A 288,358-nucleotide genomic window follows, 5' to 3' on the forward strand; every position below is an offset into this window, starting at 1 on the left:
GGTAGGATCAAAATAAGTTAGCCAGGGATCTTTGGGTGAAAGAGCAACTTCTGTGACTTTCTGTGTGCCTACAGGTTTGCAGTGACATCAGAGTGCGATGCACATCTCTTGCAATCCATGCGAGCTCTCTTGTGAGGAGATGACCTCATAAATCTACCATTAACTAGGTTCTTTCAAGAGGCATTAAGACAGTAATGGTGACAAATGTCATACCTATGACTTGCAGAAAAAAAAATATATTAGAAAAATGTCTAGTACACATGGCACTAATCCTATCTAAGGTAGACAGCATGATTTTAGACCCACAAGGATCTGTTTCTCAAATCTGTTTGATTTCTTAGAAAAAGCAGCAAGCAGTACAAATAAGTACAAGAAAAGCCCACAATCTTTTCTTCCAGAATTGCTTTTACAGTATATGAAGAAACTTAAATATTTCAATTTAAACAAATATTTAAACATTTCTTAAAATTTAAAGCTGTGATAGTACCTGGATTATGTACTCTTTAATGTGAAAATAATTGCCTCTTGTTTCTGATTATATCGGTCCTTATAGTTTAAAAATCATCAGACCTCTGGACAAAACAACATAAAATATAGAGTCTCTGAAATGCCTTTAATGACATCAGTCTGCAATGATCTTTTCAAAGCTAATGTCTTTCAATGCTTGCATGATTATCTGGCCTGTTCTCAACAGAATAAGTAATAAGTAATAAATAACAATAATAATGTCATGTCACTATACAATGTCGCGTGAACATTGCAAGGCAGGGTACACCCTGGACGGGGGGGCTAGTCCATCGCAGGGCAAGTGCAAGCCAATCATACATGGGGACAATCTGGAGGCCATGGTAAAGGCTGAGGGAGGAAATGTGGCCCAGACACCTGGATGACTCCCTGCTCTTATTGAGAAATGCCAGGGGATCTTTAATGACCACTTAGAGTCGGGACCTCGGTTTAACGTCTCATTCGAAAGACGGATAATAATAATAATAATAATATTAATTTCTTGCATTTATATAGCGCTTTTCTGGACACTCCACTCAAAGCGCTTTACACCTGTATGGGGACTCCCCTCCACCACCGCCAATGTGCAGCATCCACCTGAATGATGCAACATCAGCCATAGTGCGCCAGACCGCTCACCACACATCAGCCATCAGTGGGGAGAAGAACACAGTAATGAAGGACATAAATGAGGATTATTAGGAGGCCGTGAATGGTACAGGCCAATGGGAAATCTAGCCAGGATGCCAGGGTAACACCCCTACTGTTTTTGAGAAATACCCTGGGATTTTTAATGGCCAAAGAGAGTCAGGACCTCGGTTTTACATCTCACCCAAAGGATGGTGCCCTTCTACCATATAGTGTCCCCATCACTATACCATAGCAATAGGAACCTAACAGACCACAGAGTGAGCACCCCATTCTGACCCCTCTAATACCTCTTCCAGCAGCAACCTTAGTTTTTCCCTGGAGGTTTTCCACCCAGGTTCTGCTGTAGTACAAATGCAACAGTACAAAACTTCAGTGGCAATGGTGCTAAAAGTACATGACTTGAAAGGACATTTTCCTGACAGGACAGATATTATGCAGGGATAACCTTTTCTGTTTTAAGCTTTACCAATTTGTATTAACTGCAAATAGAGCTGTAGTGTTTCTGTCATGTGTGTAAACAATTCTGAACCATTTCAGAGTTCATGCAGGAGATTCTTTGTGATATTTCAAAGATGACAAGCTTGCTTTATTCAATAAATAATGTCCCAGAGATACACCACAAATACAAACTAAAAAATGCCACAGGCTTAATACTAGTACACATTTTGAGCTTGACAATGCCATTATGGTGCTGCTTTTGCAGTAAACAGATAAATTCAGCCATTGGTCCTAATCCAGAGGGTCTGCAACAAATGTGTTCAGTAGTCTGAGTGAGATAGAGAGGGTTGGGGGAAAAGTTATTGTTATGTTAGCTGTGATATTAGCAGATATAGATGCACACAAGCTTGGGGGAGGCACTGAAATGCTACATTTATCATACAGTGTACAAGTCAATATCAATCAAAAAGAGATGAGTATTTCAGAAATGAACAGTGTGTACTGTATGTGCATTTCACAGGTGACTATCAACAGCAAAGATATCTGTTCTCACTCTTGGTAACCACAGATTGATTTTTTTGTTTCTTTTAAAGCACTACAATTTTGTCAGTTTAGAAAAAAAGAAGGCTAGAAATAGACTTGTGAATGTGATGAACAAAATAAATTTTAAAAAATACAGCTGAATGCCTAACAGCAGAGCATGATTCCAATCCTAATGCAGTCTTACATGAAGGTTTCATGCTATTTACATTATTTTAAGTACCTTCAATTCAATGGGAAAAAATGGTGTTTCCACATACAGTACAGTACACCTTCCTTTACTGTTACGACCCCAAGAGCCTAGGCGTAAAGGGGTGTAACATTTAGGATGGGTTTAGATGCAGGTGAGTTTCTGACGGATTTAAAAAGCATGACAACAAAAGTGTGGTGCAAAAGGGATTTATTTTTTAAAATGTTAATACTGTACGTGACGGGTACGTAACAAAACCAAACAGATCTAGGTAATACAGTGAGGACTAACCTAACCCAAACAAACAAAAATAAAAGGGTCTTCGGCGTCTTAACGCACCCTAACGTCCCTTGCACGACTAACCAGAACCAAAATACACGATTGACACACGCCCCTAACCTAACGTGTGTAGACAAAACAAACCTACGTGTGCACAATGTAACCCGACGACCTTACCTATGTTTTCCTCCGGTGTACAAGTTCACAGTTAACAATAAGACGACACAAGTGAACCAATTGCACGATTATGGGAAGACGGGTAATACCGAAAAAAATACCCGACCGACCGATGGTGTACCTGAATACAGGAAGTGGAAAAACAAAACATACGGACACACACGGGGACGTAACATTTATTCTTTACTGTTTTTAAAATGTGTAAAACTGGAGATAGAGTTAGACCAGTGTATGCATTCTTAATAATAATACATCAAGCTTTAATGACAGCAACACAACATCTACTTCACTGACTACTTTACGGAAGACCTGTTACGAAGTGCATATTATCAGAATTAAATACGTGTTCTGTCATTGTAATTCATCATTTTCTATACATGGAAACCAAATCGTACAGTGTACAGATCTGCTACATGTGTTTCACTCCTCCACTACTTGAAAGGTAACTCAAGTATAATTAAGCTGATAAACAGTGAAAATACAACAGCCTAGGTTTGACATCGGTAGCTAATTTCTAATGGTTTGTAACAGAATATAATGTCCATTGTAAATAACACAGAGGTTTACTTTAATTGTATTGATCATAATAAACAATAATAAAACACTGAATAGTTATATCATAGATTCATGTGATGTAATCAAAGTGCTAGTTGACCTGTTTGGTATTTGAGTAGAATCTGTTAATTAAGAATCTGTATGAATATGTGTTCATAGAGACGTCATTTAAACTTCCTGACAAGTGTTGTACTGACTTTATTCATGTTAGCCAGTAGAAATGTGATGGTGTGGAGAGGAATCATCTGTAGCACAAAAATTCTGTGCAAATCAAGGTCAATCTCATTTCTCAGTCATACATTGTTGAAGTCCTTAGCCAACTATTTACCTGTTCCTACAAGACATTTATAGAACAATGCAAAACAATATGGTGATTACAATAGTAAGGCTTCATGAAAACAAAAGGTCCAGATGTTGTCATTTCTACAGTAGCTCTGTTGCATCAACACAAGAAGAGTGGTGGCACATTTCACAACACATCTATTTAGAAGTTCTTTAACTGTGGCAATGCTGCTACTGTAGCATTATGTTAATACATAAGAAGGTTATATCTGATACAGGTATGTGCTTTGAACTGTTTTAAGTTTGACATTAGGTGCCATGTTGAAAACTTATCACAATGTCATTATCCGCCATTGTGTTTAATATCTATTTGAAATATATTTTAAATCCATTAGTCCTGAATGTTTTCTTGTGTGTCTGTACTGTATATTATACCTGATTGACTTTGCCGTATCTGATCAATTGCAATTGTTCTGTAGAATTGTACAGTACATATAATTAAATGGCTATTGTGGCTTTTCTAAGCTTCCATGCAATGATAAACTATCATACTGTACAGTATGTGTTGGTTTTGAAGAAAAAATGAAATGGTTCTAATAAAACTATGGGAGTTTTATTCAGGACATTTCTAAAAATGCTGCGATTCTGACTTTTTCAATTGCAGGCATTCACATTTGTCTCCCTGAATTTTTTTTTATTAGTGTATAAGCCCAACATAGTGAGTGATTTAGTCATGGGTATTCCCTTATCAAGATTAGTAGGGCTCCCAAATGACTGTAAGGGAAGAACCAGTTTATTTAATTATAAACAGGAAGAGTTAGTCGTCTCATATGGGACTAGGTGGGAGAGTATTATGAAAGATTATCATCAAAATAGGGCAGCATGGTGTTATTTGTATTTCATTCATACCATAATGTAAAAAAACATTGTCTGCTTATGCAGAAGATGTTTCGATACTTACAGTATACTGTAGGTCACTTCTTTAGGAGCAGCATGACAATGTCACTAACTACAGTATACTGCCAATCCAACCAAGAGGGGCAGATAGTCCAAACTTCACCCCATGTAGCATTTCCTTCCTGCCACCCATGTGGTTTTGTCTTCCAGTAGGTGTGGTCACCCAGTTGTTGATGAGAATGACAGTGATTTTATCCATGTGTCGTGGCTTTCCCAGTCACCAGATCTGGTGCCCAGTTATTTGTATTGTGACTTTACACTGGTGCTTCCATTCTTTGTCCAGTACCTGTGTGCCTAAAACAGCTTTTTGTCTTTTGACAGGAAGTGATAAGTAAGTGATTCTTCATTTTTACGAAAAGGACGAGGCCGTGGTCAAAATTCCAAGGTACTCCATACTGTTCGTAAAAATTCAGTAGAAAAAGCAGTTTGCCAAAGGAAAACTGCAAAATCTGTTAAGAACAGAGAAAAAGCAAAGTCTTTGAATCGTTTTTTTAAAAAATGAAACAAAACTGTTAGCAGCCCTCATCCGAGTCATGGCTGCCCTGTAGCCTGGATCTGTGTGGAGCATGAACTGGATCTGGAATCACTCTAAATTACATTTCAGTCTTCCCTGATTTTCTGTTTCATTCTCTCCCCCCCCCCCCTTTCCTTTTGAAAACCGTATAGGTTTCCCCTGTGCCAGAAGTATAGATGTGAGAATTACTTTAATTTTGAAGGATGTACAGCAAAAATGAAAGAAAAACACATGTTGAGATGAGAGATCTGTTGAGGGGGTGGTGCATGATATATTCACAGTTCTGATTTTCCCTTCTGCTCCTCTGGCATACCTGCACCAAAAGCACTATATCAAAGATTCCCAACAGCTTGATTCTGTACAGGGGTTTGTCACAATCAATTTCATTTTACTATAATCCACTATAGTTTATGAACTAATGCCCAAATATTACCGCTATGCACTGTTACCACTATGAGGGGCGGAGCAGTGGCTCTGTGGCTAAGGATCTGTGCCTGTGGCTGGAAGGTTGCCGGTTCAAATCCTGCAGCCGGCAGAGGAATCCTACTCCGCTGGGCCCCTAAGCAAGGCCCTTAACCCCAACTGCTCCAGGGGCGCTGTACAATGTCTGACACTGCGCTCTGACCCCAAGCTTCTCTCCCTGTCTGTGTGTCTCATGAAGAGCGAGCTGGGGTATGTGAAAAGACGAATTCCTAATGCAAGAAATTGTATATGGCTAACAAAGTGATGTTATATACAGTAGTAACAGTTTACAAATGTTGACATAGAACTAAGGTCCTGCTAGAAATACCTATGCAAGTTGGCTTATTTCAAGCACATTGTTGTATGTGGTGTGGTTTTAATCTCTATGACATACTCCTGAAGCTTTTTTATTAGCATTTCCTTTGAAAATAAACTTGGGTCTTGCAGGCAAGTTGAATAAAAAGCTTCATCTACTGTCAAAATACAGCTGGGGAAATATGACAATGAAGATTAAAGTTTTCCTATGTGATGTTACCAAATGCCTTCAAAGCAGAATCAATACCCCCTCAGCATTAACTCCATAAGGCATGCCATCATCTTCTACAGTGCTTTCTATACTTACTTCAACCTTGAAAATAATCATTTTATAATGTATTAATCCAATGTATCTGTTCTCTGTTATACTGTTACCAGTAGATTCATGTTATGTTATGACTGTGACCAGTTGTCCTTCTCCCTGTTGGGATGGAGGCTGCTGTCTTGAGCCCAGTGTAGTTCTTTCCTACCCTCGAACCAGTTTGCTTTCAGTCCTGCTTGGATTCACTCTCCTGGCACCCCCACTTAAGCAAAGTAGGTTTTTGCCTAAATACTCTTGAAATTACTTTCACTGCTGTTGCTCTTTCTATGTTCCCCATGCACTGCTATTGCTGAAGATCAGAAATGACTTTATCATTTCCAATCAGGAATCCATGTACAGATAACATAGACTGTACAATTAAATGTACTGTACAACACCAATTAGAAATAAATTGATCTCAATCCCTTAACAGCTATTTAAACAATTGCAAAATAACAATCGTCCATCTAGTAATCCATTTTCTAATCGTGTTATCCACGGATGAAAGGGAGTTGGAGACTATCCCAGCAAGTAACAAGCTCAAGCCAGGATACACCCTGGATAGAACACTACTCCATCGCAGGGCATACACAGACACAAACACACACACTTACACAAGGACCACTTCTCTCGGAGGCCAATTAACCTACCAGTATGCCTTTGGACTGTGAAGGAAGCCAGAGCACAGAGAGGAAGCCCACATGAACAAGGAGAGAATATACAAACTCTATTTACATACAGTGGCAGCCCAGGTTCGGAGTTGAGCTCAGGGTCCAAGCACTGTAAGGCGGCAACGCTAGCCACTGCACCACCCCCAAAGCTAACATACAAAAAGAAAACGTAACGATTTACTGCTCGCAGATAAAAAGAGCCCACTGTGGGTTCAGTTACCTGCTATTGCTCTGCCAGGCTTCTGCAAAATCAACATACTGTACTAAGGTATTAGCATTGGCAGCTTTCCTCAATAATAATCAGCTGCTGATAAACTTATGTTGCTTACAAGACCATATGGTTTGCAGGCTTTATGCAGCGTATTTAGGGACATTGACAGACAAGTGTAACGAACAGTTCTTTCCGGACCCTATGCGGACGACACAGTCCGACGAAGTGGGGGAACACTGGGGAAACGTCATGCAGGAATATGGGGCTGAAGACAGGGGGGCGTGTCCAAGGTGCGCTGGTGCACGGGGGAGGTGTGGCCGAGGCGAACAATCCGAGAGAGTAGTCCTTAGGGAAAATCCAAAACGCAAGGGTAAGTCCAAAACCAGGAGATCCATCAGAAGAAGGAATTAAAAACACGAAGGCCGGGTTGGAACCGGCGGAGAGGGAACGGGAACGGGAACGGGAACCGAGGTCAAAACCTTAACAGGACCAGGCGCTTCCAGGTCCCGGACTCGCACGATATGGAAATCAGATGCAGAGCCCGGATGAGCGTCAGCGCCTGGCTTTTAAGGTGGGCAGGGAATGGGAAACAGGTGCATAGAATAAAGTCTTAAGTGAAAGGGCTGGAGCACCCTTAAGGAGGAGGAACTAATATCGTGACACAAGTTCCCTACAATTACATTAATCTTATAAGGTAAGAGCATCAGCTATTCCATTAGCAGCACACTGGTCCAGTTCATACACCACTGTCAGTGGTATTCACTATCTACTGTGTTAAAGGATTTTTTCTTATTAAGTTTACGTCATATTAATTTACTTAGTATTTTGTATTTTTCTCATTTCCATAAGATCCATGGTGCAAGCTACGAATAACAGATACTGTATATTAAAAAAATGCCCGTCTGATTTTCAAGGCTTTCAGTTTTCATGTGAGGCAAACAGAGTAGACAGCAAATATCTTAAGAGTACCGAGAGGCTGAAAGAAACAATATAGATGGCTCAAGATGGCAGATTTAATATAAGCCCCACAGGAGTTGTCAAAATAAATGCTTTGCTCTTCAAAGTGACTCCAGAAGATAGCTTACCTTTGCATGGCATGTCAACTTCTAAGAAAAGCCAGGCTTGTACTTTGTGCTATTTTCCTTCATGTAAATGAAGAAGGTTCCACGTCATGCTAAACCCTCATCATGTAAGGTAAAACAGCCATGATCACGAGCAATGTTTTGTGTCATTTTGTGCAGTTCTTTGTGTGGGAGCCTTAGCCTCTCAGCAAAATGCACTTAATATAAAACTACACTTAGTTAAAAATGTTAGGAAACAGTTATGCTTGTAACTCTTTGTTTGTGAATCATGGACTACACTTCTGATTGATTTTTTTGGTTATTTTTGCTGTGCGAGCCATAAAAGTGATGGCGGTGAGCATTAGTTCAGTTTAGAGGTAAAATCTAATACTGTATGTTTTGAAATCCGAGTTTTTTCCATTATTCAGCACATAACCCAAATCCCCTTCTCTACCTACAGTATCTATCAGTATCACAACAAAAGAATTAAAAATCAATTGTGGTCTTATAACAATATTCCAAGCATTTACAGTATTTTATTTTTTTCCATGTCGATCTTAAAAAGCGTTGAATGAAGATATTTAAAATAATGCAATTTGTGTCAGTTGTGCACTAACATCAACTTTCTTTTTCTCAGCAAGATTTATCCTTAATTTTTCACACAAAAATATCTATCATTGGCAAATTAATAAACATAAATGCTTAATGATTTCCTTTTTAATTTGTTAAGGAAATGTAATTCTGATAGATTGTGAAGATTTTTACATTGCACACTGCTTTTTCACGAAAATATTCGTGATTCCAGTAAATGTCTACTAGTGACTAAAACTAAGGTTGCGTGTGTGTCAAATTCATTCTTAGTTAGGTAAAGCCTTGAAGACTTTATGTAATTCTGTTCCTAGCTAGAGGGTTGTATGGTCTTGCAGAGGCAAAAAAAAGTGTCCAGGAAACTTAAGCAAAAAAAGCACACCTGATTCAAACTTTATTTATATATGTACTGTACCAGACTACAGTATATCTGATTCCCTGTGGGGTGTTCTAAAACAAGACTACTGGTCCTTTATTTTCATGTGTATTTCAATTAAAATATAAATATGATGTTTGATTATATACTGTATAAAACTTTAATTGAGTATGAATGTACTTCCAGTGCAGATTCATGTTTAGGTATTCACAGAAAAATAAAATGTAAAATAAAAAATATCTGAAGCACAACAAATGTAAATGATAAACTTTTTTAGTACTATTGTAAGTGAGGAGTACTCTACTGTACATACAGTATTATGATTGTTGTATCTGCTTGGGAACATTTGCTTCAACCTTTTGGTTTAGTGTCCTCTCCTCAGCAAATCAGCAGCAGTTTCATGTTGACTGAGATCACTTTAGCTATCATGTATCTTACAGTCCTCAAAAAACCTTTAATTTTTACTTGCTTCAAAAGCTATTTTCAAAGTTTTACTGTAGCATCACCTGCATGTAGACAACTTAATCTGAGGAACCAGACATCAACCTTCAGTAGTTTCTTCCTTTACCTCTTCTACTGTCTCAAGAGTTCCCTTAGAGCTTTACATACTGTACAACAGTGGGTGACATGTAAAGTTAGGCTGTTATCCATTGATAGGATTATCCTTTATTTGCTTGTTACGTCCCAGTGTGTGTTCTGTGTGTGTTTTTTCTGTTATGCCCACACTGCTGACCCTTGATTGTTCTCCCTTCCCCATTGGCCCACCATTACACCACACTTTCAGTATGAGGTCATCATCAATTAGCTCTCAGCCAATCAGAACACATCTTATTCAGCATATATCATGGAGGTTTTCAGCAAGGAGAGGCCTTTTGTTTGACTTCGGTCCCGTTTGGTTTTGGTTATCGCTTTGCTTCACTTCGCTTCTGGTTATTGCTTCGGCTTCGTTCGTTTGTCGGTTTGTTTTGCTTTGTGTGTGTGTATTTTCGTATAGCTTCGGCTTTGTTGTTTTGTTGGTTTTTTGTTAGTTTCTTTGTACTTTCGTTTGTTTGTGTGTTCATCCTTGTTTTGCCATTACTTTGCCCCAGTGTTACATGTTCAACTTTTGTGTTCTTTTGTACCCTGCTCCTGTTGATTACTCGTTTTCCCCCTTGTAACATAGCTAAACATTTCTAATTTCTCATGTGACATTTCTTTCCCAGGAGTCATATTGTTTTCTTTACCTAATTAAAACTCCAAAATGGTATTACTGCCTATTTAATTTTTGTAAAACAAAAGTCTGCATTATCTCTGTTTTTCCTCAAATAATTATTTCCAGTACTGCAGATTTTCTCTTACATGGACATTGGTGTTTATACTGGCATTAAACTTTTCAGCCAATCAAGGTAATCAGGACAAAATTGTGTTACCTAGTCTATGAAACCACAGTTTTGAAACAAAGCTATTCATTGTTTTATTTCTGTAAACATATTCCAACTTTTAGTAAAATCAGAGCCTTTAAAATAGCATTTAAAATAAATGTTCAATCCTAGAATGTGAGAAACTCAAAACCCAAGACATTTGTTCTCATCTCATTTTGTTCTCATCATTTTTAGCCATTTGATGGCCAAGATCAAACCATTCTTAAACTCAGTTGTCTCAGTTAACTCATGAACAAACTGCCTTTTTGAATGTCACTGTAATATTGGAGGAGTTAAAGACAGCTGCTCAATCTACATTATGCAAAACAAGTGAACCTCCTACAATAGCTGACATGGCATTCTACCTGAGATGCTGCTACTACGGTGGGATCACGTTGACTCTTTTTTACTAAATAATACAATTTTTTCATGGCAAATTACTGTATCTCTTTTCTTAGAGATCTAAATCAGCTCTAATTGCACTCAAAAGATTCATTAGAATGCTAACCATAGACAACCAAACAGACAATTTGCCAAGCAGATGGAGACGTGTCACATAATACATTTGAACCAGACAGGCTTCCTGAAGTCCCGATTTGCTTCCAATAACATATGGCATCTCTTATATATTCCACATCAGGTCCCTCATTAAATAACCTCTTGTTATTGTAATCTTGTTCTTGTGGAAAGAATTGCAGTTAGGCTACAGTTTGCTAACTTATAGCATGATCAGATGTTTTTTCTAGTCCTTAGAATTTAAGAAGCTTCTTTCTCCGTTTTTTTGCTGGGGGTCTCCTTTTTTCTTTTTGTACAGTATGTTTGGGGGGAATTTCATTTTCCTTTGTGTGTTCATTTTTGTTTGTTTAAAAGAAAATGTCGATCACAAAAAAACTAAATGTTATCAAAAACCTGTTGAGGTGTCAGACCCATATAACTAATTTTCACTCAATAAAATCAATATTAATATTTAAAAATGTGTTCTATTGTTTAATATTTGGTATTTGCATTAAATATTCAATGCCTGTATATACACTAATGTTTGATATCAGACACATGCATAACTTAAGGTTGTATATATATATTTTTTTCTGCTTTCATCTCTCACCATAGGAGCAAACATGTTAATGTCTTTCCACATACAGTACAGTGATAATTTTTCTGGCTCTGTGGTACATCTACACAGTTATGAATGCAGATGTACTGTATTTTCTTGTACCTGTCAAGCACAGGGCACAACACACTATTAACTACATTGAATGCATTTTGGGCTTGAAAAGGTAACGTTGTGTGTTGTTACTACCCCAAGTGTCTAGGGGTAAAGGGGTGTAACATTTAGGATCATTTCTGGATGCAGGTGGGTTCTGGTGAGGGACTAGGAAGCGTGATAAGGTTGGTGCAAAAAGTGATAATTTTAAGGTGACTAAGTGACTGGTTCAAAATAGGACACAAGAACACACAGGGGTAAGGAACTAGAGTGGTGCCAAAGAAAAGAAAATAACAAACAAAATGGAGCTGGCTAGGAAAGTGAGGGAAAGCTAACCTGACTGCAAAAGAAAACAAGAAACACACGGTCTTCAGCGTTTTCAACACCCTAGCTAACCTCCACTGACTACCCAAAACCATACAAGACAAACGGCACTCACCCATACCAACTAGTGTGACTAATACAAAAATCAACTACGTGTGTGCAAAATGTACCCAACAACCTATACTAACTCTATACACAAAAGTTCACACAAATAAATAAATGAACTATGAATACAAACGAGAGTAGACAAGTAACAGGGTACAAAAGAACACAGAGGTTGACACAATAACAAGTTTGGGCAAGGTAATGGCGAAACGAGGATAAACACTAACAAACGAAAGTACAAAGAAACAAACAGAAACCAACAAAACAACAAAGCCAAAGCTATACGAAAACACACACAAACAGCAAAAACAACAAAACAACAAAGCCAAAGCTATACGAAAACACACACAAACAGCAAAAACAACAAACCAACAAAGCCGAAGCAAAACCAAGAGCGAAGCGAAGCGTCATAGTCATGCAAAAACCAATGATTCAGATTGTGCATAAAAATACTTCATTTTAAATGTAAAGTGATTTAGGCTGTCAAATTAAAAAAAAAGTCAGATCTTAACAGACAGTAATAAAAACAAACCTTGGCTAATGTCTGCTACAGTATCAAAGGAAATTAATGTGTTCTGTGACAGGAAATCTGAAAATGCTAGCATTCTCTTTCTTTATTGCCAAGATCCCTCAAGTGTAACATTATTAAATATATCACTAGATTTCATAGATTGAGAACACAAAATATTGGTGCTTTTTTAGATCAAAGCTCAAAAGTTCTTTTCTCTGTCAAAGTAACTGAATTATTTTTTATATATAAAATATGTATACTGTATGCTGATAAAACTGAAATGACTGGAAACCCCACATAAAAAAAGGCTTGTGGAGAAAACAATACTGTTAATGTATCTTCATTATAATTCCTACTCTACATCCCCACATTTTAAAGTACAATTAGTTGCACAGAGGTGCATATGTATTAGTAATGAAGGCATCAGTGGGGAAAAGAAACACCACCAGCACTATTTGGCTTCTCTATATACTGTATGTTGTATTCGAATCTTTCCAATAATTTGAAGAAGGAAGAAACTAATCAGAGCATAGAATATAATTTAAAAGCACATACTCAGGTATCAGACTGTCTGCCAACAGTGTAACCAGTGAAATAAGGTTTTGTTGATTTGCTGTACTTCACTATCATCAGTTGCTCCGAAATATAGAAATTGCCATGAAGAATGATAAACTCTCTGCTCCCTACCCCACCTCAACTGTGCATGATTTTAAGTTGCCCGATGCTGTTCACAAGGAATAATGGGATTACTATTTAATTATACATTATTTACATTTCACTATTATTATTTACATGCTTTAAAAATTTAATTTCTTAAGGGTTTCATTTGATTTAGACTGTCTTACTTCCTGTATGTCGTTGATAAGACTAATGACTTGTGTCTTGAGTTTTTTTTATCCAAGTAATTAACAGACATAAAACAACATAACTTTATTGTTAGCATTTTGTTAATTAATCATTCCATTACTACACAGAACATAATATAAAGCAAGACAGTGCTGCGGGCAGCTAATGACATTTATATCTATTATAATGCATTTTGTTTATAGGAAACATTTTTGTTACTAACTTATCTTTTATAGATCAAATTTAAGATTTTTTTTAAGTAATGGTTTAGATTATACAGTATTGATATTTAAATAACACTGCTGCCTCCTGGGCCTCGGGTTTGATTCTGGGTTTAGGCACCTTCTTTTTGTAGTTTACCCATTCTCCCTATGTTCTTGTGGGTTTTCCTCAAACGGTAAAAACAAACACCTGCTGGGCTTTTCTAAATTATCCCTTCCCCTAGGTTATACTATAGGGGGAAAGACACCATCAATGTCTCAAGTGATCTCTATCATGCCTTTTTCCCTGTGCTTCAGGGATAGCATGATTCTTATATGAGTTGCTGCAACCCTTACCAGAAAAATCTAATTTTATTCTGATGGTTGGAGGAATTAAAGCCAGATCTCTCTGAAGACAATTCAATTTGCTAATGGGAGGGAGTAGTATTGTTTTGTTTTAAAACAATAAGTATGTATTTATTCTGTTTATCAGTTTAATAGGCACATCTGGACAGCCATTCGGAACTACTATGTCAATCTACAGATTATTCATGTTTAAAATCCCTCCATCCGTTTACTAATCACTTTATCCAATACAGGGTTGGTGGAGAGCTGATAATCAACGTGCACAAGGTATGACAAACCCTGGACTGGGACACTAGTCCATATCGGGGCATACAAAGACAAACACACACAGGGTCAAATAATCCTTCAAATACACAGGACCCTACCAGTGACTAGGAGTTCTTGATAGCAACAGATCTTTCAGATGGAAAGTAAATGAAATAAAAAGAATTAGTTGTACCATTCTCTGGTTGACATAATATTCAATTGACTTTATTGGATTGCCCATAGAGCAGATCATACAAGGTACTGTGCTATGCTATAGTAGCTGAAGCTTGAAACCTGAAGTCGGGCTGTATGAGAAAAATGAAAAGTGGCATCTCAAATCATACCTTGATCAATTTTTCACTCACATTATGGATATTTCACTGTTTGTAACTGCAACTTGATGCCAGTGCTTATACAGTATATTTAAATACACCTGTACATGTTTTTTAGAAACAACAATAATTGATTTAGACCATTCAGAAAAGTCCATGAAGTTATCATGGTGAAATGGGCTGCTTTAGTTATAAAATAAGGCATTACAACCATACAATCAAAATCCACTCATACTGTAACTTTGTAACTGGTAAGACATGTCACTTTCCTTAATTTTTGGATCTATACTAGAATACAACTCTTCTGACTAATGCTTGCCCCTTCATTTTATACTAACAGAGACAGATCTTGCCGATATCATGAAGTCTCACAAGATCCCAGTCAGTGACAGGGCTCCTGCTGTGTGTCTTGCTGAGGAAGACCCTTTCTGGCCTACTTAGCCCAAATGGAAACTTTCAAGCACAGTCAGTGAGAAAGCCTGGACTCAAGCATTTGATTAATGAGCCATAGAGCACATTCACTACCTTTAGAGATCTCAACCACATACTGTACGTCCATTGGGAGGGCTTTACAAATAATATGACATTTATAAGTTTCAAGACTGTTCATGTTTTGCAGAATCTGCTTTATTTGTCACTAGAAAATACCAGTAATTTCCACATTTATTTTTTTTAATCTCACAAAACCAGCAAATATTCTCTTTTATTCTTATTTTGCAAAATGAGCACTTTTAAAGTTATAAGTTTTTCCATGTGTTATACAGCCTATAAAATGTACTTAGCTTTTTCTGAAATTCAGGGCGTGACGTACAATGGTTTGCAAATAGGTCAACTTTTCAGATGATGTATAGCCTGTATTTAATACGGTATGTGTTACTTGGCTTTTTAGTCTCTCATTTGTTCTGCATTTATACAACGCAGATTATGTACATTTTCTGTTTCAGAACCTTATATTAAACAGTCACACAAATAGCAAGTTAGGAAAAAAAGCTGCACTGAAGCTCTCCACATAAAGCACTTATAATTTCCATATTCCTACCAAGTTTAAATGAAGTGGAAATGCATACATCATCATAATTCGTATATAACATTTTTTTTTGTCCAAGTAAGTACTTAAAAAGTATCATTTAAGGCACACAAATCTTGCATTCCCTAATTAACTTTTTTTGCTGTATTTGATTAAGATTCCCCAACTAGTTTCTCCACTAACTACCTGTTTGTGTCTGGAATTGCAACTTTATGTAGCACCTGATGTTAGTTAATGCAGACAAAAGATGATACAAAATCTGTAAAGTCCCACTGATATCAGATTTATAGAAAGCATCTCTCTATATGGAATGCTACAGTATATCGATTCCTTCTGGAAAAACCTGGTCATATTTTTGTTAGTCAAGACATTCTATTCAAACATAGAAATGTATAATTAAACTGGGCAAAAGCTGCTGTAACACACAGAATAAAATATTTAGGCTTGTATTAGGTTCACATACTGTACATTAGCACCCACGATCAATGTGTTTTTCAGATACACTTACAACTATAGTGTAGATAGCATTCAAGAAAAAAATACCAAGTTAACAGGTACTAATCCCAGACAGTTGTAAAGTAATGACTTCATGGTGAACAGATGTTCTTGAAAAAAGTTGTTTAAAGGGGAAATTTAAATGTAAAGAAATTTGTCAATTAAGTCATTCATTCTCTCATGACATTCTCAAGCACAAAGCCATCTGATACTTAGCAGCCTCGTTACCTAGAACGGCAGATTCCTCTGCTTTTCATGCACTCCTAAAACATATTTTGAAATTACAGATTAGCCTTTGGAATCCCCAGTCATTTATATGCAATAAAAAAACGACCAGGAGGGGAGCTTTGTTTAATAAAATAATATATACCACTGCCTCTTGAGTTTCTGTATGGGAGCTGTGAATGTTTGGCATGTACAGTACTATGTTGCTTGAGAAGAAAACAGAGACCAAACATTTTGGGATATTGATATAATCTAGGACATGGAAAATGTAAAATACAGTGAATACTGCAAGCTTTTTGTATCGCACTTCACTGATAGTTACTTAACGTGATCAGTTCCCAGATAGAGTACTACTGTAAATTCTTCTTTAGACAGAATGGTTTTTATTGCCTAAAAAATTGTTTAACATACAAAATGCTTACAAGGATATTTGCAATGACACAGTACTTAACATGTAATAGAAGAATCCAAGAATAATTTTGGAGGAAAGCAATTATACAGAAATTCACACCCCACAGTCTAAGTGGTAATTTAAATGAATATGACAGCAAATAGCAGTTGGATATAATTTTAATAAAGTTTATTACCTCTCATGATTTTGTTTGGTTTACTGATTACTTCACCCCCTCCTCCCCCTTCTCTTCAGATTTATATATTTAATTCTGTCCATGTGCAATGAACAATATGTTCATTTACATGGTATCACCATGGACATTTTCTATTAAGGGTGAAAAGGGACAAGACAGATTTGGGAAAAAAGTACTGTACAATACGCACAAAAATCACAATATAGAGATCTGGGGAAATGTATTTTTGCAATATACATTTGACTTTTTACTGTTTTGTTATTTTCAATTTTCTTATAATCATTTAATAATAATACCATTTCTGGACTATCCACTCAAAGCTCCTTACAGGTAATGGAGATCCTGTCCACCACCACCACCACGTGCAGCATCCACCTGGATGATGTGACAGCCATAGTGCACCAGTATACTCACCACACATCATGTATCATCATCTTGTATCAGGCATGATGAGAACAGAGTAATGAAGCCAGTTCATAGATGGGGATTCATAGGAGGCCATGGTTGGTAAAGACCAATGGGAAATTTGGCCATTATGCAGAAGTAACACCCCTACTCTTTTCAAGAAATGTCCTGGGATTTATAATGATCACAGAGTGAGGACATCGGTTTTATGTCTCATCTGAAGGATGGTGTCTTTTTACAGTATAGTCACTATACTAGGGCATTAGGACCCACACAGACTGCAGGGTGAATGCCCCCTACTGACCCCACTACTGTAACTCTACTTCCTGCAGTAACCTCAGTTTTCTTCCCAGATGGTCTCCCATCCAGGTACTGACCAGGCTCACACCTGTTGAGCTTCAGTGGGTTGCCAGTTGTGAGTTGCAGGATGATATGGTGGCAAGAACATAAGAACCGATGCAAATAATGGGAGAGCATTCAGCACTCTGACTCATTTGGTCATCTAGTAGCTAAATCAGATAGTACATTTGTAGTTAAATAAAACTAAAAGATCTTTCAGGGAACTCTTAAAAAGCCTTGAGTCTGGAGCTCCACCACTTGACTGGGAGGCCTGTTCCAGACACCCAAATAGCATTTCTTCATCTCCTTCCCACATTAATTCCCTTCCTATTTCTTCTTATGACCCCCATGTCTTCATGTGACTACTGAGTGTAAAGCAATCTCACATGATTCTGTCTACACTATATCTCCATTTCATGTTTTTATTATATATCCATGCATTGTTTGCTTTTTTATTGCTTCTTCACATTATCTGGATTTAAACAGGAATGAACCTACATACAAAAACAGATTCCTTTCAAGTGCATCTTCCTGCAGCTCAGAATAACACTTGAAATACTATACAGTATGTCTAGTCTTTGTTACTCCTACCTGTGTGGATTGCTTTGTACTTACTAATGTTACATTTCTACAGTAAGTTTTTAATTTGTTATTCATTGTTTCTGTGTCTAGTTTATATCAGAATTAAGATTACTGATTGGTCAAGAAGAGCACCTGGTCTAAAATGGACCTTCGCAGCACAAAACTTTTTAAAATGAACATTTTTCATTCTTATTTCAATCCATACGCACGCATTACCTCAGTTCCTTATTACTTTCAATTTTAAATCCTTTTATGAGGAACCTTATCAATATAGTTCTGGAAATTAAGTACTATTGAGGGTGATGCATCAGAGTTCTACAGTAGCTGGGATTAGCTTGTTTGCAGTTCTTAGCTTGATCACCCTATTTTGAAAGTTTGAAAAAGTGAGTTTCGTATTCTTATCTTTGGGATATGAAACAAGTAAACAGAGCCTAAGGTGCAAATGATCAAAACATTGTAGATTTATATACTGTACCTGTATGAATTTGCTTGCAAAGCAAACTGGTGTCAGGAGCTTATTATTATATTTGTTATTTTATGCCTCCAAGTTCAAACAATATCAAATTTTTTTGTTTCTTATTCAAAGATATCTAGCAAGCAAATGAAACTAAACCTTCCCTTTCTAAATCCTCATTGTCTTCCATTTAAAATTAGGAATTTTCCTAAGAGTTTTTTCCTTGTTTTGTTTTGTCCCACTTTTTAAGTACTGGTGTTACAGTTATACAGAAATTCACACCCTCTTTGGGGCAATTCACCCACCTTTGGGTTACTGTACATGCTAAGTGAGAGATGAAATAGGTTAACTAGGGTTTTAGGAATAACAGCTCTCATTCAAGTGTGACAGAGAAAATACTATTGGACCATAGAAACCTACAGTATGTGTCAGTTATGAAACAATTATTCAGTACTGCTAGACTGGATTCTAGAGCATATGGCACGCTATTACCATCTGCTATTGCTATGCAATGTGTTGATCCGGTTGTATTTTGTGTGAGAAATGTTATCAATTTCATATAAGAATTCAATAGACCAGGGATCTTAAACTTAAACTTAAACCTGGAGGGCTGCAGTGCCTTCTGGCTTTATAGTCGAACTTCTTATTACATTAATCAAATTATTTCCCCATTTACAAAAGTACAGCTTTGTATTATTTCTCACTTGTACCTTGTACCTTGTTATGGATGGGGTTTTGCAGCGTAAAACATTAAGGTGTGGTTGCAGTGGCCTAAGGAACACAAACGCAAGATCCTGGAGGACTGGAAAAACATTGCCTTGTCTGCTGAATCCCATTGCTGTTTCATGCTGATGGGAGGACCAGGATATGGAAAAAACTGCACGATTCCATGGATCCATGCTGCCAAGTGTCAACAATGCAGGCTGGTGGTGGAGGTGTAAAGGTGTGGGATGTGTTTTCATGGCACACGTTGGGTCAAGCAATGCTTAAATGCCACATGACATCTGAACATCATTGCCGATCAGGTGCATCCCTTCATGGCAGCAGTGTACCCATCTGCGGATGGGTTTTTTCAGTGGGACAATGCTCCATGGCACAAGGCTAGGAAAGTCCTGGGATGCTTCCGGGAACTTGACAGTGAATTCAGCTTAATGCAGTGGCCTCCCCAGTCACCAGATCTCAATCCAATAAAGAATCTGTAGGATGAGATGGAATGAACTATTCGGAATAAAGATACATCACCAGCTAATTTGAACCAGCTCTAGGACACATTGGAGTCAACATGGGCCAGCATCCCTGTGCCACACTTCTGACACCTTGTGGAGTCCATGCCCTGATGAATCCAGGCTGTTCTGAAGGCAAATGACAATTAAGTAGATGTTCCTAATAAAGTGACAACTCAGTGTAGATGTTTATGTGGTCACACTTCATAAAATGTTATCTTGATCATTCATGCATGATTTTCAACATAGCATAAATCAATTCAGTTTATGGAACCTTTTTTGTTTTGTTTTGCTGTAAGCCTTCTGACAGTTTTACTTTACAAATTAGGATTAAAAATGGCTCTATTTATTAAAATGAATCTGTTTAGTTTATTCTGTTTCAAATGTAGAACTATAAATTGCTTTTTACTTTCAAACACCACTTCAAGATATCTGTGGGAAAGCAGTTCCTATTAGAATCTATGTCCTTAGCACCAAAAGTTCTGTATTTCTTTTTTCTGTAACCACAGCAACAAACTTCATTGATTCTTTCAGCTACTTTATCATGTGGTGCAAAATCTATATCTGTTGTTCTGTCTGCCTGGTTGGGATGAACATTGAGCAGAGCTTATTATTTTATCACTTTTTCACCTTGTAACTTTTTGAGTCCATATTGTTTTACTGTTCTCTTCTGTAATCTGAAGTTTGTGCTATGTTGCTCAATACAATAACCATAATAATGAACACTGTCTGGTAAAATAAGTACCATAAGTACTTGGCTTTGGAGGTATTGCTACCTCACAAATGATCAGCCCACAAATCAATAAAAAAAGAATGCTTTTTTACATCTAAACTATAACAGTGGTGACAAACAGTGTTCATATCACCACACACATTTGGAAAATTACACATACCTCCATGCAGTCTCAAAGCAGAGATTCAGACTTAATGAACCATGATTCCAATATTAATTCAATGCAAAAATGCTGTTAAGCCGTTTCAATTATCAATGACAATTATGTCTATGGTAAATAAATAAATCCAAATGTGCGAAGAGGCTCACAATTATTTAAAGTATCATGGCATCCCTTATTAAGCACAGTGAAAAACAATCATTCAATTATGTAACATTGGCAAGGTACATGTTTTATATGGGAGGATTCAAGCATTGGCAAAACATGGCAGCATTCAAGGTTTATAATTAATGTTAAAGACCACGTAGGATTTTTTTAATATTTTTGGAGATATATCCACCAGAATTTGAATCTTGCAGTACTCTAGTCACTAGCTAGTCAGATTAATTGATAGATCGATAGGACTTTACTGATTCCGAAGGGAAACTGGGGAAAGTCTATCCATAGATATATACTGTAGATAAAGACTTAAAGGAAAACTGAGGGGTTCTTTTAATCAGTGATAATTATTTTTCTTTATATTACTAGGAAAAAAAGCTAAAAGTTTTGGATGTACAGCTCTCTATCTTGATAATGTCATTTCTAAAATTGAATTTATTGCAATTAGTTTATATTCCCCATGGTGTGGTATGGATCTTGGCTACAGTGCCACTTTGTACTTCACAGAGCAGAGGATTACCTCTGCTGTCTTTGGGCTCATTCTATTGAGCTTGGCATTAAGACACCACCCGCAGATGCTCCTATTCCTTTGAAGATAAAAATGTTATGATTTACAGAGAAGGCCAAAAAACAAAGACGTATGACAATAGAGAAGATTGTGGAAGCCTGTGGGGATTATCAGAAGACAGAGCAAAAGGAAATCAATAAGCAATTCCAAAATTGTTAAACAGCTTTGGAGATGTTAGCTTGTAACTAAACATTTCAACCTTGTCATCCCACATTTTCCCCCTAAGAAAGAATGGATAATTTTGCAGGAGTCAGTGGTGAAACAAAGAGGTTTAAACTAAGTTATATTTTTTCATTATGCTTAACATACCAATTCATCTCAATTTACCAAGGAACCTAGCTTATAATTGAACCAAGAAAAAAAATGTCTTCCAATGCCCAAAGGAAAATCATAAAGATATGAGAATGTAAATACCATCCATTCTGTATGCAACAATTAAATCATATTCATCTGGTTCATTAGTAGCATGTGGCTAAAGGAAAATCTTCAAAGGCCACATCAATGTGTAGTGGAAATTCATTTGTATTTAGTTAATGAGGCATACCAAACACCACAGTCAGAAGAAAAAGAACCAACACCTACTGTACATCCTCCTAGTTACTAAAGGCTGTACAATACACACTTAAATGTTGCAGTAGGTTTCTAAATATCTGTTGTCTTACACTTACAGTTTTCTAACTTCCCTGATATACAGTATATTTTTACAGTATATACTGAAACTACTGAAACTTCCTTTTATCTGTAATATTACGTATTAAATATTTCCCTGAAGAAAAAGCATTATAATATTCTACTTTAAAAATTTATTTCAATTAAGCATTTTCTGTTTACCAGTCAGATGTCAGAATGTCTGGAACATACTGTAAATAAGAATATACTGTAGGAGGTTTCAACTGAGATGAGGCCCATCGAACCCTTTTGATAGTTACAGTAGCAGCTAATTGATCCAAGGATCTCATCCAGGATATTGAGTTAAACAATGTGGCTGGGTAGGTTGTTCAATACTCCTACAACCCATGGAGTCATAGTATTGACTGTGTCAAATAATACTTATATTTAGAACACGCACTAACTGATCATAACCAGAAATGTGTTCTTGTATAATGTAGACGGTGGATTTACTTTAGTTGCTGTACAAATAAAATATTGTATAGATGATGATCATGTGATGGTGTCTCTTTGATATTATAAATATGATTGAATAATGTACTTGCACGTAAGACTTATTTAATGGAGTACTGAAAGACCATGCTCAGTCCCATCAATATTTCATTGTACAAGAAAGCTGAAAGCACTACTTTTCTCCCATGGCTTTTAGATTAAATACTAGAACATCCTGCAGTGCCAACCTAAACATAGAAAAAAAACAGATTAATACAGACATTAAACAGCTAGAGATAAAACAGAACCCAAACAGAGATATACTGTGTAACTATTTCTAGCAAAGATGATTTTACCCTTGTACTGCAATCAGATCCATATGTTAATCCTTATGGATTTATGTTTTGATCCACCAAAAAATGTAGAACCATACATTTTACTATTGCTATAATAATATTGTTAGAAAATATGTACACATTTTATTAAAAACTATTGTTAATCCAATTTCTTACTAAATGAACGCATTATGACATTGTAGTTCAAGTAGATAGCTGCGTCAGCATGCATAGGCTGCAAAGGAACAAGTAAAGGTTTATTCCATGCTGAAAAGAGAAGAAAGGAAACCATGTTTCAGCTGTGGAGCCTTCTTCAGGTGTTAACTTCTTACCACTATAACAGTGACAAATTTATCGGTTTTTATTTTGGTTTTGAAAACCCTAAATACAATATGTGCATAAACAATATACATCTATTTAAAAGAATCAAGTTTTCTATATGCTATTGTAGTAAATAAACTATTGTATGGTTTATTGTATGCATATAGTACCTAGCAAAAGTATTCAGACCCAACCTATGGTTTCCCATTCTGTGAAATTACACTTAATTATATTAATGAAAACCTACAGTAAATACTCAAAAGACTTTTAAAGGTAATAAGTGACAGTAACTAAGTAAAAACAAAGAGAAAAAAGAAATATAAAATATGCTGATTGCATTCTGAAGTATACTGTAAATACCCAACATTTGGTGAACTTCCTTTGGCAGCAATTATAGCCACATGACATTTTAGGAACAGTACAGTAAGTCTCTAATAGTTTTGCACACTGGCTTTGTGAAATTGTTTCTTACTCATTTTGAAAAATGTGCTCAAGCTGTCTCAGGTTGTTTGGGCATTGCTCATGGACAGCAGTTTTTCAAGTCTTTCCACAGATTCTTAATAGCCATGACTTTGAGAGGACCACTTAAGGGGTTTAACTCCTTCTTATTGTAAAGCCACTCCAGTGTACTGTAGATACAGTATGGCTTTGTGTTTTGGATCATTGGTCTGCTGAAAGGTTATTTTTTGTCCCAGGTTTACTTCAAAGATTTGTCAGTACTTTGCTCCATGCATGTTTCCATCATTCCCGTTAAGCTTCCCAGTCAATGCTGAGGACAAGCAGAACAGCTGTATAAGATACAGTAATACTGCCACCACCTTGTTCCCTAGCGGGCCCCGAGATGTTTTTCTTTTGTGGAGTGTATGGGATGTTGTTGACACAGGCACATGAAGTTTCTTTTACAAAACGTCACCCCTAAGTTATTTTCAAAGGTCCCTTGGTCGCCGTAATTGAATCTTGGGTTGAAGATCTCTACCTGTCTGAGGGAGCATAGAGAGACAGGCATACAGCGCACAGTATTTATTCTAAATCACATACAGTAAGCCACTGCTGTGCACACACTCTACTGCGTGGCTCGTCAAAGTAATTTTTCACATCTAATTGAGTTTTGCCACAACAAAAGGATTTTATATTAATTATCCATTGACATTTTTTTGCTTTAAATATGTGGAGTAGGTAGTGTATATACAGCAACAAAAATTAATTGCTACTTCAAAATGTCATGACTGCAAGCTTGAATACAGCAAACTATGTAAGTGTCTGAATACTTTTTCAAGGCCCTGTACATCCATATACTGTATACATCAGGAGAAATTAATTGATCTACATATTGTGTTTTTTGCTCTACCATTTCCACTCATGAGTGGGTGGACCCCTAAAGGGATTATACTGCAGATGGGCTCCCACAAGCACAGGACTTACTTCTTTAAAGCTAGGATTTCCTCTGCTACACACCGTTGCCTAGGACACAGAATGACCCAGACATTTAAAAATAGCATTCTTCATGCAGGCACATTAAAGCTGTCTTTCAAACTTGGCTTTATTAATGAGGAGAATCCATTGTTTAGCAGGGTCAGAACATGTGCCTTAGTGACTCATTTATAAAAGAGCGGGTTAGATGACTCCCAGTGCTATGTGTAAAAATCATGGATGTGTGAGCTTCACATTTTTAAGGTTCAGAAACACATAGAGAGTTAAACAATAAAACAACATGCCTTTTATAATTGAAAAATCCAAGCAACAGCTGTTGTGGCCTAATGTCTATTGCTATTTTCACTTTTTTAAGGAGACATCCATCATTACAATTTTTTTGCACTAAATCATAAATATTGCATCTCATTTTTGGAATGACTATATGACTTACTGTAGGGGCAAAACCTGTCGTGCAATGTTCACATTTTCAAAAGAGATTAGAACGGACATTGTTGGTGTTTTTGTTTAAATTTGTAGTGTTTCTCAGACTTACAAAAAAAACCATTTGAAAACATTTTATTTTTAAATGGAACTGTTTTCTGCATTCCTGAAGAACATTTCTAGTGCTAACATGACAGGTACAGTGGATAATAAGTGGAAGTCCTCTATCAATTCACAATATTCCAATTTTCATTGTAGAGGTTGTACAGTAAATGTTAAAGTGAAACTGTTTTTCTTCTTCTCTTTTCTTGCCTTTTTACACCACCAAGCTTAATTAAAAAAGCATTATCTTGTGCAGACAATGGTGGCAGATACTGTTTAAGAACCAATTTAAACTATTTTCTTTGTGTCTGAGGACTTTCTGCTGATATTCTATATATCTAGCTGATAATTTCAAATACAATTCAGGTCTGAGATGCAAATTCTTACCTAATTTGTATTGAGTTCAATCTTTTATTTTTCCTACCAGGCAATGTTGCCTGTTGATTTCACTTTACAAAAATGAACAAAGAAAAGTCTTATAACTAACAGTTTAAAAAATGTGTGCAATAGTAACACCTGTTTTTTGGAGCCTTGTAAATTAAGAAAAGGGGAAGAAAATACAAATGAAAGCAAAAGCTACAATCCATTACACCTTCCACACGTAGAAGATTTACAAAGTTCTCAGAAATCAAGGAAAGCAATTTCTTACAAATTAAACTAAAATAGAGCTAAAAAAAGTTATTTCAGTCTTCACAGGGAAGTTTTAAGAAGAGGCTAAAAGGTTGTAATACATTTTAATCAAAATCTTACAATAGTGCTTTAAATTTGGTCAAGTTGCCTTGTCAGTTTGTCAAGAGGTCAGTTGTACAGTACGTTTTTCAAACAGGCGAGATTGAAAGATAGATTCATAATAGTCTAGATTAATTCGGTCATTTGTTCAAGTAACCATTAAAGAAGCTGAAAATTAGTTTCGGGGAAATAAATGTTATGCTGCATTGCAGTTTCTAGTACTGTAGAACAGCTTCATGGTTTTGTAAAAGTTTCTTTAATGCTCACTTGCCTCAGACATACGATGACAGTACACAGCTTGATATTTTTCCTGTTGTCTATTTACTACTTTGTAATAGAAAAAAATACAATTCCATGTGGAATTTTGATAAAATAAATAATGTATGAAGACATATGGCCTCTTCTATTTGCCCTCGGTTTAGTAGAACACAATCCTGCAACCAAATGCTTTTCCCAAAGCCTGTTGCGCTGCCATAAAATGTAGTCTTTCTCTTTACTGTGACAGCCATCTTCAGTGAGGCGATTACAGCTCTCCCTATAGGCAGAATTATTTTCTCTTCACAAACTCTAATGAGACATGTAACTCCAGACACGGTGAGAATCTGCAACACCAGCAGTGAATGTGTGCCGACAGTCAAGTCCATTCACATTTTTTCTCTTGTTGAGTTCTGATGCACGGGGATATACACATAACTATCTCTGCATTTGCTGAACTCAGGCTGATTCACACTTTCAGCATTTTGTGTTCTTCATTCTTAGAAACACTAAATCCATGTGTGTGCGCATGAGCCTAATTTATTTCCCTATTATTTAATGAAGTAGCCACCAACCAATGGGAAATAGCTGCCCACAAGGTGTGGGAGACCTGTGGAAAATCTCTGTCTCGTCTCCTGAGGGCATGTACAATAGATGTAGCATGACTCCTTCCCTTCCTCTTTCATTGCTTCACACAATGAGTGGTCCAGAAGGAAGCTGGCCTGACTCCAATCTCCAGATTGATCTACTGTACACACTCAACACAATCAATTGTGTTTCCTGAGATCAGACAAATGGCCAAACAGCTGTTTCTACCCCTTCTTCCCGTTCACACCCCCTCCCTAGAGCCCATCCAAGGATTTTTTAACCACCTAGACATTTCTGCTATCTACCAACCCCTCTCCCAGCATATCTTTCTTTTTGCTCTTGTGCGTAACTCTACTGTGGTAGCAGTAGTAGGAGCTGCCCATGTCACCAAGTAGGATAACAAGGCAGAGAGGTACAGGTGTGGTGGGTTCCTTGTATCCATTCATTTCCTCGATGCTCTTTGTACTCTGATCTGGTTAATATAGTAACAGAGACCTCTGTACCTTATTTATAGCTATAATCTTGCACTCTTCTTCCTTGACGTCCCACTACTGCCTAATATACTTCCTATTATTTTATTGTTACCTGTTGTAAAGGTAGACAGTTTTTTACCTCCATACTTGAAAGTCCACTGGTTGCTGTGTAATACATTCCAAATTGATTTTGTTATGGTATTGTAGGTACTCAAAAAGAGGTTAATAAATACATCCATTTAGGAAGATGGGAGAACATTACACACTCAAAGCTAAGGAGAAGCTGCTGGTCTGCCTAAGGCTTGCTAATAACCATGGGACTAGTGTTGAAGAAAAACACTGGCATCCCTTCAATTCTAATTCATTTGTCTCAAAGCCGCACCTACTGTACAGCTAACACAATTGCTGTTGCTTCTTGCAACTCCTAAATCACAGCACCCTTGTTTTTGTTCACACTCCCAGTCTTTCTCCCAATATGGTCATGTGCACAAAGTAGCAGGCGCTTACCTGATGCCTTGCTCACTATGACCAAGCTCACCGAGGTACCTGAAGGTCAGCAGCAGGATCTGCTGCTTTTTCACTGCAGGAACCAGGAGCAGACTCAAGCTTTCCCTGATATCCCTTTGGAGCTGGAGGCTAGAATTTCTCATCCCATTACAGCAGGACCTCAACAGCACAGTTGTGTGTTCCTAGGATGTTCATAGGAGGAGTTTAACAAGCATCTACCATTCAATGCCAATGGTTTTCTGTTCCACTGGCTGGTGATAACTCTTTAAAATGAAAGAGAATATTTGGCTACACCAATAATCCTGGTTTTCTGACAATGAAAAGTAGCATCCAAGCTCCTCAGGCTACATGACAACCCCTTTGAGGGGTTTGTCAATAAAACAGGAAGAGAAAGAGCTGTGTTAGTCCTATACCCCACCCCCTCCCCTAAAGAGGAGGCAGGATAGGTCAATATGCTCTCTACCAGCCAATTGGCAGCACTGGTGATATAAAGTTCAATTCTCCTCTGTCTTGCAGGTGGCAATATCCCATTTGCTATTGGATGCTCTTCACTTTCAGCAAACCAGGTTTATAAGATTAATCAAATAAGAGTAAGGATTTCTGTTATGTGTTCTGTTCATATTAAGAATAAAGCTTCTATCGTTCCCTCATAAAATAATGATGTGGCATTTGAATTGTTGCTGGAGTTCAGATTTCTAGCTTTGATATTGAATCTTGGGCATGACTAGTTCTTTACAATGTTTTACAAAATATGTATTATTTATGATATGTTTGCTTTTTCTCCAGAAAAATCACAATGACACAAATATATAAATTGTCTATATATTTATTGTGCAATACTGTATGTGCCTCTGAAACAGCTCATCAAATATAACATTTTAATTAAAGTAGTGGCATATACATATCCATAATCAGCGGTCAACTGGTTCAGGACATGGATTAATTGCTTTGGTGCATAACAGGTTTCAAGGGATGTCTATTCTCTTCACAATACAAAGTAAAAAATGCATAAAGAAAAGCTGTTAGCTGTTATATAACCATGTTAGTGGTATAGCACAAAAGTAAATAATAAAGACATTTCTGAACAGCACACAATAGAAACATTGTCAAGGCAGTGGGGGTTAAAAAAGGGAAGCTATCCTTATGAAAATCCAAAGTTGTTATCCAAATACTGCAAATTGTGCAACCGATCATTACATTGATCGCAGAGAGAATTGTAATACATTAAGATAGTACAATAGCTCACAGGAAGGTCTAAGAAAGGAGTGGGCATTTTTTACAATCATGTACTCTTTTTTCAGACTATCATGTTTGAGCAGTAGTTTTAACTAGAAATTATTTTAAGTAGCAAAATTTCTTTAGCTTTACAGAACTATGGTAACTGTGGACTATTTTCATTCTGTGTCTGAAAATCTACAATATAATAGTTTTTTTTTACAATACCTTCTTTACAAAAGGTTCTTAGAAAGTTGTCTGTACTAAAAATAAAGGATATGATAATTATATAAAAATATTGACATTAATTAGTTACGTTTTCACCTGTAAACTGTCTGGAACATTGAAACAAATTATAGTACTTTTCTACTGATCAATGTAATAATGCACTGATTTCATGTCACCTACTGAAATCTGGTTTTGTGTAATACTGTATAGTAAAGTATAGGAGTAATAGACTAGAATTACAAAAATATATTTAAAATAATAATGATTCAATATTTGAAATATTTGAATACTTCAAAGAAAGGCAAATAAAGCAACAAATCATTATACTGAGGAAAAACTCATACTGTTTGTTTTTCTTATTATAAAATCACATTTTTGGATTTTTTAGTGTTTTACTCATTCAAATTTTATTTTAATCTATGCAGAAAAAAAACAATCTACCCAAAATACACATGAACAAAAATGCACTTCTTTTAAAGCAATTTAAATGAATAATCACAAATCGAGAAGGGAAAATGATTTTTATCCTATTTTGAAAGCACATCTCCTCAGTACATTGTTTAAACTACAATTGAAAATTTTGACATTTTAAAAAAATTGTAAAATAATTACAGGTCAGCATCTTAATACACCCACATTCAGTCAGCCCTAATAATTTATCTTCATTTGTCACTGCAAGACATCATAAAGCAGCTTAATTATACAGCACATTAGAATTTCAGAATAAAAATAAACAAAACCAAGGCAATGACAAAGAACAAATCTGTGTCTTACAAAATTAATAAATTAGTACAGTATGTTGTAGTCTTGGTGGAAATAAAATGCTGTTGTTGGTATTTACAGTATGTAAAATTACTAATTATTTTACTCCTATTATTATTATTAGATACATTACATTGTAACAAAAGAAGACTTTGAATAGCTGAACATATGGAAATGGCTTTTTGATGATTTCTTTTATACCCTGACCTGTAAGCACAAGGATACAATAGATTACAGAGGCATTTTGTACATACAGTACTTCTGTCCCAGACCTTCCACCAGATCTAATATTGGAAAGAAATACCAACAGATTAGCTATCAGCCTTCACAAGAATATTCCTGAATTCAGAAACATACAGTAACTCTTTTTCACCTCTGAGCTTACCTACGGTACATGAGTCATATAATCAACTTCTCACTCAACCCACTGTCATAGACACACCGTATTAAAACTAATTATGTCTTAGCTCGGTTAATGGTTTACAAAGAGAGGCAATGCATAGCTGCTAATCTGAGATTTCTTCTGATGTATTGTGAAAGCAGATGTGCAGAGAGTAGCTACAGCTGTATCTTTTATTTGAAAAGAGTCAAAGATGGCTTATTCAGCATACTTAGGAAAGCATTTGAAATAAAAACAACAAGAGGAGTACTTACTGTAGCTATCAGAAAAGAACCCAATGTCCTATCTTACAAGGTGAAAAATAAATTAAACTTGCATCATGCAAGAGAACACATAGTCTTATCCCCTTCAATAGCAGTTCTTACAATGAAAAGGTGATTAAATATTTCTAAATAGAATCTATCAATTATTTTTCATATTAAGCCATTTAAACATTACAGTCATTCTTGGAAAAATCTGACGTCTCCAGTTATGTTTTAATTTATATTTGTATTTCTAAAAAATATGAGTTTGATCTATATAAAAAATCTAATAAATGAGCATCAAGAAATGACACAATTATCCTTAGCCAGAACAATAAAAATCCTTGTTTTGGGAAAAAGAGACCCAGACATCCATTACAATTCTTCAAAGCAATAAATTCTGTTCCCTGGAATATTAAATTTATGACATTCTCAAAGAAATGTCAGAAAATATGTATAAAATTGTTTTTCACAGATGCTAAGATTAAATAGAGGCTATATAGTACTTTTAGAAATCATTTAGAAATTCAAATAAAAAAAAATTCTCCTTCACCATCACTCAGATAAAGCTTTTTCAATGATAGTTTGCAAACTAATATAATACTGTATGAGTGCATAAAATGCAAATTGAAAAGAATGAAGAGACAAGATAAGTGTTTAAAGAGGCGTTGTAGGATGGATTTAAATTCTGAATGCAAAGAATTTTCAAGGCTGAAACAAAAGTTTTTTTTCTATTTTTACTATCTTAGATCTTAAATGCATTTGTTTGAAAGTAAACCATGTAATGTTTTTACTTAATAATCAAGTGTTTTGTTTTTTCATGGTACTGTAAGTTCTGCTAATCAAATCATATTTTAAATGTAATTATTTCTAGATTGTTTTATTTTACAGTTCAGTCATAATCATTCAAAAAAGATTTATTTGGAGAAAACTGACCATTCTCTGTATTTATAATATATATTGTATAATATAGAGGAAATTTAAACATTGTTTTGTTATCCATTCATAAAACTACCGTTAGCACAAATACATTGACAGACGCATTGTACTGAAACACTAAAAGTAACATTAAGCCAATAGTATGCAAATGATTACATTTTGGCTCACAGCAACAAATTCAATACCGCAGGGAGAGAATGAGGACACAGACAAACTCCTCCAACCTGTCCGAACATTAAGCCATTCATCTCATGACACACTGGAAGTTCCACAATTCCTAACAGGAGAGTTAGCACTGATTGGAGAGCGACACCACTGACTGACGACATTGCAAGCAGGAGTCATTTTCTTGCCAAAAGTCTAAACAGGCCTTGCAGACTAATCCCAACCCTATTCTAGGTAGCACTCTCTTAAATGTGTACCTCCATTTATTCCACGTTTGAGGAGAACATCATGCCCAGATTGCAGACATGGATCAGAATCCTTAAATGCACGGATCACATTAACCCAGGAGACTATTTAAAGATCAGCAACACTACAGTATCCTCAGCACACAATTAAAAATACATTTGGGATTATATGGGACAAAAAAAACAAGAGGCGTTTCTTTACACATCACACAGTATGAGCACACTGACAAAATTATACTGCCATGCTAGAGACATTTCTATGTAGGTAAAATTAATTTACTGATATTAGTCTTTTTAGTGATTACTTTCAGTCTGTGTAAATGAGAGCAAATGGTGTTTATATCAGAAATTCAGGACAGAAGTTAAATCCTAATCTTGCACACTTCTGTTCACCTACATACTGTACAGTACAGTATATAGGTCCGGCACTCAGGACTCTTGCAGTAAACTCACCCAATCAGTCCTCGCTAAAGTAGTGGGGGAGGTGGGTTTGGACAAACTGTAGGTTACCATTTCCACAGTTAGAAAGTCATGCCAAATACTTTATACATACAGCATTTGTCTCTCTATTAAATTCATTAGGATCTAACCAAACTACTGGAACCTTATTTATATGTCAGAATAAAGCACAAGACAATAGCTGACTTCATAATCAGAATTCTTTATAGGGACATGCTCAAATACCATAACATGCACAAGAGGTCATGACATATGTTTTAGCATTGCATTGTAACAAGTGCTAGAAATGATGCTAAAACATTTTTTTACATTATGTCATTTGAACATGTCCCTCTAATTAACTGTATGTGATTATTACATCTTCAGTAGCTGTTACGGAGGGATTATGAAGCAATTTATGCAGCAAGATTCAAAGAAGACAAATTTATGCTGGAATAACTGAACATGCAGTAGTTAAGTGATACTGTACGCTTTGCCTTCAGCCACTGGAAGTGGCACTATTCCAGCACAGACAATATGTTGGAATGTGATACTGTTCTTATAAAGAGGTTAATACTCTAGCCTTTTGTTTAAGTATTGAAACGCATAAGGCCATCAGGGTGTGTAAGAGCCAGCTTACCAGAGCGGTGACGTCGCCGCCCTTCCCTGTGATAGCAGGACTACAGCTACTGGGCTGTGGAGAGATCTCTCTTTGGCTCACCGGGCTGCGTCCCTGTTGAGTGATGTGGGAATCCCAGGTTCAAGCCCCTGACAGTGCAGGGCTGACCCAATGTGGCAAGGGTGCCCGCCTGAAACCCTGTAGTGTTACATTGATGTCAGAAGCGGGGTGGGATACCCCCTCGCCAGGGACGGCGAGTTAAGCTGGGGAGAGTGTAACGCTTACGGCAATCAGGGTGTGTAAGAGCCGGCTTACGAGAGCGGTGATGTCACTGCCCTTCCCTGTGATAGCAGGACTACAGCTACTGGGCTGTGGAGAGATCTCTCTTTAGCTCACCGGGCTGCGTCCCTGTTGAATGAAGCGGGAGTCCCGGGTTCGAGCCCCTGACGGTGGGGGGGCTGACCTAATGCGGCAAGGGCGCCCACCGGAACCCCCGTTGCGTTACAGTATGTTTTAAGAATATTTATATAAACATTTAAAAAATACAAGTTTAATATATCCAATGATCACAATGTCAAATCAAGAATTCAAGACATACAATAGTCTAAATAAAGTTTGTCACAAACCCTGAAATAATGACAAGGTTACTGTGCAATGCTATAATAAATCTACAAAATACATTTATTAGAACCCTCATTTGGCCATTCCCAAAGCAGATATCTGACTCAGTTTTATACTTATTTAATATAACGTGATTCCATATTGATCAGATTTTTGTTCGTATAATGAAAAACCTAAATTAGACTATTTTATCTGATCTGCAAACTTGCATAAAAACATTTCATCTCGGGCTTTAGAACCATACCGATGGAGTTCCTCTCTCATTTTGTAACTGCACAAAACCCCACAATGACATGTTCTCTTATAATGTCCTAGTGTCCACATCTATATCACATTAATGATTAAATGTCATCACTTACCATGTTTATGGAGGATACAGGCCCAATGCTGTTAACATATATGTCAACATCTATGACAGTTGGCTTTACTGTAAAACAAAGAATTAAGAAAATGCAAAGTTAGATGTTGTAGTTGATTGAGCTCTGCAGATTCATCTGTACACTTTAAATACAATACATTATCATATCCGAGCTCTTGAAACGTAGAAGAAAGGTGATTAAATGTAGAACAAATATTGTAGAAGAAATATTGTTAGTGATCTTTCCCATTGAACTACCAGTTCAGTTGATTACTTTGCAAGTCAAAAGCAAGAAAAAAACAATTCACTGCCAGAAGGCAGAGGCATTGAAAGCTTTAGTTTACCACTACCTTCATCCACCTCATGGTTGTCTAAAACCATAGAATCAAAGCTGTAGTCACTGTCACTGAGAATAACATTTTCTGCTCTCCTTTCGGCTTCAGTCTGACATGTGCCTCAAATTCCTACATATCTCAGCATGAAAAAGGCAAAACATTCCTCAAAGTTCTCAAAAATATTTTTCAACCTATTTTGTACTGTTTTTTTCATACTGCAAATAAAACAATAAAAGGTTAATTGTGATTGTTATAGTGAAAATGTAAAAAGAAGAATGGTATGTCTTGCTTTTAACATCTCTTTTCGTCTGCATCCTACAGTACATTTGTGGCAATTTACAAGCATCAGCCTCAGATTTAATGCGAGAAATCGTTTAAAATATTATACTGTATGGCATTATTTAGAACTTTTTGATGGACAAGTAAAACTAAATGGTTGTGTTGGTAATATACAAATATAAATACTAATTTTATCTCAGTTTCATTTTTCAATTTTCTTTTAAATTGAAATATGAATCTATTTCATATATATTTCATAAACTTTTTTGTGGTATTATGTTTACGCATAGCTCTTTTTTAAAGGGTTTTTAGAAATGTTGAATGCTGAACTATTAAGTACAGTACGCAACAATTTCTGAGTACACTCTTACAAAGTGCTGGGATAGTACATTCATGTTCTTTGCTTTGCCAACCACACTGAGGTTGTTCTCACTATGAAAAGGTAGTATATAACATTAATAATCATGTATCAAATCAAGTGAGTGCAATCAAAGCTGAACAACCAGTTACAGAACAGGATGTGTTCTGCATGTCTTAAATAGTCTGGGCTGTGTCACTCAAGCAGCATACTCTACATACTGTATCAGAAGGTAAACATTAGTGTGAAATGACTTTAAAAGCACAAATGACTACAAAAATATCTTTCCAATAAAAAATGAAATCATATTCTGGCTAACATTTGTTTTCAATACACTCTCAAAATTAATTATGCAAGAGCTATCTACATTTATAGACTCATTGTATGAATTGATAACAGGTCTAACACAATTTACGCCCATGGAATCAATCAATTACACAGCAAGAGCACTGTGTCTTATTCTATGCATTTGCTAAAAGGGGATGCTTGAAAGGAAAGACCCCAGAGAATTAATTTAATATTGATTGATGTTGTTATGGCCTGCTTTATAAAACATGTCTTTGAATTCCCGCTACGTATTTAGTGGTCTACTTTGCTCATTTAATTACTGCCTATTTTGGCAATTTTATGCATCACTTAAGTGATTATCCCCTTCATAGTCATGGATTAACTCTAAATTCCCTTATACATATAGATAGTATTGAATTGCCGTTTACCTTCATCAGTGGTGTGAATAGAGGAACAAGCAATTAAACGGATCTTTTTACAATTGTAATATTGAAAATAGGAATATTCTCAGTTTTCCACAAGAGAGTAGATCAAGTTAAAATTGTACCCATTACAGATCACAATAGAGCTGAATATTTATTGAGCTTTGGGAGCTGTGGATTCAGAACTTCCCAGGTAAATAGATTTTCTAAAACCTTTCTAGACATCTAAAGGGAACTAAAAGCAATTTATCAGGCGTCAGTATAGATCACACAATTCTTATCACTTTAAGAAAAGCTTATTAATGGGAAGACCTATGAAAGTCAACTCATTTCACAGTTTAGTTTAGCAACAGCTATTTTATAAGATAACTGTTTGATTGTTTATCTTCTTCTTTTGATATCTAACACTACAGCTAACAGCTTCAGTTTGATTCATTTCCTAGACCTTGACCAATCCTTGGACATGACATGTCAGTTCATTGTAAGTAAAATATTCAGCTGATGAGATAAAATCATAGTAAAAACTGCGTTGTCAAAAACTATTTTCCCAAGTGCATTTACCTTGTACCAAAGCCTAGTGTAACCAAAGAGCTTATAAAGGCTTCTTTTGTGAGACCGTAGCAAAATGAGAATTGAGGGTTATTAAGAAGAGCTAGGAAAGTAAAAAAGTCAGAGAAAACATTCTAGTAAAATTCTGTCATGTCGGTCTTGTCATTCTAAACACAAAACAGATAACAGTCTGATAATACAGTATGTGGGTTCTACCTCTTTCTGAACATACAGTACTTCAGCAACAAGAACAAAGTCCAGTACATATGTGTGTAAATAATTGGGCAATTTAAAAGAACATTCTTAATCTTTGTAGAAACACTATTAAAATCATTTAACTTAGAGATTCTCATCACTATATAAAGTCAATCAAGTTATATTATTTGTCTCCGTTTCAGCACTGTTGATATACAGTTGGAAGTTTAATGCATTCTTCACGTTCAGTTTGGACATTGCAAATTAGACAAGGTCATTCAGCCCATCTAGCCCATTTGGTAGAAAATGATCCAATCATGTTAAGATACCACTTATATACTGTAACTAATGTGGGTTTGCAATGGAAAAGAAAGATTCAGGACAGATATCTTGGAAAAAAATGATATGGGATTTAATATTTATTGGAAATTTCACTTTTGTTTAATCAAAATATTTAACTTTATTCAAAGTTTCTCTCTTGCTCTGGAAGCACTGGCCTCTGACAGAAGTGCCTTGACAAAACAGGGTTAGTTGCTTTGGGACAGAATACTTACAATGACACCTGTTACAGCTGTCAGAACTCATTCAAAATGAACCCAATAATATGGAAACAAAACACCATCTGGACACATTCATTATCATGTGTACAGGTAGGTGACTTTCCTAATGACAGGCAATGTCCTGATATGACTTGATTTAAAGGTGCACTGGTAAAGTAGTGATTTTTTAAATAAATACAGTAGCATTATAACTTTTATTCTCTTGTAATACCCTATATTGGAAATAAGAAAACTGAACATACTGTACTGACATACTGCTCTCTCAGGACTCTTAAAGTGCTGCTCTCTCAGGACTCTTAAAGTGCACAAAGTATATCAGGGTCAGATCAAGTTTTAATGTGCTTCCTTAGCTTTTTAAGTACAATACTTTTTTCCCCATTTTTATCATCCTATTTATAACAGTAAAAAAAAAAATCTCACTCTGCTTTACATAGCAGGTTCTAGTTTGCCATTATGGTCAGCCCTTTGGCCACTAAAGTCAGCCCTTTTTAACAGTTGTCAAAACGTCAAAGAAAACTCAACTCAACAATCTGTACTTCATAACTGGCTGACCTCAAATTATGCAACTTATGGCAATATTCCTTTAAAAATATTTTTTCACATAATCATATAGCACAATACAGGGACCATGGGGTTGATTTTAAATAGCACAACCTATATTTTCAAAACATTCAGAATGTATCATAATTACTGTAAGCTGGTATCCAGCTTTTAAGAAGTGTAAAAATTTAAATCGGGAAGAACCAGACTGAAGTGAAATTATGCAGGTTCTTTTTATGTAACTATTTTTGGTGACTGAATAATCAAATCTGCATCTGGGAATTTTACATAAATAGAATATTAAATGTGAATAAGAGCTACTAAACAGAACACAAAAGTACCACTCTTTGTAATGAGATTACCAGAGTCCATGAGTACAACAAAACTGTTGCGCATGTTTGCGCATTCCTCAAATGTTACTTCATTAGATGCTATTTGATAGACAGCCACATCACATATCATGACAGTTCAAACTGCTCGGCTTTTTGATTTGCTAAACATTAGGTGCCAACAACTAGGAGAGTTCCCTCATCAGATTACTTGACTCTGACAAATCTGGTTGAAACTCATTTGAATTACTCAATTATCTTTATCTCAGTATTAAAAATAAATGTATCCATAACATTCAATGTTAAATATCCTTGAAACAGTCTTATGTAATATTATAAACTGATGTAATGTGTGAACCCAATAAATCATGGAAATAACATACTGTAATTCAAGTCAGTGATTTTTAAAGAATCCTCATGTAAAATATTATTTTGCACTTTCTAAACAAGCATACTTGTTAGAGAGGGGAGGTTGGTTAGTATTTGAAAGATATCAATATTTATCTATCCGCTCGTTTGTATCCTTTCTCATGTTCTAAATGAGGAGAGCAGACTCATTTGATAACTTATCACAATTATTCCAGGGTATTTTACAATAGGTAATCAAAGACTCATCAATATTTCAGATGCATCTTTCAGGACTCAGTTGAAATAGCAAATTAAATGCCAAGATATGGATTTTAATTTTAATGAAAATATATACTAAATGGCACTTGTGTGTGTTTGAATACAACATATACAGTACATGCATGTTTGTCTTTAAACACACTACAGAGCAAACTTAATTGCAAAACACACTATAAGCAGAATTACAGTAAACAGGGCTCACTCTTTTATATCTTCTTATGTGCAAGTGATGAATTAGTATGACAGGTGTTGTACATAATTAGGTTAGGAGACTATGGGACACTAATTCATTGAAACCTTCCTTGAGTTCCTAAATTTCAAAGGCAATACCAAGTCTTGAGTATTTTTCATCTGATTCACAAACCATCCTTGCTTACAAAATATGCTCATGACAAGATTGATGGAGCATGCAGAAAGCCAAGGTACTCTTCAATAACGTGCTTTTTGTACCTCTAACACAAAGAAACAAAGAGGGTCTAATAGATTAGTATTACTTTTACTACTCAGTGAATATTATAGAATAAAAGGGATAGTACAATGTCTATCAAAGCCTTTGAATCAAATTGTAATTTTCACCAAGTTTTAAAGATCATTAAAATATTCATCACAATATTTACATAGCACCCAAGAGCTCTCACTCCTAGAAAATCGTGTTTTTTTTACCACATTAGAAAATGTTCTGGTTAGAGATTGTCTTTCCAAGTGAATATTAAACAGTAATTATCTCTTCACAATGATCTTGATACTCTGAGTCTTTCTAATCTAAGAAAACAATAAGACAGATGGTATAATCTCTCCTTCATTGCCAGAACTGATTTTTGCTGATGTCCTGCTTAGCTTCTTTTTAACAAATTAAAAACACGACCGTAAATTCACTGAACAATTATGTATAGTATCTTGGTAGTTTCACATAAAGAAACTACAATGCATACAGGTAATGTTTTTGTAACGGAATCGTTCTTTCAGGACCCTATGCAGATCTGTGGTAGAGTGAGGAAAACGCAGGGGAAAAGCATGCGGGAGTCGGGAATTAAAACAGGGGGTGTGGCCATGGTGAGCTGGTGTTCGGGGAAAGTGTGACCGAGGCAAAAAATCCAGAATTAAGTCCAAGGGGGAATCCAAAAGAAGGCGAAAATCCAATAAAAAATAAAAACGGGAACTGGCAGGAACAGGAATTTAAGAGCTTGACGGGACCAGGCGCTTCCAAGTCCCGAACTCGCCTGGTACGGAAACCAATGTAGAGCCCAGAACAGCCTACGCGCCTGGCTTTTTTAAGGGGAACTGAGGTGTGTAAAGAGATGAGTAAAGATGCGGGAGTTGAGTAAAGAACAAGGAAGGGCTGGAGCGTCCTTAAGAGGAGGGGTTTACGAACGTGACAGTTTTTTAAAAAAAGAATCTGGACAGTAATGCATAGTGGAAAGCATTTAAACTTTCTAATATTTCAGAGGAAAAAGTAATATTCAAAAAAAGTTAGATTTGAAATGGTTTGGAATGTTAATTCAAATAACAGTGGGGTTCATGCAGTAAATTCTATGCACGAACACATGACATATACTGTACAGTACCTGGTCAAAGGAAGCAGCTTTCCAAGGCTTCAATATACTTCATATATTTCTATAAATAAATGTTTGTGGGCACATATTATACAGTATGCACATACAGTATTGCTGCCCAAACAAAGTATTAGAATTCCCATCCATCTTCACCAGTAATTACAACCACAACACAGCATTAATTTCATAAACTGTTGACACAGATGTCTGTGGAGAAATGGAACCATTCAGCCAAACGAAGTTCACACAGCTCTGCACGAAAGGTGTGTAGCAGTTCAGCAGCTTCTTTCAACTTATAAATCCACTCCAAAAATGTACAGAGAAAAAACATTGCTTTTTTTCTTCATGTTAATTAGTAGATGATAATATCTATAAATCACTTTTTAAAACTACACTAAAGTCACTGTTTTGGAAGTTGTCAACTGTACTGTATATACGATTGCAGCCAAATATATGCCCTTCTTTCTTCTAGGAATGTGGTATTTTTGTTGCTTTGTTTCCAGATGAATCAACTTGAAGCATTTGTTCATTAAACATATTGCACATAGTTACTGCCTTTGTATTTTTATTGTGAATGTTAGGAAAATGCTTACAAGAATACTGGGATCAATATGAGTAATACTTTTTCACATATCATTACACATTATAATAATAATTCCTTACACTTATATTGCACTTTTTTGGAAACTCCACTCAAAGCATTCCCCTCCACCACCACCGGTGCATCAGTCTGCTGATCACACACCTGCTATCAGTGGGGAGGAGAACAGAGTGATGAAGCCAGTTCATAGATGCAGATTATTAGGAGGCCATGATTGGTAAAGGCCAATTGGAAATTTGGCAGTGGCACTGGGGCAACACCCCCACTCTTTTCAAGAAACATCCTGTGTTTTTTAATGATTACAGAGTCAGGACCTTGGTTTTATGTCTCATTCAAAGGATGGCGCTATTTTATAGTATAGTGTTGCTGTCACTATACTGGGGCATTATGTCCTACACAGACTGCAGTGTAAGCAGTCCCACTAACACCTCTTCCAGCAGCAACCTTAGCTTTCCCAGGAGGTCTCCTCTCCAGGTTCTAACCCGACTTGCTCCTGCTGAGCTTCAGCAGGTTGTCAGTTGTGAGTTGCAGGGTGATATAGCTGCTGGCATATAAAATTGATAGTAGCGAAACGTATTTGTTTTTTCATTAAGAAAGCTGTACAAGGGTATGTGTGTTGTCTGATTAGTAATATTATGATACTGTGCATGTCTGACCTATTCAAATTTTGAGGCAAATTCATGGTGAATTAAAGAAAACTACTGCATTCCTAGAAAAATACATATGTAATATGAGTGTCTTAAATTGGCATATAAGGCAACATACAGTACACTCTCCTGTTTTACAATCTCTCCACATGTATGAAGTGGATTAGTATATTGAAAAATATGAATCAAACCTGCTACAGGAAATTTATCAACCTTAAACAAAAAGGTAACATTTTAACAGAAGACTGCTAGAACTGTTTCTCTAGAAAAAAAAATAATAAGGAAAAAATTGAGTGTAGAAATTAGAAAGATACAAAATGTCTAAAACATTTGTACAACAGTGTGTACAAAAAAGTCTAATTTTAAATTGTGTTTTAGAAGATTTGTTAAGAGTAATTCTTCCAGCATTCCAGCATCCAATCTTTATTTTTTTAGAAAAACACATGCAATACAGTATGTCAAACGTGTTAGTATATAAATATTTCCTGTGACTACTGTCACAGACTAGTAAATAGACACATGGACTCAGGCAGCGCTGTTTGTTACACCCAGAAACAGACAAATTGTCACACAGGTGATGCCAACTGGTGTTCAAATGGCTGAGCAACCTGAAGATTCAAACTTAGATGGACAGATTTCACGCTGTAGAAATATAAGTCAGCAGCAGACATGGGACATGACTGCACAGCAGGTCCTCTGTTTAATGTGAGAAAAGACATTTTCTCAGCTGAGACCCTAGCAATATTTTATAAAATCCATCCATTTTATAAACTGCTTTATTTAGTTCAGGGTCACAGGGAGGACTGAAGCCTAACACAGCAACGGGCGCAAGGCAGGATACACCCTGGATACCGGTTCATTGCAGAGTCCACAGAGACAGAAACACGCACACTCTCACACAAGGGCCAACTTTCCCAGAAGCCAACTAACCTACCAGTATGTCTGTGACTGTGGGAGCAAACCAGAGCACAAGGTGAAAACCCATGTGGACAACAGGAGAACAGGGGAGTGTATAGATAGCACCCCAGGTCCAGAACTGAACCCCAGGCCCCAGCACTGCTGGGCAGCAATGTTAACCACTGCGCCATCACGACTTCAACTACTGTGACTTCATGCTTAGCCTTTAAAACGCATTGAAAGTCCAATTTACATTGTTGCAAAGACAACTGAACAAATTGACAAAAACAAATGAAGATTCTGGGGTGCACAAAAAGCTGGAAATAATGTCCTGTTTTTTTCAGTACCATTAGTATAGAAACTTTCCTCCCAAATGATGCTGTGACACTTTAAATATAAGACTATAACTGTAATATGGTTCCAGAAGCCCAACTACAAAGTACAGTATATTTGTACACCTCACCAGTTTAATTGAGAGGGAAATTGATGTAGCCAGGGTTGTGCAAGCCCAAAGTGGAATTTATTCAGGACACCAGGGTTGACACGTCTACTGTAAATGGTGAAATGAGATCTTTAATGACCAAGTAACTTGGACTTTGAATCATAACTACAAAATAAAACAAATGAGCTTACTGGTCTGACTGACCTCATCTTCTTTGTAAAGGTTCTTATACTGTACCTTCTATTTAACGTGTACTGTATGTCCTCTGTCTTCTTTTTGTTTTTAGAAATTCTGCTCCAGGTGATAGGGGTCCACCTAATGATCCATCATCACCTTTTCCAATAGAGATCATTATCTTACTGAGATCAAGTGACAAGATCAGGCTACAGGGTAGTAACTCCACTGTCTACAAATATTAGGAAACACTCCTAACGGTGGATCAATGCAGCTCGAGCAAGAAACCTCAACAATTCCAGTACATCAGAGATACCCAATGTCTGTTCTGGAGGACCAGTGTGCCTCACCAGGTTTCTTTCCCTTTTGGATCCTTATGACCAGCTTCTGCCAGCTCTTTAGAAGCTGATGCTTTAAAGAGACCTGGAAATCTTCCAGTGGATGTTCACATACCGTACAGTACATCCTATAGGACTGCTCAGCCAACAGAATTTCATGCAGCTCTACACGATAAGAGAACAGCATTTCAGAAGTGTCTTGCAGCATGTACTGTGATTCTTTCTGACTTTTCACCTGCCAAACATTAAATCAAGGAGAGCATCTGAACTGCCAGATTAGCTGCGGATATTGTTGTTGTCAACTATACACCAGAAGTACATGTACCAGTAGTTATGCCCCTTATGAGGCCATTTACATAATCTTTTTTTTCCTGCAGCATAACACATTTAGAAAAAGGCCTGGGTTGCTACTACATTTCTCAAAATTCATAACTAAGGAATACACATTCTCTGTTTTGGTAGGGCAATACTTGTACAGTATGTACTGTACATGCATATTACACATACAGTATAGTACACAAAAAGCATTATTTAGAAGAAAGGTATTCACCTATGTGAATGCTTATTACTGTAGGGAAGTGCTCAATTATTATTCCAGTCTGCCAGTCAACTGCATATACTGCATATTCTAGCTGCTGTCAGTCATGGCTAGCTCTTCCTATGAATGTATTAAAGCCTTGAAAAAAAATCCTCCAAAAGCTGTTCCAGAGTAAAGCAAAACTACTGGATTTTGATCATGAATGAGTTGCTTCAGGATATCAAGGACATTAAACACAGACTAGGAAAGACATAATCCTCATCCAAAATAACTAATAATAGTATTGACCAGACCCATCTCTGCTGAGCTTCTGAAATATTTCCTGACATTTCATAATTGTGAAAGGACAAGCAATGCAAATAATGAACATTTAGACAGGGTCATAAGTAAATGCATCCCACATATCGCATTTGTTATATTTGCATGTTGCATAGTTCCTATTTGCAGAGGTTCCTTATAGGCTTATTTTATTATTGGTAACATGTAGCTAAAGTCACCAAGAAGACAGATATAATTGAGTAAGTTCTTGTTTTAGAACATGAATAACTTAATTCACCCCATCCAGGGTTGATTTAACAGATCATATACAGTAGTACTGTTTGGAACAATCAAGTCTCCAGGTTGATTTAACCTGTGTCTTCTATGTCTTACTATTTTCCTTGTAATGTTAAAATTAACTGACAAATGCGTGGTGTAAGTGCACATATATTGCCTGCTAAAGTATTCACATCCTGTAAATTGTCCTTATATTTTTGTAATGCGAGGGGAGCCTGCAATCATGACACTTTCAAATGAGATTTTGTATTTCAAATCTACGCAATCTATTACAAGCTAAACCTGCTGATAGCATGTAAATATATTAATTTTTAAAAGAAAATCAGAAATTCCAGATTACAAGTATTCATCCCCATTGATGGAGTTACCCTAATTAAGTCCATGTGCAAAAGAATATTTGGGCAGGACACACTATCAGTGTAATGGTCTGTCTATATACTGTAATGTGCAATTAACGTGCTTTAACTTGTCTTCAGAGTAATCGCATGCCCTCAGATACAGCAGATATTAAATTTTGACATAAACCTCACAGTTCTACAACAAATGGACCAGAAAAAGGTTACTTATTCCCTTGAGTATAATGAAGTATGTTATTAAGAAGTGGAGAGTGCATCACACTACCCAAACACTACCTACTATGCCTATAGTACCTTTTCTAAAGTAAACCATTTTGTGGCCCAACTGTGATGCCCAGGCTGGGAATGACTCATGTCCTGCTGTTGCCAGAGGCGACCCAAACGTTCTCATTAGTTCTCAGCCTCCCTCCAGGCTTGTGTGCACAAGGTTGGGACGGCTCTCAGTTAGGCCAAATACCTTTCAATCAAGCAGTCAATCAAGGTCTCAATCTGCTCATTGTACAGGCTATTTAAGGAGGCTTTCTCTGCTGTGTCAGTGTTCCAACATTGATATAAGAGCCATCCGTGCAAGCAAATGCTTTCACAATCTTTCTTCCTCTATTGCATTAGGAGGGGAGTGTCGCTATCCCCCAGTATCAGCCAGCCCTTCACCGGCTCATCTTTCATTTCGGCTGCTGTCTTTCCCGAGGCTCCAGATCGCCAGCTTCTACCGTCCAATCTTGAACAATTTCTTCCACTGGGAACCCAGCCTCATCCCAACAGCTCTCTCCGGTTTTCCCTGCCCAGGCAATTTTACTCCTGCACTCCCTGCTGCACGTAATGGGCAGCCTTTCTCCTGCTGGAGCACCCTCTGCCTCACTTCATTCATCCGCCTGCCAGCTTCTTCACTCTTCAATCACACCATCACAGCCCTCCCTGGCCTCACCGGAAAAATCCGAAGAAGCACCCTGACAGGAGTTCTGTGCTCGGACAATCATCACACGGAAACTCCGTTCAATGGTGGCTGTAGTATCATGCCAACAGCTCGAAATCAAGACGCATTCAATCAGAATTAAATGGAACTTTACCTGTATATCAGACATTTAATTTACAAATATACAGTAGTATATATCATGCATTTATATTTTATTTCCAAAATGTGTTACATTTATTGACACATTGTAACACAGCTTTCAAGTGAAAAACAAATGCTCAAACATTCTGAAAGGTTACTTTGGAAAGTGCGTGTAGACCTTCTATAGCTGCTGCAGTTTTATGTCAGATTCTAATTCACAGCATTGTGTTTTATCATTACATTTCCAAAATAAGAAGTCAATTTGAAAATATACGCCTTACTTTTAATTAATGTAATTAATTAAAATGTAATATTATTGGTAGAGAGAATAATTTTGCAAGGCACTGTGTATACTAAACTTAAAAAGAAACTTGTTACTTAAAACTGCCACAGATTCAGGAACTGAAAAGGTACTATCAATACTCAGTTCTGGTGTTTGGGCCATCATTGACATAACTGTTAAATTCTCATGTTTCAAGAACACTATTGTTATAGTAGGACAGCAGGCAGAGCTGTGAGGGGGGTCTATTGGTCTATGATTCACATCAGGTAGTCTATCATTCTATATGTCTGTATTCATGGTGTGAAAACACAGTTCTGTTGGTAGATGGAGAGTATGGGTTCTCATTTGTGTTTTTCTTTCTTTATTTTCACCTGTGCCAAATCAACTCTCTCATTAATGAGGCTATTCGGTTGAAGCCAGTGGTAAATGACCAATTAATGAAAATGACACAAAAATATTATCAATATCCAAAATCAGTATCTCTAAGATTCCTAAAAATATATGTATACATGCATTTGAAATTTGTGAAACTTTGTTAGCTACTGTACTGTATATCTAAAATAACCTTTTTTGGATGTAAATCATATGAATTTAATAATACTTTTTTATTGTTTTTGATATTAGTTTTGTAACATTTTTCAAAATAATTAAAAGCAACGGAATTGTATATTTAATCATATACATAACTTTATATAATTATATAATAATTATACATAACTTAAGGTATACAGGAGGGGGAATACTTTTGGTTTTGATAAGACTGCAAGATTCAAGCGCATAAGTGATATAAATTCAATGCACGTTAAATTGTTTTAAACCTTGCTCAGCTTTTCAGCATTTCAAAGTTTAAGGTCTACATCAAAACATCAATCATTCTACACTAAATATTCTACCTTTATAAATATGTGTTGCGGGAACAGTGAGACTGAAGTCAAGAAGACTGATGAACCCAGTTGTTTCTTTAAAATAATAAAACAGTCACGATCTTCTACACAAAGAATATTAACTAACACAATTTTATAACGCATATACCATGAAAACCATGAAACCACTAGACAAATGTAATGAATTGGTAGTGATATAAATAATGGAGAATGATATTTATAAGGATATACAATATCCAAGACGTGTCCAGTAAAAATATGAGAGCTGAGGGTTGCACTGTTAGAAATAAATCTATTTTCTGTATATTATCATAAACACATTTCATCGAACTATAAAAGATATGGAAACCAATTTCCATTTTAACCCAAATACTGCACTTTAATGGATTCTGAGACTAGCTCTGTTATAGATTTTTATAATTGTTTACAGATGATATTTTTAGCCATACATGAAAAATACATATTTAATAAAAGATTTTGAAGGACATGAGTGCAACACAAGTACGACACATTTGTTCTCTTGCATATTAAGAGCACAAGAGCACAGGAAACACCCAAGAAAAAAAAAATATAATTAAGTATGTTTATTTTAATCCTGTATGCAGTATATAAACAAAAACCCTCACAGATCAACAGCTTGCAAAACATGCTAGAAAATAATTTCTACAGGATAGTCATACTGGTTTCAATGGGATTCAATGGGATAATTAGCTACTGATAAATTTTTGATACATTTTTAGTATCTTAGAGGAGGGTTCACATACAGGAACGTGTAAAAACCAAAACTGAATTAGACATGGGGTAATTGCAAAGCCCATTTATGACTTTGATCAAGTTTCTATGGTTTCCTTTGATCTGATATACAGTAGTAAGGCTTACAATCCTACCTGAATACTTGGTTGGTTGGCAATAATTTATAAGAGAACAAACACACCAAGCCACACCAACCTTTTTCAAACCTTACCTGAAGCAATCCCTCCAATCCCCAGCAGAAACACACGTGTCTAAAGTATACAATTGTGTATGAATGTGTAGCATTTCTCTGCCTGATGAAGAGACCCCAGTAAAAACAAGATTACATTACAGAGTTTTACCATAGTTCAGGGGTTTGCCACTCTAGGTCTAGGTCTAGACCTAGAGGGTCACAGACCTGCATGTTTTTCTAATTGAAAATTGAGATCTTAAAAGCATATTTCTCCTCTTAAGTAAACAGCTTTGCTGATCCAATTAAAATAAAATGAAAGACATGGCTTTCCAGGTCTAGAAATGCACACCCCTGCTAATAACAGTAGAAAAAGAAAAGTTAAACAAACCTGCACCTGAAGTTGAGCAGGGCAAAGTGCATGCTATAATCAAAAGCAGACACCAGCCATGGTGTACTATAGCCAAACCTCAAGAGCAATTATAAAGTTGAGGAGACTTTTGGGTTAAACAACTAGAGATGTAGGATAAGTGTAGGCTATTAATGCTGATGAAATGAACTTCAAGCTTCAAGTACTCTATCGTGAAGTGTCTCAGATTACCGAAATGAATTCAATCTTCTTAACAATTCAACAGCCTTACTCAGTAATTTTGTGGTTTGACTCAATGAGCTCCCTGTATTCTGTCTCATCACAGCAAAAATAAAACAGGCACATCTGAGAGGGTTCAGAGGCGCATGGCTGAGTTTAAATCAAACTTTAAAGATACAATTTTAGGAAAGTAATGTCAAAGAACAATTTAATAGACACTAGAAAAGGGTATTATGCAGATTTCTATAAAGTACAGAAAGATATTAAGGTTACATTTTAGGGAAGTATTATACTGTAGGTACTCCAGAAAAATGTCATTCATTATATTAATACATACTGTATCACATAATAGGTATTACATATTATCATGCATTTTACACAAGAGTAGGAAGTACTAGCCTGTTTATTTCAAAGGCCTAATCCCATCAATTGTGGTATTTCTTAATTTTCCCAAGGTCGGAAACTACTGTACGTTCCTTATTCCTTACCTCACTAGGCTTATAGAATAAACCTACTCTTGTTACTGTACAGACATTATGCTTGCCTGAATGTTGTGTGAAGCTAGTTAATGCTGATGTTTCAAAGTCATACTCCAGAATGGTCAGTAACAGTTTTAAAAGAAAACACCCTCTATAAAATATTCATTGATAGGTACTATACTGTATGATACTTATCAATGAATAACTTAAATTGAATATCAAGAATAACCTAGGGGGATGAAGACCTCTAACAAACAGCTTCACAGGCTGAGGCAATGTTATGTTTGGTTTTGCAACATTAAGATTTAAGTACAAAAAACTGATGCAGAAATTAAACTTAACCATTTATAACATAAAAGACCCAAAATTAATCCTAACACCTTTTAATTCAGTGTTTAAGCTTCTAAAAAATGTAACAGTTCTTCAGGGACCTACAAGCAATTTCTACCACATAATAAAGAGATTTTTCCACTATTTACACACCCTTTTCAAAAATACTCCATGTTCTGACTCTACATGGTGTAACTGTTGTAAAATTCAGGTCTAAAATTTCCAAACTAATCAACTTTAAATTGTACAGTGTTAAATTCAGAATTTCACTGTTAATGAAATATACTTTCAAACTGTTATCTTTAAACCAGTAGAACTTTCAAATTAAAAATAATTTGAAGCCCTTCACCATTCATCCTATGGTGGGACCTTCCCACAGGCATGATTGAGGCAACCACAAGTATCAAATCCCTTTGATACAAGAAAGAGTCCATTTACTTCTCCAAACTGAAAACAGCTAAAATGTAAAAACTATCACTTTATTTCAGGTATGGACAGAGGTATTTTACTTTTGCCTTTCTTTGTGATACGTATTTGAACTTATGCTTTTGCACAGTTCATTTAGCCTTTTTTTAGGTTACACACAAGATAGAAACAATATGTACAGTACATTAATGTTGTTTTCCTATTTGAATGCTCTCTATTTTAAGAGCAAGGACAGTGAAATGTATTTATATACACAGTTATACAGTATACCCAGTTAGTAAGCATGATGTGAAGGACACTGTTGTATCACATCCTCCTTCGGCATTTACGTTACACAGTATACTCTACTGTATGAATATAAGAAAGAGAGTCTGCAGCTTTATTCTGGGCTTTGTACTGAATTGTAAATTTCAACAGTTGTATATCCACTTGATATTAGATCATAGTCTTTCATACACAGTATCCCAGCTTAATGATTTGTCTTTAAGGTAACCCATGTTCTGTAAGATAATATCTTAATCCTAATGAGTGAAGTGCCCATTTGATTATGAAGCACCTGTTCACGATTGCTGAATACCTAGAGTACTCACTCTAGGAAACAGTTTCCTGCTGATATAGATAACAGGTCTCAAATCACTAGATTCCCTTTTAATAAGCAGGCTTCCCAGACCACCTTTAGATGTATCAGTCTCTTCATCAAACTCTTTACATACAGTTAAACTTCTTTTCAGTTGAATGAATGAATCCAAGGAACAAGGCCGTCCTCACCGTTTGAAACGGGCTTGTGCTATGCCTCAGCAGTAGCCTAATCGACACCAGTTATCAGAGAAAACACCGTAGCACCCTAGCCGCTACCGTCTTAGGTCGGCCCCCCCACCCCTGGGGACTCGAACCCGGGCCTCTGGCGTCACTCAACATGGCCACCATAGCGGGTTGTTCGAGCCAGCTTACCAGCGTGGTGACATCACCGCCCTTCCCTGTGAATAACAGGGACCGGAGCCGTCGGGCAGATGGGAGATTTCCCTTTAGCTCAACTGGCTGGGTCCCTGTTGTGTGATGCCGGAGGCCCGGGTTCGAGTCCTTGGTGGGGGGGGGCTGACCTGAGGCGGCAGAGGTGAGGGCGCATACCCATGTGAACCCAAGAGCGCTGCAATATAATACATAATGTTATATATTTACGACTCTTTTACAATTACAACCAGGGCCAGTGCAAACCATACTTGGGCCCGGGTGCAAGTACTGAAAGTAAAAAAGACCCCACCGGCTTCCTTCTCCTTTCGTCAGTGCACACAGAGCACAGAGCAAGAGAGCAGAATTAAAATGGGCTAACATATTGAACTTGATACTTAGTAACTAGTTATTCAAAAGTTTACAACTTAACTCGTCGCAGCAAACTTAGCGATGATACTGTATCACTAAAAACCACCTGCCTTGCTGTGCTGCTCTCTGTAGACAGCAAAGCCAGAGTTGAAAGTCTTTCCTGCGACATGGTGGACCTTAGATAAGTTTTGATCAATTTCAGTTTGCTAAACGAGCCTTCAGCACTGGCGACAGCAACTGGAATTGTTAAAAACACTTAACATGTTACAACTGTGTTTGGAAACGCAGATTTCATATCTTTGTTGACCAAATACTGCAGTTCCTCAGATGGAGTGTTGACTTCATTGGGGAGCAGATGAGACAAACTTTAATTCAGTTGCCAAAGCTCCGCCATGTCTGCTGAAAACAAGGCAAGTTCGTTGCAGGCTTCAGTTGAATTACCTCCAGTATGTTTTATGTCAAACAAAATGCCAAAAAGACAGCTGAATTCGATCAAGAAAGAAAAAGGTTCTTCTGTCTCACTGATGACAGTGTCCAGAAAGCAATTGATAAAGTTCACTTCAAACTTTTCCTCTCTAATTGTCTTTTCTGTTCTTTGCGTTTCTCGTTACCCTACTTAAATTTCTGGATCGCTTTCATGTTGCACACTAATGAACATACAGTAGCTCAGCTAAATGTAAGCTTGTCTGTTACTCAGTCTTGCAGGGGAACAGGTCGCGTTTTCCAATTCTACATATTTTGGAACCATTGCAAATAATCTGCACAGTCGTGTTTTCCAATAGATCATTGTGTTTTATTTTAAAATATGCCAGACTAATATTGCTATTGGATAATACATCGTCTTCCCCATCCCAGACATACTGTACAAACTCTCTTTATTTTAAGGATGGTCAATTCTAAAAAAAAAAGGCTGTAATTTTAATTATGTTAGCAATGGCCCCCCCTTAGATCTGAGTCCGGGTGCAATTGCACCTGTTGCATTCCTGTATCACCAGCCCTGATTACAACAACCATTAGATGGCCCCTCTGAAGTACCACCTCGGACCACGGCCCACAGGTTGAAAACCACTACCCTAGAGGTACCACTGTGTACTGGATATTTTCAAGAGGTTTACTGAATGCTGTAAGGCAAGCTGTTTTGACTTAAGTGTCAAAGGGACTTAACAGTACTCCAGAGTTTGAGACCTGTTGTAAAAGTTTAGATCTACATCTTTGTCTGTTATTATGTCTTATGGTATTCGTGTTCTTGAAAACAACTATACTGGACTTTTCATATTTGTCTTGCAGTTTCAATAGGCTAGCTTCCAGCTAAGAAGTTCCACATGGCAATAACATGACATACAGTATTATGTTCCAGTGGTCCAACCATATTCAAGGCAATTCTTTCAAAAGACAAATCAAAAACTGAGTGGTGAAAGAGCAGCTTTAGATGCTAGAGGAATACTCCTATAAGTAGTGCTTTCTGTTGAATAGCATTTCATACATCAGGTCCAGCATCAAATCATCTCTCAACAGCTGCAATTATTTTTTGGAACTTCTCAGACAGTCAATAGAATCATTTATTTTTTTTTTTAGCTATTCACTTTGTTTTGGTATCTCTGGGCTTTAAAACATCCCCCATGCTGTTTTGAGGTTCCAAATCACATTTCTCTATCTCAGCTTAAAAAAAAATAATTTCAGACAGACCCCCAGTATCAAATTACAGCCATGTTACAGGGTTATGATATTTCCAATACATCTCCTTAAATGGGCCCAGCTTGCACTTGTATTAACATATATTGGAAATTCTCAACAATACTCACTGTAAGTAAATATGTCTGATTTTGAATTGCAAGGTCTATTCAAACTGCTGGGTAACTTCTTATCTTCCTATGCACATATCTGATTTTAACCTTCCCTCGTTCTTAGGTGGGCACCTTGGTTTGGTTTGACCTGCCTGTCCACAGTTCTAACAAGTCATGAACCTCTCTGCTCGTGCTCCTCAGAAACTAGCCCAGAATAAGAATCTCTTAATATCCATACCTACTGTGGTAAACAGGTTTAATATATTTTTTTTCAGTATTTTCCAAAAGCACATAAAGTTCTTCTGGAGATTCTCTCTCCTTAACTTCTATCAACCAGAACTGCTGACAGGTTTCAGTACTAATCTCATTTTTTAAGAACATGAGCTTTCATTTCATCATAGTCCACAGCACCAGCTGAATCCATGGCAACAAAGGCACCTTGTGTCTGGCAAGTTAGAAGTGATATTAGACTTACAGCCTAATTGCTTTCTGCCACTTGAAAGCCCAAGCCACCCTCTCTAATGCTGTGAAGACATGTTCTGTGCCATTACCATCTTTAACCTTTTTGTATTATATAGTAAGCTCTGTCTAGCCCATAAACTGTCCTTATGCCAGCAGATTGAGTGGTTATCCAACCTGTTAATTTCCATTGGCATCATTGAGCCATGCACTTCATCATAGATTAATAATAATAATAATAATAATAATAATAATAATAATAATAATAATAATTGCTTAGACTTATATAGGGCTTTTCTGGACACTCCACTCAAAGTGCTTTACATGTAATGGGGACTCCCCTCCACCATCACCAATGTGCAGCCCCACCTGGATGATGCGACGGCAGCCACAGTGCACCAGTACCCTCACACAACATCAGCTCTCAGTGGGGAGGGGAACAGAGTACTGAAGCCAATTCATAGAGGGGGATTATTAGGAGGCCATGATTGGTAAGGGCCAAATGAGAGTCAGGACCCCGGTTTTAAGTCTCATCCGAAGGATGGCGCCTTTTTACAGTATAGTGTCCCTGTCACCATACTGAGGCATTAGGACCCACATAGACCGCAGGGTGAGCACCCCCTGCTGGCCCCACTAACACCTCTTCCAGCAGCAACCTTAGTTTTTCCCAGGAGGTCTCCAATCCAGGTACTGACCAGGCTCACACCTGATTAGCTTCAGTGGGTTGCCAGTTGTGAGTTGCAGGGTGATATGGCTGCTGACATAATCATAATTGCTGTTGTAATTGAACTAACTCATGTTGTATGGCTATACGACTGTTCTTGCTTTGCATTATTCTCCTCCATTTGATCACCTCTCACACTGAACTTATAAATAGGCATTGCAAATGCTAAAACACTTTTGAGTTCCTCATCCCTTTAACAATTGGTAGACATTCTGCCAACTTCAACTCCCTTATTCTCATATAACCAATACCTCTAAACAAAAACCGCCAGTCCCACTCAACCCATTCAAGGACTGTATGAACTATCTCCTGATTCTAAGTGTAATGGTTAATAAAACATATTCAGTGCTATTACAGGAAACTGCATTTCACCACTGAGTAAAAAATACAGCATATTTTCACAAAGCTCTCTTTAAGCAAAGTCACACCATTCAGCCTATGGTGGGACCTTCCCACAAGCATGATTCAGTCATCAAAGCCCTTTGAGACAAATTGGTATCCTATTCTAAATATTTCCTAGTCACCTAGAGAGCAGCAAGATATTGCTCCAGGCAGTAGAGACCTGAACTATAAATATAAGATGGGAAACACTGAGCTCGAACAAACTACCTGTGAAAAAGACTAGTGTTTATGTTGACAATCATTTGCATCTTCTAGACAATGAGGGAAGTAGTAAAAAAGCTGAACAGAATGTTAGGATGTATAGATAAAATAAATAAAAAAATCAAGGGGATACATATTAAAATTGTACACTAAATTAATAAGGTTTTGTACAATAAGGATCTCATAGAATTTTGTTTACAGTTTTTACCATGTTACAAGAAATATTTTTCTGATCTAAAAAGAGTGAAGAGTGACCAGCTACATTCCTGAGCTTACAAGAATCTTCTACTCTGCCAGACAGAAATAATTGAACCTTTTTTAGTCTCGAACTAATAAGATTATGAAAGGATGTCATTTGAGTATTCAAAATGGGAATTTTCTAGGCTGACACCCCATCATTTTTCAAGATGTTATAGTTCAATTTGTTACTAGCAACCAAACAAGCTAGATGGGCCCAATGACCTCTTCTCATTTGCAGCCATTTTTATATTCTAACTGCTTATCACCTGAGAAATGTGTTTGTTTCTGTTGTGATATTGTGCTTGAACTACTGTAAGTCCCTTAACAATACAATCCCCTTTTGTTTTAGTTGACAGGTTATACACAGGATAGAAAATCTATAACAGGAAATGTTACATTTCCTCCTGTCTTCTATGAATATATTCTGCTATATTTGTCTGACATTTTTATCCAAAGCAAATAACATGCGTACAAACATATATACTGTAACAAATGGGGGTTAACACAACTGGTGAAAATCAAGATTTGATCGAGTGGTTTAGTCAATAAATAAAATAATTATTCATAACCCCCAACTTGTAAGTCATTTCTTCAGAATATGCCTGAGCAGTTAGCATAATTAGAGGCACGTGAATTATTTGTTCTCTGGCACAGCTTGGGTGAGAGGAGTAATAATCCAGGCACACGAAATAATGATAATAATAATAATAATAATAATAATAATAATAATAATAATAATAATAATAAACTTTATTTTATACAGTGCCTTTAAAGGTAACTTCTCAAAGTGCTTTACAGAATGACAACAGCAACAACAACAATTAAAAATAAACAATAAAAAATACACAAGTTAAACCCGATGAGAATACACAGAGTAGACAGCCCTGTCACCCATAGAGTGTAGACGCGCTTGGGGGACACTTAGGAGACCAGAATTAGAGAACCGAAGGTTGCAAGATGGGGAGTAGGGCGATAATAGATCAGACAGGTTCTGAGGTGCCAAGCCATACAGAGCCTTAAAGGTGAGCATTTTGAAGTTGACACAAAACTTGACAGGAAGCCAGTGCAAGGATTCCAGGATAGGAGAAATTACATTACTTGCACTAGACCTGGTCAGGATGCTGGCTGCCGAATTTTGGACATACTGGAGTTTGTTCAATGTGGATTTAGATACCCATGTGAGTAGAGCATTACAAACGTGTTTATCAGTTTTTCAGCCACAGTTAGTGATAACATAGGATGTAGTCTAGCAATGTTTCTGAGGTGAAATAAAAAGATGTTTTAACAATATGCTGCACATGTGAGTCGAATGTTAAGCCTGAATCAAATATCACTGCAAGGTTTTTCAATTTAGAAATTTAGCTCAAGTACTGTACCATCCACAGACAGGGTTACAGGACTGGCTTTACAAAATGTATGGGTAGTGCTAGTAAGCATGAGTTCAGTCTTGACACAGTTAAGATGAAGGAAATTTTGTGACATCCAAGTTTTTTATGTCAGAGATGCAATTACAGTAGATAGATACTTTATTGAATTAGAGAGAATAGAGACAACCACATTGATGTCAGGTTTGGTATGGATGTATATTTGAGTATCATCAGCATAGAAATTGTAGTTGAGACCATGTGATCTTAAAAGCTGACCAAGTGGAAACATATACATGCTGAAAAGTAGGGGACCCAGTATCAGACCCTGAGGAACACCAAAATTAAGACCAATTTCAGACCTAAATCCGCCAAAAGAGACCATTTGACCATTTGAGAGCAGTGTCAGAAACTCCAAACACCAACTCCAAAAGTAAGATGTCATGGTTAACAGCATTAAAAGCAGCACTGAGCTCAAGAAGAATGAGAAAAGAGAGAGAACCAGAATCAGAAGCTATTAGAAGATCATTAGCAACTTTGACCAGGGCAGTTTCTGTGGTGTGAAGTTGACGGAAGCAAAATTGGAGGGGTTCGAAAAAGGTGATCTACAATGAGGTTGTTATGTAACTGAAGTGTGACAGCACGTTCTAGAATTTTTGCAAGAAAGGTAAGTTGGAGATGGGGGAAAAATTGTTTAGATTGTCCAGCGCCATGTTAGGCTTTTTTGGCACAGGAGTAATGGCAGCATTTTTGAGGACCATTGGGACAACACCAGTGCTCAAGGATTAATTTATAATATTGAGGACAATGGGACAGAGAGAAGTGAAATAGGACTGAAATAAGGTGGGAACAGGATCTTACATAGAGGTGGTAGATTTCATGTCTGAAACTTACTGAGGGAAGCTGAGTCAAGAAGAGAGTTTGGTTTATGCTCTTAGTTTTTGTTACTTAGTAGACTTCCTTGAAATGCTGAGAGACGAGAAGAGGTTACTTATGATGACCTGGAGGTCTATGTTGGCACAACACTTATATCTTCGGGAAAGCAACAAAAAGGCAACATTTTATATTATATAGTTACATGCAACAACTGTATAATATACAAGTTAGGTCTCATTTAGATTAATGTGTACATGTTTTGGCAACAAAAAAGATATTGCTGCCCTGGAATCAGTCCAGAAAAGAGCAACCAGATGCATTCCGAGACTTCAGGGAATGTCCTGCACTGATAGAATGAATGTTTTAAGTCTTGAACAAAGAAAGCTACAAGGGAGCCTGATCCAAGTACTCAAAATACCCAAAGGTATCGACAAAGTCAACTAAAGGACTTTTTCAAAACGAACAATGAAACGGGAAACAAAGGGCAGAAGTGGAGATTACCTGGAAGTGCATTTACAAGAGAGAACAGGAGGAACGTCTTTATCCAAAAGTTTTTGGGACTGCAGAACAAGCTACCCAGCTATGTTGTTGAAGCCAGGATCCTAGTTTCTTGCAAGAAATGGCTGGATGACATACTTGGATCAAGGGGGTTTTAACTAGCAATTGGGCGAGATGAGAAAAATGACCTCCTCTCCTTTGTAACCTTGCAGTGGGCGTGAATCCTGTGTGGGACACTGCTGTTGGTGCCTTGTCCCTCAAATTTCTTCAGTGTCCTACTGTATAAATAGGTACTCTCCAGTCTGATTGGTTAAATATAAATGTATTATTATATCTACTTCCATTATAGATTGTGATTTATTGTCATGATGCAAAGCAGTCCACATCTATACTATGATTAAATGTCTAAATTCCTCTAACAAATGAAGGACTTCCACAGCATTAAAGGTCGGGTCAATGAATGTACTGCTTCTTCGCAAAATAAATCAAACTTCCACAGAGGCTTTAATACAAGATTGCAGGAAAAGATGACAAAATTGTGATTCTGCACATTTATAGCATTAAGAGGTTCGAGTGGGGAGGTGTGTCAGTGTGCATTGGCTGCAAAGGATAATTCCTCACTGAAAAATAGAAAGATAGAAAAAAAAAACATTTTGGCAGTCAAGCCCTTTTCAGATCCAAACCTTATTGTTAACAGCTTTAACCCCAGCCAATCCCAACTGCAGCAGTTAATAAAAAATGACTTTGTGCATCAAAAACATTAGACAGCATATTTTTTCTTTACAGGTTATGTTTTTAATCTACTAGCATTTACTGTAATGTATGTTGTACTTGCCATCAGTGTTCAGAAAAAGATCACAGTCTACTCCTAAGAACAGCCTCTTTGATTGGCAAGCATGAAAAAATAGGGTGATTCATATAATCTACAATGTTGCAATGCTCTAATTGCACAAGCACAGCACTGTATATAAAGCTGCTTTAATAAATTATTTCATTTTTAGTCTAACCCCAAACAGTTAATTTAGTAAAGAGGTGGTTATTTGTTAAGATTATTGTAATACTTTAAAATGTGCTAAACATACAGTACTGTATATAAAAAATGATTACAGGACTGAGAGTAATGAACATATTATTACTCTAAATACTTAAACATTTTAATATCTATATAATAATAACAATAATTTCTTACACGTTTATAGTACCTTTCTGGACTCTTCACTCAAAACACTTTACGGGTACTGGGGACTCCCCTCCACCACCACCAATGTGTAGCCCCACCTGGATGATGCAATGGCAGCCGTATTGTACCAGAACACTCAACAGACATCAGCTATCAGTGAGAAGGAGAACAGAGTCATGAAGCCAGTTTGTAGATGGGGATTATAAGAAGGCAATGATTGGTAAAGGCCAATGGGAAATTTGGACTGGACACAGGTGCAAAACCCCTACTCTTTTCAAGAAAACACCTTGTGGTTTTTAATGACTATAGAGAGTTACGGCCTCATATTTACATTTACAACAGTACACTGCGGGATGAGTGCCCCCTGTTGGCCCCACTAACACCTTTTACAGCAGCAACCTTGGCTTTCTCAGGAAATCTCCCATCCAGGTACTGACCAGACTCACACCTGCTAAACTGCAGTGGGCTGCCAGTTGTGAGTTACTGGGTGATATACTGTAGCTGCTGGCTATATTATTTATAAAGATGTGTATTTCAGCCCTAAATATGTTGAAAATACATTGTTTTTTAATTAATCTTCTAATGTTCTTCTGTCATCTGATTGTTTTCATCACAGCAGAAAGATAACAGAAGCTTCTGTAAGCCTTCTTCATCATGACTGGATGGTGAAGAAGGCTGAACAGAAATGCAAAACACTTGGTACCACATCATTAAAAAGTGGAAAATCCAAAAATTGTGTGAAAAACTCAGTTAGAAGGTCATCAATCTAAACAATTCTGCTAGTGAATATAAAAAAAAAACATAAGACATCTTCATTTCAATTATGTTATCCATAATCTTAAAGCCTCAAAATACTCTAGCATAATCAGAGTACAATGTCTACAAATCTGTCATTCAGGTTTGATCTTATAACTCTGGTATCTACAGCTGCAGAGTTCTACAGCAGCATAAGAAAAAGTTGAATTTGCAAAAGCAACTTGTTTAACTCCCCGGTCAAATGGTATTGAATGATATGTTTGGAAAATTGCTGTAATGAATTAAGCTCTTGGATTGTGTCATTAACACTATTGATTAAAAATATTCAGTGCATACCTAGATTTTCATCATGTATCAGCTTTTAATTACATTTTATTAAGGTTACAAATAAACTGATATGGTATTAAATATGCATAATTAACAAAAAGCAAATAGCTTTGTTATCCTTGAAGTCTATAAATATGATATTTCTGTTTTTATCCTAAAAGAAAAAAATAATGTTTCACATAAAATAGGAGGCAAAATGCATATCTGGAACACTAGGGGTCTTGTGCATCTTGTACATTATGAATTGAGATGTGCATTTGCTGTTTTAAAGAAATATCTTTGCATATCAGATTTCAGTCAATTGCCAATCTAGAGCTTTGCAACATAAATAGAATAAAAGAGGATATGGCTTTTAATCATGACAGACATCTATGATAAACATGTCTTTTTCTCCAACCTCTGATATTACAAATCACCCTGTTTGGAGGAATGACAGAAATTCAATTTGTCCCTGCAGGGAAAAATGAACTTTAAATTAATGACCTGTCTGCCAAGACTTTTATATCATAATTATGTTTCCCATATGAATGAAAGAGTAAATATTTCTCAAGATTTCTAATTTATAAATGTTTGAATTTATAAATGTTATAATTTAGAAAGGTCTGTAGGGAACATAAGTAAAACCAATGTGTAATCAAACACTATTCTATCTTTCTAAGACAGTACTGTAAATTATGTGGCCAAAATAAAGTTTGTTTCAATGGTTGAATATCACTATACATTGTAATAAAATGCAGAGAAATAAGAACCAGTAGTGTTCTGGTTCAATTTTCAAGGCACTTGTAAATACTGTACATTAATAATTCTAAGCACCAACAAAGTATGTGACCGTGTTTAGGCAATTTAATGTTTTAAAATCACATCTGACCAAGTCACTTGTTTAAATGTTTATCACATTGCTTGAAATCTCAATTACAATCAGTACATGCAGAGATTTAGAACTAAGACTAGAATTTACATATTCAAAAAGACCTGAGATTTTCATCCTATGAAAGACAAAGGGAGCTGTGAATACCACACCCTTTTATGCATTGGGAATACTCAGGACATACTGTAACACCTGTGCCTAATGTCAGGCCTCCTTTCCAACCTTAACCTGTCACATATGGTATAAGCCAAAATAATACAACATGCTCCAAAGAGTTACACAATAAATGGTCTCAATATTGCAAGAAAACATGGGTCAATGTATTATAGAATACCTCTCAGTATATTTATTCATAATGACCATATTTGCCTTCAAATGTAATTTGTGAATGACTGTTAAAAATAAAGCTGAAGATAAAAGTCAAAAGGAGAAAATTTGATTTCCAGCTCCACATTGGAAATGATAATGAACTCAGCCCACAATGTTGTATTTTCATATTATTATACAGTACATTGTCTTGAAAAAGTATTCAGAAATATGCAGTTTTCATATTTGTTGTTTCAAAGTTTGTAATCATTACATTTTGAAGTAGTACTGTATATACAGTATTTGTTATATACACCACCTAATTAACATAATCAATTTTAAAAAATCATTTGTGCACAAAACCACCCAAAACAGCCACACAATTAGTTGAATGGCATCTGTCTGTGTGCAATAATAGTGGTGTACTGTATACAGTATGATCTCAGAATGAATATACCTATCATTCTAAGGTCTCTCAACTAAGCAGTGAATTTCAACCTTTCAAGTGATGATCAAAAAGCTTTTCAAACAACTCAAGGATAAAGTTGTATAAAAGGCACAGATCAGAAGAAGGGTATGAAAACATTTCACAGACCCTTAATATCTCATTCGTTAAAAAGTGGAAGACACATTGCCTACATCAGGATGACAATCTGAACTAGGCATGTTTAGAGTTGGTGCTCTGATGTCAATGGTGACTTTGAAATACATGTAGTTCAGTGGCTGAGGTAACCAACAATGTCCATTAGTCGACAATATCCCTATCATATTACAAAGGGCACATTGATGGAAATGAAGAAAACATCTCAAAACCCACATGGTTTTGTGGTCAAAACTGGAGCTACAGTATTTGGTCTAAATGAAGAGCTTTACATCTAATGCAAATCCAATATAGTGAATAAGTCAGTCAACACCATGCCCTGCTGTGGTGGCAGCATTATGTTACTGTATATAATATATCTGCATCTCATCAGCAGAGACTGGGAAGCTTGTTAAAACTGATAATAACATAGATGGAGCAAAGTACTGGCCAAACGTAGAGAAAAACTTGCTTCCTAATCTAATCTACAACTAGGGCAAAATCCATCTTTCAGCAATGACCCAAAGCACAAGGCCAAAGCTACACTTTAGGGGTTTAAGAATAAGAGAGGGAATCTTTCCAAAGCACTTAAAAAGTATGTGGTTTGCTGAAAAACAGTTAAAGGACAAAAGAAGAAACAAAAAGTAATATGAGCACTTAAATATTAGAAGCTGTTTTAATTTAGGTATTGTATTTTCCAACTAAGAACATAATCCTATCTGTTTTTTGGGGAAGTGAGGCAATAAGGTATAAGTTTGTCTCAGAAGGGTGTATTGTGGTAAAGAAAAGAGAAAAAAGTGATAATCTGACCCAAATGATTTGAGACATTCTGGAATTGCAGCAATCCTTTGATGAAAATACATATTTTTTTCTTTAGCCAGAACATTTTATATGGGAAAACAAAAACATATTAATATGTTAAAACTATTTATCTGTTAGTGAATTCAATTTAAAACTATAAACAGCAAAGACAGACACAATCCCCTACTGTGTGCATGTAGCCCAGTTTCTTTGAGCTTGTATCTGTGCTATACTTGAGGTAGCACATCCTGAGGGTAGGCTAAAGCTCTAAGAATGCCATCTGTCAGATTCTTTATGAGCCTGAGGAATTTTTTCAGCAGGCATAAAATACCCCATGATGTCCTTTTCTGGGAACTTCAGCATACACAGAATTTTTCGAGGAGGTTAGAAAAGTAGCACAACTCCTAGCTGCTACAGACCCTACCAAAGGGTTCCATCTCATGCTTTTAAAACTTAACTTATTTATTTAAATTATATACACCGGAGAAAAAAGCATCAGTTGCCCATGAAACACCTCCCTCCACCAATTTTTTTTAATTATATCTGAATGACATCCTCTGAACTGCATTACTAAAATGAGGTCTCATGCAATCAATTCTGTGAAGCAGATTCCTCTATTTTTTTGTAAGAGAAATCATCTGGGTCCACCCACACCTTTCCACCAAAATCTATAATAATTATAGATAATCCTCCAAAGACATACAGCAGATACGTCTTCCCTAATGCCCATTCCCACCTCCGCAAATTTTAATGTGCCGAGCTGCACACCTTGAATAGCAAATCATAGCAACAGATCTCTTACACACCTGCAGGATTATGGGATTTCCAAACAATATTGCTTGATAAATTTCAGCCTTGTCTAAGTAAATGCATTTTGCATGAAAATACAAAGGTAGATTTGAATGCAATTGGAAATTCTGACTCACTGTTATTGAAGCCCGATGGCAAATACCTTAAAAAAATTAAAGAGAGTGACAAAGTTCTTAATCTTAAATAGGTCATTACTTTGCCATAACATACAGAAATGATAAAGCCTCCAATGAAACAGCCCCGCATTGTAATATGACTCCTTACAAAAATGCTACAGACTTAATAACCATGAACAGAAGAAAGGAAGGAGGGCATCTTTGAGATAGACTTTCTTACTGATCCGTATACTTAATAAGACTAAAAAAATCAAATAGACATATGCTTTTTATTGCACTATTCTATCTACAGTGCATGCATATGAATATGTTTTTATGCGTATCCATGTACCATTTTAAATCCATGCATATTTAAAAGCATAAATAAAAATAAGACATGCTTATTGTAACTTGATTTCATACTCTAATGTGGATTATACAGTACTAACAACATTTGCTGTTATATCAGTCGGTCACATTGTTAGAGGTAGGGGTTTATATATTTTTTATTTCAGACATCCCTGACCACGTGTAATACATGTAATACAAATGGCATTAATAAATAAACACTTTAGATAAAAATCTATAATATTAATAGAGTGACAATGACGATAACCAGCCTTCACTGTAGATTGACTGGATGTTTTCCAAACCCGGATCCTAATCATATCCTGAATATCCCTAACCCTAGGAATGGGAGTGTATAATATTTTAAAGAAATGTTTATAACACTGTTAATAATACTGAATGTTAATATAAATCAATTAAGATTGTTAATAAATAGTTATTAATGGGAAAAAAAAAATTTAAACAGTTTTAGATAATCTCTAATATAGAGATATTATCTTACACATAAAGCCAAAATACACTGTTGAACACTTTAGGACATGCAAATCTAAAATGATTTCTGGAAAACATCAACAGATACTATAGAACTAGTACTAAAGATGCTATTTTCATCAAAAAGCTTTCATCTCTTTTAATGACACTCCATTGTCTATATTGTTTTTTCTAATTGTTGTTACAGTATATGAAGATTTGTGTAGTTTTTATGCATTATTTATTAAACTTTGTTAAGGTCTAATTCCAAGGATTACTAAAACATAACTTTAATGACCTCATACTGAAAATGCTAGTAATGCACTAATTATTTGGTGCCAGGGTACTCTCGGGATTACAGTATGTATCAATTATTGTGTAACTGAACTTCTTAATAAACATGAATAAACTAATGTCACACATTAGGCAGGTATAAATAAAGGGGAAATATCATTTTTAATTAACAGGCCTGATTTTTCCTGGAAACAAAATTCAGTTAAAATTGCCCAACTAATCAATTTACTGTGGAATATGCCCTTTGTACATAATTTTTCATAGAGGAATATCTAAGACAGTAAACATTAAATATGAATCTGGTTAGAATAATGTTGTATTGAATGATATAGTAAGTCAGAAGAAAAAAAACCTTTCTTTCTTCCCTTTTACTTTAATTCACATAGCATATTTCAATAATTCATCTACAGTATATCTTCATTATTTCAAAACTTCTCCATTTGCAACTTTAATTTCCCATCCCACAAAATGCAGAGCAAAAAAATCACTTTAACGTTGCTGTCTGAATGTGGTGCACTTGAGCACTTCTACATGATTCAGAACTCTTCAACCACTTCAGTCATTCACACAAATGCTGGGTGACGCTTAGATAATAAGCATGAGATGTTACTGATGCAGGGCTACTGTACATGGAGGCATCACAACTGAACTGGTATTCAATATGGTGATAGACACAAGTCTCCAAGCAGTCATAAGTGTGCTAACAATGAGAAGTCAAAAGAAAGCAGACATTAATTTCTGATCCGACATTTAAAACAGCTACACAACAATGATATTTCATTAATTCTGGAAGGAAAATTGAATAGCACCTTGAAGTCTTTGAAGCTGAAATGTCTGCTATATTATTGCATTTGACAGCTGCTATTTAGCCAAAGTAATGCCTAAATAGTTTCGTCCTTTTTTACATGTCCTGTGTAACACAAGGTTGATTTGAATTTCATAATCTCAAGCTTTTCAAACCATTCGTAACTATTCCATGTAGCGGAATGTACCATATGTAGTAGACTGACCCATTTTATAGGGTTCCCCACATCAACCAAAAAGAAACTGACATAATAAGGCCACTACAACAATGGTACAATGAAAAACAGACTAATAAAGGTGCACAACTAATACCTTTTTACTCTGCTTGCCCTCCTTACTTACATACTGTGCTGGCTCTTGCAGATGTAGAGAAGACAGATGTCTGAAGCAGACTGGTGCAATCCCAGCCTTAAAGTCTAAAAGCAGCCTTAAAGGGTAGACTTTCTCCCTTTCAAACATTTTCCTCTGTTAAGTGTTTTCTGGGACCCAGATGTTGAAGTGCACCTAGCAAGTTTTTTACTTATTTGCTTATTTTTTTATTATGGTATTTTTGGAATGACGGGTACAAAACAATATTTTTAAAAAAAATATCCTTGTTGTAGTTTCCTAGCTTTGAACACTCTTGCTAGAAAATGATAAATCTGATAAATGCTACAGTATATGAAAATAAAAATGTTAAATGTTAGAAAATGATCAAAACTTGGTTTTGAGCAGAAGAAGAAAAGTCAAAGCTTTTTTAAAATGAAATGTCAGCTTTTCAGTTATTATTTTTTTATTATTAGATGATGCACAATTTCTAGATAAATCTTTACTGGAGAATGATACATACCACCTGTGTAAAGAAAATGATAGTTCATAAAAAAAATAGAAAATTGTATTGTCCTGTTATTTTAGACACTTGTTCATTGCTATTCCTTCACATTACAGGAAACATCCATCATAACACGGTAGATAAGTAGATAACCAACAATCGACAAAAATACAGAAATGCAGAAAATGAGATGCGACATTACTTTGGTAATTAGTAACCTATTTGTCCAAGAATCTCATTCAGTTATTTCTTGAAGGAAACCAAAGTATCAGCTTCACCAACAGCTTCATATTGTACAGTACATGGCTTTATGAAGCTCAGTGTTTCAAGCTTATACTGTATCTGTCTTATATATTTGAATTATCTTTGCATCTCCAAAAATCAGCGTTAATCCTCCTACAGTAATTTGGGATCACCTGTAAACTTAACTAGTTTATAGTAATTATACCACAGTCTAGATCATTAATATAGATAAGGAAGATCTGTTGTCCTAATAAAGATACCTATGGTGCTCTTCTAATGATAATATATATTATCATTATCTAATGACCCTCTAATCACCCTCTTATACAGTACTCCTCTAATGACCCTACTGTATACAGTATATATACAATATAACCCACCAGCCTCAATGTCCAGCCCAGGCCTGAGCATACGACTGCTATAATACAATGATGTAGCACATATAACGAGAAACGTTTAAAAACTTGTACCTTAATATGCTCAGAGAAAGCCTTAAGTTGTAAATGTATGAGGCATCCCTCACCCAGTTCTAATACAGTTTTTCAGTTATTGAGAGTCTTCTGACTGCCTCTGTAAGCACAGTATTTGGTTCGGCAATGTGTCTGCCCACCCCGAAGGCAAATTTCAGTGTGTGGTTCACTCTGCAGAGAGGGTCATTGGCTGTCACCTTCAATCTATTGATAATTTGTACAATTTCTGAGCAAAGAAGTGGGCAGGAAAGATTGCTAATGACCCCTCCTACCCAGGTTACCACCTGTTTCCTTACATTCTGGAAGATGCAACTGGTCTATTAAAACCAGAACCACCTGGTATTTGAACAGCTTCTTTCCTAGAGCTGTCTTTTTTGCTTAATCAGAATTCTTAGTAATATTGTCTGTGCGCTGTCTTAAAGATGTTTATTGGTTTTGTTTGTCTATGAAATATAGTATGTAGAATGTTTTTGCAGAACCATGTACACCAGAGTAAATTCCTTGTACTGCACATGACATGTACTTGTTGAATAAAGGTGATTCTGATTCTGAAATGAGTACATAAATGTTGGTCAGGATGGGATGGTGACACACAAACACAAAAACTGTAGAAGAAGTGCACTGTACAGTATATATCTTTGGTCTGTTTTTGTTGCACTCACCGTACGTCAGCTTTAATTATTGCTCTGAAGCATTTCTCTATACAAGTGGTTTGTTTTACCAAAAGTAAATGTATTATTTACCTTAAAGAAAATTAACAACCAACACTAAGAGAATGTCAAATTTGACATTTTGCCAAATTGTCATAAGAACTTCCATATGAAGTTAAATCTGACTTCAAAACGTACATATATCACACAGCAATTACCACACAAACAAAAACTAAGAATGCAATGTGTCTTCCATATATCCATATATAACTTCCATATGCAAATAATCAAAATAAATAGGTATTGTTACGGCTGAGTGGGTCATAAAATTTAACAAGCATGAGTTCATTTGTATTTGTCGGTTGAAGCTTTGACTCTGAAATTATTACTCCATCACCAGAGAAGTACCAGAAAATGAGCTCACATGCATCAAAATTTAAAATAAGAATACCTGAGTGATAAATGTAATTATTTTATTTCCTACCCTCTATTTTCCACTCCTCTGTAGTTTGTAACAGTATTGTATTATAAAACAGCCTCAAAGTCTTTTTCCATCTAACACTTAAAATTCATTATTGTTTCTGTTCCTCTCACTTCATCTCACATTAGCCTACAGTATTATACAATTCTGCTCTAAATACAAGGGCCCTACCTGTAAAACCAACTAAATGGCAATTACAGCTCCCAGTGCTATAAAAATGTATCTTGTTTAGGGTTTTATGTGTTTTTTATCATGAAAATTGTTTGTTGCTTATCACAGCACACTGTAAAAACAAAATCAAAACATATCCAACCACAAAATAATAGTTCAATAAGACAGGTTTCCATTTCCTTATTCCATGACACAAAAGCATTTTAAACCTACATTAATCTTAAAATATTTTCCGCTTTTAGACAGATAGCACATAAAATTGACATTTATTGAAAATTATTCCCATTTTAATAGAAGCCAGATTTCCTTTGTTGTGATGCTTAATTTTAATGTTATACTATGCTATTTTAATAGTATTGCAAATGCATATGAATAAAATCAGGAAAGGTACTTAGTACAAACTAAAAGAACAATTTATTTCTCTCTCTTTTCAGAGGAGAAGGATCCTTTCAGTTGTGCATTGTTTTCAATACGCCATTTTTGGCTTGTCTCCCTAATGATCTGGCAAGTATAACAGGAAATAGAAAGCTTTCTAATCAGAATATTTATTTATTCTTTATTGTTGCATGCTATGTATTTTTTTCCTTTTGTTTGGAAGTGTTTGGTACTTTGCTTATAAAGTCTCTGAGAGAAACTAGTCATCGTTACTTCATTATTTCAATTACAAAATACATCAATCATTAGTATGAATGTGGTGCTTTTTTTAAATACATTACAGTGAATATTACTCAAAACGGTTTACTTTGGGAGCTTTGCATGTGGCTCAACCAGTAAATATACTCAGCTGACATTTCAGGATGAACCCTATGGTCCACTGATTGCAGGTCCACATCTGGGTAATGTAATCAGTCAACTTTTCTTGGGATTCCCAAGAGGTAGTAGCTTGGTGTTGCTAGATTTGGGTAGGCTACACTAAGCCAGCATGAACACCACTTGTTTTTATGCCGAACAGTGACTCCTAACATGTGACGGTTTCCCTACGCACTGCTAACTTCCTCCACTACGACACTGTAGAGCTCCCAGCTTGTCAAATGAGGAATGCCTGAGGCAAGTGAGAAAGTCAAAGGAAGTCAGAAGGCAGACCACCAGTTCTTCTATAGGCTCAGGCTTGTGCTCACCCTTGGGCGAGAACACAGGCAAACCCATAAAGTCTCACATGGCTTCGTTCCTCCCTTCATAACTCACTTCATACCACCTTACTACCATTCCCATACTGTATATCTACAGGCCAGACCAAAGGCTGGCCTCCTTTGCTGCTTCTTTTTTCCTTAAACCACCTAATAGCCTTGACTACCCAGGAAGTGATCGTAACTTCACTCACGGCAATAAAATCTCCTGCTAGAGGATAGTTCAGTCGGTGCAGTTCTTACCGTGAAGGGAACAGTAGTGCTGGACAGACCACAGTAACACATAAGCCCATCACGTCCTGTCAAAGATCCACAATTTCTGTCTCCTCTTGCTCCAGCCAATCAGATGGGGCCTACATCTTGCTGCCAGTGTGCTTGATTTTGAGAGTTGAATTTGCGCTCAACTCTTATTTTCTTGTGGAATCCAAGTATAAATCTATAGCTATATCAAGAGACAGTTGTAGGGCCAATCTCTCATACTTCCACCTGCTTACCCTAATAGTTATATTGCTTCACCACCATGAACCCAAATTCCCACACTCAACTAACGTGCTAATAAGTAAGGAACAAGAATATCATCAACAGGACAAGCAGAACGCATAACTCCCAGCCTGGGCTCCTATTATTCCTCTATAGTAATTAAGTCCACAGGTCCATAGGCTTCAGTCCTGTCTCCTACTGACAGGGCACCATTGTTGCTGCAATACATTGTCCTAATGCTTGACAGTGTAATTTTGCTTGTGTATTCTGGATTAACACAAAATACAGTAATGTGATATTGCAGCTGCTAGAAAAAAAAATCTTTGTCTTAAGGTTTTAATATGTACTTACATGTATAGTATCTGGCAAGGAATTAAATGTAGACTAAGATGTATAGAAATGTGTATTGTGAAATATTGTGGGATCCTCAACATCCTTTTGCTCTTTGGGTTTCTCCAGGGAAAAACACGTTTCTTACTCCACATGTATATTTAGCTTTATCTTTAGTTTCTGTTATAAGTTGTGTATTATTTGTCACGCCCTCTGCAGCCAGAGGGCGCTCCTTCTCTGTCCTGTCTCTCATTTCCGTTTCTTTGCTGTCCTTCTGGTGTTTCTCTCTCTCTCTGGGACTATATATTTCCGGGTCTTTCATTCTGCCGGGGCTCAGCATTGACATTCGAATGTCATGAAACTTGGCTAGCACCGGGTCGCCCCATGTCCACTACCTGAGGGCATAGGTTTCTATACGGCATTTCCTGAACAGCTGAGCCCGGGCTAACCCCCGTCTCGCCACTACACATAGCATTTTTTCGCTCTCCTGTCATTCCACGGTTCGTCCTTCCGACATCCGTGACATTATTATGAACACAAATGCATCATTTTGTCTCAGATTTTTAATTTCCAGTATTATATTAAACATCAACTAACATTTGTTGTGGGAGGTCCCCCATCCTACCATCAACCTTGATTGGCAAGGTCAGGTGACAAAATAGTAATGCTGTTTCAGATTTTATGTGATCCACGTCTTCATAAATCCCTTATACAGTAATTCCTGAAACTGATCCATCTTTAAACAAAAGGCCTGGGTTATAAATCAATAATTGTCTAGAACCAGGCAGGCTATATGAGAAAGGGGAAGGGGCTTGTCCAAATATGTTTTCCCATCTTGTCAAAAACATTATTTGCAACCACCTCTGTGGTGTGACACACAAGAAGGTGATGGTGTAAGTCTGTGTCAAGATCCAGCTCGAACTACAGAGAACCAGGGAGAGACACCCTTCACCTTGCAACAAGATGCAGACATGCATATCCCCCTTCTGAAAAGAGCTACATACTGTAGAAATTGTTGACTTCAATACAGACCATTCCAGTGGTTCCCTTCCTGGACCGAGGGTGACTCATTCCTAGAACCAATTTCCCTTGTTTATAACATGGATCTTGCATATGATTCCATTTGAACCAATTGGGGAAAAAACACTTGGTTCACAATAGTACAAACTGTACGTTAATTTCCAAACAATAAACAAACTTGTCAGGCAGCTTTTGAACTCAATACGAGAGGACTTCCACAAGCAATGTTCAACCAGCTTAATGACTTTCTCACTGCAAGCTATTCCCCCAAAGTGTATCTTAACCTTATCCTGGATAGCAGGCAGCAGGATGAGGAGATGTTTATCTGTCATGCCATTTTTCAGCAGGAAGTCAATATCCCCTTTCTGCACAAAAATAACCAAGGGAGCTACAGAATGTTTCAGCAAACATTAAAACTCAATTTCATGTGCAGAATAAGGTACAGTGACCCTTACGTCAATCATATCCATACAGGCTTTACAGGATCATTTCATCTAATGGAACCCAATTACTGCCACATAATCTTAAATCATTTGCTCCATATAATAAAAGCCAACAACCATAGAGAAGTAAAAGAGGAGACAAAATTACCCTCTGTTCAGTTGAGACTTTTTTCTGCTCAGGTTGCAAGGTAATTGTGGGGTCCCACATCTTATATTCAATGGAAAAATACACAAAAACAAAGTTCTTTTGTTTTTGTGGTGATTTGTTACTTCCACAAGTACGAGTACAGTAGACTGAAGTAGTTCAAGTAGGCAAGCTGTGTCAGCATGCGTAGGCTGAAAAGGAACAAGTAAAGATTTATTCCATGCTGAAAAGAGAAGAAACACAACATTTCGGCTGCAGAGTCTTCTTTGGGTGTGCAGATCTGCTTATTTTAAATTTGGGCTGGCTGACAGCGTCATGGATGACAGAACAGGGCGTGATGAAACCGAGATGAAGGATGTAAACTGCAACATCCAATTAGCAGAGCAACAGACTAGAATTGTGAGGCGAATCTAGCTAGTGAGTGAGCTGTGAGCCTCTCCCAGCCCCCTGCCCAAGGACCAACTACCCTTGTGAATGTGACCCGAATGAGTACTTTGATGGACACATCTTTTTTGCAGTAGAATAGGTAGAGCCAAAGTATAGAACAGTATTCGGTATCACTAGTGCTAAATCTCTTCAGTCTTTAAGAGGAAAGTGGAGATGACACACACCTGGCAGTGTGGTGGCTCTGTGGCAGAGGATCTGCGCCTGCAGCTGGAAGGTTGCCAGTTTGTATCCCGTGGCTGGCAGAGGAATGCTACTCCGTTGGGCCCCTGAGCAAGGCCCTTAACCCCCAACTACTCCAGAGGTGCTGTATAAATGGCTGACATGCTGCTCTGATCCCAAGCTTCTCTTCCTGTCTTTGTGTCTCATGGAGAGCAAGTTGGGGTATGTGAAAAGAAAAACAACAAATTGTATATGGCCAATAAAGTGATCTCATCTTACTGTATGTGAGTGGTATTTTCACACTTTTCTTCTGTAGGGGTCTAGGTGATAACTAGTCACCTACTGTAATCTACTGTACAGCAGATTTTCTTTTGGTGTTAATTTTTAATCATATTAAATATCCTTTAAATTTTTCCTTTAAAATTATCCATAAATTGATTCCCAGTCAAATATGCCAAAAAGAGCAGTTTTACCACATTGGTCCCTCCCAGCAGTTTTAGATATTATTGTTACTATTTTTCCAACTAGTTAAATGAGATGTCCAAAACAAACAAACATATATATATATATTATTTTCAACAGAATTAATATATATTTAGTGTATATAGTGTTTAAGGTCATTGCAGTCAATAATAAATCACACTTGGCAGGCAATGACGAGTTTTCACTAAAATGGGATATAGTGAAGTCTCCATCACTGCTAATGATCATTTAAAGGGATGAATACAGTAGCCCCTATCCATTTTTCAGAGAGGCTCAAGCCTGTTCCTTGAGAGTCACAATTTATCATGGTGCCTTTCAATCATTAACCCTTAAAAACCCCTGGGTAATGGTTTAAGCAATTCAATTAAGGCTAATTGGGACACTTTAATTATTCTGAGGAATCTCCGGATGGAGTGTGGAACTCATGAAAAAAACTTGATGATACATCATAACTTAAATGTAACCATGTCCGTCCCAAAAGGTAGACAAATATCAATGCAGAAAAACATTAAAATGTTAATATAATTAATAAAATAAGCACCCAGATATTCAAGTGAATAAAAAATATGAGCATACAACATTTTAAAGGTGTTTCTAAAGCATGGCACATTTACTTCTCCAGAAAACAATTTTATCATTGTCATACCAGTATCTCTCAAAAACACTAAAGAGATTCTTTCTTTAGGAAAAAAAACACATTCAAAGAAAGTAAGGGGAAAATGCATGTGAAAATGCTGTTTTTGATTAATAGATTTAGGTAGATTTTATTTGAAAATTCCTTTCGTCTTGACTCAATACAAACCTGCAATACCTTTGAAGCTCTTCAAACCAAACTAACAGCAGTTATCCAAAGGAGCCATTTTAAGATTATGGGCAGTATTTCATGAAAAGAAAATGAAGAAATGAGTAATCAATGTTATAATGAAAAAGTGTCAGATATACCCACTACTTCATAAGTAGTAGTGGGCTTGTTGACATTGGCAGTATGATGAATTGTTATGGAAAGATAATGGCAGACATCCTTTCTGTTGAAAACTTATCCTTCAGTCTCCATTTTATAAAAGTGCATACACTGATTGAAACCTTCCCTACAGGGATCTTTGAATTCTCAGAGGTGCCAAGAGTGTTGCTTATAACGCTTTCAAAAGAATGGATGATTTCATGGATGAAGTATATAAACACCTGTCCTTTTTCTCCCTCAGGGTACTTGTTACCCACTTCCCCCACACAAATCAGGACATACAGGACTATTGTTACAAGAAAATTATGGGAAATACTAAAAATAGGTCGCGACTATAGCATCATGTTATTACATCCCTTGTCAAGTTTGATAAAGCTACCTGATGTGCTCTGGCAATATGAAAAGCATTGCTTAGCTGGGCTTCTTTGCTATCCACAGACCATTTATTTTATCTACTACTGTGTGAGATAGGAAGAAAATGTTGGTGCAAAAAGTGCTGGGTAAAATGTTTTCAAATGTCCTGCACCTTCTATTTATGTTTGTTTAGATGTACTGCACAATATGTTCATACACATACAGTACAGTTCATTCACAGGGCCTAGGTTCATGCCAGTACCACAAAAACACAGCAGGACTAATCCTGCATAAATACTGCACCATCCTTCTGCAACATAATTTGCACACAAGACTGCCTGATACAAAATGGAGTACATACTTCTGTATTTGGAATTTGACTTAAAATTTAAGATACATGTCTGCTTTCTCCATCACATGCATGGTTCTGTCTCAGTGTATTGTATCTATGGTACGTCAAGCTCACTCATATCTGTACTGTATGCTTGAACTGTATTTCTGTTTCCTTGAAGTGTATTAACACGTGATCACAATATGATTTGGTTGGAACATCCTGCATGCATAAATGCCACTCAGCTCCAGTCAGTTATCAAGTATCATCCCCATCAGCAGTAACAATATTTTTCATTGCAAAGGTAAAAGAAGGCCACACCAATGACTCCTCCACTAGTCCCAATCAGTCACCTCTGAGCTGCACATGACGATATACAGTAGAACTGTAAAACTGTAGATTTATCATGCCAGACATATTTTTTTTTATTTCCTATTTATTGTTCATGAAAAAGAATGTAAAATTAGTGGAGTATTCATGCAAAGAGGTTTGGATTGCACCTTATACAGTAGTACAGCCAGTTGATGAAAACCGGAAAGCTAAACTCCCTAAATAGTTGTTCTACAGGGCTATGTTTTGATTATTGTATGTAGAACAGCAATGTAAATCTTTTGCACTGTTTTATACTGTGTCTTAGAATGAAAACAAATAGCTTCAAACGTTGATAGTGGTCTGTTAAATAAGAAAAATAATTGTGTGTTATCTATTGTTAGATTTCTGAATGACTTTGTTTTTCGTTTCAAACTAACCAGCTAGAGACCAGTTTATCTCTCCTTTAGGTAATCTGACTCCTTCGGATGGCACTCGCAATTCATATTTTCTGGTGAAAATAAATGCATTATACACATTCAATCTAAGAGAAATATATTATTACTGTAAAAGACACAACTGGGAAGCATAACTCATCATCTTTTTCAATTTCTCTACCACTAGCTTTAGTGTAGTCATAGAGACAAACATGAAAATGGGTTTACTCGGAATGCCATCTGACAAGTGCTTTCCTGTCAAAATGCTATAAATAGCACCGAAGAAAGAGTTACGGGGAGTCCCTTCCATTCATAATGCACAGCACCTGCACAGACATTGTGCACGGATCATTTTTCACCCATTCTTGCTCCTAAGTACCTCTACCTCACCTTTTATTGTCATGGTATTATAGTTGCTTCACGGTCATTATGACAAATTGCTTTCTCAGCTGTGCTGATTTATGTACCCAATGGAAAAGCAGCATCAGTTTTGATTTTAGCATTTTTTTGGATAAAGAAAAAGATCAACATTTTCAATACATTCATGGGTCATGGCAGTTATTTTTTGCAACTTGTCAGACCTACGTTCACTGTCAGCAATCCACCCACTAATAGGGAACGTGAGCTGGGAGTAGACCGTAGTGAGACAGGTTAGTTTTACCCTCCTGATGATGTGTTGTTGCAATTGGTTGTAGAAATTAATTTCTACATCAAAAACAAACTAAATAAAACCCAATACTTACTGTAAGGCATCATTATTTCTATTGTATAAATCACAGTTACCGTATTCGTTGTCTAAAATTGCCCAAATATACAAATAAATGTACTGTAGATACAAGACTGGTTTGTGTTATTATTTGCATTCCTTGCCCACTCACCCACACAACAAAGTACATGCAAGAACTCACTTCCAATATCTGGTCGAAGTTTCTTATCATATTCCTTTAATAAATTGTTCAATATTTGTGTGGCATCTGTCTCTTGGGTTTTCGGAGCCAGCATCTGGTTCACAGTTACATCCTCATATTCCTCCTCATATTCAATGGTCTGGGAACTACAATAGAATGAAGAAAAAATAGTGAAGCATTAGAAAAACTGTTTATGCTTCTGCGTGATGTGAGTGAAAAAGATGTGACATTTCTTTAATTAAAGAATGTTTTCTCTTTGTGTTATAACTTGAATGTATCTGAGTTACAGTATCATTTTAACAGGCCAAATAATTTAACTGTTGTCACATTGCAGGTTCAAATACATATACTTTATGGTACTGTATATGTACGCTTCAGCTTTTAGTCTGTTAAAACTTGTTGCACAGAATTTATGTAAAACAGAGAATATTTATTGAAAAGTATTTGAGAGGCTGATTTGTAGTCATTTCATTGGAATAGAAGGTCAATTAGAACTAAGGCTGCAAAACGGTTTCAAGGAAAGATGTACAAATGCAGTTATTAACAAGCATACATTTTGTGAACTACATTACTAAATGTAATTGCAATAGTCAAACTGTACTTGCTTTAGTTCTGTATTCTGTCCCAAGGCATTTGAACTATAACCTTTGCTTTTAGGTTTGTGCTGTATAAATGCACATACAAATCCATTCTCTAGCCAAAAAAAAAATGCCCTGGTAAAATAAACCAGCTTAAACCACAAGATCCCCCTTAAATTTGCATGTACAGTACATGCCAATGGACATATCAAGCAATTGATTTAAAACTTACAGTTGGCAATACCTGTGTGGTACAATTGGAAGCACAATTGCAATCACACAGCTGGTTACCAGGGCAACCTGCCCAACAGTTAAAAAAGCAGATGCTTTGCATAGTTTATAAGTCAGATTACTTAATGACCCCTTACAATTAAAAACTATTCCTGTATAGACCTTTTCAAATATTGTATAGCACGATTACCCATCAGTTTATACACCTGATTTTTTCACAGAGAGTAAAGAGAAAAAGTAAAAGGTCACAAACAACTTCTCCAATAACTCTTTAACATTTAGGTCTTTGGGGAGTCTAAAGAAAATTTCAGGGAACTGTAATAAGTGAAGCAAAATGATTTATGTGAAATTCTTAGTTGTAATTAATATAATCCAGTTAGGTTCTTCTTTTAGAAAATGTAAATTCAACATAAATGTTTGTGATAGAAAACCGAGGGGACCTCCAAATCATTAATTACTATTCAAATGTTAATTCTAACAACAACATTATCTTAAATTGCTAGATAAAAAAAAACAGATTTTTATGAATTCAGTCAAAAAACGACATGTAATATAATTTCCAGGACATTAACATATTCCTAAAATGTAAACGCATTTAATTATACATGTTTTCTGCGAGAGACTGCAAATTATATCTGCTGTAGTACAGTATCTCCCAAAAACAGTCATTAAGAAAATGCGCCCATCAAAGTGATTTAAGATGCGAACTATTAAAAGGTAAGGAATTTAAAAGCCACTTACCATGCATGGAAGACCGACAGAAGTAAGAAATAAACCAGTAGTTTGGGCATATTTATGAGAAGACGATTCCAAGAATTCGTTAGAGTAAATGCTGTGCTGTATCTAAAAAGAAGGGGGTAGAAGATACAGCTGTACATGTATTTTCTTCTCAGTTTTAACTACCAATGTTTGTCAGTTGAAAGGAAGTGAAAACTAAAAGATAGTTTATAATCCACAAATAAATTCACGTATCTTCGTCTAACAGGTATGAGAAATTTTGTGCAGCTCCGGTACTTTCACAGCGAGAATCAATTGTGGGAATTAATGGACCAGCCCCTCCTGCTCCTTAAAGTTGCATTAGCTGCCTTCGATTGCACCACCAGATACAGAGACATACTGACGCTCACAAAAGCAGGGCACCAACTCACGAACTGGGAAACCTACAAACCCCTTCATACATTCCCTAGAAGCCCCTTTTCGTTGTTACGTCATCGTTTACCGCGACGAAACTCAAATGATTACACAAACTTTAAATGTTCTTTTGTTGTTGTTTTTTTCTTCTCCATCTGTAGGAATAAAGTCTTGTGAGAATCCATATTCTGAGAATTAAATCTCCTGTATTGCTGTCATTTCATTAGCTCATGAAATTGCCATTCAACATCCCACGGTCTAGTCTGGAGTGATTCTCACAGTATCTGGAAAGCTGTTTATGGAGGCTGGGGTGTCAATAAAAACGTAGGTAGGGTAAGAATACACTGTACCTCGAGTTAATTAGCTGATTTCAGCATATTTGTTTACCTGAATGAGTGCCTTGCAAAAAAAAATCTTACTTCAGTATTCTTTCAAGGTTGTTTTGTTTTAGTTGGTTACTACTCCCAATTTTGTAATTAGGATTAGCAATTATTGCTAATTTATTTTAAAGAGATGCATTTAATAGATTCAACACTTAATTCAAATAATCACTATGCAAATAAATTCGTTTATAGGTTGCTGGAAAAGCAAACAGCTGCAGTTATGTTTATCTTTCAAATCTGGCAGGCTGAAAGAACACAAGACATTGTGTAGCCCTTTTTGTGCTGCTTTAGAAGTATCATTTATCCTAAAGCTTCTATTTAGATAGGGTACAGGTATGAATATCCTATAACCAGTTTTTCTATAAATAGAAGTACAGTATATACCAATGCTTTTAACTAGAGTAACATATTTGGAAACATACAGTAGCTGCATGCACAGTATAGAGCTACAAACAATAAATTTGTGAATGAGTTTACTGTTAAGTACTTTACCGTTGGTGCAGGGTTTCAGTCTTAGGATTTTATGTCTCCTTAAGATTAAGTGAATGGGATAGTTATTATGTTGCAAAACATTATTTCGAACAGGAATTTCCAAAACCTGAATATTTCTTGTTGTTGTTTTTTTTTTTGCTGTTGTTGTTGTTGGTACTTACATTTTTTTTTTGCTTTATGTAACCGTATCTTTATAGTAAGAGAAAAAGCATACATATTCCTCATGCTCCACGGATGAAACAGACAATGAAGTACTGTACAGTACATTTCGTTTGCACAGAGGAAAGGTGGTTTCATAGTCGTGATCAATACATTTAAATCGCCGCTGAAATGGAATAAATTGTTTTGCCAAAAAGCGCATGTTATAGAGTATCTTTCTGCTGGAATATTCTAGAACCAAATTACTGATTTCTGCATTTCGTTATCAGATCCGAAAGTGCAATATCTGAGTCTCTTGTTCTTCTCTACCAGGGATCATCATTATATAAATCACTTCAAGAATCTACCTCCTTTGCACTCCTTGAAATTGTGCTGCAATTAAAAAAACGCTCTTGCTTCAGCACCATGGATAGTACAGTACATTGCGTTTATTAAACACTTTCTCGGTGGAATCAGTGCTGTACTCTAGCGCGTACCTTGGGCGCCTTCCATTTTTACTAGGTCATAACTGTACTAGGAATATGACTGATATCTGCATATTACCCATTTCCACTACCTACCTTTGGGCTTTCAGCTATTAATAAAGGAAATCTATGGTAAAGAACTGCAAAAATGGCGAAGTTTAATGGGGTTTTTTTTAACGGAAGACTCTCTCCTGTTCTAAAACCATTTTCAGATACGTGGATTACGCCGTATTTGAGGTTATTTCTCCGTGGGAACAAGCAAATTATGTGGTGGGCGGTGAGGTTTGTTTGTAAAGCCGGATCATCTCTTGTGCTGGTGGTCTATCTATTAACAGAAAGCTGCTTAATCAGCCGCTTGAAATTGTGAGCTGCGAGGCAGGCTAACCTCTTGTGGCTGACTGGAGTAATGCCACTGCCTAATCTGCAAATGGAGGGTGTCTTTTATTTCACGGGGATCACCATCTTCAGGAGCGAGCTTCTCCGAAAGCGCGTCATTTCGTTTTCGGGTGATCTCATTAACGATTGCAGAGGAAAATAATTTGTATCGGATAATGCTTTCGAGATAATATACATAAACTGGACTTTCAGGCAACCTACTCCGGGATGTTTATTACTTTCTAGCCTTTATAGCAAATTATGTTTGATGAACGTGTACTCGTTTGGGTGTCAGCTTAGATACCTTGTTTCCTATCACGGTGTTTCGTTTAATTTGGCCGATTAATCAACTAGAATAGCATTTGTTACATTTTGCAAATGAAAGAAACGTCTGCGCCACCTACTGTACCACAAGATGTTTAACTCTAAAGTTGCAGAGGAGCAGGGTACAGAACACAATTCAGCTTAGTGACACCAGGTCCGGATAGTGTTGTATGTATAGTGTTTTAACCCGGTGAGAATAATGAAACAACAAAAAGGAACAATAAACAAAAAAAAACGACTGACAACATTTAAAATAATTTTGTGTCATCAATACATTTTTGATGAGGTACTGTACGTCCTTCGTGTACTGCTACAGAACTCAGAGTATTTGACAGCGTGCTGAATATCTTCTGATCTACGTCTAATCGTCATCAAGAATGTGCTTGATGAATGAGCTAGGTTTTGGAAAGGAGGTGCTGCAGTCACACTGTAAATACACTGCATGCATCATACACAAAAGCCTTTAAGTTGGTTTATTTCTTTGATAACCCATTTATCTCATTGGCAACCCAATCTCCTGGACTGTTATTTGTTCCAATATCAAGTGATCACCTTTTGGAGTAAACTTAATCATTATACAGTACGTGGCACCCATATAATTCTAAAATAAAGGATTAATTGTGTAATTATACTGTATACTAATCTGTATATACTGTTTGTGTGTATGCATGTGTTTGTAGTGACTCTTCCACTATGAAACAGTATCAGGCAGATCAAAACTCACACTGTATGGTATGCACTTGCTGAATGATTTTACTCTTTAAGTGGTTACCAAAAAGATACGTAAAAAAATCACTTCGTGAAAAACAGTTGTTCTTTATTAAAAATGATGCCTCACCACTTACTGTATATGATAATTGGCTGAAAAAAGGGAAACAAAACTAAACATAAACAAAATGTTACATTTGCAAAATAAGTGCTTAATATCTTGTGTTTGCAGGCCTTTGGTTTGTGAAAGGCAGAAAGATATAGATTTTGCAGATGGAACCATCTCATTCTGTGTGTGGGAATCTTGGCTATCTCATTGGGGTTCATACCAGGAAAGGAGCCAAAATAAGGCCAGGATTAAATGACCAACTACTTTAGTTTGTCATGGGGAAAAAGACCATTTAGAATAGCCAATTCTTGCCCGATGTCTTTAAACAGAAATAGGAGCATCTACTGAAAAAAACATAAAAGCAGTATTTAAATTACATACATTAAACTCCTAAGGTCTTACTACAGGGCTCCTTCCTGATATTCACTATAATTTGGAAATGTGTGAATATGAAAGTTTTTGGAGTCTACCATAATAACATAATGTCTTGAATGTTGGATGTGTAAGGTTCTACTATATGTACAGTACATATTAATATTATTCAACTAACAATGGGCTGCCATTGTGGAAAACGAAGTTTCAGAGCACAGAAAAATACCACAAACAGCATATGGAAACACATTGCTTCATGAACTATAAGATTCATTTTTAAAGGAAGATTTCACAAAAGAATGAAGATATGAGGCTCCGTGTATGTTCTACATGTAAAAATGACATAATTGGAAATGTAAATATTTGAGCAAAACACAGCAGAAGATTGTATCACAAAATAATTCACTCCCACTCTGTCCAGTAGACTAAAAACCTTTCAAGAAAACAGCAAAAAGGCAGGGATGCAGTAATTTAGTGCCATCACAAAGATCTTAGGTTGCAGTACACAGTAAGTGCTCACAGGATGATAAATAACAAGTTTGGCAGAAGTAGCTCCTTTAAAAACAGATAGGTCTAAGATGTTTCTTTCACACTGCAGGAAGTAAACAGTGTTGTATTCCTTCCATCTCATACTCATTCGGGTCGGGGTGTTTGTTTTTTATAATCCAAAGGGAAATCGATAAAGCATTCCATTTCTTCATGGCAACAAAAATAATGCACTTGTATTGAAAACGATCATAATGTTAGAATCATGATAAAGTACTTCTTAGTCCAAAAGTCCACTTGGAAAGTCTGTAGGTCCATTAAAAAAAAAAACAGAAACTGTAAAGTTGTTTTGCTTTTCTGTCCACAGGAACACAATGAAAAAGAAAAGTTTCCATTCAGCTCCAGCTTGTGTCAAACATCCTACTGTAGGTCCATTATGAATAACCGTACTGTGCTGTTAAGTTTCCAACATTATCCCTTAAAAGGACTAATGATGCTGGGGCGGTCATCCAAATATTTCCTTGGGTGAACAGACAGGGTTTAAGAAATCCTTGGCAGTTGTTTCTTGATTAATCTGACCTTATCTTTATTTGCACTGTGCACATATTTAACTGATAACTCTCCAGCTCAGTAACCTTCCCATTTTCTTCCTTTTGGGATAGTTTGCAGCACAAAGATTTCCTCATAATACATACTCACCTGCAAAGTGTTGAAAACATCCAGCAAAATAAAACATGGGATATGCTCAGGTTACATCATTTTAATTTTTGTGTTCTTATTTTGCTCACATGACATGTCCTGGGCTTGATACATAAAACATACATCAATAAAACGTTTTTTTGAAAAGGTAAATGGAAGCCTCAATTCTCAATCAATTCATTTTATCATTATGCCTCTGGAAGAAATGGCATACAAAGTAGTTAAGAACTCTAGCTCGTCTTGCACAACTCAAATGCTAAGGGGGAAACATTTTGTTTTAAAAAACTGAAGACCCTAGTTATGAAATATATCAAGCATTTTATTTATTGCTTTAGTAACAGTTAGAGAAAATGGACTGCACATCAGCTTACCGTAAATTAACAATGCAAAAACATTTTTGGTGAAGCAAGCTTCTAGATGCACTTTTCAACTTACACACTCTTAATTTAAAACTTTGAGAGCATCTTTAAGTTTTTTCTTCATGCTTTAGGCTTAGTTTTTTTCTGCTTCACTTTCATTGTATTTTAATTTTACTGTAGCTCTTTTGTACCTAACAAGAGCTACAGTATAGATTCTGAGCCATGTAGTGTATGCTTCAGATTTGCAATTTTGAGCTTGGCATCACACAGGATTTCATCAACAAGTAGTGCTTTACTGGTGTGAAATTAATTAACCCTGGGTAAATTGTCACCTGAAACCACTGAAAATACAAAACTAAGTGAAGCACTTCTTGTACTGTATGTCCAAATCATTGATACATACAGCCAGCAAAATGTCATTACAATAGTTCACCATGCATACTGGTTACTCTGATTTTCCAGGTAATTTTTCAAAGACAAACTTCTGGAAAATAAAATTAGATCCATATTCAACAGTAAAAGTCTTTCATATTCCTTTCTTTCGAAATTCACTATTTTGAACTCCCAATTTGGCACGGTTAATAGCTGCTGTTACACGCAAACATATCATAGACTACTATATCGAAGCTGATTGACATGAAGCTGAACCCTACTTGTTGAGATTAACAAAAAACAATTGACTATTATGTGTATATGTTGGTTCTTTCTCAATAACCATCTGGCTGGTGTAGTCAACATGACCTTTTCCCCTGATTTTTTCCTCATGTAAAATTTCATGAGTTTCAGAACACAGTTTTCAATGAAATAGAATACTTTTAGGTAAAACCAGCTTCAGTACCACAAAGATTACAGTACTTAGAGCAAAAAATAATAACTGCACAGAATTGAAAATCATTTAAACTTGCATCTACATTATATGGAAATAAGCAAAAATGTACAACAGTTAAAAAAACTGAGACTTAAATTCTAAACAATCCCATATTATTGATAGTGAAGAATTGATATAAAAAGCGATACGTTCAGGTTTAGCTGTCAAAATCTTAAATTTCATCTAGATATTGAATACATAATATAATGCAGTCCTTGCTCACGATACGCAGTAGCTTGCATTTTTGTTGCATAATCTGTACATTATCTCTCTTATAGGTTCTTCCTACTTTGTCCTGTAGCACTCTCGGGTTCACATGGGTCTGCGCCCTCGCCAGTGCCACCTCAGGTCAGCCCCCCATTGCTGCGGGCTTGAACCTGGGCCTCCGGCTGTGGTCCCTGCTATTCACAGGGAATGGCGGTGACGTCACCGCGCTGGTAAGCCAGCTCGCAACGCCTCTAATGTCGGCCGTATGAGTTACACTCTCCCCTGCTTAATTTGCCGTCCTTGGCGAAGGGCTATCCCATCCCACTGCTGAAACCAATGTAGCACTTTCGGGTTCACGTGGGCATGCGCCCTTGCCGCTACCGCCTCAGGTTGGCCCCCCACCGCTGGGGACTTGAACCTGGGCCTCCGGCATCACTCTACAGGGACCCAGCCAGCTGAGCTAAAGGGAAATCTCCCTGCAGCCCGACGGCTGTGGTCCCTGCTATTCACAGGGAAGGGCGGTGACGTCATCGGAGTGGTAAGACAGCTCGCAACACCTCTAATGTCGGCTGTATTAAGATTTGGAATTTAAGTACAAAACATTGTTCTGTGATATACTGTACACTCAATTAATCAGATATAAAATTATTTTTCTTTGTTCCGTTTATAACATTTCATTTTTCTTTACTTGATGGGAATTTATTTTCATACTTTTGCTAATTTAAAAAGCCAAATCTTAAAATTAGATATAACAAATCAAGAAATCGTTTGCTTTTGTTTTTTAATAAAATTGTAAAAATGTCAATGATAAACTTTTAGCTCCCTCTGTTTTTCAAATTTCTTGGATTGGATGCAATATGTGACAATCAAAGCTTGCAAGAATGGAAATCTGACAATATAGGCAAAACATTGTGTGGCCATTCTTCTTCTGTCGCTACTGTACTTCTTAAAAGTTTTTTTGTGTAATCTTAGTTCACATGACTTTCTAATCCACTCTTAAATGCCCTTTTTACAGTATATGTGAATATATAAACTCTGTGGTCATTAAAACCTTAATAAAACAAAACTATTCTGTATTGCAGTTGGATCTTTTTCATTTTTGTAACATAATGCATACCAACATTTTTAATGACTGTTACTGCAAAATGTTATTTGGGTGTGTTAAACAGGTGATTTAAAGAATATTTCCTACTTTGCAATGATAAAAATACTTGCTGCGTTGAATAAAATGCAACATTCTTTAAGAAAATCTAGTATATTAGTATAGAAATCGTCAAGGCAAACATGGCAATATTATTCCATATAGCTTTGATCATGCAACTTAAGAAAACAAGTAAGGTTCTCCAAACTTGATTAGAGTAAGTCTTCAGTGCTTGGCATCAATTTCTATGGCAATCCTGTTGTTGTACAATATGGCTGAAGTTCAGGAACTGTAAACAGAAGCACTTTATGTAGGGGTCTCGGCTCCTTTAATAACTGGTTCTCGGTTCAGGTACGTGGCCCAGTATACTAGGTTGAAAGTCCCAAACAACACTGGGAAAACTATCCTCGACATCTTGTCAATCTTGCTGACACTGTTGTATGTTTTTTTAGGGTCTGGTGCCTTTACTTCAGCAGGTTTCAACTGTACCGACGTGCTGTTTGAAATAGTGGAAAGAACAGCATCCTTTGTGATGTTTGGCGTGTAGCTAACTCCTCCAGTCGGACATGCATTGTTCGGTTTCTTTGAAAGTGCCAAGGGGTCCTTTTTCTGTATATGACAAAAAGAGTAACATAAAGTAAACAAACTACAGTTGAATTAATATGGTAATAGAAGTACTGGAGTAAACCTACTTTAAACAATTCTCACACTAAGCCGGGAAAACCGTTGTCTTAAAATACTGTACATGTGAATAATGTCAGCGAGTGACTTCCTTGTGGAGCATTCTGGAAGAACATTAGGATAATCAGAATGTGTGAATAATCAGAATTTAATATCTTTTCCATGCAATGAACATAACCACATAAGGGTTCATAATTACTGGAGTGTAGCAGCTGTGCTTCAGATGCAGTACCTGAAAACAAAGTACATATCTGACACAAATGTCATAAGTTATTTTGTTTTTAATTTCAGATACCAAACTACTGTAAGCTACTCAATATAATTATACATAAACAGAAACATACATTTTCTGTTTTCTAGTGTATGGAGAGAGAATTTAATACTAAACTATACCTTAGGTTGACTTGCTTCAAGGGCTTTTTTCCCATCCCATGCCCAACTTCGTTTGGTGAAGTAGTTGACAGTAGCAAACTCAATTAATGCAGAAAAGACAAAAGCATAGCACACTGCTATAAACCAGTCCATTGCAGTGGCATAAGCAACTTTAGGTAGTGAGTTGCGAGCACTAATACTGAGTGTGGTCATTGTAAGGACAGTGGTTACTCCTGAAAAAGAAATGTAATGTGTTTAATTAATACATAATGCCAGCAAAACTGACATGACATACTGTAAGCTGATCGAAAGATTACGAAGGAGAGTAGGCCATTCAGTCTCTAGCTACTGTTCAGGTATTTTGTATTTGTTTCCTGATCTAACAGGTTTGTAGCTAATTGATCCAAAGCCTTCATCCAACCATTTCTTAAAAGAATCCAGGATAGCTGCTTCAACAATATGATTGGGTACAGTGCAGTACATTTTGAAATAACTTTTAGAAATATAGGAAAACAGTGAGAATACAGTATTTGAGAATGCACCCTGTAATAACCTCAGCTGAAATCTGGAAATAGATTTGCCATTCTTTAAAAATGACTCATGACTGTTAACCCATTATTATGAATAATGCACAGACAGCATCATGTAGATTTATTAATTGAATCACTGCAACTGACTTATAGTACAACATAAACACTGAACATGATTTAGAAACTGGCTTAAGATACTGCTGCTTCTGCAGACATCATCTTTGTCTAGACACGACTAATGTTACTCTTACTAATTATAACTAGTCATAGTAAAAATAGCTACAGCAGTGTAGTATTACAGTAGATGTAACAGTACTAGTATGAACAGTAGTAATAGTAATACTTACCAAAGACAGTTCTGGCAGGGACAGATTCTCGGTTCAGCCAAAATGAAACCTGGGACAGAATGACTGTCATAATGCATGGCAGATATGTTTGGATGACAAAGTAACCGATTTTCCTCTTCAGATAGAAATGTGCCATCATAACAGTGTATTGACCTGAAAATAATGGAGCGAGGAAATTACTCGATAGTTGCAGCATGGAGAAAAGAACAGGTCCAATAGAGCATGAAAAATGATGAGAGAAAACAAATTCCCTTAGAAATCCGGGAGCTTATTAAAACATTTAGGTAGACAGTGCCAGCGAAATTAAATTCAATGGGGATTTCAAATTCTGTAAAGGATGCCCTTAGGAGGTAACAACTGGGGAATCAGAAATTGTTGGTGCTGAAAGAAAGCTGTGTTATAAAGTGCAGCCATATCATATATAAACTAACATTTAAACAAATATTTTTTTTACAATTTTCAGGTCATATAAGAATAATAATAATATTTAAAACAAAGGTTACCTAGTTGAACACATGTATTTCAAACTCAAGAGTGTGACAGTTAAAACATGAAAGAAACATTAGGGAGAGAGAGAGAAAATATTCTGTTAACCAACTGAAGATTGCATTTTGAGCTTTTAAAAAATCCTTTCTAGCCCTCCTCTGTAGAGTCTGATAAACTACAGAAAATCCACTGATGACTGCTGCTTTCTCCTAGCAAAATCGGATTTTTGTATCTCACTAATCCCTTGTCACAATCTGCATCCTGCAGTTTGAAATCCACGCTGCAGAGTACTGCTTCACTTCCTGACGAGATTCATTTAGGGACATACAATCTTGATGTTAAAAACTGGTAATTAATGGCTTAAAGCAAATAAAATACTTGGAAGGGGATTGAAAGGACCAGAACCAACTTTCTGATTTCTAAGCTGTAGTCCTAGAACCACAATGTCTTCCATGTGTGGGTTCCTCCCTACACGCACCAATGACTAATACTCACAAATCTTATTCAACGGTGGGATGCCCATTAGAGGAGTATAAATCTGGATTGTTTGGTTTTGATGCATGGAGCCTTATGGGATTTTAAAAGGAATGAAAATGTACATTTGCTGGATATTCCTGCTAAGGGTTTTCAGTGTTTATGGCGAACTTCCATTTATTGCCGAAAACAACGCAGCCATGTTGGTTAACTGGTGAGTACGTGTATCTTTTTCTTACCTTAAAAACCCTTTTGTCAGTGGGATTAAAGCATCAAATGTTAATGGATACACAGAGGAAAAAAAGATATGTTGCTGAGAGTCATGTTTTTCTACTTTACAGTAAATAACTACAATTTCAAAGAACGGAATTTATATACACCGGAATGGTCTTGTTTTTTTTAACTTGTATGCTTTGTCTTTTTATCTTACTATACGTATTGAATTTACAGTACTTGGTAGTCAAAATGTTCAATTATCTCACTTTCTGATCCTGAAGTTCTTTCTTATCCCTTCCTAGTTTAGTAAAGAGGGTTTATACCTCAGCTTAGGGCTGCTAAGTAAAACCCTGCAGGTTCTGAATCCTGTCAGAGGTTGGTGATAATGTACAAAAGGTCAGATAGACTTTCTTACCCATGCCATTTAAGTGCAGAATATTTGTACCGCCTTCTATACAAAATATTAAAATAATTCCTAGTACTTTCATATACCATTTAAGGTTTTGCATATTTTGCATAGCACAACCACAGAAAAGAAAGGAAAGAACTAGAACAGAATGTTACAAGACAATTACAATGAGAAATCATTATGTCTAAAGATGTTGGTAAAGTCCTAAGCAAAGAATTTATTAATAGAAAAAAAAAATCAACTTAGGTACATGTCTAATTGCATGCACTATAAAAGCACACACTGATATGAGAAACCTGTATCTTTAATAACCTTTCATCTCTGAGAAACAAAAGTGTATTACTGATTTATGTAACAGAATTAAGCAGATGTCTTTATATCCCACGTGTCCAGAACACGTTATCCAATCCCGATAAAGTGACATCATGTTCTAAATGCTCAAATACTATGACCGTGCATTTGGATTAACCCTAGATTTCCAACGGCTCAAAGTAGGGATAAGACATGTTTTTTTTTTCCCGAGTGGACAGCTGGCAAATTATGTTTGCTGTCATGCTGGCATGGACCCAGATTCTAAAGATAACCATATGTACAGTACTTGCATTCAATGTTAATTTTGTGTAGTTTCAAACTGTGTGTATAGACATCTTCAGTAGAGCATAACAAACCTCGACTTGTATAGGTGTCTTCAGTCCCTGCTGTTTGTCCGATTAGATGGTATTGGTTCAGTCTTGAACTATCTTCAGCCACAACCACCGATTGGGCAGCTCCATCTGTCCAGGTGTAAACAACTTCCGAAATCGGATAAGCATCTGTTAAATAAGAGAAGGAATGAACCATCATAAACAGATCAGTGAAGGTTAACATATTTTCTAAAGAATTTCCATTAGAAATGGGATGCCAGTCCATCGCAGGACACACACCTGAAGACCTGACACCTGTTGAAGGTTCCACAGCTGAAACGTTATGTCTCTTTTCTTCTAAGCATGGACTAAAACCTTTACCTGGCCCTTCACAGACAAACACACTCACAACAGAGCCAGTTTTACAGAAGCCAGTTAACCTACCAGCATGTCTAAGGACTGTGGGAGGAAACCAGAGCACCTGGAGAAAGCCCACATGAACATATGGAGAACATACAAAATCTATGCTCACACCACCCCAGGAACTGAACCTACTGTGGGTCCCCAGCCCTGTGAGCAGCCACTGTGCTGCCCTGGATTGGGGTCCCATATAGTTTAAATCTACAATTAACCACCAAAGCACAAGCACAGAAAAATAAAAAGGTGCCATAGTGAAATTTTAAAAGCAGTTTGATAGACCACTATTAAGATTTTTTCTAACATGATTGTTTTTTACTTTGAAGTATTTCTATTTTTAAGAAAACTAATCTCAGGTGAGTTAAAACATTCACCAGCAGTAAATCTTTCTTTCTTTAACCGTGCTGAATATCTCACTGTTTGAACAGCAGTGTCTCAGAAAGCATTCCTTGCTTCCCTTTCTCTAATGTCATTGAAATTCTACAACATGACTCTAAATGAATCACAAGAGCCTCACATTATACATGCAGAAATGAACAAGCAAACAAACAAAAACGCCTTTCACTCCATTTAACAATTAGCATTCCTATATTTGTCTCTAATCACTATCAAAACAGAATACTGTATGTCCATTTCCTTCTTCAAAGAATTTTATATATGTATTGTGCAGTTTTCCAGCCTCTTCAACATTATGGTCAGTTCTGACTGCTCAGAATATGGTGGAGAAGGGTAAATGGATAAAAGAGAGAGGGGGAAGAAGGGTAGTTCCCCACCCACTCTTTCCCAACAATCTACCCTTGGCTCCCCACCTTTGCTATGTTTGCGTTTTTTGTACAAGCACAGCTGTGAAGAGCAGCCTATGATCAGTGGGTAAATCCATAAAACACAGTTAAATAGAACAAAAAAAAAAAACAGTAGGAAATGAACAACAATGGAACATCAGTACAGAACTCCAGAGTCAAAACAGAAGGCATGCTGATAATCTCTAACGCACAGTATAGTGTAATATCTTTACAAGCCTAAGAGGAATCTTAAGTCAACCGGAAATTTCAAGGCAAGGTGCTACATACAACAGCAATACTCTTTGATATCTAACAGGACAATTGGAGGAAACTCCTGAACAATGTTCATTCTTGTTCTGCAAAACAAAAGTGCAATCTGTGTTAGCATCTATTCATATTGCAGTGCAAGTCCTCCTAAAATAATAGGAGGCTTTAACAAAACTGTGGAGGCTTAAAATGCACCAACGTGCTCGAACACGAATAATACATCAGTTTCCTAATGCAGCAAGATAAATGATAGGATTGACGTAGCTCACTACTTCTAATCCCACCACAGGGGCATCAGATTTGAGAAAAAACTATGGGAAACATTGAAAACCAAACAAGAAAAGGATGGAAACCTGTCAGATCTTAAAATAAGCAAATGCCAACTGCAGTAACAACTGAAAACACAGTTCAGGACTCCAAGGATAGCTTCAGAGAAAAGCCTGGAATTTATTGACAGTAGATTTGATTGAATAGTATTTGGTTTGTGTCAGTGCTGGAATATCAAAGGGACATGGGGATTTTAATTCAGGTGGCAGATGATCAGCCTTTAAACCAGAAATCACCTGGATGACTCCTTTTTTTATTGCCTCCAATGTTGACATAATTGAACTGTGATTTCTTGTAGAGACACACAAAGGGATATGAATTCTAAATGTTAATTTTATTATGCTTTTTGAAAATTCTATATAGCTGATGAACTCTTTAATGGTCTTTTTAGGTACTGTAAGTGCACTCTGGCTGGTCTATACTTTTCTCTGCAGCTGTATTTCAATGCCAGGCAGCAAAACCCACTGAATCTGGATAATTACAACCTTATGAACAGCTTTTAAAAACATGTGAAAAACATTTTTTCACATTTGTAAAGCATTTAAGGCAACCTTGGCTTGATGTTTTATAAAACTTGTATTGTAAACTGCAGGAAGTGAGGATCTAAAACATCTTACTGTAAATGATTTCAGTCTAATGCATATTTCTCTGTGGTACAATGTGAAAGGATTCAACTAACAGAACTAAATGGATTTGGGTTGCCATAGAAATAGTATTTCATACAGTCTTAAAAATATGCACATAACCCAACAGCAGTATTGTTTAGAAATGGATGGCTAGTTGATTCTAAGAATTCATTAACTCTGGGTTTCTCCTTGGTATCAACCATGTTTTAAATCCTCCTAAGGTCACTAGAAAAAAATATTTTAAGAGTTTTTAAATATAACTCTTATATATGACAAACAACCTTCCAAATACAGAAACTAACTATTTTGAGCCATCTTATCACAAGACTGATTCACTGAACATTTCTCAAATTCTAAATTCTTTGTCACAAATTATATGATTGTGATCACAGAATACTGATTTATTTAAAAATTGTATAATAGGTAATGTAGTTCAGTAAATATTTAATACATGATGTTCTAATCTATCTAACAGCACATAACAATCTAAAAGCAGTTTTCGGGCTTTGAAGTTGTAACAGCTAGGATAATTCTGGCCACCTTCTTTATATATAAAGGCTATGGTGACAAATGCTACTGTACACTACATACTGTATGAGACTCCCAAAAATAAGCTTTATGTCAATGTACTGGGAATTATAGCATTTATTAGTTTTGACCTGACAGTCCAGCAGAGTTTTCTGTTTTTTAGCCAGGTTGGTTATTACAACAATTAATATAAAACATAATTTTACATCAGAAAATAACACTACAGTAGAACTGTCCAGTACCTTGAATTTGAGCCAAGCTATACGATTTATAAGAAATACATCTAAAAAACCTTCAGTGATCATTAAATCTCTAAAGTACACAGTAAAAAACCAATACAGTTTTACTACATAGAGAATTTAAGCAGGATCCGTTAATTTTGCATTTAATTACTCTGTAAGTTTAATTTCCATTGCTTCCTGGATTCTTCACACTTCAAGAAAATGCTATAATCGCAGAGTGGTGCAGGGAGGTACATATTAAATACAATGGAAGCAAGATTAACACAACTGTAATCAAATGTAATTCTGTATATATTTTAAATAGTTGCAGTTTTTAATAAATTGTAGTTGTATAAACTTGATATATTTTCTATACTGGAATGAAGTGTGGTGGTGTCTTAGCCTTTTGTTATGAACAGAATCTCCATTTATTCAATTCTGTTGTTAGGGTAACTTTATTCAGTTCCAAGTCCTCATCTGTCATCAGTCTCTCAGCGCAAAGAAAAAAATTGTAATTGCTACCTATTTCTTCACTCTCCTCTTAAATCTTCAATTAGATCTTCATTAGCCTGTCATTATAATCTGTGTAACTTCAGTTTTTTTTTAACTTGTCCTTAAGGTTCATCCCTCTTAGCACAGGGATTAGTCTAGCTGCTCTTCTTTGAACTCTTCATTAAGCCATAGGTCTTTATGTACAGTACGTGTTAGTGTTTGTGTCAGTTTCAGATTATGGAAAGCTTAATTGTGAGGAGTATTCCATGTTGGGTTTAACATTGCAACAATCCATGTCTACAGTAAAACTACATTATAAAAAAACACATACAAAAAATTATTACATATTGATTATATATAAAATATATACAGTACAACATTTTGCATTGCCAAAGCAATGAAATGTCATAACATCGAAAACCTTTTCTACCAGTTGCCCTTCATGTGTTTATCTTTACTTTTGTAGGCCCCAAATTATTAACTGACATACAGTATATCTTCCCATTCTGCAGGGTATTCTTTCTGTACAAGTCCCTCTGCCTTTCTTTGAAAATCTTTGAACTTTTCCATTCTTATAATGTTTCTAATTATTTAAACATGTGGAAGGAGAAGGACTTACTATAAATGCACAAAAATGTACAGAAAATACATTTTGTTTGAATAATATATATGGTGGAAGGTTAAAACAAAATTTCAAGTTGTTTCATACATAGGGCTCTGCCTATAGAAGATGTTGGTCTAAAGGTTAGTCAAATGCAAGCTTTTCTAGTGAAAAGTTAAAATATACAGTACATCAGTTTATTGTACAGTATGTGCAAAATAAACACGCTCCAAGCAATTCAGTCCACTGATTTCACATTATACAATAGCCTTGTATGTACAGTAGCCTTTTGCCCTTTCCAGCTTCCAGTGGCTTAACTACTCTACAGTACTTTCCAAATGAAAAAGTCTCTTAAGTCAGAGACAATGTTTTTTGAAAGTATAATACAAAACAGACTCTGAAGCTCTAATAATTTTTTCATTGCTTTCACATTTCAGAATGTTACCATAACAGCATAAGGTTATAAAAAACAGGAGCCTGTTTGATAGGGATGAAAACAGTAGCTCAAACATGTATTTACAGACCTCTGCATTACACTCTGTTGCCATGCTACCTTGTAGTCATACTGTATGTAGAAATACAAGTGACAGGGACATTTTACAATATGCGTGATTAGAAACTGATGAGGTGTACAACATAAGACAGTGATAGAGATGTTGAGGTAATTGCAGATAGATTGCTATTAAGTTTAATATTTAACCACTTTTGGATGATCTTAGTCAGACTAGTATGAAGTAGAACCTTTTCTACTTTCAAGGAAAACAAAGAACCAAGAAGAGCCCGTTGATTACTGAAGGCAGTACTCCAGCCATTTAAAAACTACATAATTAAGCTAAAGAAAGCAAGCACATTTAAGGAGTGAGCTGGTATGACATTAACTTTACCTCATTCCTGATGAGGAATTCTTTACATTACCCTGTTTAGGTTGTAGACCTTGTCCAGTATATAATTATTAGGTGCCTCTGAAAAATTATTATTATTAGCCTCTAAAATGAAGCAAATGAAAGTTCACATTTAAGGTCTTGTCTACAATCAAGGTTGTAACAGAGTAAATGGACAAAAGGGAAAGGCGTGGGTCTGTAAAGGCTGGGATTTTGCATTGCAAGGATGGTACAGTTTATCCATGTTTAACAGTTTTACAGTGGAAATACTCACTTCTGATTGCTGATGTTAAACAAACATTGATTCATGTTTTATTGTATAATAATGCTTTTTATAGCATCATACCATTACATTTGAAAAGCAAAGGGAAGACAAATGAATCAAAATAGCCATACTGACATACATTGTAATACAGTGAGGAATGTACTACACTAAAGCACTGCAGTTAGAGGAATGTTAGAAGAATGAGCAACACCTATAGTTTGCACATTTTCATGCAGGCTCAATTAAGTGGTCTTGATAAACAGTCTGCTGTACCAGCATTGAAGTACTGTTAAACCAGGACTGTGCTGCACTGCAGGCTTTCTAGCATTTCCCATACAGTAAATAGCATAGTGTAAGCAAGCTTCTTTCTTACCACTGCAGTGCAAGTGATTTCAACAGAGCAAATTTTTGAAAGAATACTGTACATACTGTAGTCTTGCAAAGGGGCAATGCTTTACTGAAAGCCTGTAGAGTATTTTGTACTGATCAGCTTTTGTAGAAACTGGTTTGCTTTGAACAATTAGTTACCATGTTATAGAACAAGACAATCTGAACAAAACCAAAAATAAATTGTATGCAATAGTGTATAAACCAACAAATTAAAATATGCATGCTATGTAAATAAAATACTATTAGTTATATTCAAGTGCAGCAAACAGCAAATAAGTAAAAAATGTTGAAACATACTGTAAAAGGTTATGTTTAAGTCAGAAGAATAAGATTCTCTGTAGCAATACTAATCAACAAAGCTGTTACATTTTGTTACTATTCTGAGGATAATCCACTACTGCAGCATATGAAAATGGACCTTTAAAATTAAAACTAGTTTTCTTCATTTGATTTTAAAACTACCTTTACTTTAAAAATTGAAAGGATTAATTAAGGTTTAATTAAGGATCTTACTTAATTCTTAAAATGAATGGACATGAAGCTTTAACCCCATACTGTATATACTCTTACATAGTAGAAATAGGGCTGACTTCTACCATGCACAGCATTTAGCCAAAGTTTATTTGTGCAAGAAGAAGAAAATCCTCTTACATAGCCTTATATTACCCTTAAAGATCAGTACCCACAACACTTAATCTTGTTTACTCCTTAAATGCCAATTTAAAAAGGCTATTTGTTTAAGTAGAAAAGAAAATATTGAAGAAACGGTCATTTTTTAACTCCAAAATTGTACTTGTACTAGAATGCATTTATAAGGGTTTATAAATCAAGGTACAGTAGCATTATTCAAGTATTGTGTACGATTCTGCTGCTCCAGAATCACTCCTGAGAAGATCAACCAGATGCACTCCCTGATTTAGAAGAATGTCTGACACTAAGGCTAAAAGAACTGACCCATTTAAGAGCAGAGCAGATTACAAGGGCCCTCTCTTTCAAACTTTCAAAGAAATGACGATCCCTCCTCAGAAACAGGAACAAAACAAAAAGCAAAATAGAATATACTGTATGTAGAACTGCATTTCCAGTAAAACTGAGAAAGGGGGGGTATTTCTTTATGCAAAGGTTTGAAGGAGTTTGGAACAAGCCACCCACTTTGCTGAAGCTGATAGTCTAGCCTCTTTGATGAAACAGCTGGATGAATGCTATTGCTATGTTTTTAAAAGCTAGACTTTTTTACATAAAGGTATCTGAACAAATTTACTATTCTTAAAAGTACAGCAACTTAATCAAATTAAGTTGAACTTTTTTAAAATATTCTTTACTAAAATCAGGTTAGTAAGTGCCTCAATAACTGGTTTACAGTCAAATATCTATTGCCATATCCCAAGGGAAGTGGGTATATCTAGAATTTAGAATCTAGAATAGGCATATAACCCTGTTGCATTCTCCAGATAAGGTGCAATAGCCATGAGATGGGAGACTGAATCCATTTGTGGGTGAAGCAAAGAAGCAAACAGTGTTCAGACAGGCAAAACTGAAAGTAAACTCAGTCCAAGTGCCTCATAAGGCAGGTGATCAGGTACAGTAGGTCAGAACCAATTATTCATGGGTTTAAAGCACAGAACTTCACGAGGACAAGGATTGTGCCTGTGATGATCAGCAAATTTCTTTTATCACTGGGAGGCTTTCACAAAATTGCAATGTACTGTTTTACTGTACACATCTCCGATTTCAACTGGCCCTGTTGGTGGTGGATATGTTTGTGTATGCTTGCGGTCTCTGGATTGAAGGATAGCAATTGAGGCTGCTATCTGTAAATGCACTGGAATAGTGATATCTCAATGAAGTTAACGAGGACGTTACAAGAAAGTTAAACCCAGAGTAACAGCTGTACTCAGGACTCTTAGAAGTGAAAATGTGGCATCTCAGGTAGGTCTCTGGGTCCTGATTCATCTGTTCCATCTACCCATTTGTCTCTGGAGAGCATCCCATGGATAAGTTGATCTTGATCCCCAGACATCTACAGAAGGCACACCAAAACCTGCAGACGAACTGGAGGGCATGGTTGGAGGTGATGTAGAAGGGGAACCCACACAGGCGAAAAACCTCTTTCACAAAAATGTAAGCCATCTGAAGGGCAGACAGAGCTTGTGTAAAGGAACAAAATGGGAGTCTTTTGAAAATTGGTTGGCCATGCTTAAGTTGATGCAACAGCCCCAGGGACAAGGAACACCAGTTGATGAAAGCTGCCGAAATTAATTACCATGGATGCTGAGGAGACAGTAGAGGTTGCAAGTGGCTGGCACAAAATGATTTGAGATAGAACAAGCTGCAACAAATTTATCAACATCCCTACTCATATTAGGCCACCAAAAATACCCGCTGACGATTTGTATCCGGCAGTAGTAGGAATGAAGAGTTTATTGGATGGAACATTTGAAGGAGCAGGAACAGAAACCTTTGCTGACCTCACTGTCTCTTCAACCATTAGCACCAACATTCTGAAATGTGCTAAGGATCCACCATGGAGTTGTCCTTCAGAAAGCATCAGCCTTATCGTTCTTTAACCCGAGCTTCTACAACATGGTTTAACTGAATCATGAAGATAATAAATCCCATCTCACCTGCAAGGGCTTAGTGTTTTTGCCTTCTCCATACAGGCTAGATTTTTGTAGGTTGTGAAGTAACTTATTGCCCACATCATAGCTCTGCACAGGTACTAAGAGCCTCCTGGAAAAATAAGCTCAAGGGTGAAGAACCCTCGATGGACAGCCCTACTTCCACATCCAGTTCGAAATGCTGCAACAAGGAAGCCAATGTAAAGAAGGGCTCCATCTTGTCAAATGCTTGCAGGTCTTTGGGGGACCACCTGCCCTCATGAGGAAACTTCTTGGAAAAGAAAGTGATGGGAGCCGATACGACATCCTAGGGATGCAAAATGATAGAGAAATGTGGTACCCCAGAAATGTGACTTTGTGAACGTCAAACTTCTAATTTAGCGAAAAAATGTTGTTGGCATTGCTGATCAAAAAACACTGCCTAACATGTAGAATGTGAAGCTGAAGTCATCATTGTAGACTACTACTAGATTCATGATTGAGGAAATCCCAAAAGATGTTATTCACTAAGTTGAAACACTGCAGGATCATTACAGATTTCAAATGCCGTGACAAAACATTCCTTATTCCTGGAGCTCGTGTTGAATGCTGTCTTCCACTCTTCTCACTCCCAAATTTGCACCAGGATGTAGGGTCTTCCCAGGTCAATATTAGATCATTTTTTTCTGTTTTCTCGCAAGGAGAAGAAAATGGAAAGGAATATCTGTTTTGACAGTGATGTTGTACAGTCCACTGCAGTCTATACATGCATGAAGGGTTTCATCTTTCTTCTAGAGGAAAAAGAATCCAGCACTAACCAGAGATGAGGATGAACAGAAACCCTTCTGGAGATTCTCCTCGATGTGTCTCTGCATGGCCTGTGTTTTGACTGGAGAAAGTGAAAAAGGTGACCACTGGGAGAGGATGTCCCTGACAAAAGAATAATGAGGCAACCATAGGGCCGGTGAGGTGGCAAACCCAGTTGAATTGTGGTTTTGGTGCTCCAGCCATGGGAACCCAGAACCAGCAGACTGAGAGTAGAGGAAACACATAGCATTGAAGTTATTTTGGTGTACATGGTGCTGACTGTGAGGTGGAGAGGGCTGATCTGTTTTTTGACACCACAGATTTTCTGCCAGAGTGAGACTGGCCCTTCCTATTTGCATCAGTTCTTCCCCTGTGCATGGATTAGAAAACACAGAGGTCTGTCCTATCTCCTCTCGGGAAGGCGACTGTCCAAGAGGCAGTGCTGCAGCAGAGGGCAGAGCTGGAGCTACCTGACGGAGCGAGGGGAATGCCTGCTGCATGTTGTTCATATTAGTGCACAGGTTTTGTACTACATCCCTCAGCTCAGATACACTAGCCTCCTGAGAACTCCAAGCATAGCGTGACTGGCCAGCACTCAGTGGAAATCTTTAGAGCCCACTGGATTCATATATGTACTGTAGCTGTCATACTGTAATGCTGTTACACTCAATTGATCAAGTGCAATGGCCATGAGACAGGAGGCTGAATCCAGTTATGCCTAAAGCAATGAAGCAATCAGTGTTCAGGCTGACAAAACTGAAAGTAAACAGTCCAAGTACCCAGTCAGGCAGTCAAAGGTTGGAGCCAGTTAAGCACAGAAGAAGCCACAAGGGGAAATCCGAGAGATTGGTCAAAAAATGAACCAGGGTACTCAAAGCCAGGGAATAAGAAACACAGAAGGGAGGGGAAAATAAAGGCGAGGGGTGTAATTTTATGACAGAGCAGGGAATACTGTCATCACAGAGCTTAAATCAAAGAGCTTAAATATGGTGAACAAGGTGAGTAATTGTTTAATTGCACACTGGTACTATAATCCATTGACCTGGCCTCGTTACTATAGTAACCAATGAATTAACGAAGTGATGGTCCTGGAGACAGGGATGCTTGGGGTGAATACACCAGAATTCACCTGAGGATGAGAATAACAATGAAGTCATAGGTTAATAACCCTCTAGATGTCAAGTCCTGTCATTACTGGTGGCATACTGCTGGCTCAATAGAGGCGTCAGCCAGGATGATCTCAATAAACAAGAGTAAAGTTCACTTGGAACTCTTGGTACAGTATATTCCTCCATAAATCCTTTTCCAGCAGAATCGTCTTCAAGCAATAATAAAATACACATATGTCCAATATCAAAAACTCTGGTTTTTCAGAAATTCCACTAATCAAGGAAGACCTACTGTAAAACATGTTTTTTTCTTCCTCTATTCTACTGTCAAAACACGGAGCACTTGTATTGATGTACTGTACCATCCATCAACAGATAATATACTGTATCTGTTGATGTCCTACTGGCAACCTCCAGCATTAGAAAGGAAAGCTAAAAATATGAAGATGTAAGTGTTTAAGAACCACAGCAAATGCAATGTACAGTTTATTAAATATAAAACCTTACAAGCATGACATGAAAGCAGATAATCCAGTCTTTCATATTTTACCCTACAAATCCCTTACATTGTCATTAAATTAAAGGAAGCAAACAGGACTAGTACATCTCCTTTATTTCATTTTTTGGCCATTAAAGGTTAATTTTGAATAGATGACTGTATATAAAAGCTGTCATGCAATTTGATATTAAAAGCATTTGCTTATTTACAGATTATTCTGCTTTTATTTTGCTTATTCATCTGACTACCAATCTTTACTCAGAAAGGCAGTATATTTTGTGATTTTATGAAGGAGAGAAAATTATGTATACTGTAGTTGGTTGTTATTGATGTGCATTTGCATGGCTGACCAAGATGCATCTCTTCTTTCCACCCTCAGCTACTGTATTTGATGATGTCTGACTGCTGAAAATACTGTAAAATGGTATCTACAGTATTTTAGTGCAATAACCAGTGATACTTAGCCTATGTAGATTCAGCACTGGGTTTAAGAAAGACTTGCAGCAAAAACACCTGCAATAATTAGGGCAACAATGACAATAATAATAAATTACTGTTGCAACTGCTTTAGCAGCTAGTTGCTGTTTCTATGGCAGTACCCACAGCACTTGCATTCATAAGATCAACAAGAGCAACAATTAAGAGGACAAAGAGAAAAAGAAGCCAATTTTTAAACAGAAGTCTCTGCATTTATAAATGGGAGCCACCTCTCTACGTGAGAATGTGCATTCTGGTGGACATCTTCTTCAATTGCTTATGTGGGTAGTTACAACTCATCTTGATGGAATAGTAATCCATGCCGGAGCTGAGACCAGGAAATTAAGCAGTGATTTATCGATTAACCATTCTTTACAGTCAATTTGTGTCAGCTAAATTATATATCAGATGACCAACTCTTGTATTGATGAAAACACATTCTTTAAAGCCTTCAGTTCTTCAGTTCAGTCAAGAATAAAAAAATATTTAAACCGAGATTAGTTTTTTGTCTAATTCTAAATGCTGGTTAGTCATTACCTTTCATTAGTTTTCATAAACTAATGTAAAATAACCTTAAAATTCCTTAAGAGGTTTACATTGTGAACTCTTAATGGTGTGTAACAAATACTGAACTATTTCTTAGTTACTATTAACATTTGTTATTTTCTGTAGTTACTTACAACTCCCAAACTTCAGAGGGCAGGCATGTGCATCCATTGGGAAATCTTCCAGCTGCATAGGACACTCAGCTGATATTGTCAACCTATAATAATAATAATACATTAATTGACAAACATACATAATAGGTATCATTTCATGCATCCCTGAGACAGGACACAAAGACTAAGGAGGGGAAAACAGGAGTACTTGGAGAAAGCCCATGAGCACAAGGTTAAAACATGAAACATCCACAGAGGAGCTGGATTTAGGATTTTGTTGGTTTACATCATTACAGATAAATTGGTCTTTAAAAAGTGTTAAACTGTATAGAACAATGTAACTGAAATACATTAATAATTACATCCCTATCAAGGCTTTGAAACTACTGTAATACTTGAAAAAAGTCCAGACTCTGTATCAATGTGCTCATGTACAGTAGATTGTAGTTATTCTTGCTACATGAGCCTCCCCATGTGGTATGAAGTGGTAATACCTCATGAAAACCTTGAAAAACACCTTAGTCTTCCATTATACCTTAAAAAGCTGGTTAAAAATGGATACACCAAACTGATATAAAATATATGGTTATTCATTCATCAATCCATTGAGTTTTCCATGTTGTGTGATCTTTAAATCACATATGTTGAGCAACATTTAAAATGGATGTCTAAAAACAATTCATGCTTAACAGTAACAATAAGAAAAACAGCAAACTGTTTTAATAATATACTCAATCATTTATTTCAGCACACATACTATTCATAATGTAAAATTAAATTTCATAAGAACCCTCCTAAACCCATGCAGAACACATAGAAGAGATACATGTTGCAATGGTGCCATCTTGTGTAACTTGTGAATATGACACATTGATTTTTTTAAAGTGTTAATAGCAAATCATATCTCTAGCACAACGAAGTTCCAAAATTAAAAACAGTATTAGACATTAAAATAATTTATGTAACTATCTTTATTGTTATTATCTATATAGTCACACTCACATACACATATTCATCATTATAATATTAGAGCAGATATTGGAGATCCTGATTTCCTTTCTTTCACATTTGCTCAATTTGCTGAAATAAACTAATAACTTACAGTACAGGAAGGGCATAAATATGAACAGGTTTGAAGCAGATTGCATTTTAACAATACAAGGACATGCAAAGCCTGCAGAACTGTATCCCTCTGAAATAGTATATGTACTGTATATAAAAATAGTATATAAAATAGTAATAGTATATAAAAAGAATACTGTATTGTATTCTTATTGCAAGAGGCTTATATATTTAGAATTACTGTACATGTTTTAAATATTTTCAATAATCAAAAACAACTACCAACACACAGGAGGTGCAAAACAACTAGAGTATGATGTTGCAAATAACTTTAATTATTACTGCCACTACCCTGCTAAGCATTAGGCTAAATATTGTCATTATTGATGAGTTTAGCCCCTTCTACAACATTAAAATTTAGAAGAGCTAATAACAAGTAATTGTTAAAGAACCCATCTTAAAAACTGGTTTTAGTACAGTCAGCCATATATCAAGTTACCTATTTCCACTTCATGAACCTGAACAAAAACAAAAAAGGAACTCATGCTGTTATACTGCCATCTTGTTAAACGTATATGTATAACACATTGATTTTCTTGAATTTGACAATACTGTATGTCTCTTCCCTAACATAAAACGCCTACAGATTTTGCTAGAGAAATGTCTCAGCTCCCTATTGAAACCTATAGACTTCTTCAGAAATTCGGAATGTTGTTATAGAAGCTATCAGGTCTGGTTTTGAATGAGTTGTACAAAAATGTTCCAGACCCCCCCAAAAAAATCAACGTACAAGAATATTCAGTGTAAGATAAAATCTGATGCAACCAAAAATCTTTTTTTGTTTGTTTTGTATTTAGAGTATCGAAATCCTTCTCTCTAATCTTTCACATATTATTCCCTGTTATTTTGTATTGTCCATTTTGGAAGTCAGCGTCATAACTAATTCTGCTACTACTGTATTATTTCTGCCTAGTCTCATCCATTTATTCATTGGATATTTGTATTTGTCAAAAATAATACAAAATATATCCCTACATAATAAATCACAAGCCAGTACAATGCATCATAAATATTTCAAGCTTAAAGGGATGTTTAAGGTAACATAGCAATTTTACATGAATCACTCCTGTCGATGTTTTTCACTATTTGTGCCTGCCCATATTGATACCTTAATTTATCAATATGCATTTCAAACACTAAATAGAAGGATATTTTTCTGTTGTCAAAGGGATGTAGAAGCAGTGGCAATAGTGATATATTGGAATAGTACAAGTAAAATGTCTAAAAAATAATGTCACAAGTAATTACACTATGTCATATTCCTCTTTCCTGCTTTGTTCTCTGATATTAAGAGAGTAACTGGAATGATATACAGTAGTATATGGCATCTTATTGTATTTGTAAAACTGAGAATTCAGTGGTCAGGAATGAAATGTTATACTGTACCCTGATAAATGGCAAATTAATGGCAGTGTAGACAGTGCAGTAGAAATTGGATGCAGACAATTTTATTGAAAAAAAAAATGAATTAGCATTTTTTCAGTCAGGAAAAGCACCTCTCTAGGAAACGTTATGCTGTTTCCTATAAAGTGAAACTACAGTAGTAGGGCCAAATCAAACAATCTTCTCCTTCCCCATACAGGTCTGAGCGAACACCTTCAGGATAGTGTTTCAGCATCATCCCTATCATAAAAAGTTTATAATCTCAAATGAGAACCAGGCTTGGGGACTTACTGTTATAGTCACTTTTGATTTAAGAAAAGACAGATGGGCAGATATTGAACAGCAGTCTAAAAGTTCACCATTTTACCTCATTGTGTACAGAAGAGTCCCATCATCCCCGAGTCGGAGTAGCTTGTTGGGAGTTGTCATATTGTGAGCAATTGACTTCTTGCCATTAAGGAAGAAGGTGTCTGGAGTCCATATTTTGCTGGCTAGAAGGTTATTCAAAGGTAGGTTTTTCATAGGACCATTAAACATAAGGCGTTCGTCTTTCCAGCTTTGGCGGAAGAAAACATCAATTGTATATTCCTATATAAAACAGGGAGGCATCTTAATGTAAAGAAACTGCAATTAACTTTACACAAATTCAATAAATATCATAGGAGCAACATAACAGTTACTTATTTTAATGAAAGACTTACCATTTCAGTATCCGATACTGGGCCAAAGCTTGTAACATAGATATTTGTCTTTATCTCCGTTAACCTTTCTGCAAAATGTTATAAAAAACAACATCATTCTGAGAATACTTTACTGTATGTCCCATGCAAAATGTATGGCTTGGGAATTGTTCTGCACAGTTACACCAGGGCACCTCCATAAGAAGACATCCAAAAACTAAATAGCCTTAGCATTAGGCTTAGCATTGTTTTGGCATACCATAAAATGTCAATTTTGTTTTTTGTAATCACTGGGCATAATACATGGGGTAATGGATGCACATTTATATGGGGTAAATGAACAGACCAGGAGAAAAGCAAAACCGGATAGAACTGTTTGCTTTATTTTGTCACATGCTCTCTGCCAGATCAAAAGTTAAAATTAACTTTATACTGTAAATGACATTAACAGTTTAGAGACCATACATGTTTTGATCACATGTACCCTTTTTAGGAACTTCTTGTTAGTGAAACAAGGGAATTCAAATGGTGAACATGCATGAAAGTGTGACTTAATACACTACAGAATTACAGTAGGTGTAACGTGATCCTTAAAATATGGTCACATTTTCTTCTCTTATATCATTTAAAAGGAAGGTCATAAGAGAAATACCATGGGTTTCTCTGGTGACAGCTTTATTAAATATAATTTTCCCTATTATTTTTCCTTCTCAGACCAGAATGTACTTATAACTTTATCATGTCTTCTGTGCTGATCACACTGTTTTATAGGCATCATAGAAAAAAAAATAAAGTAGGGTGTCTCACTTTATATGGAGCCAACTGGATAATTTAGTTATATATACTACCTAAGACATTTTAAAAGTTCATAGTTTTTAATGCTTGAAGCCAAACATACTTTTGACTACGAATAGCAACATTAAGCATATTGAAAGGTTTATTGGGTGTTTTCATCAGAGTAATTTTAGCAAATCCTGCTTTGCTGATTCTCCTGGCCATAGGACAAAGAGACTAGTGACCACATGCAGAGTGAAGAGTGACCAAGGGCATCAGCAAGGTGGAGGTGAGGTGGAGAAGGAGGAATGTAAAAGACTTGTGCGAGGGAGAAAGGGGCACAATTACAGTGTTTATATTTTTTATCTGGGGAAATGATGTAAGGAATGATTACAGATTGCTGTTGACATCCCTCCCAAACTTGTGTTATAAACTCCATTTAAACAACTCATTATTTAAATTATAACAGTATTAAATATACAGTAAATACACAAATACTGTACATAAGAGCTGTATTTATTCATTTGAAAAGCATGCGTTAAGTACTGTATAAGTCATCAACACTTGTGTTCATTTATGTGGTTGACTTTGTATTATTTTGGGAACCGCAAGCAGTTGTTTTTGTTAACAAACATTTTTAAATAGTTTTAAAAAGCATATTTATTTTCCTGATTTCTATAACTTTTTATAGAAATGATTTCCTGCTTTGGTGCTTTAGATAAGATGTTGTTCCTTTGTATTTGTATTTAAATCTATGTAATCATAGATATTAATAAACATATTTTTAGAAATCTTGGAAGAGAAAGTGGAATCAAGCAAAGTAAAATGAAACTTTGCAGTTTAAACACTGAGTACAAATAAACAAAATATTGCAAACATTTTTATGCTTCGACCTTGCACATACTGTATATAAAATGAATTCAGTGTTTGTGTGTGCTAAAACTGGAAAAGGTAACAGCTGGAGACTGCAATATACTGTAGGAATCATATTTCACTGATGCAAGTACCAAAAAAAACTCCTCTCTCTTACAGAAATAAGTTTAACCATCTACAGTACAAGTCCACTACTGTACTACTGCGCGTGTAAGGTGTCATTGACACTGCTTAGATTTAAATTAAAAGGAAGAGCCTTTTCAACCCTGCAATTTCAAGCAAATTTTGGGTTTATATTATAAGATGAGGAAAACAAAGAAAATGTATCTGTTGTACAGATATACAGTATACAAATAAAATATATAATATAATTATATACATTAATGTAATATAATAACATCTTTAGCACGTAGTTCCTTGAAGACAGTGTTACAATATAAATATGAGTAGTCCTTGCACACAGTAGATTCTCTTTGATAAAGTTAATATTGATCAGAAAACAGCTTTCCTTTACAGAAACATGCAGGAAACATAGTTCACTTGGAAACGTTAAATCTCAAGATGTATTCATTTGTAATAGGACATATGTAATTGTCCCATATGGTTTTGTAATTTATGAAATGCTGACTACAATTATTTTTTAGTAAATGTTATGTTAAGTAAATGGCCATGTACCTTCTTATGAAATATAATAACCCCTCTATGAACACTAGGGTTGTTACTAATAACATTATCACTAAAAAAATGTTTGCACGGAATTCAGTGAACTGAAAATGTTACTGCTTGTATTTCTTTTATTTCATATTTGTAATACTGTATATTTATTGAAATACAGTACACCAGTATAAAAATACTTCCGTTACATTCAATGCATTGTTGAATTTAGAATCCGAATTAAAGCTGATTACAATATGCTGTATTGACAGAAATAACTGAGTGAATAAAGTGAAAATTGCTTGTCCATTCACATTATGCTCCTCAAACACCAATCTTTAAAGATTTTAAAGCTTGGACATACTGTACTAGATGAGATGTTTCATGCCAAATTCAGATTTGCAAGTTACTGTAAGTACCGATTAAAAGCATTTACAGCACAAAAAAATACTCATACAGCTCATTACCATGCAAAGAGTGAAACCGTTTTCCTGGAATTGTCTTAGATGTAGATGTACTGTAGGTGATATAATACATAGTGTAGGACTTGAAAAAGCTTATACATTATGGTGTTTTAAACCTCATGGGTCATTATTCTATTATTCATATACAGTACTGTATATACAGCACACCATACCTCCCAGTCCAGGACGGAGCCTGTTATCATATCCATCCAGCAGTCCATCTAAGATCCTGGTGAAGATGGTGATATTGTCATTTGTTTCTTCCGTAACAGTTCCTGCTGCCATCTGGGACAAACTAGAACAGGAACAATAGGACCTATATGAAATATCTAGATTTTTACATAGTCACTTGAACATGTACATGTAATTGAATCTGTAACTGAACAGTTTTGCATTGCTTCAATGGAACTACTGTAATACAAGTTTACTGTAAACAGGAACAATTTGGAATTCAAATGAAAACTCCTGCCAATGGTATTTACATAAATTATTATGTTGGGGGGGGTTCTGTATACATTTTTGAGGTTTGGACGGGTATACATACTGTATAGTATATGACATACAGTATGTAACTCATGTGATGACATGGTTTGTGATTTTATGAAGAGTCAGTTTCAAGGTGTGTGAGGGGACCAATAATGTAGGTTTTGGTGATGATGATCATGAAGCTGATAGATTCAGTGGGATAAAAGTTGATATCAATTTCAATGGAAGAATGCAATGTTAAATTAATATTATAAAGTTGTACCCTGCCTAGTGTTCCTGATGCCCTTGTCACATTCGTGATTGCAATAAAACAGAAAAAGAAGGGTAGAAGATAGCCATGCTTTACCCAAGACGGCAGATCACGCTGATGATCAAAAAGAAAACCAGTGGGGGTTTCATTGTAACAAAGCAGAGCATCCCATTGTCCATACCTGAAACAAAGGAAATTCAAAACCAGCAGGTTCTTCCATCGGAAACTGGTGAAAGCCATAAAACTGATAGAAATGTAAAGCAGCAGATTAAACAGTTAAATTAAATGTGAAGTTAAACATTACTTCACAGTTTTTTAATTAATAATTGATTAAATACTGTTAGCTAAGGGGAAAGTATCCTGCACTTCAGGATAAAGTGTGTTGAATATTCAAAGCTCCCCATAATCAGGGCATCTTCTTACGTACATACTGTACAGTATGAATTACTGTATATCTTTACATCACTCTTGTACAATGAAACATCGTTTAGAATTATAATAATTTCAAGGAAATTTTGCCTTTTTGTTGGTCTTTATGAACCAACATTTAAAAATGTTGTAATTCCATACCATGTTCATTAGAGGTCGTCTAAGAACATGAATAGTCTGAAATAACACGAATACCCTTATACAGCATTCTCTTGTATTAATAGAATGTGAAGTCTGTATTACTGTGCATATTAAAATTATTAAACTAATTATTATTATTTATTATACTCTGACAGAAAACCATTTTTCTGCCATTTTAATGTCGCGCTTTTTTATAAATCGCATCACTGGTCCGCAGTTCCGAATTTCAAAATCACCTTATACAGTACAGCGTGAGTACTTTATTAGAACTCATCAATCTCTTATCAAGCCCGATATTAAACCTTGCGGCAAATATAAATATGAAAAAAATAAAAGTGCCCCAATAAACCGCCTGGCTGGGCAACACAACACGTCACCAAGCGAAAAACAGCTTTCTTTAATATCCTTGTTAAGGTGCCGTGTTTAATTCGATTCGTGATTTTGCCTATTGTGTCAGGAAGCCTCAATAACGTTACCCAGCTGCAACTGTTTGCAGCATTACAGCTATAAAAAACATACCTTCACGATACTGTTAACACATTTTGTGTAATAACCCAAACGTCTTCGGGAACAAAACCATAACGAACACGACGTATGCTTTAAAAAGAGTGAAATACCTTAATTTTTAGCGGAGAACCTTAACGACCGGCGCTGAATTCCATTTGAACCGAAGTGCCAACACTGCAATGTTCAAAGTAGCCGTTTTGCTTCACTGATCTTCTGTTTGAATCACTTGAAAAGCTGTGCAAACCTTACATTATTCAATATTCCTTTATCATTACAGCACAGGATGAAATTCTTCTACTCATTTCCATTTATTGTCTTTCATTCATGTTACTCTCTCAATTCCTGGAGCGGAGCATCGAAGATTAACGGACTGTGGTGCTGCAATAATCCCCATATAGGTTGTGCTATTCCCCCACCCCCTTCCTCTCTCTACCTAGTCTTCCTATCTGGTTTTCCCACTGAGGGACAGCCCGTCTTTTCTCGCAGACTTTTGTTCAGTTTAGTCTTCACTGGCGCCGCTTCACTGCTTTATCAATACAAGCAATAGTGGATTTGTAAACGAGTACCCGCTTACCAGATCCTCTGAGGTTCCAATCTCCGTTTTAAGTTTCTTCTGGGATTCCCTCTTCCGAGCCGTCGCTGTGTTATTGCTATTGTTAATATCGGGAATCAAAGTGAAGGACGTCACCTCTCTTCGCACACCATAATTACCTCTCTGGGGAGAATAAAAACACAAGGGGAGGTAAATGAGACGCTCAGTCCTTTTCAGGAAAGAAAAATCTATCCCAGAGCCCCGATAACAACAGGGGAGCAGAGTGTGCAGTTTTTTTTCTCTCTCCTGTTCTCAGACCTTTCTGCTTACTTAGCGTTCCTTTCGCTTTGCCAATACATCAGTATTCCCCAAGAATTCAACAAATCTGCAGAACTTGTGATTCTTACAAAAGTATATAGTACACAAACGGACATTTGGTCCATTATCTGTCATTCTGTCAAAAAAGGCGCAAACGATTTCCCCACCCACTCCTACAAGGTCGTTAATACCTCTATTTGTGATGTAGCCCTTTGCCAAGGGCTGGATCTGGCTAAACAAGGACCGCCAATGAAACGAGACGATTTTCTCAACAAGTAAGGTGTCGTTGCAAATACTAATAACTTCTGAATGCCTTCAACGCAACTACGAATCCGGAATATTTTTAGGTATTGATTTAAGTAAAAAAACGAAATTGAAGTGCAAGTAGCCTAGTATCCGGAATACATTTTGAAGTATTAATAAATTAATAGAACAAAAGGCCACTAAACGATAATCTCCAGTACTCAGCGAAAATATGCTTTATAAAAATAAATGAAATTTCTTTCAGACTTATACTGTACTTGTACATTTACTGTATTTTCAGGGGTATGTACAGTATTTGATGGAAGGCTTTAGGTGCTTAGCAGATGTCCGTTTTGAACGTTAGATGGATAAAAACAAATTTAATAGAGGTAGTTTCCAAGACCGCCATCAGAGGGTAGCCTAATCCTGTATTTGTAAAGATTAAAAGTATCAATAGTAAAATAATAAAGTAATGTTATTTTGCATCTTACGGAATGCTTGCCCCTTAGATCCATACAGTACGTACAGTACAGTAAGTGATGTAGAAGTGAGTTGAAAACTGTACTCTGACATGGATTAGTGACATAATATTGTTTTCACAGGTGCACTAAGATCAGATGTGATACAGTAGTTTCACATTTACACTTACACACGCGTCCAATCGTTTCTTTGTGGGGACTTCACATTGACTCCCATTTTAATTTTGCTGTTCTAAACATTCCAATGAAGCTACAACAAGGATGAAAGAAGACATTAAAATATCATTTCTAGCACTTTGAGATTTAAATAAAACCCATTTGGTTTATGTTAAAAGCGAATTGTTTTGTAGGGACGCACGAGCATCGCCTGCTCGTCATTACTGAGACTTCTCTTAAAAGTCTTTTCTCCCCCAAATGTATACAAGCAGAAATAAATAAAAATCTACCTCGGCTGTGGACAGCTCTTACTCCAAGGAGAGATCACATGATGGTTTGGTCTTGGAATGAGGTGATAGTAACTTGTAAGCTCTTATAAATCTATAATATACTGTATTACTTATACAGTACACAGCAAGAAATCAAAACTTTTACGTTTTGATCTTTACATTCATTTGAACATTTAATTCACTTTTGTAGTTACAATAGATGTAAAATAAATTCTTAATTGCCACCCGACGCTGCTTTAGTCATTAGCACGTACTGCTGTTTACTGGAAGGTAATCTGATTGGGAGCCTCAATTTTTACGTAAGCATTATTTTTGAAACTGATTACTGTACATCAAAAGTTCAAAAAGCAATACTCCAGTGAGATCACTCTCCCTTAACACGAACGTTGAACCCTTTAAGAAAAAATGATAACTGCTTGTATGTAATACTTACTGTATATCGAGAGTAAAATACATGAATGGGTTTCTTTATAATTTTGAGACGATAAGGTTGATCTGAAACCAGAACAGAAAATAAATACAATAACTGCTAACATACAGTATATTAAGAATTTAAGAAGTATTATGAAATATATTAAGAATACATATGAAGAAATTCAAGGCAATGATCTATACAAGAAGTGTTAAAAGCAGATTGTCTTCGGAATAGTCAGAAAATAGTCTGAGTCAACCGAATAACCTAGTAATGCAGATACTGTATCAACTTCTTGCTACTGTAGAGCTACCAACCATGCAACGAAATATATAGAAATCATACTGTATGTAAAACACAAACAACATTTTACTATAGTTTTTCAAAGATAGGGGGTTTTCTACTTTGCTTTTTTTATTTCCACATTTGGGAAAATACACATACTGCCTGGTCGTTTTCACGGTTTTAATGATATCTGAGTAGATGTCAAAACCTACGATCAAACTACAGCACTGCAGTCCACTAACACCCGTCCCTGAAAGTGTGCAAAGATTGCGTGGGCGGCAGACAATTTCTGCCCCACTGTAAAATGCGCATCAGCCATTGTTTTCTGGAGGCACTTCAGCACCACAAATTGAGTGGACAGCTCCCGGTACTCTTACAAGCTGTTTAGACCGCGGCGAGTGTGAAGTTGAACTGACAGGATCCGTTGTTTGCCCTCTGCGCTAAGTTGCTCCGTAAGGCTGTTAAATAATGGGTGCAACATTCCAAAGCTCCTGATGCTATCTAATTAAGATTACAGAATCTAGTTATTACACTAGTAGCCCAGCCACAGAAGTCAATATGATTTCAAAAACGTTTCTAAAATAACTGGAGGCACATGATGCGATCTTGAGCATTTTAAAATAAGGAAAAAAAAACCACAACGCAACACATGAGAATTGAAAGCTATAGAATAATTCATTGCGTTTTAATGGACCTCATTACATACCGTATATAAAATGGTCTAACATTTGTTTAAATTTTATTTAAATGTTAGAAATATGAACATTATATTTTTGTAGTTTAAACTACACTCCGGGTTAGGTCCCGAAGAGAATAGCGTGCTAAAAATACAGAATGGTATGGTACTCCCAGCTCCCAGGGCACAGCTCTCAAGAGAGGTCTCAAGACCTTGATAGAAAAGGTGTGTAGAAAAGGTCGCACAATACTGTATGCTATTGGAAACATAAGTGTTGTATTGGTATACCTCTTAACTTTTGGTTTTAGTGGGTTAAATTAGAGAGCGAAAAAGTTTAAAAAAAAACTTTAACTGACCAAGTGGGCATTGCACAGTCATGCCCAGTACGCTTTTAGAAGAAATAGAACATATGCTCCAGTTGTAAAATCTCTTGCTTTCAAAAATAACAGTCCTTTCAAAGCAAAGGTGTCTTTAATAGAAGGGTCAGTATTTCAAGAAATGTACAGTAGTTATGCTTAAGGTCAGCTGGATAAACTATACAGGAAAGATCAAGGTTGCTTAAGTTGTCACGGGTAAGCCACCCGATCTGTTTAGGACCAGACCGCGTAATGGGGAAGGGTGGTACTGTGTGCACATGCAATGATAACGAATTAGCCGAGTGGTACCTGCTGGCTGTATAAGATAAGATAACATCACTTTATTAGCAATATACAATTTCTTGCATTGGGAATTCATCTTTTTCACATACCCCAGCTTGCTCTCCATCAGACACACAGACAGGGAGAGAAGCTTGGGGTCAGAGCACAGGGTCAGCCATTGTACAGCGCCCCTGGAACAGTTGGGGTTAAGGGCCTTGCTCAAGGGCCCAACAGAGTAGGATTTCTCTGCCAGCCATGGGATTTGAACCAGTAACCTTCCACCCATAGACACAGAGCCTTAACTACAGTGCCACCACTCCATTATCATTAGAGCCGGTCCTGACTCCCGTGAAATGCGTAGTAAAGACCCTATGCGGACAATATAATCCAGAAGTGACTGGAGAAGGACAAAAGGGAAGACACCCGATTACTTGTTCCTTTGCAAAAGGGAAGACATGGCGAGGATCAGGACGGGATGACAGACAGGGGGGGCGGTGACGACAGTAATCCGGTGCTAGGGGGATGTAGCAAACTAGTCCAGAAAGGGGAATCAGGGTGCAGTCCAAGGTCCAGGTGCCGGGACATCCATCCAGACGATCACTGGAATACAGTTCTGAAGCTTACAGTATGCCCTTAAGCTGCGGACGTGGGGCAACTTGGTGCTAGGCCTCCGGGCCTCCGGGCCTCCGTCTTCCAATCCTTAGCCCAGAAGAACGGAGATGCCAGACTTAAATAACAAAAACAGCAACAAGACACAGGTGTAGGAACTAAAACTAACGGGAATACAAAAGGGTAGGAGCACCCTCTAGAGAGGGGAAGATTGTTTGTTTGTACATTGTCTTGATGCACTGTTTGCACTTTTTTGTTTTTTACACTTGTTTTTTACACTTGTTTTTTACACTTGTTTTACAATTGAGAGACTTTCTGTGAGTAAGAATTCCATTGTACCAGTACCGGTTACATATGGCAATAAAGTTCAAGTTCAAGTTCAAGAAGATCGTGACAGGCTGGAGCCTCCTGACCGATTCTATCGCGTGGGTGGTGCAGAAGGAAGACGCGTTGGTGATAACGCAGCACTTAACGGATAGCGGCGGCTGTGTCCCAGTTCTTGCACTGTGCCTCAAGCCCTTCCCCCAGTTTCGCAGTTCTGTGACGTAGAGCAGGTGTGGTCTTCAAGTGCGCGAGTCTTCGAGGGTGCATAGTTATAAGATGAGTAATGGGACACCCTCCCTTGGGGTCACTCACTGCTTACACGGCTCAGGGTCAAAATGCTTCCTGTTGGTGCTTCTTTTCCAGTGGCTAAACGCATGTTGGAAAATATATATTTTTAATGATTAATTTTTCATTCTCCACTCGCAGTTTGATGAAATTGAATGTCCTCTCGTGTATCCCTGCGAGTAGTGACACGTCGTGTTGAGCAGATTTGACTAAATACGGGCGAAGTAAACTAAGGAAAACTTGACAATACCACTGTTTATTCAAAGCTTTGTATGCTAAATATATTTGATATTGTCTGCCCCAGTACAAAAATGACAGTTCGAGGAACGGTCATTCACGTTCATTCAAACTAAACTAAATAAGGTAAACTTGGCACTACTTCAAAGCTTTGTACTATTACATACTATTGTACTATTTAATATTCCGCGTACAAAATACTCTGCAGGTAAACAAATATTCATCAGTCGAAATGAAGAGTCGAAAATAAAAGTTTGATGTCAAAATGTCGTACCAAGATTACAGTATGAATCTAAAGTACCCCAATAAACGTTTATTTTTACATAAAATATCATGAGTTTTTAAACTGTAAATCTTGTGAATCACTAATTTAGAAATGGGACACCCTGAGCCCTTGCAGACTTAAGCTGGAACGCGTACAGTATATGAAGGACACAAGACCACAAGTGTTGGACACTTGTCAGAGTCAATCCCAACTCATCCTTGTGGCTATTATAGAGCTGTGGGCCTGATGTGTAGTGCTATGGAAATATTAAAGAGAACCTCTTAGGGCCCCAGCTGTTGCACCTGTGTCCTGATGTTTTTGAATATATCCCATTTCAGTTTTACTTGGTGATGTATAGTTCAAGAGTCTTACACAGTATGGACCGAAATCCTCTCGTGATGGACACATTTCATATTTCAGTCTCTTAAGAGATATACAGTATACTGTATATATATAAGGTATTTAAGGTATGTAATGATTCAGTTTTTAAGCTCACTGTTCTTGCAGTCCTCACTTAATAGAATGTAGAAAGAAAGCATTATTCCCACTAAAGACCTAGCTGTTGAAATTAATTTACTACTCCAGTAATAATTACATTGCAGTAATCATTTGTGGCATTTTATTTTTAGAAACAATTTAGTCTTAAAAACATATTATACCAAGAGAGACCTCATCCAATATTGATATACCGTATGTTAGGTGACTGAAGTCTTGTCTATGTAGTCATTAAAGATTCCAAGACACTGTTCTTAAGAGTAGGAAAACTACAGTATCTCCTAGACCTGGCAAGATCACATCTGAGTGTGCACAACTTAATATATCTAAAAGTCACTTCAAATAATTTGGGAAAATTATTTCTCACTTCTTCACTACAACCGCTTCACAGTGGGATGAAAACTTTAACATCTTAAGGGTAATGCATGTAGAGTTGATCCTCTTGTATAATAATAATAATAATAATAATGTTTCTTTATTAGCCCTATACAATTTCTTACATTAGGAATTCATCTTTTCACATACCCCAGCTTTTCTCCATGGAGATACAGACAGGGAGAAAAGCTGGGGGTCAGAGCACAGGGTCTGCCATTGAGTGGCACCCCTGGAGCAGTTAGGGCTAAGGGCCTTGCTCAGGGGCCCAACAGAGTAGGATTCCTCTGCCAGCCACAGGATTTGAACCAGCAACCTTCCAGTCGCAGGTACAGATCCTTAGCCACAGAGCCACTGCTCCACCCTGTCGTATAAAGCATTAGAGGTTTTTGGCATTAAAAGTGATCTAAATCTAGACAACAGTAGCACAACAACAACTACAGATAGTATATTGTACCTGTTCCTTTTCTTCTTCTGATTATAATTAAAAAGGTCTCTTATTTTGGAATTTCTTAACATATCTCTTTGTTGTTTTGATACTATTTATAGTGGTCAACTGTGCATTTACAAATATATTTTTGTCAAAAGAGTTTGAGCATTTTTATTTATTCAGATTAGGCAACTGGGGTTTATTGCAGTTTCTCTGAGATGCTGTGTTTAAGCTGTCTAAAACAAGAGAAATTCTCTGAAGAGATGCACAGTATCACAGTAAAGACAGATTGAAGACAGCAAATGGCTTGGGAGAGCAGAAAACACAAGAAAGCATTTGAAGAAAGATTTATATTGAAAAAAAATTTAAATGGTAATTTCAATGTAGTTTTATTTCTTAACTACACAATAAAGACCTATGAATATTTAGTATTAGTTTATGATTTGAGTGTTGTTTTTACTCAAAGGCCTTATCTTTGACCATAGCATACATTCACAAAACACAATTAGTGCTCTAGAAGAAATACACCTTTAACATTACGATAATGTTCCCGCAGTGAAAGATACCTAAAATATATTGTTCTGTAATAATACTCTTAAAGCTTTAAAGAGCCATTGAAGGACTTCATTGTTTACCTCATGGTAAAGAAGATGAAGTTTATAAAGTTGATTACTTACAGTACATGTACATTTGCTTACCATTTTTTCCCTCTTTTTTCCTTTCCTTCCTTCCTTTCCTGTCCTTCTACTCATTTTTAATTTTGACATACTTAGTGTTTGGCTGTTACAGAAATACATTGCTGTCATAAAAAAAAATCATGAGTTATCTCATTAGTATGAGAAATTATATCATTATTACAAGACAGCAAATTACCTCATAATTAGAAGATAGTACAGTACATTCTCACTTATGCGATCATCACTCACATAGCGCAATTGTTCTACAATACCTACAGTACTTTATCATTAGCTGACTTTCAGTTTTAAGCAGTGAAATTGATTGTGTGGTACACTTGTTCTTGTTTAAGGGTGAGTGTCCTCATGGTTACAATAGTGTTCACATTTGAGGTACAAATTGTAACATTTTATTATAAATAAACTAGAGTATAAAGTAACTCTGTGCACATTCTGCATTGTTGGACAAACACTAAACCACAGTTCCAGCTGAGCTATGGGTAGCTTCTACAGTATGTGCTGCCATTGTACAATGTATCAGGTGGTGTGACATTGCTATACTGTAATTAAGAGATAAATTGCTATGTTGTAAAGATGATTTGCTTTCTCGTAATAACAGGATAATTTGCTTGTAATCATGAGGTAACATGGGATTTTTTTTCCTTGATGGCAGCAATGTGCTTCCATAGGCTGCTGCATAGTTTTTTACAATGTTGAGACAATGTTACAATGTTACAATGTTTTACAACGATTTGCAATGAAAGTCAAGTGCAACGTGGAGCTCCAGTACGGTAGCACCTAAGAACATAATAAGAGTTGCAAATAAGAGGAGGTCTGGTTATATAGTACTGTATCTAACCAAGAGTCCCATCCAGTCATTTTTAATTTGAAAGAAGTAATCGTATTGGCTTTAACAATCTGGCTGGTTAGCATGTTTCAGACCCTCACTAGACTTTAAGAAGACAAAGTGCTTCAGTTTCCCGAAGAATGTTCTCAGCATGAGAAAAACTCCCACTTAGTTCCCAAGTGTGCCCTCTCATCATGTTTCACTGGTGATTCTGAAGAAGTCTATTGGGTTGCCCTTGCCAATGCCTTTGAGGATTTTAATGTGTGTCAGGGCCCCTCTCCACTCAAGTTCAAAACGGTTCAGTTGTTTTAGACTGGAAAGTACTGTAGGACATTCCTTTAAGCCCAGGAAAGTATTTCTTTCCCGGACTAACTCTAGTTAAAGGAAAACTTGTACAAAACATTTTAAATGAGATCGTAAAGCAATATCTTATTTTGTGACATGGTGACTAAAATTGGACACAGTATTTTAAATGAAATCTTACGAATGCGTTGCACTATTTAAACAAAACATCCTTTGACCTAAACTCTGAAATTTGAACTATGCATAATAACATTCTGTTTGCCTTTTTTATTCATGCTGTCAACATCATGTAAATGCTATATTAACATAAACCTAAGCCTAACTGTAAGCCTTTTTAATTGTTATTTCCTTAAATCTAAGTGGTTTCGACGCTACTTTTGTACAGCTTGTTTTTGGTCGATGTTTTTCCAACCCCGTGATTTAGCATGATACATGTACAGTATAGACTTTGAATGTGACAATCTGCCATGTGTGTGGGTTTGAATTTTGTCTTAATCTTTTTGAATTTATTTCCCACGCTTCCACACAGTTTTCTGTCCCTCCCATCTTGATATTATCTGCAAACATGTCTTGTTTACTAATAATTCCATACTGTAAATGTCTAAATTAGGAAGAAGTGGTCCCTATACAGATCCCTATGGTGCTAATTACTGTACATCAATCTGAACTGAAATTTCAATCTGAAATTTCATCAGTCTGAACATTTACTCCATATCTGTATGTTCTGTTTTCTAATTGTTAACCAATTCTTCATTTATGTACATGGATTTCATTGAATGTCTACTCGTATGCTGTCCTTCTACTCAATTTTATTTTTGTTTATATTTTTTACAGGAATGCAGTTGATGGAAACAAGAAATTATATGCAATATATGACACCAGGTAAGGAAAGCTTTTTGTATAGTACAGTATATTTAAGGACAATTGTGAAGCAATTTTTGACATTTTATCTATTTTCCCTATTAATTACAGCATTATAAATATTTTTTGTGACAATACCTTATCTTTAGTTATTATTATTTTAATTTGTGTTTAAAAGTATGTTCTTAATCTTATTAATTTAAACTAAGGTAAATAATGTTGTTACTGTAATAGTCAAGAAAAAACTAAGTGTTTCCCAACTTCTTATGTTTCAGCTTTTTCCCAACACTGTAATTTATTAATAGTCATGAACCAAATATGAACAAATGAAAAGTTAATTTTTAGTAACTATGTTGTCTGTCTACTTATACACCTTTTAATAGAAAAAATACTTTATCATGTTTGCATTTTCCTAAAGAGCAAAACCTACGAATGGATAGTCATCTATGATAATGTTACTTTATTTCTTTTGCCTTTTAATCAACACCAAAATCCAACTGAAAGTTTTCCAAAACTAAGAAAAATACCGCATTTATAAAAAATTATATACTTTAAGTAATGTACATTTTCCATCAAGATGAGAATATTATTTCTTCTTTATTGCTATTGCAGCAGTAAAAACATGAAATTCGAGGTGCAGTCTAGCAAGAAAGTTCAAAAGGAAGGGCTCCAGCTTTGCCCCAGTTGTGCTCATTCAAGCCACCATAGATTACAATAAAAATTAATAATCTCATGTTTATGTTTATTGTCATACTCATGCACAGGTACTGTATATGGTACAGTACTGTATAACAAAATACTATTTAGCTGGCTCTCAGATGGTAAGTAGTGCAAACATCAAGACAATTGCGCAAGAAAAGAAGACAAACAACAGGCAATGTGCAAAACAACAACAGCTGTGCAAAATCATTTGTCGACAGAATGAAATAAAGAATACAAAATTATGGAGAGTAAACGTCTTGACATGTGAGGTAGAGGTAGATTTCAATGTGCCTTTGAGTTTTGAGAAATAGAGAAGACACTGTAAGGGTTCAGATCGTAGGTGAGAGTGTTAAATATTTTGATAGTGCGGGGATAAAAACTGTCTCTACGTCTGGTAGTCTGAGCCCGGATGCTCCGGTACTGTTTTCCAGATGGTAGAGGGTCAAAGAGTCTGTAGATGGGGTGTGTGGGGTCTTTTATTATGCTCAGAGCTTTCCTCAAACACTGTCTGTCATAAATGTCCTGAATGGAGGGGAGGGCAACCCCAGTGATGGACTGGGCAGTTTTCACTACCCGCTGTAGGGCTTTGCGGTCAGCAATACTGCAATTGCCATACCACACTGTGATGCAACCTGTCGGTATGCTTTCTGTAGTGGATCTGTAAATGTTAGCGAGGATCTGGGGACATATCTTAGCCTTCTTTAACTGTCTTAGGAAGTACAGGCGCTGTTGCGCTTTCTTAATCGGACAAGTGACATTGAGAGACCATGTGAGGTCCTCAGTGATATGGAGGCCAAGGAATTTGAAGTTACTGACCCTTTCCACTTGATGTCCCATTGATGTGGATAGGGGCATGACTGTTTTGCAGTTTTCTGAAATCCACTATCAGCTCCTTGGTATTGCTGACATTGAGGGTGAGATTCTTGTCCTCACACCACATTGTAAGGAGACTGACCTCCTCCCTGTAGGCCCCCTCATCATTGTCTGTGATCAGACCTACAGCTGGTGTCATCGGCAAACTGGATGATGGAGTTGGTGTTATGTTTGGCCTTACAGTCGTGGGTGTAGAGGGAGTAGAGCATTGGGCTAAGTACACAACCCTGGAGGGACCCCAGTTTTCAGAGTTAGTGTGCCGGAGGTGTGGTTTCCAAGCCTGACAGCCAGGGGTCTGCCTGTCAGGAAGTCCAGAATCCAGTTGCAGAGGGTAATGTCAAGACCCAGTGCACTGAGTTTCTTGGCTAGTGTTAAAAGCTGAGCTGAAGTCGATGATATTGATGAAAAGTTGTCTAGTAATACTAGAAATACTAGTAAGAGTATTTCTACAGTACATGTGGTTATATTTTAAGTAGAGTCTAAGCAATACAAATACTTTGAAGAAACATTCATAGTGAGGTACAAGTATTCTTTGCAAGCCTAGTTTTAGTTACTGCTGGTAAACTGGACTGATGTATTTTGTGATTGTGACATTATATAGTGAGTCATTACTCATTACTCAAACATTTAGGTTGTACCAATCCTTGTCCATCGAAAAAGAATAAATAATCAAAATCATTGCTGTTTGTTAAAGAATAAGTGGCTGAAAAATGAAATACTGTACATATCATTTTAAGAAACTGCTATTCCTAGATCTTTAATTCTCATCATTCATCATTGTTACTGAATCTATAACATGGTGAGTCTCTCTGCCAGAGGAATGTGCAGTACAATGCTGAAACTCTAATCCTAACCCTCTGGTCAGCAGCATTATGTGAAAGTTGTGTTACTTTTATTTTTCTCACACAGAGTTCAGCCACTGACCTCATTATAGAGGAGAGTGGTGTTCCCTCTGTGCAATATCAAGATCCAGAAGACCTTCTCAAATCTCCAAGCTTGCTATGAATTAAAGTCTGGAAGTCTGTGCTGGGAATCAAACACATTACTCTCGAAAGCTGATTGTAAACACATTAGCACAGCAGCATCCTGCTACAGCTCTATCCTGGAAGCTAATGGAGTAGGAGAGATTTAAGCAAGCATTATTTTAAACAAAAGTCTGATCCTTTCTCCTAATTGTCCCATGCTGTGTAATGGAGTTATTGTTATTTTAGAAAAAAAAATGAGTAGAAATAAAAGTATGTAACATGCTGTGATTTTCTGTGCCACAACCAGAGCCAACCATTCTCTGTCCTTCCTCAGCTCCCTTCCAATACGTTTTGGTAAAATCTTGGTTCCATATATTCATCACTCTTTTATATTCTTAAACATTATGGAGTAGTTTAATTACTAATTATTTATTATCATTGACACTAAATATTGCAAATTAATTGAACTGATGTTTTTTCCATATCTGGTTAATTGTACAATACAGTAAATGCCCAGATTATAAAGTATGATCATAGCAATATTGCAAATGACATTAACAAATGCATGACCTATCTTGGAAAGGGATGTTACTGTATAAACAACAAAACCGTTGTACACACAAAGTAGGTCTAGCTAAAACAGACATACTAAGTAGCCATAAGGTAAAGATACTTGGCTTTTATCTACAGTGTAAGTATAAATACTCAAACACACACCCAAACAAATGTTTATGCTCCCCCTTGAGCCATTAACAAGACTTGTTCAGTCACTTACTATCTATAGCTGGGCAGTTAAGATGTTTACCATCTCCAAAACAATATCTCCATATTTGAAAATTTAGACACTCATAAAAGATCTCAGTCACTTGGCTTCCCCTCTCACTCCATTTGCATGACAGTGGATCTGTTCTCCTTCCCTAGAAAGTAGATAAAAGGCAAAACCCTGGAAGTCCCTGTTTATGTTTTTTATTAAAGAACCACCTGACCAGTCATTCTCACACAATGAGTCAGGTGACTGAAAGCAGCAGCTCATTCCTACAGCATTCTGGGGAATGTGGGTCTGACAAATATCTCTATCTAGTCTAAACCTGCTGCCCTCTTAAAATATGTAGTTTATATTAAAATTAAAGCATGGCGTTTGGTTGCCACTATCCTAAAAGACAGTAAAATCTTCTGCTCTGAAACACATTCAAGGAAGAGAAGTTTTCAAATTTACAAATACTTTAGTTTCTGTGATTGCCAGAAAAGTCTTTACGTTTTTGAGGTACAGTATGCATAAACTCCAGACAATAGTAAACAAAAACAAACAAAAAAACAAATTGCAAACATGCAGAATCCATGTGGTATTTGATTCATACTGTACTATCAGGAAAATGGCCTTTCTTTGCCAGATTGGGATTTGAATACACAGAGATTGTCTTGTTTCTAATGATTTATAGTGCTGTGCTTTGCTTTGGCTGCTGAAACCTGATGAAAGAGACTGGTATAGGGCTGTATATTTTCTTGCGGTATTGTGGTCAGTGCTTTCTCATAATATGTTAGTTTTTTAAATACTAGTTTCACTTCTGTAAAAACAAATGTGGCCACTGGAATTAGAGTATATGGGAGGTCACTTACACATGAAATACTTTTTTACCAATTCCAAAATACATATTTTATGCTGATGTAAAGGTTTAATTTACAGCCTTGTCCTGGTTGAGTCCTGGCAGTGTCCAATCCACTGTGGAATTACTGTAGAGGTTTTAAATTAATAATCTGGCTAATCTTCTTATTTGAAATTGTCAAATGTTATGTTACTGTGTAGTCAACTTCAACTTCAACTTCCAACTGCTTTATAGCTGAGAACAATTGCAAAAAAGGCCGATTAAGATCAGAGACTGATTAAAGGTTTCCTTACTTAAGCGTACAATTCAAACAAATCATTAGTAAACACTGTCCAAGATCCAGCCTGAGGGTCTCTGCTCTATTGGAATATCCAAGATACAAAGTGCCTTGCAAACGTATTCAGTCCCTTCTTATGGTGTCCATTTTGCTTCCTAAAGTGAAATTACAAAATGATGTACAGTATAGACATTTTAAACACTTTTGTTGTATGCAAACTAAAATGCTTAGATTGAAGACGTTCATGGGTAAGATGAGGTAGAGTAAATGTCACTTAAAAATAAACAATATAAATACAAATCTAATAGAAAAAAAACAAAAATGTGTTAATTACTTAAGTATTCAGAGCTGTGAGTTCAACGTGTTATGGAAACACCTTTGGCAGCAATTAAAGCCCCATGTTATTTTGGTTAAGTCTGTATTGACTTGGCCATGTAATTTGTGTTTATTCTACTAGTCAGAATTACTCAAGCTCTCTGAAGATGCTTTGATATTGGTTATGGACAAAAGTTTACAGGTCTCAATCTGAGGAGTCAAGTCAGGACATTGATGTAGCCACTAAAAGACATCTTACTTATTCATAAGCCCTTCCAATGTACCTTTAGCCTCCAATATGCATCATTGTCCTGCTTATTTGATCACATTATGTTTCACCACATTTTTGCAGGATCACTCAGGTGCTTTGTTGCAAATTTCATACAGGATATGAAATGTTTTTCCACTCTACCTTACAGACCAGTTTTGTGGAATAACCAGAATATTGGCTCATGATCATATTCTCCCTTCATAGCCATTGAACTCTCTAGCTCTTTCAAAGTTTCCATTTGCCTCATGATGGCATACCTAACCTGTTTCCCTCTTGTCTGACTGTTCAGTTTAGAGGGACAGCCTGATCTAGGCAGTGTCTGGATGGGATGATGCATCTTCTACTTTTTGAAAGTTGAGCAGACTGTTCAGAGACTTTCCAGAAAATGTCCTTACCTGTTTCCTGTGCTTTCAATGTCCTTATCTCTGACTTGCTATGAAAGCTCCTTAGTCTTTATGATTGAGTCTTTGCTTCCCAACTTCACTACCTGATCAAGGAACATCAAAGAGGCCATTGTTTTTATTCTGAATTCATAAGAGCCCCTCTAAATACACACAGGCAGGGGCCAATAAAACGGATTATGTGGCTCATTAAGGTAATTTTGAGCATCTAAATAAATTTAGGTTTGCTCCAGCAACAAGTTTAAATTTGTAAAGAATCAAACCTTTCCCTTTTGCTTTCACGTGTATTATGTGTTTACAATACATATTTATTTTGGCTTTATGCATCGGATATGTAGAGTACTGTAGGTTGTGTATTTAGCAAGTATTGATCAATAAGTGTCATGAGTGCTTTAAAATAATAACAGTGCAACCGTCTTAATAATCTTTCAATGCACCGTCTCTGTACTGTCGATTCTGATACTATCTGACAAGACATCTATCGATGATAATGGGGGTGAAGGACTTTTTTTCTCCTTTGATCTGTTAAAACTCAAATTCATAAAGGTAATTCTATTTTAGAAGCTGTGGACCTCACACCCTTTTCATAGTGTCAGAAGATGTATATATTATGGTGGATATATACAGTATATATATAGTACAACAAGAGAAGCGGTCTGACTGACTACCGTTCCTTTGTCCTGCTACTGCCTCTCCAAGAAGGATTTCCAGAAATAAACAAACTGACAGTTTTGCTGTATTAAACTAGAATGAGAAGTATAAGAGAAATTTCTATTGAAAAAATATGCCCTTACCACTGAAAAAAACTGAAAGGGGAATTCATTATGTTTTCATCCTTCACACTATTAAACCATTGGAAAATATAATGAAGAAATGGAGTATGTTACTGTACATACAGTAGTAATCACTATTACTCATTCTCAAAGAAGAGGTCCAATCAGTTCTGAGAGCACTGAATTGCCATAACACTGAGGTGATACTACAGCATTTCTTAAATGTAAGAGGTAATCAGATTGCAAAACTGGGTAACCTGAGCCTAGGATATACTGTAGTTAGTTAATCCCCATATAATAATCACTACTGTATATCTTTAGCAGTGGACAGCCTCCAGTGGAGTGGAGGAGACATGCTTGATATGAATGCGAAGGAATTCAATATGCATTACTGTATACTGTAGCTATTTTCATACTGATCACAGGTACAGCTGTGTGTGATTGACTTGTAGTTGTTATCCTTCCCAAACATCAGTTAATAACTTCCATTTATCTTATTGATTTCAAGCCAAACTATCGAAGTTCCTTCACTGTACTCTATGTTTTTTGCATCTCATAGTACAAACATAGCTTGTAGGTTTCGAGTATATTAACATTATAGCATAAAATATATCCTAAAATATCCTAATCCTAAAACACGTTAACATTATATACAGTTTTAATTACAGTATTTGTAAAACTGTTTATTAAATACTAAATTATAAACTGAAAATGTCTATGTTATTATAAAGTTATTAATGTAAGTTAATGAATATTATTAGTTCTTCTTCAGAACGCGTTAGGTTGGAATGTGGGAAGTATAGAAATGGGGTTGAGTGCATCTTTGTACACATGCTTGTCTTTGGGTTTGTATCACAATGTACAGCAATGCTGAATCGTTTCTCCTGCAATGAGAAGAAAACAAATCATTGAAGTATCTTGTTTTGTGAAAAAAAAAACTCTGGGGGTGCACTCCAAAATGCACAGTCTCTTAAGCGTACACCTTTGTCTCCAAGTTTTAAGCCTGTGCCATTCACGGAGTTTGCTGTGGCTCGCAGGAGGACTTCAACAAGAAAGAGACATATAGATTTCATCTCTCACAATCTTATCACATCTCTTAGAGGGACAATTTGCCACAACAGAGAAATTCCCAGTACACTTTCATCTCTTTAGAAGAAATGGCCTGTGGTGTTTTCACGTTGGAAATATTGGTTCTTTGCACCTCCCCAGAATTAGATGTGTGACCTACAGTATTCCCTAGGGTTTTATTTTTTCATTTTATTTACTGTCAGTTAATTTCTATGATGAATCCCTTAAAAAGATTGCTGGATCCTAAGATTGTGTTTTATTCAAAAGTCATTATAAACACTACAGTACAAATTATGTGGCCAATTTCAATTTACTGTCTTTAAACACTCAATGTTCTTTGTTTTTTTTCCCACCAAACATGACTTGCACACACAAATGTTAAGAAGTACAGTATAATAGCCTGACCATCATGTTGCTGCTTATGTGCTGCTGATATTCTGAATTCATACAATCATTTTGAAGGGTGGATATATACAGTACAACATATTTAATTTAACCCTTCAGCTAACTATATAAATCAATTGAAAGCAAATTTTAATTTCCGGCTGGAGAGTTGAGATCGACAAAGTAGAGTAATTTAATGAAGTTATTTGGGGAAGTGTCTTGCTCAAGATTACAGAAGCAACGTCTCATCGACAATTTTGAAGCCTGTGTGCTAGAGTTCACAGTTTTGTTGTTGATCAGTACCTTAAGTGCTTTTTTTTTGTCGAACTCTTTCAGTGAGAAACTTCGATACCTATCTGAGTGATTGTTAAATTGAATAAAAGCACATCTCGTAAAATCTCTGTTTACATGCAACCTGACGCTTCCCGGTCAGCAACAGTTTCACTTTGCCTTGTCTACATGCATCTGAAATGAGTAATTACAGCACGTCTCACAGACGCTGTGAATGCAGAGCTTTTCAAGGAGTTCCTGTAAATCACGAACCATTTTATGATGACTATCTTATAACCAGTCTTTTTACCGCAGACGCGAATTTATTCACAACTGACATATAATATAATTATCTTATAAAGCTCAATAACGTGTTTTACAGTATGTTGAAAAAGCACTGTCACATACTGTATTACTGTACATACCTGTATGCCCTCAGTTAAGAATAATTAAAACCGGCAACTGTCAACCTGTCAATCCGTAGTCTGTGTACAAAGCCCTTTCTTTAATCGTTTTTCACCCAGTAAGGCATGGGCTCACCTTAACAGAACTGTTGCTAGCCCTGTTGAGCCTTTATGAGGTCCTAGCTCTGCCAATGAGCACAACCTCACTTCGAGTAGCTTTCAGACTGGCGTATCACGTGGGCACTTTGCTTTATAGTGAATCATTTATGCTTGGCATGTCAATTTCCACAAACTCAAGGCAACGTGGTTAGAATCGCCCCGATTCAATGACTGTCCAGCGCAACAGTGAAAAAACCTACACCGCGAATGTCGACATAAATTCTGTAGCGGCATGGAATTGCACAAAATCGGAGGTGTTACAAGTAGATGATGTTTAGTGCGTTTGCATAATCTTGTTGGGACCGACGTATGTGGTTTTCTAAAAAGGATTTTTAAAAGGAGCGGGATTTATGCTGGGTAGCTGAGCAGCAGAAGACAAAACTCAAGGGGAGATGGAACCATGGTCTGGCTGAGACCGAACCACAAAAATATATTTCTGCCATTGCCGGCAATGTTTCAGGCAACATGCATCTGCCTTCCCGAGTGCTCTTTTTAATTACCGCTTTAGCATCCAAGAGGGAGTACGTGGAAAAACGGATTGTGACAGATATTTACTGACATAAGACATCGCATGGACCAGCAACGACTTCTTTATCAAACACCTGCTAAGGGAATACATTTATCTTTACTTATCCGGTCAGCCTCAACACTGTACTGACACCTAACGTTTTAACGTCTTGTTGATAAACTCCTTGACATAAACGATCCTGAGGAATGTGGGGATTACAGAAAAGGAGACTATTTGGTGTTCTTTCAGCACCCGTGATAGTAGCAGTTATGTGCTGTGCACAGAGGTAAGTATAGAGGGTACAATAAAGCGTGAAAACTGGACAGTCGTCTCGTTTGAAAAACTGGATTTTACCTTTTATTATTTCTTTCTAGCGCCAACGAGCCAGGGAACATGTCTTTCGTGAAAGAGACTGTGGACAAACTGTTAAAAGGATATGACATTCGCCTTCGACCAGACTTTGGAGGTGCGTCAGTTCTTCTTTGAAAAAGTGTATTAATTACGTTTTGAAAATGTCTTGTTCAGATATTTTCGTATTTTTATATATCCATACGCTTATTTTACGCACATATTTTTCTATTTGTTCAGGTCCCCCGGTTGCCGTGGGAATGAGCATAGACGTTGCGAGTATAGACATGGTGTCAGAAGTCAATATGGTAAGTTTCTACATTCTCTCTACATACGATATATATTATTCATTTTGTGTGTGTACATTTAAAAGCAAGGTCCAGTAAATTATTTTTGCGTTTTACTTAATTAGTACATTGAAGTGATTTGTGAGGAGAGATGGGTTCTAAATTAAGGGCACTAATCAGATATATTAGGATGTAAACTGTTTTAGTGACTTTGTCCTGGTGTTTTAGTAACATCTTCTACGAACTGTTTACTTCAGTAAATGCATAAGAGTAGAAATAAGACATTGCTAAACTTGGCATCATAAATTCAAGAAGTTTGAAAGAACATGTTTATTGTGGAACCACGTACTGTACTAAGTAAAGACAGCAATATAGTCTCACATTGTGTAAGCGACATTGGCGTTCTCAGTCTGTGGGATGGCTGCCCATTCCCGACACAAGAGCCTGCTTCAGGAAGTCTTATAATTGACTTTACAGGAATGCTTTAGTAGAGACCACTGGAGAACAGCTATTATGTTCTCAAATGAGTTTCTGGCCAATGACTGGGAAGGCCATTACCAATTTGTGGTGCCTTAATTCTTTCCATTTCTGCATTGCATTAACAATGCAGATAGTTGTACCACAGTATGTGAAAATATTGTTTGATTTTCAATGGCAAATGACAAAGGAAGGGGTCGTTGGTAGAGACATTGATGTTTGGCACACTAACAGTGTACAGTCATCCTGCTGTGACCTTCCATGTCCCGTATCTTTCCCCACATCTTAGCAAACAGCCCAGCCTTTTTCTGAACTAACTTGAACACTGATCAATGAATATTCATGTGTTTGAGAGTTGGTAAAATAGTGAAACCCTGGAATAATTAGAAAAAAATGGTTAGTTACAAAACTCAAGCTGTCTCTGCTGTAAAATATCATAAACAAAAGACTAGCTTTGTGTGATGTGGAGAAGGACTTTCTTTATCTGTAAGCCATAAGCCCAATATGGAAATAAGTTTTGCTGATTAGTGTTGACATTCACATAAGTTTTGGGACATTTCATCTGATTGTTGGTGTTATTAATTTTCTGAACTCATATCCCCAGTTTCTTTTTCTGGTTTTTGAATGTACAGAATGTCCAAGAACAGTTGCCTTGGCTTAACATGAATGGGGTAATCATCATGCTAGCACCCAAGGAGGGAAAATCCAGTAGTTCAAGAAGAGCCTCCTTATTTTTCCAGTACTCTATTGCCCAACTCTGAAGTCACGTGAACTCTGTGTCTGGGACATGACGTTCTGTGTTCAGAGACTTCCCATGTTCTGTACAAGCAATCATGCCTTATCATAGAAAGGCCCCCATGAACTTCAGGGAATGTCTAATTATTTATTCCATGTTTTTGTGTTTCTTAAATACAGGTTCTTGTGGTAACTCATATACATATTATGTTATTGATATGTGTGAATGCAAAATCAATATCATTGATGTGCTAAATATGGCATTGAATTATTTGCAAGAAAGATATTCAATGTTTATTACTATGAAACTGCTACTGAAACTAAGTAGATAAGTAACTAAGATTATTTTTATTGTTTGGGTGTTTTATTTAATTAAATGTGTTGGTTTTATTGGAATTTAGCCGGCTGCAAAGAAAAGATGACAACAATTGATGTTCCATCTGAGAAAATCAACTATATTAATGGAATTTATTATTGCTGCCAAATTGTATGTGCTCATACTGTATGTTGGTTTTTTTTTTTAATTTGGCCTTAATTGTATTGCAAAGTAAAGAATAAACAGGTATATTTCTTAGAAAATAAAGAGCTTCAATGTTAATAGCTTTCTTTTTTCAGGAAAGTATTAGAATGTTACATTATGTTCTGTATAATTATATGCAGTAATATTTATTTTAAAATGTTTATTTTATGTAAGCAAATGGGATCTCATTTTAGAAAATGTGGTAATTGCAGTACAATTTATCGAGGCTGTCCATGGTGCTGACAAGCAACAGTTGCGTATTCTGAGCTTTATACTGTATGTTGAAATTAAATACATGGCGCATTTTCTACAAAAGAAAGCAATTAAGCTCATATAAGTTTAGTTGAGATATTGTTAACAAATTAGTTTTATATTTCAGAGTCAATAAATAAAATAAAATGATTTAGCTACAGTAGCTTTTAATATGCTGTGTATACAATGCAATACACTGTAAAGCAGAAAACTTTGCTTATAAATTAGCTACAGTAAATATACAATAAGGCTAATAAATATTTGTATATTATTTGTATAACACATACATACAGTATATAGTATGTATTAAACCACAGTTTACAAATGTTAATTGCTAACATAATAAAATATAATTAATGTTATACTTTAAAATGTGATAAATAAAAATATCTAAGAACTTAGCAAAGAGCAATCCATAAACTAACAGGACATCACAGGTACAGTACATGTCCAATACAATTGTGATGCAATGAATCAACCAGGGTATTATTGTATGGATATGAAAAAATCACTTTTATCCTGGACCTCAAACCTCTAAATACCACAAAATTAATTTGAGTATGTTGTAATCAAAGAGTGCCTTTTTAACACAAAATTAGCCTATTTAAATTCACATTTATGCCTGATATAATAACAGGATCAGTGGAGCTAAAGGGCTTTGCTTTCATGCACGTGGCCTTCTGTAATTATCATATTAATTGTTGTTATTCCAGCCAGAAAGGGAGATGTTTTATTTTAATTTGAGGTGCACTACAGAGTGACTGTAAACCTTATTTATGCAATACTGAGGCATTTTCAGTGTCTAATTACCATATTAAAGAATATGATAAGGAGTTTCTAAATGACTTCAGAATTACAGATAGAGATAAAAGACACCAACATGGGGTGTGGGTAGGGTGGGGGTTAGCTGCAGGGAAGTATCAAATAAACAACAGGAAATCCCTTGGAATTCTGGCCAGAGAATTAAATTACATTCTGCACCCCATGGATAGAGTGTGGTGAAAAGTAAGTACACCCCCTTAGAATGTTATGATTTAACATATCTAGACATACTCCTCACCAAGTCTTAATAGCAGATAAAATAAGCCTGATTTGACATATAACACATAAATTATATTTTGTCAATGTTTTTTTTTTAAAAGGGCAGCCAGTATTTAATATCTTTGTGTTAAAAAGTAAGTGCACCTTGTGCTGTGAAACAATAACTTACATTAAACATTTCCTGTAAGAGTTGATCAGCCTCTCACATCTCCTGGGATTAATTCTGGGATTAATGAGGTATAATGGCCAACTCTTCCTTATAGAACTGCTTCAACTCTATGATTTATGAGGTTTTTCTTGTTTGCACAGCTCTTTTTAGGTCCCTCCACAGCATCTCTTTGGGGTTCGGTTTTGGACTTTGACTTGGCCATTCCAAAATCCTGAATTTCTTCTGTTTCAACCATTCTGTGGTAGATTTACTTATTTTTTGGATCATAACCATTTGGATAAACTTTTGGTTCATCTTTAGCTGTTAGCCAGATGGTGTCTCAATTTCCTTAGTATACCTTGGTAAAGTATAGTTTGGAATGCATGGTAAACTCGATGATACTGTAGCCAGGTCTCTGGGTCTTGAAACAGCATTGCAGCCCCAGACCATCAACTTCCATCACTGTGCTTGATGGTTGGTATGTGCTTCTTCTGGTCAAAAGCAGTGTTTGGCTGTCACAAAACATGACATATTCCATTATAGCTAAATACTTCACTTCTGATTCATCTGTCCAGAGCATATTCTTCCAGAAGTCTTGTTTTTAAATCAAGTGGTATTTTGCAAACTAAAGCCATGCAACAATGTTCTTCTTGGAGAGCAGGGGTTACCTCCTGGGTACCCATCCATTAAAGCCATTATTTTTCAGTCTTTTCCTGAAGGTGAACTAATGAACTCTGACATTTAACATAGAGAGAGAGGCCTGTACATCCCTGCATACCCTTGGGGGTCTCTGAGGCATCTAGAAGCATCATATGGTAAGCTCTTGGAGAGAATTTGGTAAGATGGCCACAACTGGGTAGATTGTAATATATTTTTCTTAGTGTGGAATGATGGACTTCATATTGTTCTGAAATGGCTTTGATTGATAAGCAGAAACAGTTCCTTCTCTAACACTGCCACAGAGTTCATTTGATCTGAGCATGATGTGTTACCACAAACCTACTGTAAGTGCTTAGTACCAAACTGACAAATATTCTGATCTTACGAACAGGTGGAAATCATTTTCTGATGATCAGCTAATCATTTACACATGTTTTGTTGCACATCCAAGGGTACACCTACTTCTTCCCAAAAATATATTGAATACTGGCTAATGTTTTTTTAATAATGACAAAGTACAATTTTTTTTTATCAAATCAGGTTAGTTTTATCTATGTATCTGGTTTTAACTACTATTATTGCGGTGAGGACTAGGTAAATGTCAAATACTGTATGTCTAAATACTTAAAATCTTAAGGGGGTGTAATACACACTATACTGTATATTAGATAGATAAAGAATAGTATGCTATGAAGTAGCATATGGTGAAGCTTGTTATGTTTATAATGAGATGAACAAATGCAGGATATGTTACATTATTTCAGTTGGTCATTATTTAAATAGCCTGTGTTTGTTTTCCTGGAAATTGCATAGCATCACCACAAACTTGAACAACTAACAAAATATTATTTAAAAAGATAAATATAAATTTAGTTTGTCCATGTTTTCTGATAAAATATAACAATTGACTCTGCATTTATGATATGGTACTGTATAGCCATTTGCTTGAAGGGTCTCTGTGTAGGAGCATGAATTAGGTGTCTGTTTGTTGTATCCAAGATGAATATACAGTAGATAAAAATTTGTTTTTGGTAGAAAGGTGAGGGATAGCAGTGAACAATTACATGATATAGTTCAAAGCTGAAGCCTCTGGTATTTTATTTTTCTCCTGGAATCCAATGTCAACAAAATCACATACCATACAGGTTCCTACAGTATATACTGTACATGATGAGAGAAGATTTAATGACCTTGGAGTTAGTATCAGATAACGTTACAGTATATTCTCAGCCTATCGTATGTTTTGTATTTCTGATAAATAATATAATTTGAGTAAAACAGTTGGAGTGTATAGCAATATTTGTTAGGCATGACTTTTTTGTTGGCTTTTGTTGTGATGTGATATAATATAATATCCTAAAATTTAGAAAAAATATTCCACTAGTTTACCATATACAGTATACTGTACAGTGGAATATTGTTGAGGTACAGGAATATTGTTGGTGTGTTGTGGAAATAATACTTTAATTTTGTTGGTGTATAATTTAATGACCTGATCTTGACAGGTGTTGCTCCTTAGTTACTGTATTATATAATTTTTATTTTACTATTGCAACTTTTCCATGCAATTTTTTTGGGGTTAGGAAGTATTAGATGTTGTACAACTACTAAAAATACAACTTCTGATAATAAAAACAAGAATCAATTTGATTTATGAGAGCTTTCAAATGTAGTTATATGTTTAAGTAAATACTTTTAGACAAATATCATAATTAAAAATAAACAATAAAGCTCTAATACGAAAAGTAAGGAAGTCTTTTACTCAACTTTCGAAGAGTAAAGGATTTCGTCATTATGTTCCACAGACATAGTGCTGTCTTTAGTGCCCTTTATCTGGAGCCTGGTGTTAGGTATAATAAAAATATATCTCATACAGTATAATACTGTAAGTGTTGTTCTGTACTCAGGCAGGTAGTCCTTAAGGTAATCTAGGGCTAGACCATTCAGTACCTTGTTCTTTATGTCATTTTAAAATACACTCTAAAATTCACAGGGATCCAGTGTAACCTACACTTGATGAGAATCATATACTGAGATAGAATAATTTTAGTTAATACATACTGTAAGCTGATCCGATAAAACAAGGCCTTGACCCTGGTGATACTATATAATGTAAATGAAATAAATGGAAAAAATATATCCTTGTGACATCTCTAACATGGGCTTTGAATGACAACAAAGGGTTAAAAATAAAACCAAGGTCTGTAACCTCAGTCAAGGTTTTCATTGGAACTGTCACAGTCAACAGTGTCAGTGTCACCACTGTCAACAACAACACTGAGCTCACCACTTTTACATGGCTGATATTGGGATCCAATAAGTATTAACTTGCAGTGGCATAGTGGTACTGTGGTTAGCATTGCTGTCTTGCAGTACTGGTGCCCTGGGTTAAATTCCTTGGTTGCTATCTATGTGGATTTCATGATATTCATAAAAACAGAGCTGTTAAATAATTTTAGCATTGTGTTTAACACAAAAATTGAATTTAATTTGTTCTGTGTGGTGTTGTAAAGTGTAGCTTTTGAGTGTAGAAAAAGTACATTTGAAATGACTGTAGTCTGAACTTACAAGCATTTTTATATTACCATTATAATTGTAAGCTCATGAGTATCAAGTCATTGCTTCCCAGTCCAATGCATTCTGCTGTCTTTTCAGAAATACGAAGTTCATTTTAAATTTATACAAATTCTATATTGTTAAATTATTCTATAAAAAATGATTCCCTCTGAAAGGTGTGTTTTTAGCTGTATGGAATTGTAATTATTTTCCTTACTGTACTTACTTCCTGACAAGCAATGTTTTTTTTGAAGCTGTATTTAAGATACAGTATGTCCAGTGTCAGAAGCATAGAATCCTTCACATTTTACAGGCATTTTCAAGCAGGAACTAATTAAGACCTAAAAACCAGGTGATTTAAAATATTTATCAAATAATTCTATTATGAAATATAGGTCAATTAAAATTCAGAAATCCACGCAGCCCCATGACCTAGAATTATCCATTCCAGATTTAGAGATAGTAGAGACAGTAGTTATTCTAAACAGAAACACAAACAATTGTTTCGAATGCCAAGCTCTGTAGTTCAGATGCTGTTGAATGGATTCTTGGCTCTGTAATTGGGATGCCATACAGTAAGTGTGCAATTAGCCTTTTGCCACAGGGGGCTGGTGGGATAAGGTTTCTTCGGCTTGCTGTCCCTGCAGTGAATCCTGTGGTTTGCGAGGCTTGCAGTATTATCACTGAGAATGCACTGGTGCTCCGTTCAGTGCTGGCTCAGCTGTAGGTAGTCTGGTGTACACACTGCAAAAAAAATGGTTAGCTTGATATACTGTAGTTTGTTCCAAGACAGAGCCTGCCGTGACTGTGTCTTTTTTCCTTTTGTTGTTTGTAAAACTGCCATAAAATGACTTCTTTCAATGTAATCGACAGTTTTTCTGTATCAAAAATCGGAACCTTCTTTAAGGGGAGGGCATAAAGATGGATTCCTGTCATTTTTCAGAATTGCTTTTATAGGTGACACAGGCTTTCAACATTCTTCAAAATCTCACAATTCTTTAAGCTTGCATATCTCTACTTGTTACATCTGTGGAATTAACGTTGTGTATAGTAAATCAAACCCCCTTTTTCCAATGTAACTACTGTCCGATTTGCTATAATAAATTATAATTTCGTCTTGTTCAAATAGCCCGCTGTCATGGTTACAGCCAGCACATTCAAAAGGCTTCAGGCAGAGAAACAAGCTTGTGGAATTTACAAGAAGATGGTAGCTCATTAGAAAGGAGCATTATGCCGGCAAGAAGCTTTTTATATAACAGAGAAAACAGCATTAAAATTAATTTAATCTGTTGCAGGGCTACAAATCTGTTTCCTTTTTTAGAAAATTTGTGACATCAGAACCAAATCTTGAACTACTGCATTATATTTTTAGAATTTTTTTTACATGCAAACACAGAATGTTTTTTAAATAGTGCAGAGAAAATTTGTCTTTTATTAAATACTCTCTACCACAGAAATAATATGTTTATGTTAATACACTGGTTTCATGTAAGAGTCCAGGTATGATTTGTTTGACCTGTTTGTTTGATACTGTATGTTTATAGTTTTAATTTAAGGCAGGGTTTATAGAAATATTCAACTAGGGATTTATTAACTGCTGTAGAATTTCTGCCTGTTTTTTGTACAAAACAGATTTTGTCTACTATGTGAAAAAATATTGTTGCACAGTTCTTAAAGTGGTCAAAAACAGTAAAATGTTGTGAGAGCTGTTTGGATGGTTCGGGTGTCTAGATAGGAATATACTGTATAGTGTTAATTAGAATTAACAATTTGAGAGGGATTATTAGAGAGATCGGGGCAAAGTGGTACACGTGGATTAAGTGTACACATTTGTACAAGCTACTTTCATAAGCACCACTGCCCTATTACAGCTGGTAAAACAGAAAATGTAGTAACTATAGATAGTGGATGTGTATGACTGCACTGTTTCTGACATACAGTATTTTAGAATCATGTGGACATACAGTAAAAATCTTGTATGGGTAACAGGGCTCAGTGACACTAAGCATGTTATGGAAGTGACATTACCCCCTTGAAACCTAGTCCACCAAGTCAAGCCCGGCATACTGTAGCTGAGTTTGTTACTTCATCACTGTCTGGTGGGTGTGCAACATGTAGCTCCAATAAGCAACTGCAATCAAATCCTGGCAGGGGCAGAGCAGAGCTGCACCTTTCACATCTGTACTGTATATTAACCACATGTACACTGCATACTATACAGATTGCATGACTACAAGTTTTCTGAGACGCTCAGCTAATTAGCAGTGGAATGTTTTCTTCTTTTAGTATGTTGTTGAGTGAATTCATATTCTGGATTTAGCCAGGTAGAGCCTTATGGCACATCATACCCTTAACATCCTTCAAAATACCCGCACGGGAAGCTGGAATAAGCTTGTTGACAGCTACAAATTCTTATGTGATTGTGCCATCTGGAAAAGAGAATTTGCAAATTCATACACAATAAACAGTCTGCAAGGAAGCCTTATTCCAACACAGTGCACTTAAACCTGTCAGGCGGTATAATTAAGTCTGGCTAACCCAGTCTCTTTTTAACAGTGCCTTTGGATCACAAACCTCTGAAGAGCTGCACAGCAAGTCCTTGCATATTATTCAGATCTCTTTCAAAATTAATTATCTCCATATTTGTGGGGACCTACTGTGTAACGGGCTTCTCATATTTCTTGCACCACGCATACAAGTTCTTGTTAGATTTCTTTGCTACAATATAAGAAAATAATTCCTAGGAATCCCTTTAGTTCTGAACTGCATCTGCTTTATGAGTGTCGTCCTGTTCTTTTTGGCAGTTTGCTACATTTGTTTTGCCTAAAGTAAATGCCACGTTATTTTTTTTATTTTAGTTTTAAAAAGGAAGAATAATTTTCCAACAATTGATATTTGTTCCTAAACTATTTTGAACCTATATCCACTAAGAACATCACCGATATAGACTAAGAGTACACTAGATTAAGAGCATTGTAAAGTGACCAGTGTAACTTTTGCACATCAGGAAGCATTCCACCTCACATTCCCGCACGGTTCCCAATTAGCCTTTTCCCCAGCCTATTCAATGCTGCCTCACACTCTCACCTGTGCTCAGTATTAGGTTTTCTTGGTTAGAGCGATCCTGTGATTAATTATGTCTCGGTTTTTGGCTTCCTGACCTTGGTTTGTTCTCCGACTACGTCTCCTGGTTTTGTTTTGGCACTTTGACTATTGTTCTGGCTTAGACTCTCGGCTTCGGCTTCGCTTCTGATTTTGTACTGGACCGGTTTGTATCCCTTCGGCTTTCGGACCTCGGACTGTTTAATCGACTACGCCTCTGAAGGTCGTCCTGATTATTCTGCATGGGGTCCTCATTTATATTCCGTAACAGTATTCTTTTCTTACTTATCTCATAATATGTTTAGGGCTCAGAAAGCATTGCTTTTGTTGCCTGAAAAATCCCCAGAACCCACAGAAACAAACTGATACTTCACAGTACAATAGGCACCCTTGTTTTCCACAATGGTGCTAACAATAATCATGCAGTGGAAGTACTTCCCAATGTTTGAATTTCTATATTGAGGTAAGAGGGTAATGACTAAGGGACACATTTGAAAATGAATATTTCAGGTAACAAATTGATTTTCTTTCAGTTTATGACTTTCAAGCCAGTTTTTTTTTAAATCTCCTAGCCAAATACCTCTTGGAAGCTGTTGGGTTTAATATAATTTTGGATGCAGGTATGATTATGGCTTTCATGAATCATATACTGGTACTTGACAGATTGAAGATGAAGGTGATGAAATGCCCAGTTTCTGGAATCCATAGCACTGAGAAAGTGTATATCTGGGTAATATTCCATACATATACACAGCATGTGTTTAACCCTTTAACCAGACAAAACCCATTATCCTGATTAACTAATTTGCCTCATGTTATTTATTTTTTTACAGTGCTACCATGTACCAAAACTACCCATGTCTTCTGTAGGACACAGTCATAGGGTTTTTTTAGAAATAATTCAGCTGCATTAAGTTCGTAACTGTATAAATCTTGTTTGGAAAAAAATGAAAACTAGAATCAACTCTGCTCAACAACTATACTCCCTTTTTCTAATTAAACTGCATCAGAAACTTCTAACAATAACAAAGGGTAAATCAGCTGGAACCGATGACATTCCTCCTGAATAGCTAACCATTTGACACTGGTTATATCCCCTTCTGCTTGAAATGATACATGCTACTGTACCACTGAAACATTCATTTCGAAGGATTTTTAATACTGCCATTACACTTTGTGCAAATTATTGTCTGATCTCTATAATTTGTTCCTACACAAAGCTACTGTACTGTACTGTATATGCAGAGGTTCTGTCCCAGTGACTGGAGGCCTACTGTATACAGTATGAACAAATTAGGTCTCTGCCATCAGATAGGATTTATTAGAGAGCATTTAGGATCTGCTAATTTTTGACACCTCCTCTAAATTAATTGTACAGCTACTGATATTGCTTACCTTCATGGCATTCCTGAATTGGGGGATGAGAAGGCTTTTGAACATCCTCAAAGTGAATGTCTATGGTATGGAAGATATGGGTTTGGGGTTAAGTTTCATTAATACCCTTAAAAGTTTATACTCAAATGATTTAACATTTGTGTTAACAGGCAGCAAACATTCTTTAAAGTGTGCTATGTTTAAGGGCACTCATCAGGGATGTGTGGTTTTCAATCTGTTTCTTCTCTCTATCCACCATTTTAAGCTGTCCTTCAGCCTATGCTGTCCACTTTAATTTCTGTTGACAATGCTTAACATCGCAACTTTCTATGCTGATGATATATTGTCGTAAGTATAAATGTCTTCAAACTCTCTCATCTGTTAACTGTTATTTTAGCATTTCAGTACTTGGTTTTGGACAAAAAAAGTTACTGTAAGTCTGCAGTACTGAAGGTAATTGTCTAATAGTAAAAAGGCTATTTTGCCAAATACCACAAATACAGTAGGCTGCTACTCAGAGTTATTTTTATTTATGCAATAATCAACTTTAATACAATTTTTAAACATGCACAGTGCCCTCCAAACCAGTGGCCATCGGAATGGCAAAGTCAAAACTGATGTTTATATTTTACAGTTGAGCAATTTGTGTTTGTGATAATGAGATTAATATGAATAATACAATACATTTACAGTTGATCACATTAGAACAGTTACTGTACAGTATGTGCTTTGTGTTCAACCCAATGATTTCAAGTGACCATAAGTAAGGGGCACATTCATCAAAGTAAATTCAGAGTGTAAAAGTCAGTATTTCGTTGTACAGTATATTCCTTGGAGGCAATAACCACATGAAGTCTATGACCCATTGAGCTCACCAAACGCCTTGTGTAATCATTTGAGATGTTTTTCTATATCTTTTACTGTTCATGAACTCCTTAGTTATATTGGCTACATACTGTATTTTGGTTCATTGTCATGCTACATGATGAAATACAGTCAAACAAGTATGAAAGCATTTTCTTCCACATACTGTAAGTAGACAAAATGTTCTTGCAAATATAAGAATGCATTATGCTGCTGCCTTTAATAGTTACATCATTAATAAGAGATGAGTGAGATGGTTCTAAAGACTAAAAAATGTGTTTCTTCTCTTTAATTTGTATACAGTAGCTCTATGATTTCTCTTTCACCCCTTTATGGTTTCTGTAGTGCAGCCAAAACCTAATACACAAAAGAGACAAAACTTATTGTAACTCTGAAACATATTAAAGTATATTAGGTGTAACCTGCCTGGCTGAAGGAACTATAGCCTGCCCATGAGAATGAGACTGATATGCTTGAGAGAGAAGAACTAAATCCTATATGATGTGACAAAGAGACTTAAACATGTGGAAAATGTTTACCATGTTATAAGCTTATTTGGTGAAACTCACCTGGCTGAGGGAACATTACCTTACCTGTGAGGACTAGGTTGACATGGCCCCCAAAATATATGAAAAGAAACCTATAATACGATACAGAATTCTTCAGTTGTTAAAGGTCAAGATAGCTTATGGATTAAGGCCCAAGTTGAAGATTGAATACAAATGGGTAAAGAAAGGTTTGAGGGAACTTCAGTAGCATTTCCAAATTCACTAAGTAGAAAAGTGGTTTAGGACACAAGGCTCTAGAGAATACTATTTGAATCAGGGCAAGGGGAAGTCCATAACACAGAAGCAGAAGAACCCTTAATTGTGGAACATGGTGAGCTTTCATAAAGTATATTAGGCTCTAATTTGATGCCAAATCCATATTTTGAGCAGACTAATGTTCAGTGATTAAATGTGGGTAATGGAATTCCTTGATGAGCAGTGAAGAACACCACACTAATTGAAGGATTAATCAGAATGTGTTTGAAGCTGAAGGAGATTTAGATAACATTTCAAGGAGTGATGTACAGTAGCAGGCAGTGATTTTCCAGAGAGTATTGGGTCAAGGTACTGTATGGCTATTGGTTGCCCAAAGATCACCCAAGAGTATTGGGTCAGAAGGTATAGCTCTCCAATATTAGTGTCATTTTAGTAGAAATAGGGTGGTTTAAAAGGAGTGTTTGTGGAGATGGACTTAAAATAAAGAGTAGACCGTTTGAGGTGCAATGCTCTCAATAATAATCTGAGAAGGTCGCACTGCATACCAAGGAAATCATACTGGACTATGGCTTCTAAGTCAGGCCTAGGAGAATTTCTGAAAGAAGAACCCTGCAAAAAGATTAAATAAAAGAGAATATGAGCGGTGCAGATTAAGGATTGGATATAGATAGAAACCTAGGTGAGATGTTGGGGAAGGTTCATGATACACATTGATTTAAAGCACCTTTATTTAATGTATATTATAGATACTGTATATGACTGAGAGGATCATGCCAGATGATCCAAGTGGTCACTACAAATGGAACCCAAAGAAAGATGCAACTCACGACTGGCAACCCACTGAAGCTAAGCAGGTGTGAGCCTGGTCAGTACCTGGATGTGAGACCTCCTGGGAAAAACTGAGGTTGCTGCTGGAAGAGGTGTTAGTGGGAACAGCAGGGGGCGCTCACCCTGCGGTCCACGTGGGTCCTAATGCCCCATTATAGTGACGGGGAAACTATACTGTAAACAGGCGCCGTCCTTCGGATGAGATGTAAAACTGAGGTCCTGACTCTCTGTGGTCAATAAAAATCCCAGGGCGTTTCTCGAAAAGAGTAGGGGTGTAACCCTGGCTTCCTGGCTGAATTTCCCTTTGGCCCTTACCAATCATGGCCTCCTTATAATCCCCCTCTATGAATTGGCTTCATTACTATGCTCTCCTACCCACCAATAGCTGATGTGTGGTGAGCGTTCTGGCGCACTATGGCTGCCGTCGCAACATCCAGGTGGATGCTGCACATTGGTGGTGGTGGAGGGGAGTCCCCATTACCTGTAAAGTGCTTTGAGTAGAGTGTCCACAAAAGCGCTATATAAGTGTAAGCAATTATTATTATTATTATTAAAGAATAATGGTGAAAATGTTAGGGTACGGTTGACAAAATACAACATATGATATGAAGGAAGCAAAGTCAAGAAGATGTACAGTAGAGTATGGTAGTCCCTTAGAGAAGATGTGCATAGGAAACATTAAATGAATGAGCAGGTTTAGGAGCTCGCATTAAAGAAGAGTTGGGGGAATTCGAGAGAACTGTCTTAAGCATGAAGCATGGAGGTGCAAAAGGTAAAATCAAGGATGAACCTTACAGACCCAAGAAGAGAAAATTATCTCCCCTTGTTGGAGTGAGCTCAGATGCTTGAAAACCCAATCAAGATTGAAAGAACTCTAGTGGGGGAAGTGTCAATGAGAAAGACATCCCAGAAGCAAGGAGGCAAACGTGTAAATAAGAGAAGATACAGCAGAGGGGTTTGAAAAGTTTTAGGCTGGTTCAGCAATCAGAAGTGAAATGGATTGTGAAATAGTATTTTTCTCATTGGTACATCCTGTGGTGTGCCAGAGGATTATGGAAAAAGGCACAAAGTTTAGCAAATTAGCAAATATTATACCCAAGGGTTACTGTATGTGTTTCATCCTACTGTTTTAAACAGGTGTGGCAAGATTGCACAGAGGAAAGGCAGAACTACACTATAGAGTAAACTTCTTAATGTCAGGAGAAAAGAAGTTATGATGGAAGTGAGAAACATTGGTGAAGAGGTGTGTCTAAACAGTATGCCCAAGAGTTGCTATATACTGTATAGAATGCTAAACCTGTAGGGAAAAATGAAAAAAAGGTGGTGAGAGCACGCATCAATGGCTAAGCGGGCATCTATGAATAGGAAGAAGTAGTGGCAGTGGTGAATTAATCAAGCAAGTTGTTTCTGAGATATGTGCTGTAAGTCAAACTAGTATAGTTGGCATGGGAAAAGATGTCTATTATTGAAAGCAGATTCAGCTGCTGGGAGAGTTGCAAACAAAGTGGTGTAGATGGAACACAGCTGATCATGTGGACACAGAGAAGAGGACCACTGGGGGCCAGGCCCAATGGTTATCCCTCTCCATTCAATGAGTTTGGAGTTCTAATATTATAGTAAGGCAAAGACAGTCTCAAATTTTCAAATCTGGCTGTAGTTCATAAGATCAGATGCCTGAGGCTACCTGTGAGAAAGGTTGGAGGCCCAACCAGAAACAAGGAAGAAAAGGTGAAGAGAAGGAGAGTGGAGATGGCCAAGAGGAAGTAAAATTAAAGGGCTAAAGAGAAGGGGAAGAAAGGGAAATAAATGGAGTGGTCACAACTTTTCTGGAATTTCAAGGATGTTGAAGAAATCAAATGAGTCTGAAGTGAAGAGCAGACATCATTGTCACTCCAGAGTGCCAATTGCTTTCTGTATCAAGTATCAAGAGGTAGAATCTGAATTCCACTTCAATCTCCTTCAGGGTCCCTTTGAGATAAGCCACCATCTATTCCCTTATATAAGACTTTTTTTAAAAGAAGCTATGAGATCTATATCGGGCAAGAGCAGCGCAAAATAGTATCATGAGAAAACGAATGACATTTTTCCTTTTTTTCTAATTCCTTTTTTTTTTCAGGTTGAGTAAAGACTCAGTCATACTGTAGGAACACTACGGTTTAGTTTTCTAAGCACACTTAAGTGTAGATGCCAAGCAGGAGCAATTGCATAATAGTGCATTTACAAAACTACTAAAAGTACTAAAATACTTTTTTGTATTGTTCTGTACTTTCATGTTTCCAGCAAGAGCAGAGGGAATAGTGAGGAAATAAATATGTGGAATATTATCAACATACAGGGAAGGGCAAAGGGCTGCCCAGGGAATGTTGATGTGTAGGAGCTAGTGTAGAAGTGTGTTGTCAGCAGGACAAGGAAGTTAGGACAGCATGGGGGCTTGTGCAAGCACTTGGGAGAAGATGCAGAACTGATTCATCTACTGGGTAAGCTGTAGGTAGAAACTGATATGGCAAACAGCTGCAGGAAATATGTTTTTCTTGCTTTTAATTTAGTTCTACTTTCAAATTCTTAGGGGTTCCATGGCTTGGCAGGAGGTCTGTGGATGACATAGTTTATAGAAAACTGGAGTTTGATTCTACTGAGCACATGGAAGCAAAAGAGCAGCCACAGAGAGTAATACAGTTACTATAGGTCTGTGTCTGCTAAGATCAAATGCTGAAAGCAAAAAATGAAGAGCGTAGAAGAAAGAAGTGCAATAAGGATTTTCAGTGGTTTATGTGTTGGAAAGCAGAAATAGACAATATTTGGAATTTTATATCCTCCCAAACAACTGTTGAAAACACCATATTGGAATGAAATGATACTTGAATCTCCCAGAAGAATCTCTTACAAGCAGCCACTTACTAAATTCTTTAATCTGCAGCATGAAAGTACTTCAGGGGTCTGATCAGCTTTACATGTTGATTCTACGGCTTTTTTAATCACTGTCTAGGCATCAATTTAAAGAATGCATAGCTCTCCATATAGACTTCACTAGAATTAATATATTCTAGGGATTCCTGTATGCACTGTAGGTTTAGTTTTTGTTTTTTGATAGAAACGTCCATGCCTGCCAGTAGCCATATCACTCTGCAGCTCTCAACTGGCTACCCACTAAAGCTAAACAAGGTTGAGCCTGGTCAGTACCTGGATGAGAGACCTCCTGGGAAGCTATGGTTACTGCTGGAAGTGGTGCTAGTGGGACCAGCAGGGGCTGCCTACCCTGTGATTTGTGTGGGTATGCATAGTGCTAGTGGAGAGGTGGTGAAGGCCTGGAAAGTATGCAAAGTAGAACAATAATACTTTTCAGAGAAGAACTTTTATATTTTGCATAATAAATAATAACACTAGAAATAATGGAAACTGAGAGTATTAAATAAAATGGAGGTATTTTCTTTAACTTGCCAAATAATACGTATAGTTATATAGATCAATAACAAAAAAATCACAGGAGAAGCCGCACTGTCTTTCAGTGATGATAGCACAATATCTAGTGATATCCAGGTTGTTGCTATGGAATGTACTGTAGCTACAGTATATGCATCACAAGCGTAGAGCAGAGGTGTAATACACAGTCTCCTAACAAAGTCTTTCCAATATCAATGCTTAAACATATCACAGTACGATCCACAGTGCTGCCTCAGGCACTCTATGTGATCTTTCTCATTACAATGAAGAAAAATTTAAAGGCAGCATTAACCACCCACATCGCTATGCTCTTAATCTTACTAAGCCTGTTGAAGTCAGTGAATGATGTCTGAGCATGCAGGGAAAGATAACACTATATAAAAATTCAAATAATAATGTCAAATATATATATATACATAATTCTACTTTTCTGCATTCAAATTAAAGCTAATTGATATTCATTACCATATATATATACAATTGTATACAGGATATCTCTTACAAAGAGCACCTTTCAGTATTATGATTTATTATGGTCTGTTTTAAGCATACTTATAGGAAGTAGCTCACCACTTCACAAATCTGAAAAACAGAAAGGTCTATACTGTATTTCATATGCTGTATATACTGTATATACAGTACTATACACACAGTCCTGTATGTTGTTTTTTAAAGTTTTATCTATTGAATTAATCCTCTGTTGGGAATCACATTTTTAAATGCTACTTGAATTTACAGTATTCAAGTATTTAAAATACATATGCATTACATGACTACCATAACAAATACAGTAAATACAGATAAAAGGCAAAGGAAGATGAGTTTTGTGAGAAGAGTGGTTTCATTTTCACCATCCGTCCTACTGTAAATCCATTCTCAGAAGGATGGAGTTGCAGTCTACAGTTTCCTTTGTAGGAGTAGATTCAGCGCAATGATAAAAATGAAGCTTATGAAAGTTCATGTGACAAAATACCCCCCATTGTGGTATTTCTAAGGTTCAAGTTATTGTCTGGACAAGGGTTTGGCAACTAACACCAAATAGCTTTACAGATAAGGTCAGTTATTACCACATTTATGCAGTTAATAATGTATACTTGTACTTTATAACATTTAAACACATAATTTAAAGTGCTAACAGCATGTTTTGCCTCCTACAAAAACAAAATGGATGATTGCTGATAGGACTGTATGTCACGACTGTATGTTATTGGAGGTTACTCACAAAAGTGTTATCTAATGGTGTAATCTGTGTCGAAAATCCCAGTTCCCTTGGAAACCCTAATGAGTCTTGAGTCACGATCTCAGTTTGTTTGTAATCCTTAACAAGAGATCAAAATTGTGAAGAGATTACTGAAGATGAAGATTTTGAAATTCAGGACCACTATTAGACTTAAAAGTAAATTGTATTATAAAATTATGAAACAGATTATTTCTTTTGTTATTTTTTGCAAGATCCTGTGTAGATGTTAGATACCTGGAATGTTTATTTGTGGTTTAAAAGCCCAGGTATAAAAAGTATGGGAGCCATCCTTAATTATGCAACAAAATAGATTCCAAACTACATTTGCTTGTCATACAGTATGTTCTAGCAAATATGTGATAGCATTGTGTGTTAAAGGACTGTTAAAAGGCTTTCAAGCATTCTTGTCTTAGCTTTATGAAGTTGATCAATTTTCTGAAATGTAACAGGACATGCCAGGCACAACAGATATAACTCAAGAGTTAATAAACTAAATAAAAATTAGGATCATAAGAGAATGTTTGCAGTTCCTAATCAAAGGTGTGACCTTTGCTTGTGACAAATAAAGCAGGAATTTTAAGGAAGCACGTAGCAAATGGAAGGTCAGTGATGCCACACAATCCTTTATGGAGTCACAAAGATCTGAACCTATGTGATAACTTTTTATGTAGCCAACATTTCTGAGAAAGAGACCTCTAGTGTGCTAAAATGAATAATAATAATAATAATAATAATAATAATAATAATAATAATAATAATAATAATAATAATAAACTTTATTTTATATAGTGCCTTTAAAGGTGGTTTCTCAAAGCGCTTTACAGGATGACAATAACAATAAATAAGAACATTTCACAAGATAAGACACAATTACAACAATACAACAATAACAATAGAGGAGACCGTGGAAGGTGGTATTAAGAAGAGCAGGGGGGTGAAGAATGGAACCAGTTCAGAAATGGCTTTTCTGAAGAAGAAGATTTTGAGTCTGGATTTGAAGGAGTTTAGAGAAGGTGACTCTCTAATATCCTTGGGCAAGAGTTCCAGAGCGTGGGGGCATAACAGGAGAAGGCCCTGTCGCCCATGCAATGTAGACGGGCTTGGGGGACAGTAAGGAGGGCAGAATTTGAAGAGCGGAGGTTGCGAGGTGGGGAGTAGGGCGATAAAAGTTCAGACAGGTATTGAGGTGCCAAGCCATGTAAAGCCTTATAGGTGAGCATGAGAATATTTTTTTGTATTATAAAACAATACCCATAGAAATCAGAAGAAACGTGAGAACATGTTTTATTTTTAAATGTGCTAGTGCTTATAATAAACTACTTGTAAAAATCAGTTCTCTTCATATTTTTGTCATTTTCAAGAAATAAATTTAAGTGGAATGAATACATAAATGCTATCTTCCAAAAGACAAACAATAGCAAACAATAAAGGCAGAATTACTAGAGCTGCGTTAAAATGGCAGGAGTCATATGAGGTATCAGATGAAACCTCACTACTGTGTGGGCGTGAGTAGAAAATGTGTAGTCAAGGAGATAAGGTTTATTTATTTATAATTTGATTGGATAGATTGCTTAACTGCAGCGTTCCAATACATGCTTATTTAATGCAGCTTTAGTTTAACTCTTTATAACCTACCATCAGATTATGATGGCACTAGTAATGGCAGTGATAAATATTTGAGAAGCAATGTACCATATCCCCTTATAAATATATACTGTATATGCTACTTTGTGTGCCATTAACATTCCAACACACAATTACTGCTTTGCAGAAGAGTTATTTAGAAATGCATTGTTCTTTTAGGAAATGCATTTAGTGTTATTCACACTTAGGAGTTTAATTACTTTCCATTAACCTATGCCTATTTGCATTATTAAATTTTCAAGCTGAAAAAAAAATCCGCTAATAAATGAGTAAATCACCTTTGTGTGGATCTTAAAAGCCACTAAATGCATCATGTTCTACTTTACCAAATCCAGTTGAAACCCAATATTGGAGTGTTGTACGGGTCTGATGAGAAGCTACTATATGGCTTTTATAACCTTGTAATGCCCTACAAGAATTAAAAGAATTCTTTTTCATTGAAGCATTCATCAATCAAGTGCATCCAATTAAACTGGGTAGAAGGGATCTTGCAGTGACCACAATGCACCCCTTCTGTATTTAGTCTAAATCTGTTGTAAGAACCTGCGTGTTATACTGTAGATAATGCACTTGTTTTCTTGGTTCTTTATTGTCTGGCCACAGAAATTCTCTGAAAAACAATTTCACTTATTTTTTTTCTGGGATAGAGTGGGGATTCAGCGGATCCTAGCTTTCCGCACCAAGGAGGAGGGTTTGATTTCATGCGTAAAACTGACAAGATGAGATCCTCCTTGTGCGTTATTCCTGTTTCAGACAATCAGTGACATCAGGAAATCCCCAGACTATCCCTGTAGCAAAGCCCTGTGCTATTTTTAATTTGTAGTTCCCGTCATCCTGAGAGTGGGGGTGGTGACTTGGAGAATTCCAGAGGGTTATGAAAAGGGCTGTAAAAGCCACTGAAATGCACTAAACCTACAGCTTCATTGGGTAGTTTTAAACGCCATTCCTCTTTTGTACAGACATTATTTTCTGTACAATGAACTATATACAATTTGTAAAAAAAATTGTCATTTATCTTAATCACAGTGCGTTCCTTGACAACCATGATGTTATTTAGCAGTGCTGAAGATAGGCGATTGATGATTGCAAAGGCGTAATGAAACTGGAATTGAATGTTGAAATCTGGGAGAACAAAAGACAAATTGATATTAAATTTAAAAGAATTATAATGATATAATTATAAAAGCCTTAGAATTATAATTCTAAAAAGCCATACAGTACCCTTCTTTTTGTGAGTTATAGGTTTGCATATTGTTTTTTTCCTATAACATGATTTATTCTTTCCATTTTGTGAAGTGTTATTTTTTTTAGATTTACAGGTATGTGACTAAGGCATTTAATCCTTGTAGTATTATTGTTTCCTTCAAATATTTACTGTAACAGAAATCTTCTTGCTATAATCATAAATAGATTATATTTATTTATCAATAAATAGAATTACTACATGTTCTTTCAGTGAGTCTCTTTCAGGTTTGGTCTTTCTCAATTCTCATTGTCTCAATTATGATATTAAAATGCTTCAATATGTTTAGTTGTCTGTTCTGAAAAAAAGACTTTTATTGTTGTTACATGGAAAATATTTATTTTCTGAAATATTTAAATAAGGCATTATATAATGTTATATAAGAAAAAGCATCTAGTATATCATTACTCGTAGAATAGACGGTGTGAATCATAAAATTGATGATCTATTACACTTTAGCTGGTCAGAAAAACACAGGCTCATTCACCAAGTGGACTGATGTACAGTAGATGTAGAAAAAATACATTTTTCTCTCATATTTTAGGTGATGTGTGATATATAGTCCATCATGTGTATCTGATATAGATATGAATTACCAAAGGAAGATGTGCAAATCTAAAACGTTATTTCACCCCTACTGTATGTGCAATTGTTTTGTGCATAATATATACTATGGAATTCAGTCAGGACCTAATGAAAGACGTTAAATTATATAGATACAGATTATCCAATGCATTAAGATAACTAATAGTTTTGTAATTATCAAATTTGGAAAGGTTATATAATTCCAGAACATATATACAGGTTAAGCTTGAAATGCGTAATTATGTTGTATATTGTTTTGAGATCTTTATTATTCAAACTCCATAATCTTAAAAGAGTTTGTTGCACTGTTCATCAAAGCTAGCTATATGATGCTGATAACCCCTAATAACGGTGACTAATAACAAGCCCTTAATCTACAGTATGTCTGCTAACTTTGCCAATATGAAACTGTGAGATCTAGTCAGTACTTCGATACTTCATACTGTATCTGTCTATGCACCCATCCACCTTTCTACACAGTTGTCTCCACATACCTTGAAGCATGGTTGTCAATGCAGTACTAATAGTACTACTATATTTTCTCTGCACTGTATAGTGCTTTTCATCCCAAACGATCCTAATGCATAGGAAGAAACAAAAGAGATAACCCACCTAATACACCACTGAAGTGCAGCACCCACATGGGGACAGTCATTATGCATAGTATCACCAGCCTCACTACAAAACAGTTCATGCAGAGAAACAGAAATGAGAAATTGCTTAATGGAATTAAGAGAGGATGTGGAGTAGGACAATTTGAGTTAACCCAGAGTAGAATGTAGCCAGGACATGGGGATTAATACATTACTTCTACTTCTTCAAAAAGTGCAGCGGAATCTTTAATGAATCTTTAATGATCTAGCTGTCAAGACCTTGGTTTTATGTTTGTTATGAATGATGGACCTCTCACACCACAGAGTCCCCGGTCACATATAGGCACGGGTTTTTAAATTTTGATTCAGACAGGACTTCCTTTAGCGAAAAGGTTTTCCCTGTATGACATACTGTATACAGCACTGCTAAAATATGGATAAAATCAGATAAGATCAAACAAACAGTTTTACCAGAATAGAAAAAATCGAAACAGATGGAGCTTTACTATTCCATAATACTATTCCATTACCCAAATCATTTTTATTTTAATTACATATTATTGCCATTTGAAATCCTGTTAGATCCTAAGATTCTCTTTTGTAATTGTGTCTGGACTGTACAACTTAATGAACTGCTGTACAATATTTCTTTCAATATATAATGCATAAATGTGTGTGTGGACACCTTGAAGTATCCATATGTACACAAAATAGTGCACAATGTACTCAAAAATAGTGCAAAATAACACATGCTAATGCAATATGTTAGCTAATGCATGTAGTTATAAATTTAAATGATTTAGCAAACATTGGCCAAAGCATACTTAATATGCATTAACATTTACCTCTAACACACAGTCATATTAAGCATTTATTGCTTATGAAACTCTTAAACCACATAACCTTAAATAATTGAAAGTCCTTTGAAACAAGAAGATAATGTCCCAGCAGATTTTGTGAATGAAGCAGAGTGTGACTGAAGTGATTCACTTGTGACTGAGCACATATAACATGCTTGTCAACTTCTAATGCGTGGAACTTCTTCTATGAAAATCCAATATGTGTCATGTTGGAGTGAATATGTTATGGTTGTTCTCTTTGTTTAGCAGGATGTACACTACAAGCAGAATATGATCTGTATTGTATTAGATGGACACATGCATGTCATTATTGTGTGATGTGTTAGTTTTAATTTCTCTTGGGACACAGCACTTTTACATTCCTGTTGTGATTATTATTTTGCATTTTGAGGACTTTTTATTGACAAGTGGTATTAAAACATGAATGATGTAATTCATTTTTTTTAATTGTTTTTTCCCAAGTACGACTATTGTGGCATTAAAACCTGGTTATGTGCTGTGAGTCTTTGTATGGGGTTAACTATAACTATAATAATATCTATTTTTTCTGAGTTTGTCTTCTTAGAAATAGTATTAATACTATTTTACTTTACTGCTGTTTCATATGAGAAAGGTCATTGAATATTATATTTGGTAAGGAAATGAGAGCACTCAAAGCTTTTGAGTATTCCAGATGCCATTAAAACTATTGTTACTCCAGCTCCACCTACTCCTTAATTATTTGGTTTGTCTGAAGGTTTTCGGTGAGATATTATTATTTTTGTGGAAGAAAACAAATATCAGAACAAACATTAGAGGTTCAAGACAAGGCCCCTGTTCTGTTTAAAAAAAATAATTCTGTTGCCTGGGTAACAGGTGAAATGCACATTTTTTTAGAATTCATAGGCTGTCAGAACCAGCTGCTTCAAACAGAAAGCAGCAAAATGTCAGATGACAAAGTGAAAATGTTTGCTGGTGCAATGATATGTCTTAGCTAAATATAGAGATGTAAGTGATAACTGAAGGTACTGTACTTGTCAAGTGACTATGCTAATTCCTCTTTGTCTGCCTCAGAAGGTAGAGTACATATGAAAATGACAGGGTGGATGTCAAGGATATCTCATCTTTGTTTTGCTCTCTACATTGTCCAGAAAGCATTGTATAAATTATAGCATTAATGTCGCTTATCCTCTAGTTATAACACTAAACATTCTACAGAGTCTACACCTGCATTTTTTTATAAACTTTTTATCTTAAAGGTTAAAATTCCTGTTTACATTAACATGCGCAAATTATCTCTGAGGAGAATAGCAGTGTCTATTGCCTTTTTTTTTCTTATTTCATATTACTGTTAGTATTGAAAAGCACACTGCCTATATACAGTATATTACTTGGCTATGCTTCTGACAGTTATACTGTATGTTGATGTGTTGTAGTCTCAGATTTGTTTTGTAACAGTGCAATATGATGGTCCAGGAAGAGAAACAAAGAGAACCCCCTGGAAGTTACGGAAGACTTACATATTTAAAATGTATGCCTTAGGTTAAAAGTCTAATTAGTCTTGAAATTACACCTAAAGTCAGACAGCCTTATTTACAAAACTCTAGTTTTCTTGCCTGAGAAAATAGTGTTTTTTTCTGCTATATATACTCTATATATTTGTGCAGAAAGATTGTTAATGCTGTCTGTGTATAGTACCTTATCTAAGCCTGTATTAAAAATTAGAGTTGGAGATCATGGGTATAAACATGAATATACTGTAAGTGACACATACAGTATAACAACATAACATTACTTGGATCCTTGACAGTAATGGCAAGTAGCGTAGTCACTTTATTTTCTCCCTCTCTCCTTCTCCTGAATACAAAAAGTCAGTTTATATAACTAGGTCAAACCTCATTTAACAAATAGAAAAGACATAACCTATTCTTATACTTATGTAGCATATGCATTTGGACAGCTAACAATACATTCATAAAAGTGTTGTCACACTGGTTTAGCTTGAATTTCTGTGAATTCAATTAAAAAGGTATCCAATCAATGGAAAGGTGAGTGACCTTTTCTCTCCCTGGGCTGTGCTACTGTCAGCCACTCTGTCTCCTCAGTAGAATAAAATCACTTCTGAAATCTTACATCTCCTGCTGAAGTGTTTCTTTGGCAGTATTTTAAACACTTTCACCAACTTGTGGTCAGTTAATAGTGTGAAGTAGTGAGAGAATGCTTTGTTTGAAAGCTACTATGTTGGTTCAAAATGCAGGACCTGTAGTGTGGCCTTGAGCCAAGATGGCCGCATTGGAAGAACCTGCAGAATGAAGCACAGCTGGTTGAAATGTAATTGGTGTTCAGAGGAAATGAAATTCTACTTGAGGGAAATAATTTGATGGGATAGTGTAGGCTCTGTATGGAATTTACTAATTTTCTGGACTAAATCTAAATCTAATTTCAAGTAGGCTCTCTCATGGCACTAGCTTTGGAGGAAGAGGAAGATTATGGATGATGATGATGACATCCCTTTCTCGCTTCATGTATTATCCTGCCTTCGTTCTCTCTTTATTTTTTGTCTAGATGTCTGTTTCTGTATTTATGCTATGGCCCATTCCTATAACTAACTAAATAACCTCACTGGGAATGGCCTAGTCATTTCTCAAAGTGTATTCTTTAATATGATGATCTTATTGATAAAATTCACGTTGATAAACTTGAATTAAATATTCGGGCTCATTTTGTCTATTTGTATCTTTCTCCTTGTTTACATGCCTCATAGTCCAAAGACAGCTATGTACAGTAAATATAATCAAACAATACCCATTGCATGAAGTGTCCTGCGTAAGGCAGCACATTTGAGAAGTGGAAATGTTGCTAGCCTTGCTGAAACGCAGCTGCCTCCCACAGTCACAACAATGCAACCACAAGAAGGCTTAATAGCCAAAATAGTTTTTCTTTTTCAAAGTGGGTTTACAGTACCTATTTCTTTACAAACAGTGCTGACACAGCACGCTAACGTTAGTTACTAATAATGTATTTTACAATTATCCTTGTGTTGTTAATCTTAAAATTCAGAAGTCAGGCACTCAGGAGCTATTATGGATCTTCTAACTTTAATGAACGATAAACAATAAGTGTTAAATATCAATTGTTTATTAGAGTCGATTTTAACAGAAGTATGAATGAAGATCAAGAAAAATGATACATGCCAACCATATTCTTATCTGGGTATACATCACATATTTTTAATCATTAAGAACATCTGTTTAAAGTTGATGAGAACAGATGTTAGAGGAAATTAAATTAGCTCAACGTCAGTCACGACCATGAAAGATGATGGGTATGAAAGAAGTAGTAAACACATAATGTTAAGCTGAAATGCATTGTGTAATTCTATCTCAGGCAAAGTACTGTATTCTATAATAATTGCTATTATAATATATACTGTACATTGAAATGTTTTGGGGCCAATTACAATGTACTTCTAAAATACATTGCAATTCAATGTACTTGTGGTAAGAAGTGATTCTGCAAATGAAATAAATGCAGTATATACTGTATGTACTGTACATGTGTATGCAACATATACTGTAACTGCACTAGAAAATTAAAAATAAATATGTGTAGCGGAGCTAGTTTCAGCAAGGTGAAGTCACCGCCCTCCCTGCGCATAGTAGGGACCTCAGCCGCCTGGGTTGGGGGAGGTGTCTTTTGGCTGACTCGGCTGGTTCCCTGTTGTGTTACGCCAGATACCCGGGTTCGCACACAGGTTTTGCAGGACAAACCAGCAGGGTGGAGCGGCGAGGGCCCGAGCGAACCGCAATTGTCACATATTTATATTTGAGGAGATACATGTATTAGTATAGCAAACAGCTGGTCAGGTCATTTCCTACACATCTGGTTATGAAGAACATCTAAAATGATGAATTAGTTGAGTTGCCATCCCTACAGTGAGAATAATGTCTTTATATTAGAGTAAAGTCAACCACAGCTGAGGGGGGGGGGGGGGTAAATATTTCTTGTCTAGCGAAAAGGGATTGCCTTTTAAGACTCATTTAAAATAACACAGATTTCACCCTGTGTGCACTTACTATGACATATATAATAAGTGCAAAACTCAGCATTTTTTATTCCATTATTGTACTGTACTTGTATTCTTTGTGGATAGCTTTTTCTCATATGAAGCAGCATTCATTAATCAATCTTTTAAACTTGTCAGTTCTACAAGCCCAAGCCTGCCGTACTGTATGTGTAATTTTATGTCCTTGCAAAGGTGCATGAATGTAATATATAAAGACAGCTTCCTAATAATGCGTTTTTGAGCAACTTAGGCTGAGTTTCTGCTTAAGAATGTACAGTATGTTTTTATTGTCTGCTGAATATACAGTATAGCAAAAAGGGTGGCACGGCTGGAATGTTGCTGGTTCGTATCCCACGGCCAGTAGAGGAATCCTACTCTGTTGGGCCCCTGAGCAAGGTCCTTAACCCCAGCTGCTCCAGTTGGTGTATAAATGGCTGACCCTGCGCTCTGACCCCAAGCTTCTCTCCCTCATGGAGAGCAAGTTGGGGTATGCGAAAAGACAAATTCTTACTACAAGAAATTGTACATGGCCAATTAAGTGATCTCTCTCTCTCTCTCAAAAAGGGTAGTTTTGTGGACATGGGACCTCAGTATAAATAATTTGATAAAAGTTAATTCATTTCATTTTCTTATTTCTATTTCTATTTATCTTCCTTGCACACACACAAAAAAATCATGTCAAATTAGTTCAGGCTGCACCATACAGTATGTTTTCACTTATTTGCTTGTTATATAAATTAATTTTCTGTTGAAACAATGGCTTGTGCAGTAAGTGCTTTATTTCCTGCAATTACCACATTTCAGCATGTTCATGGGGCAAAGAGTTATTAAGCCAGAAGTGGCTGGTGGGTGTTGACTTTTTGTTTTTAACACACAGTAAGTGACTTACTTTACTGGTGAGAGGGAGAATATACAGTATAGTAACAAAACCAAAGGCTTGGATTTATATTATTCTAGTTTTTCTGTTATTGATGCAGAGGAGGCAGTGTCTCATTATAGTCAGATTGCCCTTGATGATCATCATTTCTTATTCCTTTAACTTTTAGAATAACATTGTAAAGAAAAAGCAAATACTGTAACAATGTTCCCATAAAAGACACGTAAAATCTAAACCTAAAAAACACTTAAATCTAAATGAAAAGTAAATGCAAGCTAATCAAAGTAATTTATAAAGACACTACCACATAAAATGACCATATTAAAGATTACGAATAGCCAGCTATCTGCCTGCAGTGGCTTTTTCATCTGCAACACATCACATTATTGATTTCACTAGCTGTTCAGAGATGTCCGTGGAGACATGACCACAGCTTGGAGCAATTGAAATAAGTCTGTATAAGACGTGTTTTGTGTTTCAGTAGCTTCTTGACACATGAACTGTACATTCTGTGTGAGTCTACCAATCTCTGTGTGTAAAGTGCTTTTTTACTGGCAGTGTTTGAATTAACACATTAGTCGGGTCAGCTGTTGCCATTAGCAATGCTCTAGAGGCATATGAACATATTAAACACCCTGTGGGGTGATTTATATCATCCGTCTTTCTTATAGAGCAGCATGCTGGAAAAGCCTGATCTGAGACTACGTCACTGTCCTAAGGAATCATGGGATATAATGGCCATTCCAACTTTTCTGGAAAGATGCATTAATGCTGTAGAAGGTACTATTCTCAATATTTAGGTTCTGTAGAGCATTGTCCTAAAAAGGTAAACTCCAAATCAAAGGAATTTCATTCATAAGTTATATTCATTTTAAATAGAATTGTAAATGTACAGTGCTTCATATATAATGGCATATATAATTTAATTACGTTCACTGCAATTTCAACAGAAAACAAAAGCAAAAAAGAGGATCCACAACATACTGTAAATAGAAGTGCAAAAGGTACTTATACTGTATAACCTACTGTATAAATATTTTAATGAGAGATAAAATGTAACTTACTATGGTAACTGCATAATAAAAATATCCTGTAATGAATCTGTAGCACCTTAGAACTGAAAATCTTTTTGCCACTCTGATTTAGTCTAATTTTTTTACTTATATGAAAATATAATCTGAAAATAAGGAGAGTAGAAATAACACAAACAAAACAGAAGGGAGAACAGGACCTACTGTATATAGCAGTTAAAAATGTGTTGCATTGTGCAGTATTTGTTGCTTTGTTTATAAACATTTATGCTGATTTACCTAAATGAATTACATAATTTTGCTGAGTTTAGAAATTATATTTTATAAATTATATTTTTTAGAAATTATATTTTCTGTTTAGAGGCCACATGTAAGGCCTATCCTGTATAAAAGTCTCAAGTTGAATGGGGTCAGCTAGCAACTGTGTATAAAACACCAGTTGAAAACATGATATTCAAAATATTGTGCATAAGCATAGAAATTTACCATTAACACTAATTAGTGGACAGTCTGAGTGGCACTTGTTTCAATGAGTGGTTTGTTTTGAAGGCTTCTATCTGAATAAAGTTTAAAGTACTCCAATTATTCATGAAATATCATTCTCAACAGAGAGATTCATTTAAACATCCCAAATCAACTCCTACAGGCTTCTCTTCAGATTTGCTCTTTTGTTTGAAATACAATGCAGTTAAAGAAGTAGAGTCAATAAATATGTCAATGCAAACATTTTGTTTGTAGAGGTGACCCCAGTGCTTGTGTTAAATCATTACAAATCTTTCTTTAGAACTGAAGAACTGTGTAAGAACTCTGAAGAAGATCCGTCCATTCATTTTCTAACTGCTTGGCTAGCAATGGGCAAAGGGTGGGGCACACTCTGGACAGGACACCAGTCCATTGCAGGGCACACATAGACAGGCACGCGCACACTCACACCAGGTACAATCTTCCTAGAAGTCAGTTATAATACCAATAGATCTCCGGACTGTGGGAGGAAACCAGAGCACCCAGAAGAAACCCACAAGAACATGGGGAAAACATCCAAACTCCACCTTGATGTTTCTTATGGATTCATAAAAATTGTTTTCATGGATAGTTAAGGTTGCACATTCAATGCACAGGAGTTTATATGCTTTCATAGAAAATGTGTATGTGAGACTGATGTTTGGTTACGCTTGTGTTTTGTGGATGAAGACTCTTGAGTAATCACCACTCAGCCTTAAGTGGTGGGACAGATGAATTTAGCCTATGCTGCCAGTGTTTGTTTTTTTCAGTTTGAGATACTGTAGCATATATAAAACAAGTTAAGGAGAGATTAAGTGCAGTAGGTAAAAACATTTGCTGATCTTGGCTAAACAGAATTCCACCTGAATTATGACTGCAGTAGCTTTACGTGATGAGCAGCGCCCTCTGATCTTGGAATCAATTAAATATGGAGCAGTGGAGACTTGTTCATTTCATGGGGGCCAGAAAACAGCTTTAATTACTCTTTTGTTGAAAAAATATGAAGAGCCAGTCAAATGTTCAAAATACCGCCTGGCATCAGTCATTTGTATTGCCGTTAAGCTACAGTATATGAAAAGGATCTGGTGATGGCAATGATGACAATCTGACAAATTAATACATGAAACTGGCTTTGTGAGGGAGAGAACTGCTTCAAACAATAAACAGTACCCAGGTTGTTGCATATTATCACCACTGCTAATATTCTCCCAAATTATTGTGTTGTGTCCCTTGATGCAGAAAGTTTTTGACAGGGTGGAATAACCTTATTGATAGGAGATCAGTTTAGGTCTGGTCCAAATGTTATGTCCATGATAAAGACTTTGTATTGTTCCCCTTATTTATCTGCAATTGTCAATCATCTCCTCTTTAGCTGCACAGAGAAACAAGGCAAGGGTGTCCCATATCACCCCTGCTGTTTGATCTCTTTTTGAACACCTTGCATAAGTCATCTGAGAACATGAAAGCATGTCCCCTACCTACAGTATGGATGAGGACTGCAGTGCAGTGGAGATCTACAGTACAAATGTTTCCTTAGTGAAGCCACACTCATATCATCCTGAATTCACACTAAGCCTAGAAAAAGTTAGAAAATATCATGAATAGCCCTCCTAAATTTCATTGGCTATCTCCTATCTGGCATAATTTGTATTTACAGACAGAACTCAAGCCTTTCACATACATATCATAGAGCTCAAAGGGCATAAATAAGATAAAAGATGTTTATGGTGAGACAAGTTTATGTACTGTACATTTCAAGAAATCTAAAGCTCATGCAATCTCCCAGGCTTTCTTATTTTCTTTAAGATTTCAATGAGTAATACAGGCTTATGGTGTGCCATGGAACATGCCCCTACATCCAATCGAAAGATGGATTGATCCAGCTGACAGATAACAAAGATCAGTAACAATTACTCAAGGAGTGTATATGCAAGAAGTTGCCAATAAAAGCAATATGGGAGAGGGAGATGGAAAGGTAGGAATTGGTCCTGAACTGGGAACGGAATGGTCTAATCCGATTACAGCCTCAAAAACTCAGTCACCAGCTTGTTGACTAATTTATAAGATGTTCTTTATGTCACACCTTATAAAAGGTTCAGAGTGGGACAAATTACAAGCTTAGTGTGTACACTATGTCAGATTTTGTAGGAATTGGATTACAAATGTTTTAGAAAAATCCAGTTATCCACAACCTCTGGACTCATGTCTGTACTTCAGTGGTCAAACTAATTGTTACATAGAACAGTACATTTCAAACTAGATGCTTGCCCATGTTTGTTGAATGACGATTGTTATGTTACTTTTACTTTAATTCAGAAAAGACTGCTTTTTGCTAGCTTCACAGCTGAGCCCATACATTGAGTCAGATAAATACTGGATACTTACTTTTTGATAAATTGTAAACTTAAAATGTACAACCTCTGGAATAAATAAGGGAAACCTTAAAACAACTCAATCTTGAAAATTGATTTTCACAGCTGTTTCAAAGTATGCGTCTTTTCTTAAAAAAAGAAATGTCACAGAACCCATACATGGAGGCAGAGGCTTCTCAATAGTGAGCATGGGAAGGTGTGCGAAGGGGGGTTTCAATACTGAAAGGAAAGGGGTGTGATTGGATGATTGGTTAGGGAGTGAGAATTTGAGGAATCTGATGCATGTGAGAATGTGATGGGTTCAATCAGGGGTGAGATTGTGAAGCAGAGGTTCCGGGAATGTAACGTCGTTTGCGAGGGAGAGTGTGGAATGTGACAGGGACAGAACGGCGTTTCCGAGTAAGAGTGTGGGGCGTGACAAAATACACATATTGAATAGTGTATTCTATATTGATATGTATTAAATTAGTATTCCATGAGTATTTGGATAAAATTGTATGACTGTATTGTATTGATACTGTATTGTTGATGTTTGTTCTAATTTGTTTTTTATCAATCTATGTTTGAAAATTCATTAAAAATGTTGATCACAAAAAATACCTGCTCCTGAAAAGAATATATAAACTTAATCACAGGATGAACTTCTAATGCTAATTACATTTAAAAAAAACACAACAAAAAACATGATTTCAAGTGTATGGTTTGTCTTTCATACTGTATATACTGAAATATAAACCAGAAGTGTATCAAACCAAACAATGAATTCTGAATTATGTAACAGACAAAAATGCATAAATATTTGATAAGTTACAAGAAATAGGTTTATTCCATGCTGAAAAGAGAAGAGAGAAAACACAACGTTTCAGCTGTGAAGCCTTTCTTCAGGTGTGAGGTGTGAGGTGTGCCTTCTTCACACCTGAAGGTTTCACAGCCGAAACATTGTGTTGTCTCTCTTCTTTTCAGCATGGAATAAACCTATCACTTGTTCCTTTGCAGACTATGCATGCTGGTGCAGCTACCCACCTGAAATAATTGATATGTTCTGCATTAAGACTAAGAACTTTTAAGATTGAGAGTCACTATGCTGTTCTCTGTGTTTGTGAGTTTGTCAAACATGTTATATTTTGTAATTCACAGAAATACTAGCAGATTTCGTTTGCATTTGTTATTTTTGTAGTATCAATTGTCTCTTAACAACTGGCTAAGCCAGGATATCTCAAAGCAGTGAATATTGTAATATGTATGTAACATATTATGTATATGTATATAATATATAAAGTAAACAGTTCTGATTAAAATACCATGAATGTGTCAAAAGATTGAAACATGAAATAGAATAATTTAACAGGAAAGCAGGGACTCTAAAGCAGTTTCCAAATTGGTTTCTGATACACTTTACCAAATTTATGTAGTAACCATTATCAGTTATTTATATATTATTAGTCAGCATAATGGAAAGCATCATATCAAAGTTAATTTATTATTACCTCTGATGGATTTATTAATAGAACCAAGCTCCCAAAGGAACATTAGATGATTAAATTATAAACAACTTGTTCCAGCATACACTCTATGTACTTTGAGGTATGTATCTCTGAGACCTAAATCCTTGAAAAAATGCCTTCTTGATACAAACTGCTGAATATTCAAAATCTGTTAAATTAATTCACCACAGCTCCATGCTTTCATGACTGCATTTCCTTTTAAAGCAGGGTCATTTATAAATGGATTAGGAGAACAAAAAGGCAGTATAAAGTGGTATCACCTTCCCTAAATGGTTTAGCGGTTGTCTGATTGCTGAACTGAATGATAAATCAGTTTTTTTTCTTTTTCAGACAGTTTTGAAAGGTAGCAAAGCCAATTAAATATTTAAATTACATCAAAGGTGCAATCATAAATGGAATCAAGCAACTTCTTTTAAAAGCTAAATTATCAGTAAGGTTCAGTTAAAATCCAATATGGTATCTGTAAAAGTACACATGCCAAAAACACATGACCTGTTTTGCTCTTTGGTAGTCGAGTAGCTACCTGTAAGTGAAATAATAAGACAAGAAAGACTTTCAAACAGATGATGTTAAATGAGATTTAAATTGGCTCTCTTATGCTAACAGTTTACAATATCTTAAAGGACAGAGTGCTAGGTCTTAATTTCCCTCAGGATGTAAACCAAACTAAATTACAAAAAAAATCATTTAATATGCATCTTAATTGTTACAATCTTCAAAAATCATCCTAAAAGAAAAAAGTATTGTTTTCAAACATCTTATTATGATACATTTTTCTATTGGATTTCAGGAGCCAACTTACTGATTACATTATTTTTGCTGATGATGGTGACATTTTGTGGAGTGAGGCATACTGTAACTATCGCAAAATGTGTTTTATAAAGGAGTTTTATTAAATTGTGAATTATTGCTTAATTAACAGTTAAATTAAAGGAATGTTATTGATGAGGGATTGTTCTGTATGTACTGTACTGTCTTAAGAGTAAAACAAATTGATAAGTTTTATCCTTCATTGACACCTACTGTAGGCATCCAGGCTTTTGTAGCGAGCTGTGCACTGAACCTTAATGAAGATGCAATGTGTCTGTAGAATGTAGCCTGGATCCTAAAACACAGTCTTGCAAAGCATTATTTGGCAGTTCTATAAATAACACTTTGACAAACATAAAATCTATTTCAAGCTCTGGTCTGTGGGTTATAGCTTTCATTTCGATAAGGTTTAGTCTGGTCTTCTCTAGAGGAAGCCCCCTGAGTCAACAGCTCTTGACAGTGGTAAAGAAAGCCAATCCCCAAAATGTAACGTGTATTGCAATGAAAGCTTTGAACTGCATGCATTGTACGAGCTATGGATGATTTAATTGATTTATTTTGCTTCGGTAAAGAACAAAATTTATGGTAGAGCTCTAAATAGCAGTTCAAAGCCAAACATCTACAGTAGTTAGACTAAATGCAGGTGTGCTTTTTAATTGTGAAAGTTTTAGAGCTTTATCACTAGATAAAAAATGTAAATGTTTTTTTTTTCAGAATCAAAAAGTTTAAAATTTGTTTCCGCCATACTTTTTGGACTTTAAATCGGGATTAGTTTTAATTTTGTGAAGTGCTTTGAGATATACAGTACCATGGTACTGTAAGTTCCATTTCCAAAGGTTTTTCATGGAGGCATACTCTATAACAGTTGGTAGTGTATGTAAAGCATATAAATGAATCTTTTTCGCAAAAGAATGTACAATCAGTGAGTTTTAGAACCAAGAAGTGACACTCCCATCTTGATGCCTGAATTAAGATGACAAAAAAGATTTTTTTTTTCCTATCTGTGCATTTCAGTATATACAGTACCATGAAACACAACATTGTGTGTTATTCCTCCATTCTGTATTGCAAACACCACTAGCAACACAATTTGTTTTCAACAGAAGGATGACTGTCTTTTGGACTGAGCACTATTTTCCCTAATGGCCAAGGTCACATATGTTGTGTATTGTTTAGAGGATTACATAAAGTGAATGAATCCTGATTCAAGCAAATAGTGGCCAAATGCCAAAAATATATTACAATAAGGAATTAAAGGAATTAAAGCATAAGTGCAATATTGCTTTGTCAATGTCAGGTCTGCTGTCTGTTGGAAAAAGAAATACGACCACTATTTACTTAGATTAAAGATTTCTCTTAGTGACTAGCATCATAGCTAGTGTTTAGAATCTTGAAATCTGAGGAATATATAATAAAAATATATGATCAGGATTCAATCTGTGTTTAGTGCCTATTACAGGAATTCTGTGTAGGGTGTCCTAATTTGATTCCTCAGTTTTTAAAAGATCAAGAAAAGCTTGTTCTATAATTTGGACAGGGAAAAAAATTAATATAATTCTTTCTTCTCTTTTTTATTTTAGGATTACACATTGACTATGTACTTTCAACAGTACTGGAGAGACAAGAGGCTTGCATATTCAGGAATCCCATTAAACCTGACACTTGATAACCGGGTAGCGGATCAGCTGTGGGTGCCTGACACCTACTTTTTAAATGATAAGAAATCCTTTGTCCATGGCGTTACAGTGAAAAACCGGATGATTCGCCTACATCCAGATGGTACAGTGTTATATGGCCTGAGGTTGGTATTGTTAAACGGGAAGTGAAGATAAAAAATCATTCTCTGCAATTCATTAGTACTCTTGACATTTACATCTGAGGGGATTTTGTACGAGAGCTGTGGCTGAATATATTATATAACTCCAGACTTCAGCTGCAGGGAAAGCCTGCAGAGAACATGTGACAGGCTCAGTGTTTCTTAATCTCACAGGCAGTGTCAACAGTCAGGTTTTATCTATTTATACTATAGTTTGCTATATTGGGAATGCCCTGCAGTTACAGTAAAGACTAACAGAACCAATGAAAATTCATTGGTTAGACAAAGTGTTTAATTAGCACTGCAAAGAAGAATGCTGTGTCTTCCAACACTGAAAGGTCAATGCAAAATGTACTGTACATTTACTTTGTGTAACACTAACACCCATTTCACTTTAAATAAGTGACGCTTTGATCACCTGATCAAGCAGTAATCAGGCAATGTCAAAATACCACAACAAAGCAGTTGTAAAATATGTTTAAAGAAATAATTATTTTTAAACAGAACCCTAAATAATGTCTAAATGGCACACTTAAGTGGTCCTTTCATGTGATTTTCTTTGAAAAAGACTGATTTGTTCTTCATTTAGCTTTGAGTCTGCTAATAAAATGCTAATTGATCTATATTTTTTATTTAGAATACTTTGTATTCAGCATGGTTTTTTGTGGTAAATACTATATAAACCATGGCGTGAGTGATGTATCATAGGATTTCCATTTTTTTGCTGCTGTTCTAAAACAATACTTGTGCTACACAAAATAAAAATAGATAAAAGTTACAGTATATAAATTCATACAAAATCATACAAATGTATTAAACTGAGGCAATGTACAGTTACCACTTTAATAAGCGTATATCATCATAAAACATAACTTTATCAAAATATGGATTAATCTCAGACTTGTTTTCTGGACAACATAATTACTGTATATGTAATAAATACTAAATGTACAGTATACAAACAAGTTGACTCATCTTGGTGGGCCTTATAGGACTCTGAGAGTATCTATAGTAGGAACAGTTCAGTTTATGTCTGCTTCTCTTAAACATGAAAATACAGAAATCCTGAAAGGTTTGTAAACCATTGAAAAGGTGTTGAGAAAGGTGTTGTGCCACCATGATTTTTTCCCTCCATCACAAACTGTGTTGAGAAGTTCTTTTGTGACTGACATTATCCATGTCATTATATCTTCTGAATCTCTCTCCAGACTTTTCTGGACATAACAAAAGTTTCAGAGAAGTTAATCCAAGACAAAACTATTTAATTTTACTTTATCACAATGTGTATTCACTGTCTGATCTCATTAAAAAGTCTTAGAATCTTCTTGCATGCTCTTCCCTTACTAATACATTTATTTGCAAGATAATTTTTCTGTTTTAAAATGACTTAGGACCATTTTGACATTAAGACAGCTGTTTGTACTGTAAATGCAATGAGACTGTGTGTTTGTTTCCTAATACAGTATATACAGTAGTAGGCACTTCCACTATGCAAAAAAAATATTTTTAAAATATTTTTTTCTGCTTGAAGTGAAATTCAAATGATTGTATCTCAAATGGAATTAACCTCACCTATGACATGAAAACTATGTCAAAATTTCTGTTCATGGTTAGTAAGGAGACATATTGCAAAAATCACTTGACATGACCATATACTGTAAGCTCCCTGAATAAAGTCCAAGCCACTTTTTCAGACTGTGAATTGCAGTGATTTGAACTTCAGCACACAGTACATGAGCTACTCCTGGAAGGAGTAAGCAGGCCCACTTGGAAAGTTTGTATGTAAGTATTTAATAGGGTGCATTAATTGCACCATGTTTTTATTAACTGAGTATTGCATATTTTACAAGACAATGCTTGACACCAATAAGCAGGGATATTTGAAGACCGTGACTATGACAATAGAAGCGATTCCTAAGTAATGGTCTCATACGGATGGATCTGGAATGACTGGACAAAATTTGCATATACTGTAGATGTTGACAAATCGGAACACTTGCACTGTTAATATAATTTCTAAGGTCTGATGTTATGTTACCAGGACCTGAAATATTGATATTACATTATCTCTAAAACCCACAACACTAGTATAAAAATTCATATGCTTACAAAAAAATTCACAGCAACATACTGAAGGAAACGATTGCTGAAGGTTTCTTCTTTTCACAAATATCTAAAACAAAGTAATATCAGAGGTGGTTGGGATGCAAATTTGAATTCCTCAGTGTGCATTTGTGTGCAGTAACTCTGAGCACTGCACACTGCAAGGCAGGACATATCAATAAGGTAATTAAATCTGTGAAGGTGGCTAGTGCCTTGTTAAACAAAAACACATTCAATTCATGGATAACATATTTAATAACAGAGCTAAACAAAAGGCACAGAGCTTGTCCAGTGCACACATTGTCTTTTGTCTTGGTCACTTCCAAGTTAGACAGCTTGAAAATAAGCAAGAAAAGGTTAATTTTTTTTGGTTAGTTTTTAAAAGGTGTCTCCATAAATTTGATTTTGATTTAGGATCACAACAACAGCTGCCTGTATGATGGATCTGAGGAGGTACCCACTGGATGAACAGAACTGCACCTTGGAAATAGAAAGCTGTAAGATGTCCACAAAGACATGTGAATGCATACAGTAAATCAGGAAGCCATTGCATGTTTACATGCAATGTAAACATTACATTGTTTTTATTTTTAAAATGTAAAAATATTACAACCAATCTAATAATAATAATAATAATAATAATAATAATAATAATAATAATAATAATTGATGTTTGCTGTCCTTTTAAGTTGGTATTAATAATTTCTTTAATATTCACTTATTCCCTGTTTATTCAACAATATAGTGAAATCCAGACTGTATGACTCAGGCACTAAGATACATTTACTTTGTTATGCTCAACTGGGTCTATCACTAGATCCATACTGAAATGTGGAAAGAAGTGCATTGGAAATAAAACTAAATGTTGAGTGTTGGAGTGAGACCTATTATTTTATATAATACACAATTTGGGATTTTCCATCTAAACTAGTACTCCCACTTTAATTATGAAAAGCATTGTTTTTTTCTTGTTGAAACTAATGACTGACATTGTTTAATGCTCTTAAGCCCAACACATTAAGGTTTCCAAAAGTGCTCAATTATTTTTTATGTCAGAAATGCTATCAGAGATACTTGGAATATGTTGACCTATGTTAAAAACAAGGTATCATACTCCTTGTGCATGCAAATCACACAAATTGAAAGGGCTATTAAGTTGACTGGTGATCACTTCATACTGTATATCATTGTTTTGACTTTTCAAAACTGGAGTTGTTGAAGATTTATATATGATTAATGGAAGTATACAAACAGTGTAGTTCAAGCTGGCTCTTCATGAATCATGGATAGTAATCATCTACCTGTCATCACTGGTAATATCAGCTGACACAAAAGCAAATGGATGTTCTGTACAGTACATGTACAGTATATTACCTGGCATACATGTTTTCCTCAAACTATTGGTCAACATTGGTTAGCTCATGAAGAATTGGTGCTACATCCCCATATTATCATGTAAAATTATTATTATTTTCCTCTTAGGCATTTTAGGCACCAATTATACTATTTTCCTGCTAATTAGTCATAATCCAGTAATTGGATGTCAATGCAAATGTGCAAGAACTAGAGTGCTGACCTTTCTTGTTCGGGGACCTTACAGGATTTCTCTTTTTTCTGTGCTATCCAGATGGCTACACAACAGATGATATTGAATTCTACTGGAGAGGTGGGGACAGTGCAGTCACAGGTGTGTCCCGGATTGAGTTGCCTCAATTCTCCATTGTGGAACACCGACTGGTTTCGAAGAATGTTGTCTTTGCCACAGGTAAAAATCACAGTCTCTGCCATTAAGGTTTGTCAATAAATAACATAAATCTCAATAACATTTTAAATGGTTGACTATAAATGCACACTGCATGATGGTGCAGTGGTTAGCATTGCTGTGTTGCAGTACCATGGGTCCTAGGTTCAATTCCTGGGATACTAACTGCATGGACTTGATAGGTCAATTGGACTCAGGGAAAAATGGCCCAAATATGAGTGTCTGTGTTTGTGTTCCTGCAACAGACTGGTGCCCCGTCAGGATGTACCCTACCTTGCATCTATTGCTTCATTGCTTACCAATTAGAAAATGGAAAGATGCAGAAGGTTTAACTTGCCCATACAAAGACAGAAGAGCTTAAGGAGGAGGCATAATCAAATATTTAAAACTTGTTTCACTTTTCTGATCCTGTCTGACACAAAATATGGACAATATTTCTCCACAACAGACAAACAACCACTGACATCTTCCTTCTTCTTCAGGGTGATCTGGATAGAAACACTATTTACCTGTAGGACCAATGTTATCCAATGCAATAATATTTCATGCCACTGCCTGTGGCTTGTTCTGCAACCATAAGCCTGCTCACTGTATCGTGTACAGTGTAGTACCAGATGAAACTGCAGTTTAAAAAAATGGACAGAGGATTTTGTTCCGTACCTTGTTTCTTACAAGTTGCAAAAAAAGACAGAGTGGAGTTTCCTTGGATTTTACTGATTTTCTGCTGTGCTGGGAATCATAGATTGCAAATGTGAGCAAGTATACACAAAAATACGGAATAGACATCTGTACATACTGTAAAATGTAAAGGGGGGCTCCCCTGTAAATGTGTGTGTTGCTAACAACTGCGTCACAAACAGTGAAAAACTATTATTTATGACACAATCCTTATTCTTTTCAATTTGGAAAAGAAAACTGAAAAAATGAAAACTACAAAAGACCCCATTTCAGATGGGAAAAAATGCTCTTGTAGAGAATGCTAAACCCTTACTAGTTGTAATTTTATCACCCATTGTGCCTTGAGAGGCTGCACCTCTTTTTTCACTATTGATGTGTATTACATGCTGGTACCTAAATAGTTAATCACTTACTCATGCGAAGTTGCAGCCATTCTCTAATGTTCCCATTTTAGCAGTAGCAAGAGTGCACATACAGTACATACTCAAAATGTAATCAACTATACTCCTTCAAATATTTCAATATGTCATTGTTACTTAGATGTATTTGTTGGCCTTCATCACACTACATCTGCATTTATTTTATACAGTACCAGCAGCGAAGTTTCATTCTTTTACTTCGGTCATTTTTTTTTACCATTATACAACTGAATAGCATTTAATGGTTTTGGTCTTAAACATAGTACAAGGAAAATGAAAAGATTTTTCTTTCAAAGTAATAAAAGACATTATTCTTGGCCTCTGCCTAATCAAAAATGCATTAAGATGTAAGTCTACTGTATATCAATTAAGTGATAACAAGAAAAATGATGACCAGACAATACCTCTGTGTTAACATATCTTTTGGACAGATTCTCTGTTAAATATATTTAATTGTGCTTCTGCATTCACTCATTTGCTCATTTTCTCTTTAATATCTACTGTACAAACACAGTCCCATAAACGAAAAGAAGTTTGCTGTTTATCTCTCTGGAACTGTGAACTACTGGAAATGCGTGTAAAACTTTATTTTTACTTTTTAAAATATATTTTTTATATATGAGCATATATCTATATATACTGTAGTTCAAGTAGGCAGCTGTGTCAGCATGCGTAGGCTGCAAAGGAACAAGTAAAGGTTTATTCCATGCTGAAAAGAGACAAAAAACACATTTTGGCTGTGGAGCCTTCCACACCCGAAGAAGACTATACAGCCAAAATGTCGTGTTACTTTTCTTCTACTTTCAGCATGGAATAAACATTTACTTGTTCCCTATATCTTTTTTGTTTTCTTTTTGACCTTTTGTTTCTTTAACTCCACGTCTGTAAATCTAAAATATTTTATAACTAAAAAGCTATTTCTGCTATTTCTGCTTGAGGTGCATGGAAACGATTAGCTTTGTTAAAGTTTATCATAAAATCTAATCCAGTTTTTCATCCTATGATCCTCATGCTCTTCTTCAGTGATCCCAGGAGAACCTTTGTACCACTCATCGAAAACCTGTCTAATTAACAAGTTTGCTTCATACACTGGCTTTACCAGAAATTACACTAGAATGGTGAATGATAATGGAGTGGCAATTATCCTGCTGTTTCTTAAAGCCCTTTTTAAAAAATGCAGAGCTTCATACAGCACATCATATATTCATGAAGCCCAAGACGCACAGCATAAATTATTCTCTTATAAAGCTCCTAACACTCATGCAAGTGATACAGTAATGATTCATCCTCTGCATTTTAGTTCCTAAATTAATGAGATCCATAATGGATATTATTTTTTATGTATTTTGAGAGTGGATAACAATGCCTGTGCTGGCTTGTTGTTGGCTTTTGAACATAATGGGCAAGCTGACTAAGAAAGACTATTTGTTTTACTTCTCATTGTTTGCTGGATAATCCTTTCTGTTTAGTATAAATTAAGGGGTTTAGAGTACTAATCAAAACGTCGTGAACACACACAAAGAAACAAATGTGTTTAGCCAATTAGTAAACCATTGCACAAATGTGTACCACCATTCTATTGAAATAAAAAACAACACACTGTCAGTATAATGTTTGTCTGCTCCCAACACATTGATTCATATACTACAGTATCCAGTAAATGAATCAATGTGTTGAGAGCAGAAAAGAATGCTCCTTTAAACTAAGTTGTTAAAATCGTAAACTGAAATGCCGTTATGTACATGAATGTTCAGAAAGGGTAGTTTTGACTTTCCCTAAATGCAGTGTCTGTATCCCAGTTGTGCCTGAAGGTATTACACGTTACTGATTTGTCCTGACAATTTTGTCCTTATCGTCATGATGTTCTGCTTTCTAAAGGTGCAGATTTTAAACCAAACTGAAAAAGATATTTCCAGAGGCCATATCATTGAATACTATGTTATATAGCAGAAGTATGGCACTTTCATGTTGAATTACATTTCCCAAACAATTTCAATTGGAATTTTAGTACTTCACCAATGGAAGAGAGGATGAATCTCTGCTAATGATTTCATGACTGCACACTAGTCACAATAGTGCCTTTGAAGTAATGTACTGTAGCATAACCTCAGTCGTATCACCATTTACCTTGAAAAAGGTCTATGCATCCAATTCTTGATATTGGGCAGACATCTCTAAAGTACAGAAATTGCAGTAGTGCCCATCGTGGTCTTCAAATAAATCTGCTTAGCATAAAACTGAAGTCCATGGTGACAAATGACCTGGCATAGAGGAAACATGCAAATACTTAATAGTAAAAGTTCCAGTACTAAACCCTAATGAACAAACTTAAACCCTTAGAAAGTCATTAACTACTTTATAGAAGGTTGTTTCAATGTTGTCTCACTGTCCACATTCTGACTATAAAAGATTCAAAGATGTCATTAGATAAATGATGAGATTGCTAGTGTGATGCCAGAAATTCAGAGAGAAGATATACGGTACATTGGAAATGTAGCACTTGGTGCTCCTAGCTAGAACTTGGGGATCCAAGCTACTGTAGGCTTATTGTTACATGAGTAATGGGAACAAAGCAGACTTTAAGCATGTATTAATAATACTTTTTTGATAAACAGACATTTACTTTGTGCAAAACCCCAAGGTGTGTACACAATGGCAGGAGACCATCAGCAATCTTGATTAGCAGTAGTATGCAGGAATAGTATTGCAGTTTAGCTCCTTTCACAGAACTTGTTCAATTATATGTTTTTGTAGAGAGAGGTCAAAAACGGCATCCAGTGTGTGAACATTTGTCAGATTAAAGAGTTGCAGCTTCCTGACTTTCCTGCCCTCTTTGCAATATGTGTATGTAGTGAACTAGTACCCTAAATCACATACTGTAAGAATATTAACATTTTAGAACTGATGACCATTGACATAAACAGGCAAATAAGTTGGATTTCCTTTACAGCCCACCAGATGTGACCACCCAGAAGCATTTCCACATCAAAAATTCTCAGGACATTATAGCTTGATTTAGTCACTCAGTAGAAATACTGTTAACCCATGAGGAATATGCGGAGTACTGTATGTAGGTTTCATTCCATATTCAGATGACAGTGCTATACATGTACTGTATATGCTACGCTTAATGTATCGTGACTTTTCATCTCCAATAATATCATGCATTTTTTAATTAAATGCAATTATGCCCAATGTATATGTATTTATACATATATTCTCTGATGTTATGTGCTTTTTACTCAGAACTAAGTAATGAAAAATCATTGTGCAATTTGAAACAAGAATGCTGGTTTCCATAGTGATAGACCCAATGCATGCTGCCGTTGCCATAGAAACTGAAACAAAACATAATGTATGCCTGTGTGCTGTTTGAAGTAAATAGCCTTTTTTCTTCAATCTTTTCTTAGGTGCCTACCCACGATTGTCTCTGAGCTTTAAGTTAAAGAGAAATATTGGATACTTCATTCTTCAGACCTACATGCCCTCAATTCTGATTACCATCTTGTCTTGGGTGTCATTTTGGATCAATTATGATGCCTCTGCTGCAAGAGTTGCTTTGGGTATGTTTATTTTAAGAACTACAAATAGTGTATGTTTAAACACATTTTAACAAATCAATGCTGAAAGTTTTTTTTCCAGTCTTACATAACACCCACATATCCTATATTTCTAATCTTTATTTTTTCAAATGTTAATATTGTTTTACTGTATATTTACATAGTTTCTTTACATTGAATATAATAGCAAGATTTTACGGGTTGTGGCATTCCATGTACTGTCACTTGTTTTACCTTCATTTATTTTAAACACAGCCCCAGAAGGCTGTTAAATATTTTAAAAAGGAGACTCATGCATTTTAATGTAAATGACTAATTGAAGACGTATTCAAGTGCAAAATTTAAATATTATCACTGTCTGAAATGATGTTATGATACTTTCACATTAACTGAAAAAAATGTGATACAATCTTGAAGTACTGTTCAAGCTGAAGTAAAAACAAGTAACTGAAGGAACAATTTAAACTTTACATACAGCATTGGGAATTTTGTACTTTATTACTGACTTTCTATTATTAAGTAATTAAAAATATACTGTTCCCAGTTGCATGGATACCACTTTTAGACAATGCTGGTCAGGAGTTTAGTTGGATGATTAGTATTACGAGTAATGGCCATCAAAACAGTCTCATTGATTTGATTAGAGATCTAAAATGGTACTGGTCTATTTTCAATTTTAGATAGATAGATACTTTATTGATCCCGTGAGGGAAATTGCAGTGCAACAGCAGCTTAACACAGACAACACAGCCACAGTGTAACGAATGATACAATAATAATAGTACAATACATACAATACAATCAGTACAGTGAGAAGTGCACTAAGAAGAGTTACTCACAGTCCAGAACACTCAAAGAACAAACTAGAACAGAACAGTACACAGAAAAATCGTATCACACATATGAATATAAATATAGATATAGATGTAAATATAGATATAAATGTATTGCACAGGTCCCTGGCATATATTGCACGAAAAACGGTTGTAGACGGGAAAAGAAAAAGAAAGAGAACAGATGTAGCAGTAGATGTGTAGATGTATTAAGTCCAGAAACATGTGCTTTTGCAATTGTACTGGTCAAGACAAATTTTCCATCAGATTTACAGATTAAAGGAATAAGCACAGTCAATCCATTTTAGGCAGTAACATCAACTCAAAAGGATAAAAGATTCTGTTTTTTATCTTCTGTACATAATGCTAATGTACTATATATTTTTGGGTTGAAGGAGATACTTTTAATTTTGGTAAAATACATGTACTGTACCACATTCTGCATAAAATATTTCACTTTTCAAAACATGTTCTTTTCAGACTACTTGACTTAGATTACTAAGAACACTTTTAATATGTGTGAGTTATTAAAATGACATAGTTGCAGATGAACTAGTCTCTTTTACATGTGTTTGGTATAGCCTATTCTTTGGTGACTAATGCATTTAATAGTCTTCTGTGCATTACAGCCCTCACAAAGTGACCTTGTATAAATTTATATTGTTATAATTTGAATGTAATATTGCAATTTAAATTTCAAGTTTTCTTTTGTTGCTGTTGTTTTTATTATTTTTAATGTGGAATAATTTATTTTTAAAAATTATAACTGGAACTTTGCATATTACGTATGTTTTATTTTTCTGCTAAGGAATGCAATATAAATGGAAATAAAGTAAAGATGTAGTGAGTGAATCGCTTCTGATATCAGATAGTCTAAATAGTCTAAAGGTGAGAGAGAATATTGGGACCGATAAGTCATTTCCAGGTGTTATCAGATTTAATGAGGTTAAACTTATTTTGGGAGTTAATGTCATTGATAGTTGGTGGTAGTTACCGTGCAGTTCAGTACTATGGATACAAAAAAAACACCATATTATCTGGCTGGTCTTCAGAAATCCTTTGTTCCTTAGGTAACCCAAGGTGAATGGTAGAGATGTACTTGCTGATATAGAGGGGCTGCCTTTAATGCTGATACTTGGCTTTTTGTCTTTATAAATATAGAGGGCAATTCTTCCAAAGCAGAGACTTTTTTGAGCACAAAATCCAAAAAAGTCGCTTTGATATTCACTTGAGGTAAGGAGTCATATCATGCCCCACGGGCAGACTGGATCTCTATGGAAGCCTGGGGAAACTTAAGATCTTTTATTATGCAGCCACACAGAAAGTTACTCTAAACCATTAGCGTGAGCTTAGCTGGGTGGGACTGTACTTGTCATTAAAAATTGAATATGTTCCATTGTGCTGGTACAGTAGGTTCTGTTTGGTTACTGTATACACAGTATTATTCATGTTTATCATATACTGTACACCCACTGCACATTTCAACACATGTAATTAGGCTGTTACATGTAGTGTAACATTCCACTATGGTTTGGATATGTTGTGCTTGGAAAGATCATTCTGTACTGTAAGACTCCTCATAGGTAATATGTAGTTTTAATCTAAGGTTCATAATTTGGTCTTGAATTTCTTTTGTAAATGAACTTACAATTTGAAACCACAGAACAACAGCATTTTGAATATACTGTACATGATGATTGTAATTAGATTTTTTTTACTTTGGTGCAAAGGAAATTCCTCTGGACTTTGCCCTTTTCAAAGTGCCATGTCTTTTTGTTATTGTAAATTTATAACCTATAACCTGTTCTTCATTCTTGCAATTGTATTGCTGAAAAGTAGAACAATGCTCATGTAACAGATCTTATAAATCTCATTTGTGCAGTAATTGCTTTTATATACCCAATGCATGATGCAACTTATCTGCCCTTTCGACACACACTGAGAAAAAATAGTCACTGTACATTTTTTTTCTTATACTGTACTTATGAAAAAAGGCATTATGCCATTGTTTTACATATACCGAGACTTAAAACTTAAGAGAAGTCATACAATATATAATTTGTATGACTCTTAACCACTAATTTTAGTCTTGCTGGATGTCATATAGGTTCTGTACAGTACGTTTTTGGTGAAAGAGATTATATTAACTATAACATACAGTAGGTAACTATAAATATTAAAGTAATACTAAAAGACATATCAAAGTAAAAACAAACATTTAGGGAAATGCTTTGGTGTGTAGATAAAGCTTTTGGCTATTTCTTTCTAAAATGGTGACAAATTTGCAGAAAATTGCAAGACGACACAAATTTAGTGTGAGAACTGTCTGGTTAGAGAATACAGAACATCTTTAACACTATTATTATATTTTTGAGGTCAGACACTTTAAGTCTGTTATGGGTTTAGTATTCCATTACAGGTGTAGAACTGTGCTGCCAGTGGTTAATCAGAATTATTTGAATCATCTGACATCCATTTCTAAAAATCATAAAATTATTTGCACAGGTTAGACAGACATTTGTCTTTTGTTACAAAGACCTCCTGAGCTAATATATTTTTAGCTTGCTTTTTCATTTTCACATAAGCACATACTGTACAGTATTGCTGGAAGAATGTCCCACAACTGCTCCCTACAATATTTAAAATCTTCATTACCTGCTTTAGTCCAAAATTAAAACTATTTTTTATTTTAGATTTTTCAAGTCATCTTAAATTTTACTAACAGGAAAATACAACAGGAGCTGTCCATGGTACTGTTCCTCGCTGCACCCTCTGTCCCAATGGTTTTCACACATTTTCACTACTACTAATAATATCTTACCTGCTGTTGAGTAGGCCTGCATTTCAGAATTAAGGTTAGCAAAGTCAGGTTTAATAGAAGGCAGTTATACCCTTATATCGCTCTCAGCATCCTACCTTTAGCGATGCTTTGTCTTTACTGCTGTCAGTGCCGAAAACAAACGAGCCTCATAGCAGGTAAGACAAAGGTACATTGTGGCAAAGGGCATTAATACCCTCAAGGTTGACTTTGATAGATCCAGGTATTTGCCATTACTAGCGCCCACAAATGCACCAGTGGTTTCTGTAACTGTAACTGTAACTGCAGTCCCCTATCCGACATCAGCTCCATCAGTTTCTCTTGTTCATAAAGTGACAGCTTTGGAACCGGGGGTGTAAATTCAAACGGATTTTGCATCCAGCCCTCAGATGTGTCAGTTGTATTTTCACAGCTGCTGACTTTGGTGATCGAGATTGCTTATTTAAGAGCATTTTCTTTTTTGCAGTGAATCCTTTGAGCACTGGAAAGCACTGAAGGGAAACTTGTTGGACACAGCTAGCCCAGAATTTTAGTTTTTTTTTTTTAGATATTGCTTCGACCTATGACGGGGACACCCTGGAGACTTAAATACAGATTGTTAAAAACAGAATAAGTGTTTGCTGGATACGCTAGTTTCTGTAGCCAGTATTCTTCATGCAAGCAAGATGACAACTTGAAAAGCATGTCAAAACATTGCCGCATGATAACCAGTGCACTTTTGTGTGCACTAAGCGCATCTTATGTTTGCTACCGATTTCATTGCCCATTTCGTGTTGTGAAATTATCCGAATTCAGTGGGCAAGCTTTCATGAAGTTAAAGTCAATGATTTCACAGAATCATTCAGCACTGACAGAAGTTCTCCTAGCATATTTTTAGAGGCAAGACCCTCTTGTGTCAGAAAGAAAGATTATATCCAACTTTTTAGTGGCCTTTCCACCACTCATACAACTTACCATGTGTTGCATAGTTGGTAAACATGGATTTTCTGTGACTTTGTGCGGCATTCTTTGTTAAGTCACTCTTTAGCTCAAGAGGTAAGATGCATTCAATGCAGCCTTGCAAGAGCCAATGCCTGCATGGATTACTTACATTTGTTGTTTGTGTTTTTCCAAATTCTTCTAGTTTACGTTTGAAAAATGCAAAAGCGGTGGGTATTTTACATTAACTGTAAAGTTTTAGTTAAAAAATTAGGAACACAGTCCGGCGAGTTAAATACTCTGTTTCCATTTAGTGTCCTGCAAAATGAAGGTTACAGGACTGTTTCTTTACAACACAGGTACTCAGTGCCGGATATTCAGCGATATTACCAAAATCCAAGGAATCTAACAAAGGCTGTTGTTTTTTCCTTATCTATGTGGGCATCCATTGTGACAAAACAGGAGTAATTCAATAACAACCTACCTCTGTGTCATTGCTCCAGAAGCATGCTCTGATATTTTGTGTGGATAGTCAGTTTAAAGCAGTTTTTATATTTGATTGTTCAGCTATTATGGAGTTTTTTCACGCATCCCTAGAGCTCAGCTAGTGCACCCCTGAGGGTATGCACACCATAGGTTGAAAACTACCACTCTAGCCTCAAGCCATTTGCCTCAAGACAACCATTATTTTCTTACCCATCCATTAGCAGAAAGCTGCTGTACTAGTAAGGCTTGCTGCAAAGTGGAGCTTATTCTGAAATCACAGGGTGCAATTCCAAGATTGTGCCTTGACCCATGTATTTAAAATAGATAAAAAATTGTTTGGCCAGTTCACATCAGAATTTGTACATACAATACTAATAATATAAATGGGACATATAAATGTGAAAATGGGATTCCTTTATGAACGAACATGGCTACTTTACTTTTGTCTTTTTGTCATAATACTAATTCCTGCTATATGAAAATGATTTGGTTAATTGATGGCAAACATGGCAAGTGCATTATAGTAAGGATACCATTAATATTTAATGCACTGCCATTCATGCAATACCAAGATGGGCACATGACTACCATTTTTTTCACACAAATCGATCATACTGTATGTTGATTTTGTACAGTATGTTCCCCCTGTGTTCACATGGCTTTCCTCCAGGTACCTTGCTATAAAAGGGTCTCTGGCTCTCCCGTGACCCTGTATTGGATGAAACAATTAGAAAATGGATGGATCAAATATATGGCCATCCGATAGCTAATTTGTACACAAAGATTCCCATTGTCTTGGGAACCACTACACCAACTGACTTTAAATGTGGCAAACTGCATCACACTCAAACTTCAGATTTGTACCTTACAAGTTGCAACAATATGTTTATGCTTACTCTAGGTCTACACGTACTTAGTATAATCTACCTAGTAATGCTACTGTAACTACTCTTCTTCAAAACCATTTCTGCCAATATAATTAACTCCAAACTGTTTATGTATCATTCAAGGGAATAAGGTTCTTACAGTATATACACCAAGATTGGTTAATTTGTTAACTGACATTTTAATACCCATTTCATACCACAAATTGCTCCTGAGCAAAAAGTGTTTGGACAGCTAATTCCAGTGTTAGATCTTTTCCATCTCATTTTCAAAATATCAAAGGATATTTTCAGATTTGGATAATTACACTTAGGAAAGTGCTTACAGTTCAGTGCCACAATAAATTATGACTTGAAATCATACTGTATAAGATTAGATAACAGGCCTGTGTTCATGTTTTCTTTTTCGGGGAAAGATATTCTTTGCTTCTTGTTCTTTATCATCCTAAGGTGTCACTTGTTGTTTGGCAAGCAGTTATTTACTGAAGCAGCTTGTCTTCATTATTTTCAAGAAGAGAATCATCTAACAGCAACAAGGGAATATTTTCTTTCTACGAAAAGAGATGCCTGACAACTATAAAAGAAATAAAATGTTTTCATAGCTAGATAATCAGTATCTAGACATCATTCTGAGCTACAGTACGTGAACATAGGAAAGCTTTTTCTATACTCCCACTTGTTAGATAAAGACTTTGGTGGTTTAGTTACTTATGGTAGAGTCTGTCTTTTATTTATAAGTCAGGGTGAGATTTATGTACAGACTGTAACAGGTACAATCTAGACTAGAGCATTTAAAGTATTCATGGCCAGATTTTCTGATTAACAGTCTTCACCTTTTTATCCCTTTGTGGATAACAAACAATGGGGGTAACACAATATATTTCTTGATAAAAAGTAATTTTATCACAAAGCATTCAGTATAATATGGCTATTTAGACTTCACTGACATAATATCGTAAAATAGACAAGAGCAACTTACATTATCAGAAGCACATAAGGCTCTCAAAAAATGTTGTGGAGTCATGAGGCATCCAGTTGGTGGAAGCTTATGAAAGTTGTAAATATTTATTTTTCTGCTCACTTTTGGCATAACCAATGTTCAGAGATTGGGAAGCCTAGTAATGTCATACTAGGACAGTATACTGAGAAAGATTGGCCACTACATTTGTGATTGTAATGAGTGTACTAGTGTCCTAGTACACTAGTGTCCTTCAGATACCTACGATGGTGGTCTGTGGCACATACTCCAAATCTTCAGAAGCTTTGAAAATGCCACGTGTTCAAAAACGTTTTTTTCTTCTGAACACTTAACACCTATTCAACTTCAACCTAAAAGATAATCAGCATCAGTCAAAGCCATATAAAATGTGCACCTTAATAACGTTTCTGAAACCAGTTTTACACCTTCAAGGAGTCATAAATCAGTTTGAGAAGTACAGCACATCGTATAAACTGTTCCTGATCTGAAGCTGCTTGGTGAATTAACAGTAATCATAATGGGTAAAATTCTAGTACTAACAGTATGCATGAAACATGAAAATGTTGGTCCTGTACAAACCAAAAGACTGCCTGTCTGCTCTTTCAATTTTTTCATTGCTGGTATGCAGCTTGTAGTACTCCCACAAACAGTTACCATTGTCTCAGCAACTTTTCTCTCACAGATTCCATCAATGGCTGAAACTGAAATGGTAGACATGAGTGGCATCAGTTTTTTCAGAGCACCTCTTAAATTGTATGAGGTGGTGAAAAGGATCTATGTAAGCTACAAACTTCTGGTTGTAGGCATGCGTTGAAAACAGTGAGGTCTGAGGTTGCGACATATGTGAAGACAGCGAGCTCCAGGCAAGTTCGGTTGAAGAGAGATGTCTGGCAATCTATGAGTAATATGAGTTATAAAAGTAATGCTGGTAAAGGCATTTGTGGCTTGGCACGAAAGAGAGGTGCTACGTCACGCCCCCAGAAGAATCGGCATTCCACCTCACATTCCAAAACAATTCCCAATAAGCCCTTACCCAGCCTATTTAATGGTGCCTCATACTCTTCCCGGTGCTCAGTATTAGGGTTTTCCTGGCTAGAGCTACTCCCAGTCTCGTTGTTATTCACTACTTGGCTCCCTGAACTTGGTTTGTTCTCCGTCTACATCTCCTGGTTTCGGTTTTGGTACTTTTGCTCTCGTTTTGGTTCTGACTCTCATCTCCCTTACGGATTAGGGCTCCGCCTCTGGGTATTTGTACTTTAGCACCGGCTAGTTTACCTACAGCTTACTGACCTTGGTTTGTTCTTTCGACTACGCCTTTTGGAGTTTGCCCTGGTTTTCTGCAGAGGGTCCTCACTACTAATTGCTAACAAGAGGTGCACCCTCATCTACATATGCACAGCCTGGAGGTCGGATGCTTGTAGTACTCATAGCTGTGAGTGGTTGTGAGTTATGAGTCTGGGGTTCTAGGTTGAGGCACTGAAGACTCTCAGTGTGTTGAGTGGGTGAGGCCCAGCTGGATTGCGTAAGGTGAAAATATCAGCGGCTGGAGGCGGACTTGAAGTCCGAGGGCTGACTAGGGGAGAGTGGGAGAGCCAGTAGACATCATGAGTGAGTTACACCAGGGAACAGGAGAGGCAGTCATTTGAAATCAGAACTCATTAAAATTGTCTAATTGTCAATGAGCCGCAGTAGAGAATCTTGCTAGAGCAAAACATTCCTATACAAAATTGTTTCCAGCTTTCTTTTTGTGTAAAAGATCTTTTAGCAATGTAGGCTACATTTGATCTGTTATACAAAGAGATGGATATATATTTGTTTTCCTCATTTTTGTTGTTACCATAAAGTGCATCTGTAAAATAAATGACCCTCTAGTTCAGCTGCTCAAAATCATAAAAACGAACTCAGTATTTTGAGTCAATTGGCAAACTATCTTCAAAAAAGCAGAGCTGAAAACTCTTATAAAAGTGGTGACTTGTACTAGACTATTACATATAATTTTTTGGATTTTCACTGGTGAAATATCTTCAGTTCCCATTTGATTCTGACGTGAATATTGTGAAGCTTTGGGAAAAAAGAAATACTGAGTGTTTAAAGACTGAGTCTTCTGGTGAAAAAATAAGCTTTCAAAAAGAAGGGAAGGGAGGCACAGGGAAATCATGTTTGTGAAGCTTTCAAGGTGTGGAGTCCAGTGACAGGAAGAAATCGCTCAAGGGGTTTGTGAACAACTTATATACAGTATCTGCAGAGGAATTGAGTACTGTATTTCTGTACTTAATGCAAAATAGTGGTATCTAAAAGGAAAATTAAATTCCTGGAGCAACCCAATTTTAGACTCCATCTACAACTGCATAATGTAGATGCCTACAGTACACAGTTACCATAAATCAATTTAATGATGGACCCACATTTTTTTATCTTTTACATTTTATTATACCACTTTTCTGATTTATATTGGTTCATTTGTTCTCTGCAATATGCAGTTTTCATTTTTCACTGATAGCAAACCAGCAGTCATAGAGCTACAGTCAGAGGTTTTGTGTGCATGTTTGGTATATAGAAAAAATGTTGAGTGACCTTTACTTCTACTCTTAATTTATATGAGTGTTACCAGGGAAACTCTTGTAGGCACAACTAATAAAACGAGATAGTAATAGTAATAGTTCTTTTTTTCATTTCTTTCCTAAGCTGAATGAACAATAAAAAAATCTATATTAAGGTTGGAAGTATACTGTAGATGTCTATGTTGTGAATGTTTATTTTAGTGCTACAATATGAATGTATTTTTTCAGTCCTAATTGATATCTCTTGGATATAATATTGAGTATTTTATTACAATAGAACAAAATATTGTAATAAAGTATGGTGTAGAATCTCTATAATCCAAAGCAATATAAATATAAAGTAATATGTATGAGATGTAAGGATGAGACTAATGCCTTAATTACAACTCATTTAAAAGCTATGTAATTTGCATGTTTCTATAATATATAAATTCATATATGCTGCACCTCTTGTTCCATAGGTGTGAGAAGAATCTCAGTTGATTGAATGGCTTTGTTTTTACCCCCCAAAACAATCTTTGAAAAGTTTTTCTAAATCAATTCATTAACTTTGGGCTTATGGACTCTTGAATAGGTTTGTTTGCCTGTATTAATCCAAAGTCCAAGGGTTATGCATCGTATAAATACACAATTAATTTAGAAAGGCAAAGACAGTTATTGACATTCAAGTTTCATGAGTTCAAGACAGTGCATACAATGTCTTATACAAAGGCCTTTTTCTGGATATTCCTCTCCCCTTTAGCTACGTTTGTCCTTGATCAAATGCACACATTTTGCAATTAACTAAAAACATTTGCTGTCATTGTTCTAATGCTTAATAAAAATATTAAAAGTGAAATATGGACAAATATATCTACTGCTAATGTCAGTACTGGCTGCAAGGAAATCAAATAGTTTAATAAGATCTCTTTGGGCCATGATATCTTTAGGGTAGATGAATGGTTCTCCAATGAGCTTGAATTAAGTGGCTATTGCAGTGGTGTTAGTCAGATCCACAACCTCTCATTCAGCTGACAGCTATACTGAGTCTATGTGGTAGTTCATTTCAGGGGGAGAAAACTGGACAGGGACTCTTACTAGCAAATCCACCTAAGCTAGCTTAATTTAAATAAAATCATAAGTAGTGTGTCTACAGAAACCCAGAAAAAAAATGGAAAAGAATGCGTAAGTTATTCCTTAAGATAGTGCACCATGAATAACTATTGACATCTACCCTTGATGTTTATTCATCATTAAAGAGTGTTAATTAGAAAGTGATAACAAAATGGTTTTATCTTTGAGTCATTTTAATGTTGATCATCATATCACGTTCAATAGCTACTTATCCAATATAGGGTCGAGACTTGCCCAGGAAGCACTGGGCACTAAGCTGGTTACACCCTGGAAGGGATATAAGTCCATCACAGGCACACACAGACACCAACACGCACACACTCACACCATGGACAAGTTTACAGAAGCCAATTAACTGAACATTACTGTACTGTATGTCTTTGGACTGTGGGAACATACTGAAGTACCCAGAGGAAACTCAAATAAACACAGGGAGAACATACAAACTCCACACAGATAGTTCTGCAGGCCCAGAAGTGCCCCAGAGCAGATAGGCAGCAGTGCTAATGACTGCGCTAAAGTTTCACCTGTTTTAATAATAATATCCTAACATAAAACCATTTGAAGTCAAAGTGGTGTTCTACATGAAGAATTTGGTTCTTTCGTTTTATTAATTGTTTTCCCGTCCATTTATATTGTTCCTCCATAAAACAATAATAATTAAGAAGCTCTTTCTTGCCAGTATTGTTTATAGTTATTGTTACAAATATTGCAAGTGACTATTGAAGTGTCTTGATGAATCTACATCAAATGAGTAACATGTGACTGGTGTTAACATTTCCAGTTCTTGGAAGCTTCAAAGCAAGAATAAGTTTGCTGAGATGCAGGGGTAGGCAATTCAAGGATCAGAGCAATCCTACATTTTATCTAAGTTAACTAACTTCTGTGTAAATGAGCAGTCCATGAACAGAGCACAAAACAGGCAGACAGAAGGGACAAAAGAAGAAGGAAGAGACAGGAGGGACGACAAGGGGCAGAAAGTCGAGTGCTTCTTGTCCTGATCCATAAAGACCAGATTAGAGATAAGTATTTGAACCTTGTTAATAGCGCTTTCTATTCTATTCTTTCTCACAAGTACACATCTGGCTCACTGCCCACCCCTATGACTTGCAACTCGCTACGAGAAAATCAAACCAGTTTGATTTTATTGTAGCGAGTTGCAGAGAGTTGTAGGGGATATTAAGAGCACTATGACTGAGTCGATGGAGGTGTCACACTACACAACTAATGGTAACAGGCAGGCGCTGTGACTCTCTACAACTTTCTGTGATTTTCTTATGATTATGTATATAAAGGCTACGACTGAAAATCCTAGGAAAAGTCGTGTAGTGTGACGCTGGCATTAGTTACAGTACTTTGATTTTCTGTGTCTCTCAGGTTAAATACAGCCTCTCTTGGTTAGTGTGAAGATTTCAGAATAGGGAGATTCCCATTGATTTTGTAGCATACAGGTTTACAGGTATTTGCTGTAGCAGGCTTGACAGCAGTCTGGGGGTTTTCTGGGTGGTCAGGACATAGGCCTCTTGAACACCTTTTATGTAAAATTGTAACTTGTGTCCAAACATGTGTGTTGTACAGTATGTTGATGTTGTGTGTAGTTTTACTGTGCTGATAAATATTTGTTTAAAGGTGAACAGCTGTCCCACTTTTTTTCAGATCAGTTATGAAATCAGTTACAAAAGGAATTCATTGATGTTATAGAAAAAATCTACAAATTTCTAATTATGCACAATATCATGAATTTTGTGAAAGTACCATAAGTCGCCATGTTGTCGCAAACTCGCTTTTGAGTTCCCGCGAATTGCCCTTCCTGGTCACTAGTCTCTGTAATAATTAATGTCATGTATGAGCAAATAAATACAGGTTGTGCAGCAGACACATTACCGCAGAAATGTTCCAATTTAATCTGCATCCAGAGGTCACAAGTAAGTAGTATTTGTTGGCTGAATGTCTCCAAATCAAAAGCAATATTTCTATTGGACTAAAAGATATATAGTCACAAATCTGTTTGTTTACAATGTCAAAGGGGCTGCATATGTCACCAGAAGTTTTGTTGCCTCGTTCTGAATCACAGAATATGGCGCTGTGCATGCCTGGAAATCTCGTCTGTTTTATGATGTCAATTGGAAGTTTTACAAGATACTGTGTCCATTTTACTTTTATTGCTGTTTGAAATGCACTCATCAATGCTGTTTCTTGCTAACCCCAAAATATGAAAATAGCATTGCAGTTCCTCTTTAACAAGTGTGCCTGAATTGTTACTCTTTTCACTAAAGTTTTGCCAGAGCACAAAGAACTCAGGTGCCTCTAATTATAGCAACCCCTTGGGTATATTCTTGGGGAAATAATTTACAAGTTGGAGGTTATGATTATTTAATTTAAATACTGATTAATTCACTTGGCTTATTTCTGATAATTCACTTTTTTTCAGAACCCCCGTTTGTAGCATTATGAATCATACTTATCATATTCTTCTATAAGATCAATTATACCTAGAATTTAAAGGATGCAAAGGAGCATATCAAAGGTGTGAAAAAACATATCTTTAATTAAATTTTATTCTACACTCTATTTTGCAAAGTATCATTCAATAGGGAAATCAGAATCAGAAGCTCTTTTGAAAGAGGACATAAGTAATTTTTAAAACTATGCTAAGTTATTCCTTTTTAATAAGTTGCATAAATTATGTTTAGTAAAGATAAATAAAAGCACTGTAGCAAAAGTTGGCAAGTACAGATCAAGAGATTTCTGTTGGATGCCAATGCCCATAGTGGAGGTCTGAAATCCCAAAGCTTTGGGAAGATTCGAATTGAAAACTTGAAATGCTTTCATCACATCACAAAGTGAGGATTATTAAACAGCCTTTAGTGTGTTCTGTATTCAGGCTAAATTAAAGTGGTTTCACTCAGTCTGCTAGACCTCAAGGGTCCAGGTAATTAAATTTTTAAGAAGTAATTCAAAAATCCACAGTTAGTCAATAAAATAATGAGGCAGAAGATGCTGGGTGAATTCATCTGTATTTCCAGTGTCTTTGGTTGCATGTTTCTCTCTGAGACAAAAAATATGCTACATTAATGATGTCACAAGTGATACAAAAGCAGCATCTTATGAGTTATTTCTTCAGATAAAAAATGCAGCAATGAAAACATATCTTAACTTTAGGGACTGTACATACCTTGTTGTGTCATGTCCTGAAAAAAACATTAAATAGTAATGAACCCACAATGCTTTTTAACCTTTCTTAACAAGTGAGCATAAGTTAAACAGTACATAATCATACAGTATGTCCAAAGCTTTGTTTCAAATTATATTGTCATTCTGGTTTGTGCTGGTATGACGCATCACAAAGTGCGTGCCTGGTGATTTCATCGATCCTTGGTAGCTGTTAAAATATGTGAGTGTTTACAGTTGAAGAGCTGCAGTCATTTTATTCATACAACACAATGCTTGTTTTCCAGGAATTACAACGGTATTGACGATGACAACAATCAACACCCATCTTCGAGAGACGCTACCCAAGATTCCCTATGTCAAAGCTATAGACATGTACCTGATGGGCTGCTTTGTTTTTGTCTTCTTGGCCTTGCTTGAATATGCTTTTGTCAACTACATCTTTTTTGGAAGAGGCCCACAAATGCAGAAGAAGCTTGCAGACAAAGCAGAAAAGGCTAACAATGACAGGACCAAATATGAGGGCAACAGGGTAAGTCTCCTTTATGTCTGTTCATTTGCATTGATTAAGTTAACTCAGCCTATCACAATGAAGAAAACCACTGATATAAACTGTTTTAAAATATTGGAATAACTTTATGGTGTATGCCTTGAATGAATAAATAAGTATCAGGAACTTCTTTATAAATTCCAAATTAATAGAAGGCTCGCACAGCATGCTCAAATATTATATGGTTTTTAATCAGAATAATGTTCTGTGTAATACCAATTTAACAATCCAATAAAGTGAAATTCTCAAATGGATTTAATTCCATGTTCGTGTACAAATTAATATTATTACTAGGTTTTACATTTTAGTAAAAAGTGATGATTCTTAAACTTAAAATGATGCTTCTGGAATTCCACAACAGAAGAAATGAAAGAATAATATTATTTTTATGTTTTGTAAAGATATATCAAAGTATTAGCCTATTAACGCTGTACTCACAATGACTAGATTCCATAATCTAGATGATAGATTCCATAATCCTTATCTTTGTAAATTTAAAGAACTGGTGCCTCAAGTAACAGATATATTGTAATTAGTTGCTTAAACTTTCAAAACCAAGCATAAAGAAGTACCATACAAAAATTACCAAAACAGGACAAACTCCTTTAGCATCAACAGTCTTTACTGACCATTGTTTGTCCAAAATTCTAAAATATGTAAATGATATTAAATTAAATATATATTAAAATAAACTAAAACAAACTGGTAAAAGAATTTATTAAGTGCCAGAATGTTCTGTCTTCATTAATTATGAGTGGCTTGCCAGTAATGTAGAATTAAAACCTTTGGAAGTGAGAAATAAACAAGAACAACTGTGGATGTAAGAATGCAGAGTAGGAATTTAACTATAAGGACAGCAACTACTACCAAAATATGCCCCTTCAAAACATATACTGTAAACCCTTCAGGATGGTGAAAAGTATGTGGCCCAGTTTCTGAATCAAAAATATTTCTAAAGCTGCCATCAAACACTTGAATTAAATTAACTCAATGTACAGTATCTGCTGTTATCTGATGCTGCACAGTGAGATGTAGTCTAAAGTGATTCTAATGTAGCAACCTCCATTAAAACAAGTGGTTAGTCCCAGGAAGGAAGAGATTAGGTTGCACCACCATACAGTAAGTGCTACTCAGAATTAAAGGTCCATCATCTAAAAATGAGTCAGTAAAACAGAAAACTTAAATTTCTCTTTGCAAGTACAACCAATGTGGAGAAAGTGGCACTACCACCCTGATGCCTGATCTTGTCAGGTCACAATTTAAGAAAGTTGGACCTGGTGGTACTGTAGGTCTTCGGGTTGTAATCTAGGTTTAGCTGGAAGTGGTAGTGGTATACCAGTATACTCTTTCCTCTGGTCCAGATATTTATATATAAACCATTCATATAATTTAAAACAAAACTAACTTATAACAATTAAATATGAGAAACATAATACATTGGTCAAAAAAGACCATGCATAAGTATGGTGACAAAGAACACTGTGTTGTAGAAGGTTATGTCCTTTAGATAAAATGTCAAACCAAAGTCCAGACTTGGTCATTGAAGGCTCCAGGGCACTCATTAGATTAAGGGTGTTCACCTCAACATCCTGGCTAAATTCTACCATTAACTTGCACAACCTTGCCCCTCTAGACCTTCCTCTTCATCATTGGAAACATCATTTTTGATTTCTCCAGTGGTCTCTGTAGTGGGTTTCTGGAGCATAACGGCTTAGGTGGGCCCCATTCTACATATTGGAGTAATTTGGGATCATCTGAGATAAAAAACACTATACAGATTCAAGTAAATATTATCATAAAGTCTTATCATACATACAGTAAGAGTCAACATGCCCTGGAAAAGTAAGTAATACTTCATATAAACGAATCCATATTTATTTTGCAAATCTGAAGCAATTAGCTCTCTTCAGTTTAAGCCATAGATACAGCCTATTGAAAACACTGCTGTTGCCAATGTATCTTGATCAGGATGTTAACTTAATAGAAGATATATCACAGTTAACTAGGAATAACAGAATAATAAGACCAAGAATGAAGTGTATTTAAAGGATTATGCAGTTTTTTGTAAATATTTTGGCTAACCTCCTGGCCACAAAACAAGAAAGCAAAGGTGGAGATGAGGTGGAGGTGGGATGCACAAGACATACACGTGGAAGAGAAGGATCATATATAGTATTTATAGTACTATAAATAAGGAGTAATCCAGAGTAATTGCTAATTATTGACTGCTGTGTTTGAATGAACTTGATTGTTGTCATCCCTCCTAAATGTTCATTACAAACTTCATTATATCTTCTATTAATATATAGATTCTGGATAATTACTGCTGATAACAAAGCCAACTGAAAAGAAAGAGAATGAGACAATGTTTTATATTTGTCCCAGAAACCTAAATGACCTTAAGTACATTACTGCAAAGGCCAGTCTGCTAAAGTCAGAACATTTTTAAAGGTTTCACCTAATTTTAAAAAAGTATAAAAAATGGTGTGAATACGGAACTAGAGTACAAGGTAAAAGTGTTCATAGAGCATAGATTTATGTGTGGAAAGATGAGGGGTTAATAAACTACCTAGATTAATAATGAACAGACCCTTACCAAATTTCCACTTTAGTTTACATTTGATACGTTAGTGGCTTTCATTGTATGAAATTAAGATTTACATGTTAATATTACTGACTATTCCCCTAATTTTTTTGTATTGTTCTGATGAGGCTCTCACAAAGAAGATTTTTTTTTTTTTGCCGTAGTCTGTTCTGGAAGGAGGCAATTGCAAGCCAACGTCTGTTAAACAGTCCAATCAGGCGCAAGGGCATCGGCACTCACGAGCGGTGAGTGTGGATCTGTGGCTGTGTTTCCCGCTGAACATCCCTGAAACATTGCAGAAAAGCAAAGCTTTCTTTGGAAGACAACAACATTCAAACCGCCAAACCATTTGTTATGAGATCACTTTGTTGTGCAAATGGCCATTTGTTTTGCTGGTCACATGTGGTCCTCCTTCCCCTCCTTTTTTGTGCATGCTCAGCTTTGCAACCTTCTGTACATGCAGACAGCTTTAGCTTGTTTACTGATGGAGTAGTTGGGCTGATTTATTTAATTCCTATTCCTATTGACAAGGAATCATTCTGGAGATATTTTTTTAATGTCTGCCATTTTGGAGTAGCTCCAAACAGGTGCCGGAATCAGAAAGAGATGTGAAAATTTTTTAACAAGACATCAGATTCCTTTAGGTCATGTATGATACCATGAACAGCACTTTGATCCTTTACACCAATGAATATGACAACCATATTTAATTAAATAGCCATTTTAAATTCAGTACAAAAGGTCAAAGCAAGTGTATGAAGTCTATTTCTCATTTCATCCACAAGGTCTTTTTCTGCATCTCTTGTAAACATTTCAGAACTATTGGAAAAAGACATTGAAGAATTTGCCCCCAAACTGTCTGTTAATTTAAATCTATAAAATGGTCTGTGAACAGGTGTCAGGGAAAATTAAATTGATGTAAACTGCACTAAGCTTTTTATATCTCCAAAAATGATCAGAGGAATTTAAAGATAAAAAATGTTCAATGTCCTCAATCATTTTGTATCAACAGAACACTGCAACCGTAAGAGACTGAAGAGAATTTTGAAAAGCATAATGTAAAAATTATGAAGCTATGCAGGAAAGATGAGACTCTGCCATAATATAATCTCTCTCATAATCTCTTTCATTCACAATCATGGAATGGATGGATCACATTTCTTTTTTATGATTACAAATTACGTAGTTTAAAATATTGTCCAAACAACTGAAATTAAAAATATGAGAACAAAAAATAAAATAGTGAAACAAACAAGTATTTTTGGATTAAATGTAGCCATCACAGATTTCTGAAATATTGGAAACAATATCAATTCAAAACACCATATATTTGAATGCACAAACTAAAGATGAGTGTGTCTTAGCTCAAATTATTAGCACTTCTGAAAATTCTGTCTGGGGAAAATTAAGCAGACAAAAATGTAAAAATGGAGCATGCTTTAAAAAGGTCTTACTATAAATAAAATTCATATGAGGCATCTTTATAATATTATAGCCTGGGACTCATTTTTTGTCAATATCTTTGATATAGGACTGCTATTGAGATGGTTGCTAAGGACAAGGTGAATGTACAATTTTAGATTCCATCTTAGAATCCCTCATAAATCTTGTCCATTATGCATCACTTTATCTGCATTAAGCTCTAAAAATAAAGACACGAAACAATGCACATTGCTCCGGCTGTTCAATAATTGTACCCCTCAGGTTCGTTTTAATGAACAGCATTTTTCTTCCTTTCTTTTTCAAATACTTTTATTGTAGACGTTGGTATACCAAAAAGCTCCCCCTCTTTAGAGGAGGGAACAATCATTAAAAGTTAGTTTGAAGAGGAATAAGCTTTGAAAAATCACAAATAGGGACCTACTGTAATTGATAACTCTATATTATTAAACTGACTAATTTTTCCAGTAGCTTCTACAATAAACGCATGGCCTGTGCTATGTTTACAGGCTTAGTCCTTTTTACTTAATTTCTTGCAGAATAAGAGAGAAAACTACTGTTTTATTTTAAAAGTTCAAAATATTTTTCTGAAATATATCTTGCTGATTTTTATAGAGCATTTGCTAGAATTATATGCACCCCAAAGAATCTACTGCATATGCCTTCTTCTTAATCTTAATGCTGAAATCACTTGTATTTAATTCAGTAATGTCTACTAGACCCACCTTAATATACTGAGGAGTTTAAATCAATATCTGCAATTAAAAACATTCGTAAAGCCCTTTCATGTTCAAAGAAACAAAATATTAATTCTAACCTACATCAAATGTTTCTATGTAAATAACAAAAATATATTGTGTAAAGTATGCTGTTCTAAGAAAACAAGCAGCCTTCCTTTTGTACGATGTCTTCCCCTGGCTGGGGATTTAATGAATGATCTCCAGTACATGTATTATAAATCAAATCTTACCACAGTCTTGAAAACCAGCTGCATCAAAGATCTGCAGTCCATTGAACATTGACTGTAAACAAAAAAAAATCAGTCTTTAGGGATATCACTTCCCCTTCTGTAGATAGTATACATTTCCTTTACTTTTAAGTTAAAAATACATAACTCATACCTGCTGTAAAACTTTGCTATCTGTCATAGCCCTGTTTCACAAATAAAATATTTATTTTTGTTTTTTTATTTTAAAAAATGAAGAAAGTGCTAGATTTTCTCTCAAATACAATGTCTTAATACTTCTGCTTTTCTAAATAAATAAGCAATGCAATTAGCATTTCTGCTTTTTAAGCATCCAATAGGTATTCTGCAACTGTCTATTGTGAACTTGATTATTAATTGTTGCATTAGTGAGTGAGTTTAAATACAAATGTTGAACAGTGGAAAAAAGATGCTTTCATGAAAGACATACAGTATGGTATACATGTACCTTTAGCATCAGTTGATTACCCACTGCATATTTAAACAAATATAAACTTTTATATTTATAGCTTCAAACAATATTTAATATAGCTTTGGAATTTTAATAGAAAATAATCTTTTGGAATCTTTTGGAATGTATAGTACTGTTAAAAAGACAAATACTTCTCCTTTGATGAAAAGTGAAAGCCAAGGCATTATGTCAAATTCTACTGAGCAGAGAGCACGCTCCCATTTTCTATTATAGTGTGGTTTTGATTTGAGTCATGAACAAATGCTGAAAATTGTCTTAAAACAGTATTTAGGATTTATCATCTCATAACACAGCTCAATGGACCACCAGCAGGGCTAAATTTACTGCAGCTCATCAGTCGCACCTAACCCATCTATGTTGCAGATGATGTACAGTTGCATGAAAAAGTTTGTGAACCCTTTGGAATTACCTGGATTTCTGCACTAGTTACTCATAAAAATGTGGTCTGATCTTCAACTAAGTCACAATAATAAACAAACACAATCTGCTTAAACTAACACACAAACAATTGTACTTCTTCTTGTCAATATTGAACACATCATTTAAACATTCATAGTTCAGGCTGAAAAAAGTATGTGAACTCTTGTACTTAGTAACTGGTAGAACCTCCTTTAGCAGCAATAACCTCCACCTAACTTTCCTGTAGCTGCTGATGAGATTTGCACAATTGTTAGGAGGAATTCTAGACCATTCCTCCTTACAAAACTGTTTCAGTTCACTGATATTTCTGGGATTCTTTGCGTGAACAGCTCTCTTCAGGTCATGCCACAGCATCTCAATTGGGTTGAGGTCTGGACTCTGACTTGGCCATTCCAGAACATATATTTTCTTCTGTTTAAGCCATTCTGTTGTTGCTATACTCCTGTGTTTTGGGTCATTGTCTTGTTGCATCACCCAACTTCTATTAAGCTTCAGGTGACAGACTGCTACCCTGACATTCTCCTGTAAAATTTCTTGATACAATTTTGAAATCATTGTTCCCTCTTTGAAAGCAAGTGGTCCAGGCCCTGAGGCAGCAAAGCAGCCCCAACCCATGATGCTCCCTCCACCATGCTTCACGGGTGGGATGAGGTTTTGGTGTTGGTGTGCAGTGCTTCTTTTTTCGTCCTAACAGCTTTGCACATTTTTGCCAAAGAGTTTTTTTTTGTGTGTCATAGAACATTGTCTCAGAAGCGTTGTGGAACATCCAGGTGGTCCTTCCATTAACATCATTCTTGTTCAGTGTTTTTCTTATAGTGGACACATGAACAGAGACTTTGGCAAGTTCAAGAGATTTCTGCAGGTCCTTTGTTGTTACCCTAGGGTTCTTTTTCACCTCCTTCAGCGTTGCACACTGAGTAGCAACAGTACTGAATTTCCTTCATTCGAAGACAAGGCCTTTAGAAATGCTTTTGTAGTTCTTCTTCTAAGGTCCTCTGATATTTCTTTTGATAGGGGCATGGTTCACATAAACAGTTCTTTCTTGAGAATAATTTTGTATAGGGTAGGGCACCTCCAACACCTCCAATGTCATCTCATTGATTGGAACACCTGACACCAATTAGCTTTTGGAGAAGTCATTAGCCTAGAGGTTCACATACTTTTTCCAACCTAGACTGTAAATGTTTAAACGATGTGTTCAGTACGCATAAGAAGAAGTACAATTGTTTGTGTGTTATTAGTTTAAGATTGTGTTTGTCTATTATTGTGACTTAGTTGAAGATCAGACCACATTTTTATGAGTAAATAATGGAAAAAACAATGTAATTCCAAAGGGTTCACAAACTTTTTCTTGCAACTGTATATTAAAGAAAATAATAATCATTTTAGGAACAGTTTATCATGCTTCTTTACAGACTTTTTCATGCTAGAGCTTTGTTACTGTATTGTTCTACAGTATGTGCATCTTTTGCATGTGCAGTTTTATCTTATTCATGTGTATCGTGCATTGTCATGTGTACTGTATGTATAAGTGCATTATTTAAACCGATAGGACTAATGTACAAATGTGTATGTAACGTTTGTGTATTAGAGAAATTTAAAATGGCCGTTACTTTGCAAATAGAGTCACGGCTAAAAAAAAATATGCACTGTAACTTTGGAAGTGTTGCACAGAAAGTCCATTGGTATTTCAGTCAAACATCCAGTAAACAAATTTATTTTGGTCTGGAAATTCACACACAATCTGCAAAGATCCAAGTGTTCCTGATTTTTGAAAATCTGATAATTTACATTAATTATAACAGTGTCTGATTTGGCAGTCTGAACGTGGTAAACTTTCACCTTATTCTTTGATGACAAACATTTAGATGAAAACAATAGATGACTATGCAGAATACTCTTTTTAGATAAGATGGGTGTTGCTCAGCACCTTTGGTTATAGTGCTCTGTCCAGCAGTTACTCTATAAAGCCCTCATATGAAGCATATGATAGACTACATAAACTCTGTGAAGAAGGTTTCATGTAACCTGAATCAACATTGTATGGAAAATATTTCGCAAGAGGCAATTTCTCAAAAAATGAAATGATGGAAACTGAGGGGTTTTTTTTCTAAAAAATAATGCCCATAAAAGGTGTTCTAAAGCAAATGTATCACTATTTCAAATCTCACAGATTGAATTCAATTATCAAATAAATATGGTCCCCTTGATTTGTACTAAATGGCAGCCCTGTGTGTAAATCCTCTTTTAATGTTTTGATACATTTCACAACTGTCTAACCAGTACTCTCTACCTAGCGTATTTGTAAGATCATTGGTGAGCTACAAATGTATGTACTAAACTATTATCGAAGGTAATTAAAAGACGACTTTCAAAACTTTTTGCATTAGAGACAAATGCTTCCCTTTTTCATACTCCAATGAAATATGCTGTATATTCATTTCACATTAATGTTTCATACCAGTATTGTTTCTTACTTCTTTTTAAAAACGGGTGAAAACCTAGCTCTGAAGCAAAAGCTATGGAAATCTCCCAAGTAACTACTATCTGATAGAGCAATGTAAAATGTACAGTATATACTGTATTTACAATATTTTTTTATATTTTGAATCTAGGTGGATGCCCATGGAAATATTTTGTTAACGACATTGGAGATTCACAACGAAGTGGCAGGCAACGAGATCACAACCAGCGTCACGGAATCGAGGAATTCCTCCACAGCCTTCGACAACTCAGGAATCCAGTACAGGAAACAGAGCATGCCTCGGGAAGCCGTTGGACGTCACAACTTGGACCGCAGCGCCCAGCTAAAGAAGAGCCGCCTAAGGAGAAGGTCCTCCCAGCTCAAAATAAAAATTCCCGATCTGACTGATGTGAACGCTATTGACAGATGGTCGAGGATAGTGTTCCCCCTAGCATTTTCACTCTTCAACTTAATTTACTGGCTTTACTATGTGAACTAAATGTTGAGTTGGGAATCTTTGGTTCTTTCTTTTTGAAAAGACTGCTTCTATGTCAAGGGTAGAATTGTTTACCCCTTTTGTCAAAGTTTTTATACTTGCAATCTTACCTAAAGTAGGGTTTACAAATGAATTGCAAACGTTCACACACAATTTTATAAAGACCTATAAAAAATGGATACCCACCGAATATAAGCACTGAAGGAGCATGCATGATATAATCAAAAAAAGTGGGAAAAAAACTACTTGCCCATTTCACAGACTGGAAAGAAAGAGCTATTACCTGATAAATAAAAGCATATAGTAATGACTGCAGTATTTAATCTGAACCTTATAAAATGCAATATACAGAAATGTGGGTTTGATTAAACAATTAGGTTGTAGTACCATTAAAATTATACACTTTCCATGTTCTGATGATGCTCATATTTATGCACATGAAAGTAACGGGATGTACATAATCATGTTTTATGATGCTTATGGATTCAAATTTTTGTGATGATATCATATGCATATAAATATATTTGCCTTGATTAGGTATGTTTCTCATGGGGCACACTATGCCCTGTTTATCGTAAACTGCGCTATGTAATCTTGCTTTACAGTATGTATTTCTTACAGCACACTCTAGAAAACAATAGATCTTAAAGCATTTCAGGATACAGCTTTGTTTAAAACATCTCATTAACACAAGGGTTAATGTTTTTTCAACAGAAAGAAAAAAATGCTTGAGAACATAATTTGCTAGCAGCACTGAAAGTGTTGCATTTAATATTATTTTTGATGTTGGCTAATTAAGAATGAGTATCCTGTTAAAGGATCAGAATTTTTCTAATGTATTTTGTTCATTTTTTAGATTGTTATACAATTACTTGTCTCAGGATCCACATATAGACATATATACAGTACATAACATTCACTGACATCAACACTTTTATCTTTGAAGTCACATTGAAAGCACCATAAATGTTGTACTTAATTTTGTAAGATAACTATATATCCATATACAGTATAGGTGACTATTGCATAGTTTATTTTATCTTGTGCTTTATATTGTGACAGCATGATTTTATTTTTGTGTAGATTACATACGGATCACAGTTTGTTTTTCCAGCATTTTATATTTGGTTGCTGCTAACGGTCATTCTAATACTTTTTGCCGTGTTTTGTGAAACAGTGACTGTACATAGCTTGCTATGTTATTACATACAGTATACAGTAAAAGTGTACTTCAATAGGTCTATACAAACCACTTCCTCAAAATGACATATGGCCATTCAATAAATATCTAAATGCTGTTCACAACATTAATTTATTGGGTTAATGTTATATATAAAGTATATTTATTACACTAGTAGTTATTCATTATTTGTACATTATCAGTACAGTATATTACACACTATCTTACTGTGTTAACCTTTTTATTTTGAAACTGTAAACCCATATTCTGTTATTGCATATAACACAGTGATAATATGTTTTTTTATCTGTTTCTGAGGTATATGTGAGGAAAACATTATTATAAATAAATTATTATTATTATTATTATTATTATTATTATTATTATTATTATTATTATTATTATTATTATTATTATTATTATAAATTTGGAATTGCATCAGGAGATAACCTAGACTGAATAAAAACACATTAAATTAAAAATACCAAAACAGGTATAGAGGCAAACAAGAATTTATGGAGAAAGTTCATTAGAAACAGAACATAATGGGTGATGGAAGTTAGTATTCTTAAACAATGAACTCAAATTACATAATCTCTGTGTTAAAATATCTCAGACTGCAGGCCATCAAAGCACAGATAGTGATTCTTCTGCCCAGGGGGTGTATTTCAATCAGGAAATAACCACAATTCCAATATACACAAAACTGTATCAATAGTGAATGATTTGTTTCTAAACACTTACCCTTTTTTGTTATTTAGATTTTAGTGATAATAAAACATTTTGTAAGAAACAAATAAAACTTTCTATTGGAAATGTATATATTATTTTGTTGTTACTTAGTTTTTCCTTTTTTCTTCTTTTCCAGTTACAGAGTATTTGTAGATAAAACTGGCAATATGCACCCCACACTATTACAGTCTATCTTCAGTATAATGGGAACGTTTTAAATATTCAAAATTTTGTCAAAAGACTAGTTCAACACTAGTTTTAAAAGACAGGTTGTTTGTTTTGGAAGTTGAAAGTACATCTAAATTTACATGTTTTACATGCTATATAAACGGGTATTTTATTTAAAGCCATTTTCCCTTATAAACACAATGGTTTGACATCAGGCCACTATTTCGGCGTTTTGGATTCAGTCAGCAGGCTGGCTTAAAGACAAGTGGCACATTTCTCAAAGCTTTTAAAAGGTCAGGGAGGACAAGCAATTATGCTGCTTTGTGTCAGGTATCAGAGGTTTTCAGAAATCTGGAGAAGACTTAATACAATTCATCAGATATAAGTACTGTACATTCTTACGGTGTGTTACAAAACAGGGAAAGACATGTGACATTTGGAGAAGCTGTGATCTGGTATCACAGCAGAGTCCTTTCAGGTCAATATCATGAGATATGAATAGAGAAGATAAGAACTGCCCACACCCGTATAACCTGTAAGCCCTAGAAGTAATAAACTCGTTAGTTTCTGATAAACATGACTGGTAACTAGGATACTAAAGCCTGTGATAAACTACCAACTTCTCATTTGTTATTGCGGAATCAATCAATGTGCAGTAAGGGCCTAAGTGAACCTGATGATTGCAAAGAATTAAGCATTACATTTCAGCATCCAGGTGTTTTTTTCTTCAGGAGTCATTTCCCAGTGCCGATATAACTTTATTACTCTTTTATATTGACAACAAGCAGCTTCTTGCTAAAATTGGGATGTACAGTACAGTGAAAGCAACAAATTTATCTTTGATATATATATTTTTAATACCTAATGCTCTAAATGTGTGTGTTGGGAATCAGATTGGAAGATCACCATTATTTAAGTATGCTGAGGACAAACGTATGGTTTTACATGATAAACTTTATTATACATAGTATTAATTTCTCGTCTTATGTAAAGTGCATTCATCGTTACTGTTTCCATTGTTGTATTGCCTTTGCACACCGTACTAAAAAACAATCTATTTTTATTTTGTCGTTTACAGCTCTAGATATTTGTGATTATTTTAAATTTTGGTTATGTACTGTAAGCTGCATACAAAAAGCCATAATGCTAAGTTTAAGTATGGTATTGTATAAAATCATTATGTTGTTTTTAGATTAGTACAGTAGAATCACTTCATAGCTTCAATAAAGTGTAATTTGAGATTTGTCAAGATATTGTAAACCATTAAGACATAACTCTTCATAAATGGAAACCAAAATTGTATCCAAATTTATTTAGGTTTCATATTTAAGGTGTTTTTTGTTTTGAAACAAATGTAATTGTAGGTTTAATTTATTTAAAAATAGTCATTTTAAAATACATTAAGAAACTGAGACTAAACATTATTTTTGTCAGGGATATTAAGTTGAAATCATGAAAGAATGAATGTATTTGCTTCAAACACTCACTTTAAGTTATATCTATTACATAATTATGTCTGTTGTGTTTGTGTTTACAAATCCCTGTAAGCAAAGTATGGTTTTATAAATTAAGGGAAGACTTCACTTCAGATTAACTACAGATATTGAGATACACTGTAGGTAACGTGAATGTGAGTGAGATACTTTTTGCAGAAAAGCAATAAAAGATTGTTTAACAACATGTTTGCATATTGTGAAGTTTATGATTTGTATGCTCATGTAACACTGCTGCTTTTTTATTCTTATATTTAGGTATTCATAAAGTTTCTGCCAAAATAAGCAATTTTAAACTTTGGTGAATCCATGTTTCTTAGTTAACTGCTCCTTCTTCCCATAAATACATACTGTAGTGTTCTTTTAACATTTTTTCACTTTTATTGATTTCCTTCTGATAATGAAACTGATGCATAGTGCATTAAACCAAAACTTCCATACTGTACATAAACATCATTCAAGTCTGTTATTTTTTCATTTTGGGTATACTTGTTTTAATCATAACTTCTTATTACTTGATGTCATAGAAGCACATCAAATATTTTTTCACATAATTCATGATATACTGTACAGTACATGAAATTAAGAAATCCTACTGTATGTTGTAAAGTCAATGCAATGTAGACTGGCGTGACAGTGAAAGTGTCTTTTTTCAGTAGAATAACAAGCTCAAATACTGATGGTGCAATGTAAAATCCTACGTCCTTAATTAATTAAATACAGTACAGAAGATGCAGCATAACACATCTATGATTCCTCAGAAAATGATGTTTAAAGGGATCCACAGAGCCTTACATGACAGATACACTCCAGATGGGACACCAGTCCAGCACTGACCATACTCAGTCATCCATGCAAAAGACATGTCTTTGAACTGTGTTCCAATCCACAATCAACCCCAGGACCTAAGAGATGATTAAGCACCATCCCATACAATTTATTATTTTTACTAGAAAAGATTTTCCAGGGAATTTCTTATGTTATAATATTTGTACCACTCTTTTATTGGTTATAACCTTTTTAAGAATTGTATAACGTAGTAATATAGGATACAGTATTTGGTATATTTGGTATTCAACATTTTCTAAGGATTCACCATTAAGATAGTGATCTACTAATAATACCAGTAGAGCCTTTCCTGATATACCGTCTCACACTTTTCCCATCTCATGTCATACATCAGCAAAACAGAGAAACCAGAGGAAAGATTATCCATTAAGGCGGGCATTTATATAAAAAAAAACATACTGTTGGAAGCCTATATTACAGTACATAATCAAAATCTATTTTCTGCTGACTTTAAAAGCTCTGCAAGGCAAATGTAAAGGAGTACATCAGCAAAATTTGAAATGTAGCCACTAAATTACAAATAAAAATATTGTACCTTAAGTACCTTAAAAAAAACTATGCTTTAATGCTGCAGTAAAAAGCAGACAGAAGTAAAATTGTAGCAATTCAGTTGTGCAGCATTACATTTCATTACTCAGGAACAAGTAAAGGTTTATTTCACGCTGAAAAGAGAAGAAAGGCTCCACAGCCGAAACATTGTGTTTCCTTTTCAACATGGAATAAACCTTTACTTGTTCCTTGCAGCCTACGCATGCTGCTCCCATCTTGAACTATTTCATTACTCAGGTGTGGAACCTGAGTTCCGCAGTACCACGGCATTTCTTACACATTTTTACTTTTCAGTGTGGAAATAACCTCAACCTGTCCTTTTGCAGCTTGCATACTGACACAACTCAGCACTCATCTTTGTCCTTTAATACTGACCTCTTTTGCAACAATGAGCTTTGTGCCACATTCAATTTCAATTTCAAGTTACAATCAACAGAAAACGGTACGATATACCAAAACATAGTCTGCCTGTGAGAACATTGTATTACAAAAGCATAATTTCAATAAGATTCTTAAAATATAAACTAAAACTTGAAATCATTATTTATATGAATTAGATAAATTCTATCTACTGTACTGTTTCAGTGCAACTCTTCTGGCAGGTCCAGTGAACACAAAATGTTGGCTTTAGGTAACATTATGGACATGATGTGCTGAAATTTAAAGAAGAGTGACTGATCAGCAAAGCTTCCTATCAAAGGCTAATTTTTTCCTTAAAAGTGTCTTAAGAGTCTAGGACTCTGCTTTCTTCTTGTTGTTCATGAAATCCACATATACTGTATATGAAACTCTTACTCCCCTGACAAATGTTCTGCTGAGTCAGCACCTATGTTTAAACAATCTTTGAGCTGAGGGTCAGATTCTCTCTGTAGTAAAATACTGCAGTTACAGTATGTTGGAAGTATCTACAGTCAATTTTTACTTCTTTTAATAATAAGCAATAAGAAAATTAGGAGAGAATAGTAGAGTAACCTGGAGGATAAGAATGTGTGCTTATATACTGTATACAGTACTGTATAATTATAGTTTAGTGTAGGTTTTCTGATAGAAGGTCATGAAATGAAACGTTTGTGTTGTACTATTTCCTGAAAAAAGTAATATTAACCATCCAGCAACAGAGCAGAACTGCTCAGCTCTCTCCAGCTCTTTCCACACAGCCTGCTACAGTACGTCACCTATAAGTTAAAAATACCACTGGACTAGAGCTTTAAATTTCACTAACTGCCTGAATCAATCCTCACATACCCATCCACTCTTTCCAGCTTAAAGATAACTCCTCATCTTTTATTTCTAAAAAATGTGCATATTTTGATTAAAAACATTGCAATAAAACAGTAACTAAATATGCATTTTATCAATTTTGTTTCGATTTTCTTCAACCTTCCTCAATAGCCAGATTCATACTGTATATACAGTAAGTATTAATCCATTGGCTTTAAGGCCATGAAAATAACAATGATCAACAGAACAGACAACAGTAAGCACAACCTTATAGTAATCAGGTAAAATAAACACAAGAATCTCTTCTCTGCATCTTTCCATCTTGGTGATTAACACACTCCACTGTCATGAAAAGGGAAGTAAATCTGTCAGTAAGCCTGTAGAGTCATCTCTAGCCTGTCTTTGCGCACTCTGCCAACACAGAACCTGGAGCGTTTGTTACAATACAGGAATAAAACCATATTGAATTGCAGACAGGTAGTGAATACTTGGGCAGGGGGCAGGGAGAGGCTCATTCACTAATTCGATTTGTCTCACAATCCTAGTTTCTGGAGCTGTTAATCTGAAAATTGTTCTTAACATTCTTCGGCTCGGTTTCATCCCTTCTTCCATCCAAGACCCTTTCAGCCAGACCGAATTGCAAATAAGCAAATTTGCGAAGTTTAAATAAGTTGATGTCAGGACCTTACTGTACTGTAAAGAAATCTTATATGAGATGAGTCTTTCTCACTACTTTTGATGCAAGTGTACAGTATGTTTTCGTTTTTTTTTTTATTACAACAGAGCCCAGAGGCATCTTTCGTTGTTCATCTACTGTAGTTCTCTCCCAGCCAAACTACTAACAGCATTTTGGCAAGTGCAAAAAAAATATATCAATCATGCACTCCTCAAAAAATTGCAGTCCAAACATCATGTTACATTAACAGCATGTTCCCCAGAGGCTAGAGGCTTTAAACATTCTCCTTGTACTAGCCTTTCTTATCTTTCTGCTGGTGAGCTCAGGATTTTTCATTTAATTGAAACAGCTCAATGGTAGCTGTCTGTATTCTATGCATCAGCGGGATACAAGCACTTTTGAATGATGAATATTCTCTTTCAAGAACTCATGTTTATTGTTTATTTTAATTTGTATCTTACATAGTGCCAGCAGTCTCATTACACACCTGATCAGGTGGAGAAATGAGAAATTGCATCACCAATAGTTAGAAAAGAGTTTTAGGGAGATCACATTGTTCAAATACATAGTGGAATTTAGCCAGGACACTAGGATCAACACCTCTATTCTTACAAACTGTCATAGAATTAAAGACTAATTAGTAAGGACTTTATTTTAATATTGTGCACAAATTGGTTTTAAATTCTGATCCAGAGTGTCACCTACTGGTGCACCAACATCACCAACAACAACCTGCTTTCCTTAAAGATCTCCCATTTCAGTACTGATCAGATCCAGACTTGATCATAAATCATAAGGAATATAGGAATGATAAACATAGTATATTTTCTTTTTGGGTAATTACACGCATACATTTTATCATAGTAGAACAAAAACATACTTTGTGTTGATCCAAGTTAAGTGTCCATAAGAACTTTCACAAGTACAGTACATTTACAGTTGATATTTTGCAGCTTATCCTTCTGAAGCAATAATGAAATCAAAGACCCATTGAGTTCAAGTCTCTGTATATTCATTGGAGATATTATACTGTAGCCACTTTTGGGTTGTTGCCTATTTTTGGGGAGTCCTGACTTTTTTCAGCTTGTGATATGCATGCTCCATTGTATATACTGTACATCTACAGTGTGACTTGGCCACTCTAATATCTTGCCCCTTTTTTCCTCCTGATTACCTCTTTGGTTGCATTTTTCATTTGTTTTGGGTCATTGTCATGCTGAGTCCTAATGTAACGAACAGTTCTATCCAGGCCCTATGCGGACGACACGATCCAGGGAAAAGTGAAGAAAACACGGGGGAAAAAGTCATGCCTGATACAGGGATGAAAACAGGGGGCGTGTCCTTGGTGCTCTGGTGTTCGGGGGAGGTGTGGCCGAGGAAAACAATCCAGGAAGAAGTCCAAAGGAGAATCCAAAAGGAGGCAAAAGTCCAAAGCCGGGCGGTCCATCCTAGACGGATGATTAAAAATAGGAACCGGGTCAGAATTGGCAGGGGAAACGTGAACAGAAAATAAAACCTTAACGGGACCGGGCGCTTCCATGTCCCGAACTTGCCTGGTGCAGAAACCAGAGCAGAGCCATGAACTGAGTGGGCGTCTGGCTTTTAATGGGGGCTGGGAGGACGCTGGGAGAAGGGGCAGGTGCATTAAATCAGGTCCGAAGTGAAAGAGCCAGAGCGCCCTTTCGGGAGTACAATCGTGACACCTAAAGCATCACCCAATAAGGTGGGAAGCATTTTCTTCTACATTAAATGAGAAGATGCTTCTATATTTTTGTGTTGCTGCTGCAATCATTAGTTACAATAGTTGCAGCACATCATTAGTTACCTCATCAGTAAAGATGAGTCATTATGTTCAAGGGGTGCCTATGCCCCTATGCCTCACATTACCTCCACCATGCTTCATGGATAAGGTGGTATTCTTTGGAAGCTGTAGTTCCTTTTTCTCCACAGTTTAACCTTCTCTGAAGGTGAAGATTAATTTTGGTCTTGTCTATCCATTCAACATTGTTCCAAACTCTCTTGGCACAAGTTTGGACTTACTGTATGAAGCTTGGTGGAGATGAGGTAATGGTCTGGGCATGCACAGTTACCGTACTTCTAGAACTTGATAACTCGTCTTTATAGATTACGCAAGCATTTACATCATGCATTTATCTAATTCCACCAAATATTGTAATAATTGGAAAAAAATAAGCATCTAAATAAGAAAACCTCAGCAAATAAGACTCATATTTGCTCAACCAACACAACTCACCCTACATACTGTACAATGCATAGAAATGAGGAAGGAGAGTATAGTAAAATCTTAAAAGGCACACCTTTCCAGATGGGGGTGCATGTCAAAAGTAGGCATATGCAATGAATTACTGTATTGCCATGAATCGTAATTTACTCTTATCCAGTCAGAATACTACAGGATATTTTACAAAGTCTGATTATACTCCTCAAGGGACACTAAAAATCCCAAATTTAAAACGTCTAGTGTCACGGTCGAAATTCCCTCCTTCAGAAGGCCTCTCTAGATAATCCTTTTGCCGCCTCACATAGGGTCTTAAAATATTCTTTCCATGGAAGCCTCACCAGGCAACCGTTACAAATTCGTTGGGTGCTATCTATGTGGAGCATGTTTGTTCTTCTTATGTTTGCATGGGTTTCCTCCAGTTAATCTGGTTTCCTCCCACAGTCCAAATACATACTGGTAGGTTAATTGGGATATTTTTTCCTGAAGTGAATTTGTGTCCCATCTAGGGTGAATCCTATTTAGTGCCTGTTGCTTGCCAAGATAGGCTCCAGCTCCCCCTTTAAAGTGGCTAGAAAGTGGATCCAGGAGAGACCCGACAGCATACTGTAGGCTTCAGAATGGCGTCCTGTCCATCTGAGTCTGGGGCTCGAAGCACTGCATGTGTGTACCCTGCATTGCATATACAGTACCTGTACAGGGTAGAGTGTTTCCTGCCTTATGCCTATTATTTGCTGCTAATCATGACCCCATATTGAACTAAATGATTATTGCAAATGTGTGGATGTGTCAGATTAATCATATTAAACAAAAACGACAAAGGAAGATCATTTCAATGGTTTAATGAGCACTCAAAGATCTTTTGATACATTTCTGGTCAATATTTTACTATGTACATAACTATGTGTTCTGCTTCATCCCTCCTTATTGTTTAAAAAAACACATTGGAAAGAATTCTTATTGTCATGGTGAAATGGGGAGGACATGATAAAATAAATGTTCTATACTGTATCATTTGTTTCCTGACAATACAAATGAATCATTGTTTAATTAAATTCTTGGAACATTTTCAGAAATGATTCTGATGGACAAAGGAAGAAAATACCAACTGTACAGAAAAATACAATTCTATTGTAAGAAAACAAACAAGTATCTTGTATAATGAATTGATGCAACATTTTGGGGCAGTGAAAAAAGCATTTTTTTACCTCAAAGGCAGGATTAGCCTTAATGTAAAAGTCCTGTGATGGTGGTTTTTAAACCTTTATTGTCAGTCAAGCTGCTGTTTCTCTTAATGTGTACTTCACTTTGCTGAAACAATAATTTCAAAATACTTTCAACTGTAAGATTGTTGTAAAATCCATACTTGACATTCCACTTTTGAGGACTGGACAGCATTAAAATAATCCTGTGTTCTGGATTTACATATGTTATAATACATAATACATATGTTATAAAGTTCTTCTTAATGTTGTGCCATTTGGCCAGCCTTTTTTGGTGTCAAAAAAACTTTGAAGAACAAGCAAAGCACGTTTTTTGTTTTTGCCTCAGAGGTGATTAAAAATTAATATAAAGGTTGTGGAAATCCAGTTGTACGACAAACATTATTTATGAATAACACTCTGAAGGTCAGGAAAGTGAAGCTGATATCCCAGGGAAAAAAAGGTGTAAATTGATAAAATGTAATTGGCGTCAACCTCAAAACACTATTAAAATGAACAGTCAGCCATATCAGTGGATCTCTCTTCTCACTAGTCTTCACCTTGTTTGTTAAGGTGTTAAATTTGTTAAGGAAGGTTCCTGAAATATTTAAAGTTACAGTATGTTTCAATAGATACACAATGTTGTGCTTTTGATTAGTATTAATAATAATGAACATTAGCATACGTCTAACAGAATAATACTAAAATAATAATAATATTAAAACTGAATACATTTACAAAATAAACATTGCTAAAGGTAGAATATTTTCGCACATTCAACAATGGCAGCCAAAAGACCTCTTCAGCAATTTCATGCAGTATGTCAACAGTATGTTAAAATTGGTGAAAAAACAAAGGAACATCTTTGGGACTTGAAGTGCAGCCCTCACCTGGGTTATATGTGACACCAGCATCATCACTACAGATCAGGTAGAGAACAGAAGTTACTTTACCAACTGAACTAAATGGGAAGTTTCAGTTAACCTTATTGTGCAAATCCAAGTAGTATTTAACAGAAGTTACTTTACCAACTGAACTAAATGGGAAGTTTCAGTTAACCTTATTGTGCAAATCCAAGTAGTATTTATTCCAAACACTGGAGTTAACACCTGAATAGAACCTGAGTTAGCCTCCATGAATAGAGCTGTGGGACATCAATTGGAAAAGCAAAAGAACCACACCACCTACAGCACAGTCGCTGGTCACCATGATGGGCCTTTTGGGGAACGCTGTAAAAGGAGGTTGTGTGTCTTGAGTGCCACCTTCACGGCCACAGAAACACTTATAACAGCAGCCTGATTTTCCTCAGGCTACTCCCTGAGGTACTGACCAGGACCAGTTTGGTTAGCTTCTGAGATCTTACAAAATTAGGCTACAACGAGGTAATGCTTCTGTAAGATGCCAAGAATTCAGTGAGGTCGTTTTCTACAGTCACAGAACAAAAATTCTATAGATGCTATAGAAAAATTGATATGCTCTGGGGGCTTGTCAGAACAGCCAGCATTCACACCATTTTAATTTTTCTGCATTTTAGGTGTTTTTCCATCTTCCAGACACTCCCACAGGATCCAAGTTTACATGATGCTCCCTTCTCTGGAGAACTACACAATAGTATTTTTTTTTCTCAATACCTCTTCCCTCGGTTTACTCATAACACCACTCATTAATCACTAGGCAATAGAGTATTCAAAATTTTTTAGGCTCACTTCATGTCATTCAGTAGCAATTCATTACTTTCAACAAGCACTAGCTCTTCAAGAACAACCAATACATTTGCAACAGTATTCCAGCTGATGCTGCATCCCTGACACAACAGTAGCCAGTTGGCCTGCATCCCCCATTTCTCACACTTTGAGATCACCTGTGTGGTGACTCTAAAGCATAGGGAGTAACCCTGCATCATCTAGACTCCTCCTCTGAGCTGTGGGGAGAATACCTTGCCAAGTGAAGTTCCACTCCTCCAGGTACAATCACCTTCAGTCAGCATGCTTCCTCAGCAGCACAATTCAACCCCATTGAAGTTGGCAAACAGCCACACAGCCCACTTGTCCAGTGACACAACTCAGTACTGCCTGAGCTGTACTTTCTCAATCTACACTTACCCTACAAGCCTGTAAGCCTGCTCAGTCAGTACAGTAAACTCTCCTAGGCTGGAGTCTAGACACATATCGTAACCCCCTGCTCTTTTAAGCATTTAAGTTTTCCCAGAGGTGTGTCTAATTCCACACAGAGTCTATTCTGGCACCTTCTTTCCCTCATGTGGACGTTCACCCTCTGAGTGCTAATTATTCATTCAAACTAGCTGTGCCTCATTATATAGCTTTTTCTAATGAACATAGGAAAAACAGGTGGCTCTGTCTCCACGTCACCTATCACTGCCTCACAGTGCTGTGAGTCAATATGGTCAGGAAAAGAAAAGAATGGTCACGCAGATTCTTTTTGAGGCATTACTTAATATAAAGCATAAATCTGAGTGCTTCACCACAGACAGCACCACTGTTAAAATCTGATTAAATTAAACTTGTAAAGTTAATTTTGTCCAAAAACACTACCAATCTGCATGAATAGTGTTGATTCCCAGATGTTACATTTCAGATTTAAAAATAGAAAAAATGTAAAACTAACTGTGATACAAGTACATCCACTAATACATAATCTGCATATTGTATTATATAGAATGTATGTATTCGTAGATTTAAAATCTAGTAAGGTACTAATTGTCATCCATTTTCTTTCATTTGGATTGCATTAGATACAGTACATCAGCTAACTTTAAGTAAACACTGATGTATTTATTTAGCTTTGTATCACCATTTGCAATGCAACCATAAAGTAAAGTTAAAACAACAGCACTACTCTTTGAGAATTAATAGAGGCTAATTGAGAACTAATAGAGGCTAAATCCATACTGGAAACAATTCAATTTTGAGTCAACCTCTTCTATAGTAGAAGAAATGTATTCCAGCCTGGATGTACTGTATGCAGCTACAGCTCCTCACTCCAGCCTTACTATTTGCCTTTATACTGTATTGTTTTACAATTTTTATTAACATTTAAACATTTCTGCCTTCTATATTAACAGTGTATAGGTGACAGTGTAATGTATGCAACAACACTTTGACTAGCAAGTCTTAGTAGGTCTTAGACTACCATTCATTTTTGGTTGTAAAATTATATTACGATACATCTTGAGTTTCATAAAATGATTGCAAATGAGACTAGGACAGTCAGCCTATTACCAAACTAATCATTTGGTGGTTAGAAACTAATTAACACACGGATCTCATCCAGCCATTTCTTGAAAGAAGCCAATGTACCAGTTTCAATGATATGACTGGGTTGATTGTTCCACATTCCCACAATTCATTGGTAAAAGAAGTGCATTCTCTTTTCAGTTTTAAATACATAGTTTCCCCTGTGTTCTCGTTTGTGCTGCAGTGCTCATTCTGAAGAACACCTCTGGAATGACTATCAATGCCTTTCTGGTTTTGGTCCCAAAAAGACACTATGCACAGGCTGTTTTAAAGACTAGAGTTAGGAGGGTGCTACTTTGGAAGAGCTGTCTGAGGCCAATGCAAACTGTTCAGCAAAACAAGGTAAAAGCTCTTTGTCTTTCCTGTGTCGGTGCCCTGTCAGTACCAAGAAGCTGACACTGAAATCCAGCCAGGTTTTTATTTGTGCAAAGTTTAAACTCATCATGGATGTTTGGACAGTGGATTGTTGAGTATCACTTCATTAATCACATCATAATTCTCACAGAACCTATGAGTTCAATTGCAACATATTATAGTAATTAATTTTATTTTAAAGAAGCTTGTTATGCATGTTTTGGTTATATCAATAAATTGTATTTTGTATTTTTAGAATCCATGTGTGAGACTGTACATTATTATGTTTGATTGGTGTCTAATTTCATCAAGTACTCCTACACCATGATGCCAGATAGTGATTTTACACAAAACAGCTTTGTGAAGTCAGACTGACAGCCCTCTTAAGAACACACTTTTGTTTCAGTCTATGACTACAAACTGTTTTTCCATCCTGAAAATGAGCTTCAAGATTTCAGATTTAAATCTATTAAATTGTTAATCAAAATGGATAAGAAAACAAAGAAGATTTGTAGCACCTTCCTTAAACAGTTGTAGAAACATGTGGAGTGATGTGTTATTCAGACCACACTAAAACACCTCCCACTCCCTAAATTACCTCTTTTCTAATACAAGTACAGTACATACACTTACACACATACACCCATCTATTATCATTACTGAGATGAGTGGGAATAAAAGCACTGGTTGAATGCACTTGTAGAGTTATTTTGTTGTTGGTTTTTTCCTCAAAGGTTTTCAAAGCTTTTCTTCCTACAAATTGCTACTTCACTATTTTGGGAGTTCCACTCATAATGCTCACATTCTCTTTTCTCTTCTCTTTCTATCTTTTTATTTAGATATATTTTATCCATGTCTTTCTGTTACTTTCAGTTACACAATTTTCTCCATTTGGTTCTACATTTCAATAATTTAATATTTAATTATTCAGCTGCTTTGGGAATAATTTTCATATCATGACTACAAAAAATCACTTATTATCACTTAAACAATATTGTGGTGATTAAAAACAAAAGCATCTACCCTATGGTATAAATAGCCTAAAGTGAGGATTATGTAGTAATAGAGAAAGCTAAAAAGCAAAAACTACTGTATGAACTACAAAGGAACATACTGTATAAAACAAATACTCTTGAGAAACTGAAAGACAAACTGTCCAAAAAGTATGGATTTTGAACTAAAATAGTTAATAGTTTATGATTATTGGCTCCCTGTTAAATGTTTAAAATAATTTCAAAACATAATACTGTATTTACAAAATCAACTTCCACTGCCACATATTATTTTGTGAATGCTACCGTAGTAGCTATAACTTTTTATACAGTATCTTTGTCATTTGTGTTTACTTGTTAGAGAGAAAATGCTAGCATTTGTAATATAATAATTACTACTTCTACACTGCAGTTGGGGTGTTAAAAAAAAAGTTTTGGTCCTTACCACAACCATTGCTTGATAGTTGTCAATAACCATAAGAACAGTATTTGTCTATGACAGATCCATGATCCACAAGATTTTCCTGTTGATGCAAAGTACTGTAGAAGAGAAATTAAATCACTATGTGGCTCCTTTACAATCAAAATTAAAATATATTCTGTGTAATCAACATTATAAACATGCTAATTGTGATATTGTTGTAACTGACCTTTGGTGTTGCTTAAATAAGAAGCAAGACAAGTTTAATTTTCCCTTTTCTGAAATCTGGTTTATTTGATTGTTTGAAAAGAAGAGAAATACACATCTATAATCAATTAATATTTCATATTGGCATATAGCGTCGCCTTGCTTATTTTTGCACCACTACTTCCTCTAACATGTGTTGATAACCTAATCAGAATTTGTAGTTATTTAGACCACTGTCTGGAAGACAACCAGGGTGTACATTTTAGGCACATACAGTACTGTACTCTTCCAATACAAATGTTTTACCAAAAAAAGATAACATAAACCAGTGCTGTAACTAGTGGTATGATCTATAAGCTTATTTTGGTTATAACGATCAAGAGATGTTTAGTTAGAATATGTTTTCAGGACTTAAGACCTATCATTTGAAAAGGCAATGATGCAAAGCATGATTGTTTTTTTTTTCAAATGTTGGGTGTGGAATAAAAATATATTGTCCATTTCTTACTGTCAATATTGACTTGCAATAAGAGGTGAGAAAGCCGACCACCATTTTATTGACTGGTAGGATTAATTTTACAAAGGCATAAGGGTTCTTCAGGTAATAACCAGTAAATGAATAATTATGTGAAAAAGTGCTGCTGTAGGCAGAGGAATTCTCAGGTTTCTGAGCTCTAATGAAACCCTTGGGTAACTCCAGATAGATTTTTAATCTTTCTTGTTTGAACTTTCATAATAGAAATATAGATTCAGATCCCAAAGGTATATTACATATCATTATTTCATTTTTAGAATTATATAATTCAGCACTTTGAGCTTCCAGAAGCTGGGTAATTTGGATTTGCAAGTCTTATGTTAGTATTACATCAAATGTAGTAGCCTACCATCAAATTTGGTGATAGTCGAGGTGCTGTGTTTAAGTATTAAAGTATACTGCAAAAAGCAAAGCATTAGCAGTCAGAATTGAAAAAGTATGATTTCAAGCATATCGAGTTTCAGTGAATTTTACAGTATACAACCTTAAGAAACACCTTATAAAAGAGTTGCTTTTGACATTAAAAACTTGATTTGCCAGCAGCGAAGTAGAGTTATATGAGCTGGTAAAATTTGGTAAAATTGATCCAAGCTGGCTCTACACGTTGTAAATGGTAATGGTGCAAGTACCAATACAGTGGATAATAATAATAGAAATTAAATATTGGGCAACACCATACCCCCATCTGTTAAGGTCTTTGTAGAAAGGGAATTGCATACATGATGAGACTTGTTATTCCACAAGATGAGGTTATATGAGAATCAACAGCTGTAATAAAAACCTATACTTGTAGGTAGGAAGATGGAAATACACTGAAAAAGATCTAAAAATCTGGGAAGCATCATCATCTTGACTGCATTAATGTGACCAGCCATAGAAAGGGAAAGATTCAAATAGAGGGTCAGATCTTCTTCAACCTTCAAAAAAGATTCTTGTAGAATCCTGTAATATTTATAACCTAAGTAAGTAATCCGCCACTAACTCTTTAGTGGAAACACTGAGAGAAGTCATGAACAGAAATGGATGTCACAGGTATACAGCGAATAGATAGTGACTCTGAAATTTAAGAACTGTAGTTGGTGGCAGACTACACAATCTAGTAATTGTCAGGGTGCTAAGACACTTTTCCCCCACAACAGTGTCTTTGAATCTTGGTGAACCATCAGTTCACCCACAGACCATCAACAGCCAGTTGCCCTACACACGCATAGTCGATGCAACGTTCCATAAATGAACTTCCAAGTTGCAAGGTATCTACGTAGTTTTGAATATACATTTTTTAAATGATTAATTTAGCTTGAAAAATCTCTGGAAATTTCATGTTGGTGAATTAGTTAAATTTAGTCATATCTGTTATTAAAATGCTACATCTACAATAAAGCAAAATAACATTTTCAGAAAAATAGGACTCATAATTAAGGTCTTTAAAAGAGTGCAGCAGACGTCCAGTAGGTACACACAAACTTCACATTCTTGCCTTGCTGTCATTTGAAGAAAAAGTGTTCTTTCTAAGCAGACATAAAATAATAATGGATGTTGAAATCTATGGTATACCTCTTGTTTCGCTGCCTGATGCTGAGATTAAAACGTGCAGTACAAGAAATATGTTAGGGGCTGCAAAAAAAAACCAATACCCAAAATCTGCGGTTAAAGTGAAGCAAGTACATATTCTTACTTTTCATGTAAAATATGATGTGATTTGATAGCCATAGCAATGCATTATAATTTACATACAGTATACTGTCAAAGAAATCTGAACAGAAGTTTTAGAAGTTTAGGCTGTGAAATATTTCGTGTTTGAAGTTAAGCCTGAATCACTTTACAGATTTCTAAAACTATATTTCTGACAAAGACACAGAAATCTAAATTATGCAAATTGCTTCAGTTTTACTGCAGATTTTGCAGTTAGTGGATCCTAGCCTGCAATGCAAATAACTTCTTTTTCAATTACATGAATTGTTAGTTCTATTTTTATTAAAATAAAATATAATTTTTCTATAGCGAATATAACATAGTCAGTCTCCTTGAATCATCTTATGAATTTATATTACATACAAATAAAGTAGAGCTAGCTCTGTGTTGCAATTTCAATTCTCACACAACTGAATCAGAAGCTATTAATTTCTTCAACTGAACAAATACTGTTTTGTTATAATAAACGCCGGAAATGCCTGACAGACTTTATTGGTGGGTTGCTTTGGTTGAAAAAACATCATAATACCTACAGTATGAATTGTAGGGACTGCACAAACAAAAATCTAGTAGCATACAGGCACAAATGGCAAAGGTGTTGTTAAGAGGGTACACAACACTGCCCCGTTTTTCTAAGGGACAAAGTAAATTGCATCTTCCACTAAACTAAAGGGCTTGACATGCAGCATATTAAATGGAGTCAAATCATGTTTGAACTTTTTCCTTCCATTTCTCATTTGCCTGTTTAGTAAGTTGGAATAAAGCTGTGTGTCTCCATTTGTCTACTTGTGCATGTGCTATTATTTTAGAGTTTGTAGTAGGTACTGTATACAATGTGGCTTTCCACAATAACTAAAAAGAGGATGTACTGAAGGCACTCTGAATAAAACTAAAACTGGTATATTTCATGAAAGATCTGTACGTTTTTTGCCTGATTATAAATTGTATATGCTGCATATACTGTAGCAAATCTGTTGACATAGGATTAAGGTTTTTAATGCACCCAATTATAATTCATAATTATAATTATTTCAGCGTACCTTTTTATTTAATTGGAGGTTGTATCCTGCAGAAAAGTATATTATACTGTTGCATTCTGCGACCCCCCACCGGTGTTGAACTGTCTCATGACCTCTGCTTCTACTCTTTCTTCTTCCTCCCATATAAAAGCAGGGGAAAGTCTTCGCTCTGCCTCTTTCTCCTTGTGTGTGTCCAGTGAATGCCTGCAGGGTCCCCTGTAAACGAAAAGGACAATAAACCTATGTCTCTCCAATTCACCTGCTCCAGCCTGTCTTACTGTACCACACTGCCAGCACTAATAAACGCTGGAGGCCAAAATACAGTATATTACCATAAGTAAAAAGAGAATAAATATTTCTGAAGGCCTGGAAGTATGGAAATGCACCAACATATGCGATCATGTACAGTAGATCTGCAGAACAAGCCTGACAATGTTCAGTTATCCTCAGCAGGATCCCTGTTAGTTATTGTTTACCTTTAATGGACAATCTCCAAGCATGTGATGTGCAGCAGGTTAACAACTGTCACGATAACATATTTTTTCAAATAAATGCTTGAAGAGCATTGTAAGGATATAATAATTTAATAATAATTATTTCAAGTAGATAGCTTCGCCAGCATGCATAGGCTGCAGAGGAACAAGTAATAGGTTTATTCCATGCTGAAAAGAAAAGAAATGAAACACAACGTTTCAGCTGTGGAGCCTTCTTCAGGTGTGATCACACATGTTTCTAATAATAATTATTATTACATTGTGTTTCATCCATACACTCTCGTCATATTGAGCTCTGACTTGTTAAGAGCTCTTGCCTTTCATGAGAATGGAAAAGAATGGTCTTTTTGATAGAAGCCATCCAAGCAGGTTAGGGGGTTGGTTTCTATTAAAGACAGAGGTAATAAATCCTAGGGTTTGAGGGTTTTTCCTGGAGTGGAAGAGTAAGCACATTTCAGAGAATGAAAGGGAGAAGTATTCAGACAGAGTCTCCAGTAATATACTACAGGTGAGCATCAACCAGAATAAATTAATAAGAATAATACATTTCATTTCTAATAGTGTTGGGCTAAAGGAACTTGTTACGATGTTTAGTACTGGACCCTATGCAGGCGGTATGATCAGGAAGTGAGTGGAGTAGGACAACAGGGAGGAGATAACGAGGATCAGGGCAGGTTGACGAATGGGGGGGGGGCGTGACGACAGTGAACTGGTGCTCGGGGGGCGTGGCCATGACAAACAAGTCCAAGGGAGTCCAGGGGGAAATCCGGGGGGGAAGTCCAGGGTCCAAATACGGTAGATCCATCTATGACGCAAACAAGACATAGTTAAAAACCGGAACAGGATACAGTACAGGGACAGGGAATAAAAACAGGATCATGAGGCCAGGCGCTCTGAGCCCCAGACGTAGCAGGGTCAAGACACCGATAGGAGGCCTACGCCCTCAAGCCGTGGTGGTAGGCGGGCCTCCGGGAGACCGTCTTCCAATGCAGAGCCAGGAGTAGCGAGAGCGCCTGCCTTAAATAAGAACGTAATCTATCCAAACTAATTAGGGAAGAGCACAAATCTCCACTCATTTGTGAAGACATGCAGGGGAACTTTCAAACCAGTGGGTCCCATTGTAATTTTTTTCAATTTGTCTCCAGCTTGGTAGCTTCATATGTTTGTAAATACTTACAAAAACACAATCTGGAATAAAAAGCCTTGACAACCCCCCTGTCAGAGGTCAAAGGTAATCGTATTCAGGATTCCCTTTAACTTTCTCTTAAATCTCTTCAGTTTAAATAATTTTTTCCTCTTTAGTTATTATAAATCTTTAAAACATAACAGGAATTTCATTCACTTATTCATTATCTGAAAGTAGCCTTCTCCTGTAATCGGTTTAACAGAGCCCATTCCAGAATCGCAGGGTTCAAGACAGGACTGCACCCAGCACACAGACACATAAGAGCAATTTAAAGGCACCAATTACATGTCTTTGTAAGGTGAATGGAAACTGATGCTTTGTAGGTTTCACATTTGTAAATGACCTGATGGGACAAGTGACCCAATGGAGTAGGCATGGTAAAAGAGGAAGTTGTGAAAAAGGCTGTGGAGATGAACTGAAAAGTAAAAAGTCGTTCTTCCATGAAGTGATATACAGTAAGAGAGTTTAAGAAGGATGGGCTTGCTAATTGGATGTGTTATTACTTGTGACACCATATTTGGAAGATGTGTGGTTGGTCATATCAATAATTACACTCCAAGTAAGATACGGGTAATTTGAATTAAGAAACTGTCAACAATCTCATTTTTACAATAATTGGAAAAATATTTTTAAGCATGAAGCCTAGAACAGATCCAGCCATCTGTATGTTTTTTTGTGTGTTTTTATATGCAATATCATTGTTCTTTTATTTTTTTATAAGTGACATTATAAAACCAATACTATCATTTTAAAATTATAACAATCCTATGTCAGATTAAAATTAATAATATTAATGATGCACATTTATACAATGAATATACGGTACAGTTTAATTTTCAGATTCACTATCATTCAGATGCAGATTTTTGTGCTTTTTTCATTTTGAATTATTCTAGAATCTGCATTCTATAACAGTTATAAATGTCTCTGTTGAACAGGAAATCCATTTTACATATACAGTACATTAAAATACATGAGTTTACACTCTACTTTCAGAGACAAAATCTCTTGCTGAGAGAACACAAATCAATTTTCTTTGAGTATATTGGCTCCATGTTTTATTTAATTATATTTTTGTGTGATTTGCAATGTAGCAGAAATTAATATTTACTGTATTTCTATCCATATTATTTTCAAAGTGCACTTTTTTCCTCTGCTGTAACAGTAATTTGTTTTTTGAAAGCCTGTGGCTAAATCAGTGTAGGTGATTATACCTATGTAGCAAACTGTGTGGCGAGAAAACAATCGTTGTCTTTGTTTTCGTTTGAATTTTGTAAAGTCTAATATATTATAGTTACAACTGTTTTTCCTTATTCGGTATCCTTTTCTCACCAATGTTATGAATTATTGAAATATATAACTGTGGGAAAGATGAAAAATAGAAGCAAATAACTTACTCAAAGGATGTTTATCACAAACAAATTGACAAAAATTTAAGACCACAGCCATTATTATTCTTGATTGGCCTACCATCAGAGAAAAGATGACTATACAGTAAGTCCTTTTAAGATATAATTACTTTATAATTGATAGTTTCAGCCCAGGGGACAGAGAGGGCCAGTTTCATTTTATACTGTTGGAATGGTGGCTAGGGTTGTTGCGTCTTGAGTATAATTCTCTAAACATTACAGTATATATAAGTACAGTATTCTCTTCTGTGGTGCCCCTAGAGTCTGCGTAGTCCCTTTCTCTTTGATCATGTGATGGACAGGGCATCTTTGGGTATCATTAGATCATCTCCCTCAACAGGACAAGCAGCATTCTGATAATGTTTGTATCTGGTAGTTAATTTTAAAATTGGCCGTCATTTGTTTCTAAAAATACCTAAAACTTAATAAGTTTCCTATTCAACCATAAAACCTTATTAAATTGTTTAAATTTATTACTCCAATGCCTGAAAGTCATAACTTAATTTTTCTTTAGTGTTACATTCCCAGGTTTACTGTATATTGAAAAAAGTTCATCACTTTTTTTTTTTACATTTGTGGACTGAAAAAAGTCTATTTGCAGTGGGAATTTGGCTGCAGTGGGAATTTGGCTGAAAATTAATGAACGAGGATAATCCTCTTAATTTACAGTATTTCCCAAATGTACATTATACGGGCATGGGAGAATGAGACCTTACGTGTAGTCTGAAAAGTGAAGCATGCCTTAGTTTGAAATTAATAAAACATCCTGAAAAGATTATGTCTTGCATATGCAGAACATTGCCTACACTTACAATTTGCCATTACTTACATTTACAATGTTTTTTTTTAAGAAAATTTGATTTGGCTAAATAAAGTACAGAACTGTCAGATTGAGCAGTCGGCCAATTCAGGACTTGACAGCATTGGATCAGGATCATCAGTTCTCAAGGCAGATGTACTGTACTGTCTCTGCTTTCAAAAACCCCCATCAAGCCATGAGCCAAGTGCCCAACACATGTTCCTGACAGGCTGTTATGATAGTTTCAAAAAATATAATTTGAACTTCACCGTAATACTAACAATGCTCTTCAAGTGTTTATAAAAAATAAATAAATTGACAGTTCTAAATTAAAATCCCTTCAAATGGTAATAATTTTACTAAAGGTTTTGATTTTAGAGTTACACATTTTCTTGCCGATGACAAACATAAAAAAGTGTCAGTTAAGTCTCTTTCCTAATTTGATGTTACATATTGTGTTTCTTGTGCAGTGTTTCATATTTAAAAGATTTAATAAAAATGAATTAAGCAGATATGTCTGTCTCAATACATTCTAAACCTGCTGAGGTGAGCACAGATTGATTTAGCTTTTGTTAATTTCTTCCACCTTCACACTGCAATCAGAAAATGAAAGCTGTGCATGCTTGGAGGGTACAAGTGATGGGTGAAAATGAACTGATTTGTGCTTGGCTTTGTATGCATGCATGTGAGTGCACTATATACTGTACAATATTTATAAACGATCCAATACAGAAAGGTCCAGAAAGGTAAAACAATAGATAAATGAGTTGGTATATAAAAAAGGCATAAGATAAGATGCACGTTTGCATAAATTAATTAATAAAATCTACATTTTTGATGTCCTCAAGGCTATTGTACTGTATATACTGTAGGGACTGTATCCACCACTCCCGATGGACTACAAACAGTCACATACTGTATCACAGGATTCCTACTCATATGCAAATTTATTAGATTTTAAATAAAACATATTTTTTCTGGAAGCATGTGTGCTGACAAACTGACACCACTGTCAGCTCTTACTACACATCATACAGAAAGAAAGGAGTGGAAAGTCTAAATCCTCTTCTCTGAATTACAGCTTTTAACTCTGTTGGCAATAATATAATTTATTGTTTTTTTTTCTGCAAGTTTGGTCCTTTGGTGTCCCATCCAGGGTGTACCCTGCCTTGTGTCTGTTGCTTGCCAGCTCCAACTCCCATGGGACCTGAATAGGATAATGCTTTTAGAAAATGGATGGATAGATGAATGAGTGTCAGGGGTAAGACGCAAAATGTAAAAAGCAATTACTGTACATACACAGTAGTTCACGTTGTTGAAGTAGTTGAAGGAGTAACTATTATTATAGGAGTAAAATTGTTATTAATCATAATTATTGCTCCACTACCACCAACATGCAGCCCCACATGGATGATGCCATGGCAGCTACTGTATAGTGCACCAGTGTGTATTGTGCACCAGTGTGCTCACCACACATCAGCTATCAGTGGGGAGGAGAACAGAGTGATGAAGCCAATTTTATAGATGGGGATTAGTAGGAGGCTATGATCGGTAGAGGCCAGTCTTTAAAACATAACATCTGCCCAGGATGCCAGGATGCCAGGGTAACACCCCTACTCTTTTCAAAAAACACCTTCGGACATGGCTACTGGCTTTTATCTAGCTAATTATTAACCTTTTCTTTGCAAAAGTATAATAACAAAATCAATTATTAAACATTTATGTAAACAACTCAGGCCAAAGAGAATTTTTTTAAAAGAAAGCATTTTGAAAGCTTACAAAATTATATATTATTCTTTTTAAAAAACTGCTTTGAGAGTGAAGCTGTTTCTGCCAATAATCCTGGCATTAAGCAAGTGAGTGTTATATTATAAGTAAAAATACTTATATTGAAAATAATAACAAAACTTGCAGTGATATGCAATGTTTTATGTATAATTCATTTTATTCAGATCTTGATTCTGCCATTCCATCTTAGAAATTCAGATTTCTATTTTATGGTAATCTAGTGATCTTGTTGCATTAAAGTACCGATGTAATTTATCTTGTAATCTCATACCTTTCTGATGCAAAAAAGCAAAGTAAAACTGGTTTGAATTTTGTAAATAACGCTGGAGTATCCAGTTAATAAATATCAAAGTTTACCAGTTACCATCATGCAGATGAGAACTATCAGCCAACCTTACCCTGAAGCACAGACAGACCTTTCTTTTTTTGGGTACACTGCCTGCCAAATCTTTGGCATAGGAGCTGTGGGGTAACTTGGCTCATAAAGACCCTTAAGTATTCATAGTGTCATGCTGTTTTTTCCTACCAAATATAGCATGATAAAATGAGTACAAATTATTTTGTTACTCAGAAAGTGTCCTTCAGCTGTAGATCTTTATGCCTAGTAATTGTGGACCTGATTTTGAACAGCCTCAAATTGTGCCTGACACTGGTAATGTATTTTGTACTGTCCAATCTGACGTAAGAGATTTGGGATCAAACAAGTCCAAATAGGGGCAGCATTATTTGGAGCGCTCAATGTTTAGTACTGGGTCCCTGGGTTCAATTCCAGACCTGGTGACACAATCGTTATCCCTCCTCTAGAGGGCGTTCCGACCCTTTTGTATTTTAGTTTAATTATTACGTTCACCTGTCCCTTGTTCCCTGTTTATTATTTAAATCCCATGCCTCCAAAGTTCAGTGCTCTGCACTGAAAGATGGATGCCCGGAGGCCCGCCTAGCATCAAGTCACCCCATGTCCGTGGCTTGAGGGCATAGGCTTCAGAATGGCGTCCTGACCAGCTGAGTCCGGGGCTCGGAGTGCCTGGCTTCATTACCTTGTTTTTAACTTCCTTGTTCCTATTCCTGTCCTTGATCCTGTTCCTGGTTTTAAATGTTTGTCTTGGATGGATCTTCCGACTCCTGGACCCTGTTTTTTGTCCTAGTTTCCTGTTTGAACTTCCCTCATTTCGACTCGTTTGTCTGCATTCCCCCATGCACCTGGATCACTGTCGACACTGTCCCCTGTTCGTCATCCTGTACTTTCCTCACCATGTTTTCCTTATTGTCCTTCTCCAGTCTCTTCTGGGTTATACTAGGGTCCTAAACTACGCACTTCACGGGAGTCAGGACTGGCTCCCGTTACACCTAGGGTGTTATCTGCCTTAAGTTTATACAGTACAGCATGTTCTCCCTGTGTTCACCTGGGTTTCCTCTAGGTGCTGCATTTTCCTCCCACAGTTCAAAGACATGATAGTAGGTTAATTGGATTCTTTAAAAATTGGCTCTGGTGATAGTGTGTGTGTTTGTGTCAGTGTGTCCCATCCAGGGTGTACCCCACCCTGAGCCACTGTGACCCCGAATATGATATGTGGTTATTGAAAGTGATGGTGATGATGATGGATTCCAAATACTGTATTTTTCCTATAGTATAGGAGGGGATACACTTCAGCCAACCTTGAAATGCAACAGACCACTTTGGTGATGTGTTGGCAGCCATAAAGCACAGCATGGTCAATACTCAACATTATTGTTTTTGAAATTCAAGGATTATACAGTATACAGTATATGCAATCAATTATTATTATAATTCTTTATTAAATGACTCTTTACTATATGTGTTCCTTTTTGACTCTGGTTATAATTCTTCTTCATTACCTTGTTTTTTATGGTTGTTGTTTTTCAGCAATTATTTTTACATTGACCAAGATTGAGATGTACTGTATATAATTCGTGATTTAACGTTAATACATGTTATTGTGCACTGAACAGAACTGTAATTTATTACTGACTTGCTCAAATTAATATCTACAAAGTTGCAATTATTCATTCAGGATTTATGACTTATATTGACAGACATAAAAAACTAGAACAGCAGTTAAAATTCTTCCCCGTCTTTGTGTCTCAGCTACTGCTCTTCTTTTGTTCTAATATGCATGAGTGTCTATTTGCACCTATTAAACAGTTCATATTTCAGCTAAAGTCAAAACCCTTTATAACACCAATACTTTATTTAAATAAAATTGCAGTTTTTGTTTTACTTATTAGCCTATCATTTGTATGTAGGAAGGGCTGGAGCGTCCTTAAGAGGAGGGGTTTACGAACGTGACAGAAAATTGTAATCATCAATAAAAATAATACCATAAATCACGGGAGTCATTATCATCATAGATTAATATTCTAAGTGGCGTATTTTAAATTACTTTAAATTACAATTGCAAAAAGAAAGCAAAGGCTAAAAAAGCCTATAGTCTAAACACAAGCAACAAATGGAATTTGCAGAAGAAAGGAAAATCATTAGTAATCAGGTAAGAAAAACATTATACAATAAGGGAATTTTAGATGAAATAATTCTTTAAGCAATCCTCCATCATTATTTCAGCTCTCAATATTATGCAATTAAGTTATTGCAAGTTAATGTTGTCCTCTATGTTTTGGATACATTTTGTTCTGCTTTCTAGTTATAGGGGGGAAATCAGTGGTTCCTGCTGCCAACACAATAGAAAGGCTGGTCCAACCATAACAGGGTTTCCACAGACCAGGTGGATGAGAGTCTGAAGATGAGGCATTTTTGTAGGCTTATTTATTTTTCAGTCCCCTGCTACTCAGATGTTATGAAAAGTAATTAGACACTGGGTTTAGACACTGTACATTAATAAATCCATCTCAATTCAAATGGCTGATCATACACTCAGGGATTACAAAGACAGTAATAAAGTCACAGTTGAAGATATTGTGCATCCATGAAAATATCTGTTGCAGTCTACCTCGTAAATCATGTCTCGTATGATTAATTACAGTACATTCATATTCTTTGTGACACATACTGTAAAAACTGAGTTACTGCCATGAGCTAAACTCAAATGTGTTTGAAGCAATAGTTTAATTTATAAGATATTTATAAAGTGGATATCGATGTTTTGCTCATCATTGAGACACACTGGCAGAGTTTTGAAAATCCTGTATAGAGATGGAGCTGGGCTATATTTGTCATAGCTACAGTATGTCAAGTCTCCTGCAACCCTGGTCCGATCAAGAGAGCTCATCTGTTCTGGGGTCTAGAAGTATTATCACTGAATATACTATGATACTCGGTCTGGTTGACAAAAAGTCCAACTATATTAATGCCAATGAATGAATGACCAATGGGTTCATGGATCTCATGATTCCTATTCTGAGAGTGTCTTCGGCAGAATTCTGCTTATGAACTCTCGGCCTGGAATCATAAAGTAAAGTTCCATTTTATGACTCGAACAATGGTGGTTGCAATTACAGTTCATGGTCAATTCTTCCACCAGATTTCAACAAGGAAGCTAGAGCAGAGACAGTGGCCAATGTTCATGGCCTTACAATACCTTTTACAGTTCAATAATCATGGTTGGAGATTGGTTGTGACATCATCAACCGTAGTGTCCTTCTCTAAGAAACAAGTGCCTCAATGGTTGGTCATATTTTGGATAATTAACAGATGACCTGCATCTCAGGATCTTGATCCTGTTTAATCATCCAAGGAGTCATATTAGACCCAATTTATGATGTCCTGGTTTGTGCTAAAGATTTGAGACACATTGCTTGTTGAAAAGGCCCATCAATTCCTAAGGTCTGAAATCAGCAGAGTTAGGCTGTGCCAGAGTTGTTGTTCATTCAAGGAAACAGAAAGATTATTAGAAATGTTTCTATCACTTAATTCTTAGTGTAATAATATGCCCTGCTGCTACAACAATTATTGATGAAACAAAGCATGGCAAATAAAACCATGAATAAAACCAAAGATCTTCAACTTGAAAAGGCACTCCAATTGCAATACATTTGTCATTAAACATCCTTTCATCCATTTTTTAACATTCCACCATTTTTTAACATTAATCCAAGACATGTCACACAGGGCGGAGTAGTGGCGCTGTGGCTAAGGATCTGCACCTGTGGCTAGAAGGTTGCTGGTTCAAATCCTTCTGCTCAACCCAATCACTTCAGGGGCGCTGTATAAATGGCTGACCCTGTCCTCTGACTCCAGAGGTCACAGGGGATTTCATCTACTATTCTACCAATAAGATCACAAATTAAAATCCCAGAGGTACCAGAACCTCACCACAATCACAACTGTTACAGTATTCCCTTTCTGCCATAAAATTAAAAATTCTGATTTAAAAAACCTTACACTAAACATTCCCGTAGTAGTAGCTCAGTTAAAAAACAACCTCTACTGCACAATGGTTTTACACTGCAAAAAAAACTCGCATTATAGCAACATTATAGCATATCTGTGTCAGTTCCTCAATAACAAAATGTAACAGAAGTGTTTACAAACTTTTTAGATTATAATTTAAAAACACAGTTTTTTTTAATTCAAAAGAGGCAAACAAAACTTCCTTCCTGACTTTCTAGATAGTATTTTTCTCATTGTGTTACCTCTTAAGGGCTGTAGTTTTCTGATAAGCTTCCAGCCTCGCATATCAATGATGTCATGTCCCAACCGCGCGGACTATGAAGATGCTTGCCATTAGAGTTAAGGTAAGGAAGGTAAGGGAAACTCCTGTCAGCATGTACAACACTGAAGAGGCTTTTCTACCCTCTCAACGCCATTTTATATTATGGAGCTCATTCTTCTGCTTCTTCTGCTGAACGTTTTCACACTGTAAGAAATCCGAAATTAATCCCAGGGTCACTCAACCATGTTTGTTTTGAACAGCTGAATTCACTGACTGTACAATGGAAATTCAGCTGTTTTTTTTTTTCCTGCATGAGAAGAATAACCTGCACAAGTGTTCACACACAAAGACAGACCTGTTATGTAAAATAAAAGTCCAAATGATTTCTATTAAACACCTTTCATCAGACACTGGAAGTCCTGCTGTTCAATTTGTCTCTTTCATTAAGCAAGAATCATTCCACTTTTTAATAGAAGAATTACAGATATTAAAATGAATCACAAATGTATACTAATGTACTGTATATGCACATACTGTATATATGACGTCCCTGCTATTTCTTGGGGAGCAAATGGAAAACAATGGAAACATTAAATTTACACTGTCCATCCCATACAGTAGGTAATCAATCAGAAGGGCAATTTACTAAAGTTTTGTAACTAATGTACCTTGTATAAATCTTACAGTACAGTATGTCAGTTCAACTAAGGGAGAAGTGGGAAGCACAATAGCCTCTGTAATACATGACTATGGATACCTACATACCATTTGCTTCACACTTTATATTAAACTTTCTAAACAGAAGATTCATGCAAATACTACACAAGGCAATAGATTGGGGGTGAATTAATTATTTTTCAATACTTTCTGAGTGACTCAAAACACTGTTTAGTAGAACTGTTGTACAGTATATCCTCTTCTGGATAACTACAGAATGTTAGCTTGAATCTAGGCTTAGGGACAAAAAAGGTCACGGACCTTGTCACAACAAGTATGTTGTCTAATTGCCTAGTGATTTTTTTAAATGCTATTTACTTCACAGCAACTTATGCTACTGGTTCACTACAGGTACAGTGCCTTGCGAAAGTATTCGGCCCCCTTGAACTTTTCAACCTTTTGCCACATTTCAGGCTTCAAACATAAAGATATAAATTTTTTATTTTATGTGAAGAATCACCAACAAGCGGGACACAATTGTGAAGTGGAACGAAATCTATTGGATTTTTGAAACTTTTTTAACTAATAAAAAAATGAAAAGTGGGGCGTGCAAAATTATTCGGCCCCCTTGCGTTAATACTTTGTATAGCCACCTTTTGCTGCGATTACAGCTGCAAGTCGCTTGGGGTATGTCTCTATCAGTTTTGCACATCGAGAGACTGAAATTCTTGCCCATTCTTCCTTGCAAAACAGCTCGAGCTCAGTGAGGTTGGATGGAGAGCGTTTGTGAACAGCAGTTTTCAGCTCTTTCCACAGATTCTCGATTGGATTCAGGTCTGGACTTTGACTTGGCCATTCAAACACCTGGATACGTTTATTTGTGAACCATTCCTTTGTAGATTTTGCTGTATGTTTGGGATCATTGTCTTGTTGGAAGATAAATCTCCGTCCCAGTTTCAGGTCTTTTGCAGACTCCAACAGGTTTTCATCCAGAATGGTCCTGTATTTGGCTGCATCCATCTTCCCCTCAATTTTAACCATCTTCCCTGTCCCTGCTGAAGAAAAGCAGGCCCAAACCATGATGCTGCCACCACCATGTTTGACAGTGGGGATGGTGTGTTGAGGGTGATGAGCTGTGTTGCTTTTACGCCAAACATATCGTTTTGCATTGTGGCCAAAAAGTTCGATTTTGGTTTCATCTGACCAGAGCACCTTCTTCCACATGTTTGGGGTGTCTCCCAGGTGGCTTGTGGCAAACTTTAGACGAGACTTTTTATGGATATCTTTGAGAAATGGCTTTCTTCTTGCCACTCTTCCATAAAGGCCAGATTTGTGCAGTGTAAGACTGATTGTTGTCCTATGGACAGACTCTCCCACCTCAGCTGTAGTTCTCTGCAGTTCATCCAGAGTGATCATGGGCCTCTTGGCTGCATCTCTGATCAGTCTTCTCCTTGTCTGAGCTGAAAGTTTAGAGGGACGGCCAGGTCTTGGTAGATTTGCAGTGGTCTGATACTCCTTCCATTTCAAGATGATCGCTTGCACAGTGCTCCTTGGGATGTTTGAAGCTTGGGAAATCTTTTTGTATCCAAATCCGGCTTTAAACTTCTCCACAACAGTATTATGGACCTGCCTGGTGTGTTCCTTGGTCTTCATGATGCTCTCTGCGCTTTCAACAGAACCTTGAGACTATCACAGAGCAGGTGCATTTATACAGAGACTTGATTATACACAGGTGGATTCTATTTATCACCATCAGTCATTTAGGACAACATTGGATCATTCAGAGATCCTCGCTGAACTTCTGGAGTGAGTTTGCTGCACTGAAAGTAAAGGGGCCGAATAATTTTGCACGCCCCACTTTTCATTTTTTTATTAGTTAAAAAAGTTTCAAAAATCCAATAGATTTCGTTCCACTTCACAATTGTGTCCCACTTGTTGGTGATTCTTCACATAAAATAAAAAAAATATATCTTTATGTTTGAAGCCTGAAATGTGGCAAAAGGTTGAAAAGTTCAAGGGGGCCGAATACTTTCGCAAGGCACTGTATGTGCTCAAGGATGAGGATGCAAAGGGGGAAAATCTGCTAAATGAATATATGATGCACTAATTCATTGCATTATTAATTTTTCTTCAGAATGATGGAGTGTCTATCTCTGGTGAAGGAGATTTTTTGCATGGCAAAACTTCAAAACTTCAAACCTATGCTGAAGTTCAAACTTCACAGACTGAACTGATCTATTCTTATTTTAAAAGTTTACTCATATGCTTCTAGCCATAAAAACAAAGCACTTGATTTGTACTCCCAAACATACTGGTAAGTGGTATAAAAAGAACTTCAGTGAAGTACTTCATTAAGTATTCTGGATGCCAATTGTTTTTTGTTCAGACCTTGCTCTATAATTTCTAGATGAATGTATAAAAAATACAGTATACTGTATACCCCCAAATTATTTAATGCTACAAAAATGCAATATCAGGAGAAAAGAGAAGTGTTAGTAATGCATATTAATTGTTGAATGGCATTAGCCACCATTAAGAAAATCAGCATACAGTATGATGATATTCTTAGATTTTTCTAAAAATTAAAAGTTTAATTTAAAAAGTGCATGCAATGCAATTTGCTAATGGTGCTTAATGGGCATCAACATTTTTTTTTTAAATCAAAACAAGAGTTAAATGGTTTCATAGAGTATAGTGCTATCAAAACCACTGTTGTATGACATTAAGTATGAAGAAAAGTCCCAGAGCAAACAGTATAAAGCAATTTTCCCCTTGCTGCAGCAATTGAAACTATTACTGTATGTTGTTCACCAATAATGTTAAATTGGGGGAAATCAAGCTAAGCTTCAAAGTGAATCCCATTAAACAGGGATGAATGTGTTCAAAATGCACACAGCAATAAAACTATAAAGAATATGCTGAATCATTTTTTTAATTTGTGCAGAATAGTAAAAGAAAAAGAAGATGACTGCTATGTTCAGTAACTCTAATTTAAATGGTGAAAGACCTTTCTTTTATTGTGTGTTTCTTTCATAGTATTTATATATGAAATTATTTGATTACTTGCTTATGCTTTTTGTGCTCTCTGCTACCTGCAGCTTTGTAACATAACTCATTGTAAAAGGCCTTCAAATAGTACAGGATAAAGCATTCTATAATATAAAATATTGAAAAGATTGATTGCTTGATTTTATACAGCTGCAAAAGCAGTACTAATAGTTTCCTGAGGCACTAAGCAAACAGCTTAAAACCTGTATCAGCACATTTTGTTTACTGTCAATACTAAATGGAGGTTATGGGAGGGATTACATCGACAAGTCAATCTCATCTAATCACCATCATTACAAAAGTAGCTAAATATCCTGAACTCCAATGTCTCCCTATGTATTTGTTTCAAGCATCCCTCCTCCATCTTCACCTATGTATCTTGTATTCACAGTAATTCAGCTTGCAGCTCCCTCTTGATTCACTCCTTCTGAATGGGGTTCCAGCCTCCTTGTCCAGTGGCCAGGGGGCTACCCATTAACCAAGTGGGTTAAGACAACATTTCCTCACCAGGTATTGCAGGCATTCACAAAGCATTCAAATTGTTGAATGCTGTTGTCCCAAGTAAAATACAATTACTGTAAGTGATTTCTCAACAGCTCAACTTTTTGTTCCCCTTGAGCAGCTATGGATTTTGAATACGAACCTTTGGTCCATCTGTTACCAATTCATATCACTCATTCACTTAAAATTCTGGCCCCTACAGAACATGATACCTGTAAATAATGATTTTTCTAACAAATTTAAACTTCATTTATAACACATCATACAGTACTATTTACACATGAGTTGTGTACTGTAACATAAATAATAATTATACATGAAGGATAACACTATTTCTACCTTCAATGTAGCTAATCATCATCTAAATCTCATCTACTGTATAAAGATATACATTTGTCAGCTGCTGGCATTCATTTTTTTTCCTTTTGATAAAAGCCTTTTATCAAAAAGATATGGGAATATTTGTACATTCACACTGAAACACAACTAAAAATGAAAAAAATATTAACTCAAATTATTGATTTATACTGTACAAAACAATAACCTTCTCCAAAAAGAAAGGGACCCGGTACATTTGTCTGGAATTTTATTGCCTCGCAACAGTTGCCAAGAACCACCAGATGTGGTCAATAAGCCACATCACTTTTTTCAGGCTATGATAACTGTAAAGTAGTTTAGGATCCCCTAAGATCCCCTAAGATCTAGGATCTAGGATCTAGGATCCCCCTCTGAGACAGAAGTTCCCCTTTAAGATCACATGATGCGAGAACTAGTGCATCAGAAACAACAACACTAGATAATGATAGCAATAGTAGGAAGCAATTTTAGCCTAGCCTGACCAAAAAATGTGAAATACCTTTCTTGATAAAAAAAATAAAAGAAAGAAAAAGAACCTGTAAGCTGATCCTTTGCTGTATATCTGATTTCTGGTATTTAGTTTGAAAGTTTGAATATTGTTTGTGAGAAATCCTCAAGAGGATTGTGATGAGGAAATTTAAAATTCTTTTTCTGTCCATTTGTACCACAACTGGCTTCACTGTATTCTGAGGATGGAGCTTCTGTTTCATGGTGACGCCTTGAAGAAAATCTAGTCTTCCCTCACAGACTGAAATATCTACTTTTCTCTGACATACCTCTGAGATCTTGGAAATCCCAATTTTGCTCCATTGTTTCTTATTTGACCACAGTATGATATCTAGTGGAAAGGCATAATAAAACGTGTTTCATATAACTATTAACACTCACCTATGTTTCAAAATGCTGCAGTTTTATCTTTCCCTCAGGGCTCTTAAGTGGAAATTCATCCCCACACAGGTGTTATGAAACACAAGTACCTTTGTACATACCAGTTATTTCTGTATATTGCTCATTAGCATCATACAGCATGAATGTAGTATACCACCACTATAGCTTAATAGATGCATTTAAATCACATGCATGTTGAAAGGTAAATTGGTAGAGCCATATACTATACTTGTTTAACTGTAAAGGCAATACAAGAATTTAAGTTAATAAAGCCAATGGTCTATCATGGGAATCATGTTAGCACCATAATTATCTGCAGGCTTTTTTGTAGTATCTCCCAATACATTCAAGCTACGGTACTCCAGCTCTGTTGCTTTTAACAGGTACCTTCAAAGTCCTGCTGAGAAGCTGTAGATTAGCTATAACACTCAAGGTGATACCAAATATTAAAATTGCAAATATACTGTACTTGTGTGAAGTGGCATTATAATGTCGAGACATGTTGCATGGAAATGGTAATTGCTAGCATTAACGAGAAAATACGGCAAACGCTACAGGAAGGTTTTAATTTCCCAAAGTAACACTTATTAGTAGTAAAGTGTATGGTTTAATGGGCACGGAGAAAGCAACATCCAACTGAAGTGCCATTCCGAAAGAGAATTCAGAAGCTCATTTCACACTGAGGATTTTACATGACCTAAAAGCTACTTTGCCATTGTTATTAGGATTCATCAAAAATGTTATCTTTATGTTTACTACATTAACCATAAAAAGCTGTTTGTTATTCTTTAGGATGTAATACTATTCCATTTAGAATGATGTGGTATATACAGTATGAAGGTAATATAATATGCATAGTAAATGTATAACTCTAATGTATAATAAAGTTATAATGTTTAAACGCTTTACGTACAGTATCATCTCAGCCACTGTTCAAGAAAAAATACAAGAAACCAAATCTTTGCAAAACCCTTCAGCTCTCATAAAATAAGAAATTAATTGTTTTTCTACTACGCAGGTTTACAGGCAGAATGGGCATCAAAATTCAGATGTTAAGAAGCTCGGATATGTCACCTGTTAAATAACATTAAATCGTAGATGACAAAACTTTGACCACCTACAGCAGGTCCCACAAAGCATTTGACAACAGATACAGCAACATCAGGATGTATCAACTGCTCCTAATATTTTCTGAAAGAGAAAAACATTTTTGGACATCAAAATATTGTGGTAATCATGGTCTATTTGGATTTAAGAGCAGGAAACAGCATCTTCCCTAATATTTCCCATAGTTCCCATCATTATTAAACAATGTTATATGTTAGTTATGGCTGAAGCTTTGTGGAAATTTCCAGTAACATATCACACCTCAGGGTACGTACAGTATGCATCTGAAGGGAGCTAATAAACAGTAATAAAAAATCAGTGGAAACTTTAATATATTAATAGATGATGATGAGTCTGTAATGTATGCAATTATGGAAAGCAATAAAGTGCACAAAGGAGGCCAATCTATCTAAATTAACAACATTAAAATGATTAAGCAATGATAAAGTAAAGTACTGTAGTTAAAATGATACAAACAATGCCAATAATTTAGTACAGCACATTTCTCATTAAAGCAGCCCTTCATCAGCAAAATAAAACAAAAACATTCTATACCAAACGCTGAATCCGTTAAATATTGTTTTGTTTTTCCACTTGTTGTGTTTCTAGATTACCATGATGTGAAACTTAAATATTGAGAGCTACCAATGCATTGCACTACTACAAAGAAGGTGTGTGGCCTTTAGTTATATCAGTATCTGTGTTTCAATGTTTTTATTTTTCAGCTCAATAATGCCATATCACACACTGCAAACCACAGCCAAGATTCCTGGTGAAAATAATATTCAAACAATGGACAGGCTCACCATCAACCAGATTCTAAAATGTAGATTTATACTTATGTTGACATTGGTCCAGTATGTTCAGGCACCGAGGAATGACGTGTCAGGCAGTGCTGAAAAGCTTCAACAGCATGAGCATTTTATGAATCTCGTGTTTCTGTATGGGTCAATAGTATGCTACCTTAATGGGTGATAGATGAAGACACATCCATTATTCCAGAATTTGATCTTGGAGCTGTAACACTGGTAGTGTCACTACTACGATTAAAATTAGTATATACTGTGCTAATAACAAATCTACATGATGATTCAGCATCACACTATATTTTTTAAAGAATCACAAGAATGTTAAGTGGAGATTCGTTTTTCTGCTTCTACAGTACATACTGTACTGCATGTTATTCCTTCATTGCTGACTGCAGTCCATTACAAGGGCATAACAACTGCTAATCAATTTTGAATAAACTTGTGATGCATCAGTTTGTACCTGCATCTGTCTAATCTGCAGGTACTGTAGTTGCTTTCCCTGCAGTAAGAAAACCTCCGCATCCCCAATGTCTGAATAGTGTTTACAGCTAGCTTAACATTTCAAGGTTCATTTTAACATTCTCATACTGATCACCGTTCTATTCATTGCGGCCAAAGTTTTGGAAATGTCCTGGTATTTAGGACCACTTTTAAATTAAACATGCACAGCCTTTTCCATCATGTCATGCCACGTCCAAATAATTGAACATTACACAAAACTGTCCTACAGTACAGTATGTAGTAAGAAGTCCTAATTTGGGGGGAAAAAGTCCAATGTATGGGTTTTATTTTTTATTAAATTTGTATTTATTTATTTTGATGTATTTTTGTGGCACACAAATTCTGCCATAGATTTCTAATTACTATTTATACACAATAACTAATAATTCAGAATACTATAATTAAAATAAAAAAATAATTATAATTATTTTTATTATTAAAAAATTCTATCAAACTGGGGAGTGTGACTATATTAGTGTTGTTCAGTACAGTATTGTAACATACTGTACAATACATGTATATCATTTTGAGTTGTGGTGGCAACGTGGTAAAAAACATTCTGTCTCAACATTGTATTTGATTAAATTGTTTGTCTCTAGTACGGTACGCATGCAGTTTGATTAGTGCAGAAAGGCATTAATGGGTAAATAAACATTTAATCCTATAATGATTGGTGCTCAGGTATTTTAAGGGTTCATTGCGCCACCTGTCATTTTACAGAGTAGTGCGGCCCTGCATCAGATTATTTGAAAAAGTAAAATGGCTAGACGCAGTGCTTGTTGCAGAATACCTCCTGACACCTTGCACATTTTAAATGGCTGCATTTGTATGTTTCAGCAAATTCTTACATAGTGTATGGTGTGTGTTTCTTTTGAATGATTATGAATATGTACAGTATAGTACAGTTTAGTTTGCAAAATGCAAAATTACAGCTGTAGAAGAACTTCAATTAATAGCATATTGAACTGAACATGCATAAATTCTATAATGTTCGAAATGTGGCTTGTAGTTCATGTGCATCATTTCTATAAACAAGAGGAAGTATACTTGTTACCTATTTATTTAATGCTTTTTAAAATATTTTTACATGTAAAGTGAAAAATAAAAATTCCCCCTCAATACAATTATAAAAGACAATGAAACATTTGTAACAGGTAAGCATATTCCTTTCAACTACAGAAGAGAAGACTGACCAGACTACTTTGTCAGTTACTTGCATATGATGCAAAGTCAAGTTCAAGTTCAAGTTTATTGTCATTATACTCATGTACAGGTATATGGTATAACGAAATGCTATTTAGCTAGCTCTCAGACAATAAGTAGTACAAAAAACAACAATACAATTGTATAATAAAAGAAAGACAGAGACAACAGGCAGTGTGCAAAACAACAACAGTGTCACGATCGCTCACCCCTCCTCTTAAGGACGCTCCAGCCCTTCCTTGTTCTGTCTCATTCCCCGCACCTGTTCCTTATCCTAACCCCCTTTCAGTCCGCCTTAAAAGCCAGGCGCTCAAGTCATTCGTGGCGCTACATTGAATCCCGTTTCATGTGAGCCCGGATCCTGCTCCGTCTGGCTCCGTCATGTTTTTAACTTTCTGTTCCTGTTCCCCCCGCCGGTTCTGACCTGGTTCCCGTTTTTATTCTCCTGGATGGATCGCCTGGCCTTGGACTTATGCTTCTGTTTTGGATTCCCCGTCTGGACTTCTACTTGGATTGTTTGCCCCGGACTCACTTCCCCTAGACACCTGCACACCTAAGACACGCCCCCTGTCTCCATTCCCGTCTCCTGCATGACTTTTCCCCCCGTGTTTCCTCACTATTCCGGATTGTGTCATCTTCTTAGGGCCCGGAAAGAACTGTCCGTGACAAACAGGTAACATGTAATGAGTAAAACAACATCAGATGTGCAAAATTATACATCAACAGAATGACTTTAAGGATAGAAAATTATGGTTAGTGAGCTTCTTGACATGTGAGGTAGAGGTAGATTTCAATGTGTGTGAGTTTTTGGTAAGAAAGAAGGCACTGTGAGGTTCAGATCATAGGTGAGAGAGGCTGTGAGTTTAATAGTTTGATAGTGCTGGGTTAAAAACTGTCTAGGAGTCTGGTAGTCTGGGCCCAAATGCTCCGGTACCGTTTTCCAGATGGAAGAGGGTCTTGCAGTCTGTAGCTGGGGTGTGTGGGGTCTTTGATTAGAGTTTTCCTCAAACACCGTCTGTCATAAACGTCTTGTGATGGATGGGAGGGCAACACCAGTGATGGACTGGGCAGTTTTCACCTCCCGCTGTAGGGCTTTGTTCTCCGTAATACTGCAGTTGCCATACCACACTGTGATGCAACCTGTCTGTGTGCTTTCTGTAGTGCATCTGTAAACGTTAGTGAGGATCTCGGGACATATCTTAGCCTTCTTCAACCGTCTTAGGAAGTACAGGTGCTGTTGAGAGACCATGTGAGGTCCTCAGTGATATGGATGCCAAGGAATTTGAAGTTACGGACCCTTTCCACTTCAGTCCCGTTGATGTGGATAGGAGCATTTCTGTTTTGCAATTTTCTGAAGTCAACAATCAGCTCCTTGGTTTTGCTGATGTTGAGGGTGGGGTTGTTGTCTTCTCACCATGTTGTAAGGTGATTGACCTCCTCCCTGTAGGCCCTCTCATCATTGTCTGTGATCAGACCTACAACTGTGGTGTCATCAGCAAACTTGATGATGGACTTGGTGTTGTTTGGCCTTACAGTTATGGGTGTAGAAGGAGTAGAGCAATGGACTAAGCACACAATCCTGGGAGACCCCAGTATTTAGAGTTAGTGTGCCGGAGGTGTGGTTTCCACATCTGACAGCCTGAGGTAAGAAAGTTCCGAATCCAGTTGCAGAGGGTGGTGTTGAGACCCAGTGCACTGAGTTTCTTGACTAGTTTCTCTGGAATGATAGTGTTAAAAGCTGAGCTGAAGTCTATGAATAGTAATCTTGCGTACGTGTTCTTTTTATCTAGATGGGGCAGGGCAGTGTGTATGGCAATGGAGATTGCGTCATCTGTGGATCTGTTGGGCTGGTAGGCAAATTGGTACAGGTCCAGTGTGTTCGGAACGGTGTCCTTAATGTGCTTCATAACCAGCTTCTTGAAGCACTTCATGATGACAGGTGTTAGTGTCACTGGTCGGTAGTCATTAAGACAGTCACTGTGGTTTTCTTGGGTATTGGGATGATGGTGGTTGTCTTGAAGCAGGTGGGGGCTACAGCTTGGGCCAGAGACATGCTGAAAATGTCTGTGAATACACCCGCCAGTTGATTGGCGCAGGCTCTGAGGAAGCGACTGGGTATGTGGTCAGGTCCTGCAGCCTTGCATGTGTTCACTTTTAGCAGAGATCTCCCCACCTCCTCTGCAGACAGTGAGAGCAGCTGGTCAGCTGCGGAGGGTGCAGCTCTGATGACTGGTTCTGTGTTGCTGGCTTCAAACCGAGCATAGAAGGTGTTGAGCTCGTTAGGCAGGGAGGCATCATGGGCAAATGCACAGATTCTTCCTCTTGTAGTCTGTGAGGGCCTGTATACCTTGCCACATGCGCCTTGGGTCATAAAAGACAGATTATAGTTCATCACATTACAGTGTCCTTTCTGCTATATTTTATTCCTTAGCTATACATATTTACTATGGTCTATTAAATCCCATTTTACAATTAAAAGTGTTTTGCTTAAATGCTAGTTTTTTGTGAATAACATCCATGAATCTGTACATGGAATCAGAACAGTTGTGTTCAAGTGCAATCAGACTCTTCCTGATTCCTGAAATGGAACAATTTTTAAATAATTTTATCCATTCATTGGAAGTTTCATTTCACACCTCTCTGCACCCATTCTGACTTCACACCTCTTGATTGGCCTCTCTTTCTGTCCCCTGCTCCCGCCTCTCACTCCTCCTCCCTCCCAACCTTTGTTCTCCCGCTACTTTACCTTTGCCTACTGCCCTGTCTCTCTCACACCTGAAGAAGGCTCCACGGCCGAAACGTTGTGTTCTTTCTTCTTTTTTTCAGCATGGAATAAACCTATTACTTGTTCCTTTGCAGCCTACGCATGCTGACGCAGCTACCCACCTGAACTACAATTTTTAAATACTTCAATTAATAATTGATTTGTAGGTAGAATAATAAGGACTGATACATAGTAATACACTATAGTAATGGAAGTAAAATTAATTGAAATATTGAATGTAAAAAACATTTTCATATTTTCACATCCTACCGTATTTACAGAAATTATACTCACAGGATATTAAACAATTTCAAGACCAACAGCTAAGCACAAAATGTATTCTGCAGTACTGTTGATTGACAGAAGTAGAAACTGATGCAATTTAAGGGTTTACAGTTGTGGACACCTGTAGAATATTAAAGGCCTCAGAATTAAACGAGCAGACTGTACTCTTCTAGAGTTCTGTAATGTGACTGAATGCTGCTTTATACTGTACGTTGTACAGCTTGCAACAGTAAGACACTTTTCATTCCCAGAATGCCCAATTTAAAGTGAGGACATCATGTGGAAAGTACTTTATATTTTAGAATCATAGCAAATCATTTGAATATACTGTATGTCTGACTTCACATGAAAGAACTGAAAAAATAAATTCCTAATCATTATCATCATCTTTGCTTTCAAATAGAATACATTTTCAAGTGCGACAACTCTAGTCATTGCCAGTACATTTCTTATTTATGTTTCACAAAAATCTTTCTTTGTTAAGCCTGAGAAAAAGAACACAGTCTCCGTAAGTTTAATTATGAATGTAGTTATTCCCCAGATTGGCTATTATGATCATTCTGATTTTTATTTTCCTGTGACATGGAAGATCTTGGCATCTGCTTTACTTTTAATGAATTATCACTAGATTTATAAATTATCCTGATTCAAATTACTAACCTACAGGTTTATTATGATAACAAACAAAAATTGTTATTATTTTACTGGGATTTAGAATGTACTTTATTGTCCACATACAGTGGATATTTGCCTTTGGCCTCACTGAGACAACATAAAAAACAGTGTAATGCAGAATACTGAAAACATTCAGTGAATGTTGTATACAATCTATTAAATATAAATTACATATAACACAATGCAATACAAAACTTTCCAAAAAAATGAAATTATGACGTGTGTGTATATATACTGTATATGCTCTTATAATGGGGCTCATACATCAGAGTTTAAAAGACACAGAATGAATAACGTGTTAAAAATGTTTTTTTTGTAACAGAACTATATTATTTATCCCCTTCATCCCTTGTAGATCATGTCACCTTTTTCATCTGGCATTATTATTATCTTGAGAACTGAACCCCATTATGCAGTATGTTAAAGATTTGTTGATCTGTATTCCCTGCAAGCCCAGCTGACACCATTAGGAGTCATTTAAATTTTTCTTTGCTTCATTAAATTATAAGGGCCCTTGTCTTAAAACATTAACTTGGGGGTCAAGAGTAATAACACTCCATGAACTCCTACTTATCCTGCTCTGCTGGTCTGTAGGCTTTGTTGGGTGGTGTAATTTATTTATCCTGTTATTCAAAGAACCAATCTCTGTGCCAAGCAAGGAAACAAAGTAAAGTGGTACTGTACAGTACATTCAAGAAAATAAGAACTGTTTCAAACAAGAGGAGGGCTTTTGGCCCATTTAGCTTGGTTTTTTTTTAAATTGATCATAGGATCCCATATACAGTAGGCACTGAATGACATTAAGGTATCAGCTTTGTATAAAAAAGTGCCTTCACTTCCTGAGTGCCCTCTCTGCCTATCTCTCTCCTCCTGCCCCCTCCCCTCTCCCAGCTTTTGCTCTTCTTTGCTGTCTGCCCTGTGTTTCTCACACCTGCAGAAGGCTTCGTAGCCGTAATGTTTTTGCTTTTCTCTTTTCAGCATGGAATAAACATATTACTTGTTCCTCCATAAAAACAAAGTGCCTCCTACTCTCAGTTTTAAACGCACTTCCCATAATTTCCACTTGTATCTTCTGGTTCAGATTGACTGTTTGTAACGGATGTCGGAAAGGACGAACCGTGGAATGACAGGAGAGCGAAAAGACCCCATGCGTAGCGGCAAGACGGGGGTTAGCCCGGGCTCAGCTGTTCAGGAAATGCCGTATAGAAACCTATGCCCTCAGGTAGCGGACGTGGGGCGACCTGGTGCTAGGCGGGTCTCAGGACATCCGAACGTCATTGCTGAGCGCAGGCAGACTGAAAGACCCGGAAATGTATAACTCCAGAGAGAGAGAGAAACACCAGAAGGACAGCAAAGCACCAGAAACGAGTTGACATTGAACACATCAATATTTTCTGAAAATGCACACTTACAAGTCTGTTTCCCATCCCTTAACCAGATCTTCATTAAAGTACATGAATTACTTTCAGTATTTACCGCCTGAAATGTATATTTTTTCAAAAGCTTTCTAGAAGTCTAAATACTGTATACTACATCATTTTCTTCTAATGCTTAAGACCTATTTCTGAATCTGAGCTGATCATGCAAGGCAAAATCAGATGTTCTTTGAACTCTGTTGTTAAACAGCCATATCTTGTCTTTAAGAACATTGTATCATTTAAGCAAACATATTAGTCAAGAGAGCAGAAGTCGCTGTGATTGGTGAGAACTTTCCCACCCTGAGTTTCTATTCTGTATAAAAACTGTATATTGTAAGCAGGTCTTTGAGTCTCGCCTTTCAGATCTCTTTAGTCCTGTATGCATACATAATAAAGGCTTTCTCTTATCTCTCTCACATTGGAGAATCTTACTGCCAAAACCAGCCTCTAATTCTAACCCTTAACCCTTATAATCAAGTTAAACTTGATGAAAGTCCAATCCAAAATAAGTACTACTGTGAATAAAAAAAATCTGATAACTTAAAGCATTGTAACAGTAATACCATTCTAATTTTCATTTTCAAACTCAGTTTCACATGAGTAATATTGAATCGCTGCTTAAAGTGCCTTTAATTGTTATACTATCTGTAACATATTCATTTAAAAACCAAACTAGGTTTAGGGTTAGGTTTCTTCTTCAACTTACAGTAGCCTTCTGGTACTGTTATAGCTTAACTTCTGGAATGCTTGCACACCCATCACATTCATCTTGACATGTTTCATGTCTTTCTTATTTTCTCTTCTCCTTTGGGGATGTCATGACTTATTTGGTTGAAATTAAAATCCTTTCATCCAGTTACCTGCTCTGTCTATAGCTGTTTTAATTGCTTCTGTAACGTAATGATGTCACATTTCTGCCCCTTCACATTATTTCATTTGGACTTTTTTACTTTCATGTCTCTTTTTGTAAATCTAGCCATGCATGTTCTATGCTTGTATGATTTTGTTTCCAATGGAAAGCATTAGCAATCTATGGTTCCCATTCTGAACTAATCTTCACATTTGGAATAAAGCTTAATTCTTCAGGGTTATAATGTGAACATGGAATGTGTAGTTTGAATGAAAAGATGCTGGAGCCCATTCTTTCCTTGTTGGCTGACTCTGTACTAAAGGCTGTGGTAGAGAAAATTAAAGATACAAGTTCCACGAAGCCAAGAGCTGAGTATGGAATCGCTAATGGAGCATGCATGAAAATCTGAAAATGGGATGGCAGTCAAGACAGATTGTGAAGAGCATAGAAAGTCCACTTGCCCTTATTTTGCATCTGCTATCCTGGATATCCCTTGATATTCAGTGGTGTCAACAATCATCCAGCAATATTATTTAGTTGATTAGGTGACAATTGGTAGCTCATAACAAAACCTCTCTTGCTGCAGAGGAAGTCCTGGCCAGAGTTCTTGTTTACCTACTGTCTCCAAGCCCAGCATTAGAGCATAATGGTCATGATTTCAACTGGTGTAATTAACTCTCCAAATAGCACGTTCCTCATTGGACTCTTTTAGTAGATTTATGACAGGTGACACCCAGCCAGAGATGTGTATCCCTCTTGGAGTTACAGATTAGAAGCCATCTCTTTGGGTAGTTCATTACTGGCAGTGTCATAATGGACTACATTTATTATATCCTGGTTTGTGTCAGAAAGACATACAATGAAAGCACTTTTCAGCAGCATTCCTAAGAAGCTGAATCAAAGTATTTAAGCAGACAAGGTTGTTTTCCATTCAAGAAAAATTACTACAGTATACAGTACTCTTTCTCAATACTTAATTCTAAGCATAACAAAAGCCATGCTGCTACACCTGTAAACGTATAAGCTGAATAAATAATTGAGGAAGATGGTGAGCATTCATTAAAAGCATTAGGTTCAGATTTAATATGAAATGCCATAAGTTTGGAAAAGCTACACTCAAATGATTAAACATGGCAAGTGTGATTCCATGAGGAACAGAAGAATTCTATGCCAAGGATAATTATCATTTTAATCTCTCTCTGTAAATCTGGATGCTACAAAATGAGTATGAACCTATGTTCCCAATCTAAAAATGCACCCAATAACCAGGAGAGGCTGTTTTTACCTGGGGAATTCTCTATACAGGAAATATAGCAAGCTCTATTAACAAGGTTCAAATATTTAATTCTGATCTAGACTTTCTGGGTTGTGTGGACAAGGACCTCTTACCTCTCTATGTTTCTGTCTCTTGTCGTGTCTTCCAGACCACCCACCCCATCTCTCTGTACCTGCCTGTCTAATGCTGTGTTCCTAGATTGTTCCATTTACCCAGAACTTAATTAGCTAAGGAAAAGAAAGGTAAACTTTATGATTACTTTGATCACTGAATCTCTCACCTCTGCATCTCTGAAAACATCTTTCTTTGAAGCTCCCAGGAGAACTGGAAATGTTGACAATAGCCAGGTGTTAGCCATTGTATCTAGATTCTTCAAGACACTTCAATAGTCACTTACAATAGCCTATAATAGTATGGTCAATAATTGTGAAGCTCAAAGGAAAGGCAGAGCTCTGAAGCACAGAGAGATCAATGGCCAGCCAGACCATAAGAAAAAATCTGTGATGATACCATTGTTGCAGGTGTGCAGAGATGGAACTAAGAATCCATTGATGCAGACAACTTGGCAACCTGAGCCAAAGGTCAGGGATACTGAGCTTGAGACAGGCATAAAAGCCATTGAAGAGAGGCAGGCATTTGACAGGAATAAGGAATCGAGTGCACTGGAAAAGAAAATCTGAGCTATGGACACCTGGACCCCTAGCTCTGGGGTATAGAGAGAAACCAACACCAGTAGCCACAGTGCATGTATCAGGGGCAGCAAGAGCTGTGGTTGAGAAGCTGAGAGCCAATGTAGAACATTCCCAATGAGAAGCACTCTAACAAGGACAGGGCAAAGATCAGATTGAGAACGGCAAGGAGAAGTTGGAAATGTCAAAGATATTGTCGGGGATGAAGATGCAGTGGGTTGATATTCACTATCATGAAACAGGGGCAGGAACAAAAGAGAGAGAGAAGGAGAGGAGAAAATATCTAGGTACTGTATATAGGAGGAGCTGGAAGAGAACAGAAGACTCTAGAAACTTACTTTCTTTCTATGAAGAGAGGAGAAGTAATATTTGAAGAGGCGCTTCATCTATATGGCACAGCAAAAGGCAAGTCCATGTTCATACTGAGTCCTTCGCAATGAGCAACTGTTTAGTCCGTAATTTTTAATTTTTTTTCTTCCTTTCAGAATAAATCACTCAGTGTTGCAAATTAAGGAAGAACAAATGGAGAATAGCATCATGAACAATTAAAGATTTTTTCTTCTCTCTAAAATTCAGTGGTATCATTTGAAACAACATGGCCCTGAGGACATGACTGTACCAGTGCTCTATGGAGGGGTGATATCAACAGGACCGAAAGAGGAAGAAAAGCAGTTGGGCAACTGTGGATTCAGTTTGATACTAGTTCGATACAATTCCAAAATTTTAAATGTAATTCTCTTCATTCAAAGTTTTTAAAGAAGGGCAGATAATGTGTTAAAGCTTTCATGGACGTACATTAAAATAGTGTTGAAAGTGCTATTTAGATAAACTTCAGGAGAAGCATAGTAGCAGTGACTTTGACTATTTGTGTATTATACACAAAATATATTTCTGTATTATCAAAAGACTGTCAATCCAAAAACAGTCAAATACTTTTTATAATAGTTATATCTAAGTCAGAGAGTGCCAGTGATTTGAGTAGAAAAGGTGGAGGTGGCAAATGTTGTACAAAGATCCTAAAGATGAAGTGTTGATTTCTCCAGAAAAAACATTTCAACATTTGCATTCACTGAATAGCATTTTTTTTGCAGGTGCAGTTTTCTGTGCAATGTTTCCAAGTGCTTGCAAGACGGTCTACAACTCAATCACACAACTTAACCTGACTAATAAGAAAAATTGAAACGCATTGAGCAGATAATATAATAATTGAAAGCCAAGTTTAAACTAGAGAAAATAATAAAAAAGAATGAAAATGTATAAATATGTTCAATTTTCTGGTGACATTTAAGTATACTGAAACAAGTGAGAAAAGTGTATTGGATACATCTGCTTTCTTTTACAAAAGATTTATGGAAGGGGATAGATGTGTGTCCTGTAACATCAGCACTTTAAAACTAATACCGTTTTTTAATCTGTTTGTTTCTGTTCATTGTTCTTTTATGTCATCTGACAAATGTGGACCTGAGGTCTGCAAAAATATTTTGCATTATTGCACTTTATTCTTGACTCCTGGGCTGTTTCTGCTAACTTCATCCACAACTCAATCACACAAGGAAATTCTTAAAGGAAATGTGCTCCAGTACTTGCTGGACTGCCTTACATGCATGTGGTCAAAGATTAAAAATGCACAAATAAATATGCTAACACTGTCACTTACTGTACTATAAGGCTGTGTATAACATTAATCTGTCAATCAGTATATTTCACTTTCATCTTCTTTGCAGTTTGTCAGACTTGATATTTGGTTGACTTTGTTAAAGTTTTAATTAAAACAGTTTGTTTTTTAATGTAAAAAATAATTATATCACTTGTACTGTACTTCTTCACAATGTGATATTATTGGCATGGATTAATGTTTGAAAGTTACTGTATATACTGATCATACCAGTGACCTCCTCACATTTAAATTGTTGAAACTTTTCATTTTAGTATCACTATTTGAAAAGGGTGAAACACTTGAATTACATTAAAGGAGGAGACAGATATTCTAAAGGGAAATTTGGACAATCATCAGAACGTAAATATTGGGAAATGGAACACATACTGTATGAAGAAAGGGAATTCTGGAATATTATCAATATGAAACAAAACTGATACAATATAAGAAAGAATAATTATCATTTGGAATGTTTTTAAATTGAAGTTTTTTTTTTCAAATACCACATTGAAAGTTTGTGCCTAGAAAAAAACTATAATGCAATATATATGAAATTTATGTATATATGTATATAATTTATATATGGATTCATCAATCAATCAATTAAAAAATGTCTGTTAAAGATAAAATTGAAACTGGAGGGATCTGTAGGCAGACAAGGAGATATGTAGATTTTAATTATCTCAGTTCAGAGTCCAGATGGCGTATTCAGATTTTTTAAAATATCTTCACAACCTGTGTTTTCACAAATGGTGTTCCTTATGTGATGAGCCACAACAGGGATCTGATCATGACTGCTCATGTGAGTACTACATCTTCTTGCTATCTGGGGAGAAGTGTGTGGTTATAATAGCAGTGAATTCTGCAATTATAAAAAGATTGCTTACTTCTATGGGAAACTGCAGTGTCAACTTCTCACACAGGCACTGTACCAGTGAGTCCTGTTACACTTACTTTAGGCACATACTGTATAACACTACTGTATGGGGTTCATATTTAATATGGAGGTCATTTTCTGGATGATTTCTATGATAAAAAGAAGTTTTGTTCTATGCATATTTGATAATCAGCTTCTACATTATAGGACATGCTGGAGATGGCTTGATATCTAAATGTTTTCTTGACACTCCAGCATACAGATACAAGCATGATTTCCTAAAACAGGGCAGAGGTTAACCAAGGCCTGATGCTTAATGACCTTTGCTCAGGAGATAGGTTGCTGATATAAAACAACAGGTTAGTTATTTTGTGCAGCTGTTAGGGAGCTACAGCTGTTACAGAGCTTTGTTCACATCTCTGGGGTATTTGAGAGATTTCCTCACATCTGGGGTTTTCCTCTTTGCTAGAGATAGTATTTTAATTGAAACAGTAAATCTATTTTTGTTTATTCACAATTAATATGTTTGAGTCATCAGCCACAATTTAACCTACAAAACACAGAACATTAAAGTTTCAGTGGGATTAAAAAAATAAATCCAAAACCTACAGTATGTATGTTTAAAACAATGATAAATGTAACTTTTCTCCTGTCACTAATTAGTGTTACTATGATAAAATTCTTTTTTAAGAGGCAGTAGGTGGGGATAAGATTTAGATTTAGTCTGAAGCTCATTGTCCAAAGAGGAGTGGAGAAAGATCTGCCATCCGGAGTAACCTGACAAATTGGTGGAAGATATTGGATGGATAAAACCAGGAATCAGAGGCTTCCAGTGGTCCTCAGCCTCAGCTCACTGTTTTTTTTCCTAATGGCTTCATCTACAGTATTTGTCTCTTTACTGAAATCCACCTATTAAAAAAGATCAATGCTACAGCTCCCAAACAAGCCTCCCCTCACTTTGTAAAATTATTTCCTCAGAAAGCGCAAGTCTTGGCACAGAATATACTATACAAACTCAGTTTCCAGGCAATATACAAGTTGCACTAATTGCAATGTACGTTTTATTATCTTTAGAAAAACTTAAAAAATTGAAATGTCACATTTTGGTGACAACTGGGAATGTCAATTATAATAAATAAAAAATAAATCTTTACACTCATATACTGTGGCATTTTTTGGACACTTCACTCAAATGGTGATGCGACACTTTTCAGGACACCGAACTGGATGATGTGACAAGTTCTGGTCAATGTCCAGCAAAATAATTTAAATATTTCATTGTCTTGTGATGTAGGACATTCCATCAGTTCCACGTTTTCTTGTGAGATGTAGAACACTGTGTAGAATATCTAACATGCTACAGTTCACTAGAATGCCTTCCTAACTTGATTGACAGCTGTTCAAGGGTGAGTTTCCCAAAAGCATCGTAGGACTAAGAACATCGTAAACTCGATCAAAAGATCAATCGTTAATTTACGAGTGTTTCCCAAAATCCATCGTAATTAAAGTAGCTCGTTAATCACTATGTGTCTTAAACTGACAACCTTTTGCGCCAACCTTAGCGACAAAGATCGCCAGACGGAGCACATTAAATTCACTTCATGACAATTCTCTGGAAATTTAGAATACTAAGATTTTCTATTGATATTTTGTTTTAGTACGTAAGAGGAAATTTGGAAAAAGAACATGTATTTATACAGTAATTAATTAGTCAACCTGGGTAAATTTCATATTCATAAGTCAAATGGTCCAATAATACTCCCTCTTTTAGTACTGTACTTTTGAGGTGGAGTTTAAATTTTATTTAAATTCCATAAAGAACGTGAAAAATGCTGAAGCAAGGGAAACATTTGATATATGTAAAAATATATTTGTTTACATAAATATTTACTTCATTACCGCTGGCAGTTAATTGCTTTCTTGTTCTGTTTGTTTTCTTTCTTTTATCTGTATTTTCTCCTCTACTTATTTGTATGGGAGCGGTGAGGGCACATATCCAGAGAACCCCAATCCGTTACAATAGATTTATTTAAAAATAAAATAAAAATGCTTAGTTTTATACTTGACTAGATTATATGATTTTCATGATGAAATGCATTAGTGGATTATTTAAGTTAAATCACTGGGCCTAATATTTATTTGTATTTGAAGTTTGAATACCATTTTATGTTCTGTCGTGATTGTTGACAGTAAAGCTTAGACTTACTTGTTTTTCAATTTGATTATAGGTCCTGTATTTGTTGAGTAACACATGCCAAGCTTAGTAGTTAATTTTTCCAGATGTCATTTGAATAAGATCAATTAAAATGGAGTTTCAATACAGCCAATAACTATAAATAACAACAGTATTTTCACATGAAACATTTCTCATGATTCTTAACAATGGCAGCGCGCCAAAAAATTCTTGCTTTAAATCAAAGATGTCATGCAGGATGCATACACAGTCCACACAGTCAATCTGGGTTTTCTTTACTCTTGGAAACAATGTGTCCCATTTTGTGCCTATCTACATGCTTTCGCTTAAATGGTTGTTAAATGATGATGTCATGTATACTTAATATTCCTTTACACAACTTTATTTCATCTCACTGAAGTACCAAAACCAACACCATATAATGAAAGTATTGTCAATCGATTGTTTTTCAATCGACTTGTGATGCTTTTTGCTAAGGGGCGGGGTTAACAAAGACGTACTTTATACTCGCTCGTAAAATGACCGTTTAAGAGGGGTTTCTCTAAGTTTAATCATTTTCGGGAAACTCACTCCAATATAGTTATTGTAACTATTCAACAGTACAACACATGCCCGCAAACTTCTAAATATTGTGAAAGGACAGGATTTCTTAAATGAATTTAAAATATAAAGAATTTCATAATAGATCTTTGATTTAGTGATTACATTTTCAATAATTTGTGTTTCTGTAAAGTACATACAGTACAGTACTGCACCATGGGGTTTCACTGTATTAAAGAAAAAGCAGATTCCCTTTAATATCTTTTTTTCCCATACAATTTTGCTCACTCAAATCTGTGAGTTAAGGGGAAGAAACGATTGAATTAATCAAACCTAAAATACTTTATTTTGCATTTGAAATATTTTTTTAATCTGTCAAAAATTGTTTTTCATAACAGGTAGAAGGTTTTTAATACATATGTTTGCAGAAAGGATTTGTATTGCTATGACATTTTATTATAAAAGGCCAGCCAGATTCTCTGATGCTGTCAGCTTCTCTTATATGCAGTAGAATAGTGTTAACTATATCAGATTGATACAGCACTTTTCCAGTTTATTATTAATCACATTCACTTACAATTGTTGGTAGTATTTTCTTTTTAAATGCATTTTACGAACATACATTTCATAAAATCTCGTACGGTTTACCAGCACGGTGACGTCAGCGCCCTTCCCTGTGACTAGCAGGGACTTCAGCCGCTAGGCTGATGGGAGATCTCCCTTTAGCTCAGCTGGCTGGGTTCCTGTTGGGTGACCCCAGAGACCCAGGTTTGAGTCCCCAGCGGTGGGGTGACCTGAGGTGGCAGCAGCGAGGGTGCATACCCACGTGAACCCGAAAGTGTTACAATATCTATCTGTATTGCAACAACATTCGCTTCAATGGACTCATGCTAGGTTATTTTGCAGACCATGCTTGGTTTAACACTGCATTACAGATGATCACTGAACTCTGCAGCAGAGATCAGCACCGCCAGGTTTATTTTGAAGGAGGTTGGCCATTCGATGTTGCCCAGAGTTACTGCATGGGAGAGGGAAAATGGGATGAGAGAAATCCATGTCTGTATTCAATATTTCCATTTTCAATACACCAAGGTCGTCCCACACTCTGCTGCAGCTTTTTGAATCAAGCCATAAATCTCTTCAAAGAAGGTGGAAAACAGTATGTTTGTCTCTCTTTAGCTCCTGTACCTTAAGAAAAAATACAATATACAACATTTCTGAGGAAAACAATTGATGAGCCAGCGCCTACTGTAAACACTGAAATGTAGAATTCTTTGGTAATGGTTCACATTTTTCACCTTCTGCCAGAACATCACACAAAGCTGCTATGCTAAAGAAGCAGTAGGAAAAGGGGGGGGAAACATCAACCTATCTAGAGTATATTGTTACATCTTTGTAGCAAATCCAGATATTATTGGTTTCTTATAAAAATATCATCATTAAAGGCATCAATACTATATATCAAGAAAATTTCAGAGCAGAACAAGTAACAGATGGTTGAAAACCACACTTACTGAATTTTAAAATATCACAGTGAGAAAGATCTCTACTTGTTAATTGCTGTCATGAGTGGAAAGTTTCAGAACATAGGATGTGCAAACATTTGTCCTTTTAGCAAATTTATAATCTCGTAATGTGACCTATGTGTTTCTGTAATCACATGAACGGTTCTTTTCTTAGCTTATGCACACCTTATTCAATTCTCTTAATTGTTATTTTATTTGGAATGTAGTTTCTTCTGCAAAGAGTGTAATATTTCTAAAAATGCAACTTTCTGAGCTGATATTATCATATTAAATGGATGATCCTAAATCCATTCTAAATAACATCCAGCACAGCTTTATTGCAGATATTATGGAAAAATAAAGAATAAAAACAGAACTGTGGTAGTACCTTGTCTGTATCTTAATTTTATCTTTGGAGCAGTGCACAACATGCAAAGGATTAAAAACACAAAAATGCTTTTTACATATGGTACTGTATGTGTTCTTTTATTTGTTTTGCTCACTGTTATTCAGGTTTTAAGAAAATACTGTAGTTTTACTTCCCCATCTTTTGCAAAAATGTGTTTAATGTCTGAAATGGCTACGCAACACTGAATTAAAGAAAACAAGAAATAGTCATTTGTCAGCATTGCACTGAATATAAGTTAAATGCTCGTTTGTCCCCTATCCATCCCCAAACTTTAAAAAAATAATACTTTCTGCATGGTCAGTGAAAAAAAGTCTTGAGCATTAAAGTCACCAAAGGAATAAGAAAGACTGCTGATGATGGCTTTTGACAATAAGAAAACACGCATCAAATAAAAACAGACGTGATCCGGAGTCTGTGCCCAGATTATAGTTATTACACTCCTTTGACCATTTAATCCAAGAACCTTTCTTGTTCAATTTTCTGACCCTTTAAAAGAATTTAGCTAACTTAGAACTCTAATAAAAATAGAGGAATTTGCTTTGTTATGCTAAGAATGTTATTTTTAAAAAATGACAATAGAATATTTTCCTCCTCCACAGAGCAGACTGGCAGTGTATTGATTGGTATGGAGTCAATAAATAAATAACAAAATAATATACAGTATACCAATAAATATTGATATTTAAATAAAAGAGTCACTGTAAGTTATCTGCATCCTGAGTAATGCTTATAGGAGCTTTACGTTTAAGGTCAGCTGGGGAAGTCCAGAGCTGCAGGCTTTGCAGGTGCAGGCATAACAAACTTGAAATAGACACGCCTAAAGACATTCATAACTCTTTCACAGTAAATCAATCAAATAGAGTACCCATGAGTCTGAATGTCTTACATACAGTACACTCGATGTAGAAAAAGTTTTTCTATTAAACAAACTTTAAGGTTTTGTCTTCATACCTTTGAATTGTGTATGTGAAAACATAACTATTTTAGTGCATGCCCTTTTATTTCTCTTCCTGGGCAGATTTGGATGTGTATGTTTTATTGATCCTATCCTGAAACACCGGACAATAATGGTTAATAATTAAAGGCTGTTTCCATATACCATTCAACTGCCTTCTCTTTTTTTCAAGTGACTAAAATAGCCTGGATAAGGGCCAAAGTTTTGAAAGTGAAGTCAGTACTGGGAGAGCCAATTGCACAGATATGATGATATACTGTATATCGCTACATGAACTCACCTTGCTAGCTAGTCAGCTGCCTTAAACACACAGGGGCCAGGGAAAGAGACTAGTGCGAAACTGAAAAACACACCAGCTCTAAAAAACAAATAACTAGAAGAAGAAATAATAAAGTGAGTACTTAAGAACAAGAGAAAGCTTACAAACCTTTTTAGTCACCGTTTAGTCCATTCTAGCCCATTTGGTAGTTAGTAGTTAATTGAGCCAAGGATCTCTTCCAGCCATTTCTTGAATGGAGCCGAAATATGGAGTTAGGTATTCAGTTTTGGTTTGTTCAGTCTGAACTCCTGGCACCAGGATTTGAAGTATGTTCTTTCATGTACTGTACATGTAGCGATGTCGTCGCTGCATAGTCGTCGTAACCTAAGGAACTGTGAAAAAGGAAGAGAGTTTTTAGTGTGGTTGGGGTGAAATGAGCTGTACAGGAGGTAGCTGTGTGAATCCGTGGGTTTGTAATAAACTGAGGTGGATAGTCGGGGGTAGTTGATAGACAACTGGATGTCTAGAAACGGAAGAGTGGTGGAAGATATGTTAACCGTATATTTGAGGGACGGGTGGAAGTTGGTGAAATGGTGCAGGAAGAACTCAAGCTGATATATATAAAGCATATATATACATACAGCATATATATCAAGCATATATATCATATATATACATACAGCATATATATCAAGCAAAATCACAGAAAGTGTAAAGAGTACAGATCAAACATTATTGATTTACTATTAGGCATGAGCTTCCGTTAAACCTGTGCAGATAGCATTAACCCATGAACCTGATCAGCTTTTTGATAAACTGCTTGTTTCACTACTCTTCTTGTGCAGCTGGAAGATCAAAGATGTTAATTACGCTGGCAAATTGGCCTTGCAGATGTTCCACTGGACTCATATCAAGAGATAAAGCTAGACAAAGGCAATTTTTTTACTTTTACTTGAAGTCATATCTCATAGCCCTTCCATTGTCCTGCTGGAAAGCTGACACTTCTAGATTGTCTTATTGTATACCTGTTGGAACTCAAGGATGTCATCAATGTACAGCTGAGCAGCCAAACCAAAGACCTTTCTGTGTTAGAGAAGGTTCCTCCCCATATCATCGTAGTCCACATCTCAGTCTTGGTCTGATCTCAGAGAACTGTTTTGATCAATTAAACAGTCAGCATCTACATTGCAATGTCTCCACACTCTTTATCTTCCAGGGGAGGCAAAACTGGTGAATACAAATTGTCAGAGTCTGGCTCAATTTCAAATGTTTTCTGCCCAACAGAAAACAAAATGTATCTATCTGTGGTCAATGTTGCTCCTGAATGGCCTCCAAGTATACAAATCATATTCCTGCAGGTGTCAAACTACAGTCATTTTTTAATATTATTTTTTTTTTCTCATGCTGTATTTATTGCAGGCTGAAAACAATGTCACAGGTGAATGAAACAAATGTAATGAAAGAAGTCCTTTACTTTATGATCTGTTTTAAACAAAAGGGTGCCATTTACACCAATTTCTAGTAGAATGGTAATGTACTGTATGTCCTTAGAGATGTAATATTGGTGATCAATTATGTTATCCTACTTAAACAGTTAAATTGATTATCTGTTCTTCAAAAACTATGTATCTAAACACAAATTTGTTTTGTTTGTCAAAATGTAATTAATTTAACTGCTGATCGTTGTTCTTTGGTTAGCTTCTTTGTTTTAATGAGAATATTTTTTGGTGTCATTGTGGAATAACAATATACATTACAGATGTACTGGTGTTAAACTAAATAAGGCCTTATTAGTGCATTATACATTTTAACATAACATCCATTGATTTAAATTGGACACTTTTGACTTTTGAATTGTAGCCATTTTATTTGGCTTTTAAGCTCTTTCTCTTCATTGTCTTTAATTTTTTTGGATAATAATGTAATACTCTACACCATAAAATAATGTAGCTTGAATGGGACTCAAAATTATGTTCCACAAAACTGAATGACTCACGGTCAGTCATCAGCTGCTTAAGGTTCTTTCAACAAAGCAAAAAATGTTATGTACTGTAAATGTTTGAGACGCACCACCCACAATAAAGAGTGACTTCTGGTTACTTGGTCATTGCCTAACAGATTGCAAAACTATGGTGAGAACTACTAGATCAAGCCACAGGGGTTCACAAGGAAATTTGTAAAAACAATTGAAGTAATGCCTTTATGCATTATAAATAAATATAAATCCATCAGCGCAACATACATGATTGAAGAATCACAGTCCATTCGTACCATAGAATTGGTATGAAGTACTGTATTATTACTGCTGCCAGCCACATCAGGATTCTCCAGGAGTAACTGCCTTTATGGGTCATGCTCATTTGCTTTAACACTGTAGAAATTGAATTACAATCACCACGTGAAAACTCACAGGTTTTGGACTAACCTTGACTGATTTCTGCAAATAACATTTTTCAAGCCCACTTTAAAATGTTACAAACATTTATCAAATGTAGTGGAAATAAATATTGTTGCATTTCTATAACATACACAAACCTCTCTGTTGCAGGGTGTAGTCAGTCCTGTTTTTGGTAGGAAAAAAGTGGTCAAGAAGAAACCTGGTTGTGTTAAATGTATTCTTTATATTTCATACTTCTCTGCTACTGGCAAACACAAATGTAAAATGCAGCTGTAATCATAGAATACAGAATCAAACAAAAGGAAAACGAAAATCACATTCTTCATGAGTCTTCAGCTTTCAAAACCTCATGGGTTGGAAGGGTCTTTTTGGTTCAAACTGTCTGAGGTCACAGGAGAGGAAAACAGCGATGGTATTAACCGGACCATATCTGCAGATCCCACCCATCCAACCATCCATGTGTTTTCTAACGACTTCTTCCAATTCAGGTTTGGGTGGAGCCAGGGCCTATCCCAGCAAGCAATGGGTGCAAGGCAAGGTACACCCTGGATGAGATGCCAGTCCACTACAGAACTGGAACCCTTTCAAGTCAATTCAGTTGAAGGAAAGGCAAGAGTAGAAAAATCAGACAAAAAAGGCAGTAATTCTCCACAGGTCCCAAAAACTTCCAACTGCACTTGGGTGGATAGGATGCAATTGCAGCAACCTTTTCAGATAAAGGTTTGTCCCACCTCTTTCACAAGAGGTACCAGAGATACTTTGTGTCATCCCATCCATTCTTGCATTTCCCAGAATCTGCTTTTTTGAGATGTGCCTGCCAAAAATGACTGCTTGTCTAGATAGCCTCACAGTTCTGGTGCGGTCCAAATACTCTTTTTGCAAGATAGTCAGGGCCTCGTGCATTACAAAAAATATTGACATTATTTGGTAAAGCTCAAGAACAAAAAACTCCTCCTTTTCTCATCATGCTTGTATTAAGTAGAATTGGTAGACTTGCTTTTGTCTGCTTCTCTGGGCAGCACACCTCATAATCTACAGTACATCCCCCAGGTGCTGTGTGATCTCAAAAGGCCATTTCCAGTTAGCAAGCAGCTTGCGGGAAGTAGTTTAAAGCAATACCAATGTTTTGTCCCTGCATGAAAAACTGTGCAATTCTCCCCAGAGTGAGTAACTGGTCTCTCTCATTCGATATTCATTTCTAATGGTAGATTGAATGGGTTGAATCTGATGCTCATTTTCCACATGCCATTACCCCAAAGGTATTTCAAAGGGGCAAAAGCCCCAGGAGGATAGGGCACATCACACACAGAAAATAGTAGTAGATATAGAAGTGGATTGAAAAAGTTAACCTTATGCAGTTTACAGAAGTTGGATATGAAGAACCTAAAGCAGTCTAAAATGTACATACTGTATCTCTTTTCAGATAATATTCATGCAAATACTTTGAACAGGATATCAGCTCTTATAGTGGCAGATACTGTATACAGCATAGGGCCACCACTCTGGGGTACCTCATTCCTAACAATAACAATGAACATGAGCAATGCCTGGAGATATTTCTCTCTAACAGCCAAACAAGGTTCACATCAATTCTTTCATTCTGGGTTTACATAAAAAGCAATGTGTTGAACAAAGTGGCACTGATCTGGTACTTGTTTTGTGACATTCTTGGCAGGGTACACTCTACCTGGGTAGCACAATATGTGTTCCAGACCAGAAATTCCAGGATTGGAATGAAACCCCATCGCACCCAAAAACTAGGATCACAGCACAGTGGCCCAGCAAAAGGTATCGCTTGTTTGGTCAGAAATCCAAACTTCTTATGGTACTTTATCACTAATAACTGTTCATAAACCTGGGCAGATACTCAGAGTAGAAGCAGACCAAAAATAACAGAAAATATCACTTTGAGATATGTGTTTATAGCTTTCCAGCTCAGAAGGATTGGAAGAGCCCCCAAATGGTATGCTAAATTAATAAACTATTGAAATAAACAGCAAGATAACAAATCTCACTTGAGGGATAAGAGTACCATCAGAGACAACCAGTTATTTATTAATACATACGGGCATACGGACTCTTGGCTCATATTCAGCTCAGATTATACTACTGCGGCCAGAGAATTCACAAATTATATAGAGCTTTGATGTTTATTAAATATGCGGGACTCTATCAAATGTATACGCTCATATCCACCCAGAGTTTATTCTTCACCAATCAGTCACAATTGTGCACAGCACCAAATTAAGGGACTGGACGTGCCCTGCCACATTAACAATATTATTAATATGTGACTTACAGTATTTACCAGATGAATATGTAGAAGTGTAACAGTTTGTACTGGTGAAGTCAGGTGGTAAAATATATCAACGTATGTTTTTGCAGTAACTGTTGGTTGTTTTGCATGTTAAACAATCAGAATGGTTGTTGTTAACATATTTCACCCCAAAATCTAGGGGGACTTGAACTCACTTGTAGATTTAGTTAGTAGTTTAGACTCATGTCAGTTGGGCCTTTAAAATACAGAGAAGCTCAGATATGTCAGAGCTCCATACTACAGTGTATGCCTAAATTTCCTTTTAGGTTTCCAATATAAAGTGAAGATGTAATATAAATAATAACAACTGCAGAGTTCATCACTGGAATGAAGTTAAAATCAATTTTCTGAAGTGATTTGCTCATGTTTTAGAAAGCTTGAGAAAGACTGCTGTGCTAAGATTATTGCACAGTTTGGGATATAAAGAGCACTTTAGGCAAGAAAAAATGTCAGTTCATATAAGTCTCAGACTTGTGAATAATAATTCTCCACCCATACAAAACCACAGTAAGCAGTTATTATGTCTACAACACATTACCATCAGGACAGACCAAGTGACCAGCATCATGAACTTGCTGATGCTGCATATGAATTTAAAAAAAGACTTGCTTTGATTGCACTTTGTTAAAATAAAAATGGGTGACTGCAAAAAAAATGACAACAAAAGGGTCAAAAATAACAATATGATCACATCTTTTTACTCTGGGGACATCTACTTAGAAAATATGCACGATTGTGAATAAGTCACACAGGGTGGAGTTCTTCATCATTTGGAATTCTGAGCATTATTGACAGCAAAACCTGTTAGAAGAAATTTGTATTGTATTTCTTGATGGTACTGTAAGTAGGTGATGACCATGGAAGGGAAAACTGCCTTGGTCCTAGAGTCGCAATCCAGCTTGATCTTAAATTATAATTTTCCTAATTAAAAAAATGTTGTGCAGACCACTATAGCAGGTGTTTCGTCAGTGCAGTTTAGAGATCATTCAACATGGAACTATTAACACCTGGAAGCTCTCAAGATCAATGGTTGGTCCATTCCTGACTTACATGACCAAAATATCTTAATGAACAGATGAATATATCTTCCAAGTCTTTAGAAATTGATGACCTCATGGCCTCCTGTAAGATCTGCAGGACTAAGGCTGGCCATTTGAAATAAAGAAAAAATAAAGAAAAGAATATATGACTTGAATCAAAGTGAACAGATATCCTGGGTCTAGAACAGGTATGTACAGTACAGCATTTTCAGCATCTCATGCATTAGGATTCCCTGTCTCCTGGATTGGTTCTTCCACAATCATATGGACAATTGTTTTCCTTTATCCTGAGCCCAATAACCACAACAATGATATTTTCTTCTACAAACAATAGACCACATTACTTTACTCTGTTGCACGTCCTAAATAATGTGATAAAGTAAACAACAGACATGCAATAAACCTTTGAAATAGTTAAGATTTGTATCATTTACTTTTTCATATGGTATTGAAAGTGGATGATGTGTATATTTAGCTTTTTTAGAGAACAAGTGCAATTACTTGTTTTACTGTATAAATGCACTCTTGTTATTTGAGTAGTTTTACTACAATTAACGGTGCTTGAGGTATAACCTGAGAATAAGCCATAAAACTCTCAAAACATATCTGAGCATTTTTTAATGTTTTTGATATAATATGGTGTACAATACCATCTTCTTACTCTATTGTATTAAATGGCTGCACATAATTCAGCTTTGAATCACTCAAAATTCATAGTCCTAAAAGAAAAGTCCTAAAGCCCCAACAAAAGCTATTTTTCATTTTTTCTACTGTTTTTTCACCCATTCCTTCACGTGTATTGCAAAAGAGTTTCATTTGGCTGCAGAGGGCGTGACAGTACCCCCCCCTTCAAGGGCGGCTCCCGACGCCCATACAAATAAATGAGCTGCCCAGCACTGGGGGGAGGAAAAACCTCATTTAACTGAAAGGAAACCTCTGGGAATCCACGGCTGAGAGCTACCCCTTCCTCCGGGGTATAAACCTTTATTGGGTGGAGGAAGGGGGGGTAGAGAAGAGCTCCAGAGACTAAAACAAAAAAGTACACAAGCACAAACACAACAGACAAAAACCTGGGAAAGACCAGGTACAGGACCCGCTCACAGGCACGGAAGATCGGAATGATATCCAGTGATTAGAATAGAGGAACTGAAAAAAAAAAACAGCCCAGAGAAAAAAAAAAGAAAAAAAAACTGCGGCAAGACAAAAAAAAAGCGCCGCTCGCGGGGTCAGTAGGTGGCTCAGCATTCTGTCACGGACGTCCAAAGGGACTAACCGTGGGGAGCAGCAGAGCGGAAAAAGACCCATATGCGTAGAGGCGAGACGGGAAAAAGGCCCGGGCTCATAGTGCAAAGAGTTCAGGAATGCCGCATAGAAACCTATGCCCTCAGGGAGCAGACGTGGGGCGCCCTGGTGCTAGGCGGGTCTCAGGTCATCCGAACGTCAATGCTTAGCGAGGACAGAGTGCAAGACCCGGAAATATATAGCCCAAGGGAAAGAGAGGGACAGGAAGGACAGCAGACCGGAAACTAGGGACAGGACAGAGAAGGAGCGCCCTCTGGCTGCAGAGGGCGTGACAGGATCATTTAAAAATCAGTCTGAGATGTACAGAAATTAATTTCAGTTTACTTCATTTTCCTTTACAGGACAAAAGTCTTTGTGTTCCTTGTCTGCTCCTCTCATGCTGTAATGTTCTCATGGAGTTTACAGTGATAATTTGGGAGGGATGACAGAAGACGAGTTCATAACTCAGCCGTAGTCTTTCCTGACACCATGTCGTAAATTTTAAAAAACCCTAAATGCTACATGTAAGCCTTTTCTTCTTCACATCTAGCTGTCTTTTGCATCCCTTCTCCACCCCATCTTCATCCTTGCAGCTGCCCCTGTGTCACTCCTCGCTCTGCATGACAGTCCCAGTTTCCTCCTCCTACGTCCAGGAGGTTAGCCTTTAGCCAGGGGTTTATGCCAAATTCACTATGACTAAAACACTCCAGAAATATTCTATTTAATTCTACATAATATAATTCTAGATTATTATTATTCATCATAGAATTAATATTGTGGTAACATTGTGGTGGCTCATAGTCACATAGTCAGAAAAAAATAATTGAAATGGTATTATATAAACAAATAAGAGTAAATCATACAACTCTCCACGACATTGTCCGTGATACAGCATCCTCTAACCTCTAGAAGCAGGATAGTTAAGTATGACTACCTTTCAGTTGTTCATGTTCACTTGTGCTTCAGTGTTAAGTATTTGTGGTCTTCGTTTTCATTGATTAGGTGTTTTTTTTAGGTGCAACATGGACATCATTATGCATTCTAGACGTGAAAGTTGGCAAGAATACTCTATGTGACTTCTCTGCATTCATTATAATATTTTTCAATACTTTGCCAAGTGTTAATCATAGAATCATTATCACAATCTGGAGAACTGCACATGTTTGAGTGAGTTAATGCATTTTCAAGCAAGCATGCCTACAGTATGTGTCTGGTGACAAGCACAGACCCTGAAGTGGGAGGTGGAAATAAAGCTAGCATTTGATGATATATAGAAAAAAAACAAGAAGAGCAAAACAAAAAAAATGAAATAAGTCAAGGACAAGGCAGAGAGCTGAATAATTGCTGTGAGGGCTACACTGCCCACATAATGAACACATACTGATCTTATGCAATCCAACATTACTAATAACCTTTTATCAGGAAATTTACTGCCACCACAGTATAAACATAATTTCCAATGTTCAAAGGATTTTTAAATTAAACAACATGATAAGTCGTCATGTTGTCAAGCATGTTTTCATCAATTTAAAAATGTGGAATAAGACTAAAGATTAAAATGTGAAATAAACAAGTGTGGTAACAGAAGGAAATCAATTTCAAAGTCCCCGTCATACACTGGGGCTGTAGCTCGAGAGAGATACTTTGCTCCAGTTGCTCCAGACCACTCAGCTGCATAGAGGGAAAGTAGCATTGCTGGTGGTAGTTTCTGTGATGGAGTCATGTTCCCTCTGATCGCTTCATGTCTAGAAATCAGGATAAGATCTGGCTCAATGAATCATTGTGTGTGGCTTTAAAGGAATTGCCTACCTAAAGACCAATGTAATGAATGCATTAGGTTGATAAAATTACTGAATTTGAAAATAAAGGAGAAGTGAAGAACAAAACCAATTAGATACTTTGATATTTTAAAAACACTACAGTATATACTGTAAAATACATGATAATATAACACCAACATGTCATTATACAGTTATTTTATCAACACTATACCTTTATACAACTCTCAAAACTGGTCTCAAATAATAATCTTGAAAAGGATTTATTCTAAAGTAGCATTGTTTTCTTTAAAGAAATCGGTCAAACAATTGTTATTCTTCATCAGTGATAAGCCATTGTTGAAAAGTACTTTTAAAATGGGAAAAACACAACACCTACAATAGTGCTCAAAGGCACTCTACTGAAGAGGCTTTAGCTCTTAGCAGTGAAGGAGCTCTTCCATGTTCACAACAAGTAAAATTGTCGATGATGAGCCACATACATAAAACAAAACTAACTACAGGAAAAACGCCTTAGATGTCCATTACTCTGACTGTCCTGGGTCTATCTTAACAAAACTTAAAGAGTGCAGCTAGCTTCCTCTCATAGCATGGAGCTGGTTTACAATAAATGTGAAAATGTTTGTGCTGAAAGGACACAACATCTAAATGGTATGCATGAAGATGGTTTGAGACAAATGTGCTTTTTGTCAGGCCTATAAAATTTAGTAGTACTGTTTATCTATGATTAACTTTAAAGATAACTTTATATTATATAATTTTTGTACAGTATATAAAGTTATTACATCATCATCACTTTCAATAATGGGTTATCCAATTCAAGATCACAGTGGCACAGATCCTAACCCAAGAACTAGTGGGTAAAAGGCAGGATACTGCAGGATACAACATAGACGGGATGCCAGTCCATCACAAAACACACGCTCATTCACAACTGTCACACCCACTCCCATTCAAGCACTGGACAACGCACCAGAAATACCACGGTAACTAACGTGCCAAGTCTCTGATCTGCCATGACATTGTGATCTGGCAGAAGATCGATTTTACCTGCACACAATTACTTCACCTATAACCTCTAGCAGCAGGATAGTTAAGAGCATCCTAGACATCACCTCTCTGCTCAGTCTTAGAGTTTTGTCTCCAGTCTCGTCATTCAGTTTCCCTTTGTTCATTGTTTGGTTCTTCTGGCTATGTACTGTGCTGGTGCTTTGACTACCCCTGTGTTTCTGGATCACCCCTGTGTTCTCTCTCACTTACAGCGTTTTTTGGATTTCCCATTTGTTCATTTGCCCAATGTCTTCAACTCTCAACTATGGCTTTTGACTTTGTCTCGGTTTTTGCTCACTACACTAGCCAGATTGTGTGTCTTTGCCTACACTTGGGTTCACCCCATTGCCTCAAACCGCAGTTGTCAGTCAGGTTAAAGCAGCAGCATTACAATATAAAGTTATATTTAAGATAATTTAATATATGAATACAAAACAAAGGGAATACATAATCTTTCTAGTTTTCTAGTAGAAAACATAGAGAACAATTGCCATCATGATTCTAGAGATCTTTGCAGTGTCCCAAAATAGGGGGAAATCTGGCTCTGTATACAGGCACAGCAGACTGATGCTTGAGACAGTGAAGAAGACATGGACAGAGGTTCTGTAGTGGCAAGATAATAAAAAGAATAGTTAGCACCACTAGCAAGGATCATTACATTTCCAAGATGTTCCCACAGGACTTAGCAGTGCTTAAGAAATTTAATTACAGGAGAACAGATTTTTTTCCTCCTTATTATTTTTGGAAGGAGATTGGCTTTACAAGTTTTCTTTCTAAATGTTAAATTGACCTTTTCAAAAACAGTATGCTGTAAATACTGTATTGAATAGAAAAACATGTTCTTATCTGTTTCCATTATCTTGTCATCCTGAACCTTTATGTTTTAATTAGATAGATGTACAAAACAAGATATCAACACTGATGGATACAGTTATGAACCACATCTGTCCTTTAGGTATTGTGTTACACTGCTACAGAACAATGTTAACAAGTGTGCGATGTACTCCTGGTTACTTGGTAGACAATATTTAATAAAACAAAGTAATGAACTGTAATTCTGCTATACAGCAAACATAATGCTGCTGGACATAATCTCCCCTTCCTCCTCTAAACATTTTGAGGTGCTAAACTCAATCAGACATTTTTGAGATGTGCTGAAAGTACAAAAACGTTTGAGAGCAGATTTGAATTGTTTTGCATTTTACATGCCTGCATGGTAAAAAGATCATCAAATTATGTGATCTTATCCTAATTGTGTTTGTGGGAGTGAAGACCTATGAACATATTCCAAGATTGTGTTTTATATTATATAGTCTCCACTCTTTAGTTGCCCTATTACGACTGGCATGATGCCTAGAAGTTATTTGCATTAATTTGATGTGGCACAATAAATACTCCCATTCCTTTTTCAAGTACACTTGTGAACTTTAATGTTTATTTATTGCTTGTGATGGTTTCAGTACTGCAATGTTATTCCTCAAAATTATTTCTGCCACCAGGTTAATGGAATGCCAGAACCAGTAGGAAGATTAAATCAATAGAACAGGATTCCTACATAAAAACAGAATTATGACCACTGGTGCACAAGCAGGATGTCTTTTTTACACTTTTTTGTTTCTACTGAAGTGGCCCACATATGCAATGACATATTCATTGGTGCATCTCAACAGCATGCTTATAGTGCTGCTGCAGACACTTCACCAACTAAAGTCCTTCCAAAATTAATTTTGCTCAGGGAGAAAGCGGAGGGGGTTGAATCCACCAAAAGGGTTTTCATCGAGGTGCTTGTAAAAAGGAGAAGAGTTAGTGCAGTGTTATAAATTATACATTTTGCTCTCTGAGGCTGCTGATATTTTTTAAGGGAACGTGATGCATTGGTTCACTGGTTCCATGACTCATGCACTTCAGACGGAGGACTCAGAGAGCAAAGCTGCATCCCCTGAAGGGATGTGAATTTGTTTCCACAATGAAGAATGTGAACACAGACTTAACTTTTGCTGGTGCCAGAAATGTTCCTCTCCAAAACCTCCTGTATCTCACAGCACAGTTTGACACACATAATCACATAAGCACCACACTTGAGCATTTGCATTGACTTTTAAACCACCTGGATAAAAACCAGCTCCTGCTGGGATTTTCTGCTGCAGCAGTACTGGTAGCACAGTTATAGTTATTTGGATGGGTCTTAGCACTGAAAAACAAACTCAATGATTTTGGACTGTGAGTTCAGGTTATATGGGTGACACAATGGTGCAGTGGTTAGCATTGCTGCCTCACACTACTGGGGCCTTGGGGTCAATTCGGGACCTGGGGTACTATCTTTGTGGAGTAAAATCAGCCCTGCTGTGTATGTGTGTACCCTGCAATTGACTGGTGTCCTGATGTATCCCACTCTTTGCCAGTTTCTTCACAGGATAGGGTCCACCACGGCCCTGAATTGCGTGAAGCAACAACAAAAAGGATGAACAGATGGATGGTTAAGCATTTCGCGGGGAGTTGTTCAGTGTGGAGGCAGAGACAAGCCGCAGCTGTGGGAACCCTTGAAGAACACACTGAACACCTCACGGAGGGACGTGCAGATCCCCGCAAGGGGTGGAGCATTCCATCAGGAATCCCAGAGGGGATTGTTACCAAGTGTGAGGCCGTCGTTTTTCCCTTCTTTTCTTTTTGTTTGTCCCACCATGCATCTCCACTGGGTCAGGCTAACCCATTTTCACAGATTGAGTTTTTATTTTCTTTTCGCCTTGCGCTCCCTGCTCTTCCAGACTGGACCCCGTTAAATAGGGTAAGTCTAGTCTCACTAACGCTGTGCTAAGCAGGTTCTTTTTCCCAGGCTGGACCCCGTTAGATAGGGTAGGTCCAGTCTGGATGCCATGGCGCACAGTGGCAAATTTTTCTTTTTTGTTGTTTTTTTTGTTCTTTTCCCCCCTTTTTTGTTGTTTTTTTTCGGTTTTCGCTAACCTCACAACAACACCTCAGACGGAGCATCGACTTTTACAGGTGTTCACTGAAGCTCCTCCCCCTTTTGGGGGTTGCTCATTCCCCCTGGATGTGTTTACTGTGCTGTTAAAGGGGTCCTACAGCTGAGGCTTGTCATTAATTAGCCAGAACAGCTGTGGTTACAAAGGCAACGCGCCCTTAATCCATGGCTCCACCTCCACACTGAACACGCCCCCGTGTAATGCCACAATGGATATTTATTTAATGGATATTTTATTCCTGCATCTAGGTCAGAAAGTGGTTGCTCATTATACAATGAACTGATAAAAATAACTGTATCAGCCTAGCCAGGCATGGGACAAGAGAATCAAGGTGTTTTTCATCGATTTTGGAGTAACAGAGTTGTTTTTACCCATAGTACAGTATATTCCTATAGTTAAGAAATACCCAATGCATTGAAGTGCTCACTGAGTGAAAAATCCAGTCGGTTTAAATGGCCTATGCTAACACGTATAACCTTTGAACTTTTCACTAGCTGTTTTCTATATACATATGACAAGTGTTTTCTTAAAAAAAAATAGCAGAACTGTATCTTTTTCTTATACATTTCTCTTGCATTCCAGCTTATTTTGTTTATGTTCTAGGCTTTCTTATTTAATTATGTCCTGCTTTTTGGGATCCTGGCATATTTTCTCAGTGAATATTCTCTCCATAAATTACTGTAGATTTTTACAACTGAATTTAAAATTGGACCATATCCATAGTTTCACATACCTTGCTTTGTCTTAAACATACTGTATAGTCTGGTGATAAGAAAAGCAGGTTCCCCATACAGACGGACATGTACCCAATCTGACTTTGATCACAAGTGGTGTGTGAATCAGACTGCTTGCTCATCATGAAGGATCTTTTGAGTTATATGATGAAATATCTCCTGTTCTGCTGCTCTGCCAAACCCAGGTGCTGCTTTTCAATGGCCTTTGTTTTTATTGTAGCCTTGATCTCAGACATGAAGTACCTTGCAAAGATAAATTCACATGAACCAGGAGGAAGACTTTTGCCTACTCACATTATTATGTAACACATTTCATGTTTCCACACTCTGATTTCTGTTGTTATCATCAATATTGATAAAGAAGTATACTGTACCTTAAGACTTATAGTGAATATTTTTAACTAGAAAAGAAAACCATCTCCCACTGTAATCGTAAAGTGCAGACCAAAATAAGCCCAAATTGATCTATTATAAAACATCTACTACCTTGCATTTGTTCCTTCAGTGTGCCGTTCTTTCTTGATATTGATAAGCCATGTGATTTGGGGGGTCTATTTGAATGGTTATTCATGTATTTATAATTAAAAAACCATGATTGAGACATCAAAACATTTCCAGCAGCTCTACTCATTTGTTTGCTAATTTAAAAACTTTATGAAATAAGATGTAAAAAAAACGAAGTGAAATAACGCAGATTATACCACATTCTGTTCATTTATCAATCTATTCAGAGCTGTGGTGTTACCAGGAGAAGTTTATTAATGATGTATTCATTTATTTATAATGTCTTTGAAATGTGGATGTTTCATTGAGACATACCATCCTCTATTTAATTTGATCAGGTGCATGTGCTAAATTACTGAAATGTAAATGTCTGTGATCAATAAATCTAATCCAAATCATCTGTATTTTAACACAATGTCAAGATACATTTTACAGGAATTAAGTGGTTTTATTAAAAAACATAATGTTTTTATTGTAAAGTAGTCTTATTCAGAATTTGTAACAAAACACTGGAAAAGGTAATAGAAGTAATATTTACTATACAAACCTATTGAAGTAGACCTTCAACTACAGCAGACACAGGTAAGATTACAACTCACCAACTCAGAAATGAGTAGAGAATATCGTTTTTTGGATTGTGCATAAAAGGCAAGGGCAGATTTTTTGGTAATACAAATTCTGTTCAGTTGGAGCTCTGTTTGTTACACAAAGTTTAAAGAAAGCCCAAAGTGTGTGGAGGGAAAATAAGTTGGGAAGGATTGTTCATTTGCATTACAAAGCTGAAAAGTGGACTAGTCTCATGACTTCATAACTAATATTGTTTATGTAAATGTAATGAGGAATCCAAAGGGTAAGGTATTTCTGTTCCTTTTCATTCACATAAAGCATTTACATTACTTAATGTGAATTATTTTAAGAGTTAACATTTTACTTGAACTTTCCACTGTAAATAAAGGGTATTTAGACAACAATATTGAATTCCTTCAATGTGTGGAAAACCTTTCCTTCCTACTTTAGAAGGTGAGTTAAACCAGCAAACCAAAACATCTCCACAAACCTTCTTTTTGTGGGTTTTGTTTTACTGAGGGTTAATTTGTACTGATTTCACTTACTTCCCAAAATAAAAATAATTAATTTTAAAACTAATGCAATTCAATGTTTGGATACTGAAAGCCAGAAAGTCTTCCTTAGTGCATGAAATTAAAAATACAGCCTTGTTTATTGACCCAAAAAGCCTAGCTATGAATGGCACCAATCCCAATGTAATAATAATGATCATTTTCATGCGAGTGAAATGGAGATTACTTTCAGAGATCTGTAACTTCAGAGGTCTTCTCAGAATAATTTCACTCTGATGTTTTTTTCAATATTTCAAACACACTTTATTTTAATTTGACAGCTAAATACAGGGGGAAAACTTTCTCTAATTAAGAAGGCTTTCTTTGCAAACTGTGGAACTGTTTGTGTTTTATAACGCTTTTCTGTTTTACGAGCCACAGGATATATAAAATAATTAACCTAGTCATTGTATCCAATAATTTTTGTTATTATAAAATCTTCTTTGTGTATCTTTAGTTTTCTGTACAGAAATGATGATTAATAGGAAAAAGTCAACTGGATACATATTCAAAATTAAATTAATGATTATATAAGAAAACATTAATAGTGTTAAAATAAATTCTGAACATCATAAATTCCTACCTTTCTTCTTTTTATGACCTAACAATAATAATATGCCTTCTGTTAATATCTTTGTAGAAACATTCAAAATTCCTTTATCAAATTATGAGAGGTGTTGCTTCATAGTAGCAGTGAAGCATATAATTAGCAGCAGGGAGGTTTTTATATAAAATTCAACTAATCCCTGATCTTAGAGCTCCCTTCCCTTGAGATATATTACAGGCTTGAACAGGTTTCTAATTGGGATTCATCATCAAAACCAGAAATACCATGTTGTGTTAAGTAAAAGAAAAATGCCAATCACAGCAATAGTACAAGAGGGCACTGTTCAGGAAAAAAAACTCCTTCCAGTTGCATAAATTTTGTTGAAAGTAGGTCACACTCTAAGGAACATAAATGTGAATGTTGTAACAAGTATACATTTTTTGCTGTAGGCACAGTGTTGAACTGGGTCATGTAAAGAAACCTACTATAGCAAATGCACCACTCACACAAACAAAAAAGTGATTCATTTTGCAGGATCATGAACTACTGGCAAGGTTCACTATCCATTACAGCAATAGCTCAACTTAGAGGCCTTTTACATGATAACAGCAAAGATGGACAGAGTTGTGCAGTCGCTCATTTGACAGCTTCCCAATCGTTTCAGTTTTGTACACCGGGTAATCTGTCCTCCACTGGTTGCTTGTTAAACAGCTTGAATGGTCCAATGTTAGAGGACATTATTACAAAATAAACAAGATACAGTAGCAAGAAGTATTGGCATGAATGAACTCTGGTGGAAGTCGGCTACAGAAATGAGACCTGGTCAAGCAGATGAATTACAAGAATGAAATAATGGTGTGAAGCCGAGCCAATAACTGGTAGCATCCTTCCAGAAGAAGAAATGATCTATGCAATACTGGCAGAGATTGGAAGGTCTTATTCTAAAAGCCTTATATCCTGAAAGAAAGAAAAGAGAAAGAAAGAAAACTGCAAGTGATAATTAACAACCATGGAAGGGAGCATTCAATTTACAAAGTTCATTGGGGAATCAATAAGTGGGTGATTGAATGCTTCACTCTCATCTATACTCCAGGGAGTCACCATCAATCATTTTAAAGTCCTGGGGTTGCAGTGACTATCCAAAGATACTGTATACCCCAAAGCCCAGAGGTTAGATGTGCTGACTGCTGAGTGAAGTGGCCTAATTACTTTTTTCACTTAGGAGCCAGTGTCTTACATCATCATGGGGGAAAAAATTTCTCCATCTCAATTTGTTACACAGACAACCTTCTCCTATCTAGGCACCCATCCGAAAACTAGATTGTTTTTTTCCATGAAATGAATTCGTCTATTCATTTTTTAAACATTTTACAGCATAGTGTTTTCTGAAAGTGCAACTACTATCTGTCTGCACACTTGTCAAATACTAAATAGAAGTTTCGTCTTCTTTCAAATTCTCAAAGAATATTGTAATATCAAAAAGAGTAAAATGTTTTACATGATATAATTTTTATGATTCTAAACTGTATGAACAAAATCAAAGTGAAAATATGGATTTTCAAAATGAATTCTGTATTTTATCCTGCATGACATCATTTTGGAATAACATCAAGCACTGTCCGGATTGCATTGATATTGCCAGCAAAAAATGAACAAGAATTCAGCATCTTTTTCTCACATACAGATGATGAGTCCTGTGTTCAGTATCTCCCCATGGAGACTATGTAAAGCACCGTAAAGCAGCCCAACAAGTTACTGTTGATGTGATACTGCCAGTAACCTGAGAAACCCTGCCAGGCACATCCTCATGTTATATGGAAATGTTTTGTATGTGTGTGTCCAGAGAAGGTGGTGTCTGCTTAAAAGTTGAATATTACATTTTTTAATAATAATAAATGTACTTAAATTTCAGGTCAATGGCAATATAATAGCTGTAGTTTTTGAGTTTAGTATTTAACTTGTCAGTAAGTAATAACAGTTATAGGAGTTATGCAAAATTCCTTACACTGACAGAAAGATAAACACTACAGTTAACTTAAGAAACAGATAAAAAACCCAATTGATCTAAGACAGAGGCCAGAGAAGGACACAGTGCTGCTGAGGAAAACATCCAAAATGGATAAAGGTTAGGAATTATAAGATTTATAGAAGCAAAGGCCTTTTTGTATTATGCTGCATACAGTAGCTCCACTGTAATAATAAGTTATTTTAGTCGATTTCTAAATCTCTGCTCCTTGTTAATTGGAATTGCTTCTAGTCCTTATGCACCTGTATCAGCACTGTTACCATAGAGATCATTTTCCCAGTCACTTGTCAACATGACATCAGACCAAGCTGAAATATTGTTATTGTGTTCTTCTCAGCCCTCCAGTGCTTTTGATTCATTTAAACTAATGGGAGATGTTACTATTGTCTTCTTTCATAAACACTTATTGGACTTATTGACTCATTAAGTATATTTCCTGTTTCCCTTTCATCTTCAAAAAATATTCTATTATTAGCTCTCAGGGCCTTTACTGTAGTTTCCCCTCTCTGCTTTTTCTCATACGACTATGTAAGGATGATATTATGCTTTGGCAGTTATATCGTCCCTTTCTTCACATACATTTTCTCCTGGTGCTCTGGTGACCTTCCAAAGATATGTTCACTAGGTTAATGTGTGTACCCTGTGATGGAATATTGTCCTGTCCAGAGTTTAGCCTTGCCTTGCGTCTTGTGTTTCCAGAATTGGCTCCAGACAGATACCTGGACTAAGTTATGTTCTAATAAAAAATGGAGACATAATGGGGGGGAAATTGGCATTGGTTTTAGGACCCTGATACAATTGCTCTCTTTATAAGGCCTGCTTTATTTTTTCTGGCATGTGGTGGCAACACTCTACACAGTTTTGTAGCATTATTTTTCCTGTACATAGTTAGTAAACATCTCTAATAATATCAAAGGATGCTGGCTAAGGGTCTTCAGTGGGTCATGCTCCGAAGGCAATAATGTATATAGAGCAGAATGAGTAATTTCATTAGATATCAACACCACTATCCTTATTATGCCAGCTGAGCAGAGCTGACTTTAGAATCATGGTATCACATCAACGAGCATTCCTTTGATTTTGATTGTGAGCCTTGCCTGAGTTTGTCTCGCTCACAGCAAGAGAGTGAGTCTTTCATCTCAGATGCCTTGTCCTCCAAAGGTACTAGGACAGCAAAATCCCAAATCCAAATTTTTTCCTATAAAGTCAAGTAATTTGTATCTTTCAGATTAATGTAAACAAACAGTACAATATATTATGTATTATTTTTTCGGCTAATCCCATTTATACATCTGATCATATTTAAAGAAAACTGTGGTACTGACTGTGTCCAATGCATTGATGTCAAATAACCATGAGTGTGGGAACAAATTAATTTTAAATAAATTTTAGAATGTAAAAGTCAGTATTTGGTTGCAAATGTCTTTGAGGCAATATACTGTACAATATACAATATATGGATTGAACTTTTTGTCCCAGTATATATGGATGTCAAAATATATCAGAATACAGTGTATTCCACTGTAAATCAAAGGATATACCCCCTGATCTGTAATAAGACAAAACATTCTGTAACATACAGCATACAGGTATATTTCTAACCCTAACTCTACCTGGGGTTTCAAAAGAGCACTTCCGCTATCTATATCTGAACTTCTGGTCATCGGATTTTGACATGTTCCCCAAACCAAAAAGTATGAGTGGGAAACTTTCAAGACAATTGATCAAAGCTCTTGCAAGTAAATAAGATTCAGTAATGCTTGGTAGCAACTTTTGATTCGACCGAATCAGTTTTGGGATACAATTGCGCAATACAGACCCCCCAAAAAATACATTCAGATAGGAAGTAAAAACTACTCGTCGTTAACATGACTTGGGACCCAAAATTCACCCCTGAGCGTAAAAATTGTCTAAGTAGTATGTGAATGCTAACCCTAACCCTACCTGGGGTGTCAACTGAGCATTTCTGCTATCTATATCTGAATTTCTCTGGGCATGAGTTTTTGACATGTTCCCCAAAACAAAAAGAATGAATAGGAAACAATCAAGACCACTGATAGAAGCACTTGCATTTGAATGAGATTCATTAATGGATGATTAAAACTTTTGATCCTACCGACTCAGTTTTCAGATACAGTTGTTGTGTGTTGCACCGCGACATCCAGGCCCCTGGGGGTTTCTGAAAAAAAAAATTCAGATAGGACGTAAAAACCACTAGTTCTAAACCAGACTTGGGAACCAAAACCCAGCCCTGAGCTTAAAAAATGTCTATGTAGTGTGTGAATGCTAACTCTAACCCTACCTGGGGTGTCAACTGAGCATTTCTGCTATCTATATCTGAACTTCTAGGATTTTGACATGTTCCCCAAACCAAAAAGAATGAGTGGGAAACAATTAAGACAATTGATCAAAGCTCATTCAAGTGAATAAGATTCATTAATGCTTGGTTACAACTTTTGATCCAACTGACTCAGTTTTGGAATACAATTACCATGCGGTGCACTGCGCTATCTAGGCCCCAGGGAGTTGCCGAAAAAAAACATTTAGATAGGAGCAAAAAACCACTCATCCTAAACCTGAATTGGGTCCTAAAATCCTGCACTGTGCTTACAAAATTGTCTAAGTAGCGTGTGAATGGTAACCCTTACCCTTCCTCTGGTGTCAAAAGTGCATTTCGGGGATCTACTGTATGTCTGAACTTCTCTGGGCATCGGATTTTGACATGTTCCCCAAACCAAAAAGTATGAGTGGGAAACTATCAAGACAATTGATCAAAGCTCTTGCAAGTGAATGAGATTCAGTAATGCTTGGTAGCAACTTTTGATCTGACCGACTCTGTTTTGGGATAAAATTACCATGCGGTGCACTGCGCCATCCAGGCCACAGGGAGTTTCCGAAAAACAAATATTCAGATAGGAGCAAGAAACCTCTCGTCCTAAACCTGAATTGGGTCCCAAGATCCAATACTGTGCTGGACACCCCTACCTTCTTTTAAAAAAATGTATTTTGATAAATTATTCTTGAGTAAATTTCAATTCCTAGCTTTAAAAAACACACTGGACATCAACATATAGTTATCACTATTTATGCATATGTCTTTTTAGAAAAACAAGGTACTGTAAGTAGATTCTACATATTAATATCAATATTACTTAAGTGTACTGCACTTAAGTGGCTTTGAATATTATGTAAGTACACAATATCACCATTATAGTGTGAGAGTTGCCTGTACACTGTAGATGAAGGAATTTACAATGTTGTAATTCAAACCTAAAAATCAAAAATCAAAAACACTAACAGGAAACATTATGCTTACCATGAGAACAATGGTTCTGTGTTATCAGTAAGTGGGAACCTAGACTAAATCACCTCAGGTGAAATTGTTAACAGTGTACTCATATCTTCTTTAACAATTAGTTACATTTTTGTGTTCACTACCCAGCTGGAAGTCAGTGAATGTGGTGGAGATATGTACAGTAGACTTATTTGCTAACTGTTGTGTACCACAAAGTAGTCAATGAGGAAGCCCAAGAGTTACGGTCAAGGTGCAACAGAAATCCACATCTATTGATTGGTGGCAACCTTACTGCAGGGGGCTGCACTAATGACTCCTGAGACCAGACTTTCTGTGATTCCTGCGAGCTCATTATGACATGACAACATTCCAGCAGGATACCACAAGCTCACCAGACTTAAAACCCATTGAACATTTGTGAGATGAACTAGAATAACATTTGGCATCTAGGACTTTGAAAACAGTAAACAGTCACATGCTTGTCGGGACTTTACAAGTGGAATGGGACAAAATTCCCCAAGACAACATCTGCAACCTATTGCTGTCTCACACACACTACTAAGCTGTAACTTTCATAATCAACCCCCTGTTGATGACAAATGTTAATCAACATAGTAGATTTATCTCTTTTATGTATGTTGAATAAAATATTAGTGTATCTCCTATAAAAAAAAAATTGTCTGATATTTTTGTGAATTTGCTGCCTATTCAATTCAATTCAACTTTATTTGTCATTATACTGTACTTATACAGGTGCTTAGCATAATTAAAGGTTTCTCATTAGTCTCTCAGGTGCAGTTTATATATATAGAGCAGCAAACAGGACAACTGACAGTTAATACAGTAACAGTGTAAACAACAGTATGGTACCAGTGTGACAGTACCCATATCTATTAAAAACTGTGAAAAAGTACACAAACTGAGCAAACAGTGCAAAATACTTCAAAGTGATTATTTCAGTGCTTGGTATATCTGTGATACTGAGAATAAAATACAATTATTATACAGTAATATTATTAAAATACTGTCCTTTTTGTGCAAGCCTTTAATAATGACAAAAATGCACGGGAGTATAGGACTTTTCATCCCAAGGGATTAGATGTGCTTTACAGTAATGATGAAGAGACCCATTTCATCCACCACTGAAGTGCAGCATCCAACTGGGCGATATGCTGAAGTCATTCTGCCCCACCACTCTGCTACTCAGCATCATACTGGGTCAGTGGTTTGCAAATTGTGGTCAAGGTGGAAAAGAGTCACTTACTGGTTCACCAACAGCACTTACTTCAACCTTACTTGGTTTTGGAGATCTGATGAGATCAGGCTACATGGTAATAATTCTAGCATGTAGGCAACAATTCAAAGGGTCCTAATAAAGACAGTATATTTTTATATACTTTCAATCTTAGTTGTGCTTTGTCATTTTAAAGGAATGCTGAAACCCTGTAAAAAATCACAAAAATAACACTCTGAGCCTGCACAGACTGCCTCATTGACACAGCTCTCTGCTGGGATTTCCAACAGGAACTCAATATTTGCAAATGATAAAAATGTTTTCTATTCCAACTTGGTATGATAATACTTGGATTCAAGCATGCATTTAAAATTCTCAAAGGCAACAATACCTACACAAATGATTTAGATGTGCCAAATGGCCTCTCATTTGCAAATACTTTCATGTTCCTGTGCGTACTTTCAGATTGAGAAAAAAGGTTCATTAGCATGCAAATTTGAACAGACATGGAAAATATTATATTCACCCAAATGATCACAGGAGACATAGTAGGATTGGTATACCCTTTCATTATTCCTTATATCCCGCTGTTATCAGAAAGCTGTTTTTGTTGTAGTATGCTACAAGGCAACCTAGAACCTTCAAGCACAGGGCACTCAAGACAGGATGCCAGTCCGTCATTTGGCACATAAATAGAGTCAATTTGGAGACACCAATTAACTTAACCAGCATGTTTTTGCAAGATGAGAGGAAACCCGAGCATCTAATGAAATCACACACCGATCACAGATAGGATGCAAAAACTCTGCACAGAAAGTGCTCCAGACTGGTATTGATCCCAAGAACTGTAAGGCAGCAGTGCTAATTGCTATGCTGTTGTGTCACATCTTTTTATTTCTTTTAAAAAGTCATGAATGATCATTCTTAAAGGCTTTCTCATATTATTTTGATTGTGAGAAATATTAGACAATACAACAGTATCACTAATAATGTATGACCATTTAAGATGTTGCTTTAGTTACATGTTATTATAATTCTCCTGGCCTTATATGATTGAGAGTGGTTCAAAATCCTTGTTACGGGCAACCATTGAGACTGACATGTGCAACATACAATCCCCCTTCACATATACAAAGTTCACATCAAGGTCTAAACCATGTGATTTTAAAAATTCTCATTGGGAATGGAGCTGGAATGGTTCAAACTGACCTTTATTCCTTGACTGGTCTCGTAGGAAGGCAGCCTGAATGACTCTCTAAAAATAACCTTGTGTCTAACTTGAATAATGTCTATGTAAAGCAATACCATGTGACAAGATAAGGTAAGACGAAAGGTTGTGCTGTCCAGTTTTAAAACAAGCCTAACCCAGGGGCTTTAACAGAACAGAGATATCACTCACATAGCAGAATGTAGAAAAAAGCTACTGAGATTTGAGTTTCAATGTTTACTGGCAGGACAGTCTGGAGCATTTCAACAAGTACATTGATTAAACCAGACACAGCAAGTACTGCAATACTGTGGTACAATTAAAATAAGATACCTATCATCTGGTAACATGTTGTAAAGGAATTCATTTAGGAAGACACCTCTTAACTGTCCAAATATTTGCAAATTCTGAGAGTTTGCCAAACTAGAGAGTTCAAGGGAGGGGAAAATCAATTACAAAGTTAATTACTTCCATTTATTTTGGTTACTGTATTGAAAATGTTTAAATGCATTATACATTCAAGACACAAGTGATTTGATCCATTAATAACCAGATCATGTGCACAGCAAAGATTGATTGCTGCTTTTCAATTACTATGGATCAACAGTTATAGCAAAACATGGGGATATGAATTATTAATAAGAACACTTTTATTAATATGAACACTGGAAGCATATCCTGCATTTGCATTTGTAATGTAATTTTATTATTTAATATCTGCTTAACACTGTATTTCTCAAGCTTTATAAATGAAGAAACAAGTGGCTTATAATTGAAGACTAACACTTTTTAATATGATGACTTACATATGGACAGTTTCAGTGATGAAAAACTACATATATTTTTAAAAATCAATATCCCACATGATGGAGTAACATGAAATAAAAAACAAAAATTAGAATTTTATCCTTCGCTATTTCTTAAAAAACATTTAAAGGACTGATATTTATATTTTAGCTTTTCATGAAGAGAACGTCCTCATCCATCAAAGAAGAGAAGCACTTCCACTAGACTAGTTGGACAACATAATCCATCTACCTGCTCCATGAAATAGATTGTCTGGATGCATATCTTTCTTTTCTGATGCTCAAGTACAATCCATGGGGAACACCTCCGTATTTAACAGTAAATGACTTCAAATTAGTACAGTAGGTCTGTAAATAAAGAAAATTGCCCATACTACCAATGGAAGACAAACAAATATTGTCTTACTTTATTAGGTTGCCCATCTCTTCTTATTTTCCTCTTTTGCTTAGCTCTTTCCTTAATAGATGCCCAGCAATTCATTTTTTTTCTGCAATCTCTGCTCACCTAGTTTTTTAGCCCTGAACATCTCATTCAAAGCTTTACATTTCTCAATTCTGTCAATTTACTTCCACAAAATGGCATAAAAATATTAAACTTTCATTGAAATAAAGTATGTGCAGTATCTATTAGACAGTAACCCAAGCTATTATTTATTTTTGAGGCAACAGACTGCCATATGTTAGATGTAGCCCTATTTCTTGGTTAATGCAGATTTTTTTACATTTAATTATATCAGGAGAACATTTAATTATTTAACAGTTTATACAATGTATAGCATTCCAAAAACCACCCCCAAGAAACACATTGGCTTTTAGGACAACAACAATCGTCTCTTTCTTAGAAATTAATTATAGTGTGGCCAAAAGATAAATTGTCACTGAGACTAGCCTTTTGATTTGTATACTTCCCCTACATCCATCCCTGTTAAAGCTTTGCAGAACATTTGAATTTTTTGACAGAAAACTATTTAAATATTCATAAAGCCTGAACGTAGATCTATTATTTCTTGTTTTTTTTTTCCAGTACTACCAGTATTACCAGAATCTGTTTGTTCCTCATTACTACCCAACTTCCGGTCCAGGCCTTAATTCAATTTAGCCAGACAACTTCATTCCTACTGTATGTCGACAGCCCAGCCTGTTTCTACCATTCACTACCTACAACACATGAAAACTCCGCCATCCATCCATTTCCTAACCACTTCTTACAGTTCCGGGTCAGCACATACAATCTCCATGAAGATAACAGGGGTCCAATACTATCCGTGCCACCTTGCCACTCAAAGCTCCCTCGCATTTCTCTGTGCCTTGCTCCACATACGCTACTTCTTTGTTCTTGTGTGACCGTCGCGTTCCTGAGCGGGCTCTTGCCCTCGCCCTTCCGCCCTGCCGGTTCGTCCCTCACTGCCTGGGCGAGAACCCGGGTCTCTGGCGTCGCGCAAGTGAGAACCAGCCGGCTGAGCTAAAGGAGACCTCTCTGTTGTGCGCGGGGAGGGCGGTGACGTCGCCGTGCCGCAACCAGCTCTGCTACACCTGTTCTTGTCCCTTTCCCAGATCCTTGTCGTGGTTTACCAACCAATGCGCTGCTCGGCTCCCTCTGACCTCCAGACACCTGTCTTTTCCCTGAACGTCCCTGAATTTCTGATTTGCTCCTCCTCCGCTTGAAGACTTGCTGTGCCTTTACTGTTCCTCTTCCACACACATTCCGGCACTATCACCTTCTAACACCTCTTCTAAACTCACCTGAATAAAATGTACCTTGGAAGGAGTGCCCACCCTCGCTGCTGTCCCATTGTATGGTATGTGTTGTCAGAAATAATCTGTTCCACTCCCTTTACTGTGCCTCCACAGTGTTTCTTGTTACAAGGTAAACAGAAGTTGTTTGTTTACACTGTGAAAATTATATATTATATTTCCTTGAATTTATATTGCTTGGCATTAGCTAATGGGAACAATGGAGGTGTCTCATTTCTAACCTTGAGCATTATATTCAATAAATGCATCAGCAAATGCATGCCAAAGACAATGATGATAATAATCATTTGGGTGATGATAAGTTACCGCCATCCTCCTCATAATTCCCCATCTCTTGATTTATTGTGAATGGAATACAACAAAATAAGGTAAGGATCTGGGCTTCTTAAAAAAAGTGTTTTTTTATTTATTTCTTGTACCATGCAGCAAAATAATTAAAATGTTTGAAAGTGTTGGAAAATAGAAAGTTATATTTCCCATGTAATTATAAAACCAATGCTAGCATCTGTGTAGCAGTCATTCTTTAGAAGCTGAAAGTGGAAAAGTCTTCAAGATCTACAGTACCTAATGTAATATTCTCAGAGGACACTGCTAATTGAGCATAACACAGAGATGGAAAAGATATTATTCTTGCTATTCAAACTAATCAATGGGCTAAACACCACCATTGGTGTGTAATATACAGTACACTCTAAGATAATGCATTCATCAGTGTTCCCTTCTGTTTATTAACATGTATTGTAACGGTGTACTGTATTGTCATTTTTACTTCAGTCATTTGCCCATAATTGTAATTTTTGAGATTTAGAACCTTAAAGCCTGATGTTGTAAAACCATTGATTTTTTGTTAGCAGTAGCTTTTGAAAAAAACTCTAATGTTTCAACTCATCTAAATCTAAATGAGCAGATTGTTTTTTAATTAAGCAGACCACTGACTACTTCATAAACCCAGAGGGAACTATTCATCTGAGCACATTGTCATTATACACCAGTCTCAATGCTAATCTGCATAAGTCCATGTAGGCAACGCTGATGCTGTGCCTTTCAAAACATTCTCAAAACCTGACCACACAAAACACAAGGTATAACCTTAGCAGAATGTTGACCAAAAGCATCCACAGACAAATTCAGCATTAAGAACTGAGCATAGTTGACCATGTAAAAGCAAGTTCCTCTGCCGTTTCAGTTCATCTCCATACCATTAATCAGTGCATTCTCTGCCATCATTTTCCATAAATCAGTCATGCTGGGTTAGCAATCTCATCACCAGCTGTCTCCGTCTTAATTAATACTGCAACCCACCATCCTCCTGTGATGCTAACAAGCCACAAGCCAGGGCTTCTGCCACTTTAGAAAAAAAACGTGACAGTTTGTCTTCTTTTCAGCCTTTAACTTCCTAGTGGCCACTCCATTAGAGGTCTGTGTGCTGTACATTTTTATCTTTGAAAGTGTTTGTCTGAAATGCTTAAACTGTCATGAAAAATAGAACATAACGTTCCTGTTTCCATTTGGCTTCACAGATTAGGAAAATATATACCAATGTAATTCGGGTTATTTAACTAGATATTAGTGTGATAAGACAATTTTTTACAGTCTTATTTCCCTAATATTCGGACAATAATCACTTTCTGTTTTATCCATCCATTTTCTAACCACTTTATTCAATTCAGTCACCATTCGGTCACCAGAGCCACCCTCAGCACGCAAGGAGTGCAAAGTGGGATATACCCTTGACAGGACACCAGTTCATCACAGAGCAGACACAGACACGCACCAGGGCCAGTCTTTCCTAGAAAAGTACGCATTTAAACTGTGGGAGGAAACAAGAGCACCAGGAGGAAAAGCAGGAATTGAAACCAACCAAGGCCCCAGCTCTGCAAGGCAGCAATGCTAACCTTTGCTTATCCTGGTGAAAGTTGCAACACGATAAAACCAATTCCAGAAACACAGCGCTCAAGGTGGAATTGAAAACATATGATTGCTTCTCCTTGAATGGGACAATTTAGAACGTAAGCAGCATTCCTTGTGGAAGGAAACTGCATCTCATGGGAAAATCACAGAAAAATGTGGGGGGAAGATGCGAATTAGACACAAACAGACACACTAGGATAGAATCAAAATGAGTATCAAGGAGGCAGTAGTGCCAGTTGCTATGCCAGCAAATTGCCTGTATATAAAATTCAGAAAACTTATTTTGTGAAGTCCACAAGCCTCCACAAGAATTATGAGCAACAATTCTTTGAATTTATGTACTGTAGCACTTTTGATCGCAGAGGAGCTCAAAGCACTTTACATATAAAAGAGTATTAAATTTACCCACCTAGCCTGGTAATGTTTATGATATAGCACATTATTATTGATTTGCTTAGTAAATGCCCTAACCCAGGGTGACTTAAAAAAATTTAAGACATCAAGGTCAGGATCTCAACACTTTTTTAACAGTGTGATGGGACCTTTAATGAATAATTGGCTAGAACCATGGTTTAACAATATCTTCAACCGAAGAACAAGACCTCCAGTAGCACAGTTGCTGTGCTGGGACACTGGTGTGGGAACTTGGGCCAAGAAGGAAGACTGCCAACACCACTTACAGCAGCAAGCTGGATATACATTGAGTTTTAATCTATAAATTGAAATTGATTATGGAAATATGTAGCTTTGTGTTTGGTAGGAAAATACAGTGCCGTGAAAAAGTATTTGATTTCCTCTATTACTGCAAATGTTTGACACTGAATGTTTTCAGGTTTTCAACCTAAATCTAATATTAGATAAAGGGAACAAATAATATTTTTATTTTTTACTGCTTTCATGTATTTAATGAACAAAGTTATCCAACATCAGCTGGCACTGTGTGAAAAAGTAAAGTAGCTACATCAACCCAATCAAAGGGATAATTTAGAATCAGCTGTTTGAATATAGCCAGGCTTGATTACAGCCAGACCTGCTCAATATAAACCTCACTAATTCCGACCCTTACCAGCACAAAGGTTCAAGAAGCACATTATGCCATGATCAAAGGAAATTCCTGAAGAGATCAGAAAAAAGTTGTTGATATCTATCAGTGTGGAGAGGGTTACAAAGCCATTTCTAAGGCTCTGGGACTCCACTGAACCATAGTGAAAGCCATAATCTCCAAATGGAGACCAAATAGAACAGTAGTGAATCTTCACATGAGTGGCCGGCCTGCCAAAATTTCTCCAAAGGCGCAGCGTAAAATCATCCAGGAAGTCACGTAAGATTCCAAAAAAACATCCAAAGAACTGCTGACTTCTCTTGCCTCAGCTAAGGCCAGTGTTCATGGCTCCACAATCAGAAGAGACTGGGCAAAAATAGGCATCATGGAAGAGTGGCAAGGCAGAAACCACTGCTAACCACGAAGAACATAAATGTTTGTTTCTCATTTGCCAAGAAGTACCTGGATGATCCCCAAGCCTTCTGGGAGAATGTTTGTACAGATGAGGCAAAAGTGGAACTTTTTGGACAACATGGGTCACATTATGTCTGGCGTAAAGCAAACACAGCATTCCACAGTAAGAGCATCATACCCACAGCCTAAAATGGTGGTGGTAGTGTGATGGTGTGGGGATGCTTTGCTGCAGCAAGACAATGATCCAAAACACAAATGCAAGTCCATATCAGAATGTCTGAAAAGAAGCAAAATGAAAGTTTTGGAGTGGCCTAGTCAAAGTTCAGACCTAAACCCAATAGACATGCTGTGGCAGGACCTGAAATCAGCAGTTCATGCTCGAAGACCTACCAATGTTTCTGCATTAAAGCAGTTCTGTGAGGAAGAGTGGGCTAAAATGCGTTTGGTTGCAGTTATGGCAGCTAAACATGGCGCAACCAGTTATTAAGTGTATTTTCTCTCAATTACTTTTTCACACTGGGGCTAGGGGTGTTGGATAACTTTGTTTATCAAATAAATGAAATAATAATAAGAAGAAAGTTTTATTTGTTCACTCAGGTTCCCTTTATCTAATACTAGATTTTGTCTAAAGATCTGAAAACATCCAGTGTGACAAATATGTAATAACAGAGGAAATCAGGAAGGATTTTTCAAAACATGAAAAAATACTTTTTCACGGCACTGTATACTTAGACACGCCATAGAGAAAATTTTCCAAAAACATGCAATTCTATATTGTTTTTTCCCCATGATTTACAATGTGTGTCTTAATCCCTGTTGGCATTTTCTCCTCTATGTCCTTAGGTTCTAAATGGAAACTTTTTTTTTCACGAGCAGTGAAATATCTTCTTTAAAACACCTTGTGAAAGAGCGTTGTCCTTGGTAGTGCAGCTGAGGTACTGTTCCTAATGAAAATTCCACTCCAACACAATGAACAAATGAAACTACAACAAATGATGGGATCCCTGTAGGTTTACCCACACCTTGCAACACCAACAAAAGTTTTGCAAGTTACAAAGTGGTCAGTAGTTCTAGGCACCACCAAAATCCCTTGTTCCTGTTTCTCAACCATCCATACTCTGTTACATACCTATTCATACAAATAAAACTGTCACAACATTTCTATTGAACACTTAGTACACAGATGTATCCAAAGTGAACTCTACAAAATGCTCTCTATTGCCAGTGCCATGGTCATTGTATAGATTTTTTTATTCCTATAGTACCATTCTTGTTTTTTTCATCTTCTTCAATTACAGTAATCCTTCCAGAGGATTTTACTTTGATGTCCCCTGTCACGGACGTCCAAAGGGACTAACCGTGGGGAGCAGGAGAGCGGAAAAAGACCCATATGCATAGTGGCGAGACGGGAAAAAGGCCCGGGCTCATTAGTGCAAAGAGTTCAGGAATGCCATATAGAAACCTATGCCCTCAGGGAGCGGACGTGGGGCGCTCTGGTGCTAGGCGGGTCTCAGGACATCCGAACGTCAATGCTGAGCGAGGACAGAGTGCAAGACCCGGAAATATATAGCCCAAGGGAAAGAGAGGGACCGGAAGGACAGCAGACCGGAAACTAGGGACAGGACAGAGAAGGAGCGCCCTCTGGCTGCAGAGGGCGTGACACCCCCCTTCACTCAGGATATTATATGACACATTATATTCATTTCAGTCATCAGGGGTGTTGTATAATAGTGAAATAAGAACAGTCTGTTGGTTTATTGGTTAAACAAAGTTCCCTTTTTATGTTTTATACATTTTTCAAACTATGTGGGGCACTGAAAGGTGAACTTTGTGTATTTTGCATAGAGGATTAACCTTTCGTGAAGAGTCAGGTTTTTGTTACAATTAATATACAGTATATTGTATATGAATTTATAAAGAATAGTAGCCCTTCATATTTTGTATTGCCTGGTAATTTAACCTAGATCATATACTTAAAAGGTTTACTGATATATGCAGAACCAATGCAAATTTGAATTCCACTAATCCTGTTTGTTAAGCTTAGTGTGTGAACTTTAGGTAGAAATTGTGTGTCCCTGCATTTTAATTTGGAAAGTAGCATGATGTTTGAACTTGGGACAGCTCAGTGTTATGTCACTCAGTTCTTGAATGTGTCCCAGGATACAGTCTTTAAAATGTAAGTGTAAATTAGAATTGCAGTGCATACAAATTATCATTGCTGCTATCAGACCCCTTTGGATCTTAGGACTGCCTTCCATTATTATTCCTGTCGATCTATCTTATGTCTGCATAAATATAGCCTGACATCTACACAAGTACTGTAAAACTATTCATATCAAACACTGCTATGCTGTACCCGCTTAAAAACATACATGCTTCTGTTTGCTTATGATGCAGCTGATTCACTAATTCTATGACATTTTGGTACACTACAATGGTAAATGTTTATGAGGCCGGGTTGCTTTGATCTTTTTGAATAACATCAAAATAAAGTATCCGTTTTGGATAATTGTGTAAAACTGAAGCTGAATTTTAGACAAACAGCCAGATGATGGGTACTTTTGATTATGATGATTAATTAGGACCTCTTTTGTACAATGTAGTATTCCACTTGCTAAATAATTATAGTTTCTTGCCTGTGCCTTGGTACCAGGTAGAAACTTTAATTAACATCAAAACTCCAATGCTTTCCAGTGAGCAGGTGCAGAATAGACATAAGTACTGCACTTTGATACAACATTACATTTCAATGGATTTTGTAATGGTGAAAAATAAAGCTGCACCTTCAGTCATTTAGTGATTCAAACACCCACACAGCCAGACATCTGATGTCTATCAGCATTCATTAATCTGTTCTTGTTTTTATTAACCAATAGTGACTATAGGTTGGGTAACCAGACATTTTCCATTAGGAGCAAACTCTGTATGTCACATCTTAATTTACAGTACTTTAAATTATACATTTGCAATAAACTGAATGTATTTTTATACACATAAGGAAATACATTTTAGCAGTCTATTAACCCTTTATATAAGACATGTTTTGTTTTAAACATGCTGAAATTAGAAAATGTTAAGTGATCCATCAGTCAAAAACAGATGAATAATTATGTGGTCCAATAAAGGGTTGAATTCTTTAAAATTTGTTTATGATTATATCTGATTTCAATGTTGATAGATGCAGTATGATGCAGGTGGCAGAGCAGAATTCTTGGCTCACAGGGTTTGAATCCTTGGTTCCATACCAGCTTGGGACCTTCTATGTGGAATTTCCTTAAGATCTCCATGCGATTGTTTTTGCCAGGGGCTCTGGCTGTCACGCTCTCACATAATCAATCACCTAATCTTCCTAATTCCCACAACCGCCAGCGCAATCCCACGACCACAGATAATCAGACGCCAGCCCGATCAAATTCCCACAAACTAATCATCCTATCAGGTCTCTCACTTTTCACCGCACCTTGTATGTACATGTACAGTATACCTTCCGCAGCCCGGACTTCACTGCTTGGTATTAAACAGCCTGCAGTTTTCCTGAGCTCTTCTCCCGTTCGAGCCGCTGTAAAAGAAACCTTCTCTTCAGCTTTGGATTCCGACTCTGCCTGCCTCGTCGACTCCAACCTCGCCTGTCCCTTTTTGGATTTGTTGTCAATCATCTCTGCCTCTTTGGAGTCCGACTCTGCCTGCCTCACCGACTCCGACCTCGCCTGGCCCTTTTTGGATTTGTTGACAATCATCTCTGCCTCTTTGGAGTCTGACTCTGCCTGCCTCACCGACTCCGACCTCGCCTGGCCCTTTTTGGATTTGTTGACAATCATCTCTGCCTCTTTGGAGTCTGACTCTGCCTGCCTCACTGACTCCGACCTCGCCTGGCCCTTTTTGGATTTGTTGACAATCATCTCTGCCTCTTTGGAGTCTGACTCTGCCTGCCTCACCGACTCTGACCTCACCTGGCCCTTTTTGGGCTTGTTGACAATCATCTCTGCCTCTTTGGAGTCTGACTCTGCCTGCCTCACCGACTCCGACCTCGCCTGGCCCTTTTTGGGCTTGTTGACAATCATCTCTGCCTCTTTGGAGTCCGACTCTGCCTGCCTCATCGACTCCGACCTCGCCTGGCCCTTTTTGGACTTGTTGACAATCATCTCTGCCTCTTTGGAGTCCGACTCTGCCTGCACCGACTCCGACCTCGCCTGACCCTATTGGAGTTTTTCTCTACCTGCATAGGGTTCTTCTCAACATTCCCTTTACACTGGCATCCTCTCATTGCCCAGAGACACGTTGTCCAGGTTAATCGGCATCTCTGAATTGTTAACCTCATGGTTGTGTGACCTGTAATGGACTGCAACCCCACCCAGCGTTTGTCATACCTGGCATCCACTGTCAGCCAAAATATGAAAATAATAAGTACTAGCAATAATCAGTCCACTTGTCCTCTTACTAACTTCAGATAAAAACTCAAGATCTCTTTTGAAAAAATCCCAATCCGCTACTACTTATACCTATTTATTGACTTAATATACTGTACATACTAATGTTGTTTCATCTGTATATGCCAAAATTTCCAGTTAGCTTTTCAATATTTACAGTATGTAAGGCATGATATATATTAGAAGAAGCATGTTAGCTACATTTAGTTATGGGTATGAATAGTAATTAACTATCATCGCATCACAGTTTTACAGGAAACTGAACTGTGTACAGTATGTGTAACAATGATTTGTTTGTTTCAGGTACATTTAGCGTTTTGTGATTTTTTGCTAATTATTTCCTTACTTTGCTGCTGTACAATAAGCTTACTTCTTACTGAAATCCTTCTACCAGCTATTAAAAAGAATAGCATTGTAGGAATAGTTTTTTTTTCTCCATGCTATTTAAATGTTAACACTTTTGCTTAAAAAATATTCCGTAGGTTCCATAACCAAGGATTTTCCCTTTGCTACAAATGTAATATATACTAATATATTATTATACCTTTGTGTGAGCTACTGCATGCTTTCAGACATCATTACAGTAGATTGATCAGCGTCTTCAACAGAATCAATGCATTTACACCAAGCACTTCAGGTGAACTCTGTACTTCATACTCATCCATTATCCATATGACAGAGGCAATATCTATACGGTGGGCTCATTATCAGCAGACAGGGAATAAACATCAGCCAGTGTTACCATGAGTGATTTAATATTCTTTTTTGTATGTCGCTTTTGAAGGTTAAACATCTACTAAAGTACATCTTCTACAATATGTGGAATCTAAACATTCACTTGGTTAATGCACATTTTATCAACAGAAATGTAATGTTTGATTGCCTTTTTACCTTTTTTTACCCATTTACCCTATTTCATGAACTTTGAAACCTACCTTTTTATCACCATTTAGTCTCAAATGTTCTGAGAAGCGTACATGAAAACTTCCAATGTGCAATTTAAAAAGGTTCCTTCTGTTGTCAGATTAAGTGAAAAATTCCAGTTACAGTATATTTTATTGCACCAAAAAGACAAAGGCTCCACATTGGAAAGAGAAACTTATCTCATTGAGTTTTTTTTTTAATGTGGAAATAATTTCATTGTTCTTAAAAAGAGAATAATAAAATATAATTAATATATTGCTCTATTAAAATTTTAAATTGCAGTGTTATCTTATATTTCAGTTAGCAATAAGTGACACAGGAAACATTTTACATTGCGGAATTTCTGATGCTACATCCAGGTCTGTGACTCGATAATTAATAGTATATATTTTTGCTGTAAATATTAAAGGTGGCACATTGATGCAATGGTTAACATTGCATTCCTCCAGGTGCCGCTTTTTCATCACACAGTCCGAAAACATGATGGTAGGTTAATTGATTTCTGGAAAAACTGTCCCTAGTGTGAGTATGTACATATCTGGGCTTATTCTTCCCTGCAACCTGTGGTTAGATGGATTTACGCCTCACTAACTTGACCCTGGTGTGGGGTATGGCAAATCGGAGCCTATACCTGAAGCAAGGCAAGATGGAGAGCACAAAACGGATACAAAAATTTGGATAGAATAGATACAGAATCATTAGAGAATGGACAGCAGTAGCTTTAACCACAATTGCTTTAACCACAGAACAAATTTGCCACACAAGTAAAGAAGTCATGAAAGCAGTGGAATTAATGGTTAAAATGATTAGTGATTAATGGTTTAATAAATTAGATATGAAAAATCTGAGAAGAAAGTAAGCACTCCATGGAATGATTAAAAAATGACAGGAAACTGGTACACAAATGGAGTACAATACACTGAATCGCAGCCAAGTAAAAAAGGATACTACAAAAAACAAGAGTTAGAAATGAATATTGCAAAGAAGTTTAAAATAACCAATAAAATATTTATTGTAGCTTTTAATATTACAACGACCAAAGAATCATAAAGGATGAAGTAAAATGTATAAAGTATGATGATGGAAAGCATCTAGAAAATGAAAGGGAAAAGGCTGATGTATTAAGAATATTGCACCTAGTTGTTTACTAAGAAGATATTAAAAACAGGCTGATGAAAGACAAACGTATGCTTTAAAACAATGTCAGCATAGAAGAGGAATAAGAGTTACAAGCACTTAAGTTAAAAAAAATGTTCACAGCCTGTAGGTATTAGAATGTACTTGTAAAATGGTTAAAAAAGTTTACAAATGAGAATAAGCCATTGGGCCGATCCAGCCTTTTGGTAGTAACTAATTAATCCAAGGCTCTCAATAAACCAAGACTTAAAAGATTGCAGGGTATATACTTCAATGACAGGGCTGTATAGCTTGTTCCATATTCTCACTAACCTTTGTGTACAAAAATGCTTCTATCGCATTTTCATGCCATGGTTTTAAATACATTTCCAGATATTTTCCGCTTTTGGCCTCTGATGCATGTTTCCCTATTTTGTATCATCAGTGCCTTTGAGGATTCTGAATATTTGGATCAGGTTCTCTAAATGTGCTCTCTGTTCCGGACTAAAAAGTTTTAGATTCTTCAGCCTGTCAGTGTAGGACATTACCTCAAGCTCTGGAATGTTTCTGGCTGCTCTGCTCTGGGCTGTTTCCAGAGCAGCAATATCTGTTCTACAAGATAACATAATATTGTTATATGTAAATAATGTACAGTACTTTTAACTACAGTATATATTATGTTTTTGTTATTGTTGCTACCCCATTTTCTTAAAAGATTAGCACTTTGACTAAATTGTGTGAATAAGTCATTGTTAATTTTGCCACATTGTAGAAGATGTTAAGTAAGTCTGAAGATAAGAGTGACTAATTAGAGAAATTATTTAAAAGGTCCAAGAAACTAGCTCTCTGACAGCTGCTGACAAAAATATAGCTAGTGGGAGTGTTGTGGTATAGTTTTCATGAGCCATTAATGCCTTTTATCCAGGGCACTTTCAAGCACCCTCAAATTGCATTAGCCTTGTTTTAACCAACCTCAGAGTGTAGCACTTTCACATTCACATCAGTATTCTACAGACCACGGTCTCCAGGCAACCAGAGCTGATTTAAGAGTATGCTATTTAAATGTTCAATACCACTATCAAGTCTCAAAGACTCTACAGAACCACCGAGTCTTCTATTCTTATATTTTAATTTGAAACACCTATATTTGTTACAACTGCTGCCTAAAAATAATTTGCAGTTACCATAAATCTATCATTTTTAATCATTTTATCTAAGAAAAGATTTGTTTTATTTTGTAGATCTAAAGGCTTAGTACTGTATGTTCATCAAAGTGCTATCCACATGGAGACCAAGGATTATGAAGTTATGCTGTTTGATATTATTCCTTCTTTTCCAGTTAAGATAAAACCTTCTTCAGTGTGAAAATATGTTCCTTGCATATTAAAGCTACTGAAAAGTTTTGATTGTTTTTCACACTTATGTATTGCAGGTGAACATTTGTCTGGAAGACAAACTCTGACTTCCGTAGCTCAAATCGAAAATAATTATGGTATTTGAGACAATCACCTAAAGTTCGTGGAACAGAGTGCTAAAAAACTGTTTCACGTGACATTCTGGAGTCTAGCTCCCTCTACTGGAGACTAGTGTGCATTGTTTAGGGGAATCTCGAAATCAAAGATATTTTCATTTCTCATTTCTCAGCACTCTAACAAGCATGAAAGAGCAGTTCTGCATTTGTTTAAGACTGCTAAAATGTGCCGAAGGCTTTTCAAGTTTTAAGCAGTACTGGGTTACTTAAAAATTATTCCTCTAATAAAATTATATCAATTATCTGTGCAATAGCTAAACAAATGTTGCTAAATTCTGCATATAATATCTGTAGAGTTTAATTGTTATTCTAGTGTCCATAACCTGAGGCGTGCTATAACATTGAGAAAAGGGAGGCGGGTTTATCAATTCAAAAGGGATAAAAAAATGTAACCTTTTCAATCCCTCAAGGGGCTCTGTCTTGAATGTAAAGCTGTGATTAATTTACGACCCGTCTTTCACCACAAACAGTTTTGCCTTAGGGTCAAGACTGAAGACACTCAAATGGATTCACCCAGGGACAGTGGTGCTCACAAGATTATACACTTGCAACATTTAGAGGTATTATTTTTTTAACAAATGACCACCCTCAGCTGAAGCCCTTGTTCTTCCCTGGTACACTGCAGATTCTTTCACACTGATCAGAGAAATGCCCTCCTGCCCTCAGTTTGTTGTTTCAAGT

General features: G+C 36.2%; 3 protein-coding genes and 1 long non-coding RNA gene across 13 annotated transcripts in view; 1 reads left to right on the forward strand and 3 right to left on the reverse strand.

The window, feature by feature from the left end:
• The window catches only part of LOC107079478 (gamma-aminobutyric acid type A receptor subunit gamma3), a 195,326-nt gene extending 117,277 nt beyond the window's left edge, over positions 1 to 78,049 (reverse strand). Inside the window, exons 1-3 of one of the 2 annotated variants that reach the window (XM_015364032.2) lie at positions 77,429 to 78,049; positions 75,879 to 76,024; positions 34,062 to 34,129 (exon numbers count right to left, since the gene is read on the reverse strand). In XM_015364032.2, the coding sequence (XP_015219518.2) occupies positions 34,062 to 34,129; positions 75,879 to 76,024; positions 77,429 to 77,565 (351 nt within the window). In that variant the 5' untranslated portion in view covers positions 77,566 to 78,049. The remainder of the gene's footprint in view (positions 1 to 34,061; positions 34,130 to 75,878; positions 76,025 to 77,428) is intronic. The other variant, XM_015364033.2, reaches the window with a different exon arrangement.
• A 2,762-nt stretch (positions 78,050 to 80,811) lies between these two features.
• gabra5 (gamma-aminobutyric acid type A receptor subunit alpha5) lies at positions 80,812 to 110,569 on the reverse strand. Of its 6 annotated transcripts, none has more exons than XM_069178725.1 (11): positions 110,553 to 110,569; positions 109,385 to 109,525; positions 107,830 to 107,914; positions 107,171 to 107,292; positions 104,254 to 104,321; positions 103,920 to 104,140; positions 101,069 to 101,151; positions 89,148 to 89,291; positions 86,895 to 87,047; positions 86,039 to 86,250; positions 80,812 to 85,573 (listed from the first exon to the last, which is right to left on the reverse strand). In XM_069178725.1, exons 3-11 carry the CDS (start codon positions 107,910 to 107,912, stop codon positions 85,271 to 85,273), a joined length of 1,389 nt encoding a protein of 462 aa, XP_069034826.1. In that variant the 5' UTR covers positions 107,913 to 107,914; positions 109,385 to 109,525; positions 110,553 to 110,569; the 3' UTR covers positions 80,812 to 85,270. The 6 variants fall into 6 exon arrangements, with proteins under 6 accessions (XP_069034826.1, XP_015219812.1, XP_015219810.1 ...); XM_015364326.2 differs by lacking the exon at positions 110,553 to 110,569 and adding an exon at positions 109,852 to 109,933; XM_015364324.2 differs by lacking the exon at positions 110,553 to 110,569 and adding an exon at positions 109,673 to 109,838.
• Positions 87,615 to 199,490, forward strand: gabrb3 (gamma-aminobutyric acid type A receptor subunit beta3). Of its 4 annotated transcripts, XM_015364320.2 has the most exons (11): positions 87,615 to 88,068; positions 118,515 to 118,562; positions 127,890 to 127,981; positions 128,104 to 128,171; positions 163,799 to 164,019; positions 166,552 to 166,634; positions 167,765 to 167,902; positions 172,407 to 172,559; positions 186,607 to 186,851; positions 189,618 to 189,698; positions 195,386 to 199,490. In XM_015364320.2, exons 1-11 carry the CDS (start codon positions 87,941 to 87,943, stop codon positions 195,731 to 195,733), a joined length of 1,605 nt encoding a protein of 534 aa, XP_015219806.1. In that variant the 5' UTR covers positions 87,615 to 87,940; the 3' UTR covers positions 195,734 to 199,490. The 4 variants fall into 4 exon arrangements, with proteins under 4 accessions (XP_015219806.1, XP_015219808.1, XP_006639203.1 ...); XM_015364322.2 differs by lacking the exon at positions 189,618 to 189,698 and having other exon boundaries at positions 87,616 to 88,068; XM_006639140.3 differs by lacking the exons at positions 87,615 to 88,068; positions 118,515 to 118,562 and adding an exon at positions 127,095 to 127,801.
• On the reverse strand, positions 135,173 to 200,164 carry LOC107079516 (uncharacterized). Its single transcript, XR_011181612.1, has 3 exons — positions 200,099 to 200,164; positions 191,864 to 191,915; positions 135,173 to 135,283 (listed from the first exon to the last, which is right to left on the reverse strand). It is a non-coding gene; the product is annotated as an uncharacterized lncRNA (long non-coding RNA).
• Between the last annotated feature and the right edge of the window lie 88,194 nt (positions 200,165 to 288,358).

This window comes from Lepisosteus oculatus, chromosome 15 (assembly GCF_040954835.1).
Source record: "Lepisosteus oculatus isolate fLepOcu1 chromosome 15, fLepOcu1.hap2, whole genome shotgun sequence".
NCBI lineage: Eukaryota > Metazoa > Chordata > Actinopteri > Semionotiformes > Lepisosteidae > Lepisosteus > Lepisosteus oculatus.

Excerpts from the sequence above, each read along its gene's own strand:
- gabrb3 (XM_015364320.2), top strand. The coding sequence starts at position 87,941 with ATGGAGCCTTATGGGATTTTAAAAGGAATGAAAATGTACATTTGCTGG. Across the intron at positions 128,172-163,798 it reads TGGTGTCAGAAGTCAATATG|GATTACACATTGACTATGTA; the intron begins GTAAGTTTCTAC and ends TTTTTATTTTAG. Across the intron at positions 167,903-172,406 it reads GAATGTTGTCTTTGCCACAG|GTGCCTACCCACGATTGTCT; the intron begins GTAAAAATCACA and ends ATCTTTTCTTAG.
- gabra5 (XM_069178725.1), bottom strand. The coding sequence starts at position 107,912 with ATGGACAATGGGATGCTCTGCTTTGTTACAATGAAACCCCCACTGGTT. Across the intron at positions 104,141-104,253 it reads CAGTATCGGATACTGAAATG|GAATATACAATTGATGTTTT; the intron begins GTAAGTCTTTCA and ends TGTTTTATATAG. Across the intron at positions 86,251-86,894 it reads CCCTGCCAGAACTGTCTTTG|GAGTAACCACTGTCCTTACA; the intron begins GTAAGTATTACT and ends TTTCTTTTTCAG.